Source organism: Talpa europaea, assembly GCF_964194135.1.
Source record: "Talpa europaea genome assembly, chromosome: 3".
In the NCBI taxonomy this organism is placed as follows: domain Eukaryota; kingdom Metazoa; phylum Chordata; class Mammalia; order Eulipotyphla; family Talpidae; genus Talpa; species Talpa europaea.
In genome coordinates, this window is record NC_140069.1 from 133,776,724 (window position 1) to 134,057,820 (window position 281,097).

General features: G+C 48.6%; 9 protein-coding genes and 1 pseudogene across 25 annotated transcripts; 7 read left to right on the top strand and 3 right to left on the bottom strand.

Annotated features, from left to right (window-relative positions):
• Positions 1-864: 864 nt before the first annotated feature.
• On the top strand, positions 865-13,982 carry CALU (calumenin; the record flags this gene model as incomplete). 2 transcript variants are annotated; one of them, XM_084229597.1, is made up of 6 exons in its annotated part: positions 865-1,097; positions 5,329-5,522; positions 9,872-10,038; positions 10,685-10,745; positions 12,448-12,647; positions 13,878-13,982. In XM_084229597.1, the coding sequence occupies exons 1-6, from the start codon at positions 871-873 to the stop codon at positions 13,980-13,982; spliced, it is 954 nt and encodes a 317-aa protein (XP_084085723.1). In that variant the 5' UTR covers positions 865-870. The 2 variants fall into 2 exon arrangements, with proteins under 2 accessions (XP_084085723.1, XP_084085724.1); XM_084229598.1 differs by lacking the exon at positions 5,329-5,522 and adding an exon at positions 5,594-5,787.
• A 3,598-nt stretch (positions 13,983-17,580) lies between these two features.
• On the bottom strand, positions 17,581-20,586 carry OPN1SW (opsin 1, short wave sensitive; the record flags this gene model as incomplete). Its single annotated transcript, XM_084230639.1, has 5 exons — positions 17,581-17,700; positions 18,637-18,876; positions 19,249-19,414; positions 19,753-19,921; positions 20,232-20,586. 5 exons carry the CDS (start codon positions 20,584-20,586, stop codon positions 17,581-17,583), a joined length of 1,050 nt encoding a protein of 349 aa, XP_084086765.1.
• A 12,003-nt stretch (positions 20,587-32,589) lies between these two features.
• Positions 32,590-59,442, top strand: CCDC136 (coiled-coil domain containing 136; the record flags this gene model as incomplete). Of its 11 annotated transcripts, XM_084229496.1 has the most annotated exons (16): positions 32,590-32,647; positions 33,340-33,447; positions 35,015-35,263; positions 35,362-35,436; positions 41,129-41,452; positions 43,746-43,857; positions 44,374-44,542; positions 44,788-44,928; positions 45,240-45,398; positions 45,657-45,827; positions 46,200-46,385; positions 48,244-48,438; positions 48,894-49,121; positions 50,490-51,017; positions 51,377-51,607; positions 59,170-59,442. In XM_084229496.1, 16 exons carry the CDS (start codon positions 32,590-32,592, stop codon positions 59,278-59,280), a joined length of 3,045 nt encoding a protein of 1,014 aa, XP_084085622.1. The 11 variants fall into 11 exon arrangements, with proteins under 11 accessions (XP_084085622.1, XP_084085625.1, XP_084085626.1 ...); XM_084229499.1 differs by lacking the exons at positions 48,894-49,121; positions 50,490-51,017; positions 51,377-51,607; positions 59,170-59,442 and adding an exon at positions 55,512-55,613; XM_084229500.1 differs by lacking the exons at positions 48,244-48,438; positions 48,894-49,121; positions 50,490-51,017; positions 51,377-51,607.
• Positions 59,443-65,405: 5,963 nt separating this feature from the next.
• On the top strand, positions 65,406-90,820 carry FLNC (filamin C; the record flags this gene model as incomplete). 2 transcript variants are annotated; one of them, XM_084230267.1, is made up of 48 exons in its annotated part: positions 65,406-65,764; positions 70,181-70,425; positions 71,961-72,058; positions 72,198-72,348; positions 72,439-72,557; positions 72,742-72,819; positions 73,050-73,212; positions 73,326-73,526; positions 74,240-74,377; positions 74,742-74,868; positions 75,008-75,144; positions 75,342-75,535; positions 75,622-75,735; positions 76,335-76,478; positions 76,675-76,798; positions 76,921-77,081; positions 77,295-77,385; positions 77,470-77,639; positions 77,849-77,966; positions 78,057-78,319; positions 78,685-79,282; positions 79,880-80,053; positions 80,159-80,321; positions 80,615-80,775; positions 81,461-81,628; positions 81,703-81,826; positions 82,320-82,476; positions 82,550-82,739; positions 82,869-82,892; positions 82,997-83,244; positions 83,678-83,758; positions 84,037-84,136; positions 84,421-84,561; positions 84,835-84,963; positions 85,058-85,231; positions 85,879-86,040; positions 86,145-86,348; positions 86,667-86,819; positions 86,912-87,034; positions 87,153-87,395; positions 87,541-87,810; positions 87,902-88,039; positions 88,293-88,408; positions 88,989-89,121; positions 89,216-89,392; positions 89,541-89,759; positions 90,309-90,518; positions 90,633-90,820. In XM_084230267.1, the coding sequence occupies 48 exons, from the start codon at positions 65,406-65,408 to the stop codon at positions 90,818-90,820; spliced, it is 8,163 nt and encodes a 2,720-aa protein (XP_084086393.1). The 2 variants fall into 2 exon arrangements, with proteins under 2 accessions (XP_084086393.1, XP_084086394.1); XM_084230268.1 differs by lacking the exon at positions 83,678-83,758.
• Positions 90,821-95,254: 4,434 nt separating this feature from the next.
• ATP6V1F (ATPase H+ transporting V1 subunit F) lies at positions 95,255-97,577 on the top strand (the record flags this gene model as incomplete). 2 transcript variants are annotated; one of them, XM_084229981.1, is made up of 2 exons in its annotated part: positions 95,255-95,448; positions 97,107-97,577. In XM_084229981.1, 2 exons carry the CDS (start codon positions 95,255-95,257, stop codon positions 97,345-97,347), a joined length of 435 nt encoding a protein of 144 aa, XP_084086107.1. In that variant the 3' UTR covers positions 97,348-97,577. The 2 variants fall into 2 exon arrangements, with proteins under 2 accessions (XP_084086107.1, XP_084086108.1); XM_084229982.1 differs by having other exon boundaries at positions 95,255-95,412; positions 97,146-97,577.
• Positions 97,578-98,149: 572 nt separating this feature from the next.
• On the top strand, positions 98,150-100,232 carry SPMIP1 (sperm microtubule inner protein 1; the record flags this gene model as incomplete). The annotated part of the gene is made up of 2 exons (XM_084230481.1): positions 98,150-98,570; positions 100,002-100,232. 2 exons carry the CDS (start codon positions 98,150-98,152, stop codon positions 100,109-100,111), a joined length of 531 nt encoding a protein of 176 aa, XP_084086607.1. The 3' UTR covers positions 100,112-100,232.
• Positions 100,233-107,490: 7,258 nt separating this feature from the next.
• On the bottom strand, positions 107,491-128,833 carry KCP (kielin cysteine rich BMP regulator; the record flags this gene model as incomplete). The annotated part of the gene is made up of 42 exons (XM_084230640.1): positions 107,491-107,759; positions 107,920-108,226; positions 108,654-108,818; positions 109,464-109,565; positions 109,658-109,769; positions 109,849-110,021; positions 110,248-110,390; positions 110,477-110,579; positions 110,854-110,942; positions 111,313-111,412; positions 111,614-111,693; positions 111,999-112,119; positions 112,694-112,776; positions 112,920-113,093; positions 113,942-114,035; positions 114,139-114,221; positions 114,348-114,438; positions 114,654-114,739; positions 115,297-115,473; positions 116,595-116,765; positions 116,997-117,185; positions 117,271-117,364; positions 117,499-117,581; positions 117,701-117,874; positions 118,401-118,494; positions 118,571-118,677; positions 118,760-118,912; positions 119,207-119,288; positions 119,358-119,443; positions 119,766-119,859; positions 119,936-120,015; positions 120,143-120,236; positions 122,496-122,584; positions 123,456-123,549; positions 123,729-123,811; positions 123,956-124,052; positions 124,263-124,330; positions 125,451-125,535; positions 126,187-126,263; positions 126,352-126,541; positions 127,079-127,242; positions 128,755-128,833. 42 exons carry the CDS (start codon positions 128,831-128,833, stop codon positions 107,491-107,493), a joined length of 5,079 nt encoding a protein of 1,692 aa, XP_084086766.1.
• Positions 128,834-143,759: 14,926 nt separating this feature from the next.
• Positions 143,760-149,714, top strand: IRF5 (interferon regulatory factor 5; the record flags this gene model as incomplete). Of its 3 annotated transcripts, none has more annotated exons than XM_084230382.1 (8): positions 143,760-143,963; positions 146,790-146,979; positions 147,317-147,390; positions 147,832-147,865; positions 148,039-148,308; positions 148,588-148,980; positions 149,069-149,187; positions 149,469-149,714. In XM_084230382.1, the coding sequence occupies 8 exons, from the start codon at positions 143,769-143,771 to the stop codon at positions 149,712-149,714; spliced, it is 1,521 nt and encodes a 506-aa protein (XP_084086508.1). The 3 variants fall into 3 exon arrangements, with proteins under 3 accessions (XP_084086508.1, XP_084086509.1, XP_084086507.1); XM_084230383.1 differs by having other exon boundaries at positions 143,763-143,963; positions 147,838-147,865; XM_084230381.1 differs by lacking the exon at positions 148,039-148,308 and having other exon boundaries at positions 143,769-143,963; positions 147,838-147,865.
• A 7,867-nt stretch (positions 149,715-157,581) lies between these two features.
• TNPO3 (transportin 3) lies at positions 157,582-231,680 on the bottom strand (the record flags this gene model as incomplete). The annotated part of the gene is made up of 23 exons (XM_084230376.1): positions 157,582-157,837; positions 158,138-158,229; positions 164,620-164,732; positions 167,774-167,941; positions 169,354-169,510; positions 171,163-171,257; positions 172,094-172,210; positions 175,703-175,843; positions 177,096-177,156; positions 177,462-177,538; positions 179,747-179,838; positions 182,256-182,447; positions 185,239-185,378; positions 187,483-187,574; positions 189,271-189,378; positions 192,136-192,282; positions 194,454-194,592; positions 196,613-196,788; positions 199,734-199,877; positions 209,945-210,101; positions 212,136-212,209; positions 213,234-213,434; positions 231,561-231,680. The coding sequence occupies 22 exons, from the start codon at positions 231,678-231,680 to the stop codon at positions 158,169-158,171; spliced, it is 2,772 nt and encodes a 923-aa protein (XP_084086502.1). The 3' UTR covers positions 157,582-157,837; positions 158,138-158,168.
• On the top strand, positions 195,172-196,204 carry LOC311168448 (guanine nucleotide-binding protein G(s) subunit alpha-like; annotated as a pseudogene). The gene has a single exon. The product of its transcript is annotated as a guanine nucleotide-binding protein G(s) subunit alpha-like (transcript).
• Positions 231,681-281,097: the final 49,417 nt, after the last annotated feature.

Below are 281,097 nucleotides of genomic sequence, written 5' to 3' on the forward strand. Positions count from 1 at the left end.
CAAACTGACTTAAAATGCAGAAATTATTTTCTTGCAGAGCTAGGGACTAGAAGTTAGAAGTCAAGGTGTGCAAGACCAACACCTCTCTGAAGTCGCCACAGGGGCACCTTCCTTGCCTCTTCTAGCTTCTAGCAAGCAGTCCTTGTTGGGATTCTGTTCCTTGAATTGTAGGCGCTTCACACCAACATGGCATTTTCCTTTTCTCTTTGTGTCTGTGTCCAAAGATCCCACTAGTTATTAGATTAGACTAATTCCCTAATTTATTGTGACCTCATTTTTCTTTTTTAAGATTTTTTTTTTTAAATTTATACAAGCACTGGGTACAGTCAGTGCAGGAGGGTGAGAGAATTCAGCAGAGCCAGAGCGGGGAGCAGAGCAGGCAGAAGGACCGAAGTACACTGCTGAGGGGAGCAGCGGGCAGCAGGAGAGGTCTGCGCGCCATGTGGGACCCTTGCCCAGTGGCTGGGGATCGAACCAGCGCTGCAAAGGCTGCGGGCAGCTTCTCAACCCACCCCTCAACTGCTGCGCCACAGGGGAGGCCCCTCCTTTCACTTTTAAAGCAAAAGGATTAAAGTTCTACCTTGATGTCTTTTGAAGGGAGATTTATTTACATGTTGGACATTTTAGCTATAACTGCTTGTTAGTATAGAATCAGATACAGGAAGCTGGTGAAAATTTCTCACCATAAGACTGGAAAGTTGTCTTATTCTGCCATACTTATTTTATAAATTAATAGCATTTGGGGGTAATTTAAGTGATTTGTATAGATTTGCTTATCAAATTAATTTTACTAATTTAATTTCTTGTTAATTATTATGCATACTCCTTCCTGAATTAACTGCCTTTCTTTCTCTTTAAGATCTGATTATCATGGACCTGCGACATTTTCTTATGTGCCTGTGCCTGTCCCTGTGCACAGACTTTGCCTTGAGCAAGCCCACAGAAAAGAAGGACCGTGTACACCATGAGCAGCAGCTCAGTGATAAGGTTCACAATGATGCTCAGAGTTTTGATTATGACCATGATGCCTTTTTGGGTGCTGAAGAAGCAAAGACCTTTGATCAGCTGACACCAGAAGAGAGCAAGGAAAGGCTTGGGTAAGGCGCCAGCTCTCGGGGCTGGTGAGGGTAATAGCATTTATTTATACATCAGCTCATTCCTTCTTTCCTCTTCTGAGTTGGTCACTCAGTAAAGCTGTGTTGACCTGTATCTTTGCTATTTAATAAAGTGCTTGCTTTCATATATTTCGCAATAAAATTACAGTTTGTATTTCATTCTACAAAGCAAAGTTATTTTTTATGTAAAAGTACCAGCTGCTACAAGACCCAGTTTAAACTGCATCATTTGATACCAAAGGAAGATTACATGGGGATTTCACATCTCTGCTCCTTTAATTTTTTTAGAATTATCTGTGATCTATTTATTCATTGTTGCCCAAGCCAAGTCTTAGAGTGGATAATAAATGGCATTATAGACCCCTGGACTAAATTGCTCTGACATTTATGATTTTCCAGGATGTTCTTCACCCTCATTGGTTTCATTCTCAAATGTTTAATTAAAAGAAATAAACATACAGACCTTGCTTTTTAGAAGATGTGACAAGTAATGTCTTGATGTAAGAGTATGAGTTGCTGTTTCAATAATAAGTGGGCCACAATCCAGTTCTTTGACTCGCCTAAGCATCTTAAGAGCTGACTTGGGAGAATCCCAGTTGGTTATTTCTAACTGGGGGCTGGAGAATATCTTTTTCGACTCTTCAAAAAAAATAAATGCATTTTAAGGATATACAGATTAATTTAGTGAAAAATTTTCCTCAACAAGCACTGTTCCTGCAGTTGTGCATTATATGATATTCAAGAGATCTGTCTGGAAAGTTGTACCACATAGCAATTTCTAAAAATACTTTGCCCATCACAGGTAATGCTGTGATTAGAAGATATTATATATAAGACTGCTTTGGAAGAGAATAAATTGGTTTACCCATTGACTGAAAGGTACAATATTTTACTATTCAAAACTGAGAGAAATGGTAAAAAGATTTTGCTATGTAGAATGAGCAACTATCCCATAACATTTAAAAGTAGATACAGAAAACAAATGCATTAAAGAGTCGGTCTTCTGTTAGGTTGCTTTTCTGAGAGACCATGATCACTTTGAATTTTAATCTGTTAAGTGTGCTAACATTCTAGGGAAAATAGGGGTGCATGCGGGTGTTTTCTCATGAGGGTGTTCTCTCTTCATATCTTGCTGTTAATAACATGCATGTCCAACCCACATTTTGATCTGCATGTCTGCCTTCTCAGAATTACTCTTGAATAATAAAGCACCCTTAGATTTGGTGTCAATCAGGATGTTCTGGCTCTTTGCAGATTGGATTTCCAGAGCTATGATGAATATGGCTCTGCTGGCAGTTTTCAGTATGGAAAAAAATGTTCCTTTTTCTCATTAAATATTAATCAAAAGTTGGACACAAGAGCAGGCTCCATATATGATTAGACTAAGATGGTTAGAATCACATTTTGCATGGGATGTATGAATGAACTCGGTACTATCTCCTAAATTTTGGTGATATGACAAACGATCCCGACTTTATAAGGAGACATAGTGTTGAAAGCAAGAATTACAGGTGAACTTTTTTTTAACTTTTTCACTGTGGTAATTATAAACCTTTTTTTTGGTAATGACTGTACACCAGAAGTTGGAAACAACAGATTATCCCCTTTTCCATCTATCTATATAAGGCAAGTCATTATTAGAAGAGAAAATCATCGTTCATGCCCTTCGAGGCAAAAAGTCACTCTTTTACAATCTTTATACTATATGAAAAGACCACAGGAAGCATTTAAAATCAATTTTAATATAAAATTTTTGGTTCCTTTTTCTTAAGAATGTTGATGGTGCACCACACCACCAGGCCTGTAGTCATTGGGAGAAAAAAAGAATATTGACAGTAGCATATTTTTCTTACATGTATATTCTCCTCACCACCACCACCACCCCCCCGCCTTTCTCCCAAAGGCTAAGGTATACTTAATTTTCATTTAGTTGTCCTTCCAGTGAGGTTTTGTTTTTTGGTGATGGTCCTTAATATAAAAAAGTTCTTACCCTTGATATATTTGCTATAGAAAAGAACTAGAGTACTTCACTTCATCCTGTTTTGGGTCAAAAGCCCAGCCCCTTTGGGATTCTAATGAAAAGCTAAGGATTTCTAATGAAAGCTAAGGATTCTTCCTCAGGAAAGTGTTTGCATATAAATATCTATAAAATTTTGCATGCTGTAAAGGAACCCTCTTGGAGCCCACATATTGACTCAGGTTCTTAAGAAACAAGAGTTTGCTTTATGCCTTTTGAAATATAGAGGTATGCGTTACCTCTTAGGAGAAATAACATTAGGTCACTAAGTGTATTGTGTCTGTCCTGGGATAAATGTTTATTTGTGGCATCATACTTATGTGTATGTCATCAGAATACATACAGTATAGTTAGCATCATAACTTCACACAGGCTTTTAAAGATCAGAGTGTAGAGCTTCATGACTAAAATAAGATGTATACTCACTCCCAGTGTACTTTAAAAACTTCTGGCAAGCTGGATTGCCAGTGAGACATAAACGGCTTTTGTGTTTTTAAAAGGTTGTAAAAAATTTTTAGAAAGGATATGGATAGACTATATGTGGTCCACAAATCCAAAAATATTTACTATCTGTCTACTCTCAGAAAGAATTTGCCAGCCTCTGGATTAAGCCATTTGGAATATTTCTGTTGGAATAAACAGCCAACTTCATTAAGAAAAGCCCATCTTGAACAGTCATATGCCTTTTTTCTTTCTAATCGAAGAAATCCTACTGTTTAGGCTATTTGTAATAGTTTAAAATTTTCTTTGAGGGGGAGGTCTGATACTTTGACTTTTTCTCATAACACTGGCACTACTGGTAGCCAGTACTATGTGGACACAAACTGAATCCCCATTATAAACAATCTGGAACTTTTTCATACTGGTATAATTTAATCTGATGATATTGTTTAAACTCTATACAGGATTAAAATTGCAAATATTTTCTTGTCCTATGTCAATGTAGATGGAGGGTATTAGGGGGATGACTTCTTAGTTGCTTTACCTTTTCTATTAACATTTTAGAACAAAAGCTACAAAGTTACACATTCTCTGTTAATTATAGGATTTAAGTAACAGGACTGATGCCACGTCAGTATATTCAAGATGAATCTGTTTCATAGTGACACTAGTACTCTGATTACTTTCCAATGTATTTATCAAATGAATGCAGACTGGAAAGAGGGTACATTTGCTGTTGCCTTTTTAATCCGGCAAACAACAGTGCATAGGAGTATGCCAAGATTTTGATTTTGTTGGAAGCTTTTAGTTAAACTTCCTATTTCAAACTAGGCTGCTTACTCATGTGACTTGTGTCAATTGTCTTAGCTTCCCTAAGTAGGTGACTGCGTATTTAAACAGGAGTTTTCATTTACACATAGTTTGAAGTCCTTAAATTGAGATGACAGATCTAGAAGAAAGAAGCTCATAAAGGGCAAACTATATCAATTCTTAAACTTTGTAGTTTTGCTTTATCATCTGCACTCTAACCCTCTCAGCTAATTAACATTGTCTTAGAGATACACATTCTTACTACATCTTTCCCTCATTGTTCTCTGTTTTTGTGGTTATATGTAAGAAATCAAATTCACCATAGCATGTAATAAGCTGCTAGTTGTTTTTTTAAGAGTAAACATGCTACTTCTTTGTGTACCTGTTCTGTTTTTTTCCCAAATAATCTTGTTTTGACATATAAATGATCCATGAACTATTATAGATATCTGTATTTTTAATAAGAATGTTGTCTATTCTTAAAAGCTGATGAATTTTTTAAAATCTAGTTCAGATTTTTGCAAAAAAAATCATATTAATGGTTCTTTTACCAAGAAATTGAAAGTCTTCCAAAACAGTAAAGCTGTAAAGCTTTATTTGTTTGAAGAAGAGTAGAGAACCCAGATACGAATGGATTTTCACTCCAGAATTCTGACCATAGTCTAAACCCCACTTCTAGAAGGGATAGGCTGGGTTTGTGTCTGGATTCAAGTGCACCAGCCATGGACCATATTTACTTCATCCAAATGACTCATTACAGACCAGTAATGAGCCACAAAGCAAAGAATTTCAGTTGCCTGTCTGGAATTGTTGTTTTGGAGACAACTTTTTTATTCCATTGCTTTAGCCCCCTGGGCAACACCTACGGTCACAGCACACACCTGGCTAAGTCCAGAGTCCTGTGTCCTTTTAACCTCTTGCTGGATTTCTCTGCATTTTCTACAGAAAGATTGTAAGTAAAATAGATGGCGACAAGGACGGGTTTGTCACTGTGGATGAGCTCAAAGACTGGATTAAGTTTGCACAAAAGCGCTGGATTTACGAGGATGTAGAGCGACAGTGGAAGGGGCATGACCTCAATGAGGACGGCCTCGTTTCCTGGGAGGAGTATACAAATGCCACCTACGGCTACGTTTTAGGTAGGTCCCTGCTGTCTGGGGGAAAGCTTTGTGGAGCCGGCGCCTTGAAACGTAACTGTTTTGTCTTGTAGAATGATTATAGATAAAATAGACGCGGATAAAGATGGGTTTGTGACGGAGGGGGAGCTGAAAGCCTGGATTAAGCGCGCCCAGAAGAAATACATATATGACAATGTTGAAAACCAATGGCAGGACTTTGATATGAATCAAGACGGCTTAATCTCCTGGGATGAGTACAGAAACGTGACTTATGGCACTTACCTGGGTAAGGGGCAAGATGTCAGCCCAGCAGAGACCATAGTCTTGAATCAAATAAACAAGTGGGTCACTCAGTAAAGGAAAGGAAGAGATTGTGTTTATCTTAAATAGTTCTATGCTGAACTGATTTTCCTTTCTTTTCATTTTAAATTTGCATAATATATTTTTAAGATTTGTTAAGTTGTGGTATTGTGAGTTCTGGCATCATGTACATTCTTTTGCATTTCAGATTATTTTGCCATTTTTTTCTTTCTAACATCTCTCAGATCATTTTGGAGTAGCTCTCATTTTAAAAGACTGCATTGTTCCGACAATGCCAAGCAAGAGGCTTTGAGATAGCTCATTGATGTGGTCACATTAAAGTGTTGGACTTGAAACTCATGCCAAGTTAGATTCCTTTATAACTGGCGAGAATAGGAGGAAAATTACAAAAATAAGGGTCAAGCGGAATAGCTTTCCTTGATAAAATTTAACTATTTCAGTATGTCTGCTTTTAGTTTAGAAATGAAAATTTTCTTTTTTTTCCTCTGGCACATGAGTTTATCAGCCTGCTTTGCAAATGCCTCAAAGCAAGTAAATGTGACTTTGATTGCTTTTTGTTGATTTGGTAGTTTGTGTGTGGGGGCCACCTGTTAGTAATTTTCTTTTACTTATTACACTTGCCTGCTGCCGGATGCTAGGTGGTGATCTTGCTGAGTTGATGGCTTGGGGTTTTGTTAGTGAAATTCCTCTATTGTACATGGTTACAATTTGAGATGAGAAAGTATAAATGTTACTTTTTGCACTTTTATCCTGGAAGTCAGGGTCACAGCAGGCAGGCACTTACCACCACTAACGGGCTGTGAGTGTACAGTGGTCTGTTTTCCCCACTGGATAGCCAGCTGTCCATGTTAATTACAGGACTTAGTACATTTCTGGTGAAGAGACTTATTTTTGTGTCCAGCTTGTTCTCATTCCTCAGAATAAAGTGGCAGTCTCTTTCCATGCTTGATACTTAGCCAAAAGAGCCAAACATACCCATCACACATTTTACGAACACGTGTATTAAAGTCATTGTAGATGGAGCAACATCCTTGTTTCTCGCTCACTCTCTGAGACCCATCACTCTCATGATTTATTTGGAATTATAAAGCAAATGGTAAGCTCCTGGTGATCTAAGCAGAATGGTGTGTTAATAAATCTCAGCTCAGGCCTAGGCATCCACTTGCTGCCCATAAACTCTTAATCATACACAGACTCTTAACCTCTATGATTATGTGCATAAAAATCTGTTGAGGACTTTGTTACCTCTCATGGCAAGTGATTCAATGTAATGGGTATTTCTCCTGAGTGAGACTTTGCATAAACTGAAGCTACTGGCTGGAGAAGCAATGTCTTTATAAGGCATCTTTCCCTGGTGGAAAGAGCTTCCGGAGGTAGTGAGTTGTCTTATAGAAGTGCTGAGTTTTTGTGATCGTGTGTTCTTAATTCAGTTTTGAGTTCGGGTATAAATCACCTTAGATTTTAATTAAAATCTGTCATCGTAAACCTGCTTTCCACCAAAGGAAACCTAACACTGTCTGTGTCACAAGTGAAATATGAAATAAAATTTACCCTGCCTAAACTACCAAAACTAGATTAAGAGCCTACCCCAAACTGTGCTAGCTGACAGGCACAGTAGAATGGTGCTCAGGATAGATAACGGTACTCCGAGCAGTGCCCATAGGCACGTAAGTTTAGTCATTTAAAATAAAGTATATATCTTCCTTTTTCATTCTTACATATGTGTGTGTTGCTCAAACTGCTTGATTCCAGTCCCTAAGTTTTACCCTAAGGAGGAGGGGAGTGCTCTTAGTTAAGAATCTAGTTATACTAGTTAATAAATTAACTTCTGTTATCTTTCTATTGTATGTTACATAGTTGGTACTGAAACTATTTACAAGTGATGATTTAAGTGTTTGAGAAAAGTGATAAATTTTCCTTAAATTCTCCATTTCTGATTTAGTTTGGCTTTGAGTATACACTTATAGGGTTCCCCAAAGCCTCATCATTCAATAAGCTGTCTTACTGAAGAATGAAACTTCAAGCTGCTCAACACTGAAAATAGACCAGTACTTTCTTTGACTGCACTTAAAGTATGGAAAGATTTAACACATGGCATCAAAAGTCAGACATGTACTATCATCAGGGGGCCCTGTGATCTTTCTGTAAAACTAGTGCCCTGTCTTTTTTAAATTCGATCAGTATATTGCAGGAACATTCATTCTTTTGTTAATGGGTATTTTTTGCCTTACAAAATATTGGGTTGTCGGAGAAGTCATGACATTTTCTGTATTTTCTTAATGTTTTCTATGAAAACAGAAAAAATGCATCATTACTTTTCTGACAACCCAGTATCTTCTCATCTGTTATGTGCTCCATACAGCAAATCACATTCAAAGGATTTCCCCCCTTTATCTGCAGTTAATGCCATCACATTTTTTCAGCTTAAAGAAACTAAATTGCATTAAGAACTTAGAGACCCTGGTGGCTTAGAGCTTAAGTCTCAGCACTGTCACTGCCACAGCCTGAGTTCAGTCCCTGGCCAGGGAGCTAACCCATATATGGCACAGCAGATCTCTCCTGCCATGCCCACTGCTCTCCTTAGCAGTGTTTTTCAGTGAATCTTCCTATTCTGCTCCCCACTCAGTCTCTGGTGAATTCTCTCACCCTCTGCACCTTTGGCCTACACCGCAGTTCTGTAAATAAATAAATAAATCTTTTTTAAAAAAAATCTAGAGACTAATCAAACTGCTTGATTTCAGTCACTATGTTTTGCATGTGCAGTTCAACATTCTAATAGATGGATAGCTCCAAATTCAATATAGTTGTAATCTAATACTTTTTAAACAACTTTATTATATTGGCATAAAGTATACTGCATATACTTAAAGTGCTCATCTGATGAGTTTTGACATGTATGCACATCAGTGAATCCATCTCTGCAATTAAGGTAAATAAACATCATTCCCATCCCCCTTACTAGGCAGCCACTGATCTAGTGTCTAACTCTAGATTAGTTTGCATTTTCTTGAATTTTATATTAATGGGGGGCAAACAGTACTAATAACTTAAGGTAGTTGAGTTTGCTAAAAAAAAAAAAAACCTAAAATACTTCTTTTCAAAGTGGTGATGTTTTGTTGTTTGAAACAAACTGGTCTATAACGGGATAGAAATTCGTTGATATAGCTTCTTAATGTTTAAAGCCCAATGTTTAATAAAAATAGCAATAGCTAATATTTATTAAAAGCTAACTATATGCCAGACACTTATTGTAAGCTCTTAACTAAGATTTATGTGCTCATTTAAACCAAATGACAATTCTCGGAGACAGAAGCCATTGTTGTCCCCATTTTACAGGTGAGTGACTTGAAGCACAGCTAAGTTACTTGCTGAAGGTCACACAGCAAGGGAGTGGTAGAGTTAGGATCCAAACCCAGACAGTGTGACTTCAGAACCAGCACTATCCCTCAGCTACCTGAGCCCTTGAGAAGTCTCAGTACCACGAACAGTGAAGCGTTAACGTTACACACTGGGTTCTGCAGTCCAGGAGCCAGGGCCCAAGTTGAATGGCATTTTCTTTCAATTTGAAACTAAGATTGCTAATTACCAGAGCTTTAGCTCAAAACTGAATGTCTTTATACTGCTGCAATTTTACCTTTGCAATCAGTTGATTTATTTCTTCTTTGCTTGGTTTATCTTTCTTGGAAATTGATTCCCTAGGCCACACATTTTCATGTTTTCAGAAGGTCTTTTTTTTTCTTTTTTTTTTAAGTTTTATTTATTTTTATACAAGAACTAGGGTACAGGCCAGAGGTGCAGGGGGTGAGAAGAGTCACCAGAGACAGAATGGGGAACAACAGGCAGGCGGACTGAAGTACACTGCTGAGGGGAGCAGCGGGCGAGACAGGAGAGGTCTGCCCCACCATGTGGGCATCTCCCTGGCCGGCTGGGAATCGAACCGGCGCTGCAGAGGCTGCAGACAGCTTCACAGTGCTGCGCTCAACCCGCTGCGCCACTGGGGAGGCTCCAGAAGGTCTTTTTTGGACTTAATATAAGTTTTTATTTTCTAGATGATCCAGACCCTGATGATGGATTTAACTATAAACAAATGATGGTTAGAGATGAGCGGAGATTTAAAATGGCAGACAAGGATGGAGACCTGATTGCCACAAAGGAGGAGTTCACAGCCTTCCTGCACCCTGAGGAGTATGACTACATGAAAGATATAGTAGTACAGGTAGGTGAGAGCAAGGTTTCTCAGTGGAAGTTCAGTTTCTCTTACTGTGCTTGCTGTCTTTTCTCGTTTAGCCTTCCTCTGTATTTAGAAGAATGCAGGTGCTGGCCAGATGCAGAGTCTAAGCTCTCACTCTATTTTTTCTGTGACCTTGATCAAGTCATTTATCTTAGATGCCTTAGACTTTTTATTGAGTATAATAGTGCTTATCATAAGATAATTTATTTTACCATTTTGCTAGTAGCTTCACATTGTAAGTATGAAGGAAAATCTTGGTTTTTTAAATCCCATCACCAGTGACCATATACGAGTAATAACAGTGGTATTGAAGAATTTTTATGGAAGACAGTTTCCTGAGAACATAGCCCATAGCTGTAGACATACTCACTGGGCACACCTCCTGTGAGTATCACGTCAGCTGGTGGGGTAGTTCAGTAGTAAGCAGTGTCAGTGTCCTTCATGGAAGACCATAGTTATTTTAGGTTGAAGTATTAAAAAATTGATAGTATTTTACCATTTATTAGTTAGAAATTTTCCTACAGTTAAATCATACATACACATGCAAGCATGTATGTGTGTTTAATGAGTAAGTAAAATTACCTAAACCTTATTCAGAGACCAAAATAGTCTTGGCTTATTTTCTGTCTAGGAAACAATGGAGGATATAGATAAGAATGCTGATGGCTTCATTGATCTAGAAGAGTATATCGGTAAGTCTCTAGTGTTTTCCTTAGAAGCAGCTGATAAATGGGAATTCTTAAGATTATTTTCTATTTTGTATATGTTTGAAAGTTTTCATAATAAAACGAGTAATATATAAGTAGAGTGCTTTTTATGATATGTAGGCTATAATAGGAATTCAGTAAATGTTAGCTGCTACTTTTGCATTTAATAATAGTTAAAATGAAAGTGGCTATTTAGTACTATATTTTTTTAAATGGTAATATTTTGCTTTTAACAACATGGCATTACTGCTTGCATTTGTTTTTTGTTTAATGTTACAGAGATGTATAATAACAAGTATTGTTTTGAAATAGTTCTCTAACAATGGGAAATTTTACAATATTCCTGTTTCTTCTTAAATTCATTTTCAATCTACTTCCCCACAGAATATGTCCCATTATATTTTATCTTGAAAGCCTTAAATCACCCCAACACTGTCTTTGCAAGAAAATTACGCATATAAATTTAAATGTGAGAATAATTGTTATCTGTGACAGTTATGGTATTAATACACACTTGAACAAAGTAACATACATTTTATATTTGTACTGTTACAAAAATATATCTCTTTAATACGTTCTTTTCTCAAGTAGTTTTGATATCCACAGATGGCAAATACTTACTGCTACAGAGAAGCATGTTTCAGTGTCAATTTCCAATTTTTTTTTTTAGAGGAATGCTAAGAGACCTTATTTACTTACATAAAAAAGCTGATCATAGAATGGAAGGTTTGTAATAACAGTGTCACTCAATTCTTAGCACTCCTCTTAAGTTATCTACCAAAAATCACTGTGGTCTATCATCAAAAATTATTTTCAGTGATCTCTTAGAAGAAGCTCAGTTAGACCCTGCTTCAATTTTTTCTTCTAAGCAAAGAATTAGAACCCTCTTCACATGCAAAAGAATCTGTTACCCATGTTACAGGTTTTCAGATATATACGTTCTCACATCTGAGATTAATAATTGTCCCTTTTTCTTCATCTTGGAGCTTTTTACAGCTTACTAGTTTTAAGAGGGATGAAAATATGCCACTTTACAAAGTGGAAGAAAGGTGACTCGATTGTGAAAAGGAAGGCAGAAGGCGCGTTCTTAGGCAGATCACTTATTCAGGAGAATTGTCTGTGGAAGTCAAGGATCTAGAATTTGATTCTTGTAACTGTCCTCTCCCTATGCACTCTGACAGTGTTTTGTCTCCCGGTGTACCCCAATTGAAGGTCACTGGTATAATGCACTTTCCATAGTAATTAAATGGTAGGCAGTTTTGGCTCATAGCATAACACTTCACACATTTCCTTGAGAATTTAAAATAGCACCTTTCTAAAAGCCAATGGTCGGGTTTAACTAGCTCCTTTGAAGTGAAATGGACTGTAGGAAACAGTGTTTGCAAAAGTTAGTCTTTACCTTTCTTGATGTCAGTCATCTCCCTTTATTTCTGCATAGTTTTTAAGGGGTAAAGACCCTCTTTCCTCTCATATCACTCAAAAGTCAACATCTGGAAATAGTCTTGCTGCGTGATCAATCATAAAGCCTCAAGCAAATGCCTTGTTCTCTAAGGACTGTGGCCGAAAATGCCCCTGTAACCACTTGTAGGTTCCAAACAGATGAATGAGGAGGATGGGTGTGAGGCCAGATTCACCTTAGTCTTTGGGAAAAGACAATCCTATCTTATGTATCCATGTCTGCACACAGGTGACATGTATAGCCATGATGGCAATGCCGATGAGCCAGAATGGGTAAAAACAGAACGGGAACAGTTTGTTGAATTTCGAGATAAGAACCGTGATGGAAAGATGGACAAGGAAGAAACCAAAGACTGGATTCTCCCCTCAGACTATGATCATGCAGAAGCAGAAGCCCGACACCTAGTCTATGAATCAGACCAAAACAAGGTAAGCTGGGCCCAAACAATTTTATACGGGTCAATTTGAACTTCTAGGGGGTTACCTTAAAAATTCCTATTCTAGAGCATTTAAGGTGTTAATTATAAATCTGAGTCTGTGATGGTTCTGAAGTTGGCTACTGAAAACTTACAGAGCATTGCTGCCCGTCTCATCTCATTTTAAAAATCCCTTAGCTGAGTGTTCATGGCGTCAGAGAATTAGGCTTCAGAAAAGATCCTCTGAGCAGCTTGTGCCTGGCATGCATCATTTGTTAACTTTGGATCACCTGGAAATTTTCTTTGCTTTTTTTTCTTTTATTACTTCCTTTGTACTTTTACCTATTACAGGCTTATTTTTGCCTACTAAAAGCTTCTTAAATCAAATATGCTTTTCTAAAATTAAGTCCTTTGTAGTGGATAATAAATCAGCATTTCTCTGGAGCCTATTAAAATTGTCCTTGATCAATTATCTGAAGTTGTCTGTTCATTAAAAGAATGGCACTATCACCTTTTTCAGTGATATGAATGTTCTGCTTAAGACTAAGCTGAAAATAAAGCTAAAAGATACAGATTTTCAGTATTCTGAACATTCTTTTAATCTTCACTTTCCATGCAATTAGGTTTTTTGTTTGTTTGTTTGTTTGTTTGTTTTTTGGTCATCTGGCCCTTTTAGGGGTCAGTCTGAGTTCTTGCTCAGTCACTTCTGTGGCCAAGTGCTGTGTCCTGATATTGTGAGAAAAGGAAACTCATGTAGTCATCCCTCTGGAATCTGACCTAAATAATTTTGGGGGTTGTGTCTGGATCTGACTGGTGGCTTAGGACATAGTGGAGGTGAGGGCTATGCTTGATATTAGCAGATACTGTTTTTCCTATTGAGCAGTGACTTAATTCGCTTGAAGTATTTGCTCAGTTCTTGGCTATGTCTTAACCATATCTTGGAGGTGTCCAATATTTTGCTTGAAAAGAGGCATTTTTTTCCTTCAAAAACAAACCCATGTCTCTCGCATTGAGCTATGTTATTTCTATCGTCCTCCTACTTATAACTTGCTTGATAAGGAAAATGTATTGCTATTTTCCTCCCTCTGTGTGTGTAAATGGGTGATAAAAATTGACTTCAGCTTTAATCTAGTGGGGATTAAAATCCTAAATCTTAACTGGTCCCTGTTGTTCTATAGCAGTATTTGTAAACTTGGAATAGGAAATATATTCTGCATCAGTTCACTCTTTTCTCTCATTTCAGGATGGCAAGCTTACCAAGGAGGAGATTGTCGACAAGTATGATTTATTTGTGGGCAGTCAGGCCACAGATTTTGGTGAGGCCTTAGTACGACATGATGAATTCTGAGCTGTAGGCAGAAGAAAACCACATTTCTTCGAAAGTAATTTATTTTTACAGCTTCTGGTTTCACATGAAATTTGTTTGCGCTACTGAGACTTATTACAAACTTTTTAAGACATGAAAAGGCGTAACGAAAACCATCCGTCCTGCTCCTCCTCCTCTCTGAGGGCCTGGAGGAAAATCGAGCTTCTGAGGAACAACTCTCGTTAGTACACTTGTGTTTGTAGATTTACACTTTGTATTATGTATAACATGCTGTGTTTATTTTTGTATTTGTTCTCTGGTTGGGAGTATGATATGAAGGATCAAGATCCTCAGTCCACACTTGTAGGCAGACATTATCCCTTCACTCTTTCTCATTCAACCCTTACCATGTAATTTTTATAACTGACTAACTTTTTAAACCTGAGCTCAACAAGTGATGCTCAGGAAGGAGAAATGGGAAGAATATACACCACAATTTAGAGAGAGAACAGTTAATCTTGCCTCTTGAAAGTTATATTCCACGAGTCGTAGGGGGCCACGTATTCCAGCATGTTCCATTCATTTGCTACGGGTTCAGCAACTGATCCCGGCATTATCTGGGCAATGACAGATTCCTGTGCTGTAAGAAACTTGACTCAGTTTGATTTCATTCATCCTTTTCCCCCTGTCCTGCAGGACTAGCTGTTTGCTAATTTTGTCAAGCACAGCTGTGTTGGGAAGAGGTGGGGCCAGTGTCTTGAAAATCAATCAAGTAGTGAGGGTGATCTCTTTACTGAGCTATACATAGCAGCAGCTGGAAAACTAAAGGAAAAATAGGAGTGTTTTCAGGGCACACACTTTTTTCTGGCATCTGTTGAAGTGCTCAAGACTGTCTTGCCTGTTGAGTCACTGGAAGTGCCCCATCCAGCTCCTATTTCTCCCAGAGGCTCCGGGAAATATTTTTGCTTTTGCTGCAGTTAAAATATATCATTTCTAATCATGTCATTGAAAGTGCCTTTAGCAAGAGAGATGATCACTGAATGGGATTCTCTTAAGAAACCCTAAGAGAAAATAGAGATAACTTGGATCACCTTATCTCAGCACTTAGACCTTCCCAGTGTGGTGGGGGTTTTCCTTCCCTTTCTCTTTCAGACAGTGGTTAAAGAGCAGTATTAGTCAGGAGCTTGGTCGCAGTGTTCTTATCTTGTGGGCTGGTATCCAAAAACCACATGCTGCTGAATTTACCAGGAATCCTCATACCTCAGAATGCTAACCACTTGCTACCAGGCCTGTTTCTGTGTCAGTTAAAGAGCTTGGGCGCAGACTGAAAGACGAGTGGGTCTACAGAGAGGGCGCTTTGGTTTGAGGACCATTGCTTACCATTCCTGCTTCCCCCCTCATTCTTCTTCACTGCTCCCCACCCCCAAGAAATGTTTATCATGGATGAATAAATTGCCAATTCTTAACAAAGAGAGGGAAGGACATTGTGGAAAGAACTAAAGTAACCTCCCTCTGTTCCCAACTCCTCTTTACCCATATTTTAAATAACACACATGTCTTTTTGGTCCCTTTCTTACAGCTTGCCCTCTTCTGACAAGAATTATTGTATTCCAAGTTTTTAGCCCTCAGGTTATTAAGATAAATATATGTATATCTAACCTTTATTATTTCATATATCTTTCTGGATAATACATTCAGGTGGTGCTGGGTGATTATTATAATCTGCATCTAGGTATACCCTTTGGTCTTCCGCAGTCATGTTGAGGTGGGGTACTCAACCTGGTAAAAAGCCAGATATCATGAACCTTCACCCTGGCCTTGCATTGAGCTCTTGAGAGTGGAGACACTTTTTTAAGTTTAACCCCAGTATAGGGTGATGGAACTTCTCTGACCTCCACATGGTGGTTGTTGTTAAGAGCAGAGATGATTAACTTGGCACCAGCTCTGACTTAGAAAGGGTAGATCATGACTGTGATAAGAGCCTCGTGGCTCACTAAGTGCAGAGAAACCAGGCCTATGTGAAACACACTGTTAGAGCATGAAGCTTCCTCTGTTAAGACAGCAGTCTCTGGATGCTGGTTGCTCAGCAGCAGCATTGTGCTCTGATCTAATGGTCCCCCTGGGTAATTTTTTTTGGTTTAAATCAAGCTCGAGGCTGGTGAACAGTAGTTACACACCCCCCAGTGTGTTCTGTGACTGCTAGCTCTCTTGAATTTGGATATTGGTTATTTTTTATAGAGTGTAAACCAAGTTTTATATTCTATAATGCAAACAGGTACATATCTGTTTCTAAATAAAACTGTTTACATTCGTTGTAGAGTATTATGTCATTTATTCTCTAAAGAAATGGATCTCTTGATTAGAATTTCAGTTGCTATAAAATGTCGTAGGAAAGGAACTCTCTAGAAGATTTACCATACCCCTTCTCCAACCCTGAGAAGTCACTGCCTTCCACATTGGCTACACCTTCCTGTGTCTGAAGTCCAGCATCCTTCTCAGCTCTGTACCCCCTCCTCCCTCCCGGTTCTCTTGGACCCACAACTGGAGAGAATCCTGGTGCGCACCGCACAATTACCTCGCAGCCAACAGAAGCCATTCCTGAAAGTATATACACCATTTGTCTCGATTTTTATTTCAAAAAGTTCTTTTTTCAGGTGGTGGTGCTGGGAAATAAAGTATAAGACAGGTTTGGTTTTTTTTTTAACATTTTGGTCTACTGTATAAATGGTATTAAGGTGTACAAGTTCATTTTGAAAACATGAAAGGAATTTATTAACTTTAATAAATATGATGCTTAAGACAGATAACTGGGTTTAGCCAAATAGGAGGGGATTGCAGGAGGAAACACCTGGAACAGTTCATCCTGTGTCAGGGGCTTATGGGTCTGGCTGTCCTTGCCAAAGCTATAGTGACTTGGCAGAGAGCATCAAGGTTTTTCAAATTCGTGAATGGATCTTACTAAGAGTTTTGTTTTTTCTTTAGGTCTCTTTAATTTTTTTTTTTTTTAAGATTTATTTATGCACACAAGAGCTGGGGTACAGGCCAGAAGTGTGGGGGGTGGGGTGAGAGGATTCACCAGAAACAGAGCAGGAAACAGAACAGGCAGATTGGCTGAAATACACTGCTGAGGGGAGCAGCGGGCGAGACAGGAGAGGTCTGCTGCGCCATGTGGGATTCTTGCCGGCTGTCGGATTGAACCCGCACTGCAGAGTCTGCAGACAGCGCCATAGGATGTGTCTAAAGTGTTCTTATGTTCTAGTTTAGAATGTGTCATCTCAGAACAGATTCCCAGTAGTAAAAAAAAAAAAAAAAAATTACTGAAAAGGAAAATTATTAACCATTAACTAAAAATCACCATACTCCTTTACAGCCTTTATGTAGACATCGTTTCGAGTGCTGTGAATGGTACCACTTGGGAATAGAAATGGCAGGTTGTTGAAGGGGCCTTTGGGAAAGTCTGAAGAAGACCCAACTGGGACGGTAGCTTTGTAGGTAGGAAGGGAATAGCAGGAGAATTGGCTCCCAAAATTGCCATCATTCCTTTTTCCATCTTTTTTCTATGATGTTAGTTGTTTGGCTTTTGCCCGAGAAAGTAGAAAGAGCCTTCAGTGTAAAATCCTAATTGCTGTAAAAGGGCTCCTTAGGTGGGGCCGACTTGGCTAGAAGAGACAGCCGAAACTTCCGTTCTCTGGGAGCTGGACATGTCCGACTCATCTGTCATGGACTTCCCACACACCATCTCCATGATGCAAGCGCGGAACTGGAGAGGAAAGGCAGGATGGAAGAGAGCCCCCTTGGCAGGCTGGCACAGAGGAGGTTATGAGGAGGGAGCACGGGAAGAAAGAGCTCATTTATCCCCAACGCCTTGCACAATGCTCAGTACCCAGTATCTCAGGTGATTTTCAGTACGTCTCCCCAGTCCTGAGCGCTCACTAGATCTATGTCTACTTGCTGTGCTCCTGCAGGAATTCTGGCTAATTTTGAGGCCTTGCCATTGGGACCCTCACAAGCCAGCCACCTCACCAAGCTCACTGTCAGAAGCAGCCCCAGAGTCCACCCACACGCCCCACATTCACAGTCAGGTGCTCCCAACTGGGAAGGGACTTCTAATTCTGTTTCCATACAGGTTTCACATTCATTTTGAGTATTGTCATGGAAATCTATCCGGGCTTGAAGAAATAAAGTATTCTTAAGGTAGGCATCTTGCCCTCCAGGACAGGAACTCTGCTAGATTCATCATGAGTTTGGGATTGCTTTAGCTTCGATTCAGGAATTGGGGTGAGGTCACCTGATACCTTCAGATGATGAGCTGGTTTAGAGATTGATGCATGTGCTGTGAATCCTGTGCTTCCCACACACTCCTGCAGACTAGCAGTTGGAGGGGCAAGGATTGATCCATGAAATGGAAGGACTAAAAATTTAAGAGAACTCTTCATCTTTTGTTTTTCCACAAACCTGAAAACTTTTACACTCCTCATCCTGCAACTCAGTTTTTAAGTCTTTTAAGTTTTGTCTTCCCTGGGTTCTAGTGTCTTGACCCCGCCTTCCTCCCTGTTGCTCCTCCCAGCGGCTTCCCTTGTTGCCCCTAGAAGCCCTGAGAGAAGTCCAAAGTGCTCTCTAGGTCAAGTCATTGGTGAGGAAGGAGCCACGTCTTACGGACTAGGGTCTCAGTCTGTGAGTGGAGAGCTTTCTTTACCTGCTTGTTCATGAAGCAGTAGATGACAGGATTGTAGACACAGGCACTCTTGGAGAAGAAGGCAGGGATGGTGACAAGCCGTAAGTCCAGCCCATGGTTACGGTTGTTGACCATGTACATGGCCAGGGCAGCATAGGGCACATAACAGAGACAAAAGGATCCCACCATCACCACCACCATGCGGCTCACCTCCCGCTCAGCCTTCTGGGTTGAAGCTGACTTTTGCTGCTGAGCTGCAACCTGAGCAGGATACAGAGAAAATAAGTCTTTTCTCCCAGGCTCTCGACTCTCAGATCTCTGCACCCTCTTCCATGCACGAGATCACCCCTTCAATGGTCTCTCCTGTCCCAGGGTCTAGCCTGGTCCCTCTGGCTCTCCCTTGGGGAAGGCAAGATGGAAGTAATTCTGGTCTATGACGTTGGTCATGTCCTTCCCTATTTGATCAGTGATGACTCCACGTTACTCACTATGCCATTTCATTCTCCCTGCTCCGGCTTCACTGCGTTTAGATAAGCCCTCTGCCCTGGCCAGATGTGCTCTCGGCCACTTGCTCTTCCCTCTCACAGGGAGCTCCCAGACCCCTCGCCCCTCACCCTTGCAAAAGCCACTCACAGCTCTGAGGACCCCCAGCAGCTGAGAGTAGGAGAAGCAGATGAGGGAGAGAGGCACAATGAAGCAGAAGACGAAGAGGAACCAGGTGTAGTACTCGCTGCGATATTTGGTGCCCACGGTGTACCAGTCCGGACCACACGAACACTGCAGGCCCTCGGGGATGAACCTGGAAGAGACCCAGCTCGCAGCTACCAGGCGGGCGCTCGTCCCTGCGGGCTCTGCAAGCACTGGAGTGGGAGCTGCGAGTCCTGGTTTCTCCGCTTGGAACCCAGAAGGCCCAGAGACTCAGGCCAGGGGGTGGGCGTCTTCTGCCCTTGCCAGCTGAGGTTATTACAGTTCCTATTTGCAAAATAAACTTGTAGCATGTGTCTCCCACAGCCCCTTCCCTCACCTGCCACACCAGCTCTTTAAAAAACAGGTCAAAGCGGGCAGTGCTACACCCAGCTCCCCGCCCACACCCACCTGGGCGCCTAGCTAGGTCAGCACCCTGCCCTGGACTCTCACCGGCTCCAGCCAAAGAAGGGTGGGATGGAGACACCGATACCAATGACCCAGGTGGCCAGGACCACCATCAGCGCGTGCCTGGAGCTGAAGCGGAAGTTGCCGAAGGGCTTGCAGATGACAATGTAGCGCTCAAAGGCCAGGAAGGCCAGTGACCAGCCTGTCACCAGACCTGTGGTGAAACGTGAGGGTTAGGGGTAGGCAGCACCCCCCCGCCCCCGCGCCCGCCCAGCCTGGCAGAGAGGAATAGAGACCAGGTGGAGTGGGCACAGGGAGATGAAGGGAGGGAGGCGGGTGGCTAGAGTTTGGGACGGGTCAAACTTCTAGTCTGGGCTGCTTGGCACCCCACTATTCAAAAGAGCAACAAACTCCTTTCCCCCAAATTTCTCTTCCGGAGCCCCTTCTAGCCCAGCAGCCTGGTCCCTGGGTAGCGTCCTGGAGCAGTGTCCTTGGCCTCCTCCCAGCCCCTCCCCTTGTGTTACCTGCCGCAGAGCCCAGGAAGGCCTCCAAAGCACAAACATGGCGACCAAAGATGAAGTAGCCCTTACAGCTGGCGATGAAGACAGTGAGGACAGAGAAGATGCAGAAGAGGAAGCCCCCCAGGGACACATTGACCAGAATATAGTTGAGCGGCTGCCGCAATTTCCTGTAGCGCAGTGTGGCCACCAGCACTGTGGCGTTGAGTGGCGTCCCTGCAAAGAACACGAAGCCCATGAAGGCTGCCTGGAGATGGAAGGCCCAGACAGGTGCAATGTGGAACTGAGGGCCGTCCCACGGTCCCACCAACGAGATGTTCTTGAACAGATAAAACTCCTCCTCCCCTGACATCTTGCTCATGGGGTGCCCCCCGCTCCCCAGATTCCTCTTATAGATTATCCTCTCACCCCCACCCTGGGAGGAACCCTCCTTCAAAGCCACTTTTGGGGCCCCTGAAAGGTGAGTGCTGATCCTAAGCCTCCTAAGGACAAAGTTGGAGATTAGAAATCCCCAAGCCCCTGCCTAAATCTCTTGCAGCCCCAAAGCTGATTGTCAGAGGCATGGGAGGGTGAGAGCACTCACCAGAGACAGAGTGGGGAGCAGAACAGGGAGACCGGAGACACTGCTGAGGGGAGCAGCGGGCGAGGCAGGAGAGGTCTGCCGCACCGTTTGGGTCACTCCCTGACCGGCTGGGAATCGAACCCGGGCTGCAGAGGCTGCAGACAGCTTCACAGAGCGGCGCTCAATCCGCTGTGCCACCAGGGAGGCCCCACTTTTTTAAAGAAAAAAAAGATTTATTCATGCATACAAGAACCGGGGTACAGGCCAGGTGTGCAGGATTCACCAGAGACAGAGCGGGGAACGGAAAAGGCAGACTGACCGAAACACGCTGCTGAAGAGAGCAGCAGGCGAGAGAGGAGAGGCCTGCTGTGCCATGTGGGTATCTCGCCGGCCGGCCGGTATCAAACCCACACTGCAGAGACTGCGGGCAGCTTCACAGCTCTGTGCTCAACTGCCCGCGCCACCAGGGGAGGCCCAATGTCCATGTATGTTTCTATACCCATCTGCTCCTTTGGGGAAAGTAAGCCTCCTCCATAGATCTTGGGCTCACAGCCAGCCCAGGAATGGGCCTCAGGCTGCAGGAGGGGGCAGGGAATGGGGAGTGCCTGGCAGCACCTCAGTGAACAGCCTTCTTGGAAAAGCACAGGGCCACTTCCACGACGCCTATCGGTCTAAGGCATCCCAAGCTGCCTTTTTCTGTAAGAGTGTACCTTACAGACTCCCCCAGCCAGTTGGGGCTGGTTTGCCCACTGGCCTCTCCACGTTCACACCTGCCCCTCGCCCTGCCCTTAGCTCATCAGGGTCCAAGCTGCCAGTCCCCCTCCTGCTGCTCATCCAAGTCCTGCCCAGCTCTCACAGCCTGCCCAACTAAGATCTCTTCTGTGAAACCCACCCAGGGGCGCTCCACTCTGCTTTCTTACACTCAGCATTGCACTTAGATGTATCTTCTTCTCCACTTGGATAGAGTATAAGTATATAAAGTTAAAAGTGGATAGGCCAGTAATCACAGGGTAGTTTATATCAGATGACTCCCCCAACCTCACAGGTAGAATTATAAGTTCTGGGCAAAACAGTTTTAAAAAAACAGCTATTTGAAAGTACTATACACTACCCAAAAGCAGCCAGAAACTGAATGGATCAAACCTTTAAATGAAAGGAGCCATTTACATTTCAATGGATTTTTTCCTGAGCCAGCTCCCCAGTCTAAATGGCAAGGGGCAGCTGGAGCTCAAGCAGAAAGTCCCAACCTTTATTAGCTTGATGGGTCGGGAATCCAGACCAAGTGAAAACTGAAGCTGGGTTTCCTAGGATAAAGGAAGACACAGAGAGGGAGGCCTTCAAATCTGCTTATAAACTCCCCCAAGATCCCAGGCTCACTGCTGAACTACCCATGGATGAATCTTAAAGTGGGCCAAGCAAAAGCTAACAGCTGGAAGTTTCGGTGCCTCCCACTGCAAGAGAGAAAGTTTGAGTTGATTCTCACCAAGTTAGAGAAGCTGGGCTAACACTTCAGGCTTTCCATTTAAAACTTCCCAACGATCACATCTTAGGGCTAAAATCTATCTCCCAGGACTAAAGGTTTGCCCTGAGACTGAGGACAAAACCAAAGCTAAGTCAAACTACTAAAGGCTAATACCAAGACAAGTTCAAGGTGCTCAACTAGTAATCTGTTAGAACAACAGTCAATACTCCCCAAAAGAAGATAACAGAGTCCAGATTCTCTACAGTGTAGTATCTACAATGCCTGCCACATAATGAAAAATTAAAGGCCTGTGAATACACAGGAAAATGCCACCCAGTAGAGATTCCTGGTAAGATTTAGCTAAGTAGGGGTTCAGGAATTGCAAGCCCACTCTAGAGCTGGGCAGAAACTTAGAATTGGAGCCAGCGGGTGTGAGCTTTCACCAGAGACAGAATGTGGTGCAGAGCAGGCAGATTTACTAAAATATACTGCTAAGGGGAGCAGTCTGCTGCACCATGTGTGGGTTAGCTCCCTGACTGGGGCTTGAACTCATGCCCTCATGGAGATAGGGCCAAGACTTAACCCCTAGGCCACCAGGAAGGCACCTTGAAGGTAGTGTTTAAAGAGCCTGTCCTTAGGCAAGGTGTGGCCATGCCTTAGCCTGGACTGAATGGAGTGAATCATCCTCAGCCATCTTCAGGGTTCTCCTAAGTTACCCACTTCTGCAAATGGCCCTGACAGGAGGCTGCAAGGGCACCCCCTCAGCTTGGCTGACAATCCAACCCATGTGGGTGAAGACAGTCCAGGCCCTTTTACTCCCACTGCCCGGGCTAGCTGGCCACATCTCTGGCCTCTCCAGGACTGTCCTGACTCCTTCCCACATTGTCCTTCCCACCTTATTTCATCCATTGTCAGAGGGAGGGAAAATGGGCCCCGCTAGGATGGGGCAGATGTCCCCAGGGAAGACTCCGGCCAAGCGTGGAGTTTTTCTGGCCCCTAAATGAAGGACAAAAACAATTTCCAGAATTGGGCCTCCCTGGTGGTGCAGGGGTTAAAGTCTCAGCACTACCAGGCTATTGCCAGCCACTGCAGCATGAGTTCGATCCCCTATTCTCTCTAGGAGTTTATTCCTGTAGCCACCCAGAAATAGTCTAAAGAAATCTTGCAGGGATGTATGGGCTGCAACAAGAAGCCTTGACTCAAATGTGGGAGCAAAAGAAGAAAGAAAAACGGCGACAGCGTGGGACAGAGAGCACGGGGGATATTCGAGAGTCGGGGTGAAGTTGAAATAAGACCACCCTGGGCACCCTCCTGGTGCACGACACACTAGTGCTTTCCAGCAGCATCTCCCGTCAGTCAGAAGGTAAATGCAAACCAACTGTTCTTAGGAGTAGGACGGACAAGAATGCCTTCCTGGGTGAGGCAGTCAACGTGTCCTCAACATTCCTGAGTGGACACAGCAGGACCAGGTCTTCTCCTGCCTGCTCCTCCTCCACACGGCCGGCCAAGGGCCAAATACCAGCTCTGCTGAGCGGCTGGGAGGAGAGGACATTCCAGCTCCGGAGGCTTGAAATGCAGCGCCCTTTCCTCTTGCTTCTCTCTGCTTAGTTTTTTACACTTTAGCTTCTGTTCCTGAGTGGATTATAATCAGGCCCAGGGCTAAACCTTCAAAAATTACAAAAGATTATACAGTGAAAAACGTTTCTCTCTCAGACCCCCAGCCACCCAGTTCCCTCTCCAGAGGCAATTAGTCTTCATTTTTTACTGTTTTTGATACGGCGGTGACAGTGAGCTTTAGACGGAGGTGTTGTGACATGTTGTATGTTAAATACGGACCGTAAGTCTCTCCAGCTGGGTGACAAGATAACAGAAAGGTCAGCACCCTCTTGTGGAATGAGGAATTGTCTGAGGAAGTGACAGACTAGCAACTGGCCTCAAACCTGGGAAGAAAGGAAGTTCACAAAGGCAAAGCCACGACTGGAGATGTTCTCTGTCACTTTAAAAAAAAAAAAAGATTTATTTATGCATACAAGAAGTGGGGTACAGGCCAGAGGTGCAGGGGGTGAGAGGATTCACCAGACAGAGCGGGGAGCAGAACAGGAGACTGACTGAAATACACTGCTGAGGGGAGCAACGGGCGAACCAGGAGAGGTCTGCCGCGCCATGTGGGTAGCTCCCTGGCTGGCTGGGGATTGAACTCGTGCTGCAGAGGCTGGGATAGCTTTAGAGTTCTGTGCTTACCCCCTTGCACCACCACGGAGGCCTGTTCTCTGTGATTTAAATGTAGAGACAAATGCTTAGCCTAAAGCTCTACTGCCTGGCACAACCATTTTAGCTGGAAAACAAAATGGGTTTCCACTGAGGCATGCTCCGGTCCCTAGGTGACCACCATTTTGAAGTCATCTAGGAGGATGTGGAGGGTTAAGGCTGTCACAGCAGCAGAGGTGGGCAGGACACTGCTCCAGACAGACCACCCAAAGCAGATGACTCTGCCTCACATCCCAACAGCACCCCAAGAGAGAAGCACTGGCCGGGCCTTAACCCCCATCTCAGCCCAAAGACATTCTCAACAAAGTCCCCCTGGGGGCCCCCACTTGAGCCACTTCGCTCTCTGCCACACCCACCCAACAATTTAGGGAATGTGTCTGAGGTCATGGAATGGATGATGAGTCGTGCGCTTTTATTTATAAGCCAGTTTAAAGTTGGGGAACAGCTACCCAAAAAAGTCTCCTTGGTTTTAGAATAGATGAGCTGTTGCCTTTCTCTCCGGCTGTAATTAGTTAGCAGAGCCAGTTGTCTGATCCAGCCACTCCTAGATGGACATAATAAAACTTTATCTCCTGGGTGCAAAGGAATGTCGGCCAACCCATTCTCTAAAGCAAGGGCCCTTCACCACCCACCCCCCAGCCGGGAGTGGGCCTGGTTCATCAGGAAGCCTGTTTCAAAGGATGGAATTTGCTTCAGACTTGTAGTTTCTACCTAGAACCCAGTGATGAGGACTTAGCTGAAGATCTAGGACCACTAGTGATTTTTGAGCATATGTGCCTGACCTTCATTCACTCTTATTCATTCATTCATTCATTCATTCATTCATTCATTCTATAGGCATTTGCTAAGTGAGGCCTGCAACGGCAGCTGTGAGGACTAATCTGATAAAGTACACATACAGGATGCAACACACAGCTGCTGGGGAGTCCTGCGTGGTGCTAGCAGCATTGCCAAGGCCGGCGCAAAGCTGGACACAAAGACAGTCAGGCATGTCCCCACCCTCTGAAGCTCCCAGCTTCACCAAGGGTGACCCCTGGAAGCAAGCAAGGGTCCCTGGGGCATGAAGGATGCCTCACGGTGGAAGCATAGCCCTAGCTTTTTTTTTTTTTTTTTTAAATATTTTTTATTTATTTATACAAGCACTGGGTACAGTCAGAAGCATGGGAGGGTGAGAGAATTCACCAGAGCCAGAGCGGGGAGCAGAGCAGGCAGAAGGACCGAAGTACACTGCTGAGGGGAGCAGCGGGCAGAAGGAGAGGTCTGTGGGACCCTCCTCCAGTGGCCGGGGAGCAGCCGGGGATCGAACCGGCACTGCAGAGGCTGCAGGCAGCTTCGCAACCCAGGGCTCAACCGCTGCGCCACCCGGGAGGCCCATAGCCCTAGCTTTTGAGGCAGAGACCTCCCTCCTCACTCTCATTTGGGACACTTCAGGCAGAAAAGGCCCCTCACCCCCAAATCAGTCCCGTCTTTGCCTGCTGCAGTTTCTTCCAGAAGCCTCCCTGGGGAAGGAAGTGTTTGATCTCCCGTTTAATGGAAAGCTGGATAGCAGTGTGTGCTCTGCTTTTAAAGCAGGCTTTGGATTCAGATAATGTGCCTCACAAGATGAATTTAGACAAGTCTCTTTTTTTCAGAGAACATGACATCTATCACAGGTTGTTCTAAGGTCTGTGAAGCACAGGACACACAGCCTGTCCCCATGGCCCTCATGTTGCCCTTATGATTAAACTCCTTTCCTTGTACAGCACTTTACAGTTTACAGAGTGCTTTCGCTTACATCATCTCACCTGACCCTCAAATTACCCTGTCAGGCAGACAGGATAGGTGCTCCATCCCCAGGGGTAGATGAACTGAGTTAGTGTCACCTTGTGAGGGTGAGCAGCACAGTTTTCTAGGTCCTCATCTAGGAGGCTGATGTTAGGTTTGGAGCTTTTTTCCTGGTGGTCTGATCATGAGGCAATGAAGAAGGGTGGTTCTTCAGTAGAAGCGGGAGTTTCCAGACAGAGGGACTCATGGGGCCTCTCTGGTGGTGCAAGAGGTTAAGACACAGCCTATGAAGCAATCCGCAGCCACTGCAGCACGATTTCGATCCCCTGGCCAGCCAGGGCGCTGACCCACATGGCTCAGACCTCTCCTGTCTCCCCTGCTGCTCCCCTCAGCAGTGTATTTCAGTCAGTCTGCCTGTTTTGCTCCCCACTCTGTCTCTGGTGAACATTCTCACCCCCCACACCTCTGGCCTGTACCCCAGTTCTTGTATGCATAAATAAGTAAATCTTTTAAAAAATAAAATAAATAAAATAAAAAGAAGGACTCAGCCCTGGAGTTCCCCAGGAAAGGGAAGGCTGCAGGAGTCTGACTTTTATGTGGTTCCCCCACAGTGCCCTACCAACTCCCTTGGCTGCCCTGCAGAGCCCTGGGTCTCAGTGGGAAAGGGACCCTGCCTGCAGACCCCGGCGGGTGGGCTGGTGAGCGGCCGCAGTGCCCTGGGAGGAGCGAGAGGGGCGAGGCCTGCTGGAGCGCAGCCGGCCTGGGCGAGGAGCCAGCCTGGAGGGAGGAGAAGAGAGGCCGCCTCTAAGAACCACAAACTTCACTGCTGCTGATGTGGTGAGGAGGGCCCAGCTGGACAGAGGTAGTTGTCAGCGGCTCGTTGGTCTAGGGGTATGATTCTCGCTTAGGGTGCGAGAGGTCCCGGGTTCAAATCCCGGACGAGCCCAGCTTTTGTTTTTTTTCCCCCCTCTCCCCCTGTGCCCCTTTCTCTGCACACCTCTATGTACTGCCTGCCCTTCTTCGAGTAGAACCAACAGATGGTCTACTGATGGGCGAACACGGGGCCCTGGGGTCTAGTCGGTCTCCCCATTTGCCCTGGCTTGTAAATGCGCCATTTTCGCAGTGAGGCCAAACCGTGCCGGAGGGGACGGGAATAGCTTCAGGAGCTGAATCTGAGAAGGTCAGAGCCAAAGAGTTGCATTTTTTTTAGGCCAAAAGACAGCTTGTTGGAAAGCCTCAAAGAGCAAATGATCAGGAAAATTGGAGAGTAGGCCTGAGTTGGTCAAGCAGAGGTGAGCTCTCCTTGTAAAACCCAAGTTACGAAATGCAATGGATTCAAAAGTCCAAAAGCTATAATTAAAGTTATAAAGTTTATTATAAGTTTTATAAAGTTGTAATTCTGTCTCAGTTTTCCTCCTGGTAAAATTGGAACCAATATTTATTTCTTACTGTTGTTGGGAGGATTAAACCAGAAACTGCAAGTGAAAACCCTTGCAAATCAGAATACAGGTCACAGAGATAGGGATTGTTAGGAACAATACTAAAAATAAAGAGGATCTAGAGGAAACTTCTGGCAAAATGACAGAATGAACTAATAATATAACTCTGTCATTACCCAACCAACATCTCTGAGACCACGCTTCAAGCAACTCTACACCCGAAACCTCTATGTTGTAAACTAATGTTACCTCAATAAAAATAAAAGAAAAAAATACAGTCACAAAATACATTTTTATTTTTATTTTAAAGATTTATATTTATTTATGCATGCAAGAACTGGGGTGTAGGCCAGAGGTGCAGGGGGTGAGAGGATTCACCAGAGAGAGTGGGGAGCAAAACTGGCAGATCTACTGAAACACACTGCTGAGGGGAGCAGCAAGGGAGACAGGAGAGGTCTGCTGTGCCATATGGGTAGCTCCCTGGCTGGGGATTGAACTCATGCCACAGTGGCTGGGGCAGGGGCTGGGGCTCGGGCTGGTGATAGCTTGATAGTGCTGAGACTTAACCCATTGCACCACGAGGGAGGCCCACAAAATATACTTTTTTTTTTATTTGTTTATTTTTTTATTTTATTTATACAAGCACTAGGTACAGTCAGAAGCGCGGGAGGGTGAGAGAATTCACCAGACCCAGAGCAGGGAGCAGAAGTGAAGTACACTGCTGAGGGGAGCAGCGGGCAGCAGGAGAGGTCTGCGCGCCATGTGGGACCCTCCTCTGGTGGCCGGGGAGCAGCCGGGGATTGAACCGGCGCTGCAGAGGCTGCGGGCAGCTTCGTAACCCAGCGCTCAACCGCTGCGCCACCAGGGGAGGCCCCCCACAAAATATACTTTTAAAAAGCAAATTCCCAGATATCAGAAAGAAAGAAGGAAGACAAGACCAAAGAAAAGAGAAAAAGAGCCTGTCACAGGGGCCCATGGTGGATTTCAGGAACCAGAGACAAGGAGCTAGGACTGAATGCTGCCCTGTCCCCCCACCCTCCAGCCCCCCAATAAGACTTAGAATATCAAAGATCTCTCTTCTCCCTGAAAAGACCAAAACAACACAGGCCAGTCCAAGAAAGTAGAAAGACCAAGGAAGTAGAGAAAAGGGGCAGAAAAACAAGTGATCCCTGACTAAGTTTTTGTATTCCAGCCGGGTTTGTGTTACCTGCATGATGCTGATCCTCAAGCAGAAAAATTAAATATAAAATTAAATATAAATTGAGAACCATTGAAATCCCTAGGGATACCACACAGCCACAAGGAACTATCTTGCTTCCTTGTGGCTGTGTGGTATGGAACTCTCATTTAAATGTGTGCACACATGTGTGCACACACACACAGCTCCTGCTTAAGAAGAGCTCACAATAAATATTGTAAAATATTGTAGACAAGGAAGCAACCCACCATAAGGAAGAATCAGCAGAAATAACAGAGAATGAATACTCCAAGAACAGTACATAATAGGACAATGTGTAAAATAAATAAATAAATAAGATACTTAAAATGATTAGAGACAAGAAATATATATATACATAGTATGTATGTAATCACTGAAGGAGTAGAAAGGGATATAAAATGTATAACTTCCAAAGGATAAATAAGACACATAAAACTGCTGTTAGTGGGGTATAAATTGATCCAACTATTTTATAGAGCAATTTGCAATAACTAGTAAAGTTTAAAGTATACATAGTCTATGAGCCAGAGATTGTACTTTTCAGCCTGTGCCTTAGAGACAGACTTGCATATATGCCCCAAATCAAGAGTGAATGATGACCAGCATCCCAGAAGCAAGCACAGCCCTGCCTCTCGCAGCCCTGGTTTAATGCTGAAAACCAGACATAGTCAAAATGCCTGTGAGCAGAAGAATAGATAAATGAATTATATATTTTTTAAATAAAGAAATAATCAGCAGTTAAAATTCATGAAAAGGGCCTCCCTGGTGGCACAAGGGGTTAAGCACTGCACTATGAAGCAATCTACAGCCGCTGCAGCATGATTTCAATGCCCAGCCGGCCAGGGACCAACTCACATGGTGCAGCAGACCTCTCCTGTCTCGCCCGCTGCTCTCCTCCGCAGTGTATTTCAGTCAGTCTGCCTGTTCCGCTCCCCACTCTGTCTCTGTGAATCCTCTCACCCCCTGCATCTCTGGCCTGTACCCCAGCTCTTGTATGCCTAAGTAAATAAATCTTTTTTAAAAATTCATAAACAGGAACTACATGAAATAATAAGATTGAGGAAAGAAGTTTCAGAAGAGTGCGTACCATATAACACCACTCAGATTTTAAAAACATACAGATCAATATTCTGTATTGTTTGTGGATACACATAAAGCAAAACTGTACAGCCATAAAGAGAAGCGCTAGCTCTGAGTCAAATGTGACAAAAAATGAACAGTTGTTGGAATTCTTGGTTGCACATGGGTGTTATGTTACTCTCTGTGCTGTTCTTTTCTGCATGTTTAAAAGACTCACTTTTTTTTTTCTTTTAATGAAAGGATCTAGGCATTTAGAAATAAGGGTAAAGAGGGATAAATGGCTGCATCAGTTCTCAGAGAAGATAATCTGCTGGGCTGGGATTAGGAAGGAGGTTGAGCCCCAATCCAGGTATTACAAGTATTAGTTGAGATCATCCCCCAAAGATGATCACCTGGCTGACATCCCCACTACTCCTGGCCCTTCAGAGGGGCTTCCTGGGGCCACCATCCCCTCCACCCCATAACTAACAACCTCTTGCGTCTGAGTTTCAGCCCATCTTCAATACAGTACTGGGCTGACTAAATGGGGGTCCTGAAAATAGACTGATTTAGGTCTCTGCTGAATGCACCCCAATCAAGAGTGCATGATGACCAGCATCTCAGAAACCATGGGAGATTAGTACTAATACTCATGATCAGAGCTCTGTGAGGAGAGCTTGGCGCCCTGAATGTCACAGGTGACAACTTCCACCCCTGTCCCTCCCTCCATCAGCCAAAAGGTCAGCAGTCAAGGTCAACTGCTGACTAACCCTGTTGGCTGAGCCAGAACCAGAGGAAGCTCTGCTGGGGCAGAACAAAGGTTTTCCAGCTTTAGGGTCTGGCATGCCGCTGAGATCTTGGCCCCGACCCTCCCAATGCCAACCGCTTTCTACCAGCCCTGACAATTGCCCTGCTCTCCAAGTCTGAACAGGCCCCATATGTGGAGCAGACCTTCTGGAAGGGTCTGGGGGGGCTTGCCCAACAGTCTTCCCGGCTGGGTCACCTTAACACCGGATCCAGAGAGGAATCCTGTCCTCTAGGGAACAAATGAAACCTGCCTGATCTGTGCTCACCATCTCTGATTGGGGAATATGACAGTGGATAAAAAGAGCAGAGAGGGCCTCCCCTGGTGGTGCAGGGGGTTGAGCGAAGCTGTCTGCAACCTCTGCAGCGCTGGTTCGATCCTGGCCAGCTGGCGAGGGTCCCACATGGCGCGGCAGACCTCTCCTGCCCCGCCCGCTGCTCCCCTCCGCAGTGTATTTCGTCAGTCTGCCTGTGCTGTTTCCCGCCCTGTCTCTGGTGAATCCTCTCACCCTCCCGCACATGGGCCTGTACTCTGGTTCTTGTACAAATAAATAAATCTTAGGGAAAAAAATAAAAAAAGAGGGGAGAGCCAGGGAGAAAAAGAGAGAGAGACTGAGATGGCAACATTATAGTTACTCAGTAACATTTAATTCCACCAGTGGAAATCATGTGACATGACAAGCCAGCATTACCGGTGCAGCTGGAGATTTACCTTTGCTCATTTATCCTGTGTCAGGTACTTTGTCAGATGCTGGAGATATTCCCCAACCTCCAAGAAACTGGGCAGACAGAAAAGTAGAAACTGACCCTGGCAACCCAAAGTGGCTGGTGCTGCCCTAGAGGGACAGAGTGGGGGGAGAGGGAGCAGAGCAGGACCTGCTCAGGGCATAGGGGTGCGGTGATGCCCGCGCCCCAATCTTGTTTTCTGGTTGAGCCCTGCGGAGATAGGCGAGCCCCTGCCTCATCCAGCTCCGGCACACGGTGGCCATCCCTGGAAGGAGTGACTGAACACGGGGAATATTCTCTCAGGCTCCCACATCGCCCTGGCACGAGGGTGAACATCAACAGTGCCCCCCCTGTGCGGGGGCAGGGTGCGTGGGGGGCCTGGATCCAAGCCCACACCGGGGCGTGGAGGGAGGGGTCTTTGGGCACCCGAGGTGGCGTGGGGCCCCCGAGCAGCCCCTCCGCAGAGGGTGGCTGGCTCAGGCCGGGAGCTGGCGCGGGGCGTGGGGAGCAGGGCTCGCCGCTGGCCCGTTCCGGCCCGGGCTTCCCTCCTCTGCCCCCCGCGCGCCTCTGGGGCGCGGCCGGCCGGGTCCGCTGCAGCAGAGTGGGGGGCGCCGGCCCTGCTCGAGGGCGGCGCGGGGGTCTGTGCGCGTGGAGGAAACAGGCCCGGAGGGTTTGTCCGTCCTCGTCCTGCCTCCCCCCTCCCCTGGGGGCGGCACGCGCCCCTCACCAGGCGCAGAGGCGCCCCTGCGCGGGGCCGGCCGGGCAGCACCACGGCCAGAGTCTGGGGAGCGGGTCGCCCCCGCGGGGCCGCAAACGCCGCGCAGCTCGGGTGCGCCCCCATCTCCTCCGCCGGGCGGTGGGAGGCGCGGGGTGCTCGCCCTGGACGCGCCCCGGCGCGGACCCGGGCCCCGCGCGGAGGGAGGGCTTCGGGGCGGGCGCGCGGGCGGGGCGGCGTCAGGTGGCCGCCCAGGCCCCGCCCCAGGCCCGCCCTCCCCGCGCCCGGCTCCGGGTCCCCGGCCTCTCCGCTGCGGCGGCGGCTCGGGGCGGCGGCGAGAGCGGCCATGGAGGCGGGCGCCGGGGCCGGCGCGGGAGCCGCGGGCTGGAGCTGTCCGGGCGCAGGTCAGAGCCGCCCCTCCCCCTCCCCCGCCACTCCCCCCCCCGGGCTCCGTCCGCCCCCCTGCAGACCCCCGCCCGCGCCCCTGCGCCGCGCGCCCCCGGCGCGTCCTGAGTCCGCCGCCCTCCAGCCCGCCCCCCCGGCCCGGGCTCCATCTTTCGGGGCCGGGTCTCGCCCCCGCCGGCCGCATCCTCCCCGGCGGCCCCGTCCTGAGCCCTTTCCATGCCCTGGTGCTGCGGGCCCTGGGGGCGCAGATCCCGCCCTGTGCCTGACCCGCGGCTCCTGAGCCGGCCGGAGGTGGGGGGCGAGGGCCCGGGAGAGGCGCGAGAGGCGCGGGGGGTTCAGGCCCGTAACACCTGCCGCCCGCACCACCTCGCTCCCTCGCAGTTCCTTCTGCACGGTCGCTCCCTCCCTCCCAGACATGCCACCTCCCTGTCCCCTCTGCGCAAGGGCGAGGAGCCGGGAAGAGGGGGTGCTGAGGTGCGCGTGCAGGGTGCGGCCCCCTCTGGCCCAGCTGGAGGGGACTGAGGTGGCGAGTCAGCCCCGGGCAGGGCAGAGGGCACCAAGCACTCCCACTGGGGTTGAAAAAACAAACCCGGGGCTCCAAAAGCTAGAAGGCGTGTCCCCTTTTCTCTCCCCTGCACCCCAGCCCCCAACCACCCCTAGCGGCCCACAGTCCCTCCTCTTCTGCTCACAGGACCCACGGTGACCACTCTGGGCTCCTATGAGGTGTCCGAGGGTTGTGAGAGGAAGATAGGGCAGCGATGGGGGTCTCTGGAGCGGCGAGGGATGCAGGCTATGGAGGGTGAGTGTTCTCAAAAAGCTTTCTTTCCCTTTCTCCCACTTTCCTTGCTCCCCCTGACCCCCAGAACTCTGAGTCAGGACCCAGCCCTTCCCCCAGTTCACCTCAGCCCTCCCCACCCGCCAGGTCTGAGCTCCACCCTCCTCTGGGCTCAGGCTTTGGGGAAGTTCAGAGCGCATCCCTTTGGGGCCCTCCCCCCAGATAACCAGGTTGTGTGTCCTGGGGGAGCTGCCAGACAAAGAGGCCTGTGGGCAGAGCTTTGAAGCGGCCTTGCAGCAGGGGGTTTGTTCCCACTGCCTCGACCCAGATCCCGAGCTGCCTCCTAATTTGAAAAGCGGGGAAGGGAACATGTGGACTGTCATTCTCCTGCTGCCACCACTAACTTAGGATGGAGACCTGATGGCTTCGGTTCTCTAGGCCATTTGCTGCCTGAAAGAGGGGGCCGGGAGGGGGCAGGTGAGGCCAGCCTCCAGACACACGTGTCCCCACCGCGCCCATGTGACGTGGCAGCTGCTGCCACACAGGCCCCTGGAAGGATGCTGGTCTGTTTTCCAGGACTTCTGTGAAGTGTCTGCAGGCCTTTATGCACACTCAATGTAGGCAAGGCCGCTCCCCCAAGGGGGACAGATGCTGCAAGGGGTCCCAGATGATCCTAAGATGCTGCTGTTCTTATGTTCTTACAGAAAGGCAGATCAGAGTCAGAATTTTAAACCAAAGCAAACAATCACCATCCAAGCAAGATTTTGCTATTAGAGGAACTGCATTGCAGCAAAGGAGGGGGTGCTTGCCAACCAGAGGCTGGGGACCAGCATACCCCAGTTTCTTACTGAGCTTAAATGGCAGGTTTTCTTTCACTCTCAAGTACAACTTCAGACTTTCCCTGAAAATGGACTTGTGTTCAGCAGGAAGGGAGAAGAGGCCTCTCACTGTCAGCAGGGAAAAGGGAGGTGGACCTTATAGAAAATTTCAAGGTGGGTTTGGGGGGGTGTAGCTCAGGGGGAGACCATTTGATGGCAGCAAATTGCAAAAAGGCCAGTTGATGGAATCAATTGGAAAGGGCCCCTGTGTTTGTTCCGCAAGACATTTAAAATCATTTCATTCAGATGTTTTCTTTCTCTACCTGCTGACAGGCTTTGCTTTCTTATTATGGAAAAGCTAATTTCTCACTAGCCATCTGGATAATTTCTTAACTTTCCACAAACCTCCAAAACGGTAACTCTTACCCCAGCTAGCCTGGTGACACGCCCAGTGTCTGAATTCTTTCTTGCCTACTCAGGGATAGCAAGAAGCAGGTGTCCTTTGCAAGCCTCCCAGGCTGTGCCAGCACCTGGTGCTCAGTTTGCTTAAAGGCATTAATAAGAGGCCATGAGATAAAGTAATGACCCGAAAAGGGCTAGAAGGAGGCTGGGCTACCTCCAAACTTAACCCTCACACCTTAAGGCTCATCAGGTCCCGCCAGGGGCTCCTTGGGGGACACCAGGTGGCACTGTTAGACCATCTCTGCCCTGGGACAATGAGCTTGGAAGCCGGGGAAGGTCTGACTTGCCTGCGGGGTGGGGGTGTCTCCTAGGAGAGGTGTTACTCCCAGCTCTCTATGAGGAGGAAGAGGAAGAGGAGGAGGAGGAGGGGGAGGAAGAAGAAGACCAAGTGCAGAAAGGGGGCAGTATGGGCTCCCTGTCAGCGGGCAAGCACCGGGGCCTGAGCCTCACGGAGACGGAGCTGGAGGAGCTGAGGGCTCAGGTGCTACAGCTGGTGGCGGAGCTGGAGGAGACCCGGGAGCTGGCGGGGCAGCATGAGGACGACTCCCTGGAGCTGCAGGGTGAGTGCTGGGGGTGGGGTCGGCGCCAGAGGGCCTGGGCCCAAAGGCTCTGTGCACCCCTGGACCAAGGCCTGAAGCCCACGCCCCTCTTGCTGCAGGGCTCCTGGAGGACGAGCGGCTGGCCAGCGCCCAGCAGGCAGAGGTGTTCACCAAGCAGATCCAGCAGCTCCAAGGTGATTCACAGCACTGGACCCAGAGGGGAGGTGGCCAGACAAGTACTTTCGTCCTGAGGGTTTGGCTGAAGCACAGCAGACAAAAATAACCCCATTATGCACTTTCTCCTCATGTTCCCCAACTATTCTCACCCTGTTCTCCTTGCCTCTCGGTCCTCCTCTTTACCTAATTCCTTTCTTTCTTGCATCTCTGCCTAGCTCTTCTGTCCTCCCCTGACCTTTCTTGCCCTCCTGCTTCACCCCTTCTCCCTCTGCTTGACTCCTTTTTCTTTTTTAAAGATTTTATTTATTTTTTGTGTAGAAGAACTGGGGTACAGGCCAGAGGTGCAGGGGGAGATGAGAGGGTTCACCAGAGACAGAGTGGGGAGCAGAACAGGTGGATCTACTGAAATACACTGCTGAGGGGAGCAGTGGGTGAGGCCAGGAGAGGTCTGCTGCACCATGTGGGTCAGGTTCCTGGCCAGGGATCGAACTCAGGCTTTTGGGCTGGTAGCACCAATATTTAACCCCTAGGCCACCAGCAAGACCCCAACTCCTTTTTCTAACTCCTCAGGCTCCTTCCTTCACATCTACATCCCCTCCCTCTTTCTTTTTTTGTTCTCCTGGCCAGTGCCATGGGTAGGTAACAGGGTTGAATTCCAAACCACACTGCTTTTTTTCCTGTCCCTCCAAGGGTACCGTGGGAAAGAGCGGTGAGCCAATGAGAAGTGACTGGAAAAACTGCATTTTTTTGAGGGAAGCAGATGAGACGGCTTCTCTTTCTCCCTAGGACAGAGCTTGTGACCCCCAGATCCCTTTCCTCTAATGCCTACGTCCCTTTGTCTCTGAGAAGCAGCAAGGCAGGCATCCCACATAGCACTGCACCACCAAATAAAAAGGCAGCCTTTGTTACTTCTGTGGGCTTCCGGGAGGTTTAGGGGAGCTGCCCTAGAAAACAGCAGGGACTCTCCAGAGAGAACAGAGATCAAGCCAGAAGAAAAGTATAAATGGAAAATAAAAGGAAGCCAACCTGGACAGGAGCAAGCAAAGGTGGAAGGGGGGAAAAGGCTAGAGAAGCAGAAAGAAGATGTAAGCAAAGAAAGCTGCAGGGAAAGTGTACAGTGAATGGGGGGTAGGGCAGAGGGGAGAAATGGCAGGAGAGGGGTCACACCGGGATAGCGTGGGCATTGTCTCAGACCACCAGGTTCTTCAGCCCAGCTCTTCCACTTAACAAGCTTTGTGATTTTTTTCCCCAAAGATTTATTTATTTATTTATACAAACACTGGGGTACAGTCAGAAGTGCGGGAGGGTAAGAGAATTCACCAGAGCCAGAGCGGGGAACAGAACAGGCAGACTGATGAAGTACACTGCTGAGGGGAGCAGCGGGTGGCAGGAGAGGTCTGCGCGCCATGTGGGACCCTCGCCAGTGGCCAGGGATTGAACCAGCACAGCAGAGGCTGCGGGCAGCTTTGCAACCCAGTGCTCATCTGCTGCGCCACCAGGGAGGCCCAGCTTTGTGATCTTAAGCAAGTCACTTTTATCTTTTTGAGATGCATGTTCATATCTGTAAAACAGGGCTAATTCATCTGTTTGTCAACCATTTGTTGAGTGTCTATATATTTGAAGAGCCAGATATGAAAAGACAGACCAGATCCCTGCCCTAATGAAGAGTATTTTCTAATGGGGAGAGGCAGAGAAACAAATTTAGGTGACTATAATTGCTATGAAGACAATATAACAATTATTTAGAGAGATAGGATGAGATGGGAATTTATTTTTGTTAGAAAAGTCCTCTGAAGAGGATGACATTTGAGCTAAAACCTGAATAATAAGAAAGAATTAGTCATTCAAAGATCTGAGGGACAAGCACACCAGGCAGAAGGAACAGCAACTGCAAAGGCTCAAGGGAAAAAATGAGCCTCAAGAGTTTGAAGAGTTTGAAGGATAGAACAAAGGCCAATGTTACTGAAGCAAAGTGCATGTGGAAGACCCTGGTAAAAGAGAGTTCTGAGAAGCAGGCAGAAGTTATAGATCAGCTGAGATGGTTGGCTTTTAGTTTTAGTGGAAAGATGTGGGAAGATCTTCGATGGGGTTAGGGTAATATGATCTGCTTTATGTTTTTAAAAGAGCACTTTGACTCCTATATGGAAGTCGGATGGAGGGAAAGGAGTCAACACAGTAAGTCTGGTTAGCAAGTTAGTCAAGAGACATGGTTGCTTTGATTAGGGCAGCAGAAATGGCAATGATTCCAGACAAATTTGAAGTGCCAGGGAGGGAGGGAGTGGGTAACAGAGCCATGGAAATGACTTTGCCTTGAGAAACTGGATGAGTGATGGTGTCATTTATTGGGATTGGGAAGACTTGGTAAAGAACATGTTTGTGGACTAGGGAAGCCATTTAAGACATTTTTGACATGTTGAGTTTGAAATGGCTATTGACACCTAAATAAATATACTCAGGAGACAGTTGTATGTATGAATCTAGAACAAGGTGAGAAATCAGGGCTAGAGATAAAAATTGGAAGTCACTAGCATTTATTGAGACTTTTTGAATCCATGTGAGATCTTGAAATCACATGGGAAAATATAGGAGGAGAAAAGGGTCCAGTCCCACAGAAACTCAAGTATTTAAAGGTCGAGTATAGGAGAAATGGACCAAGAGGCTGAGGTAGGAGCTACTACTGAAGCATTTCATGCCCTGGAAACCATGAGCAGGTAAGTGCTTTGTGGAGATAGTGATCGACTGTGTCCAAAGTTGCTAAGTCAAGTAAGATGGCCATTGGGTTTGGCAAGATGCAGGGCTTTGAGAAGTCAGTGATGACAGAAGCCTGGTTGACTTGGGTTGAACAAGTGGACGTGGGCACACATACTCCAGTAGTCACGCTTTGAAGAGTAGAGCAATAAGGAAAGGAAAATGAAGCTAAGAGAGATTATTTGGTTTTGTTTTTTGAGCTAGGGCACACTACATCATATTTGTATAACGAAGAAAACGATCCAGTGGGGGTGGGGAGACCTTTTCTTGGAGAAGGGCGTCTTCCTTTCAGACAGGAGGGAAGGCCGGCAAGTACTTGGCAAAACAAAGTTTTAGAGCAACTCCCCACTCTTTAGGGGCTCCAGATTAAATTTAAAGGCGAGGTGGGGGTGGGTGAGGACGGTGTCTGTTGGCCTGGCGAAGGCCCCACGCCCCAGCCGGCCGGGGGCGCAACCCCGTTCTTGCGCGCGCGCGTCGCCCGTTTCCGCCAAGAGGGGGCGCGCGCGGCCACAGTGGTAGCTGGTGTTGAGGAGGCCGTTCCGGCCGCCACAGCCCCGCGGGGGCGGGGAGCCGCCGGTGGCTGGGGGCCCCCCAGAGAGACCGCTTGCGGGGGGGCCGAAGAGATGGAGGCTATAACCAGTGAGTGAGGACCGACCCCGGTGCCCCACAGCCTGGCGCCCGGGCTCCCAGCCTCGCCCACACGGGCCCAGCCCCGGGTCAACCGGCGCCGGCTCCTCAGAATCTGAGTCGGGGCCCAACCAACTCCCGGCCAGGGTCGCCCCGCCCAGCTCCGGGACAAGCCCCTCCCCTCTCCCCTCTGTCAGGCACACCCCTTTTCCTAATCTAGACCTCTCTTAGACTAGGGGGTGAGGTGGGGTGGAGGGGGGGTGGGGTGGAGGGTGGAGTGGAGGGGGGGTGGGGTGGAGGGGAGGGGGGTGGGGTGGAGGGGAGGGGGAGGGGTGGAGGGGAGGGGGGTGGGGTGGAGGGGGGTGGGGTGGGGTGGGGGTGTCCCTGTGGATCCGAGAAAGCCATTTTTGAAAGGGCCTGACCCCAAAGGGCAGCTAAACCCTCACATTACGTGCTGGTAGGAAAGTGGAGGTCGGTCAGCCCCATGGCCTCAGCCCACTGTAAGCACCACAGGGCCTTTATCCTAATGGCCAGTTGATTTGGGGTACGATTTGTGGGTGTACCCCACTAGACTGTAAGCTCGGAGAGGGGAACCACCTCTGTGCTGTTCAGTAATGTTTAGTGAGGGGGATGCAGCAAGAGCTTTGTTCCAAGGAGGTCAGGGAATCTAAGTGGAGATGCTTGTGCTTGGCACAGAGTTGAGGACCCACTCGCTCTTGTGGAACAGGCAAGGAGAGAAGGAAAGGCAGGCAGAGGAGGTGCCAGAAGTTGCCCTTGTGGGCTTGGGAGAGGGGCAGAAGACCTGCCCCCGGAGCCTTGTCCGCTCAGCATTTCTCTGCAGTGTTTCCAAATTTTTCTTCTCAGACATCTGTGTTCCATCCTAACTTAAAAACAAAAAACTTAACACGTGGTTCTGTGGGTACAGATGCTCGGTAAAAGTTTCTTAAATAGATGCCCCCGTGCCTCTCTCATGGATGCACACAGCAAGTATTTATTGAGCTGAATTATGCCAGGCACTAGGACATGCTGGAAGGTTTCCTCTCATGGTGGGCCAGACAGTTCCTTGCCTACATGAGGCTGGTACCTGCCTGAGGGGGAGACCAACAGTTTCATACACACACACACTGAAAAGGACAAGGTGCTATGAGAACATTTAATAGAGGGCTTTGTTTGGTTTTTTGAGGAAGTAGGAGAGGATAGAGAAAATTGAAATCTGAATGGTGAGTAGAATCAGCAGGAGTTGGGCTTAAGGGATGAGGATATTGTACCTTGCAAAGGGTTTGTGGGAAGGTCCTGACTCTCCCAATCTAATCCTCATTGATCCAGGATTAATTCCCTGATCCTGGCTCCCAAATCCTGAATTGCCTATTGGTGTCATGACCTTCACTTTGTAGGTTTAGTTTCTCTTGGTCCCAGATGGGAAATTATGTCCAGAAGCCCTGAGATACCCCACACGTACCGAGAGCTCTGCACGTTTGTATTTTTTTTTTAAGATTTATTTATGCACACAAGAACTGGGGTGCAGGCCAGAGGTGGGGGTGAGAGGATTCACCAGAGACAAAGTGGGGAGCAGAACAGGCAGACTGACTGAAATACACTGCTGAGGGAAGCAGCGGGTGAGGCAGGAGAGGTCTGCTGTGCCATGAGGGTAGCTCCCTGGCCGGGGCTCAAACTTGTGCTGAAGTGGCTGCAGATAGCTTCATAGGTTGTGTCTTAACCCCTTGCGCCACCAGGGAGGCCCCCAACACGTTTCTTTTATACACTAAAAGGTATTCTAAAACATGGGCTTGTGAAATTCGAATAGCACAGATGTATGTGATGTGGAAAGTAAAACCCCCTATGACTTGCCATCTCACTCCTGAGAGGTAACCCATGGTTTGGGACTGAGATCTCTCCAGAACCTCTTGGATGTTTTTGTATATTTGCAGGTTATATATTATACATATAAATATTTTTGGCAAAAATATAATCTCATTTTTTTCTATATATTATAGAAAGCTTTTCACATCTTCTCATTAGATCTGCCCCTTTCTTTGAAATGGCCTTGTGAGGTTCTGTTTAACCATTAAGGTATTTAGACAATACCTTAGTGATGGGCCGTTAGGGTATTTCCCCGTGTGAATCTTCATACTGCGTAGATTCGCTCTCTGTTCGCATCCTAGGTATCCCCTTATTCCGTAACAGATGGAGGTATACTTCTCTGACTGGGTAAAGAAAAGATTGTCAGGAGTTTCCAGATTAAAAAAATAAGTCTCCCTTGAACTTTGTGACCTCTAAAACATGGCAAATTTGTTCACTTGTGCTCTTGATCATCCCAAACTTTGGGCTTTGCAGGTGAACTGAGGTCTCTGCGGGAGGAGATATCCCTGTTGGAGCGTGAAAAAGAAAGTGAACTTAAGGAAATAGAACAGGAGTTGCATTTGGCCCATACTGAGATCCGGAACCTGCGGCAAGCAGCAGAGGATTCGGCGACTGAGCATGAGAGTGACATAGCATCGCTGCAGGAGGATCTCTGTCGGATGCAGAATGAACTCTATGACATGGAGCGCATTCGGGGAGAGTATGAGATGGAGATCACCTCCCTGCGGGCGGAAATGGAAATGAAGAACTCTGACCCATCCAGTAGCTTAAGTGCCTCAGATTTCTCTGAGATGCAAGGTAGGAGAGAGCAAACCCTCTTCCTGGCCAGTCTCTCAAGTCAAGCAGAGTGAGGCAGTAATGCAAGAAGATGGGAGATGGTGGGTATAGCTCAGGAATTGGGAACTGCTGGGAAGAAATCTCCAGGTCAAATTCGAGACTATAAAGGAGAAAAACTTTCCCTGAGGGCATGCACTGCTCAACAGTGGTGTGAGAAATCAGCAACCTGGAGATGTACCCCAGCATGCTTCCTTCGAGAGCCCGAGGCATTTATTGATTTGACTATGAGAAAGCCCTGCTAGGAAGTGTAGGGTTCTGGGATGGGAGTATGGGTGTCTTGTCACCTTGGGGAACCCTTCCTGCTGCCCTGGCACCATGACGCTTTGCCTGGACCAGTCTATGAGTGGGGAGGCATGCACCGAGGCCTCAGGGTACCAGTCTTAGGTGTCATTAGCCCTCCCCGAAGCAGACACTAGGGAGTAACAAATCAGAGCACAAGACAGCTGGAGAGAAAGAAAGGTTAGTTTGAGTCATGCATGAGGGACTCAGAGAGCTCTGCTTCCAGACAGTGCGTCTCCCAGCTGGTTGCTAGGATTCATGACATCAGAGAGTTTGCCTTTCTTCTGAGGCTAGATTTATGATCCAAGTATAATGGGATGCCCTGTGTTAGGTGAGGTCAAGCAGAGGCAGCCAACAAGGAATCAAAGAATTGCAAGTTTTCCCGACTGTAATGAGCCTCCCAGAAGAGCCTTTGGGCCGGGGTGTTAGGAGAGGAAGCCGGCACCCACCAGCGCCCACCGTGGGAAGGCTCGGTCCAGTTAAACAGGCCTGAGCATCTAGGCTCCTCCGACCAGCAGAATGAGCTTAGTCTGGCTGTTACCTCTCCGAACCTCGCCGTTTCCATACCTAGAGATAAGTTGGTTAATGAAACTTTATAGCAAGATGGGATTCTGGGACAGGAAAAGGACCTTAGGGAAAATGTAGAGAACTCTGAATAAAGTGTAGAATTTAGTTAATGATGTACCAACAATGTAGATGCTTTAGTCTGACCAATATATCTAGGAGTTAACAGTGGGGGTGGGGGGGTGGAGAACCAGGTGAGAACTCGCCCAAGGAATTGTGTGTGATCTTTGCAACTTCTCTGGAAATCTAAAATTACCCTAAAATTAAAAATTTATTGATTTTAAAAGGAAAGGGAAAAAGACCTTACTGGGCTAATTAAATGGAATGCATCGCATGCTGAAAGCACGCACACAAGAACTGAATCCCAGGCTGATACCTTCAAGCCTGTTTTCATTAAAGATAGGTTTCCTTCCTTCCTTCTCTGATAATTCCCATATTCAAGGGACTTCATATTGGAATAAAGAGGGAACATTAGCAGCTCTTTCTGCCCTCCTGTGTCTGTGCAAAGTCCTTTCCTTTTTTATATAATAAACCTGCTCTCTTGGATATATAAAAGAGACAGTGAGAAAGAGAGAGAGAGAGAGAACATTAGAAGTAACTTTCAGGATGTTGAATCTTAGGCAGATAAGCTAGACTTTGTGTTCTAGCTAGAACAAGGTAGTGTTCTTTATAAACATTTGTAGAATTAGTGTTCTAAGAGAAATAACTCTTAATAGTGAAGAATCAAAACAGATCAGGGGTTTGTATTAAGGCAGCATTAAAAATGATCGGGACCTGGTAGTTAGGGACACCTGCTAGGACGTTTCAGCCAGGGTCCTGCTGATACTTGAGGATGCCATGGGTCTGCTGGGGATGGACCTTTCTGTCAACAGATAAAAGATCATTGCAAAGAATTATTCGCCACACCCAGGCCAGTGCACTCAGTGTGGTGATAAAGGAAGTGAAAGCAAATTCAGAATGCCTGGGTTCCTCTGAAAGCCCAGGGCTGGCAGCGTGGCATCTGGCAGTTCACATCTCTCAGCTCTTTGCACTGAAGGTGTAATAGGAAGGTAATCACAAACCTTTCAGTGGGAACCATAAATACTCCAAACCAAAAACTTGAATTAATTTACAAGCTCCTAAAATTGCTAGACTCTAAGTGGGTTTGGGTTTTGAAGATGAGTACACAGGGCAGGTCTTCTGGAAAGATGAGAGAAGGAGGCAACTACCTGAAAGAGGTAAAGACCCATTGCAGCATGGAACTCTCTGGGCCCTGTCTTCTAAGCCTCTGCACGTGGTATCTCTTCTATCTTTAGAAAAAGAAAAGCTATTCAGCCTTCTGCTGTCAAGAGTTCTAGGCAGGAGAACTGGGGGCTGGTCGTCAGCACCTTCTTCCTTGGGGTCTCACCCCTCTCTGCTTTGTCCTCTGCAGAAGAATTGCAGCAACTACGGGAACGCTACCGCTTCCTGAACGAGGAGTACCGGGCCCTGCAGGAGAGTAACAGCAGCCTCACGGGGCAGCTTGCAGATCTGGAGAGTGAGAGGTATGACCCGCAGGCGTGTGGGACTCGGGACTTTTCTCTGAGTAGAGTTGGCAAAGGCAGCACCAGGCTCAATGGCGGCCCTCTGTGCCTGGAGAGCCCTGCAGTCCTTTCTGTGACGTCCACAGGATATGGATATCCTAGCAGCAGGCGTGGAGCTCCAATCCCTCTGTCTCAGGACTAGAGTTGAGTGAGTTCCAAAATTTAGTTTCCCTCCATTCTAGACCTTCATTGCCCTGCCCTTGAGTAGATCAGAAGTGATTCCTTTGAGCTCCCTGATTCAATCTGATGCAGAGTGCCCTCCAGATTGGAGCTGGCCTGACAGACCTAGCTCAGACCCAGCCAGATGAGCACTCTGAGGGATGCCAGATTGAGGTGTCCAGGGTTTTTTGTGTAATCCCCAAAGTGTGTTTATTTGAGCGGTTAATCACAGTAGGAAGCTCCTTTGCCAAGCACCCTTGGCGGGCGATGCGAGACCGAGCTCTCTCCCAAACATGGCTTTGGGGTTCTGGGTTACAGGACACGAAGAGCAACAGAAAGGTGGCTGGAGTCCCAAACACTGAGGAGGATGATATCGGCAGAGTCTCAGACGTCAGAAATGGAATTTCTGGAGCCTGATTCTGAAACCCTCTTGTTGCGACAGCAGCTGCTGGGAGCCGAGGAGCAGATGCAGGACATGCAGAACAAGGTAGGGGAGGGGCACCTCTCCTGTCTCTCTCCCACCTTCTCTGGCGGCTGGGGGAAACATCTTCAGGACAGGGCTAACACCTGGAGGCAGGCCCCAGGGCAGGAGGCAGTGCTTGCTTGTCTGATGTAAACAGCCCTTGTCTGATGTAAACAGCCCAGCAAAAGCACTGCTGTGCTCTGCCAGCCTGTCCTTTGGGTACGCAGCACCTGTAGTAAGTTCGCCTTCCTGTTCCATCTCCCGCACAGTGCAAGGAATTATGTTGTGAGTTGCAAGAGCTACAACATCATCGCCGGACCAGTGAGGAGGAGCAGAGGCGGCTGCAGAGAGAGCTCAAGTGTGCACAGAATGAGGTGCTTCGTTTCCAGACCTCCCACAGTGCCGCCCAGGTAAACACTGATGGGGGGAGGGATCAGGGCCTACTCTGAGTGCTGCTCAGGGAAGAGGACACAGAGTGAGGCCGGCTTGGGATTCCTGCCCTGCCACCAGGGCGTAGATACTGCAGAGCAGTGGGAGACGCCTTATAGCCCTGCGTTCTAGAAATGGTAAGTCATTATTGAGCATCTGCCTCCGAGGAGAAACCAAACCATAGCCACGCAAGGACCTCAAGATGTCTCGTCCGGAAAGGAACCACACACATCTGCAGTGGGGCCTGCTGTTTCCAGAGAGTAATTGTTCTGTCACATCCTCCCCACCACAGAACGAGGAACTCAAGACCAGACTCTGTGCCCTGCAGCAAAAGTATGACGCTAGCCAGGATGAGCAGAATGAGCTCTTGAAGGCACAGCTAGAGCTTCAGGCTGAGCTTCGACAGCTCAAAGTCACGAGGTACTCAGCTGGAGAAAGCCCAAGCGAGAAGGTAACAGTGGCCAGAGGTGAGAGGCAGCTTAGGTGCAGAGAGGTCCTGGGGCAGGTGGGCAGAGTTGAAACAGCTCCTCAGCAGTGCAGTGCAGGACCCCCACTGCCCTCCAGCCCTGGCGTCGGCCAGAGGGCAGGCCATGAGGGGAGGCCAGGAAGGGGTCAGCACCTAGACTGTCTGGGTCGGAGAGTGAGCCCAGCAGAAGAGCGAGGGGGGCCGAGGATGGCGGAGGTCCTGCCCGATGCCCCCTGCCCATAGGAGTTGCAGTGCCGGCTACAGAAGCTGCAGCTACAGTACCAGAACATCACGTGTGAGAAGGACCAGCTGATGGAAGTGCATCAGCAGCTGCAGGGTAACCTGCGGTGCCATGAGGCAGAGGTGCAGCGCCTCAGGAACGTGGTGGCCTGCTACCAAGAGAAAACTGATAAGGTAACAGGCAAGGCAGTGCGACGAGGCAGGGCAGTGGCATGAGAAGCAGTGGGGTGTCGCTGCTGGTGAGGAGGCACAGCGGTGCTTACTAGAAAGGTGATCTCCGAGAGTCACTATGCTCTCAGCTTCCTTTGACTTTAAATCAGAAGATCAGCCTATAAAAAGGAGGCTCTATTGCTTCCCCACCTCCACCCAAAGGAAACTCCAGAAGGTCTGTGCAGAGCCTGTTAGGGACTGGTCCATCCCAGTTACCCATTCCCTGGATCCGCTGGGGACTGGGAAGGACTGGGTAGGTTCCCCAAAGGTCCCTGCCCAAGAGGAGAGTGCAGCCGTGGACACCCTGGGATGATGTGGGCCTGCCTCCCTGCCCAGAGCACAGAGATGCACGCCCAGCTCCAGGAGATGAGGCAGCTGTACCAGTGCAGCCAAGAGCAGCTGGAGTGGCAGAAGCACATGTACGATCAGCTCGAGCAGGACTACCTCCTCTGCCAGCATGAACTCAATGAGCTCAAGAGCAGCCAGTCCATCCCAGAGGACAAGGAGAAGTGTGCTGGTCAGGTAATCATGAGCAAGAGCCGTGAGAGGCCCTGGGCACATTTTCTGGAGACAGGACATAGGGGGCCTGATGGGCCTGATGTGGCGAGGCAGGAAACAGAGGCAGAACCCCCAAGTAATGTGGCTCGGTCCCTGCCATGTGTCATTTTCCAGATGTACAATGCCAAAGTACAAAGTAATGGTCTGTCTTGACCTTGACTTGGAGCCCGAGCTACAGCTTCGTAGGGTCAGTACCTCCAGATCCAGTCTGAACCCCTGGAGGCTTTACCTGCACGTGAGTGCATGTGCACAGACATTCATGCCCTGCTGTTAGGACTGTAGTGATGTCACTCAGGGAGAAGAAGAGACCCTTAAGCCCACGTTTAGGACTTGCCTTGTTAGGAGGCCAAGCTGTGTAAGGCAGGTTGCAGCTGCTCTTGGCAGAACGCGAGGCCTGTGCCCAAGTGCTGACAGGTGTTGGAAGGACCTGGTGCCTCTAGGGTTTACTCTGTGCCTCCAGAGTGGTTAAGTTCTCTAAGCTTTAATTTTACCCTCTTTAAAATGAACACAAAAGAGTACTCTTGTCTCACTTCCCTTTAGTAATGAACCCTAGCAGTGGTTAAGGTTCATTTTACATTTTTTCCATGGTGTATGAGATGCAGCTCATTACTGGGGAACCTGTGCTGAGCAGCTTCAGCTCCCAACTACTGATAGGGAATGAAAAGGTGCTGAAGCAAGATGGAGAGGGGTGCGGGACTCTCAAAAAACGGGAGAGCAGGTTATGTCCAGCAAAAAGGCAGTGGCTCCTGTTGGGGCCACCAGCAGCCTGTGACCCCAGGAAAAGGCCACCTGACACAGAACTGGGGGCCATTTGGGCCACCCCAATGGTCCATCTGCCTTCCTACACCCAGGCCCATGCCTCCTTTTCCCCAAGTCTCACACAATTTAGGGACCCAGGAGACTCATGACTTGCCCAGCACCCGCTGTCCTCGTGAAGGGGAAGCCTGCTGGTGTAACAGAGCCAGCTTTTTCTCTGGTCATAAAACAGCACTGAGGTTAGTTTGATATTAGAAAGCTAGGGTATTGGGAGTCACAGGGTGACTCAATCTTTTCAACCCCAATTCAGCAAGAGCTGATACTTTTCTAAAGTTTTTTCTTTTCCTTTTTTTTTAAGATTTATTTATTTATTTATACAAGCACTGGGTACAGTCAGAAGCGCGGGAGGGTGAGAGAATTCACCAGAGCCAGAGCGGGGAACAGAACAGGCAGACTGATGAAATACACTGCTGAGGGGAGCAGCGGGCAGCAGGAGAGGTCTGTGTGCCATGTGGGACCCTTGCCAGTGGCTGGGGATTGAACTGGTGCTGCAGAGGCTGCTGGTATCTTCGCTGCCCAGCACTCAACCACTGCGCCACTGGGGAGGCCCTCTAAAGATTTTTAAAAGATGATTATAAAAATAAAAATGGCGGCAGGAGAACTAGCTTAAAATTAAGTCGTGCTCGTAAGGGACTTCATAAGGCCTCAAATCCCTAGACGTAAATGAGAGTAACAGGAGCTAGAATGGCCAGCACCCTGGGAAAATGGTATTGTACCAAAGGAAGGGACAAAGACAAGGCAGGTGGAAAAGTGAGGTAACTTTCCTCAAGCTTCCCTCAGAAGGACCAGCAGAAGAGATTTAGTACTCTAGGTGCAGTCCCGAGCAGCCTGCTTCCCCCCTCACTTCCAGTCCTGTGGGGGCTCAGTGTGAGCCCCTCGAGACAGTCATTCAAGGGGACCCTACAGGGAGGTTCCCTACCAGCTGAATCACACAGGCAGAGTGCAGAGGGACATCAGGCAGCCAACCTGACAGAGTTAACCCGCCTCCACACCCGCCTGCCCACAGTGTGACGCACTGCTGACCAAACTGACAGAGCTGCAGGACAGGTACAAGGCCAGCCAGAAGGAGATGGGGCAGTTGCAGATGGAGCAGTGCGAGCTCCTGGAGAACCAGAGGAGGATGCAGGAGGAGCAGGGCCAGCTGCAAGAAGAACTACACAGGCTCACGTTCCCCATACCCAAATCTGGGCTCTGCCTTAAGGTAACCACAGCCGGGCACGGGCACGGCGGCTGGCACTGGAGAAGCTGCTTCCCAGGGCTGACTGTGCTTGGGAAGGAAGCATATAGGGAACGAACGTTTTCTTTTCTTACCCAACTACTTCTTTCTTTCTCACCATTCTCCTCCAACCCAGCAGTTCAATGTAGCTGATTAGGATTGTCTATCTTAAAACCTATTTTTGCGCTCTGAAATCTGCACAGCATTTCATATTTAGATACTTGGTGCATCTGGAGAAAATGTGCTTGAAAGCAGCTTGTAAACTAGAAAATGTATCCAAACATACACCACCGAGGCCAACCCCTGCCCCCCTCTTGGGTCCAGAACAGGCAGAGGTTCCTGAGGCAGGGGTCCCTGCAGGAAGAGGTAGAGGTCTCCCCCCAGAACCACCATGGCTCCTGCCCCCTTCCTTCCTTCCTTCCTTCCACTCTACCTCACAGAGTCAGGAGCTACTTGCAAAGTTACACGAGCTGGTCGAACTACAGCTGCTTTACCAAGGCATGCAGGAGAAACAGAAGAGACTGATCCAGAATCAAGAAAATCTAGTACAAGAACAGTTCGCGCTGCAGGAACAACTGCATGATTTCAAAGACTCTCATTTCCGGGAAGTGCAGGAAAACACCGAGGATCCCAAACAGTCCAAGTCCTCAAACTATGCTCAAAACAAGGTAACCGAGAGGCAAGGACACAGTTCTGGGGACAGCAGCTTGGCAGGAATTGGGCTGCGCGCATGGGCCAGCGTGAGCAAGGCCATGTGGTCAGGTGTACAGATGAGGCTGTCACCTCACGGGCCTCCTTCCGAGGATCTCGGCCAGAGGTACCCCAGGTTGAAGCACTTGGGACAGGGAAGCCTGTAATTTGATCATGTGGCTCAGTCCCTGCCACGTGTCATTTTCCAGATGTACAATGCCAAGTTTAGTGTTTGCTTGGGTTCCCGGCGTCAATTCTTAAACACGTCCTCCTTTTCTCATGAGCCCATAGATCAATGAGAAGCACAGTTTTCAGTGGTCAAAATCTACCACTTTTTGGTGTTCTCCATGAGGCAAACCTGGGACTATTCATTGCCAAGACTAGAATTCTCAGCATGCAAGGTTTTGGCTACTGACCACACTGTCTTCATTGGAACTTTGGTGGCAAATAACAGCCAGGTCATTGGGGTCAGACTAGCAAGTCATCGCATGTCAAGCACTAGTAGTGGTTATGCCTCTGAGGTCACACTGGTGGAGATCTCCATACAGTTCTGTCCAGGGTTGGGGGATGAATTTGGCCTTGAGGTCTCAGTGTGGGCAAGGAAGAGCCAGTCGTTAATTTCCATTTAGGCTAAATATATTCATTCAGATGTTAGCCTGGATTGGAAGAACCAGGGCATAGTAGAGGCCCAAAGGGAGTTGGTCCAAGGCCAGGGACGTCAGATATGCACACTGAAAGCCTGGGTGACACAGAGATGAGGAACCAGGTATAAAGTATTTCACTGATCAGATCTCACCCTGGGCATCAGCGGCCAGATGCAGGAGCTTAGGAAACCTGGTCAGCGTCCAGATTTAGGATTAGGACAGGAGATAGAGGGTCTTGTAGTAAGACCCGGATTCCAACTCCACTTCTGGGGAAGGAATGTTTTATATGCTCGCATGCAAAGCCGGGGCTGATTTTAGGATTGGTGGAGTGGGGAGGGGCTGAGCCTAAATAGCAGAATAATGGGTACACCCCATTGAAAATAGGGTGGGGTAGGGAGCCAGTGTTCTTGAGAGCCACTCCTCAGCACTCCTCCAGGAGAGAGGGATGTAGCAGTGAGCGGACACAGCAGAAAAGGGAGTGCAGGAATCATGAGATTTCCGCCCTGCCCCAGGGAGATTTTCCCCAGTGAGCCAGCAGCCCAGCGGGCCGGTTACCTGTAGGCTCAGTTGAAGACCGCCTGTGCGCGACTGGACTGTAGGCCTGCAGGTGTCCAAAGTGCCCTCAGCCGTTGGCACCAGGACGGGTGCGGCTGGGTCTGCAGTGTCGAGTAACAGTTGTGTCTCCCCGCCTGCCCCTGGCAGTCCAAGGTGATCATGGAGCAGATACAGGCTCTGCAGGAGCTATACGAGTCCAGCCAGAGGGAGCAGGAGCTGCTGCAGCAGGAGCAGGGGCGGCTCCTGGAGGAGCGCAAGAGGCTGCAGGCTGATCTGCAGCTCTGCCTGGAGGAAATGCAGCTGCTCCAAGTCCAGTCCCCTTCTATAAAAATGACCCTCGACTCCTACAAGAAAAGCAGCAGTGGGGAGGCGGCCGCCAGCGCAGCCCCCAGCTGCGACAGCTATCAGCGCAGCTACGAAAGCAGCATCGACGCCAAGGAGAGCTACCTCCGGAGCTACTCCAGCAGCCAGGCCAGTGAGGAGAGCTTCCTCAAGAGCTATGGCAGCAGCTCCAGCGCCAGCGAGTCCTGTGAGGATTCCCGCGCCAGCAGCGGCAGCAACCTCAGCTATAAGAAGAGCTACGGCAGCAGCAGCACCAGTGCCGACACCTATCACAAGAGCTACGTGAGCAGCAGCACGGAGGAGGTGGAGCCCGCCGAGCCCAAAGACGTGGAGGTAACAATAGCCAGGTGACAGGTGGGCAGTGAAGGCCTGCCCCGTGTTGAGAAGGGCACGAGAAGTGAGGTGGGCAGGGAGGTCAGAGCTGGCAGCGAGTGAGGTGCTCTGTCCCCTGGCGCCCCTTGCCTCCCCCCTCCATCCCCTCACATGGGGCTGCTCCCACCTGGAGGGAGGCCTAAGGTCCAGGAAGTTTCATCCGCACAGTCACGGAGCTCTTATGGGAAGAAAACTGTACTCCCGGGCAGCTTCGGGCCTGGTGGCCCCTGCTTTGTACCCAAGGAAAGGCCCAGCGAGGACTGGGGCGAAGGGCCGTGCTCCTCGGGGTGCCTCCTCACACTCCCGCCCCTGCCCCCCAGAACTTTGAGGACATGGTTGCCAAGGTGTTGAGCAAGCTGCAGACAGTGCAGGCCATGTACCAGCTCAGCCAGGAGGACCACAGCCAGCTGCAGGAGCGCATGGCCACGCTGCTGGAGCAGCAGAAGGACCTGAAGGAGGAGCTGGACGCCTGCGAGAGGGAGTTCAGGGAGTGCATGGAGTGCATGGAGGGCGCTGAGAAGCCTGCGGCCTCCCAGAGTGACAAGAACGAGGTAACCGCGTAGGGAGGCAGGGTTCTTCTAGGAGTCCCTGGAGGCAGAGCCCTGCCAGAGAGGCTGGGAGAGGGACAGGCACCAGTCAGCTGTCAGCCAGGCAGGATCCCGGGGTCTGGGCCATCTGCTGCACCTCAGGTGCCCACGGTGCTGGGGTTCGGCTTCCTCGGGCCCTCTCTCTCAGCCCTGGCAAGTCTCTCTGACCAAGACTCCCCTCTGAATCATTTCCCTTTTTGTCTCTTTGCCACCTCTGTCTTCCCTTTTGCCGTGTGCCCTGGGGGCACTTCTGCAGAGCTGTTTTTTCACCTTCCCTGTAGTTTCCTTTAGGCACTCTGTCTCTGTAGCTGGACTGCAGACACCTTAAGGCCAGGGCCTGTCTCCTCCTGTGGATCTCATAATGCCAGGGAGAGGGCTCAGCACCCACTGGCAGTGGGCAAGAGGCATTGTCTCTGGCCGAGAGCAGAGCAGTGGTCTTCAGTCCAGGGGAGCCGCTGTGTAGTATGGCGAGGTCCCCAGAGCTATCACCTCAGTACTGGGTCTCTCCAGGAGAGCCTGGGGCTCTGACAGAGGCAGGAGAGACAGAATCTGAGGTCAAGGGCAGGGTGGGAGCTTGTCTCTGGCAAGGGCGAGGTGCCCAGGTGTGCTCCCAGCACAGCTCCCTCACTCCCTCTTAAAGTCGGAGCGCCCATCAGGGAGAGCTACAGCAGAAAGGCTGAGGTTCGGATCCCAGAGCTGTCCAGTGAAAAAGGCAGAATTTCAGTCATCCTTTTTGGGTCATTTTAAATGTAAATCATTAGGTCCCTCAAGTTTGGTAGAAGCTATATGTGAAACTGTAGAGCATTCTGAGGGATTTCCGAGGCAGTGACCCCCAGGCAGGGCCCAGACTGACCGCCTTGGTCGGGCATGGTAACTGGCCCTCCGCCGCCCGCAGATTAAAGAACTGCAGGCCAAGCTCCGGGAGCTGCAGCTGCAGTACCAGGCGAGCATGGACGAGCAGGGCCGGCTGTTGGCGGTGCAGGAGCAGCTGGAGGGGCAGCTGCAGTGCTGCCAGGAAGAGCTCCGCCAGCTCAAGGAGAGAAGGTCGTCCTCTGTTACCAGTGGGAGGAATGGCAGCAAGAACATGAACAAGAATGCCAACGGGGCTAAAGATAAAATCGAGACCAAGTCTGCCCCAGAAAGTTCTGAGGCCAGCTGTGAGACCGGGAAGGTGAGTAGGGGTCTCAGTAGCCAGGTGAGCAGAGGCAGAGGCAGTCCTGCGAAGAGTCATTCCGTCACATTTCAACCAGGTGAAGTATTTGCAGGGAAGCTTCTGGGAGCTCTAAGGTGTCTACAATAGACTCATTCCATCTGAGGGGAAATTTGGTGCTCTCTTCTCCTGCGAAGTTAGGGGGAGAGTAGAGTACAGACCACTCATATGGGGGTCCAGCCCCAAAGCTCCACGGCCCCGAGGCTGGACTCCTTCCAGAGTCAGCCCAGCCCAGTTTTGGGGGGGGGTCCCTGTTCTTCCTGGGTCACATGAGGTGGGGGCTTGACAGCCTTCGACCCTGGCAGCTGTTTGAAATGGCAAACGACCAAATAGGTGTCCAGGTCCAGAGAGGCCGGGAGTGGCTGTCCGCCACACCAGGCTCAGTCAGGCCAGTTCCCAGGCCCGGGACTCAGTGCTGCCCCCGCCCGGTGGTGGTGAGACGCCGGGCTCTCCTGACGGGCAGCTTGGCCCCAGGGTATGGTTCCCCGCAGGTAACAGCTTCCCCCATCCCGCCCTGCCTCCGCCCCGCAGAGTCTGGAGGTGGTGCTGTACTACAAGGCCCCCCAAACGGATTTAGATAGTCTGACAAGAGAGGACCAGGCAGAGGGAGTGGAGGAGGCGGAGGAGGAAAACAAGGAAATTGAAGAGGAAGCGGAGGAATCCCTGGATGAACTCGTTTCTGAGACACCAGCTCCTGCAGGAGCTAAGGGCACGGAAGATCAGGAGGAAGCGTTCGAAGATCCCCAGGAGCGTGAGCAAGAAAGGAAGGAGGATGACAACAAAGACGAGGCTGGCAACGACAACGATGAGGGAGACCTCAAGGGAGACAAGGATGATGGCCAGGGAGACGAGGATGACCAGGGAGACAAGGATGGTGACCAGGGAGACAAGGGTGACGACCCTTGCCCTGAAACTTCTGAGGAAAACAACGCCCTCAAGGTTTCTGAGAGTAAAAAGGTAACCACCGCTAAAGGTGGCACCAAGCGGAAATGGGCTCTTGCGCTCTGGTGCCCCCGTGCTCAGGTGACCGGGCCCTAGGGTGCACTTCTGCAGGAGTAGAGGCCAGTGAACTCTGAGACACAGATGCGGCTGGAGACCGCAGTCCCTCTAAGGGAAATGGCAGGCTGAGAGCAATGCGCTGAGGAGCCCTTGACACCCAAACAGGCCTTTTCCCTGAGGGCGACAAGGCGAGGTCTTTGGGGTCCCACCTCCATTCACTTACCTGACCCTGGTCAGGAGTGGCCCCGCTGCCTCTCCTTAGTGCCCCATGAAGGACACTGAAGCGCAAGACCTTCCTCAGGACATTTCTGTCAGCCTGTGCACTCTCTCAGCCCTGCCTTCCCGCAGTGCCTGTGGGCTTTGACCTTGGTTGCTGCTGTGGGGCTGTGGGGTGTGGGGACATTGGTGGTGGCCACGGGGCATGAGGGTGGGGCCTGCGGACATCAGGAGTGATAGGCCAAATACTTCAGCCTGCCCAGCAGGGGCACTGACCAGCCAGAGTCACCCTTCAGTTGCTGATCCGGAGAGGTGGGGGTGGGAGAATCCTGGGTGACTTACCACTCTACAAAAGTATTCCTGTATTTTGACAGCTGGTGCTGTTTACAGGACAGTTCTTTCTGTTCCTCTAAACATGGAGAATAAAAACTAGTCTCTAGTGTGGGACCTCCCAGCCTACGGTAAGGCTCTCTGGAATTTCCCGGCAGTGCAATCCGCAGCACTTTCTGGGGGTCCAGCCTGCCGGCCTCTGCTAACCCAAGGCAGGGGACCACTCAGGATGGGTAAAAATAGAAGCAGTTGCAGCCCCTTCCCTGGTGTTCTATTTCTTTGAGCTCATCATATTCCACCGTATGCTGGTCGAGCCTCCGATTCCTTGCCTTGGGCGCCATGTTTCTAAACACCAGGCCTGATTTTTGCATTTCAGAGTCAAGTGCATTTCTTGTGTGTAGGTATGGAGGCCTCCGTCCCTCTGCGCCCCCCACCCCTGGGGTCCTGCATCTTTTGCAGGCAGCTCCCCCCACCCTTTCCATGTTACCGCCTGTAGACACACATTTTCTCTCTGGAAGATTGTTGTAGTCAAAGAATCAGCCCATCTTCATTGTTAGCTTGCTTTAGCGGATTGTGCCTCACCCGGAAGGCATTAGGCTGCTAGGGGATCTCGGGGCCCAGAGGCCAGCAGAGTCTTGCACAGACAGGCCAACGAAGGAACAGGCGGCCTGCGGGAGACTGGCTCTTCCTGGAGTGACCCGGGACCCAGGTCCCCCTCATCTCAGAGAGCCCAGCTTTCTTCTCTGGAGCCGCTACTTCCAGAGTGGCTGCCCTGCCAGAAGGTCTCGGCACAGACTACCCTTGCTTCACGGGAGATGAGGGGTATGACGAGCCAGGAAACTGGACTCCCCACCTGATTTGGACCCGAGCTGCCTGCCGCATCACCCATTGCCTTTTGCGTGTCTGCAGGCTCCCAGCGGGAGGCACAGGCCCGGGCAGCAGAGAAGAAACCCCCGCTGCGCTGCTTACCTGTGTGTAACCTCTTGATCTCTTTCTCTTTTCCCTTTGTTTTCTCATCTTCATTATGTGTTGGATTCATGCGTTTATGTCTTGTTGTGCCACCTCTTGTCTCCCGGCCTCTCCTCGTGCTGCTTCCTCATTTGATCCGTTCAGCCATCCCCTGCCTCCAACCCCCCCATCTTCTCCCTGCCTCTTGTAGGCCTGGTGGTCATATCGGCTTTGCTCTGGTGCTGGTGGGCCGAGACGTCGTCCTAATGCAGGTACTGGATCGCATCCTCTCCTTCTCAGGGACGGAGGGAGGGTGCAGGTGCCCTGGCCTGTCCTCCCCTTTTCTCTCAGCTGCTGGCTTCTTGATGTTTTGATTTCACAGCACATGATACTCCGGCCTGAGTTTTAGTCCTGGTTTTTACTACAAAGCCTGTGACGTCTCCGAGCTTGTCTTCCTTACACATAAGGAATTGGTGTCCTTACTGTTGACGTGGTTTGCATTTTGGTCCTCTGATTGGGAAAAATCTGGAGGATCCCAGCACTATTGCTACGTTCAGGGCTGCCTGATGACTTCTGATGGGCTGATGTTTGTCTGCAAGGCCAGCCTGGGTCTCTTTGTCTGTTTAACTCCAGAGCCAAGTTCTCATTACTGTTGCTCTGTGAAATAAGGAGTCACTGCCTCGCCCACTGGGTGAGAGAAGAGGTCTAGAGAGCTGACATCAACCAGGGTCACTTGGTGTGGGCAGCCTCACTCTGTCCCTCAGCCTTGGGGACAATGAAACTGAAACCCCTACCATACTTTTTGTATTTTCTACTGGAAAGTTCTCTGGCTTGGAACTCCTGGCTTCTAGAAAAATCATAACAAGAATGCCAGGGAATATTTTATCGTTCTCTGTTGATCCCTTAGTGGGGCAGACTAAGAGTTTCTGCAAACCAGAGGTGCGCGTGTTCTCAGGGAACCAAGGTTGATGGAGTCTGGGCACCTTCTGGTTGGCCTTAGGCCACATAATCTACTCTGTCAGCAGGACACCAAATTCCAGAGGCAGAATATGGGCTCACGGTCCAAGATACACGCCTAGGGTTCCACCTGCCTTCTGGAACCCACAAGCTGTCCTCTCTTGGCTTGTTTCGACTCCTTTCGTAGGCCCCCACCCCGACCCCCTGCCACTCCCCCCCCCACCCGCGGCTCACTTCTCACACCCCAGGAAAGGGAATGTAGTGGATTGGGATTTGGTGCATTCTTCTCCCCAGTGGCAGCTGAGGGATCTTGGCAGTGCTTAGCACCTTTTCCTTTGCTCGTCTTCCCTTTCCCCCCTTCACTTTTTTTCCCCTCTTCAACCGTCTCCTTTATTCTTTCTTTTAAGGAGTCCAGTTATTCCCCAGGGACAGTCTTTCTCTCCTTCAGGGCAGAGGTCTCTCCCTATACCCGTTCCTCCCTGTGCACTCCCAGGTGCTCCCTGGGGGGTGACACCCTAAGCATTCAGTCATCGTCTCTTTCCAGTTCAAACTCAGTGAGGGCCCAGCAGAGCTAGAGCAAGGAAGCCAGCCCTCAGAGCTAGGGCCCCTTTGAGCCAGAGCCTGCCTGTGCCCCACGAGTGCGGCTCCCCCAAGCCTGGGCCCCCACCCCCCCTCCCCCCCCCGGGACAGTGGGAGGTGCAGCTGATGGCTGATGAGTGAGCAGAGAACCTGGTCGAGTCGTCTCTGCTTCTCACAGGCTTTGGCGCGGCGGATGAAATGCATTATCTGACGTAGTTTCCTCAAATGTAAGCAAAGGATGGCAAAACCTCTTCCATCTTCACAGGGTCTCTGTGAGATGTGATGCGTTCTGGTGTGTGGAAACACTCCCTCCGTGATCACCGCCGCGCAGGTGACACGAGAGCGCGCACTCACACCACGCACAGCTGAGCCCGGCCCGAGGTACCCTGGCCATGTTAGCTCACTCGGCCCGGCCGGCCGCAGCCCCGGGCAGCTCCTGTCCTCCTGTCCCATCAGCGTGCGCGCAAACTAAGGCATCGAGAGGTCGCCTGACACCACCAGGAGCGAGGAACCAGGGTCTAAGGACTTAGTATGAGCGGCTAAGAGAATTCCAGGCCTCCTTCCCCGTATCATCTCTCCTCATTTTGAACGATGCCTCCTGCTTGGTTCCGAGTAGTTCAGACAACCCGGTGCTTGGGCTCATGCGGCCTCGGATCCTGTCGGCTCTCTCGGGAACTCGGGCCATGTTAGTCATCGCCCCGCGCCGTGAGCCCCAGCGCGCTGCACGGGTCGCGTGCCCGCTCCCCATCCTCAGCCCGCTGCTGATTTTTTAAAATCTAATACAGAATTTTCTTTTCAGCCCTAGTGAACATAGTCCACTGATGTAACCCGCAAGTTTGGGGTTTTGAAATATTCTCGACCCCATGGTTCAAGGAGGATTTGTGGTTCAAACGATTCACTTTCCCTACACGCTTCACAGCCTCCTCAGGGGTGAGGGCGACGAGCCCACCTTTGCGTGTTCATCCCACCCTGGCGCGCGCTGAGCCTCGAGTGTCACCTCCCCAGGCGCTTTCGCCACTGAGCAAGTGGTCACACACTGCTGTCACCCTACTGCTGTCCTTTCCTCAGATTACCTCCCAGGACGTCACAGAAATGCTCACCGGATACCTTGATTAAGTCTAAACACAAGCTTTCCCCGACCTGTCAACTGAGTCACCCAGTCTGAAAGGAAAGCTGACGTGACTGACCCCTGGCGACTCCCTGACCATCCTCTGCTCCTCCAGGCCAGTCCGCATTCTCGAGCTGCGGCTCTTCCTCCTCTGAGAGTATCAGGCTGACATGCTCAGCAGTGCAATTAGGATGGAAGCTTCTGAGCATTGCAAAATATTTTTTCCCACTCCCTTTTCAGTATTCTTGTAGATGAAATGCTCTGCGTCCACCTCCAGCGTTGTCTGGCTTCCTGCTCACATCTTCTTGCCACCTGTCTCTGCAGCTTTCTCTTGAGAGTGGACTTAAAATCCTCATTCTGAGGCCTGAGAATGCACATGCGTTCTCCTCTCTGTCCTCCCCAAAACTCTTCTGCTGCTTGGGCTTACGGCTCCCACCCAAACGCTGTCTTTCAAGTCATCGGTAAAAAAAGTAATAAAAATAGGAGCTGTTTTTCCAAGGATGTAGTTTCTGGTCTGAGACGTCCCCTTCCCTCACGTTCTCTGTTGTCCTCACAACACTCAAGTGCTCAGGAAGTCCGCCGACACCCCCAGTCAAGGGGGTATTTTAGTGACCCTGGCTTTTGCCCCCCAGGGCCAGTGACAGGCTGCTGGAATTTCCATGAACCCACATCACTCTCCACAAAGGCCCTGAGCTCCCCAAGAGCCTCGCGGCTGCCTGGTTCCAGCCTGTACTTTCTACTCCCGCCTCCATCTCTACCCCCTTTCACATCCTCTTGTCTCTGAGTTCATGCTCCATAAGCTAGTGAGGTGCTGCTGCTGTCCCCAGAGTTCCAAGTGTACCCCTGTCTTTCTTGCTGTAGCCCCCCATCCTTCCTGCTCCCACCAGCTGGGTGTTCTTTGAAGCCTGACCCCTGCGCTTGCGTCTGCGCACAGGAACCGTGTGTTTCTCGTTCCTCAGGGAGAGGGAAACTGAGGCATGAGTTCAGGCAGTGCTGTCCAGGGTGTCTGGTGGTGCCGGGACTAGGGCCACGCTGTCGCCAGTGGTTCCCAGGTGGTGCGGGGGCCTAGGCCGTGATGTCGCAGCGCTGTCTTCTGGCCGGCACCAGCAGGAAGGGGGATCTGACTCAGGGAAGAGTTCAGAAGGCTGGGCACTCACTGTTTGCCTTTGGTCCCCACAGAACATGTTTGGGATGTGGAAGCCTGTGGTGTTCTTGGCTATTGCAGCTGTGGCTCTGTATGTGTTACCCAACATGCGACCGCAGGAGACAGATTTCTGCCTCATGGAGTGATGGCAGACCCGGCCATTCGAGGGGGCGCATCCCCAGTGGCCACTACCCTCAGCTTTGGGCAGGACGCACTGTGCCAGAGCACCTGCCCCACCTGTATGTTCCTTGTGTCCCCAGCCCCCTGGCCTCAGTCACCCAGGCTGGAAAGGCTCATGGGGAGCTGCAGGCTCCCATCTCCTGCCTTGTATGAGAAACTGGGTTCCTTGTAATTAAATATCAACTGAATTACATGAGACTGTGTGGTTTTTTATTTGTTCAGTGCCTCACAACACAACCAGAACCCCTTTAGCCAGGTACTTCACCCGGGGGCCAGCGTCTAAACATTTCTCACCTGATAACCGGGCGGCTCCCGCGCTGCCCGCTGAGCTGCGGAGGGGTCGTCTGCGCACGCTGACCCTGTCTCAGGAAACTCACGTGGCGCAGGCGAATGGCACGAACTGGGTATCGTGTGTGAGGGGCCAAACAACCCACCCTACGTCCGGTGCCCGCTCGTCTACTGTGCCAATCTGGGGGTGAGCCTTAGTTTGCATGACTGATCCAGGGGACTCGCTCTCAGCACTGACGTGGTCGTCCCTCGGGGTCCTGGCGGCGCACACAGCTCTCACGGGGAGCGTGCAATGAAGGGCCGAAGTGCAGCAGCAGAGTTAGGAGAAACACCTAGAAGCAGTGAGGTCCCCAGCTGCCAGGCCTTTTGGAGGGAGGGGAGGAAGCAGGAGCTGGAGGCCTGGCAAGGTACCCTGGGGGCTGCACAGGCACCCCTAGCAAGGGAGTGTCCCCCCCCACCCTCTTCCACGTGCTAGTTCCCTGGTGGTGCTTCTCACAGGTGAACCCAACTAGGGGCCAGAGAGCAGAGGGGCTCAGAGCAGGCCAGGGATGGGGAAGGGATCTGAACGATGAGGATTTGTGAAGTGTCCTTTACCTTCACTGCTGCGGGAGCCTTTGTCTATTTCCATACGGAAGCCCCCAAGTGTCTTCCTAAACCAAGATGACAGAGCGGTCGCCATGACTACGGGTCTCCTTGGGACCCTCTTCCTGCCTCCCTTCCACCTGATGCCAAAGGAGTTTGTTTCCTTCACCCAATTATCCGGAGCAACACGTGTCTGCAGTGTGGACCAGTCCCAGTCTTAGTGGCAGCAGCGAGAACTTTTTCAATTAGGAGATTTAAAAATTATGTGTGGCCCAGAGGAATGACAGGGCTGAATTAAGAGTGCCTCCTAGCAGGCCTGGGGCCAGTGCTAAAATTGCAACCAGCCCCTGGAAACAGGGTGTGCCTAGGCAGATGGAGGGGCAGTGCCACGCTCCCTTCCGCCTCCCTCTACAGGGCGCCTCTGAAGACACGGCTGACTTAGGGCGGTCCAGTCCCTTGCCACGCAAAGTGCGGGCCACGGACCGGCCACATCAGCATCCACAGCTTGTTGGAAAGGCACATGTCAGGCCCCCCTCGCGCCTGCTGACCCAGAATCTGCATTTTAACAACATCCCCGGTTGATTAGCTGCACGATAAATAATGGGCTCAGTTACATTAGATTGTGTGTCCTCAGCTGTAATCTAATTAAAGAAATTCCCTCACCGCCGCCTGGGGCCTCTGGCCCCTTGCCGTTGAGCGCAGCGAGACCCTGCTTTCACCTGATTTTCTCTGGCCGCCTGGAGAACGGGCAGTGGAAAGGCCTGGAAGAATCCCTACCACAGGGCATCGCTGACTTAACTTGGAATGGGGGTCCGGTCCTTGTGACGTGGAGGCTGCTGGCCCCCGTCGGGACTTTATCTGGTCCTTCCCAGGCTAGAGCCTAGAACCTGGGAAAGGAGAGCAAAGTGACCAAGTGAGCCTCCTTTTCCCCGGCCCTTCTGCCTAAAATACAGAGCTCTTCGCTTTCGGACACTCGCCCCAACTTTTGCCTGTGATGGAGACCACCCTCTTGGTTTGGGCTTTGTGCCTGCTGGCCTTGCTGGCTCACCTAGCAGAGCAGATTTAAGAGGCCTCTCTGGGTGGAAGGGGGAACAGCCATTGAGCCTCACGTCCACAGGGGGTCTCTTAGAAGGCACAGGCAGGCAGGCACCCAGGCTGAGGACCAGAGAGAACCAAGGTCTCAGGGGCCTCTACCCACTTGGCTGCGACTGTGCAGCTGCTTTCTTTCTGCTCTCTCCCTGCACAGCAGCCCTTCAACTTTCCCCTCCCGGCCATGTGATTGCACCCCATTTGCCACTCCCGCCAAGGGCAAGCTGCCGTTGGAGGGCAGGGTGGGTGGCTGATTCTGGCAGGCAGAGTGTCAGGATGCAGGGTGCGAAGAAGGCAGCAGCGTGGAGATCCATAGAGAGAGCAGTGAGGAAGGCCTAGCTCCCTGCAGCCCCTTTCAGTTCACAGTGGGGCCGCTGGGTGAAGGCAGTGCCCACAAGGTGCGAGCTGGGGGCACGGGGCTGGAGTACGGCATGCCAGGTGAGCAGCCGGCGGCCTGGGGCAGGGCAGCCAGAGGGATGGGCCCTGGTGCTAAAGGGGTGCCCCTGCCCTGTCTCCAGCTGAGTTCAGCATATGGAGCCGAGAAGCGGGCGCCGGAGGCCTGTCTATTGCTGTGGAGGGTCCCCAAGATGCCAGCAGGGTCAGACTCCACGCTAATCATTTTAAAGTTTTATTTTTATTTATGCATACAAGAGCTGGGGTACAGGCCATAGGTGCGGGGGGGGGGGGTGAGAAGATTCACCAGAGACAGAGTAGGGAGCAGAACAGGCAGATCCACTGAAATACGCTGCTGAGGGGAGCAGCAGGCGAGAGGAGAGGTCTGCTGCCCCATGTGGGTCACCTCATGCTGCAGTGGAGCTTGATAGTGCGGAGACTTTAACCCCTGCACCACCAAGGAGGCCCCACACTAATCATTTTAAAAGTGATCTCCTTTCATCTTCACACATTTTTTTTTTTAAAAAGCCCTATGGCAGTACTATTGACTCCATTTTACAGATGAGAAAACCGAGGCCACAAAGAGTTACTCCATCTGCCCGAGGTTACAGAGTCACAAGTAGGGAGGCTGGCATTCAGTCTCCAGATCTTTTTACTCTATCACCTGGGTCAGGGCCACATCAGTATCACTGAGTGGTCCAAGGGTCTGCCTTGAACCTGGCCAGCCAGGTATCATCACAGTGACTGTGGAAATGCCGCTGGTTCCAGAAATATTGAATTTTCAAACATGGCCCACGGTACCCACTCACTCAGATTCTGCCCGGTGCAAGTTAAATATGGCCAGCATTGGTGGCTGACCAGCAGTGCCCCTTGATGGGAGAGGCAGGGCCAGGTGAAAGGCCAGACAACCAGGTCTCCTGAGACAGGTCAGCGGGTGGTGAGTCAGGGGGCTATAAACGGCCTATGGCCGCAGCCAGCACTGCCCCAGATACTTAGCTGATGAAACCCCCTGTAAACCCCACTCTGTGCCCCGGGCTGGCTTTGGAGGAACACATCAGCCCTCCTCAGGGAGGGGGCCCCACTTGGCAGACCCCAGGACCAGCATTGTGCACGCTCTGTTCCAGCCGTATGGCCGGCCTGGGCTCATGGGCTATATTGAGGGCTGAGTCACCGGCCTGCGCCTGGGTCAGGCTGACAGTGACTGGCTGGCTGGGGCCTGACTCAGGCCCCGATTTATCCTGGAGAGCAACAGGCTCAGGTTTCTGGGGGAGGGAGGGTGAGAAGGGTGCCGGGAACCATCCTTGGCACCAGGAATCCTCCTCTGTGGACCATTCACTCCCTCCCTGGGGCCTGCACAGACCTCCTGGAGAGAGAGAATGGGGTGGGGGGTGGGGAGGTTGTGGCTAGAGGGTGAGAGCAGGCGAGGCTATACAGGGAGTTATTTCTCTACTCCCTGTTTCCCTCTGAGCTCCTCCTCCTTAATGTCTGCCCTCAACCAAAGGGGGACCTCAGGTAAGGGGGACCTCAGGTAACGCCCACAAACAGGACTGTGAGCCATTGGGAGCTCGCTGTAAAGGGGCTGTCAGCTCCAAGCAAACCCACCTCACCCCTCTCTTTCCCTCCCAGCAGCTCAGGGAAGGTAACCATCCTTTCTCAAATGTGTACCTCAGCTTCTTTATTAAGGCTTGGAAGTCAACATCACTGAACTCTGAGCCAGCACCTCATATTGAGTGTCAGAAGTCTGACTTTACACACACACACACACACACACTCACACACACAGTTCCCTGGTAAGACCTACTATGTGTCATGTACCCCCAGGAGCTGGGCATCTCTCCACAGGAGGGTTCAGCGTCTCTAGTAGGTGGACAGTTGGTTTGGGCCATAGGATGAAGGTGGCAAAGGGGGGATGAGGATTCTGGAGACAGAGAAGGGGGTGCCAACAGGCGTGGAATTCCTGAGTACCTTGTCACAGGCAGCCGACAGAACATGAGCTGCAGGACCCAATCTATTTATACCTCAGCTGTCACTATCAGGGCCCCGGGAGCTCCCCCCTCCTACGCCCCACACAACAGGTCCCTTTTCTGCTTCTGGTCTCTTCTCTGCCCATCCCCCTCCCTACCTAACCAGAAGGGAAAGAAATCACTGATGGGCCCCTTTCACAAGCACTCTCCCCCCCCCCCCCGCCCCCGCCAAAACAAAACAAAACTTCTTTCTGGGATCATAAGAGGGATTGCCCTCGTGGTGCCCTTGGGGAGAAAGTCCTCAAAGATGTCCACTGTCCTTCCTTCCCACTGGGCTTGGGGAGAGAAGAGGAATAAGGCAGAATGATTCACCTATGAGGTCCCAGAATATTCCCTAGTTTCAGTCATCACACAGCTTGAGTTGGGGGCTCTCTGGCTCAAGCTGCCTGGCTCTATAAGGATGGCAAAGTTGAGGAAGGTTGACATTAAGGGGGCACGGGGCAGAGGGCGAATGTACGTCCCAGGCCTGCAGGGCAGGTATCCTCTTTATGGAAGTGCACGGGCTGCAGCGCCTTCACCCCGTGCCAGGGCAGCTCCTCCAAGGGAGTGCCTCAGTTTCCCTGCTGTTCCGCTTCCTAGGCCTCCAGCTCCCCAGGCTTGCTCTGCGCCTAGTGCTGCAGGGTTTCCTGGCTGGCTCCCTGCTCTCCCTGCCCACCTCCCTGCCCACCTCCCTGGTCACGTTTCCCCTTGGCTGCTCTAGGCAGGGTTCTCCCAGTTTCTGCCACTGGAAGGATCCGCCCTGTGGCCCACGTGGGCACATTGCCCAGGGGGCTCCCTGGCACGACGGGCAGTCTCTCCCTCTTCTCTCATCACCTTGGTTGAGTCAGACTTGGGGGCTGGGGGAACACGCGTGACTCACCGGCCACTCTCCCTGAGCTCAGCCGCATTCTGAGGGGATGAGGCCGCATGGGCTGGTGACAGGGACCCTGAGTCAGGGGGCAGCGGCCTCAGCCTTTCCCTCTGGGACCCTGGGTTTGGGGTTCAAAGAAGCCTTTTCTACTGTAAAGTGGCACACACGCACCCCAACCTTTCTCCCTAACGGGCCAGGCACGTCCCTGCTTCCTCACACTCCCCTCCCCTGCCCGCAGGTGGCCGATCCCCTGGGCGTCCAGCCAGGACGCCCAGGCCCGTCCCCAGGCGCGCCCCGGCCCACCCAGAGCTCCCTCGGGGCAGCGCGCTTGGCCCGAGCCCTGCGCCTCAGTTTCCCCGTCTCGAGTCCCACGAGGTGTGCGGCAGGACGGTGCCTGGCGACGCTCGGCTCAGGGGCGTCGCAGGCCCGGGCCCCCCATCTGCCCGCCCCGCCCCCTCGGCGCTGCGGCGGGGGGCCGGGGCCGCGGCCGGGGCGGGACCCCCGGCGGGCGGCGGGCGCGGGGGAGGGGCGGAGGCGGGGCGGGCGCGGGCGGCCCCCACCCGCGGCCCCGGCATTCCTGGGAGGCCGGCGCTCTGACGTGGACCCGGGGGCCGCGGGCGCGGCGGGGGGGGCGGGCGGCTCGGGGGCTTCTTAAACCCCCCGCCCGGGCCGGGCTCGCATTTCCCGAGCCCCGCTCCGCCCCCGGAGGCCGAGAGCGAGCGCCGGAGCCCCGGAGGCCGCCGAGCCCCACTCGCCCCGCGCAGCCAAGTTGCGAGCCGCGTCCCGCCGCGCGCCCCGACAGCCCGGCCCGCGCCCCGACCCCCGCCGCGCCCCGACCCCGCCGCGCAGCCCCCCCGGCGCCAGCATGATGAACAACAGCGTCTACACCGACCCCGCGGGCCTCGGCCTGGGCGACGAGGCGGACGACATGCCGTCCACCGAGAAGGACCTGGCGGAGGACGCGCCGTGGAAGAAGATCCAGCAGAACACCTTCACGCGCTGGTGCAACGAGCACCTCAAGTGCGTGGGCAAGCGCCTCACCGACCTGCAGCGCGACCTCAGCGACGGGCTGCGCCTCATCGCGCTGCTCGAGGTGCTCAGCCAGAAGCGCATGTACCGCAAGTTCCACCCGCGCCCCAACTTCCGCCAGATGAAGCTGGAGAACGTGTCCGTGGCCCTCGAGTTCCTCGAGCGCGAGCACATCAAGCTCGTGTCCATCGGTCAGTGCGGGCGGGAGCGGGGGGTGCCCCGGAGCGGCTGGCCCCGGGGCGGAGGGGACGCGGGGTTCGGGGGAGGCAGGTGCGGGGCGTGCGGGGCGGCTGAGACGGGCGCAGGGAGACACCCGGGCCCCCGGCCTCCTGCCCGCCGCGCGCTGCCTTCACCCCTTTCTCAGAACTGTTGGCCTTGGGGGCTGCCTGGGGGTATCCAGACCTCAGGGTTCCTAAGCCCTCCAGCTTCTCCATCCCCCGAAGACTCCCGGCAGCCCGCCCCTGCTTGCACTCGGATCCTCTTTCCTACCACCCCGCCATCCACCCAGCCCGTGCTGGAGAGGGCTGACCAGGGCCCCGACACTGACTCCGGGGGGGTCTCCCCCTGAACAAAGCAAAGGGTTTCCCAGCCTCCCAGCACCTCCGCAGGGGAGGAGCAGGTCCGGGTCAGGCCCATGGAGGCAAAGAGTGCTGGGGTCCGGGCAGTTAGGGGGGCCCAGACTGGCTCCTAGGCAGCCCCAGGGCCAGGCGGGGCACAGCCTCAGAAACCTAAAAAGGCGCTGAGAGAGGGCAGGGAGCCTTAACCCCTGCTGGTCCTCCAGCCACTTCAGCCTGTGGAGGAGGGGGCTCCCACATAACCGTGACCCCCACCCCCAGCCCGTCCCCTGGAGCAGGATTGGCTGCGGCTAAAGCTCTGGGCTGCCAGGAGGGAGGGGAAGGCCTGGAGCAGGGAGGAAGTCATTGAGTGTAACCAGATTTGGAAGGTGTGTCGGTGCTGTGTGGGGGTGGGGAGGCGCTCTAGGCTTGGGAGCCCGGGAGTCTGGGGTGGGCTCGGAGTGGACCGAGGCTGCCCCTCTCCTGGCAGCAGGGCACACATCCCTGCAGGCTGGGGGGCCTGGGGAAGACCCCCTTCTCTGGTGCTGAGGTCTTAAGAGTACTGCAGTGATTGAGAGGAAAGTGTCATTTGCGGGGTGCACCCTCGGACCACAGGAGAGGAGTAGCACTTGGGGTCAGGTGCCTCCCAAGCCAGGCTGACCCAGACTTCTCCAGATGGCGGAATGTCTGTTCACCCCATCTCCTGCAGGGTGTCTCTAGGCCTCCTGAATTAGCGACTGAGGTCAGTCTGAGGCCCTTTGCCCTGTCCAGTCCCATCTCTAGGCCTTACCCCCTCCTGCCCCAATACTGCCCCCCCCACCCGCGCTGGCCTGGAAATAGCCCTGCCTCCGTGACACAGCAGATGTCTCTGAGCTTTCCAGAAGGACAAGCCTGAGGACAGGGGGTGGGGGAGGGGGCCCTGGTGTGTGTAGTTGGGGCTGAGGCTACTTGAGGGTGTGTACGTTGGGGTGGGGGACCAGAGATAGCCCTGGGCTGCGACCCCCAACACACTGGGATCTGACAGACTGGATGGTCTCGCCTAAGTGGGGTGTCGCGGGACAGCCTGGAGCCTCACCAAGGCTTTATAGGAAACTGTTCAGCCTTTCCTCCCCTCCCCGCTGCGGGGGCGGCAGGCCCCTCTCCAGGCCTCATCCTTCCTGAGCGCACCTCTCCCTTCCCCCATGGCGGTGCCTGGCTCCGGCCCCCTTGGCTCGACGGTGAAGGGGCCGGCTCAGAGTAGAGGGGGAAGAAGCAGCAGAGGCTGTGGAGGCGGGAGGGAGCGCCTCGGTTCCCGCTGGGAGGAAGGGGAGCCATTCCCTATTTGGGCCAAGTGGCTCACTCACTGATGAGATAAGCTGTCAGCAATTCTGCTGCTGGGCCGGAGGCTGACACTGGAGGGGAGGGGAGGGGGCCTGGGGGCGGGGCGCTCTACCCTGAAACGAGGGAAAGGGGTTCCCACCAGGGGGGCATCCTGCTTCCTCGGGCTCCCTCTTCCCACTTAGTAGCGGCTGTCCAGGGACCTCCTCCTGGCGCCGTCTCAGGACTGAACTGAGCCTCTGGGCACCTGGGAGGGGGTCGGAAAGACTCCCTGCATCCCTGTCTAGGAGAGAGGTGAGAGCGGAGAAGTGCCCTGGAGATGGGGCACCCATCCTGGGTTTAAGGAGCTGTGTCCCCTACTACCCAGTCCCGGCCCCCACCACCCCCTCAGCCCCTCTGAACAAAGAGGCTTATGAGGCAGCTCTGTCCCGCAGCTGTTCCCCAGTTGCTATTCCACCTCCTTGAGCCAACAGCCGAGGGAGGGGCTGGAGGGGGCAGCAGCTGTCCCGGCACCTCCCTCAGCGGCCTTTCTCCTCCCCCCTCCACTTGAGGCCTGGGGTGGCCTCTGGGACTGGCTGTGGGGCTCCTCCCACCCCTTTGGGGGTATCCCCAGGCAAGTGGGGTGGGAGGAAGAAAGCCTGGTGAACCTAGCTGCCTGGTCTCCAAGGCGGGAGAGAGAGGAAGGTCAAGCTCCCGGATGGGATGCAGGCCTACCCCTCTCTCTCCACAAGCCACAGCAGACCACTTGCTGTCTGGCCCGAGGCCAGTTGCTGGGGAGAGCCTCTCTCTTCAGCAAATATGAATGACCCCCCCCAACACCTCGGGCCCCCTAGCTCTAGCAACCTCAAGGCCTCCCTCCTGGGGGCCTGGCTCCAGTTTACAAGAAACTCTCTGGGTGTGCCAGCCGAGGCTTTGGAGGCTGTCAGGGTCCTGCGAGGCTCTGGGGACTGGGTGTCAAGACTGTGTGAAAGTGCCGTGGGCCTGTGTGTTAGAGAGAGAATGTAGCCCAGCACCGGAGCTGGGGAGGGAGTGTGTCATGGAATCTGAAAGCTGCCAAACCATTGTGCTGCAGTGTAGCCAGGGGGAGAGGGGGCGGGCTGGGGAGCTGAGGGGAAGGAAGGATGAATCAGTGAATGGGTGGGGGAGCCAAGGGGCCCCCAGCCCACTGCCAGAGGGACCTAGAGACAGGTGGGGGTGGGGTGGGGGATGCTGCGGTTTCCTAGGCCCTTGCTTGCCTAATGCTGCACCCCCCTAGATGGGGGGTGGCTCAGGGGGAGAGGGGAGATAAGTGTGGGGTTGCCTTCAGCCCCACCCTTTCCCATCTCTCTGGCAACAGCAGTAAACAAGGCTGAGTCTTCTGCCCCCTCCCAATCTCCTAAAACAGTGCTGGGAGAGCTGATGGATTTCAGGCCTGCAGTGCTCTTTACAAATAAGCTAGATTCCAAAGATCTATAACCTGGATAACCTCGGCTCCTGCATATTTCTCTTTGGCTATTATGAGATTTCCCCAAATCTTGGGGAACCCTGTCTAGTCCCTTGTCTTTCCCAAAGTTTGGGGATGGGCAATAGGGTCTCATCTGAGGCTGAGTCCTCAGAGACCTTTCTCTTGGCTCTTGTGAAGTCGTGGACTCCTAGCATTAGAAAACATGATTTTCTTTTTATTTTTATTTATGCAAACAAGAACTGGGGTACAGACCAGAGATGGAGAGGGTGAGAGGAGTCACCAGAGACAGGGTGGGGAACAGAACAGGCAGACTGACGAAATACACTGCTGAGGGGAGCAGAGGGTGAGACAGGAGAGGTCTGCTGCGCCATGTGGGTTGCTGCCTGGCCAGGGATCTAACTGTGTTGCAGATAGTGCTGTGCTTAACCCCTTACGCCACCAGGGAGGCCCCAGAAAACATGATTTTCAAGCTTTCAAGCCCTCCCTTCTCCTAGAACTTTGTTCAAAAAGCCTTTTATGGCATCCAGAGGAGAATCTGGCTGGTAGCAGTCATCTCTACTCCTGTCCAAGTTCAGTGTTTAAAATATTCATTCATTCAACCAATGTTTATTTTATTGAGATGCTGCAAAGTTCTAGGCCCTGAGTTTGGGAAGGTAAAATCCAGTGTTTAGAGTGAGAGAAAACAGACCAAACGAAAAGGTGCATACAGGCATGATTCCCCTTGTACCAAACTCTAGAAAACACACACTAGTCTCTAGTGACCAAGGTCAGACCCCTGGTTGCCTGGGAAGCGGGGATAAAGAGGGGCAGGAGAGTAGGATCACAAAGGGGTCCCTGCAAGGAAACTTTAGGAGGGAGGGATGCAGTTATAATCTTGACTTGTGGGGTGATAGCTTTATGTGTTTATACGGATTGTCAAAGCTTACCCAGCTGTACTGTCTACATGCGTGGTTTGTTGTATGTTAAACATACCTCAGTGAAACTGTCAAAAAATGAAATGAACCAAAACAGTGTCTGCTCCCAAGAGCTCGCAGTCCCAGCTAGTTTCCTGGATGCATCTAACCTAAGTGGAGGCCCACTCCAGGGCTGCGGTAGAGGTGGGGGTACCTGCTGCAGGAATGCCCTGGGCAGCAGCCTCATTGAGAGGGAGGGGTCCCTAAGGCTGGGCCTTCCTGGAGGGAGAGAACCTGGTAGGCAGAGAAGGACTAGGTCCAGGAGCAGGGGCGGTAGGGCATCGTGGGGGCGGAGGGGCCAGGCTCTCCTGAGCACCTCTTGTCCTTTCTCGTCTGCAGACAGCAAGGCCATCGTGGATGGGAACCTGAAGCTGATCCTGGGCCTGATCTGGACTCTGATCCTGCACTACTCCATCTCCATGCCCATGTGGGAGGATGAGGAAGATGAGGACGCCCGCAAGCAGACTCCCAAGCAGCGTCTGCTCGGCTGGATCCAAAATAAGGTGCCCCAGCTGCCCATCACCAACTTCAACCGTGACTGGCAGGATGGCAAAGCTCTGGGCGCCCTGGTGGACAACTGCGCCCCTGGTGAGTGGACCAACGGGCCCAGCACGGAGCCCTTAGCCCAGAAGGAAAGTTGGGACTAGCTGGTGGTCCTGAGATTGTGGCTGCCAGAATATTTCAGGGCCCCCGGGGAATAGAAACAGAGATCACTGTGGGCACCAGGCCCTTGCTGATGGGTGTGCCAGATCCTGCAGGCTTAGAACCCCTCATTTCATTGACAAGGACCCTGAAGTCCAGAGAAGGCCAGTGACTTGTCCAAGACAGCACAGTTGATCTGTGGCAAAACTGAACCAGGGTCTCAACTCCCTACTCCCTCAACTTCCTACTTTGCCACACGGGCAAAAGTTGAGCGGGGGCAGGGGGCGTGCGGTGGTTCCTGCAGCAAGAACGCCAGGTGTTAGACCCAGAAAAGTTCTTTGAGAGACCGTGGACCAATTTTGAGAAGGGGCTGAAGCCCAGGGTGGTGTGGACCGAGGCTGGTGTGGCTTGCCCAGGGCAGGCGACCTCTCCCCACGCAGGCTCTGGCCTGGTCAGAGGGGCAGCTCGGGAGACTGAGGATCGCGGGTGAGAGCCTTGCTCTGTGTCCAGCTTCTTCTCTGACCCTCATCTGAGAAGACAGATCTTCTGACCCTCTGGGTCGGTAGGCTCTGCCCTTGGGGAGCCATGGCCCCTTGGGAGAATCCTCCCCCAATCTGGGGTCAACCGTGGAGCAGGGGGTAGGAGGCCGGGGCACTGGCCGCCTGGGAAGCATTCCCAACTGCTGAGCCATTGCCCGCAGCTGGTGTGGCTGCCAGCAGTGAGCTCAGCTGTTCTGGCCAGTCTTGGATTCCAGCCTTTGAGCCGGCCCCTTCCCCCGACAATGAGCATCGCCCCCAATCAGCCACCGGCTCTGGCCTGGCCCTAGCAACCCCTGTCCCTATACCTCTGCCCAGGAGCCGTTTGGAGCTGCCTCAGCCGCCCTCCCATTAGGAGGGCTGGGTTCTAGATGCCGTAGAGGAGAACCCACCCTCTCCCAACAAGCCCTCAATGCCTCAGTTTCCCCAAGTGGGCAGTTAGGAGGGAGAGGGAGTCTTATGCCCTAAAGTAGATGTGGGAAATGCTGGACGTTCAAGGCTTCAGGGCAGCTGTGACAGGACCTTCTGGGGAGGGGTTGGAGGCACGTGTGGACAGGACTCTGCCTCCTCTGCCCACCCTGGGGCAGCAGAAATGAGACAGGAGGGGTCTGGGAGGAGGAGCCTTCACAGGGGTCTGGCGTTCAGGGTCTCTGCTGCGGCCTGGACAGGCAGGAGACCGGCTGGTAGGGCTGGTGCCAGGCTGCGTCAGCCAGGGCAGAAAGGCCTATTGTTGCTACTAGGCAGGGCTGCCGTGCCTCGAAGCGGTGGTGGGCAGCTCCACTGATGGACTGTAAGGTTGGGGGTCAGCAGGAACCTGGCCAGTCAGGGGCCTGAAGCTGTGTGGGAGTGGGTGTGAACCCCCGTCTGTGAGGGCGTGCACGAGCAAATGCTCTGCATTCTGGCTCTGCTCAACCCTCGTCGCCATCTCCTCTGCCCTCTCTCTAGGCCTCTGCCCTGACTGGGCAGCCTGGGACCCCAACAAGCCCGTGCAGAACGCCCGGGAGGCCATGCAGCAGGCGGACGACTGGCTCGGGGTGCCCCAGGTATTCTCAGACTGAGTAGGGGAAGAGTACAGAGCAGGAGGGCCAGGGTGGAGGGTGGGCCTCTCCTGGTCAGGGCGTGGGTGGGCATAGGGGCTGCCAGGCAAGAAGGCACCTTGAAACTCCTTTCCTCCTATGGCAGGTGATTGCCCCCGAGGAGATCGTGGACCCCAACGTGGATGAGCATTCTGTTATGACTTACCTGTCCCAGTTCCCCAAGGCCAAGCTCAAGCCTGGAGCCCCTGTTCGCTCCAAGCAGCTGAACCCCAAGAAAGCCATTGCTTATGGGCCTGGTAGGTGTGGACCCCCTGATGGCTCTGGGCAGGCGGGACCTGCTAGGATGGCTGTCCTGAAGTAATGGGGCTCTGCTCTCTGCCCCTCAGGCATCGAACCCCAGGGCAACACCGTGCTGCAGCCCGCCCACTTCACGGTGCAGACCGCGGATGCCGGCGTCGGCGAGGTGCTGGTCTACATCGAGGATCCCGAGGGCCACACCGAGGAGGTATGGGGAGGCAGGAGGCGCTGGGGACACAGCGTGGGTGGAGAGCGATAGGATGGCCTGGAGCCTGTGCCAGCGCCACCCACTGTGCTAGGGGCTGGGAGGACTCTCCGGGGGGCTGCTGGGCCCTGTGGGGTCAGCAGGGGCTACTGCCGCTACGACTCCCAATCTCTTCCCTTCCCAACAGGCCAAGGTGGTTCCCAACAATGACAAGGACCGCACCTATGCTGTCTCCTATGTGCCCAAGGTCGCGGGGTTGCACAAGGTACCCGAGGGGTTTCGCTTCCCCCCCAGTTGATTCACAGCCTTGGCTCTGGCTGAATGGAGCTCTGAGCTCCACCTCTCTGAGCTCCCTCTCTGAGCTCACACCCTCTCACCTCCCACCCCCCCACCCCATTCACCGCCACCCACCTCTACCCTCTTTGCCCCGGCTCTGCCCTTGACCCCTCAGAACTGCTCTCCCCTAGAAGCTAACCGCTGACTCCTGACCCTCAGGTGACCGTGCTTTTTGCTGGCCAGAACATTGACCATAGCCCCTTTGAGGTGAATGTGGGCATGGCCTTGGGTGATGCCAACAAGGTATCAGCCAGAGGCCCTGGCCTGGAGCCTGTGGGTAATGTGGCTAACAAACCCACCTACTTTGACATCTACACTGCGGGTAAGCATGAGCTGGTTGGTGAGATGTCAGGCGGGGACTGGGGGGCAGTCTCTGGGGGAGGAAGCCCCCAGCACCCGTGAGTGCCCAGACCTGACAGCCTTTGTCCACGGCAGGGGCCGGTACTGGTGATGTCTCCGTGGTGATTGTGGACCCGCAGGGCCGGCAGGACACGGTGGAGGTGGCCCTGGAGGACAAGGGCGACAGCACATTCCGCTGCACGTACAGGCCGGTGATGGAGGGGCCGCACACGGTGCACGTGGCCTTCGCTGGGGCCCCCATCAGCCGTAGTCCTTTCCCCGTCCAAGTGGCAGAAGGTAAAAGCCCTTCACCTCTCGCACCCTCACTCCCCAAGGCCCGGACACAGAGCACTGCTACCACATTCTCGGTCTGAGGACTTGTGGGAAATGAAGTGCTCACCCCACAGGGGCGGGTAAACCCGCTGAAGCTGACGAGGGGCAGGAGAAGCCAGGGGTGGGGCTCTGGAGAGATCTCATCCTTACCACAAGGGCAGACACCACAGGGAAGGTTTCCAGCTGCCACCTTGGAATGGCCTGGTGGAAGTGACAGGGCGCAGGGATGGGAGCATGTACGGGGAGCACCCACACACCAGGCCCTGGGGAGTTGACTCCTCCCACTCGGGTCTCTTCCTGCCCGTCAGAGCCCTTGCCGCTGCTGCTCGTCCCCTTGGTGACCCTGTCCGCAGTCCGCAGGCCAAGAGAGTGGTGCCACGTTAGCACTCGCCAGTGGAGGCGGGCCGGGCATCGCTGAAGGGTCTCACTCTGGGGGCCCAGTGAAAAAGGGAGCTTTGTAACTGGCCTGCTGGGGGCCTGTGGCCTGCTCCCTGCCCAGCATGGCTCCCAGCTGCCCCTGTTGTGTCAGGGGCAGGGGAGGGGAGAGAGGCTCGCACAAGGCCGTGGCCTGTGCCTGTCATGAGGACTTTGCACAGTGAGATGGAGGATGAGGCGTGAGAAACGGGGGCCTCCAGGCTCCTCAGCACACTAATCTCTCCCCTCTTCTCTTCCCCCAGCCTGTAACCCCAATGCTTGCCGTGCCTCTGGGAGAGGCCTGCAGCCCAAGGGCGTGCGTGTGAAAGAAGTGGCTGACTTCAAGGTGTTCACCAAGGGTGCTGGCAGTGGGGAGCTCAAGGTCACAGTCAAAGGCCCAAGTGAGTGCCAGGGCCTAGGGCCAGGGATGGGGGTGGAAGGGTGGGGGGCAGGGAAGAAATACGGCCTGTGTTGGGACTCCCTGAAGACTGTGACAGCCAGGACCATGCCTCTTGCAGAGGCTCCAGGAGACTTGGGATTTCGAGCACTCTGTCTCCTCTCTGCCTCAGTTTCCCAGTCTGCAGCCTGGGATGATACGCTCCCCCAGCATGCTGCATGGGGAACATGTGGTTTCTGCCCCGAGTTTCAGCTCTGCCCTGCCCGCCTGTAGCTTTGCCTCGGGGTGGCACTGGGGCCCAGGGCTCCCTGAAGGAGCAGAGGAGCTGGCACTCACAGACCCTTGATGCCCTCCCCGCATCTCCTCAGAGGGCACCGAGGAGCCGGTGAAGGTGCGGGAGGCTGGAGACGGCGTGTACGAGTGTGAGTACTACCCGGTGGTGCCTGGAAAGTACGTGGTGACCATCACATGGGGCGGCTACGCCATCCCCCGCAGGTAAGTCCATGCACTCCTTGCCTTCCTCTCTGCCCTCACCCTGTGGGGGAGAGACAGGCTTCCTGCGACTCTGGGGGAAGAGGTGGGTAACTGTGAGGAGGCACTTCCTGGCTCTGACACCAGCAATCTGTTTGTCTAGCCCCTTTGAGGTGCAGGTGAGCCCAGAGGCAGGAACTCAGAAGGTCCGGGCCTGGGGGCCTGGTTTAGAGACTGGCCAGGTGGGCAAGTCAGCCGACTTTGTGGTGGAGGCCGTCGGCACGGAGGTGGGGACACTGGGTAAGTGACTGGGCAGCCAGGGGGATGCTGGGAAGTTGTGTGATGGAGGGGTTCTCGGGACAGGACGCAGGGATGCTCGGTCATGTCGGGGTGAAATGGAGAGGTGGGGTATCGGGGTAACGAGCGAGGATACTAGGGGCCAGCCTGAGTGTCCAGGGTGCCTCTTTTCCCTCTGACCCTCCCTGCCTGGAACCCAGGCTTCTCCATCGAGGGGCCCTCACAAGCCAAGATCGAGTGTGACGACAAGGGCGATGGCTCCTGTGACGTGCGGTACTGGCCCACGGAGCCCGGGGAGTACGCCGTGCACGTCATCTGCGACGACGAAGACATCCGAGACTCGCCCTTCATCGCTAACATCCAGCCCGCCCCGCCTGACTGCTTCCCTGACAAGGTGGGGCCCCAGCCCTGCACCCTGGCGTGGGAGGGGGCGCTGGAGGGGGGTCCCCAACCCAGCCCTTTCCTCTGGCCCTCACACAGGTGAAGGCCTTTGGGCCCGGCCTGGAGCCCACTGGCTGCATCGTGGACAAGCCCGCAGAGTTCACCATCGATGCCCGCGCAGCTGGCAAGGGAGACCTGAAGCTCTATGCCCAGGTGCGGCCTTGCCCGACCTCACTGTCCCCGCCGCCCTGGTCAGGGAAACATAGGAGGGCTGGGGGCAGGTGGGAGGCAGGGCTGTACGGGCAGGACACGAAGTCTTACTAGCATTGATCTTAAAAACATGTCTCTATTGATACGTTTATATACACACACTAAAAATTTGCAATTAAAAGCTGATGTGCTCGAATAGGACATTGGTTTCCCAAGTCAGGTTCTCAGATGGGTGTCTCTTGACCCCTGGAGGTTAATGAATGTTTTCTTGGGTCCAAGAGGATGATTTTTCTTTGCAAGGCTCGTTACTCACTCATAGGAACATTGATTTAGCCCAGCCTCTGCTCCACCAACACATTTCAGAGACAGACTGGGAGGCCAGGCCACCAGATGGCCTGGCGCCAGGTCCCCGGGCGCCCAGGGTGCTCTCTGGCCACCAGAGCAAGTGGAACCGGGCTCTGTGGTCTGAGGTCGGGTGGTGGGGGGGCAGGGCCTGTGAGCCTGGCGGTGGGAGGGGAGGAGGTCGCCGGGGGCCGGCAGAGGGCGCTGTAGCTCTGAGGCAGCCAGAGCGCTCTAAGGCCTTGCTTGGGGGACTCCCACAGGACGCCGATGGCTGCCCCATCGACATCAAGGTCATCCCCAATGGCGACGGCACCTTCCGCTGCTCCTATGTGCCCACCAAACCCATTAAGCACACCATCATCGTCTCCTGGGGAGGCGTCAACGTGCCCAAGAGCCCCTTCCGGGTGCGTCTCCCTCACCCTGCCCCTTGCCTTCTGCCAGGGGTTCCAGAGGGAGGGGGGACCCCCCACGTGGAAGAGGTTGGCTCTCCAGGCCCCACCACAAGACCCCCGCCGGGAGGTTGGGACTGACCCTGCTAAAGCCGGGGTTGGCGGTGCTGGGAAGGGCATCTCACTGAGCACGGACGCCTCCTCCCCACAGGTAAACGTGGGAGAGGGCAGTCACCCCGATAAGGTGAAGGTGTACGGCCCCGGCGTGGAGAAGACCGGTCTCAAGGCCAATGAACCCACTTACTTCACTGTGGACTGCAGCGAGGCGGGGCAAGGTGAGTCCAGCTGTGGCCTGGGCAGGAGGCGCTCACCCTCGGCGCTGGGCCAGCCCTGGGGGAGGGTCCCTGAAAGAGGTTGCTGAGCCCCCCACTCATGGCCCCTGCCTGCCTCCCCTCAGGCGACGTGAGCATCGGCATCAAATGTGCCCCGGGAGTAGTGGGCCCCGCAGAGGCTGACATTGACTTTGACATCATCAAAAATGACAACGACACCTTCACAGTCAAGTACACGCCGCCGGGGGCCGGCCACTACACCATCATGGTGCTGTTTGCCAACCAGGTACGCAGCCTCGACTCTTGGTCGTCACCGGTCACCGGCACCTGCACCTCCCAAGTCTCCCCTGGCAACTTGAGACGCTATTGTTTGGGGACAAGTCCACGGCCATTGGGCACTTCCTATGTACAGGCAGTGTGCCCCAGAGGAAATGGGGGGCCAGGGGTCTCTTTTAGAGACTGCCCTTGTGCACCCTGACCTGGCCTCTCCTCCACCCAGGAGATCCCTGCCAGCCCCTTCCACATCAAGGTGGGCCCATCCCATGATGCCAGCAAAGTCAAGGCTGAGGGCCCCGGGCTGAACCGCACAGGTAGGCGCCTGGGCTGGGCTGGGCTGGGCTGGGCTGGGGTGAGGGGGCCACCAGGTCCTCACCACCGTTTGATGGGCCCCCCAGGTGTAGAAGTTGGGAAGCCTACTCACTTCACGGTGCAAACCAAGGGAGCCGGCAAGGCCAAGCTGGACGTGCAGTTTGCTGGGGCCGCCAAGGGCGAGGCTGTGCGGGACTTCGAAATCATAGACAACCACGACTACTCCTACACCGTCAAGTACACCCCGGTCCAGCAGGTATGCCCTGTTCCCTTCCATCCCCCCCCCATCCTGGCAGACGGGGTGCAGGTCTCCTTCCTCCAGTCTCATAGGACCAGTTCTGGATCTTGGCCCCTTTCCTGCCCCCATCCTCACAGTGGACTCTGCCTCAGGTCCACCTCGGCCAAGGGCATGTTGCCAGCCTGTGTCTAAGCCGCCCAGATCTGACCTCCTGCTGTATCCAACAGGGCAACATGGGAGTGACGGTGACCTATGGTGGGGACCCTGTCCCCAAGAGTCCCTTCGTGGTGAACGTGGCGCCCCCACTGGACCTCAGCAAAGTCAAAGTTCAAGGCCTCAACAGCAGTAAGTGGGGCAGGAGCTGCCCTGGCAGGCAGGGGTGCTGGGAGGAGGTGGGCTGGAGTCTTTGCTCACAGTGACCTTGCCTCCGTGCAGAGGTGGCTGTGGGACAAGAGCAGGCATTCTCTGTGAACACACGGGGGGCTGGCGGTCAGGGCCAGCTGGATGTGCGGATGACCTCACCCTCCCGGCGACCCATCCCCTGCAAGCTGGAGCCTGTGAGTGGAGGAGACGCCCAGTCTGTGCGCTACATGCCCCCTGAGGAGGGGCCCTACAAGGTGGACATCACCTACGACGGTCACCCGGTGCCCGGCAGCCCCTTTGCCGTGGAGGGCGTCCTGCCTCCTGACCCCTCCAAGGTGAGGAGATAGTCTGGTGGGAGCTGGGTGTCAGGGGCTTGTAGGATGAGTCACAGGGGTGGAGGCCAGAGGGGCTGATGCACCTGGAGGGACAGAGTCAAGGATCCAGGTATCCCCCACCATAGGACCTGCCTTTGAGACAGCTTAGCAATTAAGAACTGAGTCTTGGGTCAGGCCTGGATGTGAGTCCCAGGTCCACTAATTGGGACAAATGATTTCACCTCTCTGCCTCAGTTTCCTTATCTGGAACTGCTGAGAACCAGGTCTGTAGTAGCTGCCACAGTCGAAGGTGCTCAGCTGAGTAGGGAGCCATCAAGGCTGGGCGCGGAGGGTGGAAGGAACCCACAACCTGCCTCTCCTTCTAGGTTTGTGCTTACGGCCCTGGGCTCACGGGCGGACTTGTCGGCACCCCGGCCCCGTTCTCCATCGACACCAAGGGGGCCGGCACCGGCGGCCTGGGGCTGACTGTGGAGGGCCCCTGTGAGGCCAAGATCGAATGCCAGGACAATGGCGATGGCTCGTGTGCCGTCAGCTACCTGCCCACCGAGCCGGGCGAGTACACCATCAACATCCTGTTTGCCGAAGCCCACATCCCCGGCTCACCCTTCAAGGCCACCATCCAGCCCGTGTTCGACCCCAGCAAGGTGCGGGCCAGTGGGCCGGGCCTGGAGCGAGGCAAGGCTGGCGAGGCGGCCACCTTCACCGTGGACTGCTCGGAGGCGGGTGAGGCTGAGCTGACCATCGAGATCCTGTCAGACGCCGGCGTCAAGGCCGAGGTGCTGATTCAAAACAATGCGGACGGCACCTACCACATCACCTACAGCCCCGCCTTCCCTGGCACCTACACCATTACCATCAAGTATGGTGGGCACCCTGTACCCAAGTTCCCCACCCGCGTCCACGTGCAGCCCGCCGTGGACACCAGTGGAGTCAAGGTCTCGGGGCCCGGCGTGGAGCCTCACGGTGAGTGAAAGGAGCCATCAGGTGTCCAGTCAGGGAGCCAAGGGAGTCGGCAGTGCCGAGGGCTTAGGAGGCCTCTGTAGGGCCAGTGGAGGGCTCTGGATTTTCCTGAAGTCCTTGGGCTCAGATACCCCGGAGGGGGAGCCAAGGGCAAGGGCAGGGTCTGGAGCTTTGCTTTTACTTTTATGGCAAAATTTTGTCTGCCCGTGGCTATTTTTCTGGGGGGAGCCTCGACCTCCATGAGCTTAAGGGGCCCTGCCCTGAACTCATGAGACGCCTGCTCTGGAGGGTGCTGAGGAAGCTTTGCAGTATAAAGTGACAAGACTCAGCTCAGTAAGGGGGAGTAGGCCACCTGCTGGGGCCAGACCTGAGCTGGGCATGGGGTGGGGCGCACAGAAGCATGTGAGATCCAGAGCAACTGAAGGGAGTGAAAGTGGGGGCTGTGGGAGACGGAGCTGAGCTCAGGCGCAGAGGGTGGCCGGCTCGGGCTGGGAGGGAGCAGGTGGAGAGGAGCTGTGGCCTCAGAGTTGTGGGGGGCAGGGGAGCTACTGTGTGAAAACTACCCCCAAACCTCGCTGAGCTGTCTCTCCTGGGACCCAGGCGTGCTGCGGGAAGTGACCACCGAGTTCACCGTGGACGCAAGATCCCTGACAGCCACCGGCGGGAACCACGTGACGGCCCGAGTGCTCAACCCCTCCGGGGCTAAGACAGACACCTACGTGACGGACAATGGGGACGGCACCTACCGCGTGCAGTACACGGCCTACGAAGAGGGTGAGGGGCCTGACCGAGGGCGGGGGTGTGCGGTCACAGCGTCCTCAGGGCCGCAGGGTGGTGGGGGCCGTGCCCACCCTGACTCGTTCGTGGGCCGGCCTCCAGGTGTGCACTTGGTGGAGGTGCTGTATGATGACGTAGCTGTGCCCAAGAGCCCCTTCCGAGTGGGCGTGACCGAGGGCTGCGACCCTACCCGCGTGCGGGCCTACGGACCAGGCCTGGAGAGCGGCCTGGTCAACAAGGCCAACCGCTTCACTGTGGAGACCAGGTATCCTCCCCTTTCCCAGCCTCGGCCCTGATGCTCTGGCCACCGTGATCCCAGCCACTTGCCCTTCCCCTTGTCCTTCTGCAAGTGCCTCACCCTTGCCCCATCCCCTCCCGAGGGTCACTCAGACCCAACCGCCAGGGTCTCAGATCCGCCCCTGTAGGTGGGCCCTCCTCAGCCGGGCCCCCATTGGCCTATTCCCCACAGCCCACACCCTCCCCGGCCCCGCCCGGCTCAGCTGCCCTTCAGACCCCACCCGCTGCTCCCGCTCAGCTGATGGAGATGTCCTCTTGCAGGGGAGCCGGCACCGGGGGCCTCGGCCTGGCCATCGAGGGCCCCTCGGAAGCCAAGATGTCCTGCAAGGACAACAAGGACGGTAGCTGCACCGTGGAGTACGTCCCCTTCACTCCTGGAGACTACGACGTCAACATCACCTTCGGCGGGCGGCCCATCCCAGGTGTGCAGAGAGGGCTGGCAGGCCCAGCGGGAGGGAAGCTGGACGTGGGTTGTGGAGGCTCCTCCCAGGGCAGACACCATGAGCCCAGCAGCAGGGAGGCAGGGAGAGGCAGGCATGGGTGCTGAGAACGTGGCCGGGGCAGGGCGGTGGCATCCTGGCCTTTGGCCGGAACACCAGAGCCCCAGGGTTTGGTCACTCAGACCCAGTCCAGGCCACTCTCACCAGGAGGCCCGCCTCTGCCACCCTCGTGCTCTCGCTGCCTGCACAGCCAGGGCCCCCTGTTCCCCACACGGCCCAGCTGCTGGGCAGCAGCTCACGCCTTCAATTATCCAATCACTTGGGCCTGCTGAAACGGAGTGTTACCTCCCCCAGCCCCAGCTTATCTAATTTCACACGGTCAAAATACATTTTACTTTTGAAATGCTCCTTTTTTTAACATTTTATTAATTCATGAAGCGCTTCTTCCAGGCTTATGGTCCAAATGAGTGAGGCTTGCCCAGCCTGTCTGCAGCCAAGTTTATTTATCCCTGCTTCTGTGTTCGTAGCACGTTCCTAAGTGTTTGCCCACGTTGGTCTGGCCTCCCTGGGGCATCTCAAAGGCAGGACAGGCCTCCCTGGCCGCTCAGTCTCAGAGAGACCCACCTGGCATGTGGGTAGGGACTAATGAGGGCCCTTCTCTGTGCAGGGAGCCCGTTCCGCGTGCCGGTGAAGGATGTGGTGGACCCTGGGAAGGTGAAATGCTCGGGACCGGGGCTGGGGGCCGGTGTCAGGGCCCGAGTACCCCAGACCTTCACAGTGGACTGCAGCCAAGCTGGCCGGGCCCCCCTACAGGTGGCTGTGCTGGGCCCCACAGGTATGGAATGTCGGGCAGAGTGGAGGTGGGACCGGGTGCCGGGAGCCTGTGCTGATCCTGCGCCCCTTGCCCAGGTGTGGCTGAACCTGTGGAGGTGCGTGACAACGGGGATGGCACCCACACTGTCCACTACACCCCCGCCACTGACGGGCCCTACACGGTAGCTGTCAAGTACGCCGACCAGGAGGTGCCTCGAAGGTGAGGACCAGCTTTGGGCTCCCGGGCTGTGACGAGCTCTGAGGCGCTCCCAATGGGGTCATCAGACCTACTGGGCCCCCGGAGAGACCTAGGAGAACCCATTCCACTTATATTGGCCTCATCCAGTCTCTGTTGCCCCATCTGCTCTTCCTCTGGGCTCCCTGCCCCGGAAGCAGCAGGCCCGGGGGTGCTCCTCCTTGGGCCGTCCCTCGGTGTAGCCCCCCACCTTAGGAAAAGGCAGGGGAGGGGAGGGGGCAACCTCCAGTGCCCTCCTCTTGGATCAAACCATGGCATTTCCTGGAAACAGACTATAAATGCTCCAGCCCCATCAAGGAGGGCCCGAGTGACCCTCCCCAGACAGGGTGTGATGTGGCTCTGGGAACTGTCCCGCCTCCCTGGCCCGTGGAGTTTTCTCTCCTGCTTTGAATGTGGGAAGAACTCCAGGCCTCCCGTCCGACCTCCAGCCAACTCTCCATCCTTTCTGCCCCACCAGCCCCTTCAAAATCAAGGTGCTTCCAGCCCACGATGCCAGTAAAGTGCGGGCCAGCGGCCCCGGCCTCAACGCCTCCGGCATCCCCGCCAGCCTGCCCGTGGAGTTCACCATCGACGCCCGGGACGCCGGTGAGGGTCTGCTCACCGTCCAGATCCTGGTGAGTGCTCGCACAGCTTGCCTGCAGGCCAGCCTCCGGGCACAGGCAGGCCTTGACCTCTGCTCCTCCCCAGGACCCCGAGGGCAAGCCCAAGAAGGCCAACATCCGGGACAACGGGGACGGCACCTACACCGTGTCCTATCTGCCAGACATGAGCGGCCGCTACACCATCACCATCAAGTACGGCGGCGACGAGATCCCCTACTCGCCCTTCCGCATCCATGCCCTGCCCACCGGGGACGCCAGCAAGTGCCTTGTCACAGGTGGGCACCCACCCCACTTCCCCTGCCCAAGGCCACCACCCTGGCCCCTGGCCCGGACCCCAGGGCGCCACTGGTCAGGGAGCCCCCCCCCTGCACACTGTACCACCTCACATTCTTCTCTATTTCCAGTGTCCATTGGCGGCCACGGCCTGGGTGAGTCCTCTTTCTCTTCTGGCTGTGGGCGGGTGGCGGGAGCACCTGGGGACAGAAGGGACCCGGCGCTCACAGACCCCTGACCTGGCTCTCCTGTGCGGCAGGTGCCTGCCTGGGCCCCCGCATCCAGATCGGGGAGGAGACGGTGATCACCGTGGACGCCAAGGCAGCAGGCAAGGGCAAGGTGACTTGCACGGTGTCCACGCCCGACGGGGCAGAGCTCGATGTGGACGTGGTTGAGAACCACGACGGCACCTTCGACATCTACTACACAGCGCCCGAGCCGGGCAAATACGTCATCACCATCCGCTTCGGAGGCGAGCACATCCCCAACAGCCCCTTCCACGTGCTGGTAAGCATCGCGCGGGGCAGGACTAGATGTAGGTGGAGGCTTGGGAGGGGGGCCAGGCCCTCTTAGCAGCGGCAAGGCATCCCAGAGCCTGTCCCCAGGTCTGAAGGATTATGGGCCCACGGTGCTCGGGTCAAGCCGTCGCTCTGAGGCCTCCTGACCCAGGAGGAGAGCCCTCCCTCCGGCGCCTCTGGCGGTGGGTCAGCTCTTTGGCTGGTCAGTTCCTCTGACCCTCAGGCCCACCGTCTGGCACGCCTCCCCAAGATGGCCCTGCAGGACAAGGAAGCGTTCCAGAGGGTAGTGGGCGAAGGCTACCCGTCCATCCCGGTGGCGGGGCAGCCCAGGATGTGGGCCCCCAGTTATACCGAGCCAGCTTCTTGCCACTCAGGCTAGCCCGGCCCGCCGCAGCCTTGCTCTCCCATGCCTTGCCCCGCAGGCGTGTGACCCCATGCCCCTCGTGGAGGAGCCCTCCGACGTGCTGCAGCTGCCCCGGCCCAGCGCCTACCCCACACACTGGGTACTGCCCTGCCCCTGGCAACACCGCGCCCCTCCTCTTCAGCCTTCATTTCTTCCTTCTGTTCCTCAGTGGTTTGGGGTCGTCTCGGGGAGCAGGCGGGGCTCGGGTCCCTGAGCTGGGCACGGCACCTCTTCTCTGCAGCTGATGCACCTCTGCTGCGCTCTGGCTTCACCATTAACCGTTTCATTCTTTCCTCATTTTCTTGGACTTCAGTCACGGCTCAGGTCAGGCTCACCAGGCCACCCCAGCCTCTGACTGCTCCCTCTCACCCGCCACAGGCCACCGAGGAGCCAGTGGTGCCCGTGGAGCCGATGGAATCCATGCTGAGGCCCTTCAACCTGGTCATCCCCTTCACGGTGCAGAAAGGGGAGCTCACAGGTACTACCTTGGGGCCTTGCGGCATGAGGGCTTAGAGGAAGGTTACCTATTCCAGGCCCTTGAGGTGAATACTGAGGCCCAGAGAGAGGGAAGTGAGCTGCCTGGCATCGCACAGCAAGCCGGGCAGAGCTGAAACCGGCTCAGGCCTCTGTCCCAGGTCAGGGCTCGTCCCAGCATCCCAGGCTGTCTCCGACCTGACCTCTGGGGTGGAAACACACACAGGAGCAGGGGCTGGGGTGTGGTAGGAGAAACCAGGGTCCCCGACATGACTGTCTGCCTGGCAGGGGAGGTGCGGATGCCCTCTGGAAAGACCGCACGGCCCAGCATCACCGACAACAAGGACGGCACCATCACGGTGAGGTATGCGCCCACGGAGAAAGGCCTGCACCACATGGGGATCAAGTACGATGGCAACCACATCCCAGGTGAGTCGGGGGCCAGGCTGCCCGGGGCTGGGCTCAGTGCAGCCCACTGCCACTTCGTTCTTGCTTCCTTCTTTCCACAAATCTTTATTGAGCGCCTGTGATGCACAGACACCGGGCAATTCCAGGGGAGGCTTATGCCTAGTGGGAAGCAGACTTCCACTGGTCAGGTCCCTATGGAGAGAGGTGGGGTCTAGCAGGAAGGCTGTGGGAGGTGCTGAGGGGGCCATGGTGGGCTCCATGGCTGACCTAGCCCCTTTTCCTGTTCACCCCCAGGGAGTCCCCTGCAATTCTACGTGGATGCCATCAACAGCCGCCACGTCAGTGCCTACGGACCCGGCCTGAGCCACGGCATGGTCAACAAGCCAGCCACCTTCACCATTGTCACTAAGGATGCCGGGGAAGGTGAGGTGGCTGCAAGCAGGGCGCTGGGGTGGGGGGCCAGCGGGAGCAGGGGTAGGAGCAGGACCTCTGATCTCAGCTCCGCCTCTCTCTACAGGCGGACTGTCCCTGGCGGTGGAGGGCCCGTCCAAGGCAGAGATCACCTGCAAGGACAACAAGGATGGCACCTGCACCGTGTCCTACCTGCCCACCGCACCCGGAGACTACAGCATCATCGTGCGCTTTGACGACAAGCACATCCCCGGAAGCCCCTTCACGGCCAAGATCACAGGTGGGTGGGCACGTGGGCGCTCCGGCCCGGCCCACGATGGCTGTGCAAACCATTATGTCCAAGTCTCCCCAGCCGAGGTCCGCTCAGGCAGCTGCTGAGCTCAGGCGAGGGGGCTCAGGTAGAGCCGTCTGAGGTGGAAGGGATCGTTTTTGGAGAAAACGTTATGGGGCATGTAAGGAACTCTCCTGTCTGCACGGGTGAGAAACAGCCACCCACCCTCCATGTCTTGAAACTCTTTTCGTCTTTGAAGTAACTCGAGCTGAGGTGTGGAGAATCCTGGGGTATTGATAGTTGAGGAAACCAGCCGGCCCAGAGAGGCCAAGCAACTTAGAGCCCCACAGCAGTCAGGGCCTCTGGCGTCTGGTCTAGCCTAGTGTTTTGTTTCCACGCGTCTGTGCAACTCATACTAAAATACACAAATTAAGGCTGTAACCTGCTCTGGAGAGACGCCCACTGGGGGGCCTGTCCGCTACCCAGCAGCTAACCTGTGAATGAAGGCTGTTCTCCTGGGTGCTGAGCCTCTCTGAGCCTGTGGGCGGTCCCCAGTCTCTGTTGAGTTCAGGGGGGACCTGCCAGGGAGTCTCTGGACACCACGAGGGTGGGGCCTGCCTGCAGTCACGGCTGCCTGACACCCCGGCCCTCCCCAGGCGATGACTCCATGAGGACATCCCAGCTGAATGTGGGCACCTCCACGGATGTATCGCTGAAGATCACCGAGAGTGACCTGAGCCAGCTGACCGCCAGCATCCGCGCCCCCTCGGGCAACGAGGAGCCCTGCCTGCTGAAGCGCCTCCCCAACCGGCACATTGGTGAGTGAGGGGCCCGGCACAGGGGCCGAGGGGGGAGGAGGGCCCAAGAAGGCACCCTCTGCCCGGCCCAGGACACGACGACTGACCCCTGCCCCCCTCCACAGGAATCTCTTTCACCCCCAAGGAGGTTGGGGAGCATGTGGTGAGCGTGCGCAAGAGTGGCAAGCACGTCACCAACAGCCCCTTCAAGATCCTGGTGGGGCCGTCTGAGATCGGGGATGCCAGCAAGGTGCGGGTCTGGGGCAAGGGCCTGTCCGAGGGACACACCTTCCAGGTGGCTGAGTTCATCGTGGACACGCGAAACGCAGGTATGTCTTGGCCCAGAGACCCTTCCGGTCCAGTGAGGACCGGCCAATACCCCCTTGGCCGTAGCGTCTGTGAGGGTGGATTCGCATATGGGGGAAGAGCTCAGCTGTCCCTGAGTGTCTCTTGCCCTCATTCACGGGCACCCAGGAGGCTTAACGTAGGGAATTTTCCAGACTGCCTCCCCCTGGGTCAGTGTCTGGCTCACCCCTGTTCCCCCCGGGCCATCTTTCATTAGTAGCTAGTAGACCACTGGGTGCCCATTCCGGATGGAGCTTGGGGACAGCAGAGTGGCAGGGACTGAGGGTGACATGTCCCGCCAGGCTATGGGGGCCTGGGGCTGAGTATTGAAGGCCCCAGCAAGGTGGACATCAACTGTGAAGACATGGAAGATGGCACATGCAAAGTCACCTACTGCCCCACCGAACCCGGCACCTACATCATCAACATCAAGTTCGCCGACAAGCACGTGCCAGGTGAGGCTCTGGGCTGCGGCCGGGCGGCCAGAGGACAGGAGCCGGGGGCCGGTGTGAGGCGCCTGAGCCGCCCGCCCTTTCTCCCCCTGCAGGAAGCCCCTTCACGGTGAAGGTCACCGGCGAGGGCCGCATGAAGGAAAGCATCACCCGGCGCAGACAAGCGCCTTCCATCGCCACCATCGGCAGCACCTGCGACCTCAACCTCAAGATCCCAGGTGTGAGCCCAGAAGAGCCTGGCCCCGGGTTGTCGGGGAGGGCGGGGCCCGGAGCCTGCCCTTGGGCCTCCGCCCCGCTTGCTCACCTCCCTCCTCTCCCTGGCCCCGTGTCCCCCAGGGAACTGGTTCCAGATGGTGTCAGCGCAGGAGCGCCTGACCCGCACCTTCACGCGCAGCAGCCACACGTACACCCGCACCGAGCGCACCGAGATCAGCAAGACGCGGGGCGGGGAGACCAAGCGGGAGGTGCGGGTGGAGGAGTCCACCCAGGTCGGCGGAGACCCCTTCCCCGCTGTCTTCGGTGACTTCCTGGGCCGAGAGCGCCTGGGCTCCTTCGGCAGCATCTCCCGGCAGCAGGAAGGTGGGCAGGGCTGGCTGGGCCCTACAGGGATGCCGGGGCCTTTGGCCCCCCAGGACACAGTGGGGTGGAGGGGGCTTTCCTGCGGAGGGAGGGTCCGAAGCCCTGAACGGCCCCAGCGTCTCCCTGACAACCGCCACCCCCGCAGGTGAGGCCAGCTCTCAGGACATGACCGCACAGGTGACCAGCCCGTCGGGCAAGACGGAAGCCGCGGAGATCGTGGAGGGGGAGGACAGCGCCTACAGCGTGCGCTTCGTGCCCCAGGAGATGGGGCCCCACACGGTCACTGTCAAGTACCGAGGCCAGCACGTCCCCGGCAGCCCCTTTCAGTTCACAGTGGGGCCGCTGGGTGAAGGCGGTGCCCACAAGGTGCGAGCTGGAGGCACGGGGCTGGAGCGCGGCGTGGCCGGCGTGCCAGGTGAGCAGCCGGCGGCCAGGAGGCGGCCTGGGGCAGGGCAGCCAGAGGGATGGGCCGTGGTGCTAAAGGGGTCCCCCTGCCCTGTCTCCAGCTGAGTTCAGCATCTGGACCCGAGAAGCGGGCGCCGGAGGCCTGTCTATCGCTGTGGAGGGTCCCAGCAAGGCCGAGATTGCATTTGAGGACCGCAAAGATGGCTCCTGTGGGGTGTCCTATGTTGTTCAGGAGCCAGGTACGTGTCCTTGACGGGGTGAGGGTTGGCCCCGCCTGACCTTGCAGATGGGGTCTTTTCATGGGGACAGTTGGGGCTGCAGGACTCCCCCTCCCCGTGGCCCCGCTCTGCCTGTCTCCCTCGGGCCCTGGGGGTGTGGATGGTGTCAGGCCCAAGCCCTGACCCAAGAAGCCTGTCCTGGGTGAGGCTGGGGGTGGTTCTGCCCTGCCAGCCCCCACCCCAGGGCCCGTGCTGACTGGCTTCTGCCCCCCAGGTGACTATGAGGTGTCTATCAAGTTCAACGATGAGCACATCCCAGACAGTCCCTTTGTGGTGCCCGTGGCCTCCCTCTCAGATGATGCCCGCCGCCTCACGGTGACCAGCCTCCAGGTGTGTGCCCCGGTGCTTGCTCCGCTGCCTGAGAGATGGGCAGAGGTCCAGGCAGCCCACGTCATCAAGGGCTTTCAGTGACCTTGGAGGGGCCAGACAGGTGTTCCATCTGGCCATACCCCCTTCTCCTAGAGTAGTCAGCCTCAGAGTCCTTGTGCCTCTCCTCTCCCCCCACTCTAGACTCGGGGTGCATCCCTCACCCCCAGGCTCATTCTCACATCTCCCAGTCTGCCCGTTGCCTGCCTCCTCCAGGGAATGCCCAGGCCAAGTCCAGACTCCTCTTTCCTCATCTGAGCTCACCAGCCATACAGCAGGGTCAGGCATCGGGCTTTTCAGTGTCTGGGTCTTTGGCCAGGCAGGCACCCCATCTCTTGCCCTCCCATCGGGCCCAGTACAGCCAGGTGGGCCCACCTCTTAGCAGGTGGATACCAAGGCCACAGCCCCTGCCACCCATAACCTTGTTGAGAACCTGAGATCAGTCGTGCTGGGGTTGGGAGGTGGGGGCCCTTGGGCTGGGGGTGCAGGGAGGAGTGCGCCCGACCCTCCCAGGAAGCCTGAGCCTCTTCTGTGGCCTCCGCAGGAGACGGGCCTCAAGGTGAACCAGCCAGCGTCCTTCGCAGTACAGCTGAACGGTGCTCGGGGGGTGATCGACGCGAGGGTGCACACGCCCTCGGGTGCGGTGGAGGAATGCTACGTCTCTGAGCTGGACAGTGGTGAGCTGGCCCTGCCCCTCCCTGCCAGGTCAGCACCTTCTGGGAAGGCCAGGGGAGGGATCAGGGGCTCACCCACAAACCCTCTGCCCCACAGACAAGCACACCATCCGCTTCATCCCCCACGAGAATGGTGTCCACTCCATCGATGTCAAGTTCAATGGCGCCCACATCCCTGGCAGTCCCTTCAAGATCCGAGTTGGGGAGCAGAGCCAGGCCGGGGACCCAGGCTTGGTGTCAGCCTATGGTCCTGGTCTTGAAGGAGGCACCACTGGTGAGAGCGGCGGCTGGGAAGGAGGGGTGGATGTTGTGGTGCTTTGTCTCTAGTCCTGTACTACCTCGGAGGCAGGGGCAGCGCTGCTGGAGCCTGCTCTGGGGGGGCTGAGTCCTTCCTGCTACATCCTTGCTGCCTCTGGTCCCAGGTGTGTCCTCAGAGTTCATTGTCAACACCCTGAACGCGGGCTCGGGAGCCTTGTCTGTCACCATTGACGGCCCCTCCAAGGTGCAGCTGGACTGCCGGGAGTGTCCTGAGGGCCACGTGGTCACTTACACACCCATGGCCCCTGGCAACTACCTCATTGCCATCAAGTATGGCGGCCCCCAGCACATCGTGGGCAGCCCCTTCAAGGCCAAAGTCACAGGTGAGTACCCTGGGAGGGTGTTTGCAGCCCAGCCCATCCCGGTTGGCTCTGGGTCTCCATCTGCCCCAAACATCACGGTCAGGTTCCCGGGACGAGGGCGGGCCTGGCTTGGCACAGTACGCCACTCTGTGGAGTCTTGTAGAAGCATTTTTAAGAATCAACGCCTCCTTCTTTACTGTTGCCCATCACTGATCTTTCCCCTGCAGTGGCCCCCAGAATTTAGCTTCCAGGAGGACAGAACTCAGCAACTATGTAGTAGGCGTCACTTTTGTAAACGCATGAAGGATTAGTTGAATTTTTAAAGCCAGACTTACTACCCTGCAGCTTGAGTTCCCAAAGTCCAGAGGGTGAGGGACAGGGCCTTCGGAGGCCCAAGACCTTGGATAAGCCTGCCCGGAGCCCGGAGCCTGGGCTTCTTTGGAGTGGGGTGTCTCCACCAAGGAAGGGAGCATGGGGCCCCAAGTAATGTCAGCTCCAGGCGAGGGCCCACTTCCCAGGGAGGAAGGCAGGTCTCCAACCTCACTAATGGCCACCCTACTCACCCCTTAGGTCCCCGGCTGTCTGGAGGCCACAGCCTTCACGAAACATCCACAGTTCTGGTGGAGACTGTGACCAAGTCGTCTTCCAGCCGGGGCTCCAGCTATAGCTCCATCCCCAAGTTCTCCTCAGATGCCAGCAAGGTGGTGACACGGGGCCCCGGCCTGTCCCAGGCCTTCGTGGGCCAGAAGAACTCCTTCACGGTGGACTGCAGCAAAGCAGGCAGGCCGAGGAGGGGGGCGGTCTCCCGGGGGCTGGGGGGTGGACACGTCCACAGGAGCATGCGGGTGCTCTAGGCCCTGGTGTGAGCCCGCCCCTCGCTGCCTCCCTCTCCAGGTACCAACATGATGATGGTGGGCGTGCACGGGCCCAAGACACCCTGTGAGGAGGTGTACGTGAAGCACATGGGGAACCGGGTCTACAACGTCACCTACACCGTCAAGGAGAAAGGGGACTACATCCTCATCGTCAAGTGGGGTGACGAGAGTGTCCCCGGAAGCCCCTTCAAAGTCAATGTGCCCTGAATCCCAGAAGTGCCTCCCCCAGCCTCGGCCCCCACCTCTGGCCAAACACAAACTCACACACGCCCCGAAGTGTCACACCCAGATGCACACGCACAGGATCAGACACCACAAACACCTGCCTTGGAGTGTGACCTGGGCGGCGTGTGTCCCACCCATGTGCCCGGGGGATGGAGGGCCTTGTCCTTTTCAGGCCGCCGTCCCTCTCCTCAAGTGTGTCATGAAGGCACTCTGGGGGCCGGGGTGGAGGCCAGGGAAACCCTGAGTTTTCTGGTGGGGGTAAGGCCAGTGGGGCAGCATGTGTTTGGGGGTGTCTGCATGTATGAGAGAGGTCACCCTCAAACCATGCTGTGGCCAACTTCCTCGCCGTGAGGACTGTGTCTGGCCCCTCTGGTGGCCATGAGGACTTGGAAAAGCACAATCAGAGAAGAAAACAGATCCAGAACCAGTGGCAGCTTTGGCATTGGCCCGGCCCTGGGGTGACTGAAAACCCCCAGCCAGGCTTCCTGGAGAACTGATTTCTTTCTTTCTTTTTTTATGGTTGCACAGCTCTGCCCCATGGGGGCCTTTTGTACACACTGCGAGGCCCAGCTTTCTGGGGGGACTTTTGCACATGTCATGTGGCTCAGCTGGGAGCTGCTTAGGTGGAAAACTCCAAATAAAGTGCGGCCTGTCGCAGAGGCTAGGCTGGTCTTTGTGTGTTTTCTGTGCCAGACGCCTTCCAGTCTGCCGACACCAACATCAGGCCCAAGGGGGGCAGAGGCCTTCTGTCTGTCCCCCGGAGGACTGACCCGGGCTGAGGGGAAGGGGCTGGGGCAGAGGGCTGCCCTCTGGGCCATCTATTTGGCAAGGTCTGGGATGTTGTCAAGATGACTGAAAAGAAGCCAGGACAGGGGTCTCAGGAATATGAGATGGGGTCTCAGATTCCTGGAGAGCTGGTGGGGTGGGAGGAGATGGACACTATGTTCCAGAAAACTGACCTCGCGTGATTTCCCTTCAGCCTCATCTCCAGGAGAGTCTCCAAATTAGGGCTTTCACATAGTGAGCTGACTCAATCAGAGCTGCTGCTCACCCGGCAGGAGGCAGAATGACATGCAAACAAGGAATTTTTACCCCAGCCAGGCCTTGGGTCAAATATGAGCCTATTCCTGCCCCTCCTTCAACCCTGGCCTTGCTCAGGGCCTCCCTCCTAAATTATACCAGGCTCTTAACTAGTCACCCTGGTTCACCAGCTTCTTAACTAGTCTCCTTGGCCCACAGCTTCTTAACTAGTCTCCCTGTCCTGGCCAGCTCCCTCTGCTGAGCCCTCCACTGCAGCCAGAGGGGATTAAATTCATGCCTCTTCTGCGGCCCCCTCCTGCTCCAGACTAATGTCTGCTCTTCCTAATAAGGCCTCCAGGTCCCGATGCTGCCTCCTCACCATTCCTTCAAGAAGGTTCCGAGTCGGGCAATATGCCCATTCCCCATCACACCCTCTTTACAGCTTCTAGTTTTGCTGGCACCCATGCTGTTTGGGCCTCTGCCTGGAAACACCCTTGCCTCCCCACCCTCCCCATCTTCCTGGCCAACAAGAAGCTTTCACCACCACCACCAAGAAGCTTTCCCGTCACCACCACTCTGTTGTGCAACCACCCCAGGCTGGTTGTTATTGATTCAGGCGGACAGAAAGAATTTTGGAGACTTCAGTATCTCTAACATACCTTTAACGCTGAATCAGGGGACCAGACACACAGGCAGACCAGCAGGCAGGCAGGCAGCAACTAAGCCTCCCAGACCCTGAAATCTTCTAGCTCTCTCTCTAGCTTCTCTCTGGCTTTTCTCCCCTTTATCTCTCTCAACCACTTGCTTTTTGGCCCAGGTGTTCACATTTATATACGCACACACCCCATGTTCGCCAGTTTCTTGGCCTGGGTGGCCGTAATCACAGGTGCATGTGCCCTGTGCTCAGGCTCCCAAGCGCCTTTTGCATCAACACAATATCATTTGTGGATAATGAAACCTGGGAAGAAAACAAAGCTGCAGGTGGCGGCTATAGAGGCCAACCGCAGGGAGGCAAAAAAGAGCCTGAGGAACTATTTTTCTTACACACTTCCCCTCAGCACCCCAGCTCGAGCATTAGGGTACATCTCTGGTTACATTTACCATTCTGATAGTGACATGTAGCTAAGTGTCTGCCTCCCCCAACTGACTGAGCTCCCTGACCTTGGGAGGTCTAACAGGTGGGATGAATGAAGAAATGAGTGAGCGCTGAGCAGCCAGCACAGAGCAAAGAAGCATCTCACTTGATGAATCCCCCAACTCTAGACCCGTTCTTGGACATATCAGCACCCGCTGATGGACTGTCCAGAGGAGACCCAACACACCTGGCCAGGCTCCAAACCCCACTCTCCTCCTCTAGACTGAGTGAAGACTCAGTAGCCTATCTGCCTCCTCCCTCTCCTGTAAGTTTCTTCCCGCTCCTGACTCTGAATCCTGCCCCAGGTCATGTCCCCACCAGGACCTCTTCTCACTGTCTACCCTCCTCCCACTCTTTGCAGAAAGTTACTTGAGGACAGACATCCTATTTTAGCAATCTATGAGCTCAGATGCTGATCATGGCCACAGTGGATAAGCACTGGTTCAATGAAAAGAGTGAAAAACGTGGCACTGTCCCAATCTGTACTTTACCTGACAATCCCAGTGAAGGAGGGATCATTCTCTTAAGTAACTCATCGCCACGGAGGGTCAATCTGTGCCAGGCGCTGGGTGAGGGGCATCTCCACACACCCTTCCTGACAGCAGAAGACGCCCTGCCCCTCACCTGCAGGTGTGAGCACTTTCCTGCATTTCCTGGCCTCCTCAGCTGTAGCTACCCTCCATCAGTGGGCTGATGTGTTTATAGCTGCTCTCCCCCAACTACAGCATGGCCCTGGGTGCTGAGCACTTATGGGCTTTATTTCCACATAATCCTAGCAGCCCTATGAAGTGGGCATAGTATTATGTGAAGACACCAAGGCCCTGAGAATGTTGATGAGTATACAAATCAGACCTCCAAGTAGCAGGCTACAATAATCAAACCACTTGTGCCCCAATCCTGAGCCTATTACATATACACCCATTAGACCAGACCATCTAAATGGCTGAAGCACTTGAAGCTCACAAACTACATGCCAGACAACAGGAGCACCTACTGGTTTAAAGGGAGGAGAAAAGAGTGGACCTTTCCCCTTCAACCTGCTCATTTCAGAGCTCACTCTTTCATTCCTCTACTTGCACACTCTATGTTCTCAAACACATCCAGTCCAAAACGCAATTTCGCCCATTTTGTCTCTATCTCTTAAAACTCCATCTACTTCTCCACATTCCCCATTATCATTACCTACCTGAGTGCTGGCCACCATCAACTCTTAGCACAATGGCCTCCCAATATGGTTTCTCCTCTTTGGAGCTTATCTCTGCACATAGGGCCGTGGCAGGGCTATGTCTGAAATATAAATCCAGCGACATCACCCCCTGGCTTAAAACCCTGCAGTGGTTTCGGGGTAACTTCCATCTCTTCAACTTTTCTTGGAGGCACTTAAACTCCATCACCAAGCCTTTGCACACGTTCTTCCTCTTGCCTTCTCTGAGCACTCCCTGACTCCCTGGGTTAACTACCCCGGGTGCGCGCTCCGTACTTCTCACATTTTAGCAATTATCACATTGCTTTGCTTCGTAGGCTTGATGCAGTCACCAGACAGTATCAACTTGTTCATTCTTTGTTAGCTGAAGGAATGTGAACTACTTGTAAATTGCGTGCCATACATACACGATTCAGTCCAGGACCGTGCCCTCAAGAACAATAACTGGGGCCTCCCCTGGTGGCTCAGCGGTTGAGCGCTGGGCTCCGAAGCTGCCCGCAGCCTCTGCAGCGCCGGGTTCAATCCCCGGCCACCTGGGCGAGGGTCCCACATGGCGCGCAGAGCTCTCCTGCCACCCCCACTGCTCCCCTCAGCAGTGTACTTCGTCAGTCTACCTGTTCCGTTCCCCGCTCTGGCTCTGGCTCATTCTCTCACCCTCCCCCGCTTCTGACTGTACCCAGTGTTTGTATAAATAAATAAATAAATAAATCTAAAAAAAAAAAAACCCAAAACAATAACTGATTCATTCACTCTTCCGGGTTTTGGCACCTACGAGAAGTGGGCTCAACAGGTTTATTGCGTCAACGTTCCGATGACGTGTCTGTACGCGCCCCAAGGTGCCGCGCTGGCTTCTGGGAATCGTAGTCTCCCGGCTCGGCCCTCCCTTTATGGCGCAGGCGTATTCAGATGAGGCGGCTTTGCTACTAATGCGCATGTCCCAGGACGCGGAGTGGTGGAACTGCGCATGTCTCGAGGGCGTGGGAGCGGCCGAAAGCATCCACTGCGGAGGCGGGGCTTGGAGGCTTCAGGTGGTCTGCGCTGAGCTCCGGCTGCGAGGATGGCGGGTAGGGGGAAGCTCATTGCGGTGATCGGAGACGAGGACACGGTGACTGGCTTCCTGCTCGGCGGCATAGGGGAGCTGAACAAGAACCGCCACCCTAATTTCCTGGTGGTGGAGAAGGACACCACCATCAATGAGATCGAAGACACTTTCAGGTACGGTAGCCTGGGAGGCCTGGAGGGACCCTCAGGGCACCGGGCGGGCTAGGTCTGCGATGGGCTGCTCGACCCCGATCTCCAGGGCCTGCAAAGTCCGTACCCCCGCCCTTCCAAGGCGGAGGCCCCTGCGCTCCAAGTTCCCTTTTAGGGCTCCATGGAGCAGAGCTGTGTCGGGCCCACGAGCTTCCCTCTCACATGACATTGTGTCAGGAAGGAAAGGGAATAGGACTTGTGACTGGCACCGCCCCAGGACCCTACCTGCCCCATTATAGCGGCACCCCCGCAGAGGGCGGTGCTCAGCTCTGCTTCTGGGGTTCCGGCTCTTCACCCAGTAGAGCCGGCGTCCAGCATTTTCATCTGCCTCAGAGGCTCACCATCGTCCTGGGAGGTGGTGGGGCTCTTATTCCCACTACAGGTAAGAAAACAGATTGAAGCACATTCCAAAGTCACACAGTTAAAAGAGGTAGAGCAGACATTTGAATCCAGTCCCAACCTTTTCTGCTTCCCCTAAGTCAAGTCCACATTCTGGGTGTGCAGCTCCCCCAGTCTGCCTTGACTTTCCCATAGGTCCTCAGTACAATGGGCACAATACCTTCTGTTAAGACCTTGCACTTCAAGTCCTCAATGTCTGCCCTGGAAGTTTGAGTGCAGGCATGACCTTTAATCCAGGATGGGCCCTGGTGGCTTGAATTGAGTGTGCTAGCCCCCTCTCCCCTGCTCTGTACCAAGACTCAGGAATAAGCCACTCTCTGCTGTTTCTCCCTAAACAGCCCGGCCCTGAGCTACCGGCTGAGACTGGTTCCCACTGCCTGGGGTATGAGAGGCCTGATCTGGGAGGCTGATCTCTAAGCAGATTGGTAAAGATTCAAGTTGTCAGGGCTGAAGGACATATTTTATTCCAAGAACTTTGTTGTTACCAGTCAGATGGTACCTCAGAGGTCATCGAGTCTGATCTAGCTCAGTCCCTGCACAGGGCAGGTGTTCAGTGTGTGTGTGGGAGGAGTGGGGGGGTGGTGAGAGAGAGAGAGAAGAATATACAATATGAATAAATATTTTAATGAACCAGTGTGTGGCTAAGTGATTACAAGAAAAGATGATTCAGTGCCAGGTTCTCCTTTTACAGAAAATGTGATTTTTCCACTTCCCATGTTGTTTTCTTACCTCATGCAAACTTCCCCTCTTAATCCATCCCTGTCTTCATCAGCATGGACCCTGAGGCCTTCATGGTCTCCTCATCCCTCCCTCACCTTTAATACTGAATTTCTCGTTGTAAGGTTCTGTTCATGTGGTAACATGAACAGTCTACCTTACTCTCCCCACCCCTGTAGGTAACTCTTGCTTTTTTAAAAAAATGCAAAAGAGCCTACAAATATATTTGTGTGTGTGTGTGTGTGTGTAGAATATATAGAGTGTATATATAGAGAGGATATATTCTCTATATTCTTATCCTCTCCCTTTCTTACACAAAGGCAGCATACAGAATACGCTGACATGTACTTTAATCTTCACTACCAGTTGACTTGGGGGCCTCCTAAGCAGAGGAGGTAGAAGTCAGCCCTGACAGCCTTAGCTTTTGAATGAAATTCATTCTGAATGGAGCAGAGATAGTTTAGCATAGCAACCTTTTCCCTTGTGCTCTGGGCTGTCTGGATCACACCTGTTCCTTTCTGCAGCCCAGCACACCAACTCAGCGTGAGCTGCCTCGGACACCCTCTCTTCTCTCCCAACAGGCAGTTTCTACACCGGGATGACATCGGCATCATCCTCATTAACCAGTACATCGCGGAGATGGTGCGGCACGCACTTGACGCCCACCAGCGCTCCATTCCAGCTGTCCTGGAGATCCCCTCCAAGGAGCACCCTTATGATGCTGCCAAGGACTCCATCCTGCGCAGGGCCAGGGGCATGTTCACCACCGAAGACCTGCGCTAGAGGGCTCCTCACTGCCCTGCAGCCCCTCCCTGACCAGGCTTCTCCCCAGGCTTGCCATCAGCCCTTCTCAAAGTTTTGAGCCTCTGTTTTCCAAGTCCCCACCCCTTCCCACTCCACTGAGAGGCCGGTGAGGTGCTTCCAGATTGCTGAGGCGCTGCCATTAAAGTCAAGGCTGGTTGGGAAACAGGAAGCCTGTCTTCTCTCTCCACTACCTCTCCCCCTGCTGTTATGCAGTGTCATTGTTGATGTTAAATTAAAGTAATATTCTTGCTTCTGTCCAAACTGGGGCTGGGTACAAGAAAGGCCATATGTGGGATGAGGCTGTTGGTGGGGATGAGATTGGCAGGATTAGAAAAGGTTCTGCCAGAAGACCCAGGAACAGAAGAGGTAGACCAGGAAGATGGTGCCAGAACCCAGAATCAGGGACTGGCCTGAATCCAAGACCAGACTAGGAAAGGAAGGAGCCCAGGCCCTTGGCTCCCCCATTTCAGTCTGCTTTGGGCTGGGAGGGCATCTGACCCAAGGGACAGAAGCAGATAGCACAGGAAACCAGGAAGCTTGAGATTCGAGGCCGAGCCTGGATCCTGGAAGAGGTTTGGGGATCCACCTTAACCAATAGGCCCCAGCTGGAGGCCGCCTCAGAAAGCAAGGTATGAGGTCTGCTGAGGTAGAACCCTGGCCCTGTGTGAGGTGAGGCTTGGTTGCCGGGTGACTCCCTTGGCAGTCACCTGCTGTCAGAAGAACTCTGCTTGCTGTGTCCACCCTCAGCTACAGCTACCCTGGTGCCACTCCTCTTGCCACCATGGCACGTCAACTCAACATGGATACTCTACGGCAGAACTTCTGGAAGGAGGACTATCTGAGGGAGAAGATGTTGCGCTGTGAATGGCACCGCAAGTATAGCTCAATGGTGAAGGCTAAGCAGAAGGCTAAGGCTTCAGCCCGTCTCCCCCTCAAACTGCCCACCTTGCACCCCAAAGCCCCACTCTCGCCCCCACCTGCCCCCAAAGCAGTACCATCCAAGGGCCTCAGCCCTGTCCCGAAGGCTCCTATTCAGGCAGAAATGTACCCAGTCCCGTCTGCCACCCGGGCCCTACTGTATGAAGGCATCTCCCACGACAACCAGGGGCGCTACCAGTACCTCAACACCCGAAAACTGGACTTGCCAGAGAAGCGCTACATCTTCCCCATCACCACCAGCTTCACTTATGGCTGGCAGCTGGGTGAGCCCAACCCCCTGGAAACAATTCACCTCACAAACAATTCACCTCCATGTGCTGGGCACACGAGACACATGGGCATTCTTTCCTGGGGGTGTCCATGCCAGTGGAGGGTCCAGGCCATAAACACCAGAGCAAAGCTAATCGAAGGGCAAGTTCCATGATGACACTAGGCAGGGACTGGGGTGTGGGCTCTTGGAGTGGGTGCAGCTTTTGACTGGATTGTCAAGAAAGGCCTCTGGGGACCTCAGGCTGAGAAGTAAATGACAAGGGAAGTCAGTGGAGGGCTTTGAGCAGGTGCGTGATACTGATTAACTTTTTTTTTTTTTAAAGCACCCTGATAGGCTGCAGGTAATGGCCTTTTCAGGGCAAAGAGTAGACTGGCAAGAGATGACAATAGCTTAGATGCAGGCGATTAGTAGAAGAGCTAAAACAGATCCAGGATATGTTTTGGAGGAAGAGTCGAAACCTATGGAAACATGGAATGAGAGGAGGCGGGGGCTGCAGGGGAGATGGGAGAAGCAGGGTCCGAGGGGGCGTGCACAGGTCAGTACTGGCCAAATTGTGCTGGAGGCCTCAGTGAGGCTGCTGTGGAAGGAAGTTGCCCTCCGGAGCCAGGTCAGATTTGGGGGTCATCAGAAGGTAGGTGCTATTTAAATCTGTGAGAATGGGGAGCTTACCCAGGGACCTCCAGATGCTGAGTCTGACTGGAGAGAGGCAGGGAGCACAGAGATGTGTGGGGACTGTGGTGTTGGCAGGGAGTCTGCTCGTCTGGATTGAGGTGCTTCTTTCTGTGAGGCTCAGTCAAGATCATCTGCTAGGAAGGAGGAAAGTGGGGGCAGCGATGAGGTTTGAGATAAAAAGTGAAGATGTGGGGAAGGGGATATACCAGGGGTGCTGTGTCCTGGGTGATGCCCAGTGTCCCTTGCTGTGTGTGCGCATGAATTTCCAAGGGAGAGAGCTCAGTCATGTCTCTCCACAGGCTGCAGTGCCTGCACTGACAAGGTGCATGGTTGGGGATAAGCACACTTGAGTTTTTCCTAAAAACTTCCCCCACCTTCCTGGAAACTCTAAAGGGGAATGGAAGGAGGAATTTTCCAAAGCAAGGGGGCAGAGGTAGTGCCACCTCCCAGAGAGGCCTAGCTCAGTCTGTCCCTACAACAGGCAGGCCTGAGTGTCCAGCCACCCCCTCCATGGAGGACCCTGAGGCTGGAGTAACACTGGCAGAGGACTGACAGCATTCTGCCATTCCTAGTCACCCGGCAGCCAGCCAGCTCCCTGCTTCCCAAGGCCTCCACTCCTCAGGAGCATGTCTTTATTTCTTCACACTTACAAAGTAGATACAACACAGGCAGGTTCCTGGGGCCGGGGCTTCCATGCTCGGCAAGTTCCTTCACCAGGAACCCACTCCTGGTCTCTGGCGTCTTTTCCCAGGCCCCCCAGTGAAGCAAGAACTGGTCTCCTGCAAGATGTGCCGCATTGAATCATTCTTCCGCAAGAACGGGGCCTTCGATTTTCTTGACCCCCGGGACCTGGCCCTCTGACCTGGGTCCAGGCAGTGGACTCAGGGAAAGGAAAAGAAATAACAGGCCTCCCGGTGGGGTGAAGCCGTGGTGTGTGTCTCTGTCTCTGGCCCTCCCGGGCCCTGAGACTATGATCAGGACTTTTCCGAAACCGCCTCTGACGTGCACTTGCTCGCCTGCAGCTGGCCGCCATTTCCCTAGGCCTCCTGGCGCTCAGCATCCCACCTGCGCGGTCTGCCGTGGCTAGAGGGGCTGTGCAGGGCGAGCGCTACTGTCCAGGTGCAGGCCTGTCCGGCGGCTCCGGCCACAACAGCTGCTGGAAGTTGTGGGTATTCCTGGGGAGAGAGTGGCCTGTCATCCCGGATGCCAGGGAAAGGCAGCACCACCCCAGCCCCTGGGCCTGCGCCCTCACCTGGCCCCCAGCGCCCGCAGCTGCCGGGTCCTCTCCTGGTGCGCGCGCTGGAGCTGCTCCCGCAGGGCGCGCCGCTGCCCGGCCGGGTCCTCCTGGGGCGGGATGGAGCGCTGAGCGCCCTGACCGCCCTCCCTGGGGCTCCGATGGAAGCAGCAGGGGCAGCCCCCGGCAGGCGACCCTCCCACTGCTGGGGGGCATCCTCGCCCACGCGGTGCGGGCGCCCCACTTCAAGGGGGCGCGGGCGGCGCCGGCCCCGCCCCACCCACCCCAGCAGGGCCGTGGGGGCCCCGCCGCGTTCTCCTGGGGTCTTGCCTGTGGCGGGAGCTGAACCGGGGTGGCGGGGGGCTCCAGGGGATGCACCCGGCAGTGGCGGTTCCTGGCGATGTGCAGCCGCTCAAGGACCTGGAGGAGGTGCCCGTCAGCGGCCGCGCCCCCCGCCCCCCGCCCCCCGCCCCCCGCCCCCCGCCCCGGCCGGTGCTCACCCGCAGCCGCTGCTGCTCGCGGGCCTCCCGCCGCCGGCTCCGGGCCGCGCCGTGCAGCTCCAGCAGCCGCTGCAGCGCCGACTCCCGCCGCGCCGCGCTCGCGCCGGCCAAAGCCTCCTCCCGGCCCGAGGGCTCGGCCCAGGCGGCCTTCGTGGCCCTGGGGGCCTCTGCGGCGCCCCTCGCTTCCCCGAGGGCGCCCCGGAGCCAGGCCGAGCCGCCCTCCCGCCGCCCCCTCCCCTCGCCCGCCTCCCGCTCCGCATCGCGCGCCGGCGCTGGGGACCCCGAGAGGCCGGCGGGGCGCTCCTGCTGCCCCGAGCTCATGGGCCGTGGGGATCCCGGGGCTGGGCGCGGCCCGGTGGGGGGCGGGAAGGCAGCCCGCGCCCCGTCCAGGACCGGCCCCTGCGCCCTCCCGTCAACTGCTGACTCGGGGCTCTGGCCCTGCCTGCGCTGGGGGAACCCTCCCTCGGGACTTGGACTCTCCCTGCCCCCAGGCTGCGGCATCTGCTCTCCCGGGGGCCTGCGGGAGCCCCCTGGAAGTCTCAGGGGGTCGCTTGCCTCCCCTGGCTGTGGAGGCCCCGCTCCTTGGGCCACCTCCCAGGTGTGTGAGACTTCACCTCCGGCAGGCTGAAGGCGCGCTGCCTCCTCGCCCGGAGGAGTCTCCCCAGCCCCCTCCAGGACGGCCTCCTTTTGGGGGCTCTGAGGGCAATTTCCAGTTGGACCTTGAGGAGAGTTTCTGTTCTCCTCCCGGTGGGCCTCCCACCTCTGACCCTGGTGTGTCCCCTCTCTTGGACGCTGAGAGACTGCTTTGGTCTCCCCCTGGGGGGCTTCCGTTCTCTGACCCTGAGGATTGTCATCCTCAGTTTCCAGAAGGTTCTCTTCTCTCTGACGCTGAGGACTCTCCATCCCCAGCAGTTTCTGAAGTTCTGCTCTCTCCCGGTCCAGACGCCAGCCCAGCACCTGTGGTCCATCTTGGGGTCCTGGCAGGTCCTGGGAGGACAGGTCTGCCGGCCCTGGGGTTCCACGAGAAAGTTTTCTCCCCTGCGGGCTCCTGGAAGGTGGTGGACTGGGCCTCTGGGCCTCCGGCTCTGCTTGACCGTTTTCTTCCCTCTGGGTGAAGTCCTGGGAGGGATGGCCACTCTGTCCCAGGCATGTGAGGGAATGCCCATGCCCAGGGCCAGCTCCCCCAGGGGCGCATGGAGACCCTAGTGGCTACCCCAGGAGGCCTCAATTCCTCTAAAACCCTTGCCTAATTCTTGAATTTGTTAAACCCATTTTTTGTAGGGCTTCCATGGTGGTTCTCCTCTCCCACCTGGCTCCCTGAATCACCCTCGCAGTCTCTTTCCAGGCAGACCCCACCCCTGCACCCCCCAATCTGAGAGGGACCTTTTACCTTGAACTCTGAGCTTCCTGGTTCCCCAAAGCTGCTGCTGGTGGTGGAGTTTAGCTCTTGGGAACCTGAGGTGAAAAGCCCGATGTTGGGGTCCCTCTGCTCACACACATTCAGCCCCAACAAGAACCAGGAAGTTTAGGGAGTCCCCACTACAAGGGGGTGGAGGGAGATGAGGGCTGGTGTTCTGAGAGCTGGTGTGTTTGAACTTGGTGATAGTTCATCATTCCAGCTTTATTGGCACCAGCTTGTCAGGTTTGTCTAACAGCTGACCCCATCCTCCTCATCCTCCTGGCTAACTAAGGGGGACTCCCGCAGAGGAACAGCATACCCTCTTCCTCAAAACCCCCAGGGGCTGCCTGAGTGCAGGGAGGGCCTGTTTGCTGGGCTCTTCAGTCCCTCACAAGAACACCCCCACTTCAGCCTGCTGCACCCTTAGGGCCCTAAAGAAACCCACTGAATGCACCTACTTCACCCCCTGCCCTTTAGCTCGGTCTTTGTTTCTGACAGCAAAATCACATGTAATTCAAGGAATAAAATTCTAGGCCAGAGCCTGACCTAAAAACTGCAAGTCTTCATAATTAACAAAAGGAAACTAAAAAAAGAGACGCCACTGCTCCTTTGCAGCTGTGGAGGGAGCGTCGTTCTGCATCCATAAAACTAGTTAAAAGAACTTGATTTCATAAGGTCTGAGACTGAAAACTTTCACAGAAATATTCCATCAAGCAACACGGATCTGTGAATATTCATAACAGTAAACAAATGCATGTGTTCTCTGTGAAAATGAATCTGTCTTTTGAAGAGTTTCTGAACAAAGGAGTGTGATGACTCCCAGGCCTGTAGAAGTTATTGCCATGAACTGAAAATGACCCCCCAGTCCCTATAATTCTGATGTTTTATCACCCAATCATTTATTTCTCTGGTAGTAATGTCACTGATATCTCTCTATTCCCAAGAGAGAAAATACTTGTAAAAATTTCTGACAGGGCCTCCCTGGTGGCGCCAGGGTTTAAGCACTGCACTATGAAGCAATCCACAGCCTCTGCAGCATGAGTTCGATCCCCAACCAGGGAGAAACCCACATGGCACAGCAGACCTCTCCTGTCTCACCCACTGCTCCCCTCAGCAGTGCATTTCAGTCACTCTACCTGTTCTGTACCCACTCTGTCTCAGGTGAATCCTCTCACCCCCCACATCTCTGGCCTGTACCCCAGTTCTTGCATACATAAATAAATAAATCTTTTTAAAAAAAAATTTCTGACAGAAAATAATCCCTGGCATTGGCCCCTGCTCTCCCACGCCTGATGGAATGATGAAAGGCTTATGGCTTTGCTCAGCATATTACTGACCAAATAATTTGAGTCTGTTTCATTTATATTAATAGGCTTGGAGCTCACAGCCTCCATCCCTCTCAGTTTGAACGGCCAGCCTGTCACTGTCACCAGGCTGTCACCAGAGACAGGCCCAGGTGCCAAGGCAAGTCCCTGCACTCTGGGTGTTCCCAGTGCCTTGTGTAAAGGGGCAAATAGGCACCAGGGAGCTGCTATTCCATGCACCCCCTCCCTGGGCAGCCAGGGACAGTCATTTCTGGTACTCTCTCCCCTGAGCCCTGGCTGAACTTCAGAATCCTGAACACAGAGCCTGAGACAGCTGGCACCAACCAGGAGGAACTGGTACATAAAATAAAAACCCTATTTGTCATCCTGGGTGCCCCTGAGATCAGGATGAGTGGGAGTGAGTTAGAATCTTGGCACCTGGGCAGGTGAGGACATCTCTGCCTGCTCACAACCTAGTCTGGGAAACCCAGTCCAAAGGCTCCTGCTCTCCTGCCCCCTCCTGTCAACTTACCAGGTGTGGGCTCGGCCCGCCTGCCAGGGCCTGCCTGCCACTGTGGGGCTGCATCCCTCCCAGCTTCAGGTAGATCCAGGGCTGGCGATGCACTTACTGCCTGCAAAGGCTGCCTCAGGGGCAGCCTATGGGTTCTGGAAGTGGAGACAGTCAGCCTGCCAGTCTCCAAGCCCCCAGCAGGTTATTGGGCCTCCCCACCCCAACACCCCAGAAGCTGGAACATGGGGCTACCCTTTCCAGGGGCTCTGGGGCATTGTGGATGTAACCGAATGAGAGACCCAGGAGAAGCCGGGTGCAAGGAGGGGGTGCTAGGCAGGGGCTGCAGAAGGAGACAGGGAAAGGGTAGTGACTGGTCCTTTTGTGTGGCAACACAGAATTTCCTGGGAGACAGATGACTCACCCCTCTGGGAGCTGATGATTCTGGCTCAGGGAGTCCCCGGCTTGGGGTGATGGGCACAGCCTGGAATTCTGGAAGGGTTGGGGGGCCTCTAAGCAATAGGGCATCATCCCCAGTGTGGTGGTCATCCTCTAAGATGGACCCCGGCAATGCTTCCCTCTCGTAGTCCTGCCCTGGGAGGCCTCGACGCCTCCCCCTTCACATGAAGAAACTTGGAAATGGAACCCTCCTGCCAGACAAGACTGCATCTGGCTGACAACACGGTCGGCACACTTCCTCCATGCCCCACTAACACGCCCTCCTGCTACAGCAGAGGATGCCTCTGCCAGACAGGACTGCCATCCTGCCCCAGGTGCCTCAGGCAGCGGGTGACAGAGCTGGGCCTGGGAGACCTGTGCTGGAGAGAGGGGCCTGTGGCAGGCACTGCTCCTGGCTGCTGTCTCAGGGGCTCCTGGCATCGGTGCCGCTGCCCTTGGGGTGCTGCCAAGCCTGCTTTTCTCCTATGCTGCAGCTGCGTAAGGGCGTCTAGGGACCATCACGCAGCTGATTTGACCAGGATGGTCCATCAGCTGCGGGAAGGGACCCACCGCCCGCACAGAGCAAGCAGGATGTGTGTGCCAGGCACGCGCTGACCGGTGACAGACGAGGCCAGGGGCCCTCCCAGAGAGAGCGACCATCCTGTCCACTCTGCCGCTGCGCAAACAGATGTGAACCTGGGTCTGTCCCCAACACCCTCAATCCATCCACTCCCCTCACTATGACGATCCTCTCAGTGCCACACTCCCCCCACCCTCAGCCATGCCGCGGCTCACCCCACTCTTCGGCCATTCAGAACCCCCTATTCGACTCCCGGGCCGGCAGCACTGGCTCCATGCACACTGGGCCTGGTTCCTCAGACCGCAGAACTGGACCCGGGGGGGCCAGAAGAGGCTCAGCCCTGCCCCGCACAGCAGCTCTAAGTCCCACAGGAGCTGCAGAAAGATGGGGTGCCAGGGTATGAGGGGGTACCCTGCTGCTCTCTGCCATACCCCACAGGCAGCCCCTACCTGCTCCTGGGCCTGTCGGTTCCTCTCCATCTCCAGCAGTACAGCGGGCAGCTCCAGGCCTGCGGGAGGGCACCAGCCCTCTTGCCCTTGGGGGAGCAAGGTGAAGCCGGGCCCCCGCCTGTCCCCTCGGAGACACTGTCCTGCCTCCCTCACCTGCCGCAGTGCAGCCTGGAGCTGGCCGGGGCCTGCGGGGCACCGGAAGAGGTGCTGGTACAGAGCCAAGGCCTGCTCGGGGTTACAAGGGAACCCTCGGCCCCCCGGTGCGGCTGCCTGCTCCATGCAGAGGAGGGCAGATGTCCTGCCCCTGGAGCAGGGAGAGAGAACCGGGAGGAGCAAGGAGGGACAAAGGCTCCTGAGCTCAACAATGCAGGCCCCGACATCTGAGCCAGGGGCTGGAGCCCGGCCAGATCTCATAGCAACCCTGGTCTGACTCTGACGGGGTTTCTTGGGCATGGGGGTGGCAGTCAGGGGTGAGGAGTGTGACCCTGATATAGAGGGGGGCACGCACGGCGCTGCTTGTAATCCAGAACAAACATCAGTTTTACACACACACACACACACACACACACACACACACACACACACACAGACACACGGCTGTAGTAAGCCCCAGACGGGCAGCAGCTCCCAACAGCTAACCCTGTGCCAGGACGCAAGAGGCTGTACAGCTGTGACCCCTCCTGGCAGCAACTCCAGCAGCAGGTGCCATCACCATCATCCCCGTTTTACAGAGAGTAAGTGACCCCGTCCCCCCGACGCCGCCCTCCTCTGGGGACAGAGGGCCGCGATAACCTCGGCCGCAAAGACACAGTCCCGGAGCTCCAGGCCCAACAGGCAACGCTCTCGCCTCACTCCTGCTGAAATATTAGGCGCCCGGCAAGGAGAATAGAGCCCCCCAAGCCCAATCCTTCAACCAAGATCCCTCAAACACCAAAGCCACATAGCTGGTGACAGCAAAGAGAACTCAGAATTCTCTCTGAAGAGATTCTTCTTGTTGGAGAGATTTTTTTCTATTTCAAAGGCCATGTTCTTCCCCTGTGAGGACATCTTCAAGATGTGCACGTCTGTTCCATGGGATGGGAACACATGCATGTGTGCACGTTTATCTGGGCGCCTAAGGGGGGTGCGTGTGCATGCTAACCTGGGTGTCTATGGTGCGTGCGCACACACGTGTGTGTTCACATTCCATCATGTCTATCGCCTCCCCGGATCCCCACCCAAGGAAGAGGTGTCTGGGTCACCAGAGCTTCGAGTGGCTCAAGAGGGACCCTAGTGTTCAGGGTCCCCCAAACAGCGAGGAAAGGAGACGCCCTGAAAGGATGGAGTCCCTTCCAGCCATGCAGGGCTCCACATGGATCCACAGAGGGTCCCACATGACGGCCACGGGCCATGCCTGCCACACACTGCGAGCATGTGGCTGTGGCCAGGACATCTGGGTGCTCCTTATGACACTGCAAGTTTTCCCAGGCACCCACACTGGGGTCTGGCAGCTGGGGGCAGCCCAACATGCAGGCGCAAGGAGGGAGTGAGGTTCAGGGTGCCACCAGGGGTCCCACCAGAGCTGCCACTGATGCAACTCCAGGGACACTGACCACCAGACCCCATGTTCTAAGTGGCCCACGGCGCCACCCCAGCACCAGGAGGAAACACACACAAGGAAGCCTGAGGTCAAGTCCTGAGTTTACTGCTCCTGACCCAACACAGCCTGTCTTTTCAGATGGGGCCCAGGCTGCCAGCGCTAGGCCGGCCCTCTCTCTGCGCTCTGCCCGGGGGGGAGCTGCTCTCCACAGGAGACTTCTGGCCCGATGAGTCCTGGAGGCATCTCGGCTCAGGGTGCCCCCTGGAGCTCCTGGCTGGGGCTGGGCAGAGCACTGGGTGGCCGGTCCTCAGTGAGCAGGACTGGGGGGCAGGCCTCAGGCGAGATACAGTGGGCCTCATGCTCCACCAGACCAGCGGGGCACTGGCAGCCAGGAACGCAGGGCCTCACGCAGTGTGCCGCCAGCTCCCCCAGGGGGATGTGCTGGTTGAAGCAGGTACGGGGGCAGGGTGGGCCACACTCATCGAACACGAAGCCACGGTCCAGGGGGCAGCCCACCACTACAGGCGGAGAGGACGGCAGGGTCACAGCACGGCTCCAGTTGCCAGGCTCACCCATGATGGCCCTCCCTGACCTCCCCATCCATACCTCACCCTCTGGACTGCCCTTCCTCTCTGTGCCACCCCCACCGACAACTAGCACAGGGTGTTGCCTCCTCACCGCAGAGCGTGGGTCCCCTCCAAGTAGGCGTCACCCCTGCCTGGCGACAGTGGCTGGCATAGGCCTCCAGGGCATCACAGAGGCAGGCATCAGCAGAGGCGCCAGGGCCACAAGCACACAGGTCATACACGCAGGCAGCAAAGAAGGGCTCTGGTGGCACCAGGGCATGGCAGCGACTAAACGGGGAGGACTTCAGCACCCCACACCGGGCATTGGCCTCACGCCTGGCACGGTAACCTGCTGCCCGGCATGGATCCACCTCTCTGCCCTTGGAGCAGGGCTGACCAGGTCCTGGCCCCTCTGGGACCTAGGTGGAGAGAGCAGACCTGGTGTGACAACAGCCAGGGAGGCTGACCTTTGAGTGCCCTGTTCCTTGAAGCACTTTGCACCAATTATTTTGTTTTAGCCTCAGAAACCTCCCTACAAGAACAGCAAAGGAAGCATCAGCTACTTTTTATTTGTCCCCATTTTATAGGTGGAAAAACCAAGGCCTGTAGCAGGCAAGTCACTTGTTCAAGGTCACACTGTGAACAGCAAAGCAGACTTGGGGATTCACACAATGAGGTGCGCCTCCCCCTTCACATGCCAGGCAAGGAGCCCCAAACCACCATGAAAGCCCAACGCCCATGTGCATCTGTTCCCCCCCCCCACTTTCATACCAGGGGCTGCGCTATGGTATGGTATGCACATGGCCAACTATGCTTCCCCCCCAGATGGGCTGCTGTGCCACTCACCTGCCAGCTATTCCCAAAGGCAGCCTCAGTGGGCAGGAGCAGCCCCTTGGGGCTCTGCAGATCATCCTGGGCAAAGCCGTTGAAGTTCCCACAGAGCCCACAAATCTTGCCCCGATAGGAGCCGGGAACTCTCACCTCCACCTGGGACTGCCCATCCCACAGCACCTGTGCAGAGAGGCCCGGACTGGGGAGTTGGGAAAGGCGGGAGCAGGAGAAGCCCATTGGCCACCCTGGCCCCCAGCACTGTGTCAGCGCCCCCTGCTGCAGGGAGGAGAATGGGCAGGTGGCTGGGCCCCAGGGCAGGCCCTGCCTCCAGGCAGCAGCAAGGGGGAAGCATGTGCCCAGCCCCCGACAAGCCCAGAAGAGTGAAAAGCTGCCCACAGCTCCCGCAGGAGGCCACCTTCTCCCAATGACACCCCTGAAAATGCAACCCACTTCCAGAGATTCACTTCTTCGTGGTCATTCAAGACTCACAAGGACAAGACACCTGGCTAGTCCAGATCATTACGGCCAATTCGCCTTATTTTATGAATTTATAAATTGTGTTCTTGACCCTTTGACAAGGGATTGAAAGAAATCTCAAAAGCATCCTCTCCACATGCCTAACTAAGGCTTCCCCCATTTTACAGAAGAGAAAACTGAGAGCCCAGGAACTGGCCTAGCAACGTCCACTCGAATCCAGAGAACTCTCAGCCCCGTGGCCTTTGGCCCGAGAGGTAGCAGGTGCTACCTGCTCCCTGCTCCTTCCACAGAGAGAAGCCAGAACAGGCTGGAGCTGCCCGCCCCGCCCCACTTGGCCACTCCGCGCACCTGGAGCCCGGGCTGGGCGTGCAGGATCACCGTGCGTCCCCGGAGCTCCGCGTACAGCAGCGGCTCCTGCAGGTAGGGCAAGGCCACGGGGCGCGCGTCCACCTGCAGGAGAAGGGAGGCGGAGCGGTGGCAACGTCGGGAAGGACAGGTGGACAGCACGACACTATGCGCCCCGGGTGCTCGGCCCTGCTCACCGTGACTGCCCCGCCTTGCAGCAGCCGCACGACCACGTCTCCCAGCAGCACGGCCACCTCCTGGGTCCAGGCCACGCCGCGGCGGCCCCGGGCATCATTGGTCACCTGCACGCTGCGTGGCGAGAGACGGGGTGCCGCGGTCAGCAGGGACGGTGTGGGGCGTCAGAGAGAAGGCAGAGGGGCTGGCGCACCTGAAGTCCCCTCCGCGGCAGTCCTTGGCCAGCACGTAGCTGCAGCCGCCCTGGAAGTGCAGCAGGCGGCCGTCGAAGGTGCGGTAATGGGGGTCTCCGAAGGCCATGCAGGAAGCGGGCCGGGGCAGGCAGCGGGCGCAGCAGCTGCCGGGACTCAGGGCGGGGGCCTCGTCCTGGCCTCGCCCCCCAGACGCCATCAGACGCTCGGCTCGCCCAGCCGCGCCCCGCCCGCGCCCCCGGGAGCCTCCGACGCGCTCCCCGCTCGCTGCGCGCGGGCTCGGGCACCCCCTCGTGGCCGCGTCGGGAACTGCGCCGCCTCGCGGCCTAAGCCCAGCCTCCGAGGCCGGCCAGCACCCCCTCAGCACCCCCTCACCCCACCGCCCCAGGCCGGGCACTCACGGGGCCACAGGCGAGCGGCGGGCAGCGTTGGCTCTGGCAGTGCACGGTGCCCGCCACGCAGGAGCAGTTGGTGCAGGCGTCCACCGCCCAGTGCTCCCCGGAGGCCACCTCCCGGCCCTGGTGCTTGCACAGCTGCGCTGGGGCTGAGGGGACAGGAGTGGGAGGGTCTGCGCACTGTCCCGCACAGGGCTCTGCCTCTCCCGCTCCCGCCCACCGTCCTGGCTGGCACCTTGGCATCGCTCACAGCAGCTGTCGGCCCCCCGCACCTTCGCCCAACCGTGGGGGCAGGACAGGGGCTGGCACTCCTCCAGGTGGCACTCCACGTGGCCCCCCTGAGGACAGACCATTGCTCTAAGGACTTCAGGCAGGACCCGGCCCTCTGGACTCCCATTTCTGGGGGCCTTCTGGGTCAGGGTCTGAGGCAGCAGCCCCTGCCTCCCAAGAACACCCACTTCATGTTCAAGTCAGGGGTGAGGTCCAGGGTTCAGTTCCCTGCCCCAGCACAGGGATGTCCCTGCCCCCTCTTACCCACGGGGGGGCACATTTCCCTAAAGATCTCAAGGAACCCCATCTCCCCAGATGCCTCCCTTTATCACCCCAGCTCACGTGGCAGGTGCAGGTAATGCAGGGGTCGCTGGGCTCCCGCCAGCTCTCTCCATCTGCCGCTCTCCGGCCCTGGGGCTCCACCACACATTCTGAGGAGGATGAAATAAGGGTGGGGGAGCACAGTCCTTCTGGCTGCATCCCTTCTCTCTGGAGGACACCCTGTGGCCCACAGCAGGGGGTGCCCAACCCCATTCTGTTAGCACCCTGATGGTGTTGACTTTGTCAACCAGGATCGGGGGCCTAGGAGACGGCAGGGCTTGCAGTCTGAAGGAGCCTGGAGGCCTGAAGAGCCCGAGGCAGGCCCCCCTCCACCTCCACATCCTGGGCCTCTTCTCCCTCTCCATTTCTGCCTAAGAACGAAGCCTGCATTCTGGTGCAGGCCCCTAACTGCCCACTTGGCCCACAGCTGCCACCCTCCTGGGCTCACACTCAGAGTGCAGACCCAGGCTGGCCACCTACCCCGGCACACGGGGCAGCAGCTTCCAGGGGGCGTCTGGCGCTCCGAGGGGGGACAGCTGAGCTCGGGGCAGGACTGGTGAACGCAGAGCCAAGTCAGGTCCTGTGGAGGGCATGCGAGCACCATGGGTGAAGAGCAGGATGAAGCCCAGTGCAGTCGGGAGGGGGGCCTGGGCCAGATGTGACTTTCGGGGCAAGTGGAGCGAGTGGGGAGCTGGAGCTGCCACAGGAGAGGAGCCCCAGCCAGAGCCCACAGAGGAGGCGACGGAGAGAGGGCTTCAGGGCCCAGGGCAGGAAGGTTCACCTGACACTGACAGGTGTAGCAGGGGTCTGCTGGAGCCAGCTCAGACCCCACCAGGCTCTCTGTGCAGTTACTCAGCGCCTCTGTGAAGACACGAATGTTGGGGGGGAAGAGGGAAGTGGGGTGAACAGCCCAGTTGACCCCACTTACTCACTGTGCCCCCAGATCTCTTGGGCCCAGGGCAAATTCATATCCCTAGCACCTCGACTCCTGCCAGCTTCCCCAGGTTCCCTTGGGGTGGTACAGGCCTCACTGCCTTGACATGGGCTTCCAGTCCACTGGGTCAGGAAAGGGCTGGAGCTGGGGTTGGAGAGAACTGACTTTTCCAGGGTCACTCTGCGGGATGGCAATCCTACCCTCTTCTCTGCCCCCAGATCCCCACACTCACGGGCACAGGTGGAGCAGCACTGCTGGGGCCCTGGGGGCAGGAGATGGCTGGTGGGGCAGCCCACCAGGCTGGGACACTGCCTGCGGTGACAGCGAAGGCTGGGAGGCCCCTCGGGCTGTGGCTGTAAGAATAAGTGGGCAGGGGATGGCTCCAGGTCTTGGAAGCTGAGCTGAGAGCAACCCTCCACCCTGGACTCCGTCTCCTGCTGCATGTCTCCTCCAGGACGTGCCTCGCTCAGGTGAGACTCATGTCTGCAGAGAGACCCCTGCCTTCCCAGACTTGCTCCTAGCCCAGACTGGCCAAGCCCAGGAGATGGTGCGCCTTTCTCTTTCTAGTCAGTTGAACCCTTATGCGACCTTGACCTTCCCGCACTCTCATGCCACCCTCCTCCAAAGCCCCGCTGCCTCATCTCCCGACCTGTGAATTCACTCATCCGCTCAAAATCCTTCTATGGCTCACCATTTCCTTCCAAATGAAATTTCCTGATGTGGCCACGGCACTTCCCAGGCATCTCCCCCACCTCCTAGTGTGCCCCCCTGCCCTCGGCCTGGAGGCCTGCCCACGCCCCAAGCGCATGCCCCGGTGCCCTGTGTCTAACCCCAGACTTCCGGCCTTGCTTCACCTCCCGCCGCTGACCCGCTCAGTGCCTGTGGCCCCTCCCCGGGCGCCCTCCCCTCAGCATCACCCTCACCCACCTCACAAACGCACACTTCACAGGGGTCCGGCCCAGGCTGGAAGCTCTCCCCGGGCGTGTACATCCGCCCCGCGTGCTCACAGTCTTGGTGTGGAGTAAGAGCAGCACAGGGCCAGAGCCTTCAGGCTGGCAGCCAGAGGTGGGAGCCCCCAACCCCAGGGATTGGGGCGTGTACAAGGCATGCCGGTGCCACCTCCCCGCCACCCCTGCTCCCCAGGGCCCAGTACCAGAGCAGCGCGGGCAGCAGTCACCAGGCCCCTGGCGGGGCTGGGTGCAGGAGGTGACGCACTGGATGTGGGCACAGGTGACGACACCCTCGTGACACATGCAGGAGGAGCAGGGGCTATCGGGGGGTGCCCAGCTGCTGCCTTCAGGGTGCTCCTCCCCGTGAGCCAGGCAACCTGTGACAGGGTGGGCAGGCGGCTCTGAGCCTGAGGCCGCATGTCTGCCCCAGCACCCCCCTCCCGGTGGCCGGCAGGACCAGCAGGAGCCTGGGGGGTCTGCAGGGATCTGTGGGAAGGTGGCAGGGGGGAGGGAAGACCCTGGGGGGTGGGTCTCAACGCCTGAGCTCTGGTCTCGTCCCATGTCGCTTGCTTGTCAGACCCAGCGCCAGGCCCAGGCGTGACACATGCGCAGGGCACGGGGCGTCACTGACTGATCCCCAACAGTGCTCAAGCTCCTCAAGCTCCTGTTCTTCTCTGTTAACTGGGGGTTGAACTGTCCTGCCGACTTCGGGGCAGGTGAGACGCTGTGTTCTGTGGAAACTCCACCCGCTGGCCAGGGTCTGGGGCAAGCGCAGCGGGCAGGCTAGAAAGGGCTTCTCTTCCAGAACCAGATGGCCCAGAGGCCAATCTAGCTCTGCCGCCTACTAGCGGAGTGCCCCCAGGTAGACAGACGCGTCACTTTACCTGTCAGCCCCTTAGGCCTCTCCCCTGAGAAATGGGGAGCAGCCGCAGCTAGCGATGAGACCGGGGTGCATCAGTGAGATGCCGGGAAGTGCCTGGCTCGGGGGGGGGGGGGGGGGGGGGTTATCCTTAGGGATGGGGCGTGTTAGAAAGGAGGCAGCTTTCAGGGGAGATGGTCTGGCCAGGGCGGGGGCAGGGAAAGGTAGGGCCAGTGGAAGGTGAGGGAGGGTCTGGTGATGAGCAGGAGGTGGGAAACCAGAAGAGGCCGAGGGAGGCAGCGGGAGAGAGAGGAGCATCTGTCCCAGGGTGGAAGCCAGGGGGCAGCCCCAGGGGCCCGGGCACACCTCTGCAGCGAGGGCAGCAGCTCCCGGGCTCCGTGACCTGGAGCGGGCAGGGCAGGGGTGGGCACCGTAGCTGCACGCAGCTGACCTGGCCGGCCTGCGGGAGATGCAAGGTCAGTGACTTGCCCCTAGTGGTGAGCACCCCAGAGGCACTGGGACCCAAGCCCTGCCCCAGGCCTGGGGCCACTCCCCTACCCTACCTGACAGCGACACCACTCACAGCTGCCAGGGGGCCCCTCGAACTCCTCCCCGTCCTGATGTTCCCGGCCCTGGGCAAGGCAGCCTGTGGGTGACAGGCTTCCTGGGTGGGCAACACACTTCCTTGCATCTTGCCCAGTCCAACCCCAAGCGGGGCCGAGAGGGAGGGGGGAGGAGCAGGATGGACACGGGCTTGGGAGGCGCAGCTCACTGTGACAGACGGGGCAGAAGCAGGGCCCTGGAGAGGGGTGGGCACAGAGAGCCGGCGGACATGGCTTCTTCTGGCAGCTCACGGAACCTTCCTGGGGGAGAGAGGTCCCACTGCCACCTCCTTTCTCCCCTGGCATCTCTCCCCATGGGTGTCCCTACTGAGCCTGCCAGGCCCGGACCCCCCTCTGCTGGCCCAGGAGACTTGGATCCAAATGCTGCGAACCTGGGAGGAGGAGACCACCTCCTCCTGGCCAGAGGGGAGGATCAAGGAATAAAGGGTCACCACATTCCCCAAAGGCTGCCTCACCTGGCAGGTGCAGAGGGAGCATGTGGGGGCCAGGGGATCAGGGAAGATCTCTCCAGAGGCAGCAGTGACCCCAAGATAGAGGCATCCTGGCAGAAAGGGGAATGAAAAATGTAGTGAAAGAGGCATCACCAACAGGACCCTCTGCCGCCACCCACCCACCCACACCCCATGCACACACACCCATGCATGCACACACCACATACTTGCACCCACACACGTATACAGATACCATACACACATGCACACACCCGGTGTGCACACACACTGTGCCGGCCTAGTGGGGGCCTCGGCCAGGGCTGGGAATCAGAGGAGAGAGGAGTGTGGCCTGGAGTGGCTGAGAAGGCTCCAGCCAGCCTGCGAGTGGGCGGGAAGCGGGTGGAGGGCTGGAGGGCTGGTGACTACCGAGAACTCCCCGCCTTGGTGGGCAGTGTGGGAAGAGGAGGGCAGGGGCTGGGCTGAGGAAGGTAGGAGGGAAGGAAGCTGCGCTCACAGTGATTCACAGGAGCCATTCGTACCCTGTGAGGGGCCGGGGGAAGCACAGCGTGTGGGTGTGGGCATCTCTGGGAGGGGTTCGGTGGCGAGACCAGGTGACCTGGCTGTTGGGAGTTCTAGAAAAGGTGGTGCCTGGGCAGGCCTGACCTACCCTGGCAGATGGGACAGCAGTGCCCAGGCGGGGTGAGTGGGTAGCTACAGCCCACAGGCTCACAGGGCCGGCGGCTGCAGGTCACAAAGCCTCCAAGGCAGGTGCACAGTTGGCAGGGCTCTCGGGGATCCAGGAACTCCTGGCTGCTCAGGTAGGACTCCCCTAGATACTCACAGCCTTCCAGAGAGGACAGGAGAGGCAGAAGAAGCAGAAAGGGGTGAGGACAGAGGTCATGGCTCTGCCCTTGAGCCTGTGGGAGTCCAAGGCTTCAAGGACCTGGCGACGGTGGGGAGAAGGGCCCAGGTCTGGCTGGTGGACACAGGAGTGTGGGGGGAACTGGTCAAAGGGTAGACTTCCTCCCCTTCAGCCTTACTCTGTAGGGAAAGACCCCCATGGGATTAAATACTCAGCAGGCCACTGCCAGGCCAGAGGGCATCAGTCTTCCCAAACCTGGGGCTAGTCCTACCCAGTGACGCAGAACCTGCAGCCCAGGTCCTCTCTCTTCAGTGCTCTTTCAAGCTCTCTGATTACTCACGGAGAAGAGTCCCTGGGTGGCGGCAGTGGCCCTTAGAGCTGACACTAGGGTTTTTCTTCCCCTCTTTTTAAAAAAGAGAGGGCATCTACGGTGATACTGATGTGCCAATATAAACTCATCTATTCTAGGGGCCTCCCTGGTGGCGCAAGGAGTTAGGACTCAACCTACGGAGCGGTCCGCAGACAGTTTGATCCCTGGCCAGGGAGCTACCCACATGGTGCAGCAGACCTCTCCTGCCTCGCCCGCTGCTCCCCTCAGCAGTGTATTTCAGTCAGTCTGCCTGTTCTGCTCCCCACTCTGTCTCTGGTGACTCCTCTCACCCCCCACACCTCTGGCTTGCACCCCAGCTCTTGTATGCATAAATAAATACATCTTAAAAAAAATAAACTCATCTATTCTAACAAGTGCACTTTGGGGGTGTTAACAGGAGAGCTTATGTGTGGTGGGGTTGGGGGGGGTAAGAGCAGTCTGGCCAGCAGGGATTAGACTCATGCTGCAGTTGCTGCTCATAGCTTGGTAGCACTGTCTTTAACCCTGCACCACCAGGGAGGCCCCACAAAACTACGCATTTTAAAAACACACTATTTTGGAAAACTGTTAGGCCCAGAGAGGTTACGTTCGTTACTTGTCCAAGGTCACACAGCCATCAGTGGCCGGAGAAAATTCAGGTATCGGGCTTTTTTGGGGACCACGCCCCCATCCTGGGGCAGTAACGATGCTGCTGACCCAGCCCCCTGGCCCCCACCTCCCACAGTCCCCTCACCATCACAGGTTGGGCAGCAGGCCCCCCTGGCAGGGAAGGGGCACTGCGCTGGGGCACAGGCCTTGGGCTCACAGCTGACACTGCCCTCCCAGCAGAGGCAGACTTGGCAGGTGGCGGTGGGAGAAGGGAAGCGCTCCCCACTGGCAAACTCCTTCCCCTGGTACAGGCAGCCTAGGGGGCAGATGAGGGGCAGAGGCTGGGGCTGTGTCTACCAGCCCTACAACACCCCAGGCCTGGTGGACAGGGCGCTGTCCCCCAACATTCTTTGTGCGAACCCCAACATGGGAGGTAGATACCAGGGTGGCGTCCCACCTGGGGCTGGAAAAAGAGGGACAAAGTAAGGAGGACGGAGGGAGCGGGTGGGAGGAAGGGGGATCAGGGTGCTGCCTGAGTGGGCATTACCGTCACAGGAGGGGCAGCAAGGCCCCTGGCGTGGGTGGGCGCAGGGCGCGGGTGGGCAGGGCAGCCGCCGGCAGGACGCAGAGCCATGGAGGCAGAGGCAGAGGCGACAGGGGTCCCCGGGCGGGGAGAAGTGCTCCTGGTGGCGGGCGGGGACCTCACTCCCAGGCAGAGGGCAATCGGAGGAGGCAGCTGAGGCGACACCCAGACTCAGGGGGGCCAGGGAGAGGCTTGGGAGGGTCCCCCGGGAGACGCGGCCTGGAGGTGCAGATCCTACCTGGGCACTGCGGGCAGCACTCTCCGGGCAGCAGGGCCGGCTCTGGACAGGGCAGGGGTGGGCAGCGGCGGGCCAGGCACTGCACGTTGCCACTCTACAAGGACAGGTGGGCCCCCCCCGGTGGGGCTGGAGGTGGAAGACCCAGGACACCCACTCCCTCACCACCACCTGGGCAACCTCTCAGGACCTCCCCTTGCCCCTGGGCTGCCCTTCACAAGGCTGACTCACCAGGCAGCGGCACAGGCGGCAGAGGTCGGAGGGGTGGGGGAACTCGGCTCCGCTGGGGTACTCTTTCCCTCCAAAAGCACAACCTGGGGGAGGGGCAGCTATAGACCCTGCTCATCCGGGGCATCCTGCCCTCCCAGCCCAAGTGCCCACTGCTAGGTCGAGCCATCCCAGGAGCCCATCGCGCCCACTGTGTGTCCCTCACCCTGGCAGTTGTTCTGGCAGCAGGCTCCAGCCAGCGGGTGGGCACAGAGGGCCCTGGAGCAGGTGCGAGGCTGGCAGCGGGCCTGGCCTTCCAGACACTGGCACTCTTGGCAGGGGTCTCGGGGGTGGGAGAAGCTCTCGCCGTCCACAAACACTTGTTTCTCCAGGACGCAGTCTGGGCAGGGGGGTGGCAAGGGTGGGCCAAGACCAACAGTGCTGGGGACAGGCTGACAGCCCCTGTACCCTCGGAGTCCAAAGTCACTGCAGAAGCACCCAAGGAGGGAGGGAGGGGGCTGTGTGTGCGTGGGTGTCTGTGCCCCCAGGAAGGAGCTGATGCCCTCTGCCTATGTGGCTGACAGGTGGCCTAGCACGCTCCCGGGAGTCTCCCACACAGCAGACCCAGACATTTGTTGGCGTGAAGCCGTGTCCTTGTTATACAGGTAGATTTGTGGATCAATCTTAGTGGTGGGGGTATTAAAAAAGAAATGCAGGCTGGGAGGGGAGGGCGGTGGAGTAACACGAAGGCGTAAGCCATTCTCTATTCCCCTCCCACCTGCACCCTGTGAGTTCCAGAGCATTCCAAGCTGTGTCAGACTGAAGCAATTCAGAAGACTATTGCTTTCTAAATCTGCTGAACCCACATTTTGGTGTGAAGGTGGGGTCTAGGTCCCCCAAGCCAGAGAGCTACTGTTAACACTCACCTGGGCACCTGGGGCAGCACTGGCCTGGTCCACTCTGCGGCCTGGCACAGGTTGTGGGAGGGCAGCTGACCAAGGAGCACCTCACCGTCCCATCCTGCAAGCAGGGACGGGACAATGGGGGTGGGCCCAGGAGGGGCTCTCGGCAAGGGGGCAGCGAGCCTGGGGAGTACCTGGCAGTGGCAGGTGTGACAAGGGCTATCTGTGTCTGTGAAGTTCTGCCCATTGGCGTACACTTGGCCCTGGTAGGTACAGCTCTCACAGTGGGGGCAGCAGGCGCCTGGACAGGGTGGGTTGGTCAGTCAGCAGGTCAGAGGCTGCCCAAGCAGGGGAAGAAAGTGAACTGGAGAGGGGGCACTCACCAGGGAGCTGGGTGGGGTGCTGGCAGGGAGCTGGTTTGCAGAGCACAGCCCGGCACAAGGGCACCCCATCTTGACAGGAGCAGGCAGTGCAGGGCTGACCATCAGGCTCCCACTGGACCCCCTCAGCAAACTCCTCTCCATCAAGCACACAGGCTACAGTGAGGGGGGTTGTCACCATGACAACCTGCCCACCCCCATCCATCTGTCCTTCCCAGACCACTCACCCCCCTCCCAGGAACCTGGCTTTGCCACCCCCACCACAGCCTCTGAATATACTCTGCCACTCTGGAATGGCTAGTGGACTCCGCTGCCCCACCCCTTATGGAGGGACCCCCATAAGGGGTCCTAGTAGTCCCAGCTGCCCCACCCCATATGGAGGGACCCCCTCCACCTCCAGTCGTTGCAGAAGACACTCCCCTTCACAGCTCCTCTCTCACACATACACACCTGGGCAGAGCTGGGAGCCAGAGTCAGACAGAGTGCAGGGGGCGACAGGACACCCCTGCTCCTCACAGGAGACCTCGCCGGCCTAGGAGGGAGGCTGGGTGAGAGGACTTCAAAGGACCAGACAGACCGGTGATGAGAGGAGACAGCGTACCTGGCAGGAGCAGAGGCTGCAGCGGCCACTCTCTTGGAGTCTGAAAGTCTCCTGGTTCTGATACTGGTGTCCCTGGTACTCACAGCCTGGACAGGAGGACAGCGGGCAGGCAAGCCACACACCTCCCTGAGGTCTACCCCGCACCTGGGCAGCCACCGTGTCCTCCAGGGGGCCCTGCCAGCCTCCTCCTGCCCCAGGAGCGTGGAGCCCATCGCAGTGCCCCCCAGCTGCCACGAGAAGGTGAGGATTCGTCCCCCACCTGTGTTGACAGAAGCTGGGGTCTCGAAAGGGTTTCCCCTGTCCTTGAAATTCAAGGGGCTTCTGTAGGCTCGTGGGGAGCCAACCCCACATTGGGAGCCTCTCTCGGGCCCATGCCTGTCCCTCTCCAGGTCTCGAGCCCCCACTCACCATCACAGACTGGACAGCACTGTCCAGGGATCCTGCCTGGGTGTCTGCAGGGCACCGGTGGGCAGGGTGGAGGCTCGCACTGGACGCTCCCGTTCTGCCAACAGGGCCTGGTCAGCATGCGAGAGGCAGGCCCAGAAGCCAGGCCCCCCCTGCCAGGCAGCCACACTCACGGCACAGCGGCAGTGCGAGCAGGGGTCCCCAGAGCCCACAGGCTCCCCGCTGCGGTACTCACGCCCATTTAGGAAACAGCCTGTCAGGAAGAGTGTGCCTCAGATCCTCCTCAGGGCACCCCAGGGCCCCTGGCCTCTGAGGGAGACCAGAACCGGACCATCCATCAGCTGTCTGAACCCCACCACTGGCTCCCCCCACTGACTCACCATCACACACAGGGCAGCAGGTGCCCGGGAGGGGCCGGGCAGGGTACGGGCACAGGCTGGCACATTCTCGCTGACGGCACTGGATGTGGCCCTCCTGGGAAGGGACAGAGAGGGCAGGGAAGGGGCCACCAGAGCTCAGTCAAGGGGCAGAAACAGCATTTGAGTCCCAGCTGTCCACTCAATAGATGTGCTTATGATGAACTCTCCCCGCCTCCCCCAATGCACATGCTGAAGTCCTCACCCCAGGACCTCAGAACTTGACCTTATTTGGAAACAAGGTCATAGCAAATAGAGTTAGTTAAAGCCAAGGCATCCTGGAGTGCTCTGGGCCTAATTTAATGATGGGAGTCCATATCCAAAGGGGAAATTTGGACTCACACACACAAGAAGAGGGACACAGCAGGATAACGGCAGGAGCCAAGGGACACCAGAGGTGGCCAGAGAGCCAGGGAATGAGAAGCTTCTCCCTCACAGCCCTCAGAAGGAACCTGCCCTGCCACCATCTCGTACTTCTGCCCCCAAAACCCAGAAAACACATTACTGTTGTTTAAGCCACTCGCTCAGCCTGTGGTGCCTCGCAGCCCTAGGAAACCAACCCAGATGTATAACAGCATGTGACTTGAGTCCTCGGTGACTCGGTTTACCCACATGGAAAAAGACAGTAAGAGTCCCATCCTCATGGCCTTGTTATGGGGATGAAATGAGGTGTCTGGTGTGGCAGCTGGCAGCTCACAGGTTACTCCCCAGGGTCTTGCCCAGACACACCACACCCCTGGATTCACGAGTGGACTCACCAGCTCTAGCCCCATACATGTCTGGGTAGTGATTCCTCTCACAGGTGGTGAGGAGGGTCAGTGAGAACAGAGAAGAGAAGAGAAGGGCTGCAAAGGGGGCAGGTGCCCCACGGCCTTCACGATAGGGACCTTAGTCTTTGGCAGGCAGTCGGGAAGCTTGGTGGCTACAGCTGCCACAGGACACAGCCCTCCTCAGCATCACGCCCTCCACGCCAAACTCTCCTCCCCAGGCTTTGCCCTGACTGATCACAGACCTGGGGGCCCAGTCCATCTGGACTGCTGGGGTAAAACCCATAGACTGAGAGGCTTATTAACAGCATTTTATGGGCCTCCCTGGTGGCGCAAGGGGTTAAGACACAACCTATGAAGCTGTCCGCAGCCACTGCAGCACGAGTTCGATACCCAGCCAGGGAGCTACCCATATGGCGCAGCAGACCTCTCTTGACTTGCTTGCTGCTCCCCTCAGCAGTGTATTTCAGTCGATCTGCCTCTTCTGTTCCCCACTCTGTCTCTGGTGAATCCTCTCACCCCTCAAGCCTCTGGCTTGTACCCCAGCTCTTGTATACATAAATAAATAAATAAATCTTAAAAAAAAAAAAAAACAGCACTTTAGTTCTCACAGTTATGGGGGCTGGAAGTCCAAGATCAAGGGGCCAGCAGTTCAGTGTCTGTGAGGACCTGCTTCCTGGCTCCTTGGTATCACAGGATCATCTTCTCCCAAGACAGGCTCTAACTCTCTGAGGTCCCTTCTATAAGGGCGCTAATCTCATCACGAGGGCCCTCCCACGAAGACCTAATCACCTCCCAAAGACCCCCACCTCCTAATACCATCAACTTGGGGGGTAGGATTTTAACATTTCTTTTACTTTTGGAGCAGCGGACACAGCTATTCAGTCTATAGAACCTGGGGTGTCTCCCCCAGGTTTCCCTGCTCAAATCCCACTCCCCCTTTAAGACCGAAGCGAACACACTCCCTCCATGAAGATTTCTAGATCTGTGCTGCCCAATGGAAATATAATGCAAGTCACATGTCATTTAAATTTTTCTTTTTTAGATTCGTAAATCTCAAAAAATAGACAAAACTAAATTTTGATCATCAGTGCAACCCCAAATATCAAAATTAATTCGACACGTAACGAACATAAAGTATTAAGGAGATATGGGTATCTCTTTCATGCTAAGTCTTTGGAATCTGGTGTGTAATTATACTCGCAGCCTGTCCTACTCAGACTGGAGTAGGATCTCAAACTGGAGGCCACATTGTAAGTGGCCACATACCACTAGATGCCTCAAGTCAAACCTCATTCCTGCCTCCCTGGGGCTGTGCCGCCTGTCAGCTCACCCTGCCTGCAAGTTGCCTGAGTTCAGTTCTCAAACCTATGCTAACCCCTCTGTCCGCATGGGTACGACCCCGTCCCCTTGCTCACAGCACCCAGAGTCAGGTCTTCTGCATCTCTGTGTCCCCTCAAAGCCAAGCGGATGTGCTCAGTGGAATGAAAGAGTGAATAGGGTGGTCCTGGGGTAGGGTTGGGAGTGCCCAGGAGCAGCATGGGGCTCACCAGGCAGCGGCAGATCTGGCAGGGGTCTCCAGGCACTGTCCACTCTTGGCCGTGTTCCCGGTGAGAGCCTCCTTCTGTGCAGCCTGTGTCTGTGGGGAGACAGGCAGAGAGGAGGCCTGGTCTCCTCTCTGGGAACCGGCCTGGACCTCAGCTTTGGTCTGCCCCTGTCCAGCTCCATATGTCCTCTGAGGATGCTCTCCTAGTCCAGACAAGACCAGGCCAGGCCTCTGCCTAGAACATTCAGTGTCTCCCAGTGCCCAGGCAGGTGAGGCCCAAGCTTCTCAGCAGCCGGAGTCCTCCAGGGCAGCCTTCCAGGTCCTCCGGGGTCCAGCAAGGCCATGTCCCCACCCCCATCTCACTATGTTTTGACCATCAGTGCCTGCTTGCTCCTTCCCAACTCACATCCACCCACGTCCTTCTGCGTGCCAGTCCCAAGCCTTTGCTCAAGCTGTCCTCTCTTGCAAGAATGCCCTAGGCCTCCTCTGCCCTTCACCCACCTAACTGCTCTTTATCCTGAAGGTTTCCTCAGGACACCCGCCTCCAGGGCACTTTCCCTCCAGTGTTCATGCAGGATTAGGTCTCCCTCCTCTGAATTTCCACCTGCTTCTATTTCTGCCTTTCCAGCAATGCCAGGGCGTGACTCGGTGTCACCTCTAGTGCTTGTGAGCACAAAGCATGTGAGAGTCAGCGTTTAGGAAGGTCTGTAAGATCACTATCCACACCCGACAACTGGGGGACTCCGGCCAAGCAGCTCCCTCAGGGCAAGCGGCAAGAGCAAACGTGAGCCCCGGTTCTGGGGTCCAGCTCCACGGCAGGCATGACTGGTGTCACCACCCCCCCCCCACACACACACACACTGACCAAACCACAGCTCAGAGGCCAGCAGACTGGGCTCTGGAGTTGAGGACATGGTGTGACAGCCCCACCCGGAGCTCCGCCAGGAAGGGTCAGCGCTCTCACCTGGGCAAGTAGGGCAGCAGTGCCCAGGCCTTGGGACTGGCTCAGGGCAGGGGCTGGGTGGGCACTTCACAGGCACGCAGCGAACCAGGCTCCTCTGGAATGGACCCACAATGATAAAGCCCCCCTAGGTGGCTCCCAGAGAGGGGCGGGGCCAGAGTGGAGGGAGGATGTTGATGGCAAGAGGCCTTGGAAGGCATGTAGGGGTTCAAAGATGTGGCCCAGGACAGGGTATCCAAGAAGGAACGGGGCCTGGGCAAAAGTGGGGGGACTCACCAGGCAGGAACACCGGAGACAAGGATTGGAACTGGACTGGAAGTTGGCTCCCTCCTCATAGAGCTGCCCCTCATACTCACAGCCTGGGGAGGGTACCAGGATGATAGGCTGGTCAGCAGAGAGCAGGGTGGGTGGACATCACCAGGGGGAAGACCCGACCCCGAGCAGGTACTGGGCACTATGGGACTGAGGGCCAGGGGGCGGGGTGGGGCAGGGTGGGTGGTCACCTGGCCGGCAGACAGGGCAGCACTGCCCAGGTGGAGTGTAGCTCTCCAGGCAGTTGAGCTCTGAACATGAGGGCCCCTGGCACCGCACGGCCCCTGCCTGCAGGGTAGACACTGAGCCCTCCTCCCTCCCCACTGCCCAAGCCCAGTCACTCTGCTGGCCTAGCAGGCCCAGCAGGCTCCAGGCCTCAATGACTGGGCGGCGCCCGCAGCCCTGTTTGGCCCCTAGCTTGGGCTTGGCCCCGCCAGGCAGGGTACGCTGAGCACCAGGGATGTGGGCGGTGGCAGGGCCAGGCCCTGATTCCCTTACCTGGCAGGTACAGATGACACAGGGCTCCTGTTGCCACGTTTCCCCAGCCCTGTGGCCTCCAGGGCAGCCTGCAAAATCAGGGCCAGACCCCTAAGTAGAGACCAGGAGGACACCAGTTCCAAGGGGCGTCATTCAGACTTTTGTATTTCCTACAACTTTCCAGCAGGTGGCAGTAAAGTGTGTGACACGAACATCGGTCTTGTCCCAATATTTTACAACAAATGCAAGTAATGTGTTTGGAGAAGGGTGTCTTTTTTTCCTCCTCATCATATGTCCTCACAGTGGCCGAGGCACCACACGTGCCGCAAGCTCTGTGTGTGTGTGCCCCTTTCCTCTGAGATCCATCAACTCCCAAGACTTCACTCCTCTTCTTTGGCTGAGACTTCTGGACCACACTGGTCTCCAGAGAGATTCTTCCTGGGGCAGGGCTACCACTTGAATACGGGACAGCCAGTTAAACTGGAATTTCAGATAAACAAAATGTACTTTTCAGTGTCATTACGTCCTCAAGATCACAGGGGACATGCTTACGCTGAAAAAAAGTATGTGTTGTTCATCTGAAATTCAAATGTAACGGGGCATTCTGAATTTTTACTTCATGAATCTGGCAACCTGGAACACGCCAGGCTCTGCCTCTGCAAACTTCAATGGCACCGCGTGGCCTGAGGAAGAACGTCCGTGCTGTGAGGCTTGCACTGTCTGTTCTGGCCTTCCCACACTTATTTCCAGCAACCCCCCTCCACCCAACTGAACTTCAGCACAGGGGGGGCCCTTCAGTACTGTCTCCCTCTGATGGGATCCCACTGTCCCTTGAAAATCCAGCTCAGACAACCCATTGTCTATAAAGCCCACCCTGACTGCTTAGTCTGATTGGGTCTCCCCTCCTCCGGCCTTCTCCTTTGGCAACTAACCCCTTACCTCCTCTTAATCTGTTCACTGGATCTTAAATCGTGGATTATATTTGCTCTACATTTTCACTTTTCAACTAGATCACAAGCTCCCTGAGGGCAGGAGAAAGATCAAAGAGCCCCTCTGTAGTCCAGTAGTTGCGACTCAGTTCTGAACTCCCCTCGTCACCACCAGAGTGGGTGGGCAGGCCCTCGCTGGGCACATGGCAGGGGCAGAATGCAGAATGCAGGGGCCCCAAAAAGAGTGCAGGAGGTGGGGCTGGGTGGGCAGGAGGCTGACCTGGCTCACAGTGGGGGCAGCATGCTCCTGGCTCTGGGCAGGGGCCTTTCGGGCATGGCTTCTGGGTACAGGTTACGGTTCCTTCCTGTGGGGGAAGCAGACTGGTGACTGCACAGGCATCAGAACCTGGGGCACAGGGCTTCCAGATTGCAAACTTCATGCCCCAATGGACACGCAGAGGAGCAAGAGGCTGAGTCTGCTCAGGAGACCTGGGTTATGCTGGGTCCAACGTTGGACAGAGACCCTCTCCCTACCCCCAACATTTCTTGTTGTTTTCAACCCCCAACATCATTCCTTCCTGGTACTGGCAAATTTCCCAGAGTGGAGAAATCCAAGGAAGGAAACCAAGGGTTTTCTCAAAGGAAGACTAAGGAGTAAGGAGAAGTAAGGAGGGCCAGGCAGGCCATTGGGGGACTGAGGTAGGAGACAAGGGCAGAGGGGTGGGTGGGGGCTGTGAGAGGTGGTGCAGGAAGCCAACAACTCCACCCTCCCTGCCCTTCATGCCACTATTTGCCAGGTCTGAACCAGAGGGGTCAGGAGGCCCCCCACAGTATTTGGTAGTTTAACTTCAGAAAGTAGAACTACTGGGCATCACCTGGAGGCCAATGGTGGCCAGATTCTGGTGCAAGGGCAGGCAGAACCCTTTACTTAACATTCAGCACCCCTGAAGTGAGGTGAGGCGAGGCAGACAGATGAGGAGCACAGTACAGGACAACCAGGGGTCAGAGAAACTCACCAGGCAGAGGCAGGTGGTGCAGGCATCTGGGGAGAAGGTCTCCCCATGGCCATAGGCCTGGCCTTTGTGGCTACAGCCTGAGGAAGAGACAGGGCTATCTTCTGACCCCCAGGGCCATCTCCAGTCCCTGAGGGAACCCCAACCAGCAGACGAGATGGCACTCACCATGGCAATGGGGTCTTTCGGGCTTGGGGTCACAGCGCACAGCCCCTTCCTGACAGATGCAGGCTGTGCAGGTATCAGGCTCCCAGCGAGCCCCCTCAGGCCAGGCCTGCCCCAACCCCCAACACTGGGGAGAAGCTGGGCGGCATTCACAGGACTCCAGCAGTTTCACCCTTGCCTGCAGCTCCTTGTTCTAGGGAAAGAGGGGGCGCTGGAGGTGCTGCCTCAGCTTCTCCCACCATCTCATGCAAATTTGCAGGGAGTGAAATGAGGCAAGACGAGAAGGAAATTTAAGAATTCCAGAGAGAGGGGGTTGCCCTCCAGTCAGCATTCAGCTCAAACAGCCACAGCCCTGGGGCTACCCAGGGGGACAGTAGGATGTCCCCAGGCCTCTTTTTCAGACAGCAGAGGACCCAATCCCCCTGTCCCAACAGTTAAGGACTTTTGCACCCATCTCAATCCCTTCAGATGATTCCTTATATACAGGCGCTCCAGGGACTTGCCAAAGACATGAATGAATATAAAAATCTGCTTTGCAGAAATACCTTAGAGGGTCTTCATTGATGTGAGAGAGTCAATGTTATCTGTTCAGATAAGAACCTCTCCACGTACATTTAAAGCAAAACTCTATTTTAGGGTGCCCGGGGCTCCCTTTCTCAAAACCCTTCCCTCCCACTAGACAAAGTTTGACCAACTGCACCCACCCGGCCGGCCCTCCCACCAGTGCTACCTGCTCTCTGAGCTGGGTCACCTCTGCCTCCAGCCTTCCCAGCCGCTCCTCCAGGGGGCGCCAGGGATGCTGGGGGACCCCAGGAGATGCTGAGGAGTGGGGATCCGGCTGTTGGTAATCATGGATGTCTGCAAGCTTTGGGGGATCCCTGGCAACGTCCCCACCTGCAGGGAAGCAGAATACAGGGTGGGCCTCTGGGCCAGGAGCTCGCCAGGTTTCCTGGGTATGTCGCCCAGTGGCCACCTGCCATCAGGAAGGGGAAGTGGCCTGTGAGGGTGCTGCAGTGAAAGCATGGGAGGAAGAGGGGGGACCTCTCAGTGAACCTTCCCAAGTAGCAAGAACCCGCCTGAGGTGTCAGCCCCAGGGACCCTGATCCACCTGGCAGGGATCCTCAGCCATGGGGGGGCATGTCCCAGTCACCCTCGCTTGAGCCAGGGCCTTAGCCAGGGGCATCCTGGGGCTGGGGCTGTCATGCAGGGTTGGAGAGAGAGAATCATGACAGGTGGGGGGCGAGGGGATGGTGTGAGGGTCGTTCAGGGAGTGCAAGAGCAGACCCCGCTCTTTAACTGCCTGTCTTCACCTGCCAGAAAGGACAGTGCTTTTGGAGAACGTGGCAGAGGGCGCATCTGCTTTCTCTGTTCCTACCCCAAGCCTTGCCACAGTCCCCAGGGCTGTGGTGGAGGGGGCTTGGGGACCCACATAGGCAGGTGGGGCCCCTAAGGCTTCCTTTCTCTCGTACTCCACCCGCCTCCACCAGTCTCCAGTCTCACCCAGCAACCCCCCCAACCAGTACCTCCTTTTCTCCCGGGTCTCCACTGGGGGTGCTGAGGACAGCCTCCCCACCTGCTCTTTTTGCTAAACCACCCATTCAAAGGCTCTCAGCAGCCAGTTCACATATGACCTTATGTAGTGCCTCCCATCTCTTCAGGCTGCCCTGAACTCCCCCGAGCTGGGGTGCGTGTCCCCTGGACACCAGCTCTTGGTGTCACTCCTTACCTAACAACAGCCCCAAGAAGAGCAGCCAAGGCTGGGGTCTCAGCATCTTAAACCCTGTACCCCAGTTTCACTTCCCAAGCTCCACATCCCTCCTTCCAGGCTGCTCCTCCAGACCTATTTAAGCTGCTATAATAAGGGGGTCAGGGAGAATCTGGGGGTGCTTGGGACCCTTAGGGAAGCTGGGGTGGGTCCCTTGCCTGGACAGCCCCGCCTGAGGGTGACACAAAGCTTGACTGAGACCCACTGACCTGTCCAAGCTCCCCTCTCTGCCACCTTCCTAGGGGCCCCGCAGCACTGACCTCTCCATTTCTGCCTGGGGTGGGGGGAGCCTGATCCCGAGACTCAAAGTCAGCTCCCACAGCGGCCTCCTGTTTGTTCCTTTTCTCAAGGCAAATAATTAACTTCAGACTCCCAGATTCCAGGGCAGCCTCTCCCCCGCCGCAGCCTGCAGGAACTCCTCCCCAGCCCACAGCAGAAAGCCCCCAGGTTTCCTGGACCCTGGGCCTTAGCCGGGGGCTGCCTCCCCCACACATCTCCTCCACCGACGGGGAGGACCAGAGCGCACCTAGAGGCACCGCGGGGAGAGGCATCTCCCGCCCCAGCTCTTTCCCTCAGGCTGGGCTGAGCAGGAGGTGGGGTCCCGCCTGGCTGGCCCCCAAGACGTTGGCGCTCCCGCTTACCTCGGCGCGTCCCGGGGGCGACGGCCTGGCTTGCAAGCTGCAGGACCAGGGGCAGCAGAACTGCAGACGCCCGCGCCATGCTCGCTCCGCCTCGCCTGGCTGTGGGCTGTGGTCGCGGCTCAGCAGGCACTGGGGGAGGCGGGGTGGGGACACACCAGGCCGCCTCCCACCCAGTCTTTGTTCAGGGAGCGCCCCTGGCGTCCGTCCGTTGTCCTGTCCTGAGGCGCCCGACTACCGAATGGGCGCCTTGACCCCTGGGCCCCAGCAGGCCTCAGAGTGCAAGGAGCCCCAGAGCAGCCCCCGCCCAGAGGAAGCTGGGAGGGTTTGGAGACCCTGTCTCCAGCTTCGGAACCTGGAGGAGACCCTGGAAATAAACACAGTTTCCTCAGGGCGCTCTGGAACAACTGGTCCCCCTGCCTCCTTGGGGCCCCTACCCCCTGGGGTGTCCTGTTGGGTCTTTCTGGCCTGCTTGCAGGAGGAGCAGTCCTAGCTAGGTTCAACCCTGGGGGTCTTAGAGCCCTAACCTCCTGCCTCATGTTCCCTGTCTGTAAAGTCGCAGTCACAGTCCTTACTTTACACACTTGCGGTGAAGTGATTATGTAGATAAAGAATGTTCGCCAAATAACAAATAATGACAATAGGTGCTACCCCTGGGCTCTGGCCTGGAGGACACCCAGTCTCCTCCTCCTTCCTCCACCCATACATTTCTTCCCTGCAGTCTGTTCTCCACCCCCAGTCACCCCGGCAGCCCCAGGCTTGTCCCCAATGCCAGAGCCTCCTTCACTAGTCGGTCCCAGCCCATTTTCCAGCTCCTAGGCTTAGGCCTGACCCGTGGGGTGAGCAGAGCAGGGGTCCCCCAGGCTGGGCAGAGGGGCCGGAGGGAGGAAGTGAGGAGAGCTGGCCACATGGGCCTGCAAGGCTGGGAGACTCCTCAGTGCAGCTGGGAAGCAGAGGGAGGTCGGGGCTGGGCCCCAGGCTCTCAGGCGAAGGGACATAGGAGGCGGAGCCTTGAGTCCTGCCAAAGCAGTCTCCCCCTGCCTCGGGGGCCAGCAAGTTGGAAGCCACCCCTCCCCCTGCTCTCGCCCACTCTGCGAGCACCTTAAGGCCAGGCAGTGCTCGCCCCAGGAGCAGCTTGCAGCCCAGGGGAGAGGCCTCCGCCAGCTTGGAGCTCCTCTCACTGGAGCAGCGCGAAGCCAGGGCTGGCGGGGAACAAGGAAGCAGCTGCTCTACACACACCAGACTTAAGGAAAATGGGGCGGGTTTCCAGCAGGGCCCCTGGGATGCTGGGAGGAGGGGCACGCAGAGAGGCTCTCGCAGGGCTGCCAGGTCAAATCCTGATTCTGATGCCTTTTGCCTGTGTGGCCTCGGGCAAGTCACTTAACTCTCTCTCAGTGGCTCATTTTTCTTAAGCTGTGACTTGTAGCTCTAAAAGCATCCACCCCATAGAGAGTTTTTGAGGGTGAAACAAATGAATGGCTGAAAGAGCAACTGCTTTTCTCTACCCGGCACTCAGGCACCAGCTCTTAGAATTTCCTACGTGATCTCTAATCATGCGGGGTAGAGGTGCCTGATTCTCGTTTTGCAGATGAAAAATCTGGGAGCTTTCTTGCCTCTACTCACCACCCACCCCAGCATCCTAAGCCTTGGCCCCAATGCCAAGGCCACCCCTCACTGGTTGGTCCAACGAGCTCAAGTCTTGCTGGTTGTAAACCACAGAGCCCGCGTTCAGTGACAGGTCCTCGGAACTCCAAGGCCAGGCCGGGCCTGGCCACCTTGACCCTTGACCACACAGCCTGCCTCACCCTTCGAATCACTCTACCCAGCCTCTCCGAGAGGAGATGTGCTTCCGCCAGCTTTGGGGCGCCTTTCTCTCCTGGAGTCCCCGAAGGAGGGCGCGGCGGGCGTACATCACCAGGAGCTCAAGCCTCCCAGGCGTCCCTGGTCACCCAGACTACTCCTAGCTCTGGGTGTCCTCACTCTGCCCTGCCCTTCCCCCTGCCTGCTCGAGCCCCACCCCTGCCTCACCCCCTGCTTCACACCCATCCCCCACCACCTCCTCTGACCAACCTGTGTCAGACACCAGGAGAACAGCTCACCTCTTGGTTGATATTCTCTCTTCAAAATCATGAGCACAAGTGTCAACGGACATGCAGCACCCCCAGGAACACAGTCCAGTTTCCCGTCACTTCCACGGCCCACTCCCTGCCCGGCAGACCCTCTCCTTCCTCCTCAGTGTTTCCCTGGTTCTGCCCTTACCCACTGCTTGATCTTGGCAAGTCCTTGAACCTGCCTGAGCTCAGGTGGCTCCCTGTGAGAGGGGGTAAGGTATCTCTGTCACGGGTGTTGGAAGGATTGTCTTAGCCCCGGTTCCCTAAGACAGAGCCCGAGACAACGGCTCATATGCACGTTTATTTGGAATATGACCCCAGGGAGCAGGCATGAGAGATGAGGAGAGCAAAACAAGGAAGGGCGGGAAGCATGCCAGGTGGCACTATGGAGAAACCAGCCTCTTCTGTGGTGCCTGCGTGTCCCATCCTGTGGGACCATCTGAGCCTGAAGAAAGCATCTGGGGACCATCCACCAGGGCATTGGTGCTCTGGGCAAAGGAGCCCCGCAGGGCATGAGTGGCTCCCTGTTGGCATGAGTGGGTACTCAAGTGGACTGTCTCCATCTCTTATTCACAGATCAACCAAATGCACATGATTTGGAGTTCGCCGATTGTTCCGGCTTACACCCCAGGCTGATTTCTTTCTCAGCACATTTTACTGAATCACTGCTGGGACCAATGCTCCTGCCGACTTGAAGGCAGAAATCCCCTCCAATGGTGCCTGGCTTAGAATCTTCTGGGTTGGTCTCCCCAGCACTGCTTGCCCGGGTCTTCTCTACATTCAACCCCTCCCAGACGATGGCCACAACCAGCCCTGAGGTCTTTCAGGTCAGTGTAGTGCTTTTTCCGGAGTTCCTCCCAGGCAGGAAGAACTTCAAGGCCACCAGGCTGATTTCATTCTGCGCGGCGGCTTGTCTATCTCTGCCAGCAGGGGGTGCTGCTCGCCACCGGCTTGGTGTCGATGAAGGTTCTGGCAGTGTTAGCTGTGGTTCCAGCTGGCTGGCCCCTGACCTTGACCAGTCTCTTGACTCCCTTGGCAGTCAGGCTCTGAGCTGCCCACGCTCACTTTCCCGCTCAGGCTAGCCAGAGGGGACACATCTCACAGGAGAGTGGACCAAGATTGGCCAAGGGGCCTCTGGTCAAGGGGTTGGTCTCTCCCAACTCCTTGGCCCCAGCCCACAGTTTAGAGTCTAACCACAGACAGAGAGGCTGGAAGGAGGGGAATGGGGGTAAAGTGAAGGCACTGGTTGTTCTGGTGCCCAGTGCTAACCCCAGGAAACATTTTCTCCTCTTTGTAACAGAAATTCACCCATCCAAAGTGTGTGACCAACATCACAATTTCAGAACATTTCATTCACCCCCAAAACTCAACCCTGTACCCTTTAGCATTCACACCTCTTTCCTACCATCACCCATCCCTCAGGCCTAGGTAACCACGCGTGTACATTTTTTCCCAATGCATTTACCTCTTCTGGACATTTCATATAAGTGAATCATTCAACGTATAGTCCTTAGTCCTTTGTATCTGTCTTGGACCTGGATCAGCACATTGCTCCTTTCCATGGCCAAATAATATTGCATTTTATGCATATAGTGTATTTTATTTATCTAGTCATTAGTGGATAGACCTTCGGGTTATTGCCACTTTGATGAATACTATGAACATTCATGTGCAAGTTTTGGGGTGAACACATGCCTTACTTTCTCTTGGGTGTATAACCAGGAGTGGGTGGCCGAGCCATGTGGTAACTCTATCTTCAGCTTTTCGAGGAACTGGCTAGCCGTCTCCCAGAGTGGTTGCACCATTCTCCATTCCAGCAATATGAAGTTTCCAATTTCTCCATGTTCTCAACAACACTTATTATTATCTGTTTTTTAATTGCAGTCACCCTAGTGGGTGTTAAGGGGTATGTCCTCGTGGTTTGATTTGCATTTCCCTAATGACTCACGATGCTGAACATCTTCACATGTGCTTATTAGTCATTTCTGTATCAGTGTATTCAAATTACTTGTCTGTTTTAAAACTGAGTTGTCTTTTTATTATTTAGAACTCTTTACATATTCTAGATACAAGTCTCTTATCAGGTCTATGGTTCATCAATATTTTCTCCCATTCTGTGGTTTGTCTTTTTACTTTTGGTGTTACTGTTTTTTTGCCAGTTCCCCCACCCACTTCCAGACTCCTTCCTTTCCCCACTTGTTTCATGGTGTCCTTTACAACACAAAAGTTTTACATTTTGATGAAGTGCAATTTATCTGGGTTTTTGTTGTTGTCACTTTTACCTTTGGTGTCAAGGAACCATAACTTAATTTAAGGTTAGAAAGATTTTTCCTTAATCTTAGCCTTATAAGATTTTATAGCATTAACTCTAACAAGTCTTCAACCCTTGGTCTCATCCCAGCTGACTCTCAGGAGCAGGAGGTGCTATCTGCTAAGCTGTGGTTCAAGAGGGAGGACCCCCGGAGAAACACCTGAGGAGGGGATATGCCATAGGTCTCCTGGGCTCCCACCCTGACCCCCACCCCAGCCCCAATGCTGACTCTTGGAGCCCAGAGACTCGGAGCCCCTCCTGAGAGCATTGCCAGGAGATCTGGGGCCTCATTAACTCCTCTACCACGTTGGGAGCAGAAAGGGCAGCTGGGGGTGAGGGACAGTCCCAAGGAGCTCTGGGCTGCCAGAGAGTGGGGACATTCCCAGGCCTCACCAAGGGCAGCTGGTCATAACAGGCAACCTCCACTGTGGAAGCAGCTACTGCTCTGTTTACATTAGTGCCAGCTCTACCGAGCACCAGCCCCGGGCAGCTCACTGTGGCTGACGGCATAGCATTGGCCCCAAGGACATAGACTCAGGACACTGACAGCTTCACCCAGGCTGCACAGCTAGGACTGAACCCAGGTCTGTCTAACTCAAAAGTGAGCACATCTCACTCATGATCTGGTTCAAATCCCAGTGGCCCATTGTACTAGTTGCTGTGTGCCGTGGAGTGAACTGCCTAACCTTCCTGGACTTCCATGCCTTCATCTCTAAAATGAAGAGAAACACCCCTATTTGTACAGCCCGGGGGGGAGACTCAAATATGGCTCCAGTGTTGGGTGCGGAGTAGGTGAAATATTAAATACTGTTGTGGGTTGAACTGTGCTCCCCCCCTCTCGCCCCCAGAATCTTATGTTGAAGTCTCCCCCTCCCCAGATGTGACCTTATTTGGAAACAGAATCAAGCAGAGGTATTGGTTCAGATGAGGTCATTGGGGTGGGCCGAATTCTGATGGGAGTCCTTATCCAAAGGGGAAATCAGGACACAGATATAACAGATGTGAAGGTGAAGATCAGAGTGATGCTTCTAGAGCCAAGGAACACCAAAGATAACACCTGGAACACAAAGAAGGGAGCTAATGACGTGTTCAAGTTCAACAGGTCAGCAAATTACTCAGCTTGCTCCTTTGTAAGTGGGGATACTAATGATGCCCACTTCATAGTGGCTGCTGGTGGCAATTAAATGCAATGATGTGTGAGCAGTGGTTAGCGGTGTCTAGCGTGTACTAAGGCCTCATTAGTATTATCTGGATGCATTTGCTCCTCTGGTCAGCCTAGCCTGGGCCTGCCCGCTCCAGAACACCACCTCCATGTCCAACAGGGCCTATGCAGACACCTATGGACTCTGGGCTTCAGCCAAGTTTGTTTGAGACAAAAGGAGACATGGACGTCCACGGCTGGCTCCTAGGGGGTCAGGGTGGCCTTTGCCTTCACAAAAGCAGGGACCCAGCCCTTTCCAGGGAGGAACCCACTGGAAGACTGGGGGTTCCGAGTTGAACTTCCTCCTCCCCCCTTCCTCCTTGTCCAGGTGCCTCGTGCTCTACAGTGAGACCCCCAGGCAGACAGGAAGGATGGAGGCCCTGACCCCTTCCGTGACAGAGGCCAGAGCAGAGAGGGAAGTGGTTTGAACGAAACACTGAGCTAAGCAGATTTTGGAAGTGCTTGAATCAGACCAAGCGCTATGGGCAGAGAGATGAGGGGTGTCTGGGGAGGCGTCCTGAATTCTGTCCTGTGGAGGATGTGAGCGGGAAGATCCACAGGAGGACAGGCGGGGAACCTGCAGGGAGACAGGGTGGGAGGGGGCGGACAGTAACATGCTGACTTCAAGGCCACCAGGCTGATTTCCTGAATTCTGTCCTGTGGAGGATGTGAGCAGGAGGATCCGCAGGAGGACAGGCGGGGAGCCTGCAGGGAGACAGGGTGGGAGGGGGCGGACAGTAACATGCTGACTTCAAGGCCACCAGGCCACTTGCCCAGGCAGCTGGGCTGGGATAGAGTCCCAGGACAATTTGAGAAGGCTTGGCCACATTTTTTTAAAGGGGATGGTGGAGCAAAGGGAACCCTGGTACATGGCTGGTGGGAATGTGAACAGGTGAAGCCAGTAGAACAACAGTATGGAGATTGCTTTTAAAATTTCCAATAGAATTTCCACTTCTGGGGCCTCCCTGGTGGCACAAGGGGTTAAGAACCGCACTATGAAGCAATCAGCAGCCTCTGCAGCACTAGTCTGCAGAAAGAGACCCACATGGCCCAGCAGACCTCTCCTGTCTCTCCTGCTGCTCCCCTCACCAGTGTATTTCAGTGGACCTGCCTGTTCTGCTCCCCACTCTGTCCCTGGTGAATCCTCTCACTCCCCTCCCCCAACGCATCTCTGGCCTGTACCCCAGCTCTTGTATGCATAAATAAATATTTTTTTTTTTTTAAAAAAAAGAATTTCTACTTCTGGCTATTTATCTGAAGAATATGGAAATGCTAACTCAAAAAGGCTGGATGTTGTTCCTTGCAGCATTATTCACAATAACCAAGATAGGGAAACAGAGTGGAATACCACAGGGCTATTTGAAAAAAAGGTGAAATTTTGCCAGTTGTGACATGAATGGATCTTGAGGGGATTATGCTAAGTGAAGTAAGTCAGATGGAGAAAGATAAACACCACCATATATGGAAGACAAAGAAACAAAACAAATGAATAAACAAAGCAAAACAAAAACAAACCTTAAATTCTGACAACTGAATGGCAGCTATTACAATAAAAAGGAAAAAAAAAAGACAAAGAATGGTGGTTACCAGGAAGAGAGGGAGGTTGGGGAGCAAGTAAAATGATTTTGAATGGACACTAGATTTTGGTGGTGATCATAATGCAGTGTAGTCAGGAATTGAAATATAAAGTTGTACCCCTGAAAGTTATAAATCAGTATCACCTTAGCTAAAAAAAAAAATAGTAAAACAATCAAAATTCAAAATAAAAGAGTGGATGAGAAATAAAAGGATCTGAATTAGAGAAAGAGACATAGTTTCTGAGTTTCTGAGGGTTTCAGGGCCTGCTAGAGCTGTGGGCCGACAATCCAGAGTGGAATCCATGGGGGTGGGGTGGGAGTTAAGTTGCAGGGAGCCAGAAAGGAGTAATAACTGTTCTTCAGGGGCCAAGGGGCAGAGAGCAGGGCCTGGAGGGCAGCTACAGCTTCCCAGGCCTCAGGCCACGTGAAGAGATTGAGAGAATACAAACCCGGAGACGGAGATAAAGTGAGGCATCCGGGTGACAATGCTGGGCAAGTGGGGGACTTCCAGGTCAATGCCCCAGAAAGCTGTGAAGAGGTTGCAGTGGGTAAGAAAATGAGAAGAAGCCCAGCTGCTGTGTCCTGAGCGTTGATGATAATGAAGCTGTGTGCGTGTCAGAAAAGGTGGCTCGCGCTTCCCAGACAGGGGTAGAGTGGCCTGGTTAAACATAAGTCAGGTCACATCTTAAGCACTGACTGCCTCACTCCATGGAACAGCAGCTCCAGGAGGGCGGTGGGGGGGTGCGGGGGGGCGGGGCGGGCTAGTAGTGTAGAATGCCAATCACCAATTTGTCCAGGCAAGGACATCGTGCTCATGACATATTTGATGAATTTAGGCCTCATGGCCAATCTGTGATGTTCTCAGTCTCACTTTACAGGCAGGAAATGGGGGTTCCACCAGAGTCCAGGGTTTCCTCAATTCACACAATCCTGGGTGACTACTCATTAGACCCCAGAGCCCATGTCCTGTCTACAAGTTACCTGAAAAGGGAGCTGGACTAGTGTCTGAGGAAAAAGTCTACCTGAGGAATGTTTTTTTTTTTTTTTTAAGATTTGAGCGTAAAGTAGTTCTTTTTTTTATAATATTCTTTTTTTTTTTTTTTAAGATTTATTTATTTATTTATACAAGCGCTGGATACAGTCAGAAGCACGGGAGGGTGAGAGAATTCACCAGAGCCAGAGCGGGGAGCAGAGCAGGCAGAAGGACCGAAGTACACTGCTGAGGGGAGCAGCGGGCGGCAGGAGAGGTCTGCGCGCCATGTGGGACCCTCCTCTGGTGGCCAGGGAGCAGCCGGGGATCAAACCGGTGCTGCAGAGGTTGCAGGCAGCTTCACAACCCAGCGCTCAACCGCTGCACCACCAGGGAGGCCCTACCTGAGAAATCTTGAAAGGCTGGGCCCGAAGGGTGGGTCCCCTCGAAAGGAGGTTTGGGGACAAAGGAGTTGTTTTCTTCCAGGCCTGCATGGAAAGGGCAGGTCCAGAGTTGGGAAAACTTGTTGAGCTGCCCTCGGATCTGTATCTTCTCCCCCTCATTGCCCATCCTGGCTTTTTTCAGTTCCCTGTTGTGACATGGTTACCAACCCCACCCTACACTCCTGCACCGTAGCTTCTACCAGAATCAGGCCTCTCCCCACACCCTCAGCCTGACACCTCAATCAGGGAAAGTGCGGGCAGTGGCATCTCACTGTTGGGAGTGAAGGGTCTGGACACTCGTCTCTGCTGGGTCTCCTGGGGCTGTGGAGGCTGAGTTCCTGCTCCCCATGTGCCAGGCCCCATCTAGGGGAACTGGGAGTGGTGGTGAGGGGGTGGGTGTGGCTTCACTTCCCCTTTGCTGATGCTTTGCCCATAAGACCGCCTTGGGAGGCGAAGGACCCTTCCGTTTTGGAAGAGCCCAAGTGATTCTCTCTGCCCACACCGCTTCTTCCCCTGCCATGTCTCCCGGTCCAGGGTGGCTGTTGCTTCCACTTCCCCTGGTGGGGGAAAGTAGGGCCAGAGCCGAGGGCAGCTTCTGCACAGTCCCTATCCCTGGAACCTCACACCAATGCTGTGACCTCGAGAACATCCTGTCCCCTTTCACAGATGACAGAATGAGACACACCGGACTTGCCTAAGGTCACTTTGCTTGAATGCAGCAGGGGAGGATGCAGACTCAAGTGCAGTGACTCCTTCTCCACACAGCCGCTGCAAGGCTCTTGATGAATTTCAGACTCTATGAGGGTGCAGGCCTTGCCTAGACAAGGCAGGAGATGGGGGAGGTCCAGAGCGTAGAATCTCGGGGTTTCAAGTCCCCTCAGATGGTCTGCAGGTATTTGGCAATCAAAGAAGGCTCTTATTGGCTATTGCTCCAGATATATTTTCTGGGTCAACATGGACTATTTTTCTACTAAGCATAACTAATTTCCAGTAAAAAAAAAAAAAAATCCCATTTTGTGGGGGGCTATTTTCAATTCAATAATAGCTTCATTTTAAAGAAAGAAATGTAACCTACCTAGCCACAACTTCCTCATTCACACTTTAAAATTTCAAAATGTGAAATATTCAGCAGACCCAAACAATAAAATATTTTTATATAATTATATTTCCATTTTATATTAGGGCTGGGGTGGGGGAGGATAGGGAGTCAGATACAGAAGAGAAGAAAAAACAAGGAAGGTGGGTAACACAGATGAGGGGTGAGGACCAATCCAGATATTCCAGAGGGGCAGGGGTCAAGGTCAAAGTCTCCTTCATCAACCAATACTACAATACATCCATCAACCAATGTATGTTAAAAACATGGCTTCTAGGGCCTCCAGGGTGGCGCAAGGGGCTAAGCACGGCACTAGGAAGCAGTCCACAGTTCGATCCCTGGCAGGCCAAGGAGTAACCCACATGGCGCAGCAGACCTCTCCTGTCTCACCTGCTGCTCCCCTCAGCAGCTATTTCAGTCAGTCTCCCTGTTCTGTTCCCCGCTCTGTCTCTGGTGAGTCTTCTCACCCCCTGCATCTCTGGCCTGTACCCCAGGTCTTGTATGCATAAATAAATAAATCTTTAAAAAAAAAAAAAAACCTGGGTTCTAAATTTTAAAGGACAAGCAGTACTATCTAGAACTTAGATATTCTAGTTGCTATCTAAAATTTCATTACCCTGCATTTGAAAGTTACTACAGAATATAATGAAGGCCGGGAGTAATCCCTGTCTAAGCTGATTCAAGTGGGTATCAGACTGTAAAATCACAAGTAAAACCAGTGAGGATGAGCTTCCTCACTCAGGAACCTGACCCAGGAGGGAGCAATCAAGGCAGGCTTTCTGAGGAGATGCTGCTGAACAGCAAATTTGAAGAAGGGTGGTAACCAAGGGAAGGATGTGTGAGCGGAGAATGACACCCATTTGTGAAACTGGAAAACCTTACGAGAATGGCGATGGGTGGTCGAGGTAGAGGTGGGACAGGCCACCACGGAGCTGATGTGAGCGTCCCCAAGAGCTAGCAGGAAGAGTTGGGGTAGGCAGTTGAGGGAGGGTGGGGTTGAGAACTAGAGGGTCCCTGCCTGCCCGGGAGATGTGGGTTCTGGGGCCCAGGGGCAGGCCCTGGCAGGCAGAGCGAGGGCTGGGGGCTCTCCAGCTACCCATCCACTCACCCACGTATCCATCTACCATCTATTTCTAGGTGGGCTCCACTGTATGTGGCTGGGCCGCTGCTCTGCGTCTGCACCATCCTTGGGTTTCCTTAGGGCGCGGGCTGGGAAGCTCCGGGACCCTGCAGAGCAGCGCCTGGGCTGCGGGGCTGGGTCCTCCATTTACTATTTTGCGGTTCCAAACTGCCCGAAGAGCCAGGGTCCGTCCAGCCCACCGCGCTGCCTCCGTCTCCCGGGAGGCCCAGGGCTGTCAGGGGCACCCAGCCTGGCCCGATGCTAAGCCCGGGCCCGCGGTCGCCGAGTCAGGGGCCCGAGGGTGGTGCCGCCGGGTGGGGCGGGGCGCAGCCCGCGCGCCGAGGCCGGGGGCGGGGGCGCGCGATGCGGAAGTGTCTGGGAGTCGGAGCTCGGCGGGAGGTGCGGCTCCCCGAGAGTGCAGCTCGGCCCCGCCGCCGGCCGGTGCTCGGGGCGCAGCCACGCGGGCGCAGCGCGGACAGGTAGGTCCCGGCGGCCGCGCGCTCCTCTCCGCGCCCCCGCGGCACCTGCCCGCGGAGGACGGAGCTTTGGAGATGGGCGTGAGCGCTGGGGTGCCGGTGTCCGGCTCCGACCCGCGCCCCAGCTGGGGTGGGCGCCCAGCCCCGCGCGAGGCGGCGGCCTCTGGGGTGTCTCCTCCGCCCGGACGCGGGGGGCGCGCCCCGCACCGGCAGCCGCGGGCCCGCAGACGCGCGGGAGCCGAGGCCGGTCAGCGAAGCCCGCTCGGCGGCGAGGGCCACCGGCTCTGCCGCTGCTCCCCCTGCGAGGTCTCGGCCTTCGCCGGGGATGGGGCGCGCCCCGGGTCTGCCTTGGGCCAGGAGAGCGGCGAGCGCGATGCCCTGTTCCTGCGCGCCCTGCCTTCCTCGCCCCGGCACCCTCTCGCTGTCGGGTACGGGGAAGAGGCTTCGGGAACCTCCCAGGCTCCAGAGGCCGGGGCAGGAATCCGGGCGGCGTGTGGGCAGGTGTGTCAGGTAGAGGCGCTGTCCCGGGAGCCGTGGCCGAGAAGGGAGGCGCTGGCCCTCCCGGCGCAGAAGCAGCACCACTTTTTGAGCTGGTTTCTTTGCCTCCTTCTCTCGAACTTAAAAACGAAATAATTAGGACTCTCGAAGCGCAGGGAAAGTGAAACCGGCGCGGGGATGCCGAGCAGGACCCCGCGAAGACCTGCGCGCCCCGGCGCGGCTTCTCCTGGCGGGGCCGAGGGGCGCCGTGGGGCGCCGGCTCGCGGGACTTTCCCGGCCCGGCCGCAGCCTGGGCACAGCAGGGCGGGGCAGAGGCGGGGGCGCTGCCAGCGGGAGGAGCGGGCCGAGGCCCGGACCCTAAGCCCGCGCCCCGAGGTGGTTCCCAGGCTGACCCGGGAGGTGGTACCTGCGAGGGCAGTCCCGAGGGCAGGGCCTGGTCGGGCCCCCCCAGGCACCCGGAGCCGGGACGACTGTCCGGGACCTGTAAGGACGAGGGCCGGGGCGCTGGAGGGAGCCCCCAGCCCGAGGGAGGCTCCGTGGAGGGGCAGCCAGGCCAGAGGCGGAGCCGCTGCCACCACACCGCTCCCGTGAGCTGTTCCCTGGGATACTGGGGCACAGGGAGGTCTGGGGAGGCACAAGGAAACCACCTGTTCTTTTTTTAACCTGAAGGCGCCTCTTCGGGGATTTCCCCCCTCCACCTCAGCCTTGCCCCATTCTGCTAGGAAGAAGCCCAGGGGCGGGACGCCCCAGAGCCTCAGCTGGTCTCAGGGTGTGGGCAACTCACCCGGAGGGGGCGGGGTGCAGGGTCACGCTGGTGCAGGAGCCCCTCATCTTCCCCCTGAGCTCGGTGTGGGATTTGTGGTAAGACATCTGAAATAGACAAACTGCAAGTGGCAAGGGTTGTTCCCCCACCCACTTAAGTGGCAAAACGTCCTGTCCCCCCGTTGGGGTCCCTGGGCCCACCGTGTTCCAGGCTCCTCAGGTGGTTAGTTCAGCACCTGAGGGGACTTCAGCAGGACCCTGGTTGAGCTGTGGGGGCTCCACACTCCAGCAGGTCCTGGGGCCCCTCTCTATGCTTCACTTACATAGAATTCACCTCTGGGCATTTCGTGGCTCCTGAAAGCCCACACCTCCCATGGAGGTTGATGCAGCTGTTTCTGGTCTTCCCCACTTTGCAGGCCTTAAATTCACAAGTTTAGGTGTGAAGGCTGCAAAAATGTCACCCCAGATCTCCAGATCCCTGAGAAGGCAGGCCTGACAGCTGGCCAGGAGTCTGGCAGAGCCCCTGGCCAGCCTGCTGCCTCTGATGGAAAATTCAAATCTGACTCCCAGTAGTGGGAAGAGGGTGTAGAATGGGCTTTCTCAGGGCAGTGCTGTGGCTTCTGGGCTCCCTTGGGAATCTGGGCAACTTTTTATCCTGAGGGCACATAGGCATTGAGCTGCAGAACTCAGCAGCAGGATGGGCTGAGTCAGATCTAAGTCTGCCTGGGGCCAAGGAGCCCTCCGTGGGATGCGGTGCTCACTTCAAGGTCCTTGTGCACACTGCTGCTGGCAAAACCCTGAGGCTGAATCCCCTGTGCGTAGAACACAGACCCTTCCTTGATCCTGACCTGGCTGGTTGTGGGGGCCCTTTCTCCACACCGTCCGCCTAAACCACCTGCAGAGACTCCAGCTTACTGACCTGCGGGCAGAGTTATATTCGAAAGCCCCTTCACTGAACAGCTGTGCTGGCCTAGACCTGTGTGGGACTTGCCCGACTTCCTCCTTGCGCTGGGCAGGGGAGGAGACCCTTCTGGTCCCCCGGCGACACCACCCCTGGCACAGCTCTGGGTCAACCATTTGTCAGGGCATCATCAGGGAAGTTGGCCTTCCCCTCCATGCCAACAGATTTTTCCGTTGTCCACCTTCACTTAGCCGGCATGGCCTGCTGGCACTGACACTCCCTTCTCTGTTCTAAGACCAGGGCCTAGGGGTGCTGGGAGAGCACTGCAGATGCAGATAGAGTGGGCGAGGTCACCCGATGCTAGGAACCACACCAAATGCTCCCCAGCTGGCTTGAGGGCCGGGGGTGGTGACTGAGAATTTGGTCTTGGGAACCAAATGTGAATTTTCTCCGTATCTGTTCCTTGCCCCAGCTGACAGTCAGGTTTCCGAGTTTTCCACGTCCGGTCCGGCCACTTTCATTTCCCCAGGAGTAGGGTGGAGGCTGGTGCAGAAAGGGGAACTGAACCTCCAGTCTCCTGAGGCCTGCGGGCGGGACGGGGGGCCCCTCACTCTCCCTGTCACAGCCCCAAGCTGGGCACCGCTCTCCACAGAGGTCTGAGGATGGAGAGGCCATCGCAATGGGAGGTGGCGCTTCACAGTCAGAGCCCAAAGCGATACTGGACAGGGACTTTCAGGGGAAGCTGAGGCTCAGTGCTCAAGAACAAAGCAGGCCTGGAATGATGGTCATCTTGGTCAACCTCCCACCCAAGGCAGGCCAGGAAGCCCCCCAGGCTGAAGTCCCCCTACAACCACAGCACACAGGCAGCAGTTCTGCAAGCTGGGTCTAGTCTGCCTCAGCAGAGGCTGTCCCCGTGTTGACTCCAACCCTAGTTCCTTTGTCACAGGGTAGCACCTCAGATGCTCAGGCTAGCTCTCATCGCCACCCCAAGGCATGTTTACCACCCCAGATTCCCCATTTCCTTCAGCCACCTGCCCTGTCTAGTCTGCCCTCCTCGGATCCTCACCTGCATCACAGCCTGCAGCGTTCCTCTGGGGTCTGGTCTCACTCCCTTTAGCCACAGGAGGCCCTGGAAAGAGAGGGCCCCAGAGAGGTGGAGAGCAGGGGGCAGGGCCCACAGGCCAGTGGCCTCTGAGGGGGGTGGGAGCAGAAACAAGGGCAGAGGGAGTGGTGCTGACTGCCCTGGGGAGCTGTGAGACCCCGCCTGGGCAGTTCCTCAGCTGTGTGCACAGGAGCCTGGCAAAAGTGAGGTGCATCCTAGATGCCCAGCGAATGTCTGCTTGGGGGGAGGAACCAGCCTAGGAGACAAGAAGGGCAGGAGTTAAGTGGTTGCTGTCCCTGCCAGAGCCCCAGGAAGTAGACGCGTTAACTGATGGGAATTCTCTCAAGATATGGGGGGGTGGGGGTGGGGGTGGAGAGGCCCCGGGGACCTTCTAGCTGCAAATCTGCTGACGCACCCCCCTTTCACTTTCTCCTGCAGACCCCTTTACCATGAACCAGCCTGCCTCGGGGGTGCCCCCACCTCCCCGTCGCGTGCGGCTGAAACCCTGGCTGGTGGCCCAGGTGAACAGCTGCCAGTACCCAGGGCTTCAGTGGGTCAATGGGGAAAGGAAATTCTTTTACATCCCCTGGCGCCATGCCACAAGGCACGGGCCCAGCCAGGAGGGAGATAACACCATCTTCAAGGTAAGCCTGGACTGTGGTACTACCTAGGGAGGGGCACCCCCTCTAGAAGAAGACCCCCCCACATCTCAATCCGCTCACTCTCCCAGCTGCCTTGCCCTAGGTGACCCCGGGTCTGGACTAAGGGGTCGTGGCATAAACACAGGGTATATCTTTTCTAACCTGATCCCGAGTCAGGCAGGGGCGGAGGGCCCCCCAGGAGGCCCTTCTGGGACACCTGATCTTCTTGTTCTTGGTTCGTTCTCGTTAAGCATGAGCACAGGGGTGGTGTGCGTGTTTAGTACACGTACATGCAAAAAGATGACGTGAGAAGGTAACTGCTATGAGCAGTTTTTGCTTACTTTTTCAGTTTTCTGAGTGTGTGTGTGTGTGTGTGTGTAGATGTGTGTATACATGTGTGAAATGAGAAAATGGAATCAAGCCATGTAATGTTTTAAAATCAGCATTTTCCACTCAGCGTCAGGCCCAGCTTGCCTCTCTAACTATGCCACTGTCACTCTGAGTGACCCCTGAGTGTTCCACTGGCGCAGTCAACACAGCTTAGTCCCCAAGCCCGGTTTTTAGACACTTCAATCGCTTTTAGTGTGGGGATGTCTAAGGCCGCCAGGCCATGCCCACCCTGGAAATGTGTGCCCTTTGCATATCTGAAGTGGTTTCCTTTGGGGTCTGTTCCAAGTGTAGAGCGTTGCTGGCCAGAGAGAATGCTTATTTTTAAAGCTTTGGTGTGTATTTGCACCTCAGAGTTACTTTTTTCAAGGTCCTTTTCAAATTCAGTTCTTATTTTGAATAGGTAGCAGAGTCACCAAATTGAAAAAGTATAAAATGTTTCCAGTCTGCAGTCCCCCGCCCACCCCTGTCCTCCAGCCACCCCCTGCTCCCTAGAGGAGATTCGTAGGACGAGTTTCTTATTTGTCCTTCCTGGAAGACTTCCGTGCATGCACAGTCCACGCGAGTCCCCACTTACCGTCGACCGTGGGTTCTCGGAAACGGCAACTTTAAGAGAAACGAGATTTAATTCATGAACCAATGTGACCACAGAGGCTATGAATAAGAGTTACGCTCCTATGGCATATTTCTGGCCACAAAACATCACCAAACTTCTAAATAAAAACCCCAAACACTTTTAATACTCAGTAGTCATTTGTGCACATTCGTTTTCCAATTCACTTATTGCAGGTGAGGTTTTCCCGTGGATGGAGCCTAATCCAGCCGCTCGGGGCCCAAGGCAGGACCCAGCCTGGGCAGACGCCTTCCATTGCAGGGTGCATCTCTCTCTCTCTCTCACACACACACACACACACACACACACACACACACACACACACACACTCAGACTGGGACACCTGAGACACACCAGTGAACTCATGAGCTTGTGTTTGGGATGTGGGAGGAAATTGGAGCAGACATGGGGAGAACATGCAAACTCCACCTGGGATTTGAGTTTTTCCCCCTCATCAATGTTATAACAAACAATACTGAACAAAACGGTGTTATCTGAGGAACTGCTGTGTGTATCGTCCTCTCCCCACAGTTCGCAACACTGGCAGATGCAGCCCACTGACACGCCAGTCTATAAAAAGCATCTTCCTCTATAAAGTACTCCATTTGAGGGCCTCCCTAGAATAAAGTCTCAGCGCTATCACTGCAATGGCATGAGTTCGATTCCCAGCCAGGGAGCAACCCACATGGAGCAGCAGACCTCCCCTGTCTCACCCGCTGCTCCCCTCAGCAGGGTATTTCAGTAGATCTGCCTGTTCTGCTCCCCACTCTGTCTCTGGTGAATCCTCTCACTGTTCCCCGCACCTCTGGCCTATGCCCCAGTTCTTCTATGCAGAAAAAAAAGAATAATAAAGTATTCCATTTGATGGGTTGATTATAATTTCACTGGCTCCATTGGCCAATGTCCAGCTTATTGGGGGCCTTTGCTTTTATATAAACAGTGCTGCCACAGCAGATGAACTTGTCTGTGCAGAATTTTCTGTGGATGCTTCTGATTCATAGGACCAATTCCTAAAAGCTGAATTGCTGGGTCAAAAGATAGAAACAGGGCCTCCCTGGTGGCGCAGCGGTTGAGCGCTGGGTTGCGAAGCTGCCCACGGCCTCTGCGGCACCAGTTCGATCCCCGGCTGCTCCCCGGCCACCAGAGGAGGGTCCCACGTGGCGCGCAGACCTCTCCTGCCGCCCGCTGCTCCCCTCAGCAGTGTGCTTCGGTCCTTCTGCCTGCTCTGCTCCCCGCTCTGGCTCTGGTGAATTCTCTCACCCTCCCGCGCGCTTCTGACTATACCCAGTGCTTGTATAAACAAAACAAACAAACAAACAAATAAATAAATAAACATGCCTCTATTAAAAAAAAAAAAAGATAGAAACACTTGTAATCCTGGTATCACCCAACTGCCCCCCAAGATAATGCCCCCACAGCTGAAGCGTTAAACCCATCCTGCACAGACACAGGAGGGCTTTGCAGACACTCCTGCCCAGTCTTCACCCCACCCTGGGAGGTGGGCACCGGTGGGGAAACCAAAGGAAAGAGAGGCGGTGACAAGCCCCTGGCACAGCTGGTGAGTGGCAGGTTCTGGATTCCAGCCCAGTGCTACTCCAGATCCACGGCTCTCATCCTCCATGGCGGCGCCCTCCGCAGATGACGTGTTGGCACCGGGGAATGGGGGAACGGGGAGTTGTGGCTCTGACTCCCGGGACCCTGGGGCTTGGCCGGGCGCAGTGTGCATCTGAGGGTCTCACTGCACCAGCGACTCTGGGGGCCCGGGGCGGGGCTAGGGCTTCGGAGAGGGGCCAGGTTCTCTGCGGTCACCTCTCTCCTTCCTGCCCCAGGCCTGGGCCATGGAGACGGGGAAATACACGGAGGGCGTGGATGAGGCGGACCCCGCCAAGTGGAAGGCCAACCTGCGCTGCGCCCTGAACAAGAGCCGCGACTTCCGCCTCAGATACGACGGGCCCCGCGACATGCCCCCGCAGCCCTACAAGATCTACGAGGTCTGCTCCGGTGGCCCCGCTCCCGCAGGTACCTGCCTGGACCTGGGGCGGCCGCCTGGGGGGGGACCCCTGCCGTGAGCAGTGGCTGGGGACACGCTGCTGGGTCATGACCCAGGGCTCCTGGCGGCCAGCTGTCCGGCTCGGCCTTCCCTGCCCTCTCGGTTCCTGGCTTCAGTGTCCAGGCCCGGAGCCGCGTGCTGGGGTGGGGATGGGGGGTCCCCTGTGCCTTCATGTCACTCTGGGTGGGCAGCTCTGGGGAGGGGGGGAAGCGACAGCGGGCGCTGCAGCCCCGTGGAGCCCTGCTGGCTCCCTCTTCTGACCCCCCACTGGTCCTCCCCATCTTTCTGTTCCCCCTCTCTCTGCAGAGCCCCACCCCGGCGAGGATCACGCCTTCGGCGCCGGGGCCGGAGAGGAGGAGGAGGAGGAGGAAGAGGAGGAGGTGAGCCGCTGCCACCTGGGCGGGTGCTGCCCACACCTGCGTGGGCCTTGTCTGGCTTTAGGCTGCCGCAGCCCCGTCCCGCTAGAGCCTCCGTCTTCCTGTGACCCTCCTCTGAGCTGCTTGTCCCGGGTCCTGAGGATGAGAACAAAGTCCACACCTTGGGCCCCTGGGTCTTTGTTGGTGCGGAGCTCGCCCTGCAGCGGCTGGGGCTTCCCTCTGCCGCTCCCTGCCTGCAGCAGGCAGCGTGGGCACAGACACTGAGTGCTTCGGGCTGCCAGGACGCAGGCCTGGGGCTGGAGGCCGGCCTGGCCTCCGCTCCCCGATGGCCCACACGTGCCTGTGGTTCTCATATGGTGTTTCTTCAACTTCAGATCAGGTTAATCACCTGTGCTCCCTGTCTCTCCTGCCTCTCTCCCTCCTCTGTTCTTCTCTTCCCTTCAGCTCCAGAGGATGTTACCAAGCCTGAGCCTCACAGGTGGGCACGTGAGTCTGTGTGGCTGGGCCCCTAGTGTAGGAGAGGCTGCGGTGTCTTAGGTACCCAGGAGGGGGCCTGAGGGAGGCTGACAGGAGGCACAGGGTGGGGAGGAGGGCCTGAGAGGTGGGTCTGCAAGCGGCACTAACAGCTCTGCCCACTCCTATCCTCTGTAGAAGTAGTACAGTCCGGCCCTACCCTGCCACCCTATTCTGTACCCAAAGAAGACATCAAGTGGCCACCCACTCACCAGTCACCTGTGGTGGTGGGTCCCCCGGCTCCAGACCCCAGCCTCCTGGTACCTGCCCCTGGCAACCCTGCTGGCTTTGGGGACCTTCTCCCTGAAGTCGTGCCAGGCCTGGAGCCGGAGTCCATGGCTGCCAGCCTGCCCTCCACATGCGAACAACTCCTGCCCGACCTGCTGATCAGCCCACACATGCTGCCTCGTAAGGCCCCGGGGTGGGCTGGGCAGGGTAAAGCGGCGCTGGGGGGCTGGGGTGGGCTTGCCAGGGGAATGGAGGGTGATAAAGGAAAGAAGAGAAATGCCCATGCTAGTCCCTTCTGGTGGGAGGAAGTCCCAGGCCTGCGTCCTGACAGCCCGAAGCACTCAGTGTCTGTGCGCACGGACCAGACTTGGGCTTGACCACCGGGCAGAGAAAGCCAGCGGGGTGCAGGCTGGGGAGCACAGGGCTCATGGGCGGCGGGCCTGCCCCTCTGCCCCGCAGTGACTGACCTGGAGATCAAGTTCCAGTACCGGGGGCGTCCGCCCCGCGCCCTCACCATCAGCAACCCGCAAGGCTGCCGGCTCTTCTACAGCCAGCTGGAAGCCACCCAGGAGCAGGTGGAGCTCTTCGGGCCTGTGAGCCTGGAGCAAGTGCGCTTCCCCAGCGCCGAGGACATCCCCAGCGACAAGCAGCGCTTCTACACCAACCAGCTGCTGGATGTCCTGGACCGTGGGCTCATCCTCCAGCTGCAGGGCCAGGACCTGTATGCCATCCGCCTCTGCCAGTGCAAGGTGTTCTGGAGCGGGCCCTGCGCCTCAGCCCACAACTCACAGCCCAACCCCATCCAGCGGGAGGTGAAGACCAAGCTCTTCAGCCTGGAGCATTTTCTCAATGGTGAGGGCCCCACGCTGTGTTTCTCTGGCCTCTGCTCACTCAGGGGCAGCGTTCTAGCCTCTGACCAGGGGTCTTGATCTCGCTATAGAGCTCATCCTATTCCAGAAGGGCCAGACCAACGCCCCACCACCGTTCGAGATCTTCTTCTGCTTTGGGGAGGAGTGGCCTGACCGAAAACCCCGAGAAAAGAAGCTCATCACCGTGCAGGTATAACACCATCTCCCACCCCCGGCCCTACGTTAGCCTGAATATTGGAGGATCCTGGGCTACACACTTGCCCTAGGTGGAGGCTCAGGACTCTGGGCAGTGTGCATTTGGCAACCAGAGATAAGGAGGCCCAGGGCTGCCCACACGTGAGTAACCTGTTTGCAAAGTAGATAGTGGTTCCCCATCTTCCTGATGGTTGAGGTCTTCCACCGGCCCCCTGGTGGGTGTTCTCAGGCACAACTAGATTTGGCTGACCTGCCAGGGTCCTCTCTGCCCCCCAGGTGGTGCCCGTAGCAGCACGGTTGCTGCTAGAGATGTTCTCAGGGGAGCTTTCTTGGTCGGCTGATAGTATCCGGCTACAGATCTCAAATCCAGACCTCAAAGACCACATGGTGGAACAGTTCAAGGAACTCCATCACCTCTGGCAGACCCAGCAGCGCTTACAGCCCGTGGCCCAGGGCCCTCCAGTGCCAGGCCTCGGTGCTGGCCAGGGGCCCTGGCCCATGCACCCGGTTGGCATGCAATAATGAGACTGTGGATAGTGGCTGGCCCAGGCTTCCTTGGTTACTTTGTGGACTGATGTGCAGGTGATGGCCCCAGTGGGCACCTGATTGACTATCTCTGGGTCTCCTGGAAATGGATTTGGGTCAAGGAGAGGTTGGTTCCAGGAGAACCGAGTTCCAGGTCCTCCTTGTGGAAGTTGAAGGAAGCTGGAAGTCGGCTTTGCTTTGGGGACTCTGTCTTCCTGGACCTACATTTCCTCCACTAGCTCTGGGCAGCTGGTCCTGGGGGAACTCAGCCATCAGCACCCTTGAGTGGGGGAAGACGCACCACCCCTGGGGCCTAGTTATACAGAGGAATTGTTCCAGAATGGCCTAGTCTGATGGTTGCCCCATTTCCTCTGGCAAAAGTGCCAAGTGCTGGGGGCCAAGTTGCCCTAGCAGGGCCTCTGCAGGGCACAGGCCTGATTTTGGGGCTCCCTGGTTTGAGACTCACCTCCTCATCTTTCTCCCACCTGAAATCAAAATGAGCACTTAGGTATTACACCAGGTACTTAAGGCTGGCAGCTACCTCCCTTGAAGTCTGAGAACCTGGGATAGAAAGTAGTATTTTATGTATTTTTGGATTAATAAATGTTAAAAACAGACCCAGCTGTTTCTTTCCGTTTTCTAGTACCAGTTGCTTCCAGACCCTGCTTCTCATGCCAGCTGGACCTTTCCCCTAGCACTTGCCTGCCATCTCTGCTCTTGACATGGAGGGCCTGCCTTCCAGGCTGATGAGTCAGTGTGGCCTCCATGAGCACTCACCCAGCTGGCTTTGCTTTCCAGGAGGAAGCTGGCTGAAGCAAGGGTGTGGAGTTTTCAATGTGTGCATAGTCTAAAATCCCGCCCGAATCAATTTCCCCGTAAGAAATGGTGGAGGGCCTCCCTGGTGGTGCACGGGTTAAGTCTCAGCACTATCAAGCTTTCAGCAGCCGCTGCTGCAGCAGCGTGAGTTGGATCCCCCAGCAGGGAGCGGACCCACATGGCGCAGACCTCTCCTGTCTCACCCACTGCTCCCCTCAGTGGTATGTTTTACACACCCTCACTGTGAGATATTTTGTCACTCCCCCACCCTGAAATTTTTGTAAAAAAATTTATTTATTTATTTATTTATTTATTTATTTATTTATTTATTTATTTATTTATACAAGAACGGGGGTACAGGCCAGATGTGCGGGAGGGTGAGAGGATTCACCAGAGACAGAGCAGGGAACAGAACAGGCAGACTGACAAAATACACTACTGAGGGGAACAGCGAGACAGGAGAGGTCTGCTGCGCCATGTGGGATTCTCCTCGGCCGGCCGGGATCGAACCAGCACTGCGGAGGCTGCGGACAGCTTCACAGCGCTATGCTCAACCACCTGCGCCCTCAGGGGAGGCCCCCGAAATATTCTGAAGCAAATCTTGGATATAACATTTCTTGTATACATATACAGCATAGATCACCAAAATCTAGGAAATTCTAAAAAACCAAACTACAGTATCATCACAATATGAATTACCAAATATCCAAATTGTATTCCCCCACAATTTAATTGAAGAAACTGCCTTGTTCTGCAGTGGGTTTGCAGCTTTGTTGTGTTGACTAATTTTGTCTCCCATTTCCCATAAATTGTTGCTTCGCTCTAAACTCTGGATTCTAGAGGTTTGATTGCATTCCAATTTTTGATTTGACAACCTATTAGTGGGTGTTTGAGTTGTTTCTGTCTTAATTTTTTTTATTTATTTGTGCATACAAGAGCTGGGGTACAGGCCAGAGACGCGGGGGGGGGGTGGTGGTGAAAGGATTCACCAGAGACAAAGCGGGGAACAGAACAGGCAGACTGACAAAATACACTGCTGAGGGGAGCAGCGGGCAAGTCAGGAGAGGTCTGCTGCGCCATGTGGGTAGCTCCCTCTCTGGGGATCGAACTCATGCTGCAGTGGCTGCAGACAGTTTCATAGGTTGTGTCTTAACAACTTGTGCCACCAGGGAGGCCCTGTTTCTGTCTTTAATTATTATATATAATTCTGTGACAATAGGTTTGTGCACACTTAGTATGTTTTTTCATATTTTTGCCAGTATTTCTTTTGGATGGATCCCCAGGAATAGAGTTTCTAGAAAAAGAACAAATGGGTATAATTGTGCTAGATAGTAGGAAAATCATGATCAATCTGAGTGTTCCTGTTTCCCCATCTCACCAAACCAACTAGAGTTCTAGCTTTTGGATTCCTGCCAACCCGTCAGGTGAGCATTAGTGTTTCAATGCCAGATCTCATTAAGAGCAAGACTGAGCATCTTCATATAGGTAAGTGGCCTGTGCCGTTTTTATTTATTTTTATTTTATTTTATATTTTATTTTTTCAAACATTTGTTTCTTTTTTCTTTTTCTTTTCTTTTTTTTTTTTTTTTAATTTATACAAGCACTGGGTACAGTCAGAAGCGCGGGAGGGTGAGAGAATTCACCAGAGCCAGAGGGGAGAGCAGAGCAAGAAGTACACTGCTGAGGGGAGCAGCGGGCGGCAGGAGAGGTCTGCGCGCCATATGGGACCCTCACCTAGAGGCCAGGGATAAAACTGGCACTGCAGAGGCTGTGGGCATCTTCGCAACCCAGCACTCAACTGCCGCGCCACTGGGGAGGCCACAGTTTTTATTTTTTAAATAAGCAATTTTAAAATAGTTTGATTTACAGAAAAGTGGTTCAGAGTTCCTATATATTCGTACCCAGGTTTTCCAGCTGTTAACGTCTTACATTTTTAGACTTTTGTCACAACTAATGAAATAACACAAAACACTATTATTAAATGAGCTCCATTGTTTATTCAAAGTTCATCAGTTTTTTTTTTTTAATCTAGTATCCTTTTTCTGTTCCAGGAGCCCATCCAGGTAACCCCATTACATTTAGTCATCTGAGTTCCTTATCAGCTTCCTCTGGTCTGACAATTTCTCACTTTCTGTTTTTATGATCTTGATGCTTTTGAGGGTAGATTTTAGAATGTCCCGCATTTGGGGTTTAGCTGATGCGTTTGTCCTGTTTTGTAAGGAAGACCACAGAGAAGACGTGTCATCCTCACTGCGTCGTATGGATGGCACATGCTAATCACCTTGATGAATCACCACTGATGTTGACCCTAATCAGGTGGTGTTTGTCAGGTTTCTCCACTATAATGCAATCCCCCCTTCATACTGTACACAAGTAATCTATACCCCTAAGAAACTTTATCAACTTGACGAGTGTTTACACACAGTTGCTTTCATCTTTTTTAATATATACAGATACTTTTCTTTTTTTAAATTTTATTTTTATATTCGCCATACAATTACAACCCCTTTATTTTGACCCCAATCCCTCCTTTCCCCACCCCCCCACCTGATACTTTTCTTTTTTATGCATATAAGAACTGAGGTACAGGCCAGAGATGTGGTGGGGGTGGGGTGGGGTGAGAGGATTCACCAAAGACAGTGGGGAGCAGTACAGGCAGACTGATAGACTGAAATACACTGTTGAGGGTGTAACAGGGTGGTGCCCAGGAAAAGACAGTTCCCTGCCCCATTCAAAGGAGGGGAGCTGAGCAGGGAGAAGAAGCTGGAGAGGAAACTGTAAAGGAAGGAAGCAGGATGGAGAGCAATGAGACCTGGAGGAGGCACATGGAGCAGAGTGACATGCGAAGAAACTATGCTTGCCTTTTGGTAGCGGACTGGTTGAATCAGATTAGGGAGAGACCCATGGGGAGGTGACAATGGCAGCTTTTATCTTGATTTTGATTTTGATCTTTTCCTCCCAGACTTGTCTGGTTGTTTCTGACCCTTTTCTGTGGGTCCCCGCCAGAAGGTGCATTAGACTTGTGGCGGACTTTCAGAACTTGCTCTGGGCCAATCCCATTTGGGTAGACTTTTACCCACGAGGGGATGGGTAATTTTGGGTGCTTGATTTAGAAACTATATGTTTGCCTTTTCTGTATTGCACACTAATTGTATTAAAGTTCATTTCCATTAAAGGTCTGTATGTTTTGTCTTGATGTGGCAGATGGCAGAACCTATATAGAGCAGGAAGGCTTGGGGGTCCTGGGGTGCCCCTCTCCCTGCCCTGTAACAAGGGGAGCAGCGGGCAAGGCAGAAGAGGTCTGCTGTGCCATGTGGGCCAGCTCCCTAGCCAGGGATCGAACTCATGCCACAGTGGCTGGCGATAGCTTGATAGTTCTGATTTTAATCCCCTCACCAGGGAGGCCTCTTGCTTTATCTCTAGCCTTAGTTTTCAGTCATTTACAAAGGTGAGCACCTTTTCTCCCCATTGGCCTGTTTTCTCATGTTGAAATTAGCTGTCAGTACTTTTTTAAGATTAGATGTTACAGATTTGACTTCCAGCTTGGCTTCAAAAATTGGCAAATATGGAAACATCTCACATTCCCCAATGGCAATAATCAGCTGGAAATGCAGGTCCTTTCAGTCCAATAGTCCTCTCCCACCTGCTTCACTCTTCCTTCCTTACCTTGTCCCTGGAAGCATAGGAGCTTGCAATCCTTGCTGAAAGGTGGAGCAGGGAGACGGCCAAGTAAACGAAGAAGGAAGCTTGCAAGTGGGCAGTAGGCACCCACTGGGGCACCGACTCATCCAAGACTGCAAGCCACACAGCTAGTGCTGAAAATCTTTCTCAGGCTCCTACTTTCTTTAAAAAAAAAAAAAAAAAAAGGCAAAATGAGCACATGCCATTTCCTATAGATCTCTGTGTTGTAGTAGCCAGTTGTGGATGTCACCCAAATGAAGTGACAGACATAACACATTCCAGAGGCTGAAGGAGGGACAGTGTGTTTTACAGTTCACTGTTCCCTGAGGTTCCTCTTGGTAGCACCTGGGAGCTCCGGTGGCCTCCGCTGGAGTTCAAGTTGAAATCCACAGAACATGGTCGAACTTCTCTCTCTGGCACCCAGTAAGTTTCCCTCACTTCCTTTTTCTAAGTCCCTCCTCCCCACCACTTTCATCCAAGTAAATATTCTTTTACTTCCACTCATTTAGCTTTTCAGTGACAAAAAAGGACCTAATACTTGAGACATCATAGGATAGAAGGTAGTGATGGTTTTGTCAGAGGAGAGCTCTTGAAAGGCAACTTTCTCATTGGCTGGCAACGGACATCAAGAGCTCAGGCACACCTTGTGGCACAACCTTGGATTTTTAACTTCTCTGGATTTCTGTTTTCATCTTTGTGAAAAGATTTCAGTGAAACCAGGGCCACAGGGCATGTAAGCTGCATTTGTGGTATTGATGCTATTCACAAACACAAGCTCCTTTGGGTCTTGTTTATCCTACATCCTCAGTTATTCATCTTTATGAGCAAGTACATTAAAATTACAAGTTATTTTACTGCAATCCTGCTGGGAAGAGCTCCAATTGGCAATTTGTGTTCCACAGTCAGGACTAAAATTTCTTGGCTAAGCCAATCATGGAAATGAGGGAACAGACAATTCTACAGGAACTTCAAGGAACTTTCAGGTTCAGATGCAAGACACTCATTCTGCTTTCACTAGACAATGTGGTGCAGGAACACAACATCTACATTTTTTTAAACATCTACATGATTTTAAAAGGATCTCCTGATCCCAAACTGCTCCTTTTAAAATTAAACTTTAGGTAAATATTCTTGCTATGCCAAAAAAGTAACAAGACTGCTTTAGTCCAGTTCCTTCAAACAATAAGACCCACAGATAGAAATGCAGGGATGCCCCAACATTAGTGAGAGCTCTGGTTTTCAATACTATAGCAATGGAGAGGATGTTCTTGACATTAGTAGTGGTTATTATTAAGCCTTACATGTATTTTTAACCCCATGTATAAAAGCACAATTCCTTGAATAGAGCGTCATATTGGTTGCTACAAGGACCAAGGGTTGGATTTGGCATTGAAGTTTTGCTGTTTTACCAGAAAATGAGAGATGGCTGGGGTGATGTGCTGATGTCCAGAATCTGACAGTTTACTCTCCTCAGTTCCACACTCATTTTTACTACCCTTCTAAGTAATGCTTCTTTAGAGAGTACAACTCTGAGTACCACTGATGTTTTTTTTTTTTTAACTATTTATTTATTTATGCATACAAGAGCTGGAGTACGGGCTAGAGATGTGTTGGGGGTGGGGCGTGAGAGGATTCACCAGAGAGAGAGAGAGTGGGGAACAGAACAGGCAGATTGATCAAAGTACACTGCTGAGGGGAGCAGCGGGCGAGTCAGGAGAGGTCTGCTGCGCCATGTGGGTAGCTCCGTTTGGCCGGGGATCAAACTTGTGCTGCAGAGGCTGCGGATTGCTTCATAGTGTGGTGCTTAGCCCCTTGCGCCACCAGGGAGGCCCACCATTGATGTTTTAATCAGGAAGTTTAACTTCATTGATTCCAGGTATTAAGGTAGCCCTGCAGTCAAGGTTATTACTGGCTCAAAGTTCAATTATGGTAACAAACTGTATGAAAAGAAAATACAAACTAATCCACACCAACAGAAAGCAGCGGTGGCTGCCTGGCCATGGGGGAGGATGGGCGAGCATGAACAAATGAGAGAAAGGGCTATGTTCACCATCTTGATTAAGTAGTTTCATAGGTGCACTCTTAGCCAAAGCTTCTCAATTGTAGATCTCAAATATGTGGTTTATTGTATATCAGATATTTGAATACAGGTTTGTTTTGCTTGTTTTTGTTTTTTCTTCAAAGACTGAATACTCAGTGGGTCAGGAAACAATCTACTTAGGAGGCCATCGTGGAAAGAATATCCCACATTTCCTTTTAATCCACTTTCTTTGCTCTATAAAAAGATAAAAGGAGTTTTTCAGTGAACTAGAAAAATAAAAGATGCAGAATGAAGCACTTCATGGAAATGTGAAGGGTCTGTGGTATTACATGAAGGGCAGGGGCCTGCTCTTTAAACTCCGTACCTTGATGTCTATCAGATAACAAAACTGCTTATTTAGGTGACCTAGTCGTGAAAGGAAATAAAAACAAACACTGATTAAATTTTAAAAATTTATTGTTTTCTTTTTTCTCTGCTGTTGATTTGTTCTTGAGATGGTGAGACCACCAGACAGAACAGTGCCCTCACACCCAACGCCTGTGCAGGGCCACGACTCCTTCAAGCCACGAAGGGCTGCTGTGGGCTCCCCTCTCCCGCCTCACCCGCCCATGAAGTTAAATAAGCTCCACATTTTTTAATAAAATACAATAAGCCCTGTAAACACTTTTGTCCACACTGTCACCCTCTTTTTTTCTTCTCACATGGGTAAAACATTAAAAAAAGAAAATCTAAAAAAAAAAAAAAAAAAAAAAAAAAAGCCTAAAAGTTAAGACTATACACTGATATCCCCACTCACCCCAATTTTGGCTCGTCTGTGCAAGGCTGATGGCAACCCAATGTGGATTTGAAGTGGATTGAGAAATAATAGGGTCAGCGATGGATATACATGAATTCTGACCCTGACAGGTCCTAGTGCTGCTGTAACCATGATATAAGCAAAACAGGCTTCTCGCTTACTCGTCCTTGTCTGAACCACTCTAAGGGTCGGAAGAAACAGCTGGGGAGAACTTTCTATTCATGTCCCTTGAAAGAGGAAGGGGGAAGGAAAGGAGGGAGGGTGGGAGAAAGAGGACAAAACAGAAAAGAGATGATTCTGACCCTTGTCTTCCAATCGCAGCTATCTAATTCATTGAATTTCCATTTTCCCTAAGTAATTGTATTCGTTTCACAGAAAGCTTGTACTTTTATTTTTCTGTGTGCACACATGCTGGTAGCATGTATGTTGTGTGTATGTGTGCGTGTCATTTGCTACCAGGCGAATGTTTCAGTTCTGGTTTCAGTTTTTTTTGCCTTTTTTATTTCCTTAAAATTATTTTTCCTTTTAGAAACAAGTTCACCAGGAAACCAGCTCCCCTCCCACCACGCCGGATAGGCTGCAGCCGTCTTTTTTAAACCGCGCTGATTTTCCCTCACACCCCCAAACAGGAACTCCTCAGGATGGCCTCGGAAGGCTGGAGTCTCTCCCTGTCTGGCGGGACGCCCTGGTGGCGGTGAAGGCCCCTCTGCCACAATGGAGGTTTCTGATTGTGGGACACAGTCTGGTTTTTGTTTTCTTCCTGTCTTCTAATTAAAAAAGACATTCCTGAGAAAAGAGAGAAGATAGTCAATAACTGTGGTCCAGGAGATAGTGAGCATTTTATAAAAGCAACCTCAAGGCAGAAATTTCTATAGCTGCTCAGGTACCTTCATTCTGGACTGTCAGAAGAACTCCATTTTTAAAAATAAAAGCAGCCGGATTTTTTGACTTCAGCGGAACTACTACTTTAATGATAGACCATCTGCAGCACTTTTTCCAAGTGTGAGTGATGGACATTAAAACCTGTCCAAATCCCCAAGCACCCCTGGCAGCGAAGGGGGAAGCTGGAGCCCAGACACCACTCACCTGGGTGACAGGCACAGTGCAGGAGTGTGAGCTATCGAAACAACCTGGTGAAGTCTCGCAAGGCCCAGCAAACTTGTTTACATTCCTCAGCACTAAAAAAGAAAAGGTAGGTTGGTCCCTGACTGATGAGAAAGACAAAAATACAGAGAAGAACCACCATAATATTGAGGTACACTGAAAATTGCCCCAACTCTGCGACGAGCTCTCTCCTTTGTCTCACTCTGCTTCAGGTCTTCCTGTTACAAGGGTAAATACTAACTACTGCATATGAGAATAATTACAAGCTACATGGTCCTTAAGAGTGGGCTTTGGAGATAAACTGCCTAGGTTTCAATCTTGGCTCCACCATGTCCTTGGGCTATTTACTAATCTGCCTCAGTTTCCTCATCTTTATCTACCTCATAATGTTGTGAGGATTAAATCAGTTCATGTATGTAAGGTGCTTAGGATAACAGAGCAGTAAACAAGACAATAAGTAAATGTAGACTACTAAAACAATAGCAATTCGTTGAAGTCCCTAACACAAATACAAGAAAGGTAGAACCCCCAAAGTAAAAAAAACAACACATTAAGCTAAGGCTGACCATCCTGACAATGAGCACAGCCAACTTAGGCACCCTGGCCTCCTCAGTCCCTTCCTTCCAAAGGCAGCTTTTGTTTACGAAGCCTACTCCTGCGACTAATTCTCCACCAGCCATTGATTTCCTAGTTGGACAAGCTACTCAGGGTTTCCTCCTGTGGGGAGAGGAGGGAGAGAAGAGAGGGAAAGGTTAAGGCATGCAGAAAGGGAGGAGGAAACAGGACTTTGTCCTCAAGCTACACTAAGATGCCCAGGTGGTATAAATGAATAGCCCCGATCCTGTTTTTCGAAAGGCCTCCTTTGTCCAAAACTGTCACCGAGACAAGTGAGTGCCAGTTTCATTCCATTGTTATCAGTCTTCACCAAAGTGTTTTGGTAACGGAACATGAGGCTTAGCTTTGCAGTGGGGAAAAGGAATCACACCCCAGTATGCCCGCCCTTCTGTGGCTCTCCCTAGCTCAGAAAAACTCAGAGACCAGAGACTATAGTCTAGAACTAACCTAAGCTCTCTCTCCTTGTGATGGCTACACACTAGGGGAGAGAACTGCTAAGAGTGACCCAACAGAAAAGACGGTGAAACGAGAGCTATCCTATTAAGCGCTTGTATCTGGATCTCCCACCTTTTCTATAAATTCATCAAGAACCTTGATTTCAACTCCAGGCCTTGTTCAACAGAATATTCCACAAACCTTAGTCTACTCTCTCTCCATCCTAAATATGTAGTAATCACTTAGTCTTCCGGTTTTATTGGAATTCCGCTGCTGCTGTTTATGAATTTAACATGCTTTTAAAAAAGGAGTCCAGTCTATTTCCAAATCAACACTGACTACTAAGGAGACAGTCAAGTTGAGTGAGTCCTTATCACGCATGCTCCCAATTACATGGAAGAGAACCCAAGAGAAGCTGCTGTGTAGTGTGTGAAGCGACCAAGACAAGAGGAAACCCTAAAATTGAGGACAGAGTTAGAGACTCAAGATTCTCTTGCCAACCTAATGTCTATTGTTTTAAATTCTACCCTTTAACCAGAGATCTTGGTTTAATCTAAAAGAGAAATGATAACTCCACCCTTAGCCTCTTTTGTGACACATGAAAAAAAGCATTGAAACTAAAATGCAAGTACAAGAGAACTGTGGTAAGACAGTTCAGTCTCTCCAAGCAGTTTAGCTGCTCCCAACCCTGTCAGCAACCGCTTTGGTTTCAAGAATTTCAGTCAAATGTTTAACTTAACGTCGTTGATGATTAAGTCCAAAGAAGTGGATTTCTAAAAAGCTCCTTGAAAACTAGCGTTATTTTTTGTCTCACTTCTGGCATTTAATTCTTCCTGCTTTTTTCCACTTTATTTATAACTGAACACGTAAGACACCCTGAACTGGCCTCTAATTCTCATGTCAATGCTTCCTATGTTCAACATCTTTTGACCTTGAAGATCCTCATGCAATTGATAAGGGTCACAGAACAAACACCATGACAGAGAATGGGAGACGGGATGATTTCTTTCAGCCACAAGTAGTGGTATTAGGAAAGCAAGAATGAGATTTTAGAATGAAAAGTCCCAGCTTTCTTCAACTTGACCAACTAAAAAGGCTAGGGAATTAATTCATTACCAGTACCATTTGAAAAACAGGCTTGGACTTGTTGAAATGAAACTGAACCAGTTCACCCTCCCTGCTGGGATGGCAAACAAAGCAGCATGTTGAGGCAGGAGTTACAGGACCTTAAAACCGAAAGGGAGACTGAGTCATGCAGACAACAGAAGGTTGAAGGGTAAGAAGAATACTAGAGAATTACTAAGAAGAGGTGAGCAATCTCAAAGTCTTTCTCCAGTACTTTAACATTACCTCTTACTTCTGTTCATTTCCCACCATTAGGTCACACAGTCTGACTTTAGGAGGAGCTGTAAAACTTGTTTAGCAATGAGTTCAAGTAGGCCGGGTTGGTAGTATAACATATTTTCCCACATCACAAGGCAAAGATCACAGATACTATTGTTCGCAATTTTGCAGTATTTGGGTCCTCTTTCCTTGGTCCAAGACTTTTCTCATATTAGGGGATACCCAAGACATTTATCTCAGACTTATTCAATGTTCTACCTGTCACATGTTAGCTGTAATGAGGGAATATGGTTTTGGTAGAGACATATTCCAGAACGTGTGGGTGGCTGCCTTAGAGCTGGCGGGAACATGCTCCAGCTAGTTTTGCAAGTACATAATGACATTCGGGCAATTTCTTTTCTAAGGAGAAAGTTAACATTCACTGATCACCTATTACATGCCAAACCTTTAGATTTTTACTGGTATCTCTTATTAAACCCATGAGATAGGTATTAATTAACCATGTTTTGCAGATGAATAAACTGAAGTTCAAACTATCAATTGGTGGTAAGATTCAAACCAACATCCTTATCTACACCCAGGCTCCTATCTGAGCTAAAGAATTTCTAGTCAACGTGATCCTGCTTCCTTCCTTCCTGAATAACACTATATGGAATAAAGCAAAACAAGCAGAGAGAAGCAACTGTTGTACTTCTTTGCACCAGGACAACTTTTAGGTAGACTACTACTTCTACTGGGAAAATTCATAGTGAAAAGAAATCAAATAATTTCATAAGGTCATCCCAGTCTTAATATAAACCTACCCTAGTGGAGGGGAAATCCCCTCTTCTAGCAAAATGTGCCAGTCACATGCTGTTTTCTAGCCACACACTGTCACTTGATCTATGGCCAAAAGTCAGTTACTTCTGGAGTATGAAGTTAAATCACTTAGTAAGATTCAAAATAATATCCCTCAGAGATTTAGAATTTTAACATTAATAAAACTATTGGAGATTCTCTGGGAGATAAGAAATAAAATCATTTTGGAAAGTGACATTAAGAAATCAATTCTCCCACCCCCACCAAAAAGCAATTCTGAGAAATGAAGATTAGCTCTTATACCATTGTCTAGAATTTACCTTATGTTTTCCTAACTGTTTAAAATTAGGTCTAGTTTTAATTATAATAGTATACCATATATGCTCACAAGAATGCAAATAGTATAGTCATGAAATGAGTCTTCCCTGACCTGCAGACCTTAGTTGTTTATCTTTCCAGAAATTTACTATGCATAAAATTTCCTACATGTGTATAAACTATATAATAAAACAGCTTTTCGAGCTGGTTCATTTGTAATAACATGAAAAAGAATTAACACTTAGGGATAAATTTAAGCAAGGTAGAGAAAGACCTGCACCCTGAAAACTATAAAACATTTACTGAAGGAAATCAATTACACCAGTATTTAAGACATCTCATATTCACACATTGGAAGACTTACTATTACCAAGATAGCAACACCACCCAAAGTGATCTACAGATTCAAGGCAATTCCCATTAAAAAAAACAAAACAAAACAAAACAAAACAAAACAAAAAAACCTCAAGGACAGGCCTCCCTGGTGGCCTAGGGGTTAAGTCTCAGTGGTATCACCTCTGAGGCTTGAGTTAAATCCCCAGCCAGAGAGCTAACCCTGCTAAACCTAGCAGAATTCTCCTGTCGCACCTGCTGCTCCCCTCAGCAGTGTATTTCGTCAGTCTGCCTGTTCTGCTCCCCGCTCTGTTTCTGGTGAATCCTCTCAACCCCTCCACCTCTGGCCTACACCTCAGTTCTACACAAAAATAAATAAAAAATAAGAAAATAAAATAAAAAAAAAATCCCAAGGACAATTTTTTTTTGTGTGTAGAAATATAAAAATCCAGGGCCTCCCCGGTGGCGCAGCGGTTGAGCGTTGGGTTGCAAAGCTGCCTGCGGCCTCTGTGGCGCCAGTTCAATCCCCGGCTGCTCCCCGGCCACCGGAGGAGGGTCCCACATGGCACGCAGACCTCTCCTGCCGCCCGCTGCTCCCCTCAGCAGTGTACTTCGGTCCTTCTGCCTGCTCTGTTCTTCGCTCTGGCTCTGGTGAATTCTCTCACCCTCCCGCGCTTCTGACTGTACCCAGTGCATGTATAAACAAAACAAACAAACAAATAAATAAAACATGCCTCTATAAAAAAAAATGTTAAAAAAAAAAAAAGAAATATAAAAATCCATCCCAAAATTCATCTATAACCTCAAGGGACCCCAAATAGCCAAAATAATCTTGAAAAGGAACAATGTCAGAGGTTTCACACCTCCCAATTTCAAAAAACTTGTTACAAAAGCAATGATAATCGAAACTATACACTGGCACAAAGACTGATAGAATAGAACCAAGAACCCAGAAATAAATTACCTGCATATATGATCAAATGATATTTTTTTCTTAAATTAAAAGCATTCAGGTGGTTCAGATTGTTTTTATTTTTTTTTCACGTACAATAACTGGGAATGGCCAGAGGTGTGGGGGGGTGAGAGGATTCACCAGAGACAAAGCAGAACTGGCAGATTTAGTGAAATACACTGCTAAAGGGAGGAGCAGGCTAGACAGGAGAGGTCTGTTGCGCCATATGTGGGTCAGCTCTCTGGCCAGGGATCGAACTCAAGGCCAGGGGGGTGACAGCGCTGAGACTTAAGCCCTATGCCTATGGTCAAATGATTTTCAGTAAGAGTACCAAGACCACACAATGGGGAAAAAGACAAAGCTGGACAAACAAGAAACCATATGCACATGCAGAAGAATGAAGTTGAACCCTTAGTATACATAATATACTAAAAATTACCTCAAAATGGACCCAAGACTTAAATGCTCAATGATAAAACTCTTGGAAGAAAACAGGGGAAAAGCTTCATGACATTAGATTTAGTAATGATTTCTTGGATTTGACACCAAAAGCACAGGCAATGAAGTAAAAGTAGATATGGAGAAACCAGAACTTTGTGCAATTGAAGTAGGGATGTAAAACGGTAAGCTGCTGTGCAAAACAGTATGAAGGCATCTCAAAAAATTAAAGACAGAATTACCTAATCATCTAGCAATTCCACTTGTGGATATATATCCATAAGAGTTGAAAGACAGATTTATACGCTCATGTTCATAGCAGAATTATTCACAATAGCCAAGAGGAAGAAACAACCCAAATGGTGGGATAAAATAATGGATATATAGTCTAATGTACCCCATGGATGTTTTATTTGATTTGCATAATTTCTTTAAAGTTAGAATTTGACTATCTTTTGGCACAGTGAAAATTCACTGCGGACTCCTCACTAGTGTTTCGCAATCAATGATTTTTCTAACAGACATCTGCATTCTTGACCACTGAAATAGATGAGACCCAAGAAAGACCTCAGAAAGATAAAGACAGACTCCTGAAGGATAGGGGGCTGCTCAGTGCATTTTTCTTTTTTTTTTTTTAAAGATTTATTTATTGATTGATTGATTTATACAAACATACATACAAGCACTGGGTACAGTCAGAAGCGCGGGAGGGTGAGAGAATTCACCAGAGCCAGAGCGGGGAGCAGAGCAGGCAGAAGGACCGAAGTACACTGCTGAGGGGAGCAGCAGGCGGCAGGAGAGGTCTGCACGCCATGTGGGACCCTCCTCCAGTGGCCGGGGAGCGGCCGGGGATCGAACCGGCGCAGCAGAGGTTGTGGGCAGCTTCGCAACCCAGGGCTCAACCACTGCGCCACCAGGGAGGCCCACAGTGCATTTTTCTTGTGTAAGAAGTAATGGCTCTGCTTATCCATTAAACTCTTATACCAGTTAACATAAATATACAGTAAAACACGTACATCATTCACACACAACAAGGTTATGTTTTCCCTCCAAGTTACTTCCAAAGCTAATTTACGAAATTCGAGATTTAACAGACACCAAGCTATGAACTTACACAAGAAACATACTCCTGGGTATATCTGTAACTAAGACAGTATAAAAAATAAACACATTTTCTTTACATACCCCAGCTGTTGCTCACACATCTTTTAAGAACCCCCACATCACTCACCTAGTGACTTGCTTGTGAAAGTCTGTAAGTTGTTTGTGTGTCACGGTGACAGCTCCCACAGTTGTCTCTTTTGGCAAGCCTTTCAAGGAATTCTCTAACCATCGACAAAAAGTCTGCACAAAGAATAAATTTAAAAGGAAGCAAGGCTTACTGTACTGGGACTCTACAGTAATAACAAAAACTAGGTTTCCTCAGTTTCCTCAGTGGTGGTGTTAAGTTTCCCAGATTTGGTTGCAAGATATACCAAAAGTACTATCTTTAGGTCACCCAGTCTCTGTGGGTTGAAACAGTTTACAAAAGCATTTCGAGACTTCCGTTCAAATGGGCAGCAGGCATTGTTTTAGACAGGGCATTTATACCTTGGAAGTTTCTTCGGGATGAGGCTATTATTTTGTTCCTGTCATTATGGTTATGTAATATTTTAAATATCAAACAGCTGCCATAAGACTCTTGAGAATCAAGATCAAAGGCAATCCAAAGCAAAAGGTTTCAAAAGGTATCAGAAAAAGAAGGGACAAAAAGCATAGTAAACAAACATGTCAAAAGTACAGATACCGGTAAATAATACTAACCCAGAATCTTAATGATTTTAATTAAGGTCATTTCTCAATAGAAGTCTTACCTTACTATCTGTACAAGCTTTACTGTATTCTTTGGGTTAAAAAGTTCTTCTGTTGCTCATTCTTTTTGCTATTTAAAATAATTACTTACATCTGCCACAGTCGTGCTGTACCTTTCAAATGCACAGTTTGCTCCCATCCCCCTTCCTTCCTTTCTCTTCCAAATAAAAATCAAAATTTTGACTTCCTCTGGGTTCTTATTTTTGTTGAATTGTTCTTTCAGTCAGCTTTAATTTTCCTTCATATATTTAAGTCGTATATACACTTTGGTCATTAATTTCCAGCTGTAAAATAACTTTTTTATACCTAAGTTTTTTACATTATATGCTTTCCCATTATGTTTTTTTATAATAGACCAACATAAAAATAAATATTACACTATAAAAGTATTAAAAGTACTGCACAGTTCTCTAAATGCTGCCTCCAAGGCAGTCAACACTACTCAGGAAAAAACAAGCAGGGGTAAAGACTTAACCATTAATTGACAAAGTTTTGGCATCCAATATGGCCCATAAGTTAATTTTAGTATCCCTCAAAACAAAACCAGTAAGAAACTAATTAGCTAGTACATAATTAATCTAATCTTTCAGTAAATAAATCTGAGAATTTTGGTTGAAAACACTAAATATGCTACAGATAGATAGCCAACAAAGAAAGAGGGGAAGAGAGGGAAGGGTTTTAATAGTTTGTTCAAATCAAGAAACAAAACTGGTATGTCATTTATTGAAGAACTTCTGAATTTTGAAGAAAGGGGAATTAAGAAAATGCTCAAGAATTTTCTTCAGATTTGTCTAAATTGCAATTACAATAAACTTAAGGGGTAAAGATAACCCAAATTTATTAAGAATTTCTTTACAAAAACTTAGTTTTAAGCTGATGTTTTACAGAAAACAATCATTTTAAATTATTTAACAATTCAAGATCTAAAGAGCACATTAGTACCTGTTTTCTATTCAACTTGCTGTTCTGTTAGCACTTAACTATATGAGTACAAACCAAACTTCTTAAGGTTAGATTTACTTAAATCTTGTTACTGGGAACCAAGTGTACATGTGAAAAAGCAAAGAGTATGGAAATTTTATTTTTCAAGTCAAGGACTTTTGGAATGAAACCTGATACCCAGGGGATCACAGAATATTTTCTTTTTTTAAATAAAGATTTATTTATTTATGCATACAAGAACTGGGGTGTAAGGCCGGTGGTGGGGGAGGGTGAGAGGAGTCACCAGAGACCGAGTGGACAGCAAAATAGGCAGATCCACTGAAACACACTGCTGAGGGAAGCAGTGAGTGGTGAGACGAGAGGTCTACTGTGCCATGTGGGTCAGCTCACTGGCTGGGGATTGAACTTGTGCTGCAGTGGCTGATAACTGCTTCATAGAACTGAGACTTGACAGATTATTTTCTTTCAGAAAACAGAGTAATACTGCTGCATTAGATTGAAATGTAACCAACGTATTGAACAACCAGCATCAGGAACTACAGGTACCATTCATTCCTAAAACACTTGAGCTTATATGGAAGAATTTGCGAATTTGATGTTGTTGTATCTGAAGTATAAACCTAAGGAAAATTAGAGATGTATTAAACATCTACCCTGTATGTGATATATTTTTCATCTGACGGAGCCAAAGATCACAAAATATACTTAATCACTAAATTTTGGAGGTGAATACACAAATCCAAGATATGGCAAAACTTCTGGCTCAGTACTATCAGAGTGTAACAGTGAAAGTATATTCTCTTTTGCAAAATTGCTGAAACTGAGGCTAAGAACTGCCATGAAGGACATAAAGCAAGAGACAATGTTAAAGATGTACACGAACTTAAAAATTACAATTGTCGCTGGTTTCCCCTATGGTTTTGGGAGGCAGCTGGCTTTCCACTAGATCCAACCACACACTTATCAGAACTGCTTTAAAAAACAGTTCACAGGCCTCTATGCTCAAAATGTTCCCGTGCCACATAGAATCTGATTTGTGGTCATGTGGCTTAGTACTGAAATTATTAGACAGTCAAGAAAAATTTCCATGCTCAAGTGACAAAGAACCTGGTTCAAAAACTGAAATAGAATGAAATAAATTCAAGTCCATATTGTGGGTTAGTTTTAATACTTACACATATCCAAATGTTTTGGGGCTAGATTTATTACCAAGGAACTATATAGTGCTATCTGAGGAGCTTGAAGTGACTCAACACATCCTGAATAACCTTTAATACTATTTAACCGATATATGGGCATATTTTATAAATGAACAGATTTCTCATGAGCCACCCACATAGCTGAAATGAATGCTTAGTATTTATTCCTAATAATATATAAGCCCTATGAGAGTGACACAACTATATTTTCAAGAACCCAATAATTGCTGGCCTTCTCTAATTTTTTTTTTATCTAACAAGCGAAACTTAGCCATATGCCCATATTAGGTTCCGTGGATCTATATAACAAGCCTGTCTTCAAAGTTAAAGCTGACCTCAAGGAACCAAAGTTTAGCGACTGTGAGAACAGATTCCTTATGAAAACAGCCTTACCGGTCTATCAACCTGCATGATCTCCCAGAGCACTTCGGCCACATCTGGCAGGGTATAGGGGGGGAGACAAAAGCAGCATGTATGGAGCAGCTGGCTTACAAGTTGCTGTCCAAGCTGGTTCATCACCTGTCCAATCAGTTCTTTCCGTAATTCAAAGTCTTCTTCATGCTGTAAGAAAACAAAAGCAACAATAAATCCCCTTCTCAGCTTCTCAAAGACCAAGTTCTTTTTCTCCCTTAGTACAGTGATTTTCCTTTCCCAGAAGAAAGTGTTCATTTTATATTAACAGATGGATTCACAAAGTCTACTAAATGCTTTGACACTAGGAAGAAAATATTAAGAGTTTAGTCTCAAAGAAATGGGCATGGGTTTCAATTAAGATTAACCTTAATCCTGACATTTTTCATGAATAGAAGGCAGAAAAGAATAACTATGAAAGACAAAGGGTAGTTATTTTTTAAAATATTTTCTTCTGTAAATAACTGAAGGGCCTATTTTCTTTTTTAAAAGCCAACTGAAAAAATATTTCTATCAGATAATCTTTTCTATAAAAATAAAGTCTTCTTAGTCTCTGAAAATACATCTATTTCTAGTATATTGGGGGGGGGAACCCTGCTTTTACTTTTAGTTTACTTTCTTTTCTGTCCTTTAACTGCCACATTTCTTAACTAATTAGCCTATTCACATACTTGTTTACTTCTTCATCGCTTCCCCTATCTTCTTTTTTTTTTTTTAAAAAAGATTTATTTATGCATACAAGAACTGGGATACAGGCCAGAGGTGTGGGGGATGAGAGGACTCACCAGAGACAGAGTGGGGAGCAGAACAGGCAGATCTACTGAAATACACTGCTGAGGGGAGCAGCGGGGGAGACAGGAGAGGTTTGCTGTGCCACATGGGTCACCGTCCTGGCTGGGCACTGAACGGTGCTGCAGCAGTGGTTGCGGATAGCTTCATAGTGCTGAAACTTAACCCCTTGCACCACCAGGGAGGCCCCTCCCCTTATCTTCAATTCTACTCCATATCTAACCAAAATGTGTATTTGAAAACTTTGTAAATAGGTCTCTTAATATCTACTAAACACCTAGTGTTATCCTACCTTTTCTGAGTATGACTCCTACATACCCTAGTTAGACTCTTCTCTACTATCCAATCCATCAGAACTCTAGTTTTGTCTTATAGACCCATTTAAGTCCTTCTTCCAGAAAGATACCAATCCACTTCTGTCCAAGAGCTTTCTCCTCTTTTGATCTCATAGTAATAAAGATTTTTATCATTTATCTGACAAATACCACTTTACTGCTACTTATTTCACTCTGTACCTGCTTAACTCTTCAACTAGACACCAAAAGGCTTGGAAATTGAGATGATATGAGACTGTTTTATACAAATTATAACACTTAGCACAGGTTGTCTTAAACCTAATAGTTGACATTTTGGCAAGTGAATGATCCACTATTGTATATGCCTATCAACACAAATCAAATAAGGAAAGTACTATTTTCCCCACAAGGAATGAGGAAGAGATATGAGAAGTCAATGAGTTGCAAAGTTGAAATGGTTATCATGTTTGTACTTACATCATTGGCTACCCCTGTATGGATGAGGTCTCGTAGGAACCTCATGACACTACAGTTGGCATCCCGGTGGTCCAGGGTAGTGGAGGCAATGGCCCACTGTAAGATAGGAATGACCACTTGGCTCCTCAGCAAGGTAACAGGGCTACGCTGAATGAACCTGATGTGGAAAGACAGAGTAGGTATAAATGACAGGATTAGGCTATAAAGCAACAAGGGTAAAAATCAAACTATGGAGATAGTAAAAAGATCAGTGGTTACCAGGGGTTGGGGGAAGGGAGGTTGAACAGGCAGAGCACAGTGGATTTTTAGGGCAAACTATCCTGTATACTACAGTGATGGATATATGTCAGAAATTTGTTCAGAGCTATAGGATATATAACAAGAGTGAACTCTTAAACCATGGACTTGGGGTGATAATGAGGGTTCATCAGTTTTAACAAAGATACCACAATCGTGGGGGGTGTTAATAATGGGAGAGGCTGTGGAGGCCAGCAGGAGATACACGGGAATGCTCTATATTTTCCATTCAGTTTTGCTGTGAACCCAAAACTGCTCTCTTATTTGAAAATAACGTCTACAAAAGGAAAAGAAAAAGCAACTAGGGCAAGGAAGGGGTCATATTTTAGATAACTACATGAAAAGATATATTCCCTTAAGTAAATTTTCAACCAAAATTTTATAAATCAAGTCAGGTAGATTCAAGGCAGATCAATCAAAAGGGCTTAAAAATAGAAACTCTCTAAAAAGTCAAGTCTTAAAAACCCTAGAATAACATTTCCCAAACTACATTTCTTAGAATGCCAGTTCCTAGGATGTTAATAGGAATTCCTCAAAGAAAAGGTTGTATAGCAACTAAATTCAAGAAATGCTGTTTCTTTTAAGTGTCTCTTCTGCTGTTGTTTTTGTTTTTTTATTTTACTATAAGGCTTCTCAGATCCTCTAAAATGTACATGAAGCATCTCAAATGATAAAGGAAAACAGGTTGACAATCCACCCAACAGGTCTTTCATATCAATTCAGAAAAAAAGTTTATTGTAACCTCTTCAAAGACCAACAACCAAAAATGTTTAATATTCAAAATCCACAGATGAAACAGTCAAGTGAGTGCTATATTTGTAAATTTTATATAACACAATTACATATTTAAGTCAATACTACTCTATACCTATATATAATTGTAAATATATTTATTTGTATTTATATATATCCAATATATTACATATATAACATATATGTAACAATGGCTTTTTAAAAAAAAAAGTTTTTATGTTCACTAACTGATTTGGCTTAAATTTTCCTAGCTGACAAATTTCCTGGCAAGGAATTCAAAGACTAAGCAATAAGTGAGGTGGCAGGCCAGGGGTAGGGCTTGGAAATACAGTACCTGATAACTTCTAAAGCACCTTAAAATCCTAAAAAACTATATGATTATTTCTAAAGGATGCTATCTTCTCAAGGAAAAGAACAAAAATAAAGCATGACATCACAGTAGCATTAAAATTTAAAACCAGTGGGGGCTCTAGAGATTATCTAGTCTAGTATTTTGACCAAGCTCATTTTTATTGTCTTGTACATGTTCCCTTCTTCATGACGGTAATTCAGCTACTTTCCCTCTGCTCCCAACCCACTCCTCTTCCTCACTAATGAGAATATTCTGTCTCAGAATTTAACATTGGGTTAGGAATCATTACTCTACCTACTCCACTCACCTCATTCTACAGAGATGCAACAGTGAAGTATTAGATGATAAGACTATGCAGTGATGGGGATGAACAATAAAGGGAAGGGTTGTTCTTCAGAAGGACTGACCTGGTGGCTAGCCTGAACAGGTCATCCACGGTGTCAGGGTGATTCTGTAGCCCATTTTGTTGTTCTAAGAGCTGAAAGGTGGGGATGCACAGTGCCTAAAACAGAATAGTCATTTTAAAACAAATGCTTATATATAAATGCCACAGTATTCAGACTTGCTAAATATCACAACACATACAAAAGGAACAAAGAGCAGAACCACAGTTGGGAAAAGAATGATGAGAAAACACACAAATCTTTCAGTTGGCAAAAAATTTTCATATATAAAAGTCGACATTTTAGAAAGGATTGAGTATAGATTTTAGTAAATTAAACTGGATAAATGTCACTTCAAAGTTTTACAAGTTTCTGACAGTAAAGTCTCTGCCTTATGTACTAGATATGATCTAGTTTACCAAGAGAGCAGATGAAGATTTAATAACAGTAACAATGTCATTTTTTAAGTGAAGACACCGTGGGAAAAGGAGCATAATAATTAAACTACTCAATATTTCCCCTCCACCATAACTAGGAGGGGGAAAACCATAGTTTTCCAATGAATGCTAATTAACCTAAAACCATCTCTACAAAGAAAACTAGTTCACTGGCTGTTTCAGGCTTGAAATAAAAAAACCAGAATCATACTTAAGCTTGGAGGGCCTTTATTTTAAATCCATTTGCCCACCTCCCAAAAACCTTATAGACCATGGTAGGCAGTAATACCTGTACTAAATCATTATGTCCATGTGGTTAATTTCTCTTTCACCCTCCCAGGTAGATCTATCCAGAGAACAATTAAAAAGTTTCTACCTCCCAGTTTTTAGGAAATAACATGCATGGGGGCAAGAGGAGACATAAAGCAGCAACAGCACTGAAGACAAAATGAAGAACATAGTGTTAAGCCTTCAGACCCGCCATCCCCCACGAATCTATACTGTAAAGAAAAACACACCTGGAGCATGTCTAATAGTCCCTGTCGACAGCCCTCTTCCATGCCATACTCATCCACAAGGATACTGCCAAGGTAGAGGAAACAGGAATGCTGATGTACGTGGTACACATTCACCATCTGCCAAGGGAAAAACCAATTCAAAACCAATTCCATTGTGTTTTTGTTTTTTTTTTAATACTTTTAATGAGTAATCCTTTCTTTTCTTTTTCTTTTTTTTTAAGATTTTTTTATTTATTTATACAAGCACTGGGTACAGTCAGAAGCGCGGGAGTATGAGAGAATTCACCAGAGCCAGAGTGGGGAACAGAACAGACAGACTGACGAAATACACTGCTGAGGGGAGCAGCGGGCGTGGCAGGAGAGGTCTGCACGCCATGTGGGACCCTCACCCAGCGGCCAGGGATCGAACCGGTGCTGCAGAGGCTGTGGGCAGCTTTGCAACTCAGCACTCAACCGCTGCGCCACCGGGGAGGTCCCCAATTCAATTCTTTACCCCTCAAAAAGTATCAGAGAGGGCCTCCTCTGGTGGTGCAGCAGTTGAGCGCTGGGCTTCGAGGCTGCGCGCAGCCTTTGCAGTGCCGGTTCGATCCCTGGCCGTTGGGCAAGGGTCCCACATGGCGTGCAGACCTCTCCTGCCACGCCCGCTGCTCCCCTCAGCAGTGTATTTCATCAGTCTGTCTGTTCTGTTCCCCACTCTGGCGAATTCTCTCACCCTCCCGCGCTTCTGACTGTACCCAGTGCTTATATAAATAAATAAATATTTAAAGGAAAGGGCCTCCCCTGGTGGCACAGGCGGTTGAGCACCACGCTATGGAGCTCTCTACAGCCTCTGCAGCGCAAGTTCAATCCCGGCCAGCCAGCGAGGGTCCCCCATGGCACAGCAGACCTCTCCTGCATCACCCGCTGCTCCCCTCAGCAGTGTATTTCATCAGTCTGCCTGTTCTGTTCCCCGCTCTATCTCTGGTGAATTCTCTTACCCTCCCACGCCTCTGGCCTGTATCCCAGTTGTTGTATAAAATAAATAAATAAATCTTAAAAAAAAAAAAAAAGTAACTTAAAAAAAAATTTAAAGGAAAAAGGAAAGGAAAAAAAAAAAAAAACCAAAACCAATGGAAAAAAGTATCAGAGATTGTTCTCTTCTTTTTTTTTTTTTTTTGATTGTTCTTTTCTCTTGAAGGCAACATAATAAAATGTGCGGGCACATTTTTTGAAACACAGAGTCCAATTCCTCAATAACTTTCAAGGCTTTCAGCTTTTATCTTCCCAAAACAATGTGGTAAAATACTTCAGGCTGGGGATCTCCCTGGTGGTGCAAGAGGATTATTTATTATTATTTTTTAAGATTTATTTATTTATGCATACAATAGCTGGGGTACAGGCCAGAGGTGTGGAGGCTAAGAGGATTCACCAGAGACAGAGTGGGGGTGCAAGAGGTTTAGTCTCTTAGTAAGAAGCTATCGGCAGCCACTGCAGCATGAGTTCAATTCCTGGCCAGGGAGCTAACCCACATGGTGAAGCAAACCTCTCCTGTTTTGCCCAACTGCTCCCTTCAGCAGTATATTGCAGTGTATTTCAGTCAATCCACCTGTTCTGCTCCCCACTCTGTCTCTGGTGAATCCTCTCACTCCCCCCACCCCAAACCTCTGGCCTACACCCCAGTATGCTTAAATAAATAAAATTTATGCATACCCCAGTATGCATTAATACATTAAATTTTAAAAATCTTAAAAAAATTTCAGGCTGGAAGTCATTAGGGAACTATTATTCAAGGCTAGAGTAATATCTGCAAAACCCTAGCAGAGTATACTTAATTTCCCAACACCTGAAGGTTGCTCTTATTTGCACTGAAAACAAATCTTTAAAAATACAGATTAACAGCCATGGAAGAGACAAGTATTAAATTCCCTTATTAGAGGAGTCTGTGAATGCACTGTTTACATTCTGAGTTGCTTCTAAGCCCTGTATTTAATCTATTAAGTTAAAAAAAAAAAACCCACAATAAAAGAAAATAACCACCTATTACTTATAAACAAAATATCTGGATCTCACCCAAATAAAAATTTTATTACACATGTTTGAAGTTAAATGACTTGTTTAGGACCTTTACTCTAATATCCTCCAAAAATTGAGATACCTGTATATTCATCTATTTAAAGTGTCATCACAACACGAATGTACCAATCATATTATGTAAATTCAACTCAGTGAATTTTGTTGTAAAATAAAGGATAAGATTTGCTGACTTTTATCAGCATATACCTTAAGTTAGCTGTTCGCAAACTTTAACTTAAATGGCCAGGTAGTAAAAATTTTAGGTTCTGCTGGTTATATAAAGTCATTTTCTGACTCTTCAATTTTGCCATTAGAACACACAAACAGCCAATAGGTAATATACTTCAATGAGCATTGCTATCTCTCAGCAAAACTCTATTCCCATAAGCTATAACTGGATAGCCTTTGATTTATGGAATTTTTAGTAATTTTCATTTTTGTCACACATGCTGACTTCAGAACACACTTCCCATATGAAGTGTTAACACTATGCAGTTGGCCACATACTTGATTAGCAGGAATAAACAAAAGAGCAAAGTCAAGAGAGTGTCCTCCCACAACAGAAAAAAAGACATTAAATCAAGTTATATGAAAACTAGAACACACTGCCAGGGACATGTGGTCAAGTTGGACACAGCCTAAATGCAAACTGTTGTACTCAGGGCACTGTAAATGCAGAAAATCATTAAAAATTAAAATTCTAATTTAACACTTAAGGAGGCAAGGCTGTGCATGCGCTAACTGACATTGCAGTAGTACTACCCACCGTCTGAAGGTCAATGCTTAAGAGTGAGGCACCCAGAGTGCAGAATTTAAGGGACTACCCAGTGTTGGGGTCAGCCCTAACCAGGTGGAGAAAGGTTACCTCAGGTCGGGTGGGTGTGGTCTACCTGCAGTAGTTTTTCTCACAAAGAAGGCACTTGGTCAGAGTCCTGAAAATACAGCCCCTGCAGGCACTCTGCCTTGCCTTCCTCAACTGTATGCCCATGGCTTTTCACGTGCCTCCATCTGGCCTGGCTAACATCAACACACATTACTTACTGACCAAAGTCACTAGTCACATAAGTGTCTCATGTGGAGTAGTTCTAGATGTGAAAATGTTTTTAGAGACCCTCACACAATGAGTTACACCATCATAATAAATTAACTATAAATCTTGCTGAGCGAGACATCTGGTTCTTGACAGGTACGACTAATGTGAACAATTATGGCCAATATAGAAGAAAATTCCTTCAGAACAAACAGCAAAGTCTGACTTGTCACAATTTTAAAAGTAAAATTTAATATAAAAATGCTTAGCATTGGTATACAAGAGCTGAGCATTAATAAAGTCATTTTCTTCCTGACTTCACAATGGAATGTGATGCTGTTGGGATTATCTCTAGACAGAATAGATTACAATCTCCCTTATAAATAACACACCTACCACAGGCACTAAATATTTCTAAATTTTGTGTTTATAAATACAAAAGTATTACATTTCATCAGAATTCTTGTTCTAAAGGCTTCCATTTTAAATTCTGTACATTTTACATTTTCCCTCTCAGGGGGACTTACCTGTGTAACTAGTGGCTGCAGAAGTGCTGCAGATCCTTTGCCTACACAGCGAACAGCAAAGCGGAGGCATCTGCAACAACGCTCTACAATCCGATTATCAGCCCGGTGCTTATTTAGTGTCTCAGATAAAACTGGCCATATCTGAATCAAAAGTGAAAGAGCACAAGAAAGAAAATTTAGACAATTAAGAGGTTTAAAAAAAAAAAGTTTTCATGCTGATAACAAAGGAGTTAGTTTGTAAGTAATCTGGAAAAAGCTTCCTTTAAGGAACAAACCTGCCTGATTCTGGTCAGCGTGTATATATGTGGTTCAATCACTAATCACCACTTTTTTTTTTAAATGTATGTATTTTTTCTTAATATATTTTATTTTATATAATTCTTACATCATTTTTCATTTTTGCACAATGTATGCATTTTCATTTTGGTTATATTCCCCATACAGTTCCGCCCCCCCTTATTTTGACCCTAATCCCTCCTTTCCTCCTAAAACCCTCCCCCGTAGTGTGTCTCTGGTTTATACCTGCTTGTTGATTTTGATTTTTTCTTTATTATAATTAGTCTTTTTCCTGGTCCCTTATTTAGGTTTTCTAAATTCCTGCTAAGAGTGAGACCATCCAGTATTTTTTAATTTCTTTCTGGCTTATTTTGCTGAGCATGATCCCTTCTAGCTCCATCCACGTTGCTGCAAATTGCATGAGTTTATCTTTTTTGATTGCTGAGTAATATTCCACTGTGTATATATACCAAATCACCACCACTTTTTAAGGAAGCACAGCAATTCTTTAGAATAGGATTAGTGCATGTCTAACTTTACTAAAACAAAAAGACACACATTTTCCTAATCTTTGGGCTTCCTGAGTCAGGATGAAAAAGAATTAATATGAGTTACATAGAAAGCAGTATTTAAAGATAGTTCCAGAAAGTTGTGAGACCTGGAACAGATGGACAGAGTGAAGGAAATGGGATCATTTCCTTAAGGATACTTGATATTTCCTCCCTCAAACCTGAAAAGCACTTCTCAAAACATGCCATTTGATCTTTACATTCCCCTCAGGGAAAAAAAAGTACAGGGAAAGTATATAATCAACGGGAAACTAAAGCCATGAGGCTTAACTGGTCTTGTCAAAAATATTTGTGAGTGTTGACTAGGATCCTCGAGGTTGTTCTCTCTTTACTTCTTTGACCTTTCAGTGCATTTCCCCACAGGCTGTTTTCTTAACAAATCTAAAATAAAAATTGTTTGAATAGTTCTTTTCCTTTTTTTCATTTCAACCATATCAATAAAATGAATCTTCTAAATGAACCCAGAAGACAGTTCCTTCTCACTTTAGTTATCCAAAGCCTTATAAGTCAAAAAGAAAGACATTCCACAAACATCCATTAGCACTTACTTCCTGTATGACTTTTTGGCATGGATGAGTCTGTCCATTTTCCACAATGGGATTGGTGTGTCTGGGGAAAGACCACAGACCAAAATAATGAAAGAAGAACAATTTCATTAAGGACCACAGAATCACTGATCTACAAACTAAAAGAATTACATTTTTAAAAGATTTTTTTGACAATGGTCTACCATGAACAAATTCTTAAGAGTTTGCCTTTTCCCCAAAGTTTCAGGCTTAATTAGTTTCCTAACAGGAGATTATAGCAGTACTGAAAAATTTGAGAAAAAAAAAAAAAACCACCTTTTTATTTCAAAATATAATGATCTCATCTGCGTGTTTAACCCAAGACAGGCATTTAGTATTCCTTTTTACCTAAATATTACTGCAAGGCGATCTAAGAACACAGTGGGATCGGAGGATATGCCATTGCTGGGCTCCTGAGACAATAGCTGAAGAGACAGAGAGACAATCCAGTCATTATATATACAGACATACAGAAAAACCCTGCAACATGCATCTTTACACAGCAACCTCCATCTCAATCTCTGCTTATTTCCTTATAATAGTTTCCTGAAAGTTACTCAAACAATGCAAGCTTTTAAATTAATATTGCCAAATTACTTTCCTCCATCTTCCTGAATTCCGGCAAAGACGGCACATGACTACATTTTATTATGTGAACACTGGTGGGTAAGAAACTATCATATATTTTTTTTCCACTTATTTTTATTATGAGTAAGGTATTACATATATATATAACCTGAAACATGTTATAAAGCAATGTCACTTCAATAAAAATTTATCAATTACAAAGATATGCCAACACTCTACTTCCACAGAAAGTAAATTTAAAGCTTTTCAAAATCAAACGACTTTATCTGCTTAGAACACCTGTATCACTTCAAATTGTATTCTGGTAGACTGAAAATCAATGAGATATTAACTTTATTAAGGAAACCAGCTTTTCTCAGTCTGAGAATAAAGGTCACACCTTTATACACAATGGCTCCCTTCATGTGTTCCCCCCGCCCCCACAATCTAAATCATAGGTCCCAATGATGCCAATTTTTCCTGCTTCTGAGGAGACTGAAACAGGATTCAGATGATTCCTCTTTCAACTCTAAAATACTATCAATCTGTAAGTAGTGTCAGCTTTATGAGACCCAAAAATTCATGCATATTTTATCACTCTATAGGTTTCCCATTTGTCATTTATATCTTCTCTCCAAAACTGTTGCTGCCCAGCCTGAACAGTATGCACTTTCCCCTTCATGGCACAACCAGATTCTCAGACTTGGTTAGAAACCTGCTTTTACCTTTCCCACATTGCTCAAATCCCATCAGTTGCTAAGACCTATCTGTTCTGCTTCCATTCCCACAGCAACATGTATAAAGTAAGCCTACAGTTCAAGACCGGGGGGCGGGGAAGGTGGAGGGCTAAAAAGGGATGGGGCACAACAGGACATGGTGGAGGACTGTGGGTGTCTTGGTGGTAGGTGTGGTGTGGTGACATGCATCTGAGGAGGTGTGATCCTCTGCCTTTCAATCATAGCGTTAACCAATGCTACCTCAATTAAAAATATACATTCAAAAAATATATAAAAAGCATTTAGTTATGGGCCTCCCTGATAGTTAAGTTTCAGTACTATGAAGCTATCTGCAGTCACTAGAGCACAAGTTTGATCCCCGGCCAGGGAGCTACCCACATGGCACAGCAGACCTCTCGTGTCTCGTCCACTGCTCCTCTCAGCAGTGTATTTCAGTAGATCTGCCTGTTCTGTACCCACTCTGTCTCTGGTGAATCCTCTCACCACCCACATCTCTGCACCCCAGTTCTTATATGCATAAATAAATAAATATTTTAAAAACTCATTAGCATAAATTGAACCTTTTTTATTCTGGAAGCTCTTCTAAAAAGTATCATTGCTGGGTATATTATTAATATTTTTTATATTTTCTTTTTTGTTGTATATCACATAGCATATCCCAGCTATGCTATTTTGAGGAGATCTTTGGAATGCTGATTAACTCTTCATCTACATATTAAATAATTTCTAAGAAAAAAGCGTGTTAAAAATTTCTCACATGAATTACTAGATGATTACTACTTCTACTTAAAAGATATATACTTTATATATGACGTACATTTCACTTTATATTCTAAAGTTTTAAAATTATTATAGTTTTATATTTTAAAATATAAGGCAAGCTGTCTCAAATTTCTTTTTCCTAAAATTCCTTAGAGTACTTCAACCAGCTATCATTGGAGATGAACGCCAGAATCACGTCAAGGTCTCCTAAAAATCCCATCAGTATGTTCACTGTTATTGTACTATAAATGTAATTTGGGAAGAGCTGGTAACTTTATAATATTTTTCAAGGAAACATGGTAGATTATGGCTTAGGATGCTAACTTGAATGGTGTTTTCCCCATAATATCTTCAAAGTAGTATTTCTGATGTGGCAAAAAAATCTATTGATCTTGGAATACTTATTTTGTATATGTAGCTACTTTGACAGATTTATTAATTTTAATAGCGTCAGTCCATTCTTGACTTTCTAGGTAGATAAAAGATAACCTGTAAATATATGTTTTTTCCTGTTTAACACACAAATATTTTAGATTTGTTTTACACACCTTATTTAACTGAACTCACCTTTTTCAATGCCATAACCTGAACAGAACATAGTTCACTAAGACATTCAGTAATCTTATCCAAAGGTAATCTGGCTAGGACAAGTGCTGTCCCTGAAAGACAAAGTAAGGTACCAATGAAGAAAATAAAAGCCGAACTGAGTTAACCCACAAGTCTCCATCAAACGGGTAACAAAAAGGGTAACCAGTTCCATTTTTTAACTAAGATAAACACAGCTTCTTAAATTACAATATTTTGCTATTTATGGTTGGTTTTAAGTTAGATTCCCCATCTCCTTCCCCTCGGTTTTAAGTAAAAGCCAGCTAATCCACTTCCACTGCTAAGTTCTCCTTAGCAGTCTATTGTTTTTAAGCTATTTAAATGTTTCTCACTCTGATTCTTCAAAGATTTATAGAAGTAGTCAAAGCTACTTTCACATAGCACAGTACTATGGTGCTCAAACTTCCCAGAGATTCTGAATTAGTGAGTATCGGAGAGTCCTTATTTTTGGTAAGTACCGTAGGCAATTCTTATCAGAGCAGTGACAAATGATATTTTATGAAGAATGGGTTGAAATTAAGAGATTTAATTCTAGTTCTACCAAAACAGAATTAATGCACTTAGGTAAGCATTCTGTCTGCGTTTGGTATCTTTATCTGTAAAATGAGTGGTTTGAATAGAAAAGTTAAGTTTACCTTTCATTTTTTAAACAGTAGCAAAAGCTTCCTCTTCTCCCCCTAACCCCCAAAATACAATCTTAACTTGAAAATCCAATAAAATATGTTAAGGGGAAAAAAAAAAGAGGTAGTTAGGTTTTAAAGTGGGACTAGATGGTCCAGGCCCTTCCCACTCAAGTCTCCTGTCACAATCTCTACCAACTGTCGATATATTTCCCCGAAATCCAAAGTATTACACATTAGCCTAGGTACCTTCTAGGTCAAAAATCCTTAGACTATGATTTTTTTTCCCCCATCTCTTGAATTCTCATTCAACAAAGGAGAACTTAAACCATAAATAGAATATAAAAGCAGAGTGAATTTTCCTGGGCGTTTGTAAGTCATGGATAAGTTAGACTTACTTAAAAGTGGGGGAATTTAACTTAAATGATTTTTTTCTTTTAACTCATTCCTATTTAAAAAATTAAAAAGATTTTTTACATATATAAGATATTATTGATAACAGGAATTGCCACATTCTACCACACATGTCACTTGAACATCAAGGTAAAATTTCATCAGAAAAGGTGGCCTGGGGTTAAGTCTTAGCGCTATCACCACTGCAGCCTGAGTTCAATCCCCAGCCAGGGAGCTAACCCACAGACGGCACAGCAGACCTCTCCTGTTTCACCTGCTGCTCCCCTCAGTAAATTTGCCTATTCTGCTCCCACTCTGTATCTGGTGAATCCTGCCCCCACCCTGCACCTTTGGCCTACACCCCAGTTCTTGTATGCATAAATAAATCTTTATTAAAAAATTCACCAGAAAAGGATGAAATGTCAGCAATGACCATTAAATAGTAGTTCAGTAGTGAGACTATTTAGCTCTCAGTTAATGCCTTATTATCTATGTCTCTGAAGGCAAATAACAAAATCACATATTACAAGAAGAAATCTGTCTTGGATAAAGCATAGTTACACTAACTGGAAAAGAACCTGGTCACAGAAATGAGACACACTTAAGGCTATCCAATCTTGCCAAAGCTAACTGTTAGCCATGGCACAGAGGTTTAAAAGATACTGTAGAGGACACATAAACCAATTCTCTATTTAATAAGCTTCAATCCCCCCTAAATCAATAGCTATAAGGAATTCATTACCTCACAGGACACCCCAATCTGCTTCCTGAGAGTTTGGTTATAACTTTTTTTTCTAGAGCATTTTTTCTAAAATCAGTACATTACCAAAAATTGATTACTCATAAAATAATGTTTCCATTTTCAAATGACAATCTTACAAATATTTAAAAATAGCCACCATGTTTAAAGTCTTTTCTAAGTCTTCTTTCCTAGGCTTTATATTTCTAGTTCTTCTATTACTGAATTTCACCACCATTCTGGCTGTCTGTCTGTGAACACTATTACTCAGAGTAAGCTGATCAGTAATGATTAAAGACCTAGAGAACTCTAATTTCATGACCCTTGATTTCTACTTATGAACCAGGACCACTGATTCAAGACCAAGACCCTTGATTTTTACTTATGGGACACTCCCTCTAATTTCCATTAACTTTTTGGGAATGGTAATGCTTACAAGGGCTCTCTTTTTAGTTTTTCCCCAGTTCAAAAGGGAATGTGTTGTTTCCACCCAAAATCTACATTGTACCATACACACTGCAAACAGTTTGAATCAGTTATAGTGCCTTAGAATATTCTAAGGAAAGAATTTATGGACACATAATCAGAACCTTCCTTTCTGAGTGGAAAAGTCATCTCTCCCATCACTAAGCACACTGAAAAATTGAGTTATGGCTGGTATAGGATAATCCCAAGAAATGGCCTAAAGAAGACTGTTCTTGGCTAACATCTTAAATACCTTTAAGCAAGCCCACAGCAGCTTCTGGAGACAACATGAAGGAATCAAGGGAACGGGCAATCTCCAAGAGTCCATTAAAGTGCTGAGCCATGTGATCTCGGCAAACAGAGCAAATGTTATGAATGGCTTTGGCTGCAGCAGAAGCCAGAGGCTTTTCACACAGTCCTTTCATCAAATAGCCCAACACTGGGTCTAGGGGGGAAAAAAAACCAAACATATAGTAGAAATTACACATCTGAAACTCAAAGAAAATTTATAGTTTGTTAGAAGTCTATATTCCTTTTTGGTGTAAGCGAAAGAAACATTTAAAAAAATGAAATGTGTTCAAATTCCAACATATAAAAATGAGTTGATCTCACTGAAATAGTGTTAGAAAGCCCTGAACTCTATCTTTTCATTTTCCATTTCTTTCCTTAGGGCAGTCAACTGCTGGTTGTTGCTAGGGCTTCATGGAGCATAGTCTGAAAACCAGTGACAGTTATCACCATCCAAGCATGAAGAAGAGAGTGAAAAAGAAAGAATGTAAAGCTCAGAGAGTTATCATTATATTCAGAAATGAATCACTTGGTAAAAACAGCCTACATTATTAATCAGAATAATTAAAGTTATCTAAAGCTAACAATTTTATACTTGCTTCTTATACTTACAAAAGGTCTTAAAACTATGCAGGTGAATCTTCAGCACTTTTAGATGAATTATGTTTTTACGACTGCCAAATATAAGTGTTCCAAGAAAATGGATTATATTATAAAGGTGAATTTCTATGAGGCAAATTCTACTTATCTCTTACATTCCTTTACAAAAATCAGAATGCCTTTCTACGGTAAAACTGTTAAGAAAACTCACAGATGAGTACTTCACAATAACTTCATAGAAAGCCATAAAAGAACTGATGGAATCAAAAGAACAATGTCTTAAGGCCCATTTAAAACAGTTAACTTCACTGCTAGTCTAATAACCAATCTGAAGCACTAATCCTCTGGCCCTTCCACAAAAAGAGTCTGTTTAGCCTGAGGAAGTAGACAATCAAGAATCTAGAATCCAGTCCAGGGACCTCCAATACCACAGACTTCTGTGATTCTCAAATTGAATATTTGTGGTTTTGACTATTCTAAAGTAAGTGTGGACATGTAGCAATTTGTCTTACTGTCAAAGCACAAATTTGAATGAGACTGCAAGGTGGTACTGAATCAAAAGTTTTAACAACAAATAAACCAAACCCGTTTTGTTTGTGTGGAAAATGGTTCAGAAAAGAAAACCAAATGCTGTACCAGTTAATGGAAGTGAAGAAATCTAGGGTTTACAAAAATAGCATTTTGAAAAATTTTAATGGTATGTTGAACTTGAAAGTGGCTCAGCTATGACATGAGCATGTCTGTCATGTGTTCTGTATACACAAACAAGATCACGTGTAAAATAAAATAAAGTCAAAAGGCGCTAATAAAGATAAGCATGGGAAACACCTCAAATTTAATGATATGACACTATCCACAAATTTGGGAATTCCTAAAATTCCTAGCACATATCACTCCCTAAAGTCAAGAAAGCCTAATATAATACTACCCTAGAGAAATGATTTAGTCTTTTTTTTTTTTTTTAAAGATTTATTTATTTATACAAGCACTGGGGACAGTCAGAAGCGCAGAAGGGCGAGAGAATTCACCAGAACCAGAGCGGGGAGCAGAACAGATAGATTGACGAAATACACTGCTGAGGGGAGCAGTGGGCACGGCAGGAGAGGTCTGCGCACCATGTGGGACCCTCGCCGGTGGCCAGGGATCGAACCAGTGTTGCAGAGGCTACAGGCAGCTTTGCAGCCCCGTGCTCAACCGCTGCACCACCGGGGAGGCCCAGATTTAGTCTTTTTGGGGTTCATTAGCTTATTTGCAAAATTAGGGGGTTAGAAGAAAAGATTTCTAACTTCACTTGCAATTTCAAAGTTATTTATATGATCTTTAATTATTTATGCAAATCAGTAAGAGGGGTTATATAACCCAACACTCATTTTAATTTGTACTTAATTAGCTTCAGATGACAAGTCTAACTTTTGAAATAGAGCATACATAAAACAACGAAAAAGCCTCTCTTGCTTTAGTCTATTAGTTAGTAGCTTTTAGATTACAACTACAAGAAAGTTTGATTAGCTCAAGTATATGCCAAAGACTAACAAAAACAAAAATATTCATGCTGAAGCAGAGTTCTAAAAGCAAACTTGAAAAAAGAAAAATAGAAGGGTGTGTACATAGAAAATGGTGTAAGAGCTGCTGTTCGACTGGAAATAGGTACCTGGTAAAACAAATAGAAAAACAGGCCTTGAATTTGCTTTTGCTTTTCAGAAAAATTCTAGAATTGTTATAAGACACTAAATCCTTTCTTTCTAAGCAAAAAATAATCATAAGAACCAGCACAGATTTGGGCCTCCCTGGTGGAGCAGGCAGTTGAGTGAAGCACTGTGAAGCTGTCTGCAGCCTCTGCAGTGCCGGTTCGATCCCTGCTGGCCGCAGATACCCACATGGCGCGGCAGACCTCTCCTATCTCACCCCCTGCTCCCCTCAGCAGTTTATTTCAGTCAGTCTGCCTGTTCTGTTCCCCACTGTGTCTCTGGTGAATCCTCTCACCCCCTGCATCTCCGGCCTGTACCCCAGCTCCTGTATAAATAAATCTTAAAAAAAAAAAAAAAAAAAAAAAGAACCAGCACAGATTTACTCGCATTATTACATTTTAATTTAGCCTCATTTATCTTACTGATAGGACTAATAAATGATGAGAGAAATGTGAAAAAAAAAATAATAAAAGCAAACTGACCACATTATGTTATGTCAAATAAACAATAACTCACAGTATAATACTTCTCTCAGTGCCTAGAAACAGTCTACCTGTCAAAAAAGAAAGCAGGAATGCCAGAGTAAAGTATGAGTAAAATATGAGAGAGAAAGAAGAAAAATCAGCAGTACGAGCTGTAGAGGGGAGACTTCACACTTACCAAGGAACTGAGGATTTCGGTCAACCACTTCACTCATCTCTCCAACCAATTCGATGCTGGTGTATCGCACAGCTGTATGTACAGTCTCTGGGAGACGAACAACTCCTTCTAGGACCTCCACAAGTGTTGGATTGTTCTCCCTGAGTACAAAAGAAAAATACCCCCTGTTACTGATTTCAGAGTTATGGTCTGCCCAAATAAAAGGCTGCGATGACACAATTATTAAAGGATTTTTCATATATAAATAACTATTTGGATAAAAGTGCTAAACACCTGACCCGAAAGTTTGTTAAATACTCAAATAAAGGGAGAAAAGACAAACTGAAGACATGATTGTTTCAGGAAAAGCATACTTCTCAATTTTCTGAATGCCAAGATAGTGTCTAAAGACACATTCTGCTATCAAAAAAGGCATTTCACTGGGCCTCCCCTGAACGCAGCGCTGTGAAGCTGTACGCAGCCTCTACAGAGCTGGCTCGATCCTGGCCGGCCGGGGAGGGTCCCACATGGCACGGCAGACCTCTCCTGTCAGGCCCACCGCTCCCCTCAGCAGTGTATTTCGTTAGTCTGCCTGTTCTGTTCCCCGCTCTGTCTCTGGTGAATCCTCTCACCCTCCCGTGCATCTGGCCTGTACCCCGGTTCTTGTATAAATAAATAAATCTTAAAAAAAAAAAGGCATTTCACATTGGAGAGGTAGCAATTACTGAATCTGTTTGTTCCTATATCTGCAGTACCTAGAACAGTGCCTGGCACATAGTGGGCACACAATAAATATTACTGAATGGCTAAATGAATAATTCTCACAGACCACTTTCTTTAGTTGTTATTCTCCAAAGGATTTCTTATAGCAAGATTCTGCAAATTTCAAAAACACGTAAGTATGGGTGGGCCAGCTCACTAACTAAAGGAACAAGAACACAAGCTGCAGGAATAAGGAAAGGTGCCCAGACTTGGAACACGAAAGAAAATTAAGTTAACTAAATATTTTCCAAAGCCTTAATGTTTCCCCCTTCACTTTTTTTCACTTCCCCAAATACACTGGCAAAAATTTCTTCAAGAAAAGTGAAGGATGTCCCCAAAATGGTAGAACTTAATCCAGAAATGAAAGATGTTTAAAATGTAAATAATATCTTGGATTACAGGAAGAGTACTTCCTACCAGTAAACTAAGTCTGGAAAGTCCTTTATATTTACTGAAAATACATAATCATGCTCTTCCCTCATTTATACCTTATATTTCCTGGAGGCACTAGGATAATTATTGAGAAGCTCTATCCAGCTTTTTTCAAACCAGCACATGGGTTAGCATATTAGTGATTTTAAAAGTTTTCAGACTGTCACTGAAGTTCCAAAAGATCCAAAATAGGTTTAATAGTAAATTGTATGGTATCTAATTCGGGAGCAGTACTTCTCAATAAAGGGAGACAAACCTATCTCTGAATATTTACTGTATTAGAAATATTGAAATGTTTCATTGACTAGGTCTTAAAGGCAACTAAGAAAGAAGTCCAGTACTGTTTATAAACACAGGCCTCAACCATCTCTCCAATCAAGACCCTACACAGAATTCAAATGTAGGTATCAGACAGCAATACAAGAAAATTTAACCAGTATCAATTTATAAACTCACAGCATGAAGTAAATTGTTTTTGTGGATTTGTGTTAAGAACATAAATAGGATTGCTATGCTAAGCAACTAGAAGTCAAATTACAATAATTTAAAATTTCCCAATGGCAATAACAAAGATAGTAGTTGCTTTTAGATTTTTACTACTATTTTAGGTGAAACTGTATCTAAGCCTTGCTGCTTTGAAACTCACAAATGAATCTGTAAGGCAAAAAAAATATATAGTTATTTGTAAGGATAACTTATCCAAGGGTCAGAAAAGCAGGTGAGAGACAAATTAGTGCCTATTCAATTGCTTTTAAGTACCAAAAATTTAACAGTCTAACAAATATTTTATTATACCAACATATACAAGGGAGTCTCAGTTGCAAAAAGAAATCAGCATTTCTTTTCCCAACATCAAGAACAAGATAATTTTAATTCTAGGAAATGTGACTAAAACATGAATATCAGCAATGCATGCTATTCTGGACTAGGCTCTAAATGTCAGAGGACTGGGCATTATAGAAGTAAGAAATTTTAAGAGTTTCCAAACATATATCATATAAGAGAAAATGGTGTAATTTTCCTTCCTTTGATATTTAAGACTTCTCAGCAAAAGACTTATTAGACACTCACGGATCAACACTCTTTGCTATAGCAGCCATGATAAAGAGAACCGCTTCTGTCACCTCCCATGGTGGGTTGCCTTCTTTCAGAGTAGAATATAACTAGAGAAGAAGAGGTGGATTATGGATCCATTAAAAGGAAAACAGAATAGAATTCCAAAACAAACAAAACAAAAAACCCTATTAGTTTAAACCCAACTCCTGTTTCTAAATCTAATTAACTATCTGTCAGAGCCAGAGGAGAATATTATTTTCACTTTTCACATCTTCTCTAACTACAAGTAACTACTATTTTAATATGTGAAATAAACCCATTTAGGTCTCTAAGAGTTTACCAAGATTATCATCTGTCCAAACAAATTGACTGTTAGGGGGAAAAACAAAACATATTACATGAGTATCTTTTTCTGGTCCTGGAAATAACTGATAAATACATAAACACACTTAAAATTGAGATATAAAGTAAATCTTCTCTATATACAATGGCTTATATTCTTATATTGGCTTATATGCTTGTCCGTGTCAACACTACTAGTGTAGATTAAATTCCTAAAAAGTAGCTGTTCAGAAGCACCTATCAAAATACCACGTCAAAGTGAGGATTTAAAAAAAAGGAGTCCAGACTGAATACTTGGAGATGTCTAGCCCAGAGATTTCCGAGGGCATATCTCTCTGTGGAATGTGACTACATGCTAGTCCAAATAATTTCTGCAGTCAAATAAGACACTGCTAGGTAAGATAAAATTAAACAATTCTCTTGTAGGACTTCATAAAGCCTTTTAATATACTATTTACGTCATTTCCCATTCTTAGCTGATGACAGAACCTGACTCCTCTCACAAGAATGTCTTATGGGAGGGACTGGTGTTCAACAGAATACACCTCAGACAACACTGATAATTTATGCAAATTTGTAAACTAAGGTCTAGAAAAGAACAAGTGGGAGAAGAGTTGAACTGAAATCCGAGCACTAGTCATCTGCCTGTCATCTGAGCATCTCACTGAATCTGCTTTCTAAGAATCTCCAACCCTCTGAAGGTAGGCCAATAAACTTTGCTCAATATAAAGAAAAACAGCTATAATTTCATGAATATTTTATAGTTCAGAGTATGCCCCCAAATAAACAAACGATCTAGGTTACAATAACAAAAAAAATTAGATTAGTTCAGTATTACTGACAAAGTAACAAAACCAGTTCTTCAGAGATCAGAGCATGAACTAGGGATATGAACACCACCTCATATTATACTGCTAAGTGATGTGGAATGGTGATGATCACAGCCTTATGATATAAAATGTTACTTACTGATTGTTAGGGAAACAGAGGACTATGAGTCTTCTACTCTAGTACTGTCACCTCTAGGATGAAATTGCATAGGAATATAACCACAAGCGTGGACAAAGGAAATGCCAAATAACTAAAAGAATTGCTGGGAGCTGGTACATAATTAATTATTAAAGCAGAAATATTTCCCTGTTTTTCACAGCTAAGCTCAAATTCCCTATAAGTATCCTGGGCATTTTAAGACTTATCTATGATATTCCATCCCAACTGGGCAAATGGATCAGCTGGAGTAACAGAGTAAACCAGGATGGAATCATCTAAGACTGCAATTAGCTCGTAAGATACTAAATAAACATAGCTACTATATGCCAGGCAGTGTGCTAGGCATCTGCACAACCATTGTCACTTTTAGTCATTGAGATTGACAAAAAAGATGAAATATTTACAGAAAACAGAGATGAACACAATTAAAGGGGGCTGTTAAAACTGGTAATAATCTCCAAATGGACTTACCTGAGCAAAACACTCCATAGACCCAATTAAGAAAATCAAGTCTTTCACCAGATCTGATACCCTCATTCGGAACTCCCCAAAGTCATCAGTTTCCTCCGGAACCCCTTCCTAAAATTTCAAATGAGAAAACATTTGTTTTAATCTCATCAAGATTTTCATTGACCTTTATAAAATCAAGAAAAAACAAGTAAGTCATTAAGCAGTCTGATCCTCATGAACAAAAGATAAGCTGCCTAAAATATTCTTTAGAAGACTTATTTATTTATGCATACAAGAACTGGGTGTAGGCCAGATGTATGGGGGGGGGGGCGGTTTTCACCAGAGACAGAATGAGGAGCAGACAGGCAGATCTACTGAAATGCACTGCTGAGGGGAGCAGCGGGCGAGATAGGAAAGGTCTGCTGTCCTTGACCAGAGATCAAATTCATGTTGAAGTGGCTGGAGACAGCTTGACAAAGCTGCATCTTTAACCCCTGCGCCACCAAGGAGGCCCAAGATGCCTAAATTACAACGGTATTTCACTACAGATCTCCTGAACTTTTAGGTCTATCAAGTCAGTACAACTTATCCTCTTCCTTTACTACGAGAAATTTCATCTTTTTTTCACTTCCAGTCTATATTTTCCCATATTGTTGAAAAAATTTGGAAAGGTAGGGGTTGGGTAGGACCTAGAAGAGGTGGTAACTTAAGGGTTCATGAGCCTATCTGGATATGACCCAGTTTTTTAGTACTGAATAAGCCTCTGAAAAATTATGGTTCAAGAATCTACCAAAACCAACCATTATCCTATTAGTAGAATTGTGACAGAATTTTATATAGGTGAACAGACACATAATAAAACAAGTATAGTGAAATATTAACGTTAGACTTTAAGTGGGAGATACACATAAAATTACTTTGGAAGTATTTCACATTTGCTGTATATCTGAAATTTTCCAAATATTTTTTATTAAAAATAAAGACCATTTGGGGCCCTCCCTGGTGGCCCAAGGGGTTAAGCACCACACTATGAAGCAATCCGCAGACTCTGCAGCACGAGTTCGATTCCAGGTTCCGGCCGGCCAGGGAGCAACCCACAGGGCGAAGCAGACCTCTCCTGTCTCGCCCGCTGCTCCCCTCAGCAGTGTATTTTGGTCAGTCTGCCTGTTCTGCTCCCTGCTCTGTATCCGGTGAATCCACTCATCACCACCCCCTGCCCCCCACATCTCTGGCCTGTACCCCAGCTCTTGTATGCATAAATAACTTTAAAAAAAAAATAAAGACCATTTATATTTTGTGCTTCTTAAATTTTTCCTATTCCAACACACTCCTGTGAGTAAACAAAGGCTTACCAATTGTGAGATGGTTAAGGGTATGTAGAGGAACCTGGGACCATGAATATATGGGGAAAACCCCTGGTACTACTAAGAATTGCTGGTCTATCAATAGTTCAACTTTTCTGTTTTAATATGAAGAAATTAAAGTCAAAACTGAGGAGGAAATGAGGGCCATCTCAAATGACAAAATGAATTATAAATTATACACTTAAAGGTGTAAGGAATTTCTTGCAAAGTAAATGTTGCTACGGAGCTAGCAAAGGGAGAAAGGGGGATCAAGTAAGAAGAGCCATTTAAGTTAGTGTGGCTTTTATTTACATGATCAAGCTTCCAACTAAGATGTAGCTAAAAAGATTCCACAGTTAAAAAAAAAAAAAAAAAAAAAGAAGCTTGGACTAGGTCATCACTAAAGTTCTGTACAAAATGTCATGATTCAAAAGACAATGCTAATGTTAAAATGAAGATACCTCCCTGGTGGCACAAGGGGTTAAGCACAGCACTGTGAAGCTATCCGCAGTCTCTCCAGGGAGCAACCCACATGGCACAGCAGACCTCTCCTGTCTCACCCGCTGCTCCCCTCAGCAGTGTATTTCAGTCAGTCTGCCTCCTCAGTTCCCCACTCTGTCTCCAGTGAATCCTGTCACTCCCCAACACCTCTGGCCTGTACCCCAGTTCTTGTATGCATAAATAAATAAATCTTTTAAAAATTTTAAAAATAAAATGAAAATACTAGACAATTTTCATGTTGAGGATTTAAATGTAAAAAAATTTTACTATAGGTTTAGGTTAACGGACAGGGATTGAACCAACCAACCAAAAGGATAAAATTAATGCGGTAAAATCGAAAGAGTCTAAGCAAAGTATGGAAGTTGAAGAATTTTCCAACGGACTTTTTGTATTTCTAGTATACTTTCTACTAAGCAAATAGATTTTCTATATTTCCTTTTAAATTATAAAACCAAATGTAAATAATGTAAGGAAATATGCATATTTTTGTGCCTGTATGTGGGAAATGTGTAGGTATGTAAAGCTCACCCTCACACCAATACCTCACTTTTGTGTTTAATCCAACCACCTTTGTTACTCTATTATAAATCTAAGAGAATAAAATTTTACATGAGTTTTTTAATTTAGCTTACCAACTATTGATATTTCAATAGGCATGATTTTTAACTGCTAACAGTCCATCAGGTTGCTACATCATAATTTATATCTTTTCTTACACTGTTGTACATGGGTTCATCATTTTTTACTTTTATAGATCATACTTTGTATATAAAATAACTATTTTCTTCTTCTGCATAATTACTTCAGGTAAATTCCTGGGAGAAGTAGCACTGGCTCAATGGGAGTGGTTTCTTTCTACATAAGCCCAATATTCTTCATTACACTCATATTAACTTCTTCAGTGTAAGCTGTAGGATGACAGAAAAACTGCAGATTTCATTAGCTTTATTCTCTACCTTTTCTGTTACTTTTCAAATCAGCACTGAAAAGAGGAGTGCTGAAATTAAGAAATTAAAATCTGAGGTAGGGGAAAGGAACTTACATGGTCTGGTTCCAGTTGGCAGTGTCGAGCCAAGGCATGAAGCAGCCTCTGAATGTAAGCTTTGAAGATACCATGAATAACTTCATCATTAGTTTTGTACAAATGCTCCCCTAGTCGGTACCAAAAGTTAAAGGAAATTTCTACTACCTGTTAAATTAAAAGAGAAAAAAAATGGTGTATTTGCAGAAAAGGAATGAAAAAGACAGTTTTATTATTAGGAGGGCAATAAAGGAAAGAAGATACACTTTTAAATAAAATGAGGGAAACCAGTTAAGAAGCCACCTTTTTCTAGAACATATATTATTATCCCCCAAATTATCTTCCCACGTTAGGCCCAACACTCCATTTAGGATGCCTGGATTTACAGTTCTTGGTTTTTTTTGTTTTGTTTTTAAAGATTTATTTATTTATACAAAGCACTGGGTACAGTCAGAAGTACGGGAGGGTGAGAGAATTCACCAGAGCCAGAACAGGGAACAGAACAGACAGATTGACGAAATACACTGCTGAGGGGAGCAGTGGGCGGCAGGAGAGGTCTGCGTGCCATGAGGGACCCTTGCCAGTGGCCGGGGATTGAATCGTCGCTGCAGAGGCTGTAGGTAGCTTCGCAGCCCAGTGTTCAAGCGCTGAGCCACCAGGGGAGGCCCTACATTTCTTGTTTAATCATAGGGTAGTTTGTCCAACATTATACTGAATTCTGAATTTAGAGCTCTTTCTTTTGAAGTTACTTTCCCCAGATTCTGAAATCACCTTCTGTTCGAGATTAGAAAACCTCTGAGCAGACAAACTATAATGAATTCCTGTACACAACAACCTCATGTCACTTTTATTCACCCGCTTTCTTGAATGAGGGGGGAAAGAAAGAAAAAGCATGGGCTTTTGTCGATGGCTTATCTATGGCACTGTTTGAAGGAATGATTAGTAGCCAGTGTTACACCTCCACCCCCAAATGTTCTGAGTTTCATCCAAATCTAGATAGCCAGATGAGATTATATTAAACCAATAACCTTCTGTATAACAGAAAAGGACTGAGAATCATAGGACTACTATGCCCCATTCTAAGAGGGACCCTACCACCTCTTTTCCCACCAGGGATCCAAAACAGAGCTTTTTAAAAAAATACCAGGGGCCTCCCAGTGGCGCAGCAGTTGAGCGCTGGGCTGCGAAGCTGCCCGCAGCCTCTGCAGCGCCGGTTCGATCCCCGGCCACCAGCGAGGGTCCCACATGGTGCATCAGACCTCTCCTGTCTCACCCAACTGCTCCCCTCAGCAGTGTATTTCAGCAGATCTGTCTGTTCTGCTTCCCAATCTGTCGTTGGTGAATCCTCTACCCACCGTACACCTCTGGCCTACTCCCCAGTTCTTATATGCATAAATAAATAAAAATAAAAATAAAAAAATACCAAATATGCCAAGGAATTCTTTCTTTGGGAACTGGGAATTCTTTCTCACTTCCGATATTAAGTGTTAGCATGAATTAAAATGTCTTAAATAAATGGAAGAGATTTTTTTTAAATCTAACAAACTTTAAAGGTAGGGTGCCAGAAATTTTGGAATAAAGGAGACTTTTAAAATCCTTTCAAACTTTCATCAATAATTTGGAGAAAAATTTTAAATGTTGTCTTGAGGTAGTTAAGATTCAGTGGTTCTTTTTAAGCTCTAAAGTTCCAGAGATTCCATAATGAAAATGCATACATTGTGCAAAGATGAAAAATAATGTAAGAATTACATAAAATAATAATAAAAAAAAAGTTCCAGAGATTAAGTGGAGCTAGAGAGGGGGGGTTAGTAGAAAGATATTAATAGGCTTTCTTTCTAAAGCATTTTTTTTAATTTATTTTTTATTTATACAATAGCTGGGGTACAGACCAGAGGCGCAGGAGGGTAAGAGGATTCACCAGAGACAGAGTGGGGAACAGAACAGGCAGACAGACCAAAAGCACTGCTGAGGGAGCAGCGGGCGTGACAGGAGAGGTCTGCCACGCCATGTGGGAATCTCCCTGGCCGCTGGGAACTGAACCAGCGCTGCAGAGGCTGCGGACACCTTCACAGCACTGCGCTCAACCTGCTGCGCCACCGGGGAGGCCCTCTAAAGCATTCTTTGAGTACATTGGGGAGCCCAGCCAACCAGCTAAGAAAAAAGAAATCAAAGCAGAAGCCCAAATAAAAACTTTTAAAGACAATGGAGGAAACCCTCACATCACATTCATTAAAAACAAGAATATTAATTCCCATAAATAAAAAGCTGTACAGCAGGCAATAGAATATAGGTAATGTGCAATGTGGAGAACAACGGTTTTAGCATAGAGTGAACACTACCTCATATTGAGGATGTCCTGCACAGATAAGAAGCAATTCCAGAGTTCGTAGGTCCCCAAGACCTTGGCCTGGAGTACAAACAATTTTCTCAAGAAAAGTTTCACATAGTTCAGTGAAAATACGGCAGTAATTTAAAACTCTGTAGACAAAAAAGAATGAGAGCACCACGTCAGAAATCTAGATATTATAGGTATATACTCACTGGCATTGTTAAAAAGAATCCACAGCCTAAGGGATATATAGTGATTATTTGCTCTAAGTAACAATTTCCATGACAGCCACCTTACCTTACATTACATACTTTCATACACATAAGCAAATGATTCGTAAGTCAGTCAAAATTTTCAATTACTAAAACATTTTAATACAATTCCCATCAAATCACACTTGATATTTCAAAGTTCATCCCTAATTTTTTAAGTGCAAAAAATTACTACTTTCCATAATTACAGACTCTCCTTCTGCATCCAATTTGCCACTTTAGATCCAGATAAGACTATTAAGAGTACCCGGCACCACCAAATTAGAGCTGCTGGGGGATCTAGGTACATGATTCCCCCTCCCCCCATGCCATGCACCAGTCCTGGCTACCACCGCCAGCCTCCTGGAGCGCATAGACCTGCAGAACATGCCTGTGTGCCCTTGAGCCAACCTCTCCCAGAAAGCCAGCGGTTCCACACGAGTCATCCACACTTGGAGGGTAGTCAGAGGAGGAGCTGGAGAATCTGGCAAAAGCACTATCATGAATCAAATGAGGATCCTGCATATTCATGGATTTAATGGAGAGGGCAGTGAAGAGGACCCACATAGGGCAAGGAGCAACAGCAATGGTGCAGGGAATCAAATGGTACAAGGCAACCAAATTTCAGAGCATCAAAAAGAACCTGAAGGAGGCTATTGAAACCATCGTGGCTGCCATAAGCAACCTGGCGCGCCCAGTGTAGCTGGCCAGCCCTGAGAACCAGTTCAGTCCTGATTGTGAATAACATACCCGACTTTGACTTCCCTTCTGAAATTCTAGGAACACACCAAGGCTCTGTGGGAGGATCTGGATGTGTGAGGCTGCTACAAGCACTCCAAGAAGTACCAGCTGATTGTCCCCAGTACTTCTTGGACAAGACTCATGTCATCAATCAGGCTGACTAAATGTCCAGTGACGAGGATCTGCTCCACTACTGCATCCTGACTTCTAGAATCTTTGGGATTAAGTTTCAGGTGGATAACATCAACTTCCAAATGTTCCATGTGGGCAGCTGGCATGATGAATGGTGCAAATGTATTCAATGTTTCAATGATGTGACTGCCAACAACTTCATGGTGGCCAGCAGCAGCTACCACATGGTCATCAGGGAGGACAGCCAGACTAGCTGCCTGCAGGAGACCCTGAACCTCTTCAAGAGCATCTGGAACAACAGATGGCCACACACCATCTCTGTGGGTCTATTCCTCAAAAAGCAAGACCTGCTTGCTGAGAAAGTCCTAGCTGGAAAATCAAAGATTGAGGACTACTTTTCAGAATTTGCTCACTACCTTACTCCTGAGGCTGCTACTCCTGAGCCTGGAGAGGACCCACACATGACCTGGGCCAAGTACTTCATCTGGAAGGAATTTCTGAGAATCGGTGGAGATGGGTACCACTATTGCTATTGTCACTTAACTCGCACCATGGACACTGAGATCATTCGCCAGGTGTTAACAAGTGCTGCGACATCATTCAGTACATGTACCTCCGACAGTACAAGCTGCTCTAAGCAGGTTCCCCCACATTTAATTAAAGCCTTAAGCACAATTAAGAATGAAACATAATTATAAATGCAACCCTTCCTTTCCCCCAAGTGATCTTGCAAACTTTCCTTTTCCCTTCCTCTCACTTAAGTATTACAAATTTAGAAATCAATGGCCTACAAAAAAGGCCACAAAAGTTCCCTTCTCTTTCAGTAAATAAAGTAAAAGCAGTAAAGAGAAATAAATTAAACAAATATTGTCTGGTACAGCATTAATAAAATCAAAATCACAATTAAATGTGAGCAAAAACAAAGAATATCAGTATCTTGACAATGTTGCTTGTATATTTAGTTACAAAAGATACATGAATAAAAAGTGACTTAAAAGAATACCAGACTGTGTGTGAACACAGAGCTACCACTTCAAATACTCACTTGTCTAAATCTTCACGTGCCACAGCCATATGATAGGCAGTCTCCAATGTCAGGACTCCTTGAAAAAGTTGCATGGCTAATGGTAAGTTAGTCTCCACGTTCTCAATGGCATAAAGAGCTGAGCACACACAGTCTGAAGCAGCTTCATGTAGGTTGGATGAGGTTTTATCCTGTTGCTGGGAGATATCAGGAATAAGGAACTAAGAATATGATCATTAAGCTGTAATCCAAGTAATAGGAGAGCAAGTATATTTGTTTCTGGATATGTATTTTAAATGCCTAACAGCCTAGTCATGGTCTCCAACAAGACAACGACCATCAGTCTTCCCTGTCCTTTTCTGGATTACTTCTCTATATGTTAAGGAAATCAGTGTCTTTGTACCTGAATCATGGTCATATGACATTTAAAATCTAATCCATGTTTTATATTTCGAACTAGTCCCTCCCAAATGAAATGCCATGTATTTCTTGCCTTACTTTAATCTGTCAAAATCTTTTCCTATCCTTTTTCCGATATGTAAGTACTATCCAAAATGAAAGAGTTCAACAAATACCAAGGACCTATACATCTAAACACATCATGATATTTCAGAATACCAACGTTAACAAAAGTTCTGGGGAGAACAAGAGGAGATTTAGAAAGGAGCAAAAATCAGTTATTCACCTCCTCATTAAGCAATGGTGCCTACTAATGCCTTAAAATTTGGAAGGAAAAGAATATTGAACCCAGAACTCTATTTTTGGCTAACCCAGCAATCAAGAATGAAAGCAAAAGAACAATACTTTTCAGGGATGCAAAAATGGAACGTTTGCTTCCCATACATCCTTCTGAAAAAGGTATTTAAGTAGGTTCAAAAACTCGTTACTCAACCCACTTCCTCTAGTCCCTACCCCACCAAAATAACAGCCCAATCCAGAAGTCTAATAAAAAGGATGATAGCTGGCAAGCAGATCTAAAGAGCAACTGATACAAATTAGAACAGATCAGAAGGTTCAAAGAGGGAGGCCTCCAGGGTTTTTACTTAGGAGAATACAGTTGAGGGATTGGATGTATTTAGTGAAGGCATATTAACCTATTGTGAATAATAAAAACAGGGACATTTAGAATCCCAAGAAAAAAGCTATACAGGGAAGGGGAGAGCACACAAACACAAATTATTCATTAAATTATGCTTAGACTGAGTGATGGATTAAAATATATTCTCTGTTAAGATTTAGTCCTAGGCCTCCCTGGTGGCTCAGAGGGTTGAGTACCACGCAGTGAAGCTGTCCACAGCCTCTGCAGCGTGGGTTCGATTCCCGGCTGGCCAGGGAGATTCCCACATGGCGAAGCAGACCTCTCCTCTCTTGCCCACTGCTCCCCTCAGCAGTGTAAATTGGTCCGTCTGCCTGTTCTGCTCCCTGCTCTGTCTCGGTGAATTCTCTCACCCTCCCATGCCTCTGATTGTACTCCAGTTCTTGTATAAATAAATAAATCTTTAAAAAAAAAAAGATTTAGTCCTTTGACTATATCGAGTCTGAGGTTTTTGAAAGACTTAAAGAACTATGAAAGAAAGAACAATATAAGAAAAACCTGGTTCACACATAAAACTAAAATACAGCATGATTTTTAAACTACTAAATGAATGAATGAATGTAAAATCAAGAATATATTTGACCCCAACTTTAGAAACACTCTTAAGTGACAGAGGTCTCAACATTGGATTAGTAAAGAAGATAACATAATCCTGGTACACTATTTAACTTGCTTCTTAACCCAATCTCAACTCCCAAGAGTCACCACTATTTTAAGCTTGAAGCACATTCAAGACTGTTCTCACTTTGGCGGCCTCCCTGGTGGTGCAGGGGTTAAAGACAGCGCTATCAAGCTATCACCAGCCACTGCAGCATGAGTTCAATATCTGGCCTGGGAGCTGACCCACGTGGCATAGCAGATCTCTCCTGTCTTGCCAGCTGCTCCCCTTCAGCAGTGTAATTCAGTAGATCCATCTGTTCTGCTCCCCATTCTGTCTCTGGTGAAGCCTCTCAACCCCTGCACTCTGGCCTACAACCCAGTTCTTGTATGCATGAATAAATCTTAAAAAAAAAAACTGTGCTCATTCATGTATAATTATATTCATAAATTATTTAACCAGAAATGAGGCTTAATTTATTTATACAGACTACAACATACACACTCTGGTAACATGAAAATCAAAATTACTATTATTAAGGAAGGGCACTGACAAACATAGAGTCAAAGATAATGACTAGCAAAAGAATAGCATCCTAACTTTCCTGACTCTTAGCTTCTGATGCAAGAATGACAGCAGAAAATCACTCACAACAATGAAATGCTAAAAGTTTCTTCTTGGAGAATGTGCTTTCCTTTTCCTTCCGTAAGTCACAGTGATATCTACTACCACACTACCATTTTCTAAGTAATAGTGTACCAGCCTACAACCAGTATACACAGAGCTTCCATAATAAACGTCAACATAGAAGGAAACCCTCTGGGAGAAAGGCAAAAGTACTCACATCTCCAAAGACCTGTTCAATATTTATGCCAGAATATTGCTGTGTTCCTTGTTTTCTAAAAGCTAGCCTTTGTCAATGCATTTATTTACTACTATCCACCAAAACAGAGAAATGTATTGCTAGGTACTATTTTCAAAGTCTAGGTAGAAATGCATAAATACATAAAAAGCTATTACTTCTTAATCCATTAACCTCAAAACCCCCAACTCTACCCTACACATACCCTGATGTTTTAAGTTAACTATCTCAACTACCAAGTTTAATATTCTGACCTGTAATTGTCTCAAAGATCCAGTGAAAAGTATTAGAAATACACCACACTTTGTAATTTTAAAACATGGAAAAAGAGGCCAGAGTATTTTGTTACCTGAATTTTAATATGCAAATCACTGATTAAGACATAAGACTATTTTCTTCTTAAACCTATTCTCTTCTGAGTATTAAAACAACACCTTAATTTGGTATTTGGCAACAAGGATTCTGCTGCTTTCTTACTCTTAACCTTCTAATTACTGTGCAGAAATCTAAAAATACCTTTAAGGCATAGGTCAGTTAGTCTAAGAAAATATGCGGGAGAAAAACTGGTAACAAAACTATTACTTACCAAAACCTCAAAAAGAAGTGCTAGTAACTTATTGTTAGCCATGAAGTTACTGTCCAAAACTCCTAAATTAAACCAACTTCCCAAACAGCGAAAGACCTTCATAAGCATTTTCTCATCTGTTCCTGCTTTTTCTACACAGGTCATCTGAAAAGAACAAAACAAAAACAAAAAAAGGCAACATCAATCTTTACATTTAAAACATTATCATAATCATCTCATTTTATAGTGAGGGTGACAATAACAGCTAACAGAAGTGCTTTTAAGTGACACTTGTCAATATTCTTAATTCATTAAATCCCACTATAGATAGGTGCTATTGTTATCTTCACTTTCTCAATTGGGAAACTGAGGTACAGGGAGGTTAAAAACTTGCCCAAACAGAAATAACTTTCTTATTTCTTAGTTCCCACTTCTGCATTTAGTAATCTTATCAATAGAGCTATCTTTAAAATAAAACTCTTGATTTTACAGGACAGTTATACCATTGCATATTCCTACATGAAAAACTTATGTTTCAGGTTCTACACCCAAATACTCTCAAATATGCTATACCACAGAAAGTACAGTGTGATAGTTTATAAAGGACATAAAATGTCTATATTTGCAAGTTTTTTGTGATGGGTATTTTCTCCAAAGTAAAATGTAATCAACCTTTTTTGAAAAAAGATGTTTAAAAATAATTTTTGCAGGTAATGGGTCAGAAACATGGTAGCTACCAAAGGGCTTGGGAAGTATGGCATGATCTAAATGCTGACACTTCCACTCCCAGGTGGCCGTGTTTCCCTATGCTAGCAGAATCAGGCAGTAATGATCACTTACTTAGTTTCAATTGTAGTGCATTGAACAGAAATAAAGGAAAATAAAAATAAATGATTCAAGTAAATTCATGATAATTCCACTTTGAAGAATTAGGTTCTGATATTCATGTTTACAATGCTGACATAAAACATACAGAAAAATCCTTAGATTCAAAGCATTATCTACCATGCAATCTACAATGAAAATGATTGCTTTTATTACTGTGCTCCATAGAGTGTGCTAGGTTGCTTGCAAAAATGTAGAGAAATACAGTTAATTTTACTCCCCAAGAACAAGATGCTAAACATCCTCTTTCTTAGAAGAAAGAAGATATATAAGGTATATGTTATATACTTGGGTTCTTCTACTTTCTACCTTTTCCTTGCCATGACATTTCCTTACCAAGAAAAAGTAAGTATATAACTAATAAATAAGCTGACCCGTCATAACTCACACAGTGCCAGGCACTGTTTTAAGAGTTTTATGTATATCAGCTCAGTAATTCTCACATTATGAAGTAGATACTATCATCCTCATTATACAAATGAGGAAACTGAGGAAGACAGGTTTAGTAACTTGTTTAGCTGCCTCTTAAATTTCTTATTGTTTATATATACACAGAACAAATATCCTATTAAGAACTTCTGGTATTTCCAAAAAACCCTCAAAAGGTAGGCAGACTGCAGCAATGATTTATTAAGACTATGGTAGTGATTAAAACACTGAAAAAAAAGAGTGCCAGAAACATTAAAAGCAAGGGGGAAGAGAATTACCCAAAGACTAACCAAGTCTATTCGTAGTTTTAGGTATATTTGTTGAAAGAATACCACTTGACTGCTTATTTTTTAAATGAAATAACACAGACTCATTTCTGCCCATTTCCATTTATTTTGTGTGTGTTACACTGCACATGCCTGTAGAAGAAGAGAGGACTTACAGTTACCTGGCAGGGTAATTATTCATATAACCAAAGGTATACCCATGAGTTTTTTTTTTTTTTTTTAAAGATTTATTTATTTTATACTAGAACCGGGGTACAGGCCAGATGCGTAAGAGGAGTCACTAGAGACAGAATGGGGAACAGAACAGGCAGACTGACGAAATACACTGCTGAGGGGAGCAGCAGGCGAGACAGGAGAGGTCTGGTGCACCATGTGGGACCCTCGACGGCCGGCCGGTATTGAACCAGCACTGCAGAGCCTGCTGACAGCTTCACAGAGTTGCACTCAACCGCCTGCGCCACCACGGGAGGCCCATACCCATGAGTTTATGTCTAAGATATGAACCTGTTCTGAGAGGCTCATCACTGTCTAAAAACATACCTGGCATTAGAAAGCACTCAATTCTTTATGGAAGGAAAACTGCAGAAAAGGCCATGAGAACTCCTATTTTAGAGGGGAAATTACTAACAGAAGTCACTAGAAAACAATCTGGAAGAGAACAGAAAATGTCAAATATGGTTCTACTTCTCAATTGAAGTTCTCCTCTTTTTAGTTCCCAATACTCAGAGAAGAATGTTCAGAGATGTTAGTTGTTGGCTGGTATCACTAACACACACAGTACATTTAGAAAGGGCCAAGACACTAATTATTTTAGTAAATCAATGAATGAGAGGACTCTTACCCTCCATTCACTCCCTACTCTCCCTCCCTCTTTCTCTCCCCCTCCCTCCTTCTTCCAATCATATACATATACCTAAATCTTTGAAGTTCTTGATGTAAACTCATTATACAACTGCTGCCCTTTATGCTTCCTGAATGACATTTCAAATTCAATTGTGCATGATGTTTACAAATGGAAGAAACTGTTCTGCTCCCCGCTGTCTCTGGTGAATCCTCTCACCCCCACACCTCTGGCCTGTACTCCAGTTCTTGTATGCATAAGCAAATAAATCTTTTTTTAAGATTTATTTTATTTATACAAGAACCAGGGTATAGGCCAGATGTGCGGGAGGATGAGAGGATTCACCAGAGACAGAGTGGGGAACAGAACAGGCAGAATGACCAAAATAAAGTCTGAGGGGAGCAGCAGACTAGACAGGAGAGGTCTGCCTTGCCAGGGAGGCCCAAAGAATGAGATTCTGAAACTTGGAATGGAGACATCTAGTTGGGTCCTAGTGAAGCTAATAATAAACTTAACCCACAAGTCACTCTCAATTTGAGCTTCTTTTACCACTGAACCAACAGGGGGGAAAAGGGTTAATCTACAAACCTGGGTGATGAGCCCAATTACCAAGAAAAAACTGGGTTGCTTCTAGACCATGGAACTAAGGAGTTTTCAATCTAGAACCCAGACAACTCTAGCATTTCCCTGACCATTGATAAGATTAATGGAAAACTGCAGAAGCAACAACCAAAATAAGCAAGATGATTCAGAGCTCAGACTTTTTGGAAATGAAAATTTGAGGCACTCCACAGAGTAAAGCATTCCAAAGACACCTGGCCAAGTCAGGTATCTTAGTTCTTCACGCTGCTCTGACAATACCAAACAATGAGCAGCTTATAAGCAAGATAAGGAGCTGGAAGTTGAAGACCAAAGTCCCAGTAGATTCAGTGTGAACCTGTTTCCTGGTTTATAGACTCTATCTTTTCACTGAGTCCTCACATCATAGAAGTGGTGAGGAAGTCTCCTGGGATCTCTCTTTATAAGGGTACTGATTCCATTCAGATGAATCCACCCTTAAGATCCTAACAATGTCTCAAAGCCCCACCTCCAAATAATGTCACACTGGGGATTAGTTTTCAACATATGAACTTGGGGAGGAGGGACACAAATAATTAGTTTAGAGCAGCCGGGAAAGATGAAATGAGTTGTGGAAGAAGTCAGATATCAGCTACACCTTGTGATCAATATATAAATGAGTGCTGTAGGAGCTCTGCATATTTTCTGTTTGCCTATTATGCCACTGCAAAGGAGCTAAGAGGACATAGGGAAGCTGCGATAAAAATGGGAAGACTGCTGCTGGTTACAGATTTATTGGCCCTCAGTTCCAAATTCACTCTTTAATGGATCTGGGCTCATTAAATAAGTTTTTCCTGTATCACTGGCACTAGCTTTTTGTCTGAATAATGGAGAGAAAATGTAAGTGGAAAAGGGGACTTCCTAGTTCTTGTATGCTCACTTCATAGTGTTCTGCAGAATATGCAGCTTCTCCAATCCACACTCACAGCTTCTCTGGTGTCCAGCTCTTGCAGTGTACTGGCCATCACATTCCCCAGCATCTCCTCATCCTCATTAATGGTTTTGTGGCAAAATGCTTCTGGGGCATAAAGAATGTACCACTACTACAACACCAGATTCAGTGTGCTCAGCTTTTCCAGCGTCTGTGGTGCTCAAGAGTTCCTGGTACTCTCACACACAGGCAATCTTGTGGCCGAGTGCCTCTGGTGAGACCTTTCCTGAACACCTTTCTTGAGCTTCCTGGAAAGCAGGTTTCTGTCAAGTTATAGAAGTCAGATTTTCAGCAGCATGTGACACCACTGATATTTCTTCTGCGGTCACACACTTTCCAAGAGGGTCTGGATTGCAGTTCTGGGAAAGGGAACTCTTCCTTCCCTGGAAACACTTGCTCAGCCTTGGGGTTAGTAACTGCTCTTTGTATTTGTTTTATTTCTACATTCTTTGGAACTCTCTTACTAGACAATTCCTCCTTACAGTTGTTCTTTATATTAAACATTCCCTGAGCACATTACTATGTGGCTTCTCTTTTCTGAACGAACCCAGACAGATATTAAAAGGAACCAAGGATTCTAGATCTAAGGCAAGGAGGTAACAAGATGAGTATTACTCATCTATGTGTGTTAGGAACAAAGAAGTGCTCCAGTGGCCAAAGTTAAAACATTTTAAGCATCAAGCATATGATTCTGATGGAAATCCTGAATCAATAAAAACTTAAGTCTATACTCCATAAGCGAATGCTAGGGGGAAAAAACCAGTAATGTCTGAAGCACCTATAAAAACAAATCCTTACTTTTAAAACAATAATTATAAAAGAATTAAGAATTACTCCTGACTTTCTAGTAGTAATCCAGGAGAATGCCAACTTAAACATATGTAGAATGAATGACTGAATTACTAAAACATCATTTTATAAACCACAGTGAAATTATCAATTAAGGGGATTGATGTCAACTAGAATTTAAAACCATAAGGAAAAAGGTTGCGATCAAACTGGACATTTGTAAAATAAATTACCATTGTATAAACCGCATTATAAGGAGCAAAACTTTTTTTTAATTATTTATTTATTCATGCAAGAGCTGGAGTACAGACCAGAGATGCAGGGGTTGAGAGGATTCACCAGAGACGGGTGGGGAACAGAACAGGCAGGCTGACCGAAGCACACTGCTGAGGGGAGCAGCGGGCAAGACAGAAGCGCCACCAGGGAAGCCCCAAGGGGGAAAACTTTTTAAAAAGAATCAGACTGTCATTATCCTAATCCAGTCAGTGCTAACATCACTAATATAAAGTCAAACAAAAAGTATTTTCTTCTGATAAAATCAGTATAAAAGTCCCTGATATACTTTATGGAAAATGTTTTAACCTTTTAAAACTAACCCATCAAGCTTTCAGTCTTTTTCAACCAGGGTTATAGGAAAGAATTAAATTCTGTGAAAAATTGTTTTGAATGGTTATTTACTCAAATATCCTGATGGTTTATAGCCAGAACCATGATTAATGCATAGGAGAGAATTCATTATATCAATGAATGCCTTAGGGCATTAAGGCTGAATTCTCTTGAGGAATACCTAATGAGAAAGTAACTGTATGTAACTTCCAATTAGATGAATTACAGAACAGAAAAACAAGCTAAATGAAACAAAGACAAGGCCATGAAAAATGTCCAAAAGAAGATATCCTTCCTATATGTTAAAGTACCATTTTGAAAAAGGAAGGGAAGAAGGACCGCAATTAAAAGCAGTCCTGATGCAAGACATGGTTCTAGACTAGATATTGATTTGGAAAAATGCTATTAAGGGTATTTTAGGACCAACTTGGGAAATGTGACTGTGGCCTAGGTATTTATTAGATGTTATAAGAAGTTACTGAAATGAAAAAAAATGAAGCTGGACAACTAAAAAAAGCAGGCTGCAGAAGTGTTAAAGTGCATAACCTCATTTGGACTTGAAGATGTGTACAAAAATTCGCAGAAACGTATATTGATATAGGAAATATACTAAAGGATTAACATGACTCCAGATGGCATGAACGTAATTTGCTTGTCTATATTTTCTATAGAAATATATACATCTATATTATCTATTACTGCTTTAAAATAAATGGTTGACTAAAATATAATTTTAACTTAGAATAATTTTTCCAATGAATTTCTAACACCAAACTGAATACAATTTTAAACAAGTTTGCTTTTATCAAATAAAAAGATCTATGACACAAAAGTACTAGAACAAATCCCTGAAAAATAATCTACTACAGCCACATTACTGAGAAATCTTTGTCAAACTGTAAGTACCTAAAAGTTGAGCTAGATAGCCAATTTAATATCTTCTAATACAGGAATCAGCAAATATTTTTTATAAAAGACCAGACAATAAGTATTTTAGGCTTTACGGGCCATATGGTCTCTATGAAAACTCAATTCTGTTGCTTTAGGCAAAAATTATGGACATAGACAATACAGGCACAACACAGAGATAATTTGTGGGTTCAGTTCCAGACCACTGCAATAAAGCTAATATTGCAATAAACCAAGTCACACAAAATTCTTGGTTTCCAGTGCATATAAAAATGTTTATATTATAGTGTAGTCTTTTAAGGGTGCAGTAACATTATGTATAAGAAAACACTGTGCAATACCTTAATTTAAAAATATTTTAGGGGCCTCCCCAATGGTGAAAGGAGTTAAGACGCAGCACTATGAAACGATCTGCAGGCACTGCAGCACGAGTTCGATCCCCAGCCAGGGAGGTGACCCACATATGGCACAGACCTCTCCTAACTTGCCCGCTGCTCCCCTCATCAGTGTATTTCACTCAATCCAGTCAGGCCTGTTCTATTCCCCACTCTGTCTCTGGTGAATCCTCTCACCTCCACCCCCCCCCCCCACACACACCTCTGGCCTACACCCCAGATCTTGTATGCGTAAATAAATAAATCTTTAAAAAAATATATTTTATTGCCAAAAAATATTAAACATCATCCAAGCCTTCAGTGAGTCATCATCTTTTTGATGGTGGAGGGTCTAACCTCTAGATTGATAGTTACTGACTGGGGTGGTGGCTGCTGAAGGGTGGGGGTGACTATGGCAATTTCTTAAAATCAGACAACGTAGTTTGTCACATATTTCACCAAAGATTTCTCTGTAGCATCCAATGCTATTTGATAGCATTTTACCCACAGTAGACCTTCTATCAAAATTGGGAATCAATCCTCTCAAATACTGCCACCACTTTATCAACTAAATTTATGTCATATTCTAAATCCTTGGTTCTCAACATCTTCACCAAAAAGAAATTCTATCTCAAAAAAGTACTTTATTTGCTTATCCTTTCACAGCAATTCATCTGTCCCCAGTTTGATCATGGGACTGTAGCAATTCAGTCATACCTATAGGTTCCTATTCTAATTCTAGCTTGCTTGCTAGTTCTGCCACATCTGTAGTTGCTTCATCTACTGAAGACTTGAACCCCACAAAGTCATCCATAAGGGTTAAAATCATCTTCTTCCAAACGCCTGTTAATGTTGGTATTTTGCCCTCCTCTCAGGGATCACAAATGTTCTTAATGGCACCAACAACACTGAATACTTTGCAGAGATTTTCAATTTACTTTGCCCAAATCCATCACAGAAGCCATGGGCTATGGCATTTAGTGTCTTATGAGATATGGTCTTACATAATAAGACCTGCAAGTCAAACTTCCTCCTTGATTCGTGGGCTGCAGAATGCATGTGGTGTTAGCAAGCATGAAAGAAACACTAATTTCCTCGTATTTCTCTATCACAACTCTTGGGTGACCACGTGCATTGTCAATGAGCACGTGTCTTGCTGGGCAGTAGGTCTCAACATTGGGCTTAAAATATTCAATAAACCATTTTGTAAACAGACACATCATTTAGGATTTGTTGGTTCATTTATAGATCAAAAGGAGAGAATATTTAACATAATTTCTTAAGTGTCCTAGGATTTTCAGAATGGTAAATGTGCACTGGCTTCAACTTAAAGGCACCAACTGCATTAACTAATAATAAGAGAGTCAACCTGTCTTCTGAAGCTTTGAATTCTGGCACTGACTTGTCCTCTTCAGCTATGAAAGTTTTAGATGACATCTTTTTCCAACAGAAAGCTGTTTAGTGTGGACACTCTCATATCAATGATCTTTGCTAGATCTTAATAATTTGCACCTTCTGCACAAGCATGTTCTACTTCACTTTATACTCTGTTAGGGAGATGGCTTTTTCGTCACACCTCAGAAACCAATCTGCTGGCATCAAATTTTTCTTTTTTTTAAAGATTTATTTATTTATGCATACAAGAGCTGGGGTACAGGCCAGAGGTGTAGAGGGTGAGAAGATTCACCAGAGACAGAGTGGGGAACAGAAAAGGCAGATTGATCGAAGTACACTGCTGAGGGGAGCAGTGGGCATGTCAGGAGAGGTCTGCTGCTCCATGTGGGTTGCTCCCTGGCTGGCTGGGAATCAAACTCATGCTGCAGTGGCTGCGGATTGCTTCATAGGTTGCATCTTAACCCTTGCACCACCAGGGAGGCCCCTGGCATCAAAGTTTTCTGCCTCTCTCATTCTTTATAGAACTGAAGAGTTAGGACCCTTCTCTGGATTAGGATTTGGCTTAACAGAATGTTGTTGCTGATTAATCTACACAAACCAAGATAACTTCTCAGAATCCACAATAAGGCTTTTTTGTCTTCTGATCAATAAGGCGTTCACTGAAATAGCACTTTTAATTTCAAGAACCTTTCCTTTTGGGGCTCCCTGGTGGCCTAGGGGTTAAGTCTCACTGCCACCACCCCTATGGCCTGAGTTTGATTCCTGGCTAAACCACATGGTTCAGCAGACTGCTCCTGTTTCTCCCACTGCTCCTCTTAGCAGTTTATTTCAGTAGTTCTGCCTGTTCTGTTCCTCACTCTGTCTCTGGTGAATCCTCTCAAACTCACCCCACCCCAGCACCTCACCTGCACTCCAGTTCTTCCAGACACATACACAAAAATAAATTAAAAAATAAGTAAATAAAATAAAATTCTACCATTAAAAGAAAAAAGAACCTTTCCTTTTGTGTTTATAAACTGTAGCAAGAGGCCTAGCTTTGTCTCTCTTGGCTGCTGTCAGGTCTTCCTCACTAAGCGTAATCAATCCTAGCTTTTTATTTAAAGTGAGACTTGCAATTCTTCCTTTCACTTGAACACTTAAGAGGCCATTGTAGGGTTATTAACTGGCCTAACTTCAATATTGTTGTATCTCAGGGACTAGGGAGGCTCAAGGAGGAGAGAGAGACAGTCAAACAGTGGTCAGAGGAACAGTTAGAACACACATTTATTGAATTAAGCTCACAGTCTTATATGTATGCAACTAATGACACCCCAAAACAATTACAATAGCAACATCAAAGATCACTGATCACAGGTCACCATAACAGATAAAGATAGTAAAAACAATGAATAATGAAAAATCCGAAATACTGCAGGACCTACCAAAGTGTTACACAGACATTAAGTAGGCGCACATGCAGTCTGGAAAAAATGGTGCCAATAGATTTGCTTAACATAGGGTTGCCAAAAAACTTAAATCTGTTAAAAAAAACTCAATAGCCTCATTTGCACAATAACACGAAGCATGCCTATATGCAACTGAATGATGTAACTATGTCCCAAGGATACTTTATTTACAAAAACAGGTGACTAGCCCATAAATCATAAATTCAGCCAACCCTGGTCTAGACTATCAAAATTTCCACATAATCAAAAAGGACACAGCCAAATTTAACTCTTTACAAAGAAACTCAAACTAGCTAACCTATAATTGTGATATTGCTCAAAGGTCAAGTAAAGCCTTGGACCACTTTCCTGTCAAGATCTCAATTAATCCTCAAGAGAATCATGTCCTTAGTAAATTTATATGGAGCTTCCATTAGCATTATCTCTGATCAAGAGTTGATGGTAATACAAGACTGTGTAATCAGAAGATCTGATTTGAAATACTGAATTAGTAGTCATAATTGTAAAACCTATTTCGCACTCATAAAATGGAGATAATACCTTCACATTATTTAGAAGCTCAAGAAGTATAGTTCTGAAAGTATTTTTTAATATTCATAAAAGCCACAGTATTATGGTTGACAAATTTTCAAATAAAACTATTGCACAATAATCCGACTGATTACAAAACCATCATGGTTTTTTGCCTCTAGTCAGCAACTTAATATTTCAAAACCTACTCACCAAGAGAGATACCACTGTGCTAGAATAGAAAGCCAAATCTTCTATAATTTCTGTGCGCCGATTAGCTCCAATACGTAAGGAACGACTATGTACTTCTTCAGGTAACACTGTAAGTATCTCCAGCAGAAAAGGCAGAGAAGTTACGTCATTGCTATATCTGGAAAAGAAAAGGGGGAGATACCAGAGTCAGAAAATACACAATCACACAAGGTAACAGTTGTCAGAATAACCTATGATAACAAAAACATTTTCACTATATATACACACACACACGTAAAGTTTCAACTTGAATAATCTTTGACCTAGCAATTCCACTTCCAGAAATGTATTACTCAGAAAAAAATCTCATATGAAGTACACAAACCTATACACTACAGTATTTTTTTATAACAGCAAAATGTAAAAGTTCTCCACAATTAGGATAAAAAAAGTTAAGTCATACGGTGGAATGTGTGTGGGCGACCAAAATCTATTAAGTAAAAAAAGACTATAAAACGTACTACATATAACAAACAAATATGTAGGTATATGTTAAAATATATATGTACCTATTTATTTTTTTTTTAATAGAGGCATGTTTTATTTATTTGTTTGTTTGTTTGTTTTGTTTATACAAGCACTGGGTACAGTCAGAAGCACGGGAGGGTGAGAGAATTCACCAGAGCTAGAGCGGGGAGCAGAGAGGACCGAAGTACACTGCTGAGGGGAGCAGCGGGCGGCAGGAGAGGTCTGCGCGCCATGTGGGACCCTCCTCCAGTGGCCAGGGAGCAGCCGGGGATCGAACCGGCGCCACAGAGGCTGCAGGCAGCTTCACAACCCAGCGCTCAACCGCTGCGCCACCGGGGAGGCCCTGTACCTATTTATTTTTAAAGGCATAAATGAGAGTCTAGAGGATCATATAACCAACCATGAAAAGTTACTTATTAAATACAGGAATTGGGGCCTCCCTGGTGGTGCAAAGGGTTAAGTCTCAGCTCTATGACGCTATCAGCAGCTACTGCAGAAACAAGTTCGATCCCAGTCTAGGGAGCTAACCCACATGGCATAGCAGACGTCTCCGATCTTGCCTGCTACTCCTCTCAGCAGTGCATTTATTCTGCTCCCCACTTTGTCTCTAGTGAATCCTCTCAGCCCCCTCCCTCTCTGACCCACCCCCATACCTCTGGCGTACACTCCAGCTCTTGTATGCATAAATAAATAAATGCAAATCACTATCATTTGCAAGAAGAGGAAAAGATTCTTTACAAAATAAATAAATAAAATATAGGAATTGGGAGAGAGGAAGGTATTCACTTTTTATTTTGAGAGCTTCATATTGCTAGAATTCTTTTCAATGATGTGTTGAGTTTCTTGACAAAAACTTTTTTACAGATTTATTTTTATTTATTTGTACAAACTAGCACTGGGGTGCAGGCCAGAGGTATGGGGGGGGGGGTGAGAGGATTCACCAAAGACAGAGTGGGGAGCAGAACAGGAGGACTGACTGAAATACACTGCTGAGAGGAGCAGTGGGTGAGTCTGTTGCACCATGTGGGTCAGCTCCCTGGCCGGGGATCAAACTCATGCCACAATGGCTGTTGAGAGCTTGATAATACCAAGATTTAACCCGTGCACCACCAGGGAGGCCTGACAAAAACTTTCTTAAACAAAAAACTCTTTAATGATGTTGGAAGTAAAAAGGACATCCACTTTATTTTAAGAAAGTTTCCTAACCAAAGCAAATATCAAGATTATCTTGCCAAGACCCATAAGGAAACCTTCATTCAAAATAGCAAGCTCCATGTATGAAAAATAGTAACATCCCTCTGACAGACATAAAACAAACCCCAATTAGTAAGAAGATACACTCATAACAACTTTCAATTTAATATCATCTTAAGCATTCAGATAATATCTTTTAAAGAACTGCTGAGATGTCAGTCGGAGATATCCATAAGACAATGAGATTTCACTACAGTTAATTCAAGAAGAGTATGTGTGTGTAAATAATAAATTTCTTTATGCCCCACATATTTCTGTAGTATCAAAATTTTCTATGATTTTCTTTTAATCTAATAAAGGCAAACAATAAATAATTTTATGTTAGGAGTTCACAGAAACAGTATAAATGTCTAGCCCCTGTTAACAAATTTCTCTATGTAGGTTAATGGTAATTCAAAATGCTAGCATATAGTCAATACAAGTTACTTACTTTTCCACCAAAGTTTGTACACATCCCTTCCAGGAAGGCATCTGTAGGGCAAGGTCTGCTATTGCTAAAGCCAGCTGAGTAAGAGATTAAATAAATGAACAGAACAGATGAACAGAAATAGTGTTACCATCAATATAAACCGGAAAGCAAAGAAAGAAAACCTCTACCAAACAATATGATAACCAAAACATTTGAAAACCTCCTCCCCCCAACTACATATATATATACATATGTGTATACACACACACACACACACACACACACACATATGCATATATCATGAAAACTCTTCTGGACTAGCTACAAATCGCTGAGATTTAAAGTTAAACTTTAAAAACTTAAAAACAACCAATACAACAAAAAAAAGTCAGAAAGAACAGACTATAGAGTTTTCTCAGAATATATCGATACTTACTTTTAATTGGCAATACCATAGAACTTCATGGACAGATAAATTATACTTTGCCAAAAGGCCAAAGCTACTGACAAAGTCAGACCTTTGACTTACTCCTCAAGTAATGGATTGCCATATCCCTTCTCTTTCCATTTCTCATCTTGAAGCCTTATGCAAAAGCCTCCTTCCTCTTCAAGGGCACTTCTATGCCAGGCAGAGAACACATGTGAGTATGTATTCACTGAAGCTTCCAGTTTTCCTTTCTAATGTATTTCTCTGTCTAAGGGGGAAAGGTCAGATGCTCTACTTCACTGTTTGACTCATGAGACTTTTATTAGCCAATCAGTCAAGAAAAAGACAACTGTGTAGACCTCTGACCCAGAATCATACAGTGTTTTTATCATCTGCAATTTTAACAGGAGAAACACGTCTACCTGTGAAAACTTTCACTCACTTCCCCCACTTCTGGTATTCAAATCTGTATGAAATTAAATGAACTAAATATAAATGATTTAAATGAACTAAATATAATTGATTTAAATGTTCGCTTTCTATCAACTTGGGAATCAGTCTGTAATATAGCAGCAATTCTATAGTAAAGCTGTTATCATTATCTCACATGGCCTCGTAATAGTATCAATCAAAATAAACTTGATATATACAAATGACCTTAAGATTTCCTTAACAAGAGGCACAGGATTTACCTGCGTTACAATGACAGGTGACAAGTCTTTCAAGTTCTGGATATGAGTTAGTAATGAGTCCCGTAAAGAGGCGTGAGAGTCTGTAGGGAGCTCATAAAATGAGGTCTGAATCTTCATTTTCATGGTCTGGGCAGCAAAATAGCATGATTCCACATCCTGTCGGATCTGTAACAACTGGTCTGAAATCTCCCATGCATGAACCTGAAAGTAGATCAGACAAAAATACCTTAAATAAGCCTACTTTTCTGAATAATTTTATTGCCATAAAGACTCAATACATATATCAAATCATCCAACCAAAGTATAATGAAAGAAAAATCTGACAAAAGCTAAATTACCTACTAAAATTCAGTCAACACTTCAAAACTACGTATTTGTAGGCCCTGTTCAACAAAAGTATTACCTACTCTTCTGACTCATTCTAGGAAGGAACACATCAAGTAAATCAATAGGCTTAATCTTGCTGCTTAGAATCATTAATTTTGTGTTTGTGTGGGAAGAGTATTAAGAGAAATGACCCAGAATTTTCTATTGAAACTAATACATCATGGTAAAAACTGCCAACCCTAATGTATATATTATATCCTTCGCTTCTTTTCCCAACCTTAAAATAAGTTCGGTTCACTCAGAATTGAATCTAGAAACTGTTTTAATGTATGAATAAACAAAATATATTTTATACTGATCTTAATAAGCCTGCATTTCAATCTTTAGTTCCTCAATAAAACAACAGAAAAACTATCTTACCAAATGAATATTTTATATACTTCAATTATTTTCTGATGAATTTATACTAGGTAAAGTGTTAACTATGCTACTAAAATGGTTTGCACGGGAGAAAATAAATGCACCTATGAAAATAATAAACAGAACAATAGAATTTGGTTCCTAACAACCCTAAAAATTGTGCGCACATGCGCGCGCGCACACACACACACACCCCTTAAAGAATAAAAATAAATAGCCAAAGCTGCAGAACACAAAATTACTACCCCAAAATTAAGTACACTCTTATATATTAACAATGAACAACCTGAAGAGGAAGTTAAGAAAATTACATTAATAATAACATCAAAAAGAAACAAAATACTCAGGAATAAAGCAAAGAGGCAAAAAAGACTTGTACAATGAAAACTACAAAACACAGCTGATGGGACTTATACATCATAAAGGAAAGCATGGGAGACAGTACTGGTGTCAACATGATCCAAAGAGATCTAGAAATTTAATTCAATGCTTATCAAAATCCCAACATTGTTTTTTTGCAGTAACAGCAAAATCTATAAGGAATCACAAAAGATCCTGAATAGTCAAAACAATCCTGATAAAGAACACAGTTCTGAAGGGCACACTTTCCAATTTTAAAATTTATTATAAAACCACAGTAACCAAAATACTATGGTACCATCCTTGTCCTTATAAGATATATTAAAAATACTTAGGGGTACAACATTATAAATTCTGCAATTTGCTTCCAAAAGTTTTTATTTTTTAAAATTTATTTATGCATACAAGAAATGGGCTATAGGCCAGAGGTGCTGGGGGTGAGAGGATTCACCAGAGACAGACTGGGGAACAGAACAGGCAGACGGACTGAAATACACTGCTGAGGGGAGCAGTGGGCAAGTCAAGAGAGGTCTGCCACACCATGTGGGTCAGCTCCCTGGCAGGGATCAAACTCATGCTGCAGTGGCTGGCAACAGTTTGATAGCACCGAGACTTTAACCCCTGTGCCACCAGGGAGGTCCCCTGCTTCCAAAGGTTTTTAAAAAGTAAAGACAGCAGGGGCCTCCCCAGTGGCGCAGCGACTGAGCGCTGGGTTGCGATGCTGCCCGCAGCCTCTGCTGCGCCGGTTCGATCCCCGGCTGCTCCCCGGCCACCGGAGGAGGGCGGAAGATGGTCCCACATGGCGCACAGACCTCTCCTGACGCCCACTGCTCCCCTCAGCAGTGTACTTCGGTCCTTCTGCCTGCTCTGCTCCCCGCTCTGGCTCTGGTGAATTCTCTCACCCTTCCGCGCTTCTGACTGTACCCAGTGCGTGTATAAATAAATAAATAAATAAATCTTAAAAAAAAATAAATAAATCTATATATAATAATTAAATAAATAAAAAATATTGGAAAAAAAGAAAGTAAAGACAACAGAGCGGGACAGAAAGAGACCAAGAGAAAGCAAATGGGGGCACTGTCAAATTGAGAAGAGTTTATCAGTGATCACTGTGCAATTCTTTCAAGTTAAAAAATTTCTAAATAAACAGCTAGAAAGAAAATAAGTAGCTGATTAATATATTAAAGAAATATAAGGACAAACTGAAGAATTTCCAATAAGAAATAGAATCCATAAAAGTAATCAAGTGGAAATCTAGAAATAATATAAATGAAGTGGAAATTAAGAACAAAATGAAAGGATTAAATAGAAAATTAGACAACTGAAGAAGAGATTAGAAAATAACAAGACTGAAACACAAAGTCAAAAAAAGGATAAAGGTTAAGAATGGGAAGCGTACAAGTGATATGTGGACACAGTGATAAAGTCTGACATACATAACTGAATTCCCAGATAATGTAGTGCGGAAGCACTCAAGATAGTGACTGAGAAACTTCCAAACTGTTAAAAGACACAAGCTCAGATTGGAGATACTCTACATATCCTAAAAACAAAACAAAACAAAACAAAACAAAAACAGAGCCAGGCACATAACACTGTTTTTAAAAAAAAAAAGACAAAGAGGAAAATCCTCAAAACCAGAGGGGAAAAGATGTATTACCATTAATGGTACAACAATTAGACTCAGAGCTGACTGACTTGTCAACATAAACAATGGGAACCACTTATCTTCAATGTACTAAATGTAGACCTCTCCATGGAGACCGGCTGGTCTGTGGCACAACAGAGAAGGAAGGCATGCTGTGCACCAGACAACCGGTAATAACATTCAAGCTAAAATTTCTAATTGATTAAGGCTGACGTGTGAGCTAGCATAAGCAGATATAACTCCTGGGAATCAGTCACAAGGGGGTGCACAACCAACTACAGATCCCCACCAAATACTCAGGAGAAAAGTGGGGAGTAGGGCAGAAGACCAAAGAAACTGGAGACCAATTGGTCAAGCAGTCCTCAAGGAGAGTCCTCAACTGCAGAAAAGGCACAGAAAGCTCTCACTGGATCCTTCTTCCCTACAGAAAATAAAAAAGCCTTAAACTGTGTGGGATGGAAACAAATCACGTCACCCACAAGATACAGGTTAAGATTCACAGCTGTTGCAGTAAAGGTAAAAGAAAAAACTTGACCCCTGTAGGATATGATATAAGAGTTTTCAGCCCACCACCAGAATCCTACCACTGAAGAAAGGGCAAAAAAATTTATCCTGCACAAGATGGTCCAATGCCAGTCAATACACCAGAGGACAGAATCACTTGAGAAAGTCCTACTGATGAGAAGAGAGGACTCTGGGCTGCAAATTGTTACAAGAGACCAGGCAAGAGAGTTCCCATTGCTCACTTCTCCCAAAACAGCAGCACTAACCCTATCATACTCAAACTCCTGAAAGTCATAGATAAGAACATATTGGAGAGTAGAATAAACAAATCCCTTCACCTTACCATCATGGTACCCTTAACTCTTTTATCAGTTCAATTGTAGAACTTTGTATTGTAATTACTTAGGCCTTTGTTAGTCTTTTCCAAGACTGTAAGCTCTTTATTTTTTTTATTTATTTTTTTTTAGAGGCATGCTTTATTTATTTATTTATTTGTTTGTTTATACAAGCACTGGGTACAGTCAGAAGTACGGGAGGGTGAGAGAATTCACCAGAGCCAGAGCGGGGAGCAGAGCAGGCAGAAGGACCGAAGTACACTGCTGAGGGGAGCAGCGGGCGGCAGGAGAGGTCTGTGCGCTATGTGGGACCCTCCTCCGGTGGCCGGGGAGCAGCCGGGGATCGAACCAGTGCCGCAGAGGCCGCTGGCAGCTTCGCAACCCAGCGCTCAGTCGCTGCGCCACTGGGGAGGCCCAAGACTGTAAGCTCTTTAAAAGTAAAAAATAGGGCCTCCCCGGTGGCGCAGCGGTTGAGCCACTGGGTTAAGAAGCTGCCCGCAGCCTCTGCAGCGCAGGTTCGATCCCTGGCTGCTCCCCGGCCACCGGAGGAGGGTCCCACATGGCGCACAGACCTCTCCTGCCGCCCGCTGCTCCCCTCAGCAGTGTACTTCGGTCCTTCTGCCTGCTCTGCTCCCTGCTCTGGCTCTGGTGAATTCTTTCACCCTCCTACGCTTCTGACTGTACCCAGTGCTTGTATAAACAAACAAACAAACAAACAAACAAACAAATAAATAAAGCAATACCAAGCTTAGTGTTTAAAAAAAAACAAAACAAATAAAAGCAAAAAATAGTCTTAATTATTTCTGTATCTCTCAAAATCCTTTTGCCATAAGAGGCACTTAAAGTACATATTAAATTACTAAATATGAAGCAAAATGATAAGATACCATCATCTCTTAAGTCTTCAACACCTCTTTGTTCTCCCAAACATTAAATCCAACCTTTTACTAGGTAGCTGAGGTATAGTGTATTTGCAGTCAGTTTTAAGAACAGAATCCATGTGTTTAGAGAAAGAACAGAGAACAAGCAGTTAGTCCTTCAGAGAGAAAGAAAACAAAGGCCTTGCAAGGATGAGACTTCATTTTCACTCAGTAAGTCCTCATTGTATAACTTCATTTGCTTTACCCAGATGGAGATTTGGTTTGGTTTGGTTTTAAAAGACGTATTTTACCTACATTACCTGCAGTGTTGTAAACCAATGTTACCTTAATAAAGCAAAATAGGCAAAATTAAATTAAAAGTAAAATATTTATCTTGTTATAGCGATAGGAAAAGTTTGGTATTTTCCTAGCTAAAATCTGATTTTTAAATTTTAGCAAAATTTCCGTGAAAGTAAACCTTAAAATCTCCCCAAAATGGGAGTCTTTTCTGGAATGAGTGTACTTTAAAATATTACCAGTATTTCTGAATTAGGGGGAAAAGAGTCTTTTTAAATTAGCCCCAGACAACTAAACCAAATATAAAACTCACATCTTTAATGCTCCTAGTTGAAAATAAAAAACTGAATAATATAAACTATCTAATTTCCTAAGATAATTCTACAGTGAATTAGCCTTAGAAAAATTCTCAAACTGCTCCTTGAGCAAATGTATCAAGTACAACCAAGTCAAAGAGCATTTTTTCCATTTCAAGCATCCTTACGCATCTCGGTGCCGTCTGCCCCACTGGTCAAATGTGCCTCTTTTCAAATATCTGTCTTTTGGTATAAAAACAAAACACGAGAGTGACTTCTACAGAAACCTGACAAACTTGAATATCACAACCTGCTTAAGTAAACTGTCCATTAAAAATTACCCAGGCTGATACTGCCAGTATCAATATTCATGGGAGGTCAAAATTTGTAATTGCGTTACTTTGAATCACAGGAGGATTTAAGAACTGTTGGTACCCAAAACCAAGCAGTCTTGTTTTGGTCACTGAATCATAAGGAAAATACAAACAAATGCTGATATCCTAGACACACAGTACATCACTCACTGTTCTTCCCCTCTGCTAAGCTGCAGAAAGAAGGACAGAAAGGAAGGAAGGAAAAAGGAGTCTTTACAAGAAGAGAATAAAGCACTTACACTTCATAGGACTTTCTAGCCACAGATGCCAGGTGCTACCCACTGAAATCCAGGCTTGGACTAAGCTCCACATTTCTGAAAGGACCATCTCAACCGAAGCCTGGGGCTCAGAGTCAGCAGGAGGAAGCTGCAGCTCCCACTAGCAGCACATTTCAAAGAGGCTGCAACAAGAGAACATTTTCCATTTAAGCATCTAATTCCAATCTTCCATTTCACAAAGCAGTAGCAGAACGGGCCTTTTTATCAGTCTTTTCAAAAGGTATTTCCATGACTACGTGATGAATATGAAGCAGGCTATAGCCCAGCAATCCCTTCATTAACATGCTCTAAAGTCTTTCATTATACTTCACAGCAGATCCTAAAAGTACTTGTCCCTTTTTTTCTTAAATAGTGCACTGTTGCTCCAAGACTCACTTCTACACCAACAATTCTAAAACTGCCGAATCAACCGAAATCACCGAGCCGGCCCTCAACAATGCCATCACAACCCAATGGGGCCTAAGGATTCATTAGCTGCCAAGAATTAGAATCGGATTTGGGCTGCTAGTTAATCCTACACAAAAACTCCTCAAATTAAGCAGAATTACTTAAAATACTTCACTGAGGATGGAAAAGCGCTGGCAAACAGAAAATGAGGTTATGGAAATAAAAGTATTTCAATGAAATCTGAAAAGTAACATAAAAGTTCAGGTTGCTGTACTTTTTTTGAAGATTTCAATCAGTGAAAAATACATTTCTTAGTCTTCAAAGACACAGTATATTTGAGGGGAAAAGGAGACTAGCTAAGAGTACAAAGGGAAAAGAATTCCTTAAAAAGAAAGGTCAGTCAACACACTATTTTAGGCACATGCCCTGCCATTTTTCACAGCCCTATTCATAATAAATAATTAAAAGACAGACTAAAAACTATTGTTTAAAACACCACAGCTATTCAGATCACAAGAAATGTTAAAGACACCTCAAATCAACTTTGGAAGGCATTGGTGTCCACATTTATTGTTCTACCCTGCTCTCAACAAAAGGGATCAAATGACTGCACTGCACACTGTGGTCTCATCTGTTTCTGATGAAATGCCAGTGTTTCTACAGCAAGCATTTTTAAACAATTCTATGTCATAATCACTTCTCTCAAATGAATTTTGGTTCAGATGCATGGTTGCTGATCATGCTTAATATATATCATGCCAACATATTTTTATGACAAGTGTAAAAAAATCCCTATTCCAATTTATAAAGTTCAGTCACCTATGTATCTATTAACCTCAAGGATGGCCCTGAAAATGGATACATTTGGATGCATAAAATCAACTTGGTTTGGGAGTAATGATGGTATTCATTCTTAATAACCACTTCACTGTGGGCCTCACTAACTAAACGAGGAGGCCCTGCTTTAAAAAGTAAAACATTCCAAAACTTGGAATCATCTCATTCGAAGTAATGGATAATGGATAACCCATGTGAGTGAGGGCTTCCAGAAGTAAAAAAACATAGACAATGTATTTCCTTTAATCACTGGCCTTTAGTCCTATGTATCTGAGCAAGTTTTACACAATGCATATAAACCAGAATTAGAACTTTATCAGATACATTAAACATGTTAACACTGTGCTGGAGATTCAAGTTTCTCAATCTAACAGAAAAGTTAGAAAACTCTGAATGCTTATCTAAAAACACACAGCACATTTTCAAATCTAGTTCCAAGTATATTTTTCTACTTTGGGGCCATCCATTTAAATAGTACTATACTATGGCTAAGATAGAAAAAAGAGCTAGGAAACAATGAATACAGAGAAAAACCAGGAAGGAACACTTGTACTTGAGAGAAAAAAATTAGTAAAAACTGTAACATAAATCTCTATTAACAGAAAATTTCTTATCAAAAGAAAAAACACTTATTTCATAATATTTTCATTTTGGAAACTCTACCATAAATAGAAAAAAATCATTAAGGCAGTACATTCATAAGGCTCTGCATGCCAAACACTATAAAATTATCTCCTTTGCCAGGACTGTGAGCTTCCAATAAAGAGAAATAAAGTTTCTCTCTGTGGTTTCACCCATATAGCAGCATAACACTCGGATCAAATATTGTAGTATCATGATAAAAGACAGGGAAATACAGGACAGGTAATTTGAGCAATCTCAACTTTTGATGACATAAATTTTTTTTTTAAAGTTCAGCAGTGCTGGGCCTCCCCGGTGGCGCAGCGGTTGAGCGTGCTGGGTTGCGAAGCTGCCCGCAGCTCCCCTCAGCAGTGTACTTCAGTCTGCCTGTTCTGCTCCCCTCTCTGGCTCTGGTAAATTCTCTCACCCTCCCACGCTTCTGACTGTACACAGTGCTTGTATAAATAAATAAATAAATCTTAAAAATAATAAATAAATAAAATGTTTCCCTTCATTAAAAAAACAAAAACAAAAACAAAAAACTCCTTTAAAGTTCAGCAGTGCTGCTGGTGGGAGTGCAAACTGGTCCAACCACTATGGAGAGCAGTGTGGTGATTCCTCAACCTACTCAAGATAGAGCTCCCATATGATCTAGCAATTCCACTCCTAGGTATTTACCCAAAGGACACAGAAACATCAACTCCAAAGAGCACCTGCACCCCTATATTTACAGCAGCACTGTTTACAATAGCTAAGCTTTGGAAACAACCCAAATGCCCAAAAATAGATGACTGGATCAAGAAGATGGGGTACATATACACCATGGAATATTACTCAGCATTCAAAAAAGATAAACACATGCAATTTGCAGCAACATGGATGGAGCTGGAAGGGATCATGCTCAGCAAAATAAGCCAGAAAGAAAAAGAAAAATACCAGATGGTCTCTCTCATAGCAGGAATCTAGAAAACCTAAATAAGGGACCAGGAAAAAGAATAACTATAAGAAAGAAAAAATCAAAATCAACAAACAACTATGAGCCAGAGACACACTATGGGGGGTGGAGGGCGGGGAAAGGAGGGATTGGGGTCAAAATAAGGGGGCTGCAATTGTATGGGGAATATAAAAATAACATAAAATAATAAAAATAAAGTTCAGCAGTGCTTAAGATTCTATAAAATCTGGAAAACAATATGGCAGGTCCTCAAAAAAAAAAAAAAAAAAAAAACATTTACCATAAGACCCAGCAATTCCCCTTCTGGAGACATGTCAAAGGAACTGAAGTAGGGACTACAACAGATACCTGTACATTCATAACAGCATTATTCTTCATAGCCAGACGGTAAAAGCAACCCAAGTGTTCATCAATAGATGAATAAAATGGAATTATACAGCCTTAAAAGGGGATGAGATTTCAACAGAAAATACAAGGGAATACACAGTAGATAAACATGGGCGATGAACACCAAAGATGTTATGCTAGGGGTCTCCCTGGTGGTGCAAGGAGTTGAGTCGCCACACTATGAAGCTATCTACACAGCCACTGCAGCACCACACCAGTTCGATTCCCTGCTGGCCATGGAACTGACCCACATGGCACAGCAGAACTCTCCTGCCACTGCTCTCCTCAACCCACCTGTTCTGTTCCCCACTCTGTCTCAGGTGAATCCTCTCATACCCCGTACCTCTGGCCTGTATCCCAGTTCTTGTATGTATGCATAAATAAATAAATCTTTTAAAACAAACAAACAAAGATGTTATGCTAAATGTTAAGCCAGTCACAAAGGGACAAACACTGTATGATTCCACTAACATGAGGTACCTAAACAGTCAAATTCATAGAAGCAGACAGCAGAATGATGGTTGGTTGGGGTTGGGGGGGACGGAAAAATAGGAAGTTACTGTATTTAATGGGTCCAGATGAACCAAGTTCTGGGGGTGGACTGGATGGTGGTAATGGTCGCACAATTAACAGTAGTTAAAACCACTGAACTTAAAATGGTAAATTTCATGTAGAAACATATAGTGTGTGTGTGTATAAACCAATCTTAAAAAAAGGAATGAAATTCTGACACATGCTACAACATTAATGAAACCTGAAAATATGCTAGATGAAATAAATGAGACAGAAGAAAAGACAAATACTGTATGATTCTACTTATATAAGGTACTTGGAATAGCCAAGTTCATAGACAAAAAGAGAGAAATGAAGACTTGTTGTTTAACAACACAAAGTTTCAGTCTGAGAAAATGAAAAAGTTCCAGAGATGTGCAGTGGTGATGGCTGCACAACAATGTATTTAATGCCACTGAACTATAGACCAAAAAATGTTTAAAACCGCAGATTTTATTTTGTGAATATTATAACATAATAAAAAAAATCTATACAATGTATTTCCATTTCCCACATAAACGTCAGTACAATCAACGTGAAAAAAGTATCTGGAAGGCTTTGGAAGGATATGAAAGGAGGTGTCCTGACAATTTTATATACCAAATCAAAGCATGAACATTGGCCCAAGCCTTGGGAACACAAGAAATAAGCTAATGCAAATATGGATGAATGTCACCAGTTAACAGACTACCATTCCAACAAAAACACCATCACAAATTTTCACTCACAGGTACCAGTACACCAAGAACATGAAATGTCTATATTTGCACAAAGACTTAGAACGTGGCAGTGCAAATAAGGAAATGGTTTTATCTTTAACTTTTTTTAAAAGATTTATTTATCATGTAGAAGAACTGGGGTGTAGGTCAGAGGTGGGGGGGGCACAATTCACCAGAGACAGAGTGGGGAGCAAAACAGGCAGATCTACTGAAATACACTGCTAAGGGGAGCAGCTGGGGAGACAGGAGAGGTCTAATGCGCCAGTGGGTCAGCTCCCAGACTGCGGAGATAGAACTCAGACCTTAACTATGGTAAGGCTGAGATTTGACCCCTTGGCCACCAAGGAGGCCCCCTTATCTTTAACTTTAATTAACTTAAAAAATTTAAATAGTCACAATAGCCATCTGACGAACAGTTACCATATTAGATGACATGGCCAGATTAGTGAACTCTGGGATAAAGGTCTTTGGTTTTTATCCTATACTTACAGTTTCCAGCAGTGCAAGGCATAAACTATTTTTATGTTTATTGAACTAACTGATCCATAGAAGTTGTATAGTAACATTTTCCACTTTCTAAAAGGCTCTCCTTTCAAGAGCATGTAATGTATTAATGGTCACTTGACGGGAAGATGATAGCATATGCATTTAAAAAATGTCTAGAGTCTTAGATAAACCAAACAATGACTGGTAGAGAAAAAAGCCCCAACACTCTAGATTTCAGAACTAGACTAAAGAATTATAAAGGGGAAAGCTGCTGGAAAGAAGTTTGAAGGTTATACCCCATCATGAACTTTTTGGTATGACATTTAGAAGAAGAAAATTCTAAATAATATCTAATAAACTAGACATGACAATAACAACCTAGTCCATTAAAACATGATTCTATGTCATTTAATTTGTTTTTAACATTTCTTTTCAGTTGTTAGATTGAACTATAAAACTTCTGAAGTACTTAGCCCGTAGACTGTCTCTGTAAAAGTCAGTCTCTGCCTTATCACCTAAATGACATACTCAGAACAAATGAGTAGCATAATTCATTAGCCTATATAGAGATGGTCTTTCCTTCTACTGCTTTCTACATTATCTGCTAATTTTGGCTACTGGGGGTGAACAACGGAAACTACTAAACATAATAGTCCATTGTTAGGCTTCCTTTCAGATATGTCTCAAAATAATTTTCTTCTTATAAAACTCTCTGAAGATAGTAGCAATCGCTGCCCATCACATTACACAAAACCCTGATTCGAAGTTATTTCCAAGAGTTTTGGTGGAAAAAGTAAGTAGAGAATGATTCTTCTAAAAATATATAGCTCTTTCATAAAAATGGCTGTTTATTATTCAGATGAACACATTTGTTTGCTTTAAGGTCCTTTTCAAAAACAGAAAAGACACTAACTCATAGCATGGGTTAAATCATATCCAAATGACATCTTTATACCAAATCTATTGTCACCAGGTCATTAGAACTAAACCAAATAACTATAAGATTATAAAGTGCAAGGTGGACCAAAATAAGGATAATCGTTTCCCAATGCATATTCTTCAAAGTGGTTTGAAACAAATCAGGCAATTTCTGTTCCTCACCAATTTCAAGTTGCAAAAAAACAAAAACAAAAAAACAAAAAACCCCAAAAAACCACCATGTTTCTTTGTTACAACACTAAAAAGTGACTTTGATTAAAAAATGTTCAGTTACTACTTCAAGAAAACTTAATTGAATCAGAATGTTCTCTTCCCTTTCTGTACCCAAATCTTTCAAAGATAAAATAAGGACAACATAAACTTATTTCATAAACTTATCTCTCGTATCTGTGAAAGACTGAAATCAGAAGATGACAGAAGGCAGAATACTGTTTGTTTTCAATTATCTATGGATATGATTGAGAGAAGCATAAAATTCATTGAAAAAAACAATTTGAGTCATTCAACTGTCCTTTTGGAGGTGCCTACAAGCACCACGTTAAAAATCTGTATGTCAGAAATCTTAATAATAAACTTTCTTAACAAGCATGGTTTATTCCTTACACTATGGGCATCAAATTATATAAACAAGTAAAAGGATCCTTAGAGTCCAGTGGGAGAGACCAAAAACAAAAATACCCAATTTCAAAAAGCTAAAATAAGTATAAATGCAATTTAAAAAAGTATTTTAGATGTTCAGTAAGGGCTTCAAATGATGTTCGGCTGAAGAAAATCCATTAAGAACTTCAAGGGGGGGGGCCTCCTTAGTGGCACAACGTGTTGGGAGCAGCGGGTTAAGCCCAGTGCTGTGAAGCTGTCCGCAGCCTCTGCAGCGCCGGTTCAATTCCTGGCTGGCCAGGGAGATTCCCAAATGGTGAGGCAGATCTCTCCCGTCCTGCCCACTGCTCCCCTTTCCATCTGTCTGCCTGTTCTGCCCGCCTCCCCGCCCCCCAACCCTCCCCCTCCCCGGCTCTGTCTCTGGTGAGTCTTCTCACCCTCATGAGACTCTGGCCTGTACCCCAGCTCTTGAATAAATAAAATAAATCTTTACAAAAAAAAAAAAAAAGAGGCCTCCCTGGTGGCACAGTGGTTGAGCGCTGGTTTGCGAAGCTTCCCACAGACTGCAGAGCGGGTTCCATTCCTGGCCACAGGGTGAGGGTCCCACATGGTATGCAGACCTCTCCAGCCACCCGCTGCTCCCTCAGCAGTGTACTTCATCAGTCTGCCTGTTCTGCTTTCTGCTTTGTCTCTGGTGAATTCTCTCACCCTCCCGTGCTTCTGACTGTACCCAGTGCTTGTATAAATAAACAAACAAACAAACAAACAAATAAACAAACAAACAAATAAATAAATAAATAATAATCTTTAAAAAAAGAACTTCAAAGGTAAAGTAGAATTTAGGTAGGGCTTTTAAAAAATGGGCTAGTTTCTTCATCTGAAGGTAGGACTGGAAAGAGTAATGTGTAAAGCACAGAGGTAAAAAAGAAACAAAGAAATCACAAAATCAGACAAAGGCAACATCTCTCCACCTCCAAATTAGATTACTATGGGAGGGTATTTACAGCCGTTTAAATGTTGATGGGAAAGACCTGGTAAAAGGAAGGTCCCAGAGAATTCAGAAAGTGAGATGCAGTGCACCCAGAGTGAACACAAGCGTTTGGATATACCCACGACAATTCTAAATCAGAGGTGAAGGGGCGATGGTATATTTAAGAATGTGACTAGAATGATAGATCTTGGACTCCAACCTGAATAGGAGAAAAGTGAAGAGAAAGACCTAATAAAGATAAAGGACAGGCAGTCAATGAAATAAGATTTTGATGAAATTAAAGAACTAAGGTGGGGATTTAGGGACTTATGTAAGATGACTGAACTAACTCACTAGACACATTTGTTTGCCCCCGGGTCACTTCCCAAAAATCCATTAAAGTCAGGGTAAAGAGATTTTTTTTTTTTTTAATAGAGGCATGCTTTATTTATTTAGTTAGTTTGTTTGTTTGTTTATACATGCACTGGGTACAGTCAGAAGCGCGGGAGGGTGAGAGACTTCACCAGAGCCAGAGCAGGGAGCAGAGCAGGCAGAAGGACCGAAGTACACTGCTGAGGGGAGCAGCGGGCGGCAGGAGAGGTCTGCGCGCCATTTGGGACCCTCCTCCGGTGGCCGGGGAGCAGCCGGGGATCGAACCGGCGCCGCAGAGGTCGCGGGCAGCTTCGCAACCCAGCGCTCAACCACTGCGCCACCGGGGAGGCCCAGGGTAAAGAGATTTTAAAAAAAGAAAAGAAAAAAGGCGAAAGCCCATAAGGACAAAGTGAATCTTAACATAACTGTTTAGCAAAACTGGAAATTATATAAAAAACCAGCAGATGAATGTCAACCATCTTAGCAGACTGTAAAAAGCTGAAATTTGCCGGGGGGCAGGGAGGGAGGATGGCTGCAACCAGACTGGGGGAAACCAAGGAATAAACTGATTAAAATTGCAAAATCCCAGTTCGTGGCAGGAATTACATGGCAGCACCAGGCACACTGAAGGCAGATACATAGGAGGAACAGAAAACAAAGGGGTGGTTCAAAATCTGTGTAAGCAACTCCTAGATTTTCTCCCTAACTCTGAGCAATCAGACAACTATACTCCCACCAGCATAAAAGACACAAGGTTTACTTTGGAAAGATTTAAGTCAGGGACACTAGACTCCTGGACAAAAGACTCCACTAAGAACAGGAATAGCACCCTGTATAACAGGAGATTAAATCAAAGCCTATATTCTTACTGGTAAAACCCATGCCCTACCTTGTACCTCCTACCTGCCACCAGCAGCAAAGGTTGTAACTCCCAAACAAGACTAGAGGACTTGTCTCCGTAAAAGCGGCACGAAAAATAAATAAATAAGACCAATGAGAGAGAAGGGGTGAAGGTTTCCTTTTCAATTACCCACCGAACAAAGGTGCATTCCAAGGAAAGATGAAAGATCTTGTGTACAACAAATGCAAGGAAGAGGTGAAGGGAAATTTCCAGGACAAAGTTAGCAATTCCAGCATGTTAATTATAATTACATGACAGACCTTGAGAAAGGGTTTCAAGGGGCTTGCCTGTCTACAAAGAGGGGGTGAAGACCTTGAGAGCAACTTCTCAAGACAGACTAGGTGAAGTAAACCGAGAGCTTCCAAGAGGGAGCTGCCCACATCTTGCCTAAACAGATGGACTAAATCACAGCTGGCAGGGGCTGATGAACATCTTGTTTTTATAGCCCATTTGACAGTTCCCACCAGACTAACAAATGGTCACATCCTGAGAGATGGAACCCTATTTTGGACCATGCTGGTGCCATATTTTGATATGACAGAGGTGCCACCTATCATGACACACAGCTGTTGCTCTAACAACTACTGGCCACACCATTTCCTGAAAGGGGGGATAGCAGAGGGTCTTCATGAAAAGATAGTAAAAGACCATGTCCCAGAGTGACCAAGATCTCATTAGCATGCTAATGAAACACATATCCCTGAGTGGAGATCCAAGATGTTAATAAGACATGCAACCTGCGAAGAAACATGTAACCCATCTGTACCTGCTCATGTAGTCCAGCCCCAAATGTATTATGAACTGCTGCCCTTTGCCCTGCTCTGCCCTGGTACACAAGCCCCTTTTAAATCCTTTCCTAGCTCCCTTCGGAGAGACAGCAAGGAAACTTTTTCTTCCTGTTCTGCCTCCCTTATGCTAGAGCATAAGTTTAATAACGCCTTGTCAAGATGTAGTCTGTTAAATTCTTTTATAAGGGATCAGAACCTCTACGGACGTCCCAGGTCAGTAACAACCAGGCCAGATTGGAGCAGGAGGATAGAGGGTTCTCATGAGAGGTCTCCTCCAACCAAAAAAGAAAACAGCAAGCTTGGACATACTAAGAGGATATTTATACTTACTGACAGAGAATTTGGGGTGAATTTTGTAAACAGAAAATGTTGCAAATTTAAAAAAAAAGGTAATGATTCTCATCGGGGAAAAAAAAAAAAAAAAGCTGCCCAAAAAGGGAACTCTTACCATGCTATACCCTGCCTGGCTCACAATGTACATTAATTGAGCCAAAAAGATGCTATCACTATGTTGGAAAGAATGGATAAAGGAAAGCGGAGTCTACACTGTAATCTCTCATAGAATCTGCATATAACTCCTCTTTTTCGTCCCAGGTCTTATTCTTAAACATTTTGAAAGTTAAAACTTTTCAAGTTTTAAAAATAAATTTAAATTTTGATAGAAACCAAAGTAAGATTTCAAAAAAATAAAAGCTATTATATGAGGTTACTGAGATTCTTGAGCCAGCAAACTGGAAAGAGTGGGAAGAAGAGTGAGACCAGAGCAGAATGTCTGAGTTAGTGATCTGGGGAAGCTGGTGACTTTTTAATAATGACAGGATCCAAGATGTGACTATGTGACCAGATGGCTGAGTCAGTGATTTGAGGGGTTGGTGACTTTTTAGTGTTGACAAGATCCAAGAAGTGACTGTGGAGGAATTAAAGTGATTGGTAATGGTAGACATTACAATACACGAAATTCCTTAAATAAAAATTTTACTGACTTAAAATAATTCTGCCTATATTACATATAACTTTTTTAAAAGCCTTTACAAAAAAAAAAAAAGGTAAAGACCAGGTGGCTGAGAAGAAGATAAAGGAATTAAGAGGACAGTATTAGTGGAATTGTCACCCCAGATATAACTGCCTAAAAATGATGGTATGTAACTGAGTTAGATATTTTCCAAGTCACTTTTCCACCTTTCTCTACCATGTTTTCTGCCCCTATAAGGTGACCTGTCTGTACTAAATCAACAGGTTCCTCTGTCCCCTACCTCTTGGTTGGGCTTGTCCAGTGGAGAATCTCAGGAAGAGTTTAGGAGAATAAGATCAGGGTATTTTTTCCTCCAGCTCTCCCTGCAGTCACCTTATGCTGCTGTGTTCCTTCCACTCCTGGGAAGGCACAAAACTCCGTACCTTTCTGGAGAGTTGGAGTAACCACTCCCTGTCCCATGCCTTCAGCCTAAGGCTGTTAACAGTTTGGCCACAGGTTACTACACTATCTTTTGTGGTATCATCACTTCATACTCACATCTTTATAAGGAGTGTCTTTATAAAATAAACCCTTTCTAGAATTATCCCCATCTCAAGTACGCCATATGTTCCTCCTGGAAACAGTGAGGCAGATAATGTAAGGTTGTTACAGAGAGTAAAGTAAGAAAATTAACTGTCATTTAAATAACAAGTAGTAATATATTCAGAGCTCTATGTTCCAAGAACTTTTCTAAGCTCTTTGCAGATGTTAACTCATTTTATAATCACAAATATCCTATATAGCAGAGATTTTTGTCTGGTGCAATTCCATATAACAATGTCGAGTACAGCTGCTGGTACATGGTAAACAGTGATTTAAAAGGCATACAATAGGCAGGTTTAGTAGGAAAGCGCTAAATTTTGGTATAGTGCAGCATTTCTAACCCTCACAATATGAAAACCGTAAAGATCTGGGATTTGTGACTCCCCGGATCACAAAAACACTAAATATGACCACATGTGAATGATTTTCTTATGTAGCCTAGAGAGTCTTACTCGGTCCCATGAGGTTATCCAGAATTTGGGTTCCCAATTTTTGGGTTCCCAATTTTTTAAGAGTAATGCTCTAAATACAGTTTGCAAATTTAAAAATATTTATAATACATATATAGTCCAGGGGCTGCTTCGAAAGGACAGGGTATGGGACCTTTAAGTACCAATTGCGAGTTCAAAACAAGAAATGAAATGGGAGGGCGCAAATAAAAAATACATGCCTCGCTGCATAAAACAGAAAAGAAGATAAAATCAGCAAGATCACCAAGCACACTAATCACACAGAAATAAAGCACAGCACAGGCAAGCATGAAAAACTGACTAGCATTAGACCAGTGAATCAAAGGCCGCAGACACACAATAGGTATAACAGGTTGCAAACACCCTCCCTGGATGCTCATTGTATGGCATTGCCAAGGCAGCGCTGAGACCCATGTCTTCTAAGGAACCAAACGCAGGGAGACGACACGGTGAGAGAACCCATACCCAGCAAAATGAGACCTGCAAAGCTTTTTTTTTTTGAAACTAGCATTTACGTCCTCGACAGGATGCTGCAATCCAAACCACAAGGAGCGCGTTCACGGGCATGCGAACCTACAAACTTGATTAAGTTTCGAGCAGAACGTCCTCCAGCCAGAGCTAAAATCAGCAAGGAGCAGCGAGGTGCAAGGCCACCCCTGCAAAGGAAGGAAGCGCCGGACGCCACACTTCACCCAGCGAGGGAAGACGGAGAAAGCATCCTTGACTGGAAAATGGGAGGAAGACGGTGGCTGGATTTGGCGGAATAGAAGACAAAACGGAAACGCGGGGCCTACCAAGCCGGGCGCGGGGGGCCAAGTTCCCGCGGACCTGAACTTGCCCGCCCCGAGCGGGGCGCGCACCGCCCGCACCTCCGCCTCTACGGGGCGGGCCAAGGGCCAGTTCGCGACCGGCGAGCGGCGAGCGGCTCCCGAAAAGCGGCGGCGAGGTCGCCCCGCAGCCCCACCCCGCGGCGGCGGCTCCTCCCCGCCGAGGACCTCGCGAGGCCAACCGCCCGGCTCGGGCGCCAGCGGGAGCCGCGGTCCCACCCCGCCCCGGCCCCGCGCCGCAGAGCGGCCTCCCGCGGCCCCTCACCGAGCGCTGCAGCTCCCCCAGCCAAAACGAGGCGCGCTCCTTTCCGCTGGGATCCGGGTCGTGGTAAAGCGCCTGCACTGCCTGGTACACGAGCTGCAATGTCGGCTTCGCCCCTTCCATGCTGGAGGCGGCGTGGCGGCGGCGGCGGGTCTGGCGGGTCTCCCGAGGATCCTCCGGCGGCGGTGCCTTCGCGCTTTCTCACTGTGTCGGCCACGGCCGCTCCCTGACTGGCGCCATCTCCTCCTCTTTGGCCGTTACCAGGGCAGAGGGGTTCCCCGTGGAAGTTGCCCCCCTCGGAAACAGAGGGTAGACCGTCTTCAGGTTCCTGGCCTTTTCCCGAGCCGCCCACTAGACCGCAGACGGCTGTGACCGGACGCCGGCGCGCGCCTCTCTGCCGCTGGCTTGCTCCCTGAGGTGTGTCCCGACACGACACACAGCGCCCGGCGTTCCCGAGCCGCGTTGACCCGGACCGGAAGCGGCAGCACCGATACCTTTGGCACACTTCCGCCCGGTGCAGCGCGAACGTCCTCCTTCCCGGCACGCCTCTTCGCGCGTCCCCGCCCCCTCCCGGAAGTGGCTCTGCGGAGCCGGGAGCTGAGAAGAGGAGGTGGGAGGTGGCTCTTGGGCTTTCTGGCGTCAGGTTGGAGCTCTGGGACCCACGCGTTACCCACACCTGCGCCGCCCGCAACTGCTTGGCAGTGGATGCCCTCTTCCGAGTTCTCTAGCCCTCTCTGGAGAATCCCTTCTGACCACTGCGAGCAGGGCGCGTCAATTCAACCATCAATGGAATGTCCACTCTCCTGAAAATCTAAAGATTTGAAGCAGGGTTTCTGTGCTCACTCTAGTAGAGGAGACAGACACGTAATCAGAATACCCGGGTATGTGCCAAATTGAAATAAATCCAAAATGCCTAGACTAGGCATTGTTCAGCCCCCCATTTCCACTAAGTTCTCACACCCAAAGACTGTGTCATTCATTCTGTTGCTCAAAAATTGAACTGTAGGGCCTCCCCGGGGGCGCAGCGTGTTGAGCACAGTGCTGTGAAGCTGTCAGCAGCCTCTGGAGCGCTGGTTCGATTCCCGGCTAGCCAGGGAGCAACCCACATGGCGCGGCAGAAGTCTCCTGTTGCCCCCACTGCTCCCTTCAGCAGTGTCTTCGGTCAGTCTGCCTGTTCTGCTCCCCACTTTTGTCTCTGGTGAATCTTCTCCTGGACCTCTGGCCTGTACCCCAGCTATTGTATAAATAAAAAATACATCTTTAAAAAAAAAATCAATGGTCTAACAATTATCAGTTTGCAAGAGAAAATAGAAATCTTGCAATGTGTGCAGTGGAGAAATTCGGGACAAAAGGTAACAGCATGTTAAAGAATTTCCCAACATGGCTGCAACTCCTTTGCAATCATAAACAATTGCTACTCTTTAATGAATGCTTACAACCTGCAAAGCACTGTGCCAACAAGATCTCATTTAATCCTCTTAACTTCACCACCTAATTGTGCATTTGACCAAAATGAAGTGGCTTATATAATTTGCCCAGGGCCACACAATCAAATCAGGATTTGAATCCAAATCAGTTTCACTCCAAAATCCCTTAAGTAGTACAATCCCTATCCTGCGTATGTTTTTTGTTTTGTTTTGTTTTTCAGACATAGGAAAATACAAGAAAAGAAAAAATGTTTTTAAATTTCAGCTAAAAAAGTGAAGTTTTGTATCTTGGTTAGTTTTTTTTTTTTTTTTTAAATAGAGGCATGTTTATTTATTTATTTGTTTGTTCTGTTTACACATGCACTGGGTACAGTCAGAAGCGCGGGAGGGTGAGAGAATTCACCAGAGCCAGAGTGGGGAGCAGAGCAGGGAGAAGGACCGAAGCACACTGCTGAGGGGAGCAGCGGGCGGCAGGAGAGGTCTGCACGCCATTTGGGACACTCCTCCGGTGGCCGGGGAGCTGCCGGGGATCGAACTGGCGCTGCAGAAGCCGTGGGCAGCTTTGCAACCCAGCGCTCAACCGCTGCGCCACCGGGGAGGCCCTGTATCTTGGTTAGTTAATTCATTCCTTCACTTAAAAAAAAAAATAGTAAGACCACCTTGATCTCTGCCCTCACGGAATTTACAGTCTCATTGCAAAAACAAGCAATTCAATAGTTTAAAAGTTCTATAAATATCAACAATCAAAAGCATAGTGTTGGACCTGTCTTGCACCATATACCAAAAAAGGAGAAGGGGTATCATTACCTCTAATGTAAGAATTAAAATGACAAAACTCTTGGAAGGAAGTAGTATATCATCATGATCTTCGATTAGGCAATGTTTGCTTAACTATGGCACCAGAAACAATCGACAAAAGGAAAATTGATAAATTGGACTTTATCAGAACGAAAAAGTTTTGTGTGCCAAAGGATACTATGAAGACAGTGAAATAGCAACCTACCAAGCGAAAGAAAATATTTGCAAGTCATGTATTTGATCAAGGGTTAGTATCCAGTATATATAAAGAACTCTTACCATTCAACAATGAAAAGACAATTCAAACTTAAAATGGGCAAAATATTTGAATAGATAGTTCTCCAAAGGGGATATACAAATATGCATGAAAAGATGCTTAACAGCATTAGTCATCAGGAAATGCAAATCAAAACCATAATGACATGCCACTTCCACCCACTAGAATGGCTAAAATAAAAAAGACAGTAAGTCTTGATGAGATTATAGAAAAACTGCAGCCCCCATACATTGCTGGTGAGATCGTAAATTAGTATAGCCTCTGTGGATTTGCACACATCGTTAGGGTCATTCTCACAATGAATTATATTTTTGTGAATGCCTTATTGAATCAAAAATCAATGGTCTAGGGTCTCCCTGGTGGCGCAGTTGAGCACTGGGTTGTGAAGCTGCCCTCAGCCTCTGCAGTGCCGGTTTGATCCCTGGCCACCGGTGAGGGTCCCACATGGCGCAGCAGACCTCTCCTGCCTCCCGCTGCGCCCCTCAGCAGTGTACTTCGTCTGTCTGCCTGCTCTGCTCTCTGCTCTGACTCTGGTGAATTCCCTCACCCTCCTGCACTTCTGACTATAGCCAGTGCTTGTATAAATAAATAAATAAATAAATCTTTTAAAAAAAAATCAATGGTCTAACAATTACCATTTCGCAAAAGAAAATAGAAATCTTCCAATTGCCTCAGTCTGGCAATTCTTCAGTTCTTCAAAACGTTAAACGTAGGGCTACCCTATGACCCAGCCATTCCACTCTTAGGTATATACCCACAAGATATGAAAACATAAGTTCTTACAAGCACTTGTACATTAATGTTCATAGGACATTATTTATTATAGCCCAAAAGTGGAAACAGCCCTACATCCATCAGTTGATGAATGGATAAACAAAATGTAGCAAATACATACAATGTGGCATTAAATATTAAAGGAATGAAGTACTGATGCATGCTAGAATGTGGATGAAACTTGAAAACATTACACTAAGTGAAAGTAGCTAGATGGGAAAAAAAGACTCCATATTTTATGATTCCATATATATGAAATGTCCAGAACAGGCAGATATCTAGAGACAGAAAGCAGATTAGTGATTGTCAGGGGGAGGGAGAGAGAGACTGCTAATGGGTAAGGGGTTCTTTTTGTAGTTCTATGTTCTAGAATTAGATAGTGGTGATAGCTGAACACCTTTCTGAATATGCTAAAAACCAGTCAATGTGTGCTTTAGGAGGATGAATGTTATGGTATGTGAATTATATATTTTTTAAAAGATTTATTTGTGCATACAAAAGCTGGGGTGTAGGCCAGAGGTGCACGCCAGAGGTGTAGGGTGGGGGTAAGATGATTCACCAGACACAGAATGGGAAGCAGAGCAGACAGACTGACTGAAATACACTGCTGAGAGGAGCAGCGGGAGAGACAGGAGAGGTCTGCTGCGCCATGTGGGTCACCTCCCTGGGCGGCCAGGGATTGAACTTGTGCTGCAGCGACTGCTGATAGTGCTGACACAACACCTCACACCACCAAGGGAGGTCCCTGAATTATACTTTAATAAATATTTTTAGAAGTTCTATGATAATGAATTTTTTAAACACCACATAGATATTTGGGCAACAGTTGCAAAAAAAAAAAACCATCTTATTCATCTTTATGTCTTCAAGTCATTATAAGTACGTATAGTGAGTAAATAGTAAACATATTTAGTGACTTGTCTCTTAGCTCTTTAGTCTTAGAAAACCATTCTAACTACAGCATAAAATGACTTGGGTAGGATAGGTGACAATAACAGAAATAAACTTGTATCCCAGTGAGACGCGATGATGGCCTAGTATGAGGCATTGGCTATGCTAATGGAGACAGGATAGTTAGGATGAATTTAGGGAAAAACTTTCATTGAACTATTGGTGTGAGGAGAGGAAAGATAACCCAGGTTTCTGAGTATGGAACCCAGAAGTAATAGCTTTTTTTTTTTTTTATAAGTGTATCTACTTTATTTATTTTTTTAAGATTTATTTATTTATTTATTTATTTATTTATACAAGCACTGGGTATAGTCAGAAGCGCAGGAGGGTGAGAGAATTCACCAGAGCCAGAGAGGGGAGCAGAACAGGCAGAAGGACCGAAGTACACTGCTGAGGGGAGCAGCGGGCGGCAGCAGGAGAGGTCTGCGCGCCATGTGGGACCCTCCTCCGGTAGCCAGGGAGCAGCTGGGGATTGAACCGGCGCTGCAGAGGCTGCGGGCAGCTTTGCAACCCAGCGCTCAACCGCTGCGCCACCGGGGAGGCCCCAGAAGTAATAGCTTTTATGGTAATGGGGAGATATGATGGTGAAGATCACAAATTTGATCTTAGACATGCTGAGTATTGAGACCGTGACGGCCAGCACACTATAGCATGTGTGAGACTGAAACCAGGGCCTAGGATAAAGGTACAGATTTGAGTCATCTGTGTTTATACAGGTGACTGGTGAAAACATGGAAGGTGATTGAAATGAGCCAGGGAGAAGCAGGACAAGGCAGGGCTCTGTAGATAAGCACTGTTCAAAGGATTGACAGAAGAAGCAGAGGCCGGGAAGGAGAAGCCAGAGGGGTAGTGGAGAACCAGGAGATGTACTGTGGAGGGATTATCTTGAAGCGGCATCAGATGTTCCAGAGAGGTCAAATATTATTTGAATAATTAGAAATAAGTGAAATATTTGAAATGTCAAAAGCCCTCTAATGTTATAATGGCCTCATTAGTAACATTAGACTCTAATGCAGAGTTTGATGTGCCCAACCCCACTCCTGACAAAAGAGGCCCCCCCTTCCTTCCTCTTACAAAGGAAATATATTTTCTTTAAGCAAGAAGGTAGGTTTTTTGGCTTTGTTTTGTTAAAGGAAAGAAGGCATCTCTCTTTTCACTGTAACAGAGGACTTTCCATATAAAGAGGAGGTCCCAGGATCCCTGCCCCACCTAATGAAGGCAGAGCTGAGCAACAAGGGGAAGATACAAAGCACTCAGAGGAGAACACTTAGAGGGACATACAGAAGAGACACATGGAACAGATAGGCATGAGAGGAAGAAGGGTCCACTTGCTTCTCAGCTTTGGACTTGTGTCAGTGATTTGGGGGACTTAGAGGAAACACTTGGAAGAGATGTGGGTGAGAGACATGTGGGGAGGCTGATTATGGCAGCCATTTACTTTGACTTATACTTCGATTTTGCTCCTGTCATCCCAGGCTTGCCTGCCCCTTCTGCCCCTTTCCTATGGTTCTCCACCAGACTGAGGCATGCTGTCAGGCCTTAGGAAACCCACCTCAGGCCAGCCTTGTTTGGTTGGGCATTTATCCATGAAGGGATGGGTAATTTGGGTATTTTTTTTTAAAAGATTTATTTATGCATACAAGAACTGGGAGGCAGGCAAGAGGTGCGGAAGGTGAGAGGATTCACCAGAGGCAGAGTGGGGAGCAGAACTGGCAGATTAACTGAAATACACTGCTGAGGGGAGCAGCGGGCAAGACAGGAGAAGTCTGCTGTGCTATACCGGTCAGCTCCCTGGCCGGAGATCAGAGATCAAACTTGGGCTGCAGTGGCTGCAGATAGCTTCTTAATGTTGCAACTTAACCCCTTGCATCACCAGGGAGGCCCCAATTTGGGTACTTTATTGGAAAACTATTACCCTTTCTCCTCTATGCACACTAATCCTATAAAAGTTCTTTCACACCAGGAGTGTGCTTTGTCTTTACGCATCAGAACTCCTTTAGAGCGTGCAAGCTTGGGATCCTGGGGTGCCCCTCAGTATCCTCACTGACATCACTGGTCCTAAATATCATATAAGGTTGAATATCATACGTCAATGCACAAGGTGCCCAGTTTCACACAGGCACAATCACTAAGGGGATTTCATAAATGCTTAACTGCCATGCAATGGTGCTTGTGACCTGTGGTGAACTTCAGGTTTCACTCAGATAGCTTCATTCTCTTCTCTCATCCCCTGACACCTACTCCTCCATTCTCCAAAACCTCGGATGAGGTGAACCACTACACTTTGGCGAGAACTTGCAAAGGCAGCATGGTGGAGGCCATGGTTTTCTTCTAATACCTATTTTTGGTTGGGTTGTTCAACCCTCTCTAGATTTCCTTGAAGGAATATTTTTTTTTCTTTTTACTCTAATTCAAATTGACTTTCTGTCACCTGCCATGAAGAGTTTCATTTGCCAAGAAAACCCACCCAGCACAGACCTCTCCCAGCACAGACCTCTCCTAGCAGAGACCAACTCCTCAAACCATTCAACCCTTAGGACACAAATTCCTGACCAAATTTCTCCAGCTGTACAACCCGAGGCTGTCATAAACCCAGCACGGAATAGAATTCTTTTCCCTTAATTAAGGCCCCATTTAGGAGTCTCTTGCTGAGGACAGCATCTGCTCTTGCTTGGCCCTCGAACTCAAAACTGCCCTCTGTCATGGTCAGTTTTTCACCCAATTTCACTTGCAGAGCAAATTTGAACTGGTGGGAGGGGCTGGGAGTGGAGGATGGTGAATAGAGATGAAGAATTTCTATGGAACAAGCAGAGCACAAATTAACAGTGGTAGTCAAAGGAGCCTTGTTTAGAAGATATTCTCAGGGCCAGCTCTGATATACTGGAAAGCATGGGGTAGGTTTGAATTTTTCCAAGTATTAACAAAGTAAGATTCATTTCAGAAGAGGAAATACCACGCAGAGAACCCAGGGGCAATGGACCGGAGAAAAACAACGCAGCTCAATCAAGTCAACCAAGAGGCTGAGGCTGTGTTCTCACTGTCTCTCTTGACTGTTGAGTTCTTCTCTTTGGATACGAAACATGGAGGAGGGGGAATATAGCTTCTCCCAACATGATTGATTTTTATAAGTCATATTATATTCACAATTTTTGATACCCAGCCCAGTTTTACTTCAGGATATTAAGCAATGCCTTGAGGCTGGTATGATGGGGCCAAACAGTTGCCCAACCAAGCTGACAGGAGAATGCAAGTCCCTCACAAATGTAAAAGGCTCCTAGTGGCTCCTGGGAGAAAAAAAAAAAAAAACAACTGTTTTCCTGGTAAGGTGGAAAGATTTTTCCAAGCCCCTCCCCAACTTCCCACACCAGTTCCAGAACTTCTTTCTTAGCTTTGTGTCTTTAGCCAAGTGATTACCTCCATAGCTGGATGCTCCTGCCAAAAGGGGTTTTGATCTTCATGTAACATACCAAGACCGAGTTAGATAGCATGCAGCGCCTAGGAATTGGCTCACTGTGATTAACTGTAAAGAAATTAAATACAGTCTTACATATATATATGCACAAACCAGTCATTTCTGGTCTTACTGAGGTACACAGAAATCACAGATTTTTACTCCAAACCTATTGGCTTTTCAAAAACCAGAGAAGGGGCCTCCCTGGTGGCACAGAGGTTAAAGTCTCACTGCTAACAAACTATCGCCAGCCACTGCAGCATGAGTTTGATTCCTGGCCACAGAGCTAACCCACATGGCACAGCAGACCTCTCCTGACTCGCCTGCTGCTCCCCTCAGCAGTGTATTTTAGTCAGTCTGCCTGTTCTGTGCCCTACTCTGTCTCTGGTGAATCCTCTCACCCCCCACACCTCTGGCCTGTACCCCAGTTCTTGTATTCATAAATAAAAATAAATCTTTAAAAAAAAAAGAGGAAAGGCATATTAATGAGCTACCCAAGCAGTAAACAAGCCACAGGCTTGGTTACCCCACCAGTCAAACACCTAACACTGCAACCACTGTCACACCTGTCACATCTGCATCTTCCTATTTCTCAGGGTCAAAGTGCTTACCAACTGGTTCTAACTTCCTGAAGAATTTAGATATTTAGGTCCACTCAGGATTTTTATCTTGCCTGTCACTCTGTTCAGTAGGCACTAAACACATTCCTACTCTTGTTCCATGCTGCTGAGTCTAGATTCCAGACCTTTTCTCATAAACAAATCCAAAGCCCACATCATTGTCCACTGGACTTACAGATCTTGCTATGACCTTGAACCTTCCAACTTCCCTGTTCCCTAGTGGCCAAATACTTTACTTTCCAGGACTCCAACTTCTGCGACTTACCTCTCTTTGTTTGGAAAGATGCCTATCAGCCCAGTTGCGTATTAAAATCACCTTGAGCAATTAAATGAGAGACTCTGGGGCTAGGCCTGGAGTTCCAATAGAGATAGTCTGAAGCTTCCAGGTGATTCTAACCTGCAGCAGGTTGACAGTCATGACTTCATTTTGTTACGAAAATGTTACTCAGCAGGAGAGTTACTGGTATTTGGGGGAAGGGCAATTCTTTCCAGAGCAGGTTTGACCTAAGCATTGAGGACTGTCACCAGCATACCCCAAGTCTGACAACTGAGAATGCACCAAACATCATCCAGGGCCCTTACTTGCGAATCTCATGACTCCTTCCTCTTCACTCTTCAGGGCTCAGGTGACCAATTGTTCTAATTTTCTCAAGACCCAGTGGTTACACAGGATTTGCAGTGTTAAAACTAGGTAAGTCCTGGGCCTCCCCGGTGGCGCAGCGGTTGAGCGCTGGGTTGCGAAGCTGCCCGCGCCAGTTCGATCCCCGGCTGCTCCCCCGCCACCAGAGGAGGGTCCCACATGGCGCGCAGACCTCTCCTGCCGCCCGCTGCTCCCCTCAGCAGTGTACTTCGGTCCTTCTGCCTGCTCTGCTCCCCGCTCTGGCTCTGGTGAATTCTCTCACCCTCCCATGCTTCTGACTGTACCCAGTGCTTGTATAAATCAATAAAATAAATAAATAAAAATAAATCTTAAAAAAAAAAAAAAACTAGGTAAGTCCTAGGCCATGGTGGTTATGCTGGCTTTCAACCAAGGGGAACTAGGGACCCCAAACGTAAGGGGTGCTTGCTCTGAAATGGGATCCTGCCATCCACACATAAAAGCAAAGGAAGCAGATTCTTAATGTGAAAGATCTTTACTAGTTAAATGTGTGCAGAGAGAGGGGAGAAGAAAGGATTTTTTAAAAATATTTATTTATTTATTTATTTATACAAGCACTGGGGTACAGTCAGAAGCGCAGGAGGGTGAGAGAATTCACCAGAGCCAGAGCGGAGAGCAGAACAGGCAGACTGACGAAGTACACTGCTGAGGGGAGCAGCAGGCGGCAGGAGAGGTCTACACGCCATGTGGGACCCTCCTCCGGTGGCCGGGGAGCAGCCGGGGATCGAACCGGCACTGCAGAGGATGAGGGCAGCTTCACAACCCAGCGTTTAACCGCTGCGCCACCGGGGAGGCCCGAAGAAAGGATATTCTTAATAATAGTTGCCCAATAAAACTTCCAAAATTATCTGATGGAGGGAAAGAATAGAAAACCTAAAGGAGGCATCACGAGACCAAAACCTGACCCACACAAGGAGGTTGGGGGAGAGGGAAATAACATGACCATTAATCCAGCCGTAGAAATCAAGATCCTTAGGTGCCAGTGTCTTATCACAAGTCATAAGGCCCAAGCAGGTCTCAGACTGCTGTTGGGAGTGTCTGGAGCACAGACCTGAGGGTAAAGATAGGGAGATTGGGCCCATTGTGGAATCTCTTTCAGATTCTGCATAGTTATCCAAAATCAGCAGCGAACAGGCCACTCCACGAAGGAGTGAGCCCTTCCCACTGGCATGGGCGGCAGGCCTTCTGCCCACTTGTGCCTATGCGGGTGCTTCTTTTCACCAACTCTCTCTCTCTGCAGGGCAGCACCTTCCTGCCAGCCCATGACTGAACCATGCTGGAGCTTCTCTTCACTGACCTCCCTCAGTGGAGGCCACTCTCCTCAAGGCCGCCTGCCTGCAACCATGCAGGCCTCTCTCAGCAAATCTGTCCCTTTCGGGGCAGCTCTTTCTGCCCGCTGGTGTCTATGCAAGTGACCTTCATTCTTCTGTCCCCTTTTCCTAATAAACCTGTTCTTTAAATATAACTAATGTCTTTGTCTCGTAGAGAAACTCTCCTGGGAAACTCGCCGCGTGCTGCTGAAAGGGGAGCTCTGGTGAAACCTTTCCCAGAGTGAACCCAAGGACCCCGCGCTCCAAACCCACTGACTCCAAATACTACATCATTATCCACCCTCTCTTGGGCAAATGCCCAGCCAAACAGCCAAACATCTATCTTTGCCAGTGCCACACTGCCTTGGCCACTGTTGCTTTGTTGTATATTTTGAAAGTGGGAAGTGTGAGTCCCCCTATGTAGGGTAATGGAAATGATCAGGCTTTTTCTGCCCTCCCGCCATTAGTATCAATGATCGACACCTGTGGTCTTACATGCATGCCTGACGGGCGCACCTGGAGTAGGGTATGTGCGTGTGTGAGTGGGCACACCTGAGTCCAGAGACGGAGCCTATAAGGGCGGCAGCAGAGCGCAGAGAACAGAGCAGAGGTGGCAGAGGGCCGAGCGGTGGGGTACAGTAGAGACCAGCGGAGAGAGCCCCCTACCTGCCCTGCACTCGGTTACCTCACTACAAATGGTGTAGAAAGATCATTAAAAGCCTGAAAAAGCCACTGAGGGCTCCAGGACTCCTTCTTTACCTGTCTGCCTGGATCATAGAAAACCTGCTCTGTGCCTTGCTGGCGCTACACCCTACTTTGTTCTTCACTTTCAAGATCGTTTCTACTATTCTGGGTCCCTTACGATTCCATATAAATTTTAGAATGAGTTTGTCAGTTTCTACAGGTAAGGCAGTTAGGACCTTGATAGAAATTACACTGAACTGGAACATCAGTTAGGGTACTATTGCCATCTTAATATTAAATCTTCAAGTCCACGAACATAATATGGTCTACCGATTATCTAGATCTTCAATTTCTTTTTTTTAATTTAAATACATATATATATTTTAAGATTTATTTATTTTTAAACAAAAACTGGGGTATAGGCCAGAGGCATGGGAGAGTGAGAGGATTCACCAGATAGAGAGCGGGGAGCAGAACAGGCAGACGGACTGAAGTCTGTCATGCCATGTGGGAATCTCCCTAGCTGGCCAGGAATCGAACCCACGCTGCGGAGGCTGCGCCAGGAATTGAACCCATGCTGCAGAGGCTGCGGACAGCTTCACAGTGTGTGCTTCACCAGCTGCGCCACCGGGGAGGCCCTACATCTTCAATTTCTTTCAACAATGTTTTGCAATTTTCAAATTACAAAAGTGGTTTTGAAGAGTAAAAGTTTTATTTACACATCTTTTAAGTGTATTTATTCACTTTGATAAAATTGTCAGTGTTGTTGTTTCCGGTTTTTTTTTTGAGCTACTCATTGCAAGTGTTTAAACCTCTACTTGATTTTGATTATTGATTTCATATTTCAAAGCCTTGTTGAACTCATTTCTTCTAATTTTTTTTTAAGATTTATTTATTTATTTATACAAGCACTGGGTACAGTCAGAGGCATGGGAGGGTGAGAGAATTCACCAGGGCCAGAGCGGAGAGTAGAACAGGCAGAGTGACGAAGTACACTGCTGAGGGGAACAGCAGGTGGCAGGAGAGGTCTGCGCACCAAGTGGGACCCTCGCCCTGCGGCCAGGGATCGAACCAGCGCTGCAGAGACTGCGGGCAGCTTCGCAACCCAGCGTTCAAACGCTGCACCACCGGGGAGGCCCTTAATGTTTTTTTTTTTTTTTTTAAAACACTGGAGCAGTAGTGTTTATTTATTTATTTTTATATTCATCTATTTATGCATACAAGAGCTGGGGTACAAGCCAGAGGTGTGGGGGGTGAGAGGATTCACCAGAGACAGAGTGGGGAACAGAACAGGTGGACTGACTGAAGCACACTGCTGAGGGGAGCAGCGGGTGAGTCAGGAGAGGTCTGCTGTGCCATGTGCGTTGCTCGCTGTTTGGCCGGGGGATCAAACTCATGCTGTAGAGCCTGTGGACAGCTTCATAGATTGTGTCTCAACCCCCTGTGCCACCAGTGAGGCCCTTCTAATAGTTTTTAAGTGTATTCTTTAGAATTTTCTGTATGTAGGAATATGTCTCTGCAAATAGAGATAGTTTTACTTTTTTTTTTTTTAAAGGATTTTTTTTTTTTTTTATAGAGGCATGCTTTATTTATTTGTTTGCTGGTTTGTTTGTTTGTTTTGTTTATACATGCACTGGGTACAGTCAGAAGCGCGGGAGGGTGAGAGAATTCACCAGAGCCAGAGCGGGGAGCAGAGCAGGCAGAAGGACCGAAGTACACTGCTGAGGGGAGCAGCGGGCGGCAGGAGAGGTCTGCACGCCATGTGGGACCCTCCTCTGGTGGCCGGGGAGCAGCCGGGGATCGAACCGGCGCCGCAGAGGCCGTGCGCAGTTTCGCAACCCAGCGCTCAACCGCTGCGCCACCGGGGAGGCCCATAGAGATAGTTTTACTTTTATCCTTTACAATCTACAAGCATTTATTTGTGGGGTGGGGGCATCTATGCCAATGTAAATGATTGAATGGTAAGGATCTAGGAAAATCTATTTCCTAACTGAAAGAATAGGGAAAAGACTCAGCACTGCATACATGTATTATTTAGAAATGAAAATAGGTTAGGGTGCGGACATAAACAGTCCATGACCCTTTCAAATTTTGTATTGCAATTTAATTCAAATTTCTTCTAGGGAAACTTGGATTAGTGCAAATATTGAATTTATGTTCCTGATACTGATGAAAGTCCCCTTTTATTCCATGGATAGAATTAAGAGCTCTGTGAGCTTGGATGGGGTTATTCACTGATCTCTAACTGAATTTGTTATAGGACAGGGAGAGGGTCAGCCCAAACCCCGCAAACCTGCCTATTCTAAATGGGTTCTGCCATCCACCGCATCAACACAAAACATATGAGACTTTAATGGGAAGGATCTTTGATAAAACTAGGAAACAATACAGGTAAGGCAAAGAGTCTAGTTTCTAAATGAAGCACCCAAAGTTACCCGTCCCCTCGTGGGTAAAAGTCCATCCAAATGGGATTGGCCCAGAGCAAAGCCCCAAAGCCTGCCATAAGTCTAAAGCATCTTCCAGTGGGGACCCACAGCAAAGGGTCAGAAATAACCAGACAAGCCCGGAAGGAAAAGAGCAAAATCAACATCAAGATAAAAACTGCCATTGTCACCTCCCCATGGGTCTCACCCACATCTGTGTCACCCAGTCTACGACCAAAAAACAAGCGCAGTTTCTTCACGTGTCTCTAGGCTCCATGCGCCTCCTCCAGGTCTCCTGGCTCCATCCTGCTTCTTCCTTCCTCAGTCTCTTCTGCAGCTTCTCCTCTTCCTGCTCAGCTCCACCCTCCCTTGGGTGGGGCAGGGAACCTCCCCCTTTCCTGGGACCACCCTGTTACAAATTCTATCATGTCCTTCAGTTTTGAATATAGACAACAAACCATAATGTATTGCCAATACATTTATATTTCCATACCACACTGCAGTTGTACATAGTGTCATATATCATTGTACTTATCACCACTTGAAATTATGGCAGTTATCATGTCTGCCACTAGAATTTAGTGCATTCCTAGAGAAGTATATATTGCTGTATCAAAATTTAAATACTAACATTAATAATTACATTTCAAAATAATTGGCTTTCCTTGAAACCCTATATGGCTTCATCTATGCATTCTAAAACATCAATCTGAGAAAGGGCCCATAGATTCACCAGGCTGCCAAAGGGGGGCCATGGCACCCCCTTACTCTGAAGCCTGGGTGCTTGACACTGGACAGCACCCCACCAACCCTAAACCATCTACCTCCAGAATTTTATGAGCAAAGGAAATAAACTTCTGACTTAGGGTTTTTATTTTTTCCATCTGTTATGGACAAACATGACCTAATTATTATCAAGGACAATTTTATTCCTTTTACTTTCAAGTTCTTGCAGCTCCCAAGTACAAGAGACAATTTAAGATTCTGTAATGCTCCTGACCCCATGTTGCAAACCACACAGAACAGATGAATCAGAAAAGAGTGAATTAACAAATTTCTGAACCAAAATATTGTTGAAAAAACCAGCTTGTGGAGCCCTCAATAACCATTTCCTCCCCTAGGTTGACATAACAAATGTTTAAAAGCTTGGAGCACATTTCAATTTCATGTGATAATCTTGTCCCTGCTCCACCTTCACGGCAAGTTTGCCACGAGGAGATTGTCTATAGCTGCTCTGAAGGGAAATATGCAAAGGAAAATCAAGCAGAAGTTCTTTAACCAGAGCAGGGCCAGCAGCAATAGGTCCTATTTCAACTGAAAATCTCATGACAAAGCTATTTCTCCAACACCCTGAAAGCTTTCGCCCTCTTAAATTGCTACCCACCCAAGCTCTTCACAAATCTCCACTTCTGCTGCAAAATAAATAATAGCAAACACTTATCTGTTCTTACCAAGTGCCAGGAACCAATCTAAGTATCGTACATATTAACTCATTTAATGATATCAACCCAGTGAGGTAAGCGTGATTTGTATGCCCACTTTATATATAAAGAGACAAAGGTGAATGAGCTTGCTTATGGTTGGCATTATTTGCATACACACTCTCTATATTCAGCTTCATTGTCTATCTTGACGTCAGTTGTACAACATCTTGATTATTATCGTTTTCGAAGAAGTTTTGAAATCTAGTAACGTTAGCCATTCGATTTAGTTATTCTCTTTCGAGGGTGTGGAGTCCCAGGGCAAGTCAGGGTTAATGAGGTAACTTCAAGGACAGTGCAGGCAGGGACTTCCTGAAGAGTGAGAGGCTCCGGAGATAAGGAGAGTAAATTCCAAGAAGTGCTAACCAAAACATACTCCAGAGATGAGGTCAGAAAGTCCAGAAGGACTAAACAAAAACAGGAAAACTTGAGGGAATAAGTCCTTGGACTGGGGCAGTAAACCCTAAGATAAGAGAGAAAAAGGTTTAAATACCCTTAGACATGGGCCCACAATGGCTTCCTTGCCCCTCCCAAGTAAAGCGTTCCTGGCAGTGCTTGCTTCCTTCTGTTAAATGAACTTTGTTTTCTTAAAGTTTGTTTCTCTCTGCTTACTTATCTAAAAGGTCTGCAAATTTCTTTTTATGGCTTCGTGGGACAAGAACCTATGGTGGTTCAAGGGCTAAATTAACAGCGCACACCGGTATCAGTGTTTTGGTTATTCTAGGTCTTTTGCACTTCCACATGATTTTAGACTACCTGTCAATTTCTGCATTTTTCTCCTGTGGAGACAGAAATACAGCATTTTAATGAAACCCAGGGCTCTGAGTTTGCCTGCCTAGGTTCAAGACCCAACTTACTGCCTCATGAATTGGTTTGCCTTTGGGAAAGTTATCTAACCTCTTTGCAACTCCATCTCTCATTTGGAAAGCTGAGATAATATTAACAATCTTATGAGGTGGGGGTGGGGCTTAAGTGAACCTGCACACAATGCAGAGACTGAAAATACAGACAATGGCTAGACCACACCTGACAACAGCGCTGACCCCCAGGAAGTCAGGCACAATCTCTGCAGCAACTGGCCCCAGTCAAGACCAAGTCAGTAGACCCAACTTCCCTAATATTTGTCTCCATTTCCAAATCAGGACCAGAGAAAGTCAAATATTCTTCTGACACTAGCCACAGAGGATGTCCCATTTCAAGTCACCCCACGTCCAGCTTTCCCATGCCCATACTTAAAAATTTTTCTTTTTTTGGGCCTCCCCTGGTGGTGCAGCGGTTGAGCGCTGGGCTGCCAAGCTGCCCGCAGCCTCTGCAACGCTGGTTCGATCCCCGACCGCCAGTGAGGGTCCCACTTGGCATGCAGACCTCTCCCGCTGCACCCGCTGCTCCCCTCAGCAGTGTATATTTCGTCACTCTGCCTGTTCTGTTCCCCGCTCTGGCTCTGGTGAATTCTCTCACCTTCCTGTACTTCTGACCGTACCCAGTGCTTGCATACATAAATAAATAAATCTTTAAAAAAAAAAAACTCTCATGCCTATAAATCACATTACTTAAAAATTTTTTTTTTCTTTTTTTCACTCTAAAGCTTTTCTCTTCCCTGTCTGCCTCTGCGACTGCCCAGGTGGTGGTGGCTGGCTCTCTGGCAATACCAAAGTTCCAAGAAAACAGCTTTGCGTCTGCTCACGTGGGTGATTTTGTCTATTCCACAGCGCTGAACACTGGAGTTGAGTGGGTGTTCAATAAATTTTATAGAGAGCCTCAGAATTGTTTGGTCAGATGAAATTTCACCCCAAATTCCAATATATAAAACAGAACAAAGGGGACTGTCAATCGTTTATTTTAAGTCAGTCAGAACTAACAGTGGGACTCTCAATAATATAAAAAGGGGATGATGGATGACAATTGCAGACATGGTATTTCAAAAATCTTGATTCACACCATAAGAAGTTGCAAATGCTAATAGTTCTTTTTTTCCATTTCTTTTACGGCAGTCACTTTATAATTACATATCTGTAAAACCCCGGAAGCAACTTTTCAAAAACTCTAGGGCTTTCAGAGACTCAGAGTAAAAACTACTAGAATTATGTTAGGATGCAGGAGATTGATTTAAGCTGTAAGGATGCTGTCAAACAACTGGCAACCTTGGGCAAGTCACCTTTGTCTGAGTTTTGTTTCTCGCTCTCAAATTGAGGAGGTGAACTAAATTTAAAAAATTCTCAAAATTTATTGTGTGCCACCTGCATGTGATGCGAGATCAGTGATGCTGTGCCTGTTTAAAAATGCAGGTTTCTGTTCTACCCAGTGGTTCTAACTCAGTAAGTCTGGGGTAGGGCCCTGGAATCTGCATTTTACCACTCTGCTGATTTTATGCTGGTGATCTTTGGGCATAATTTGATAAACACAAGTAAATGGTCTTCTGGGTCCCTTCTGGTTCAGGTCTTGATGAAGAGCAGTCACAGGGCTGGAGCATGGGGAGTGACGAGAGGAAAGGTAAGAGGAAGTTTACCCAGCAGTTAAGGAAAATGTGATGGGGCTTTAAAAAAAAAAAAAAAAGCCTGTGGATTCAATAGTTCCCCTTTGCAAGCTCCTACAACTCTATTCCAAACAAACTTGGATTTCTACCTTGGGTCTCTGAGTCCTTTGGAAAGTGAACGCACATTTAATTATCCACTAGCTCACAAAAAAAAAAAAAGCACTCCCAAACTTCTCCAACCCATGTCCCAGATTTGAATTCACCAGAAATTAAAGGCAGCATGCAAAATGCTTCCCGGCTCTCCCGTTGTACCGTTCTTCTTTGGCTCTCTTGGGGTAGGAGGGTTCAACGGAGTCCATGCTCCCAGGCAATAAAGGATCTGGTCTTCAAAATATTACTGAAAACCCAGGTCACTTCCCCAGTACGCAGAGCGCAATTCTCCACCCGGCTCACTGTGGTCACACCGCCCTCTTGTGGCGGAGAATGGGACTCCGTGTGGAAAGGTGAACCAAAGCCTTGGGGTGTCTGGGAACTGCTCAGAGAAACCCAAAGCTCTTCGGGAATCAGCGGGGAACACGAGGTAAAGGGAGGGAGGAAATGGAAGGTACCACCAGGGGACATTCTTCATTGCCTCATTCTACTTTACCTTTTTTTTTTTTTTTAAAGAAATTTATTTTATTTTATTTTATTTTTTAAAGGATTTGAAGATTTTATTTTATTTATTTATACAAGCACTGGGTACAGTCAGAAGCGCAGGAGGGTGAGAGAATTCACAAGAGCCAGAGCGGGGAGCAGAACAGGCAGAAGGACCGAAGCACACTGCTGAGGGGAGCAGCGGGCGGCAGGAGAGGTCTGCGCACCATGTGGGACCCTCCTCTGGTGGCCGGGGAGCAGCCGGGGATCGAACCGGCGCTGCAAAGGCTGCGGGCAGCTTCCCAAGCCAGCGCTCAACCGCTGCGCCACCGGGGAGGCCCTACTTTACCTTTTTTTTCTGCCTCCCACAGGCTTCCCACTTACCGTGCTAATAACTTTTTTTGGTAATGCCTTGCAGTTTGCAAGGTGTTTTCACAAACATAATGTCATATGATCCCTTTTCACTTCCTTTTGGCATCGCCACCCTTCCCCTCCCAGAATGAGAAGGAAAAACTGAAAGACGGCTACCTATGTAAACGCCTTTCTCAGATTTTGTATAAAAGTGGACCTGGTGGGCCCCCCTGGTGGCGCAGGGGTTAAGTCTCAGCGCTAGCAATTTATGGCCATCCACTGAGGCATGAGTCTGGTCCTGGCCAGGGAGATGCCCACATGGCGCCGCAGACCGCTCCTGTCCTGCCTGCTGCTCCCCTCAGCAGTGTATTTCAGCGGATCTGCCTGTTCTGTTCCCCACTCTGTCTCTGGGACTCCTCTGACACGCCCTCTCCCGCATCTCTGGCCTACACCCTAGTTCTTGAATGCATAAATAAATAAAATAAATTTTTTTTTTTAAAAGTGGACCTGGACACACCCTTATTCTTGGGTTGTAAGCCTTTAGAACTGAGGTCATGACCTTGACCCTTGTAGTGTAAAGCGTAATCCCCACAGAAAGGGGAGGTTCCCTGTCCTTCCTAGTGAATGGTGAAGCTGAGCATTGAGGAGAAGTTAAAAAAGACAGGACAGAGGGGCCTCCGCGGTGGCGCAGCAGTTGAGCACTGGGTTGCGAGGCTGCCCGCAGCCTCTGCAGTGCCGGTTCCATCCCTGGCCACCAGTGAGGGTCCCACATGGCCCGCAAACTCTCCTGCCGCCCGCTGCTCCCCTCAGCAGTGTACTTTGGTCCCTCTGCCTGTTCTGCTCCCCGCTCTGGCTCTGGTGAATTCTCTCACCCTCCCGGGCTTCTGACTGTACCCAGTGCTTGTATAAATAAATAAATCTTTTTTTTTAAAAAAAAGACAGGACAGAGGAGGTTAGGGAAGACTTGGAGGAGGCACTTGGGGTCAGAGACCTGAAGAAGCAGGTGTGTTTGCTTCTTGGCCTTGGCCTTATGCCAGCGACTTGGGAGACATGGAAGGAGACACTTGAACAAGACATAGGTGAGAGATTGAGAATGGCAGCCTTGATCTTGCCTGTATTTTGACTTGGTTCTTTTCTTTACAGACTTGCCTGCCCCCCTGTGCCCCTCTCCTGTGGGTCCCCGCCAGAAGGTGACTTAGACTTGGGGCAGGCTTTTCAGCCTCAGTGGCTCTGCTTGGGCTAGCCCTGTTTGGCTGGGCATTTACCCAGAAGGGGATGGATAAACTTTGGGTGTTTCATGGGGAAACTACTTTTACTATATTCTTTCTCTTCTCTCTATTGCATACAAATTCTATTAAAGTTCTTTTCTATTGAAGGTCTTATGCACTAAGAGTATGCTTGGTCTTATTGTGACAGATGGCAGAACCCATTTAGAGTGTGCAGGTTTGGAGGTCCAGGAGTGCCCCTCATTCTGCCCACTACATTAATAGTCTGCTAGCATTATTCTATTACATGGTCACTAGTAGAACATTAAACTTGCCAGGGCTTGGTCATTGGGAGGGGAGAAAGCAAACCACATGAGCACAGCAAAACAGATCTGTAAAAACGATTTGTTTGTTTCATCAACTCCTCAAAAATTAATCCTATTATAAGAAGACTTAAATAGCACACAAATCATAAATGTCCAATTAGTTTTAACAAATTGACCACACCCATGTAACCAGCATCCAGATTAAGAAATAAAACATTACCAGCACTCCCTAATGCTGCCCTCCTGCACCCTTTCCGTTGTAACTTAGCTCTGAAATAACTCCTAGTCTGATGTTTAGCATCACTGATTAATTTTGACTGCTTCTGAACTTCATATGAAAGGAATCAAACAATAGATACTCACATATGACTTTTTTTTTTAAACAAGTTTTTTTTTTTTTTTAAAGATTTATTTATTTATTTATACAAGCACTGGGTACAATCAGAAGCACGGGAGGGTGAGAGAATCCACCAGAGGCAGAGCGGGGACCAGAACAGGCAGACTGATGAAATACACTGCTGAGGGGAGCAGCGGGCGTGGCAAGAGAGGTTTGCACGCCATGACTCACGTATGACTTTTGCTGAACATGGTGAAGTTAATCTAAGTTGTTGCACATGGTTCATTCTCAATGCTCTTGTATACCATTATAGAAATATAATAACACAATTTATCTATTTTATTGATGGTAGACATTTGGGATATTTCCAGTTTGGGGCTATTATAAGAATGCTTATATGAACATTCTTCTGCCTAGTTTTTGGGAAATATAGGTGAACATATTTCTTGGCTTTATAACTAGGAGTAGAACTGCTGGGTTATAAGATTGCTTTAATTGAGATTGTCAGATTTGCAAATCGTTGTACTAATTTCCAGTCCCATAAGCAACATATGAGTTTCTGTTGTTTCATGTTCTTGACAACGTAGATATATTGTTTTTCATTTTAGTCATCTAGGTGGGTGGGGGAATGGTATTACCTATTTAACTTACATTTCCCTGCTGACTAATGCAGTTGAACACCTTTTCATGAACTTACCAGCCATTTCTCGGATGTCTTCTTTTGTCAAGTGCCTATTCAAGGCTCTTAGGCAAACAATATAAGTCTAAATTTACCCACCATGAATGATAAGAGCATTGTTCAGTATTCAATTTAATCCCAAACAAGCATCTTCTATTTATGGCTGCATGGAGAAGTATTTCTTCTACTTGTGCAGTATTTACATGATATCATTTGTTAACACAATAAGTATGCTGAAAAGTAGAAGACAGAGGTTATGCTTGTTTTACAGAAGAGGAAACAGTGTCTCGGAGATTGTGACACACTCAAAATAAGAGGCAGAAACCATGTCCTTGAGCAAGGCTCTGCGGTTTCCTGACCAAGTGTCATTCCACTACAGTGGGTCTTACTCCTATGTGACCTCCCCACCTTTTCTACAGATATTTTGAATCAACCTTCCCTTTTCTTCAATGAAATTAAATCTGTAGATAACTTTAAAAGATAATCAACATATTGTCCCTATGGTATAAAGGAGATATAAAAGATAGTGACCTATAGTAATTGCTATAGTGGCAAATAATAGTCTAATCATAGTATAATTATAAATAAAGTGATAATAAATGCTTGAGCACAACTCTACTTGAACATATAAGGAAATAATAGTTTTTTTTGAAAAGATTTATTTATTTATGCATACAAAAACTGGGGTGTAAGCCAGAGGTATGGGGGGTGAGAGGATTCACCAGGGAGAATGGGGTGCAGAACAGGCAGAAGTACTGAAATACGCTGCTGAGGGGAGCAGCAGAGGAGACAGGAGAGGTCTGCTTCGCCAGGTGGGTTGCTCCCTGGCTGCCGGGGGATCGGATCAAACTCGTGCTGCCGAGGCTGCGGATTGCTTCATAATGCAGTGCTTTAACCACTTGTGCCATCAGGGAGGCCCAGAAGGTGTGTTCTTTGATGGGACCTTTGAATAGAAGGAAGTTTTATCACCTCAAGCTCCAGAAGAATGACGTGGGAGAAGGAGCAGAGGAACAGATGAATATTTGTGTGCCTTCAGACTTGAGTCCTTCATTCACTAGGTATTTAGTACTTTCTGTGTACCAAATACAGAGTCAAACACTGTTAACACAAATAAAAATGAACAAAAAATGGCTCTACCTTCAAAAGCCAGTCGGGGCGGGGGGAAAAAGCTATGCAAATAAATACAGTTGGATAAAATAAGTGCAAAAAGAGATGTGTTTAAGAGCCAAGCAAGAGACCAGGTACTTGGTCCATAGGAATGGGGAGAGGAAGGCAGGCAACATGGGGGCTTTTCCCAAGGAGCCACTAAATTAGAAACATACTTCCTGGAACAAGTAGAAGATAGAGGAACTATTGAATGGCAACTTTTTGTTAAAAAAAAATTCAACCAAGTAAATTTAGAGAGCTAATTGGCTTTCTTAAATGATTCATGAACTAAGCAGCATCTCATATAGTGAATAGAAAGGAGCTCTGAGGAGAGATACAAAATAGAAGATTTTTATAGACAGAAAGGAGACCAGGTAAAAGAGGAGGAGACTGTGTCAGCTTGGTTACCTGTGCTTACCTTCCTATGGGAGACAGAAGGGGTCTATCAGGCAGATTTCTTCACTAATGCTGCCCAGCATTAGGTAATTCTAGATTTCCAAGGTAAAGGTTAAGGTTACTGGGAGAGACTGAAACTGCTATTAAGTTAGGTATTAAGATTTCATTTGCACACTCATAGCAGGAATCTAGAAAACTTAAATAAGCGACCAGGAAAAAGAATAGCTATAAGAAAGTAAAAATCAAAATCAACAAGCAACTATGAACCAGAGACACTCTATGGGGGGTGGGGGGCAGGGAGGGGAGGAATTGGGGTCAAAATAAGGGGGTTGCAATTGCATGGGGAATATAAAAATAAAAAAAAATTTATATTAAAAAAAAAGACTCCATTTGCAGACATGAGGTTTAGGGCAATCAACTACATCTTGAGCTTGTTCTTCCTCCCTCCCTCCTACTTTTTTTTTTTTTTAAAGATTTATTTTATGCATACAAGAACTGGGGTACAGGCCAGAGGTGTGGGGGGTGGGGTGGGAGGATCCACCAGAGACAGAGTGGGGAACAGAACAGGCAGATCCACTGAAATACACTGCTGAGGGGAGCGGCGGGCAAGCCAGGAGAGGTCTGCTAACGACATGTAGGTATCTCCTTGGCTGGAGAAGGAACTTGTGCTGCAGTGGCTGTGGGTAGCTTCATAGTGCTGTGTCTTAACCCCTTGCACCACCAAGGAGGCACCCCTTCTTCCCTTTTTAAACATTATTCACAGTCTACTCCATGAGCCTATGCTTACAGACACTCTCAAGTCCCAAAACTCCTCCGTCTGACTGGATTGCTTGGTTCCCATCAAAACAATGAGACCATATTTAAATACCCCAGATTCACTTTCTCTTGTGCCCTGTTCACTGCCTCCTGCACTGCACTGTGCATTGGGCTGGCTTCTCTCTGCCCTGCGGCTCTGCAATTTAGCCCACAATTTGGTCTCTCCCAGCTTTTGACCTTGGACTCACTGACTGGCTGCCTCTTAAAATCGCTGATTTTATGAAAGGCCTTAGGGTCACATCAACTGCCTCTCCCAGTTACACAGTAACTAATGGCAAACTCTGAGATCCCAGTCAGGCGAGAAAGTAGCGCTCTCAGGCACTTTGCATTTGTTCCGCTTGGCTCACTTGGCATTGTAAAGAAAGTTTCTCCTTTCAGAGGTGAATTCCAGCTTTTAAGGTCAGTGGAATCAACAGTTCTGATCTTGTATGTGCTGTTACCAGCCTCCCCCAGTGCTGGCCCAGTCCACAATGTCCTCCCTACCTCCCCCACCACACAGACCAGAAGTTTCATGGCTTCCTGCTATGACTGCATACTTTTTTGACCCTCTAGAACCCTTGTTTTTGGGACAAGGAAATCATAGAATGATTTCCATTTTCCTGCTCAATTGGGAAACTCTGAAATGACTTGTTCCCCTCAGGTAGCCAGAGAGACCCTGCACAGAACCCACGCTGCTGGCTTTCTCAGAATAAAAAAGACCATGGCGGACCTACCCGGTGGCGCAGTGGTTGAGCACTGGGTTGCGAAGCTGCCCGCGGCCTCTGCAGCGCGGGTTCGATCCTCTGCCACCCGTGAGTGTCCCACATGGCGCGCAGACCTCTCCTGCCGCCGGCTGCTCCCCTCAGCAGTGTACAGCAGAACAGTCTGCCTGTTCTGCTCCCCTCCCTGGCTCTGGGGAATTTTCTCACCCTCCCGCGCTTCTGACTGTACCCAGTGCTTGAATCAATCAATCAATCAATCAATCAATCAATCAATCACTCAATCTTAAAAAAAAAAAAAAAAAAAAAAGACCATGCCGACACTGCCAGTTGCCACTCAGTTAAGGATGGAATTAGTGAACCTCTCTTTCGTGGGATTCGGCTTCCTGGCTTTGGATTTAGCCTTTGCGGAGACTTCCAGGAGGGATTGAACATCAGGGTGTAAACCAGCTTGGATGCTGCAGGAAGTGGCCTTACAGAAACAGTGGTTCTGAGGGCAACAGGACTACCTGCCTCACCTGCTCACCTGTCTAGCTCGGCCTGGAATCTGGCTGGACCTGTCCACAGGACGGTGTTCCTTGGTGACTATACCTGTGTGTGCATGACCATAGCGGTGAAGTGTCATTTATGCTGTGGGGCGGGGCTTGGGGTAAGCCCCTCCCCACTAACCTGCCAATTGTTGGTTTTTTCGGTACCATTAAATCTTTATTTATTCATTTTATTTTCCTAGGGAAAAGAGAGGGATAAGGCCATAACCTTCTGCCTGTGTTGATGGGCCTGTGTGTGGCTTGGGGAGTGTTTTCAAGTCGGCTTTTTGTCCTGCCCTGATTGCCCTTCAGTGGGTGCAGCAAAGCAAGTGTGCACCGCTTTCTGATCCCGACAGTGGAATGCGCTTCTGGGAGGCCCTTTTTTGGCTTTCTCTTTCCTTGATTCTCTATTAAATTTCTAGCCGTGATGCTATTTTGATTGTATCATGAAGCTACCACCTCCTCTTACTTGCTATTTCAAGATCTGTTGTTTTCCACAATACCTTGAGGCACAGTTCTCCAGGCTCTGTTGTAAAAAAGTCACTGTCTGAAGCTCTTTCTCCTTATGGGTTGCCTTTCCTTCTGGGTAAAACCCCTATACCACTGCATCAGAGCTGGGGGTGGGACCCCACTTTTCCTGGAGTGACACCCTATTCTGAGTGGCTGGGGTTTGATGGGTATAGAAGGCACTTACATTCTCTGCTTGTTCCTCCCAGTGTAGAACCTCTGTTCTACAAACTAGTTTGCAGGATGGGTGAAGTGATAGCACCCCAGTATTCTCAAACTGCATACCTATAATAGACCTTCTGCAGCAGAGGACTGAGAGATGAGACACCTGAAAAGTCTACCTTTTCCAGGGTGAAACTGTAACCACTGATTGGGAGCTGGGAGATATCTTTATGTTGTGAATAGAGCTCTTGGGGCAGAGCACCTGAACAAGGAGTTGGGCAGATGGCTAAGTGAATGCGCTAAGGCTCAAATGCCATAGAGTCTCATCATTTTCCCAAAGAGTTAGGTTTTCTTGTATATCTCTCCATTTCCTTTGTGCCCTTAGTACAATTGTTGTTTGATGTTGTTGTTGTTTTATAATTTTTGCCTATGAAGTTATTGTTTTGCTGGGTAGAAGATCCCCAGCAAAGGGAGAAGTTCCCCTTACCTTGCTGTTCTGGAAGTCCTGCCCTCCATATTCTGTAATTAGAATAGTGCCCATCAGGGTAAGTGATCAACAGATGTAAATGTGTCCTATTCTCTTCCTCAAGATTCTACCTCCTCAGTGAAGCTTCCCTTGGGCTGCACAGCCCATGAGAGCAAGCCATCCTCTGAATCCAGTCGCATTTATAATGAGCTGCTTTGCCCGCTTACTTACCTTTTCTGTGTGGGTGAAACCTGCTTAGTGGGGCCATGAGATGCTCTTCTGCTTTTTATATTCCCAACACATCTGTTGCTCAGTCAATATTTGCTAAATGATATGAAATACAGCACAGTATTAATAATAGACGAATAGCTTGTACCTGACAACTATATAAATAATCCCATTGACGCATCCACTCACTAGGCTATTTTTTAATATAACATTTTGATCATAGTTTACATACTATATGATTCAGCCATTTAAAGGGTCCATGTCAATGGTATTTATTATGTTTACAGAGTTTTATGACCCCCATCACAGTTTTAGGACGTTTTCATAACCTCCATTAGCAGTCATTTCTAATTTACCCCCAATCACCCATTCCCAGGCAAATCTACTTTCTAGCTCCTGGGGTTTGACTGTCAAGACATTACATACAAATGAATTATACGCTATGTGATCCTTGTGACTGTCTTGTTTCACTTAACATAATGTATTTAAAGTTCATCCAAGTTGTACCTGATTTTAGTACTGTATTTTCTTTTCATTGTTGAATAATATTTCATTGTTTGGCTAGACCACATTACCCATTTCTCAGTGGATGGCATTTGCATTGTTCCTTTTTTTTTTTTTTTTTGCATAGAAGAACTGGGGTGTAGACCAGAGGTGCGGGGGCGGGGTGAGAGGCTTCACCAGAGACAGAGTGAGGAGCAGAACAGGAAGATCTACTGAAATACACTGTTGAGGGGAGCAGCGGATGAGACAGGAGAGGTCTGCTACGCCGTATGTGGGTTAGCTGCCTGGCCAGGGATCAAACTCAGGCATTCCTGGTGATAGCGCTGAGACTTAATTCCTAGGCCACCAGGGAGGCCCTATTGTTTCTACTTTTTGGATGTTACAAATAATGCTTCTATGAATATTCATGTACAAGAATGTGTGTGGACATGCTTTCATTCTCTTGGGGGTATACTTGGGATGGAATTATTGGGTCAAATGGTAACTCCATGTTTAACCTTTTTGAGGAACTACCAGTCTGTTTTTCAAAGGTACTCTACAAATTTTACATTCCCACCAGCAATACAGAAAGGTTCTGATTTCTCTATATCCCAGTCAACACTTGTTTTTATTTGTCTTTGTGATATAGCCATCCTAGTGGGTAGGAAGTAGTGTCTCATTGTGATTTTGATTTGCATCTCCCTGATGGCTGGTGACACTGAGCATCTTTTTATGTGCTCTTGTCCACTTGTATGTCTTCTCCAGTGGAATTTCCATTCAAATCCTTTGCCCATTTTATTTTATTTTATTTTATTTTAAATAATAAATTTTATTTTTATATTCCCCATACAATTACAACCCCCCATTCTGACCCCAATCCCTCCCCTCCCGCCCCCCACCCCCCAAAAATTGTCTCTGGTTCATAGTTTTTTGTTGATTTTGATTTTCACTTTCTTATAGTTATTAATTTTCCTGGTCCCTTATTTAAGTTTTCTAGATTCCTGCTATGAGTGAGACCATCCGGTATTTTTCTTTTTCTTTCTGTCCTTTGCCCATTTTAAAATTGTGCTACTTGTCTCTTTATTATAATACTTAATTGTAAGACTAATTTATATATTCTAGCAACAAATTCCTTATCAGATATAGGATTTGCAAAAAAATTTCTCTTTCATTCTGTGAGTTATCTTTTCCCAGTCTTGATCATGTCACCAAAGTTTTAAACTACGATAATGTCAAAAAATGCCCATTTTTAATTTTTTTTGCTTGTTGCTATCATGTAGCCTTAAAAATTATGGACATGAAGATGGTACAGAGAAAGAAAGATGTTTATGATGAATGTGTTAGTTTGTTGATGCATCACATTAATCCATTCAAATAAATTTTAGCAGAAAGGGAAATTATTGCTCATGAAGTCTGGAAAAGTTTGAATGAATAAACCAGAAAAAGGCCAAGGCCATCATTTACCCACAGAAAGAGCTAGATGGAGAACCTCTAATAGTACGAGGCCTCTCCCTCCAACTCTGCAGTCCCTTGGTTTAGTTGGACGGGCAGAAATACCATCTGTAACGGGAGCAAATCTATTGTTTCCCCTTGCCTCTCCCCTCACAGTACAAGCCTACCCTTCTCCCCAGACACATGCCTTACATGAAAAGTTATTTTCTGGAAAGATACGACTTAACAGTGGTCATGATAGTGATGGAGGGGAGAGACTCTTATTTATTTTACACGTTTTCTCATGTGCATGAATTACTTCAGTTTTCAAAATTTGAAATAAGTTGAACCTTTAATACTTAGGAGAGGAAAAAAATATATATATGAGAAAAGATGAGAAAGAAGTGCTCCAAATGCTAGCAGGTGACAGATGTATTAAGAGGAGGGAGTCAGATATGATTGTTTTCTTTTTTCAGTTTTTTTCCAAATTTTTTGGTAAAAAATCTATAATTCGATAAATTATATGTAAATTATATAGATGATATATATACAAATTATATATGTTACACACATTATATATAAATTATACAAATTTTAAAATATATATATCATTTTATAACAAACAATCCTTTACAAAAGCAGAATCATAGAAAAGCTGGAGAAACCTTTCAGAGATACTTTTATTTATTTATTTATTTATTTATTTATTTATTTATTTATTTATTTTATGCATACAAGAACTGGGGTACAGGCCAGAGGTATGGGGAGGAGAGGATTCACCAGAGACAGAGTGGGGAACAGAACAGGCAGACTGACTGAAATACACTGCTGAGGGGAGCAGCGGGCAAGTCGGGAGAGGTCTGCTGAGCCATGTGGGTTGCTCCCTGGCCTGGGATCCAACTCATGCTGCAGTGGCTGCAGATAGCTTCACAGGTTGTGTCTTAACCCCTTGCGCCACCAGGGAGGCCCCAGAGATACTTTTGTTTTTTGTTTTTTTTTTTAGATACTTTTGCACAGCAAAAAGCAATGGTTGGGTTTTGAAGAATCCTCCTTTAAAGATTGAGTAATGTGCCTCCTCAAGGCGATCATGGAAAATTTTGATTATTCTTCTGTAAGTTCTTTTGAATAACATAATCACCTCCTAAATTAACCACTTGGGGGAATCTATATTTACATTAATCAGTTTTGCATAAAGCAGAGCTGACCCAGAGCCATGCGGGTCCCTTGGTACTGACCATCAGGACTGTCACTGGCAAGCATGTGAGTCAGAGAAATGAGCAAAGAACTTTTTCTTTTTTTTTTTTTTTTATAGAGTCATGCTTTATTTGTTTGCTGGTTTGTTTGTTTGTTTTTGTTTATACATGCACTGGGTACAGTCAGAAGCATGGGAGGGTGAGAGAATTCACCAGAGCCAGAGCGGGGAGCAGAGCAGGCAGAAGGACCGAAGTACACCGCTGAGGGGAGCAGCGGGCGGCAGGAGAGGTCTGCGCACCATGTGGGACCCTCCTCTGGTGGCCGGGGAGCAGCCGGGGATCGAACCGGCGCCGCAGAGGCTGCGGGCAGCTTCGCAACCCAGCGCTCAACCGCTGCGCCACCGGGGAGGCCCAGAACTTTTTCCATTGGCCATGTTAACCTAAGTCTGGTTCTTTGTTAATAAGCTAGGAAAGGGCCTCCCTGGTGGCGCAGTGGTTGAGCGCTGGGTTGCAAAGCTGCCCGCAGCCTCTGCAGCGCAGGTTCGATCCCCGGCTGCTCCCCGGCCACCGGAGGAGGTTCCCACATGGTGCGTAGACCTCTCCTGCCGCCCGCTGCTCCCCTCAGCAGTGTACTTCAGTCCTGCTGCCTGCTCTGCTCCCTGCTCTGGCTCTGGTGAATTCTCTCACCCTCCCGCGCTTCTGACTGTACCCAGTGCTTGTATAAATGGATAAATCTTAAAAAAAAAAAAAAAGCTAGGAAAGCGTGGTGCGATTTTAGAAGCCTCCAAGTGACAATAAAGCTCCTTTTCTATAAGGGAAGCCAGCTTAGGAGCTGAGTTAACTTGGCTGCTCCAGTATTGTTGTGGGACAAGTTCCACCTGGATCCACCCAGCTGCAATAATATACTCAGCCACAGACACATGCAGAGATCACCATGGAATGCACTTTGTTGCTCAGTTAACCTCCCTAAGTCTCAGCCTGAGCTTTCCTCTCCTCTTTCCTTTCAGTAATACCTCCTTTTATATGGTCTGCACAAGTTTCCCAACAGGCTTATCAACAAGGCTAATCATTAACCTCTATTACTGTGACCTAACACAGGTGCTTCCCCTTCCCTGAGATCGTCCATGGTTTTGACCATGTTTGTGTCTGGATCAACATTGGGGGCAGAGACAGCAAGATGACTGGACAGAGTTAACTAAAATAGCACATTTCTAACCAGCAAGTTAAGGTAGAGTCGGGCAGATGATTTAGGGACTGGAAGAGGGTCAGCTCTGTTCCTATTCTCCAGCTGTGAGACTTGGCCTGAGGTTGTGGGAAGGGGCAGAAGATGAGATGGTACTGGTTTTCCAGTGGCACTCTCTGTTATTTCATTTATTTATTTATTTATTTATTTATTTATTTATTTATTTATTTATTAATGCATACAAGAACTGGGGTGCAGGCCAGAGGTGCAGGAAGTGAGAGGATTCACTGGAGACAGAGTGGGGAACAGACAGGCAGATAGAAGTACACCACAGAGGGGAGCAGCAGGTGAGTCAGGAGAGATCTGCTGCACTATGTAGGTAGCTCCCTGGTGGACTGGGGATCGAACTCATGCTGTAGAGGCTGTGGACAGCTTCACAGCGCTGTGCTTAATCCCTTGTGCCACCAGGGAGGCCCCTCTGTTATTTTAGAATTCCAAACTCTAGAGGGAATTTAACCTTCCTTATTTGTTTATCTGTGCTATTTCTTCAGCTTGGCCACCATATTTTATCTATCAGTGCAAAATCCTTCCTGGAACTTGCCTTCATCTGCATGTCAGCACCAGTTTAGGCCAGAATGAACCGGAGCACGGGTCACTGGAGTGTGTCCCAGAGTTGAGTCTGTCCCTCCTGGCTCTGCCCCTCCAAGAGTCAAGTTGACATCCCAGTTGAGGGAATTGGGTTGGCTCCTTTTCAATGGGACATTTTCAACTTTTTTGTGGAGAGTGGGTGTAGGGTAAGGTAAAAAGTATCAGGCTTTTCTGCCCTCCCACCATTAGGATAGATGAAGGAACCCTGTGGTCCTGAATGCATGCCTGATGGCAGGCACCTGAAGTGGGGACACCTGGGCTAAGAGACTGAGTTTATAAGGGCAGCATCACTGGGACGCCAGCAGAAGCCAAGAACGAACGGAAGCCGAGAGAAGAGAAGCAGAGAGAACGCCAGAGAGAGCCCAGATAGAGTGAAGATTTGCTGGGAGCTGGGAGGACTGCGAGGACTGCCAGCCTCCCGGCCCCCCAGCACCCCTGCCTGCCATATGCCTAGTAAATCTAAATAAAAGACCTGCAAAAGCCACTGAGGGCTCCAGGACTTCTCCTTTACCCTGTCTGCTCAGGTCATAGAAAACCTGCCCTGTGCCCATTCCTGCCCCGTAGAGTGGGGTGAAATAAGGCAATCAAAATTCAGAGTGGACAAACTGCTGGAATTCAAAGTTGCCCCTTTGTAACATCCTGAGACTCAGCTGGTCTGGTATTAATTCAAGTTTGGTTTGATTTAATGGAATGGTGGATCCTTTCCCTGGCCCCGTTTTAAGCTCAAGCCTGGGGGTAGGGATTGGGGAACAGGAGACTCTATGGGGGTATAGGTATGGAGTGTGGAGGGGCATAGGGCAGGCAAATTTGGAGTTCTTAAAGGGTGCTAAGCTTCCACATCTCCGTGTCAGGTAGTTCATTCCTTACAAAGCCAGTGACACCTGAGGTTGGGCCAGTATTTAAGGAGGAAGAGAGAAGATTCCAGAAACAAAAAGGTAACATGGTAATACAAGGAGGCTGGCAAATGTCATGTGGTGGCATTTATCTTGTTCTGGATATTAGGATCACAGTTCTGATTACGAGAGCGTGGCACTGCTGACTCAGGGGAAGGCCTGGTTACACAGGCTGCCCTCATATAGCTCTGACCTCACCAGTACCCAGCCTCCTTCTAGGTAACTGGAGGAATCAAAAGGCCCTTCCTTCAGGACAAAGGCATTTCCCATCCTATGTCTGATCTCGAGCCCTGAAATGAGTGTGTTCCTTTAATGGGAATGTTTCTGTCCAACTGGATTCATTGTCCCCCTTAAAATGCAAATACAGTTTCAGAGAAGTGGAGGAGGTGTTGACAAGTAGCTATCAGCACTTTGGCATGAATTAGTTTATGAACAAAGAAAATTTTCTTAAGTGGACAAGGTACATAAAGGGATGGTGAAAGGTTTTGATGTTATTAGTAAGTAGTGGTGGTCAGTGGTGGTTTTGACATTTTGGGGAGGGTTGGGGGGGCAGGAGCAGTTGAGGGAAGGTTCAGAGCCCAAACAATGCTGGGTAAGGTTAGAGGCAGTTTGATGCATCATGGTATTTGCTCTCAAAGGACATACGATTCGGGCACAAGTGAGACATAAAGCGCTGACATCCTCGTTTGTCAAAGCAGTCATTGGAGAGGGAAGGAAGAACAGGATTTATTAGAGGGTATGATCATGTAGAAGGGGCTCCTACGGCGGGGGATCCATTCATCTACCCACTGGGAAGAAAGTGCTTGCTGGAGGAAAAGGGTCTAAAGAGAAGGTTGAACTTTGCAAGAAAAATGTCTTGAGCCAGACTCTATTGCTAATCAGGCCCACTCCCCTGGCCTGCCAGGCCTCTAATATAGGCCACATCTCCAGGAAAATGCCACAGTCCTACTTTCATTCTGTTCCAATATCCTGTCTGACATCTGTTTATGCTCCATGCCACAGCTTCCTGACCTACCAAGAGGCTAGCACTTTGTGAGTGGTCAAACACTCTCCTTTGTTTAACCAGCTCACTGTCACCAACAGCCCACACCACCGGAGGCGCTCCTGAGGGGACCATGGCTCTCTGGAGACTCTGTCTTGGTCAGTGGACTTCCTTCAGCCTCAGCCCAAGTTTTCCTCTCCTCTTTCTTTTCAGTAATACCTCCTTTTATATGGTCTGTACAAGTCTCCCAACAAGGCTAACCAAGGCAAACTAACAAAGCTAATCATTAATTTCTAATGCTATGACCTAACACAGGTGCTTCCCCTTGCTTGCGAGCTTCCATGGCTTTGACTGTGTCATTCTCTGGATCAGCATGGGGACAGTCCCATTGTGCTACCCCTCCCGGCATCCTGGACAGGAGTTCTCCTCTGCACACCCCAAAATTGCAGCTGGCTAAGTTAAAACATGCCTGATTACTTATACATCAGTACTTGGGCTTGATAGTTCCCCAAGCCAATAAACCTTCAGGGTTTTAAAGGCCTTCAGAGAATATCAAGGCCCACCTCCCCAGGAAGCCTCAATGTCACCATTTTACAAATGAAGAAACAAGCACAGGAGATTAAGGGGCTTGTCCAAGTCACACACTACTTAGCGGTAGGTTTGGAATTAGAACCCAGCTTTCAACTCCCACTCACTGTTCTTTCCTCTCCTCTAGAATCTGGCCTCTGCCCCCCTTATTTTTTGGTGTAAGAGAAGGGTTATACTCGTGGTTCTAAGAAAGCTTTATTTTTGAATGAATTTTGATTTTCTCCTCTCAAGCCTCATTTGAAAGCCACATAAAAAATTTCTCCACTGGGTTTGAGGTTTCTTTTTTTTTTCTTTTTAATGAATCTGAAGGAAAAAGTAGCAAATCTGGTGTCCTAATGAGATAATGAGTGCACAGTGCTTTGAAAGAGGTGCAGCACTTCAGTGCTTTTCAAAATAAGGTATTATTATGCTCTTGAAAAAATATATTAGGGGCCTTATGGTGTGGGAGTGCCATGGGGGCCTGATAGAGATGGTGAATCACAGACTTGGAAGGAGGGTTTCCTCCAGAAAAGCTGACTCATTCTGTGGTTGTTGTAAGTTCAGAGAGCCAGTCTTTTGGGGCTCTTTCCCACCTTGAGAAGGGACTGGTGGTAGGGCTTTCTAAGGTCCATTAGGGAGAGCTGCCCACAGTATGGGGTGGGCTGCCTGCCTCAGGGCTGCCCAGGCCAATTATGGTTACCACTCTTAACTGTGGTCGGCTGTGGGCATGATCAGCCTTCGGGATCCACCTTTAAGAGTCCCGCTGGTTTCTCGCTGCTGTAGCCACTGAAAGGAGGTCATCAGGCCATAGCCAGAGGTGAAGGAATCCATAGCAAAGCTATCAAACAGATGTCCTGAATCAAAGTGACCTCGCATATGGGATTAATTCCCAAGGAAAGGTAAATTTTGCTATTGTTCACAGCACATAGCCAGTGGAATGTTGTGCCTGCCTCTCAGTACTTGTCCAACAAAGCAATACAAATTGGGTAGCTTATAAAACAGCAGAAATTTGGGGCCTCCCCTGGTGGCACAGTGGTTGAGCACTGGGCTGCGAAGCTGCCCGCAGCCTCTGCAGCGCTGGTTCGATCCCTGGCCCCAGTGAGGGTCCCATATGGCGCGCAGACCACTCCTTCCGCCCACTGCTCTTTGTCAGTCTGCCTGTTCTGTTCCCCACTCTGGCTCTGGTGAATTCTCTCACCCTCCCGTGCTTCTGACTGTACCCAGTGCTTGTATAAATAAATAAATCTTTAAAAAAAAATAAAACAGCAGAAATTTATTTCTCACTGGGGAAGTCCAAGATCAGGCAGTTTCGGTGCCTGGTGAGGGTCTCCTTCCTGAGTTCTAGGTGGCTGTGTCCTCTCTGTGTCCTCACAGGCTGAAGAGAGGCGCAAACTCTCTGGAGGCCACTTTTATGAAGGCACTAATCCCATCAAGAGGACTCCACACCCTCATGACCAATGCCTCTCCCAAGGACCCCACCTCCTAAAGCCATCACATCAAACATATGTTTCAACATATGAATTGGAGGGGATGCAAATATTTAGTCTCTGATGGCAATACTTTTCAACTGCAAGGTGACTGAAAATCTATTTCAATCTGACTTAAGCTAAACAAAAGGACGTATTGACCAATAGCTGAAAAGTCTACTGTTAGGGCTGATTTCAAGATCTTGGGGCTTAAACAGTGTCATTGAGACCTAGTTACAAGCATCTCTCAGCTCTGCCTCTCCTTGGTGTTACCTTAACCCATGCAGTGGCCCTCAGTGGCAAGATGTCACTGGCAGCAAGGGTGTCCCAGCAAAATAGAGAGGGAATCTCTTTCAGCAATGGTTCCCAAATTCTGAGATTCATTCTGATTGGACCAACGTGGACCACATGTCCATTCCTCATTCTGATTGGCCAGAACAATCACAGGCTCCCACTTCGGGGCCTAAGGATGGATGTTTCTCTTCTTCATACACTTAGCCTGAGGGGGAAGTAGGTGGTTTGCCAAAGGAAATCTAGAATGTTGGTACCAGCAGGGGTTTGAATGCTTGACTTGGAAAAGCAGAACACAGGGATTCATTTCTATTCATTTAAGCATTTTGCAACAGTTTCTCCTGCAAGTCAGAATGATTTAATTTCAGACTCATAGGAATCTATCTAAGCACTATCATCCTTTGATTTCTGAATGACTTGAATCAAGGGTGTACAGAATAGGTATTTTCATAAATGTACAATATCTATGGTTTGAAGTATAATTATTGGGCTGGGTATCCCTCCCTGGAATATTTGCATTTTAGTAAGCTATTCAACAATCTAAAATGAGGTTAGGGCCTCCCCTGTGGCGCAGCAGTTGAGCGCTGGGCTGCAAAGCTGCCTGTAGCCTCTGCAGCGCCGGTTTGATCCCCGGCTGCCGGCGAGGATCCTACATGGCGCGCAGACCTCTCCTGCCGCCCGCTGCTCCCCTCAGCAGTGTACTTCGTTTGTCTGGCTGTTCTCCCCACTCTGGCTCTGGTGAATTCTCTCATCCTCCTGCGCTTCTGACTGTACCCAGTGCTTGTATAAATAAATAAATAAATATTTTAAAAAAATAAAATGAGGTTTTTTTTTTAAAAAATTTATTTTATTTATGCATACAAGAACTGGGGTACAGGCCAGAGGTGTTGGGGGGTGGTGAGATGATTCACCAGAGACAGACTGGAGAGAAGAACAGGTAGATCTACTGAAATACACTACTGAGGGGAGCAGTGGGTGAGGCAGGAGAAGTCTGCTGCACCATGTGGGTCTCCTCCCTAGCCAGGGATCAAACTCTTTTGCAGTGGCTGCGGATAGCTTCATAGTGCTGCATCTTAACCCCTTGTGCCACCACGGAGGCCCCCAGACGTTTGGTTTTGATTAGGTGAGAGAATGGTAGGAATTTCAGGCAAGCTGGTAAGGGCAAGAAGTAGGGGAAGTTTCTCAAATGAATCAGAAACAGAGGTGCTCTCACCCTATATGGGTGTAAGGTGCCCTCTGTGTACAGTCTGTACCCCACCCCATGTGGATTCAGAACCATATGCTTCCCCTGAGCTCAACCCTGGACTGACCAGTTACCTCCCTGGCCAGACCCTCTTCTACAGACCAATCTTTCTCCAAATCGGCTGCGCAGGTTTTCTGAGCCCTTCCGTCCCTGCTGCACCTATGGCTGCTGTTCTAACTCTCACACAAGCTCCAGGCCCACATAGTCTATGGACAGAGCATGTCCAAGTCATCCAGAACCCCAGATTCCAAACCTTATTTGTTTCTCCCTCACAGAGCCTAAACTCTTCTGTCTGTCTTTTGAAACCCTCCACAACCAGCCCATGCTTGTTTCTTGCTGCTCCTCAACACAATCTGTTCTAGTTTTCAAGATCCCACTATTTCTCTCTCTCTTCCTCCGTCCAAAAGGTACACACAGTCCCACCTCTTCACCTTTGCGCAATCACCTTCTTCCTGCTCCCTCCCTCACTGAATTCACATGTTGTATCTCTTCCACACACCGTTGATCTAGAAGGATGACATGTCAGTGGGAGTTGAGTACAACTGAAATTTTTCACTGGATTCTAAAGGACCTCAGTGCTTTCAACTTCTTGAATGAGCACAAAAGTACCTACTTTCTAATCTTCCTGCTTAAAAAAGAACTTCAAAACCTCCCAGGACCTTTTGCAATTCACATGTTCATCACGATTATCTTTTTACCATTTCTACAACATTATGTTTTTCAGATTCCCCGACAACATGCTCCTGTCCTGTAAACCTTGATTCTCGCTAGTCTTACCCCATTAACAGTATGGTGCTAATTACTTTTAGTCATTCTTCACTGGCTACTATTTGACTATGACTCTAGCAGCATAAATTCATTCCCCGTCTCCACCCCAGTGTGTGTGTCCTGCTATTCATAAGTGAGGTATAGTTATGCCCTGAAACTTAAATGCCTGTAATTTTAAATGCCTCCTAGGGCCAGGAAGGTAATGCGATGTTTGAAGTTAGGTGAATATATAATTAGGAGTGGTGGAGACTGTGGCTAATTGGAGAGGGTAAGTGCAAGCTAAAGGCATTCAAATCCAAAAATTTTAAGACACTATTCGACAAAGAAAACTCCTATCATCCAAAGAGGCTAACATGCAAACCACTGTTTAGGTTTGTTTTGAAGTTTCTCTGTTATTGGAGGACTCTTCCCAGGCAGTATATTTTCTTCTCACCTCGTGGAGTTAGAACACATTGTTTAAAACTTTTTGCAGAAAGTGGTAGTCATCTGACATGAAGACTGAGGAGGACAGGATTATGCAATTATTAGAGTACCATTTCTTTACAATTCTCATTAGCAATGTATTCTGTAATCGTGAGTGAACTGTAGGAGGACTTCTGTAACCTGGAAATTTTACATTTTTTTTTATATCAGCCTCCTTTTCTTTCCCCACAGTTAAGACTCTGGATCCTGCATGGGCTCAGTTCCAAGTCAGTGCTTCTCCAGACACTTTCCTTGTAAGAGGCAGTTAGATTCGCTGGTCATGACCCTGGATCCAGAGCTAGTCTATCTGGATTTAAACCCAGACTCTATGGTTTCTGTGTCGGCCTTTATAACCCAGGGCAAGGGAGGTATCCTCTCTTTGTCTCCATTCCCTCATTTGAAAGCAAGGATAATAGTACCAACCTTATGATTGAAAGGATTGAATTAAGCAGAGGTTTGTAAAGTTTACCAACTTTTTAAGCAGTATGTTAGGTGACTTTTCAAATAATACCATTATGTTTTTCTTCAACTCTTGGACAACCCCCAATTTAAAGCAATGGGTCCAATTTTAATCTGTAAAAAGCCTAAGAAATACAGTGTAAAGTATCTTAAAAGTCTGGAAATACAGAGCAAATGATTGATATACTATAAACTTTTTTCACTTTAACAAATATATACATTGATTCAAATGTAGAGATACATCACTGAAAAGATGTTTTAGGGGTTAAAAAATTGAACATACTATTTGAAAAGCTAAATAACATGCAATTTAAAAATCAGCATATCTTATGTTTTCTAACCTTTCAGACACCCTATACTTAGAACAGTGACTGGCACTTAGTAACGCTGTTACAAACATCATTTTCTCTGACTGGTTAAGTTCCATTGCCTTTACAGGGAGGGTCTCCTCTTCAGGATGAACCAATGTCTGGCCCAACATCCCCACCTTGGATCTCTTTTTTTTTTTTTTTTTTAAGATTTATTTATTTATTTATTTATTTATTTATTTATTTATTTATTTATTTATTTATTTATACATACATACAAGCACTGGGTACAGTCAGAAGCACAGGAGAGTGAGAGAATTCACCAGAGCCAGACCAGGGAGCAGAGCAGGCAGAAGGACCGAAGCACACTGCTGAGGGGAGCAGCGGGCGGCAGGAGAGGTCTGCGCGCCATGTGGGACCCTCCTCCGGCGGCCGGGGAGCAGCTTCGCAACTCAGCGCTCAACCACTGCGCCACCGGGGAGGCCCTCCACCTTGGATCTCTTAAATTAACATGTTCCCAAAGAGCTAGATATGCCTACACTATTCCTGGCTATTCCTGGAAGGTGAAGTGATATGTGCAGAAAGAATATTATGGACATGGACAAAAAAGAGTAAGTAAGCAAGTTATACCGGAAATCACTAATTTTATAAATAACCAGAAGCTTAATTCTATCAGATGTATAGAGACCCTCACTGAATGCTGATCACTCTTTTCAATAATTTCCTCGACTTGTTTTTTTTTTGTGGAGGTAATACAGTCACATGGTTCAAAGCCAAATGATGCAAAGGAGATACAGTGAAAACTCTCTTGCCCTGCCCCTAGCCACCTGTTTGTTCTTGCCTGGGGAGGGGAGTTCGGAGGACCCATTTGTCTCTTCTCAGAGATAATCCATGTGCATCCAGTTCCACAGTCCTTCTTTCCAAATCCTTGTGGACTTATGTGTTTCAGAATCCAGAATTTTTCAAAATTTAGTCTTTAGTAAGGTGTGAATAGTGTGTATTTCATCATACCCCAGCTGTCGAGGGTGCCCTGTCCTCCCAGCTTGTCCCAGTGCTGGGTTAGCACTGTAAATCCTCTATCCTGCAGACTCCCTCAGTCCCAGGAAACAAGGTCTGTTTGCCCACATTTTAAATTTAACCTCATTTTTATGAATGGGTTTCCTTGCTGCTCATTTGAGATTGTTTTAAAATTGCTTTAATCTTCCTTTTCCTTTGTTTTTCAAACTCGACCTCTCTTTCAACCCACTAGGCAAAACATACTCTGACAAACATATCAAATACCACATCAAAGTGAACTCACAAGCAATTTTAACACTCACTAATAATTAACCTCAAAATAGCTGCATAAATGAGCAGAATTACCAGGGGACAGTTTGAAATACAGTCACAAATAGAGAATTTTTTTCCCTTGTTTTCTTTAAAATGTCAGATATCCTCCATGCTATTGTCTAGGTCTCCAGAAAACAATTAGTATCAGACTTATTTTTGTGAAAAGTATGTTTGCATTTGTGCATGCATGTGCTTAGAGAAAACTCTGGAAGGCACTGGGCTTACAGCTGATATTTATTTTCTTCTTTCTTATTGATTATATCTTTTAGATTGAATGTATCCTAACTGTATTAACAGTTAGAACTTTTTTCTTTTTAAAGAGGTACTGGTGTGTTGTTTAGAGAATTATGTTCTTTTTTTTTTTAAACTTATCTTCTGCCATCATTGGTAAAGCAGAGACCAATTTCTGTTTTGAATCTGAACAATTTAGCTAAACTTGCAGCTAGATTATGTATTATTAGTTTATGCCTAAGGCTACATCTTATTCATATTTGTACCCCAGCATTTAGCACAATGCCTAATATATAGGCACACAGCATGTTGGCTATTCTGTGTTTGAACACTCCTATAAGCATAACTTCATTCTGGATAAAAGGATCCAAATACTTTTCACGGATTAAATACTTTAAGCTTATTATCACAGGTTTTCATCCATAGTGAATACCCATAAAAAGTACCACAGAGAACAGTATCTTATTACAAATATATCACCTTGAAGAGGTGAGTCACAACTCTCCTTTGTTCAAGGTGACATAAAATCCAAGACCAATAGTGGTAAAATTTGCCAGTGGTAATTTCTACCCTAGAAATTGCCATCACAAATATGTGGATTTCATAACAGAATGAATGTAGTCCATGAAACCCAATTTATATCCCATCTTTCTTTAAAAAAGAGACAAAGTCCATTGTTTTATGTAATGAAATCATCTCTCTACAGAACTGGTCATATTTGAAATGCAAAATTTAATTAAACTTCAATATATTAATTTATCATTTCCTTGTCATTCCATGAAGAATTTATGACAGACTCCTCTTGACTGAAGAACTCATAATGGCCTTTCCCTTGCAAGAGACTACAGATCTTCCTCAGACCTCATGCCCACTCCCACTCTCTGCTCCTGGTTACAAAAGGCCCATGGGATGAGGTTCAACGTATAACCATGAAGAGGTGAGATGCAAATTGGAGAATTGCACAGTTTTATCAATTTATATCAACCAACCAATTCCTAAACTCGATTTACAATTTTACAGATTCCAAGCCCCTTGCATGGAGGGAAATTCAAGTTCACTTTAAGAAGGAACCCGTGACCTAATCACAAAGGTACACTGTAAATCTTCCCAGCCTTCTCTACTGACAACTCTAACCAGTTTTAGGGGAAACTAGACACTACTCTGAACTAATTCCAGAACTCCCCACATGCCACTGTGGCCCCCTGGTCAGGATAGGGATCAGAGTTGTTAGATGACCAGTGTGGTTCTCCTCAGGTTTATCTGCACTGGGTGCAGCAGGTTTTCACAGTCACTGGCTGGTAATGTCTCCAGTTCTGTCTTATACAATTGGCACAAACGTGCTCAGTAGCTGGCAGGATTCCCACAGTGGTTTCTTAATTCATGGAGCGAGGCAATTACTGTAGGAAAGGCCAAGTGGGAGCCTTTAGAACTGCTCTGCCTACCAATGGAATACACTAAAAGCAATACCACATTCCAGAGATTAGTGCCACTCTCAAAGACTTGAGCAACGCAGCAGAATGACAACCAGAACATCCCCATTCAACTTGCTCCTGTGGCTTACGAAGACAAGTGAGTTTCGGAAAATGAAACATAATCATGTGGTGATTTTCATGATAGCTGCTGTTTCCATTGTGTTTTTTTTGCTGGAATAAATCAGCCTATCCCCTGGTGCTTGGTATTGATCTGGTAAATGCCTGTCTCTTCTACACCTGTTAGTAAAGGCCATCAGAAGCAGTGCACAGTCAGCAGCAGGCCCAGAATATACCTTCCCTGTGCTATTCCAGAGCCATTCACTCTCCAGCCCTAATCTGCAGGCTCCTTGATTACCTTTTCATTACACAGAATAGCGTGCTGGTCTATTACATTGATGAAGTCATGTTGGTTGGGCCCAATGAGCGGGCAATAGGAACAACATAGATACATTGGTAGTACTCATGTGTGCCAGAGAGATGGAAGCAAATCCCACAAAAATCCAGGAGCCTTCCACCTCAGTAAAATGTCGAAGGGCCCAGTGGTTTTGGTATTTGAGATAACCCTTTGAAGAGAATGAACGTGCCCCACCTGGCCCTTCCTATCTCTAAGAAAGAGACACAGTACTGGGCCTCCCTGGTGGCGCAGGTGGTTGAACGCTGCACTGTGAAGCTGTCCGCAGCCTCTGCAGCGCAGGTTCGATCCTGGCCCACCAGGGAGAAACCCACATGGCACAGCAGACCTCTTCTGTCTTGCCCACTGTTCTCCACAGCAGTGTATTTCATCAGTCTACTTGTCTGTTCCCCGCTCTGTCTCTGGTGAATCCTCTCACCCTCCCACACATCTGGCCTGTACCCCAGTTCTTGTATAAATAAATAAATTTTTAAAAAAATAAAAGAAAGAGACACAGTACCTACAAGGTCTCTCTAGATTTGGGGAGGCAACATATATCTCATGCAGGAGTACTGCTCTGACCCATCTGTCGGTGACCTGAAAACTACCAGAGTTAGTGGCACTCAAGACAAGAGAAGTTTCTGCTGTAGGTCCAGCCTGCCAGACAAGTGCTCTGCTATTTGATGCATGAATATGAGTGTCTTTGGCAGATAGAAATGCTATATGAAGCTCTAGGTGGACCCCTGTAGGTGGGTCACAGCATGACCCTTGGGATTTTGGAACAAAGCTATGCTATCCTCTGCCAATAATTACTCTCTCCTTTTATAAAATACCTCTGACTTGCTATTGGGTCCCAATAACAAATATCTGGTCATGATCCACCTGACATGGTTCTGAGCTGTCTGTCTATCCACCAAGCCATAAATCTGGGCATGCCCAAGAACAGCCCGTGAGCAAAGGGAAGTGGCAGAAACGAGGTCGGGAGATGAGCTCAAACAGGTCCTGAAGATACATGAAATTTGCAGAAGCAAGTAGCACAGATGTCCACACCCATACTCCGGCCACATTGCCTCCCCCTCTCCACCTACCCCTATGGCTTCATGGGATGTTCCTTAAGGAATAAAGGAATAAGTTCACTGAGGAATAAAGAATTTAGGGCTCGTTTACAAATAGCTTTATATGAAGAGTCTGGCCTTACTCAGAAGTGGAGGGGTAAGGTACTATAGCCCCAATCCATGGTGGCCCTGGGGAAAATGTGAAAGAATTCCCTCTGCACCACTGTGGGCAAAACTCCAAGTCATGAACCTTGGTTGCTTATTGTATCTGAAAAGAGATGGTCAGGCGGACATAAATAGACTGACTTATGGATAGAGGCTAAAGGTTTGGCTGGATGATCAGAGAAAAGAAAGAAACAGGATTGTCACAATGGTGACAAGGAGGTCTGGGGAAGTGGTATGTGGTGAGCAGTATACGAACGGTCACAGAGTTTTAAGACATATGTGTGTTCTGTGTGAATGCTTGTCAAATAACAGTCTCAGTGGAGAAGATGTAAATCTAGTGGACAAGAAGACCTGTCCTATGGGTAGCACCCTCTTTCTCCAACCATCCCTATTCGTGCCCAGTGAGCTTGTGAAATTGGCCAGAACCAGTGAATCCACAAAGAAAGGAGTCACGGTACAGGCTGGGATGATTGTCCTGACTAATCAGGGGAAATGGAGAAACAGCTGCACCTTGGAGGTAATGAGGGGTAGGAGGTCTCCTGAGACATCCCTTGGACACGATGAAGCTCGTATTATTATGTGATTAAAGAGAGTGAACAACTACCATAAAGTCTATAGGTAAGACTGTTTTGAAGGCCACACCCTTCAGGAACAAAAGCGTGGGTCTGCTCCTCAGATCACAACCAGCCGAGGTGCTTGCTGAGGGCAAAGGGAATGCAGTCACTGAAGAAGGTAGCTGTGAATATCGATGGTCACTGTGTGAGTAACTGCCAAAACAAAGCACAATAGTTAGGCCTATTTTTCTTTACTTTGATATTAATGTATTTTTGTGTATGTATGAATGGAGGGTTATGACACAGGTATAAAATGGTGAATATTACCCAAAGCTGGGTAGACTTTGTATTTTTAGGGGGAAAGGGTTAGTATGTTTTCTATGGTATAAGGGATAGCTGTATTTCCTTAGGGTGAAGGGTGATTTTGTTTTTATCTATTTAAGCCCATCCTCTTACTTAAATCATTTCAAGCTGTCACTACCTATTATTTCAGGTTGCTCTGATCTCTTACTTTGCTGTTTTAGCAATCATGTCGAACCATAATGACAAGAACAGACTTGCTCATCTCCTTACCATAATATCCAGTCTGGCAGCAATCACCCTCTCAGTCTCGCCTGCCAATCTTTTCACATACCCTATGCACTGTTTTCCATACTTCTAGATCATTATGCATGTGGCTCTCGTCTCTGTTTGGCAAAACCCTCCTTCCCTTGAAGATGTTATTGAATCTCTGAGTACAAAGGATCAGCCCTGGACAGTCTACCCCTACACTTACTGTTGTCTGAGACAAAACAAACAAACTGATTTATGGGTTTAAGTAATGAGTTGGTTGTTTTTTCTGTTACTTGCAGGAAAACACAGTCCTAACAGTTTTATTTTAACTACAACTCATTTTTTCATTGTACAGCTACAGTCTTACCTAAAGAAAATTAGTAGGTCATTTAGAGAAGTTTCTGGAAGTGTGGTCCATGGATGATCTACATCAGAATTGCCCAGGCTGCTTGTTTAAGAAGGTGAATTTCCCAATGTTTCTTTGCCCAATAAGCTCTGCAAACAAAAAATCAGAATCACTGGGGCAGTGCCTGGAAATCTGCCTTTTTTTTTTTTTAGCACATTTTCTTGTCCTCAGAAAAATTTTGAGATCCACCAAATAATTCAAACAACTGTGAGTCATTTGGTGGGCAGCAGGTAAATGTACTGCTGCTACATTTCTTTTATCGGTCCTGCACCAATTCCCGAACTTAACCTTAACTTCAATATAATCAAAGAGTGTCCAATCATCTTCTGGAAGTGGGATAAATTGTCAAGCTTCAATAAGAGCACACAATTTCCTATGTGGTTTTCAGCAAATATTCTGCTTTTGTTATTAAGTTTATTTTAACTAATTTTACTAACTCTGCCAATCATATTTCCATTTCATATATGCATATGTATATACTCAGTTTCACATTTCAATTGTCTAACAAATTTGGAATGAACACAATCCAATATAATTCTGATTTAATATTCCCTTCGTTTAGACTTACTGGAGTTATTAATTCTTTTTATGCTCAGAATAATCTTATCCAATTTTGTCTTTCTCATTGCACATAAATTCCTCTTACATGAGAGAAACATAGGTAGACACAATTTTTCAAACAACAAATCTTGAAGTCAAGTATTAGCAGAGGTCATTTATTAAATAATGACAGAGATCATTAATCAATATTAGCTATTCTTGACCCTGTTTTGAAACATTCCAAGTACAGTTCCCTCTCACTAGTTATTAGGTTAGCCTCAATGCATTCCTGCCTCCTCATCTTGTGTTGTTGTTGTTGTTGTTTTTTTTTAATTGAAGTACCATTGTGTATATATGAATGGAGTGTTATGAGTCAGGTACAAAATGATGAACATAACCCCAGTGATTCTGATTCTTTGTTTGCAGAGCTTATTGGGCAAAGAAACACTGGGAAATTTACCTTCTTAAACAAGCAGACTGGGCAATTCTGACGTAGATCATCCATGGACCACACTTCGAGAAACTTCTCTAAATGACCTAATATTTTTCTTTAGGTAAGACTGTAACTGTACAATGAAAAAATGAGTTATAGTTAAAATAACAATGTGCTTTAATTAAAGGATCCAGATTACACCTTTGTTAGTGTTTCACAGCATAGCATCTCCCCCTCAGATGTGTTCACGATAGCTTCCCACCACCTAAGCACCCATAGTCCTCCCCCATATTCCACTGTGCTCTCCCCCACTGCTAACCCTGCCCCCTGCCCTTCTTCCTCTGGATACTTCAGTTCTATGGTTGGCTCTCAAAGGTTGGTTTTAAAGTTTGTCTTTGACTGAACCTAGTTTCTCTATATCCCACATATAAGTGACACCATCCAGTATTTATCTTTCTCCTTCTGGCTTATTTCACTTAGCATCGTCACTTCCAGCTCCAACCATGTTACTGTGAATGGCTGTCTCTCCATCTAGTTAACCAAGCCTCGCCTCCTCTACAAAGCCTTTTTCAGTTGCTCCAACCCCTTCAGCCAGCTCTCTAACTTCTTGTTCTACTCAACATCATTACCAACTAATTTTCTAAATCCCACTGAAAGAGATTTTAGCATGTTAATCTCCACTGAAAAGTTCTTCAATAGCTCCATGTTTTTAACAATAGACACATTCTGAACATCCCACAAGGTGCCCTCTATTAAGTGCCAGAGATACACAGTAGAATAAAAAGACAGCCCCTACAGGCATTATGGACTGATGGGCTATTCATACCTGGGACACACTGGAGTTCTACAGAATTGTTGAGAGTGAACTGGGAAGAACTTCAAGACCCTCCGTGATCTGTCTGCGATTTATTTTACTAATTTTATCTCCCATTTTTCCTTTTCCTTTGATCCAAGTAAACTAGGCTATTTGCCGCTCCCCAAACATACTTACTACTTTCTGCCTCGCTTTGATCTCTGTTCCTGAATGACCTCTTCCCTTTGCTACCCACATTAATTCTGACACCTGTCCTTAAGGATCCAGATTTCAAATGCCACCTTCTTTGTGAAATGTTATGATTGCTCATAAAGTTCCAATTAAATCAGCTTTCTTCAAAAGAACCCCAAATAACACAAGCATAATGACTGCTTTTGATTAAGTCCTGTTTTGAACAAAACAGTTGTAAGAGACATTTTAGGGTAGATTAGGGAAATCTGAGTAAGAACTGATGCAAAATGGTACTAGGGAATTATCAGGAATTGTAATGTTATTATATTACATTCAAATTAATTATTTTTAGATATGAAATTGAATTAATTAGGGTGAAATGTTGTAATGGTTGTAGCATAAAAATGGATGGAGCAAATAAAGCAAAAATGTGAAAATTTGATAATGGGGATATAGATGTTGTTGGATTATTCTTTTTCCCTTTCTATATATTTTTTTAAAGTTTTATTTATTTATTTATTTATTTATCTATCTATCTATATATCTATTTATTTATTTATTTATGCAAGCACTGGGCACAGTCAGAAGCGCGGGAGGGTGAGAGAATTCACCAGAGCCAGAGCGGGGAACAGCACAGGCAGACTGATGAAGTACACTGCTGAGGGGAGCAGCGGGCGCGGCAGGAGAGGTCTGTGCACCATGTGGGATCCAGGGGAGGCCCCCTTTCTATATATTTGAAAACATTTCTAAATAAAAGTAAAAATAAGACCCCAGACCTCTTTTTTTTTTTTTTTTGCTTATAAAAGTAAAACATGTTCACTAAAGTCAATTTGGGAGAGGAAGAAAAATAACACAAATAAAAAGCAGCCATTATCATACCATGCAGAGATAATCATTATTTATATTTTATCTGTTTCCTTCTATATATTTACAACTAGAATTCTTTTTCTTTTACAAAATTGTGATTGCTGTAGACATATGGTTTTGTATTGAGCTCAGATTTTAAAAGCACATATACAAAGAGTAAAATGAAGAGCACATAAATAAAAGAGAAAGATGCATTTTGTAGGTACATTTTTATCAATAAAAAATTAAAATACAAAAAAGAAAGCCCTTTATTAAACAGAGGTTTGCAGACAAACCTAATTTTTCTAGACTCACATACCTGCAGTTAATTCTCATACAATCTTAGATCCCAAAGACAGGTTTTTCAATAGTACATCTCAAACTACAACAGTCACTTGCCTTTTTGAAGTTTCCAGTATTTGTGTGTTTATTTTTTTAAAGATTTATTTATTTATGTATACAAGAGCTGGGGTACAGGCCAGCAGTGCTGGGGAGAGGGGCGGGGGGGGGGGGTGAAAAAGGATTCACCAGAGACAGAGAGGGGAACAGAACAGGCAGACTGACTGAAATACACTGCTGAGGGGAGCAGCAGGCGAGACAGGAGAGGTCTGCCTCACCATGTGGGTTGCTCTCTGGCGGTCCAGGGATTGAACTTGTGCTGAAGAGGATGCGGACTGTTCTATAGTGCGATGCTTAACCCCTTGCGCCACCAGGGAGGCCCTCATTGACTTCTGATCCTATCTCTACCTATTCATTCCTTGTCCCGTCCATTATCCATTTTAATTTCTTTTTATTGGCTTGTTTTGTCTACAAACATGTCAGGTATGTTAAAAGAGAACTTTCCCTTATTCTACAGTCCCTCAGAGTGCCAATAACCTCCTAATTTCTAGATAGAGGTTTCCATGATCTTTCTCCTCAGTTTTCATTTTACCCTTTACCCCTTCCTTAACTCCTTGTGACCTGTTTCCTTCTTCCTGGCTATAAGAAAACTGATCTCTGGGGGCCTCCCTGGTGGTGCAAGGGGTTAAGTACCACACTATGAAGCAATCCGCAGCCTCTGCAGCAAGAGTTTAACCTCCAGCTAACCAGGGAGCAACCCACATGGTGCAGCAGACCGCTCCTGTCTCGCCCGCTGCTCTCTTCAGCAGTATCTTTCAGTCAATCAGCCTGATCTCCACTCTCTCTCTGGCGAATCCTTTCACCCCCTGTATCTCTGGTCTGTACCCCAGCTCTTATATACATAAATAAATAAATCTTAAAAAAGAAGAGAAAACTGATCTCTGGATGGCCATTGAATAGCAACAGTCAGCAGCTTGGTTTCTTTATCAGTCCTCACCCCTGGAACATCTGAAAATGGGTTGTCTCCTTAACCTCTTATCCAATGGGGCCTGTCAATCCCCCCCACTCCCTGCCCCTTTGTACTGAAACTGATCTCCCAGTGATCACCTCTCAATGGCCAATCTCCCTGTAGCTAGGCATGGCTCACTTCTTTGATCCCTGCCGCTAGTGCTCCTGTCATCCCCACATCCCCCCACACCTTAGCTTTTCCTATCAATTCCATCCATTACCCCTAAATTGGATCTAATTATCTAGAGTATTAATAGTGACCTCCTAACAAATGTAAGCATACCCTATGCTCCAGCTTTTTTTTTTTTTTAAAGATTTATTTATTTATTTATACAAGCACTGGGTACAGTCAGAAGCGCGGGAGGGTGAGAGAATTCACCAGAGCCAGAGTGGGGAGCAGAACAGGCAGACTGACGAAATACACTGCTGAGGGGAGCAGCAGGTGGCAGGAGAGGTATGTGCATTATTTTTCACTGTATACAGAGTCTGCGTTTCTGTCTCCAGGCTTTGGCTCACCCTTTTGTGCCCCTGAATTATCTTCTCCCTCCATCTCAGCAGTTCTAAATCTCATCTTCCCCTAATTTCACTTGCTATGTTATCTTCTCTAACCGTCCACCAAATGTGTTAAAGTTATTTGTGCAGTAATCATGTCCTTACTGGATTCTAAATACTGTATTTTGAGCCTTCTATGTGCCAACCCCTGCTAAGTGACTGCATGCCTTATCTTGTTTACTCCTCACATCTACATGGTAGGCCAGGAGTCTCCCCATGTAACATTCAAGAAAGGGGGCCTCCCTGGTGGCACAAAGGGTTAAGCACTACGCTACGAAGCAATCCGCAGCCTCTGCAGCACGAGTTCGATTCCCGGCCAGCCAGGGAGCAAGCCACATGGCGCAGCAGACCACTCCTGTCTCTCCCGCTGCTCCCCTCAGCAGTGTATTTCGTCAGTCTGCCTGTTCTGTTCCCCACTCTGTCTCTGTTCTGTTTCCCACTCTCACCCTGGCATCTCTGGCCTTACCCCAGCTCTTGTATGCATAAATAAATAAATCTTTA